This window comes from Anolis sagrei, chromosome 1 (genome assembly GCF_037176765.1).
Source record: "Anolis sagrei isolate rAnoSag1 chromosome 1, rAnoSag1.mat, whole genome shotgun sequence".
NCBI lineage: Eukaryota > Metazoa > Chordata > Lepidosauria > Squamata > Dactyloidae > Anolis > Anolis sagrei.
The window spans coordinates 242,571,777-242,840,038 of NC_090021.1; the positions used below are offsets into that span (position 1 = coordinate 242,571,777).

Sequence of the window (268,262 nt, forward strand, 5' to 3'; positions counted from 1 at the left end):
AAATCTATTTACTCAATTGAAAACCTTTTTACAATGAAAATAAATCTTAGAGCAGATCCACTGTCTGACTGACATGGAGCTACCAGGCACTGTTCATTTTAGCGACTGTTAAATATTTCTGGATTCACAATACCATGGCAGCTGCTAGATCAGTTACAGTCACTCTAATACTCTCTGGTGTGCTATCAACACAAGACCCAATAACAAAATTTACTTTGACTTATAATTGATACCACATTTCAGAATTCAGTGGTTATGAAACAGCACTCAGTGGAACCAGTGATGTGTCTTTATTGTGAAAACTTCTACATGCGCATTGTGCTTATGAGAATTTTCATATTTAAGGATCTTTTGATAATAAGGGATAGAGAAAATATCATAGTTTGCTATTATTCTGCAAGTTAGCAAATTAAGAGCAAAGTGCTTGTTAGTTTTGATTGCCCCACGCCAATAGTTGCAGGCTTCCTGCAGGATGGACCTTGTACCAATTTGAAAGCTGAAACACCACTCCTGAATACTTCACACATTATTTTGCAGGAAATTGGTAATCCAAGGGAGTCATGAGTATGTTGCTACAGTAGCATACAAGCAAGGAACTGTTTTTTTCTTTTCTTGTACTTTATCTTGTAAAACACAGTGAAGATGCTATATAAATAGACAATGAGGGTGAATGGCTGTGGGTCATTATCATCAATCTGGGGAACATCAATATTCATATAAGTGAAACAAATATTTGGAGGGAAGTCCTTCTAAGATCTAATTGGTGATTAAATGTGTTTCGGTACATGGAATATTTAGTGTTAGGAAAAATGTGTAATTGGGGGATGGATAATGAAATGGTGCATCATAAAAATAGCATGGTTAACTCCTTAGAATTCAGAATGGGGACATTCTATACAGTAATGTGCCATCCTTTCTTATTCTAAATGTTCCCAAGAAAAACTACATGTTTCTGTAAATGCAGCATCTGTCAAAGTACAAGAAAGCAAAGCTGAAATCAAGTAATATTTCATACAGCTCCCAGAGTCCATCTCTGCTATTACTGAGCAAATAAGTGGATCACAAGTTAATATAAGTTGCATAAGTAGAAAATTCATTGAAAGTATAACAATTTAAAAAGCTAATGATGGTGTAAGATTATCTGTTTCCTGTAGCAACAAGGATCTGTTTTATGAAACCAACAAAGAGACACTCCTTTGAATTTACCTAAGTGGTTCACACGTAACTTGGAGGTTATATTTGTTGTATTATAATGTCCACAAAGTATTCATCTCTATAGTGTATGTTTTTACCTTTGCCCATTTCTTGACCTTTCTGTCTGGGTGCACTAAAAGTAACAATTGTGCTAAAGTTCACACGATGGTGAGTTGTATTTGGAGGAAGGCTTTGTATTTGGAGGAAGGCATCTACCTCTCCGGGGACAGTGCCGGAAGATGAACCCATGTTTTTGCTGATGCCACTATTGCTATTTTTTAAGAGGACTGGTTAGAAATGGATAGTAGCTCCCATGTCATTGGGTCAGTTAATCTACTCTTAGGATTTATCTAAACTGTAGAATGAATTGTGCTTAGAACCACTTTGACTGCAAACACTCAATGCAATGGAGCTATGGTTTTTATAATTTGGTAGGGTGTCAGCATTCTTTGCCAGGAAAGCTAAAGGCCTTGTAAAAGTGGAACAGCCATGATTCCATAGCAGTGAGCCATGGCAGGTAAAGTGATGTCAAACTGCATTAATTCTCCAGTATACATGTACTCCTACACTAAATTTCAAAAGAGCAATCTAGGATTTAGCACCTTGGATAGCTTGTATAAAATCTGGATGAAAACACAGAGTGGATTCGCTATGTTACTGACACAGGAAGCACCAGATGCAACTGTTGCTGTAGGAGGGTATATGCCTTAATTATGTATTTATGTATTTATGTGTTTATGTGTTTATGTATTTTCTTCATTTGTACCCTGCCTTTCTCACCCCTGCAGGAGTACTCAAGGTGGCTTACAACTCCAGCAAGATTAAATGCCGCTTAACATAGTTATAAAACATATGCCATAAACTAAAAACAGTTAAAACAGTAAGCAAATAAAATACATAGAATATTTATCCCAAATTTATTAGTTTGCATTTATTCACAAGAAACTATCACTTGATCTAGGCCAGATAATGCCATTGACTTTTCATTATAGCAGTGCTACTGTAATATAATTTGTGTTGTTGGTTCAGTAACAGTCAATGTAACAAAATTAAAACCAATTTTAAATACATAAAACACTACACAAAACCCCCTGACTTGGTCTTAAAATTTTAATTGAATAAATAAGTTTTACCCCTAATGTTTCTAGTTTGCCACCTTGCAAATGACTGAGACTAGATATTATTTGTGCACTGGGAATGGCATCTAGCAGCAATCATTTGAAACGTTATGCCCCACTATTTCAAATGTTTCATTCATGGGCAATTAGTGGTTGCAATTTCAAATTGAGTCCTTTTTAGAAAAACCACTCTGTATTATATGGGTAGTTTAACAAAGAATTAAACTGTAGCTTTTGTGGTGTTAATGTAACTTGTACAAATCTGGGATGCATTCATATTCTTAACCATTTCATTTATTTTCCTTTTGTGTACAATGCAGATTATTGCTGGGATAGGAAAGTGTGTTTCTAAAGTATGCACTGTTTGTTTTTTTTTGCTGATTCCCCACTCCCAATTTTTCACCCATTCTTAGCCACTTGAATAATTTCCTTTCAGTGAATGTACAACTTTAATAAGAGAACATGCTTGCAAGGAGGATGTGTTGCTTTGTGGATTATCTTTAAATAAAAGGTAAAGGTTTTCCCCTGACATTAAGTCCAGTTGTGTCTGGCTCTAGGGGTTGGTGCTCATCTCCATTTCTAAGCCGAAGAGCTGGCATTGTCCGTAGACACCCCTAGGTCATGTGTCCAGCATGGCTGTATGGAGTGCCCTTACCTTCCCGCGGGAGTTGTACCTATTGATCTACTCACATTTGCATGTTTTCAAATTGCTAGGTTGGCAAAAGCTGGGGCTAACAGTGAGAGCTCACCCCACTCTCTGGATTCAAACCTGTGACCTTTTGGTAAGCAAGTTCAGCAGCTCAGCAGCTTAACCCACTGCACTCCTGGGGATTATCCTTAGTGTCACCATAATCACTGAAAACATATTGAAAAGGGATTAATTTTTGATGTTTTTGAAATTAGCTGCCCATGCTTACTTCTGTGTGATTCTTTCCTTTTTCTTTCTGCATGGAGAAATGGGTGGCAGTGAACTCTAAGTAGTCATGCAAACCCAGTTACAAAAGACTGTGCCACTATGACCATTGTGGTTTGGGAGCAGAGCTGTAGAATCATTCATCCTTTTCAGCACCAAAGCCATGGCTGCATCCCTAGGCCTCTTCTGGACCTGTTGATTGTGGTGTGAGGCACCTTGATCACATATTGGGAGATCTCTCTGCTCTATCTATTGTCATTTCTTTGCAGATTCCCGTGGCAGAATTGGCATCCCAAGAACTGGTAATGGAGGCATAAGGTAGGGAATCCCCAGACATCCTCTTTCTATAGGGAAAATAGTGAGAAAATATAGGCAATAAAGAGAAAATAATTTGTAAAGAAAAAGCTTATCTACTTTTATTTTTTTCTGGTTAGAGAAAGAGAGGGAGCAAGAAAAAAAAAGAACTTTTTCATAGCAAGGCAAGAAGGAAATTTAGTTAGGGTGGTTGCTCCCCCTGCTGCCTACAGCTGTGAAAGGTTTCCCTTTCACAGCTGGAAAATCCTCTTTTTGTTTTGTTCTCAACTTGCTTGTATATGACTCCGACAGTGTCGCTCATAGATTCACTGCAACATAAAAGTCCTTTCAACACGACAAGGTGACAATCCATCAAGGGGGATTTGTAAACATCCTGCGGCTCCTCCATGATGACATGACTATAACAGTCTAGGACAACAATGGCTCCCAAAGTGATACACTTAATATGGGATCAGATTTTTTTTATCATGTCAGAAGCAATTTGAGAAACTACAAGTTGCTTCAGGTGCGAGAGAATTGTCTGTCTGCAGAGACATTGCCCAGGGGACACCCGGATGTGTTCCTATCCTGTGGGAGGCTTCTCTCATGTCCCCGTATGAGAAGTTGGAGCTGAATGACGGGAGCTCACCCTGTCGCATGGATTCGAACCACCAACCTTCAGGTCAGCAGTTCAACTGGCACAAGGGTTTAACCCATTGCGCCACCGCGGCTCCTGTGGGATCAGGAACAAAAATTCTTTATTGCCCCAACCTTATTTTCCATTTTCATAGCTATGATTCTATGCCTTGTTGATGGGAAGCTTCCCACTGATATGAAAATCATCTATCAGACAAATGGCAAGCTCTTTAACCTCAGCAGACCAAAAGCCAAAAGTAAGGTCACAACAAGCTCTGTTATAGAACTTCAATATGCTGATGATAATGTAGTATGGGTCCATTCAGAGGAAGACCTATAAGCTACTTCAGAAGTAGCTTTTTGCAGAAGTATATGAAAAGCTTGGCCCCTCAATGAACATCAAGAAAACTAAAGTGCTCTACCAGCAGGCACAAACCTATCTCTCTTCAATGCCAGAAATAAAGCTTAATGGTGGAAATCTAGAAAATGTTGACCATTTCCATTACTTAGGCAGTGACCTCTCCACAAAAGTTGACATCAATGCTGAAATACAACACCATCTGAGCTCTGCTAGTGTAATTTTCTTTGAATGCAGCAGAGAGTGTTTGAAGATTGGGACATTCGTAAGGAGATCAAATGCTTGTTCAAATGCTAATGTCCTTCCAACTCTATTGTAAGCCTGCAAAACATGGACCGTCTACAAACACCACTCTTGACTCCTGGAATGATTTCATCAGTTGTCTCTGAAAAATCCTGCAAATCTCTTGGGAAGACAGGTGGACAAACATCAGCATTCTGAAAGAAGCAAAGACCAACAGCACCGAAGCAATTATTCCCTGCCATCAATTTCACGGGATTGGCCTTGTTGTCTGAATGTTGTGACTATCATCTCCCAAAGCAGTTACTTTACTCTCAGCTCGAGAATGGAAAATGAAATGTTGGTGGACAGAAAAAAAGTTTTAAAGATGGACTTAACTGGAATGCCCTGGCCCTCAAGTGGATTAACTGGAGGCCAACAGTACTGTGGATTTTGAAAAGGCATGAACAGAGGGCAAAAGGGAGAAATGTACTAAGAGGAAGGCACATTAAGCAAGCTCTTGTCAGGACTGCCTTGTATCTGGAAATGTATGTCCTCAATGTGAAAGACCATGTAGATCCAGAATAGGTCTCTACAGTCATTTATGGACATACTGCCAAGACTCAGCACTTGAATGACAATCAAACTCATCCATGAGTGATAGCCTATGATGATGATGTACTTGCTTCTTTGGCCTTTGTCTACTGCATCTCATAGGATCGCAAAATCAAATGAGTATTTTTAGGAAGAGGAGCAAAAGTACCAAAATGGCTAAAATAGCTATTCTGGTTAAACCCCAAAGCCACATATGGTAATATTTTTGAAAAATTGAACAAAATGTCACCAAAATGGGTAGATGTTTACATTCTCCAGAGCTCTTTGTTAAGCTTATTATCCGCCCAATGTGACGAAGAGAACTCAAAAGCTAGCATGCTATTTTGACATTTAGATTGGCCACAGATATTGCTTACCTTTGAATTTTGGATTACTTTTTGAATCATAAAATCATAAAACTATTGAGTTGCTAAGGGCCCCATAGGCCACTGAATCCATATTCAGCTCATGTACTGCTGTTAAGCAAAACATCCTAAATCCTATACATTTGCATTTGTTTCTCTGTATTGCATGAATGTAGAGTTTTGCATTATTCTATTTAATTTCATGATACCTTGAGTTATAATTTTAATTTGTTCCATGACCAAGCTCTAAACACAAATCTCTCTTATCTCAAAGTGGATTTTCCACTGAAATACAATAAAATGCTATTAATCTGTTCTGGGCCCCCACCGCACCCCATTTTTGTTACATGTTTTTAAATAAGAAAATGTACTTTTTAAATGACAAATAATGCATAAATGCACATTCACATGGAACAATAAAAAATAAGATCAACTTTAAAATGGTAGAAGCACAAAGTTATTGCAAGGAAGCACATTTGAAGCAACAAAATGTGTGTTGGCCAGTGTTAACAGCAAGTCAAAATCAACACATTCAAATGGAACAATAAAGAAAGAAAGATCAACTTTAAAATAGTAGAAGCACAAGGTTTTGGCAGGAAAGCACAAAGTACAAAGTGAAGAGGCAGAGGCATCATTTTCTTCATACTGTACTCATTCTAGCCTCCCTCCTTTTCTTGCTTTCTCTCTTCCTTTCTCTTCATGAAGCCATATCAGGAATAACAACCGCACAAAATCAACTAACCCAAAGTTTCTTTAAGTGAACAAGGTCAAAACAGGTAGCAATCTCCCAAAGTGTACAAGAGCATGCACAAGGCACAGAGGCACAAGGCATGGTGGCTGCTCCCTTGAAGCCCTAAAGCCCTGTACTCTCCGCTAGTGCTCACTCTGGTGCTTGATCTTAAATGAAAATGCTGCTCTTCTGTCAAAGCAAAACCTGAGCTCTTAAGTTGGAATGCTCTTAAGTTGGAATGCTCTTAAGTTGGAATGCTCTTAAGTTGGAATGCTCTTAATTTGGAATACTCAACAATCTTTTGAATTCTGCTCTTTCTTTCCAATGTGATAGCTAGCTACCTTTTCTAGTTTTGTATCATCATAGGAGCCCCTGCTGGTGCAATGGGGTAAACCCTTTTGCTGGTAGGACTGAAGACCGACAGGTTGTAGGTTCAAATCCGGGGAGAGAGTGGATGAACTCCCTCTGTTAGCTCCAGCTCCCCATGTGGGGTCATGAGAGAAGCCTCCCACAAGGATGGTAAAATATCAAAACATCCAGGCATCCACTGGGCAACATTCCTACAGACGGCCAATTCTCTCACACCAGAAGCGACTTGCAGTTTCTCCATTCATTTCTGACATAAAAAAAATCTTGTAACAACTCAATAAGGATGTGATAAACCTTTCTTATTAATGCAGATATTTGGAGTACCTAAAATTCTGGAAAGTTCTCAATATCTGGGTTATAGGAATCTGATAGTCATAGATTGGACAAGAACAGCATTTCCAGTGACTGCCCCTATACGACCCATGGAGAAAGAGGCAACTAGTCACCACTAGAATCAGTTAAAACTTGCTCATAGAAACAAAGGAGGGTAAAGGGTTGTTATGTAATGATGAATGGGTGGTATTTTAAGCTGTAGCTTCAACCTGGTTGCTTTCTGGACAAAAACTTAGCCAGTTCAAATAAAGACTTTCCAACCGGAGCTTAGTTCATTCACAGCAGGAACTTGTCATAAATTGAGAAAAACCTCATGAATTTTTTTGTGTTTTATCTGCAGCACACACCCAGATTATATCATAAAGATGGCTAAATTTTTATCAGCTAAGGTAAGCAGCTGTTGTCGGTTTTTGCAACCAGATCCTGAACATTTATTGTTTGTTCCTTTCAGAGAGTCGCTAGGGATTGACACAGGATAGCATTCTTACTCCACCTGTTTACCTAGAATCATAAAACTTCTGTAATAAAACCACTCTTCTTTACTTCTTGATAGCAAGTAACAAGCTTTCCAGTCTTCAGTCTAGTTAGATGGAAAACACTTTGTGAATTCTAGTACCGACCCTGAGTAGCAGTAGACAGAATTCAAAATAGGCAATATAATGTTTCAGCCCACTTCTTAAGGTCAAATTTCCTCGGGGAAATTTGTTGACCAATCACAAACCAGGACCTGGCACCTCTCCAAACAAAACCTAGAGTTTGGAAAGGCAACAATATTAGTTAACAGAACCATATAAGAGGTTGGGCATATCACTCACATTTCAAGGACCTGCAGCACCCAATGTTCTGGAATGATCTCACACCCAGACTTATGGTGAAAGTCATGGAAAAAGACCAATTCAAAACAAGTGGGTCCCAAATTTAGTCCCTTTCAGATCTAAGCACTGCCAGCCCTTGTAGGTAACAAGCCAAAAACTGGTAAGGGGTGAAAAGTCAGCATGACAAAATAAAGACCTAGCTCAGATCTCCTGACCTGTACATAACTTTACCAAGCACAAATAGGGCATAAAGCCTCTTCAAGACAGTCTCAATGTTACATTTGTTCTTATCCTTCTCTGATCTGTCTTAGAAGTATGGATCTGCAATACTGTTGGTTGTTAAGAAGGAGTTAAATCTCTTAAGTACAATACTGTACACATCTCCTTTAGACAACAGGACCAGTTCACTAACCCACAAGGCACTCAAAAAAGACAATGATTTCAGATGGAATGCATACTCTTTGCCTGCTCTTTAAAGTCTAGTGTGATAAGGCCCTGAGTACTCCCTACTCCCTTAAGGATCTCAGGGGATAATGTTTTGTGCCTTTCAGGCACTTTGTCCACTTCCAAGACAAATTTCTTGAGTGCCTTGTGAAATCTGAAGTCATTTGTGTTGTTCCCTGAACCCCTGAACCTTGGAAGCAAAGTCTCAAACTGCCAAGCTATCTTGAATGGACTGTGAAGCTAACCTCCCACCCCTCAGATGGACGCAGAATAACAAAGTGTGGGAAAGATGGATTGGTCAAAAAGACCAAAACTCATTCCCAGTCCTATTTTTTAAAAATTTCAAACTGGTCTTATAACTTCTCCTAGCTATGAAAAAATATTATAATAAAGAAATGGTTGTTTAAAAGCTCTGATCAAACCCATCACTCACGAGGACCTGGATAACAAGGAATTCATAAACTGTGCAGTGGTTATATTATCACACTAGATATGGGCAGGGGAGATAGTTGACTCTTCATCCTAAATATAAACAGCCACCATGATTGGAAACTATTCCAAAAATATTAAATCTTGGACACAAGGAGTGGGCTGAAGCATGGACAACTGACATCCAAAAAACAATGGAACAAGCTACATCTAAGGCATCCTGAATCCTCAGCTCATTTCTCCAAACAGAGATCCCATTAAAGTAAGAAAGAATTTCTGACCAGACCCACAAATTCTTTCTAATTTCTTGAGTAATGCTATGACGAGCTTTACATATTCCATATATAGCACCACAGAGGTCCTGGAATTTATTTAGCATAGTCTTCCTACAAATGACAAACTGAGGGCTCTTCTGCATTGCCATATAATCCAGAATATCATATAAAATAATCCACAATATCGGTTTGAACTGGAGTATCTGAGTCCACACTGCCATATAATCCAGTTCAATGTGGATTTTATATAGCTGTGTGGAAGGGGCGTAGGTCTGCTCTAGGTAAGACTAAGCCAACTGAATTCCAATTCCTATGTCTGTTACAAAGCCAAATTTCCATGAACAAGCTTTACTGAGCTGTGGCATGGAGAATGGTTTCATAGCAGGTGATATGGAATTGCTAAGCATCTGATACCGTTTTAGTTACAGCAGTGCAATGGCAGGAATGGCTGGTGGGTCTGCCACTACAAGCAGTCCCCAAGTTATGAACAAGATATGTTCTGTAGGTTTTTTTTTCTTCAGTTGAATTTTATGTAAGTGGGAACAGGTACATTTTTAAAGTGTAACTCCAGCCACACACACACACACACACACACACACACACGTATATCACATACACACATGCTTTGGATAGCCTAGGGAAGGGTTAACACCTTTGTGGTGTTTGTTTTGTTGTCTGTGCCCTTGTTCAGAAGATTTCACCTCACTTTCTGTCCAAGTGATAGATTTTGAAAAATTTGGCTTGTTGTGGAACCAAGTATTGGTGACAATGCTTCAACTGAGAAGCATTTTTTCTGTGATAACTTTTCCAGGAGTGAATTTTCCTAGGGATAGGTTTCTCTCACTTCCTGATGTCTCACCCCCATCCTTAACTACAGGTCATTTCTAAGTCTGATGTCTGAATATGGGGACTGCCTGTATTCAATCTTAGAATCATAGAATCAAAGAGTTGGAAGAGACCTCATGGGCCATCCAGTCCAACCCCCTGCCAAGAAGCAGGAATATTGCATTCAAATCACCCCTGACAGATGGCTATCTAGCCTCTGTTCAAAAGCTTCCAAAGAAGGAGCCTCCACCACACTCCGGGGCAGAGAGTTCCACTGCTGAATGGCTCTCACAGTCAGGAAGTTCTTCCTCATGTTTAGATGGAATCTCCTCTCTTGTAGTTTGAAGCCATTGCTCTGCACCCTAGTCTCCAAGGAAGCAGAAAACAAGCTTGCTCCCTCCTCTTTGTGGCTTCCTCTCACATATTTATACATGGCTATCATATCTCCTCTCAGCCTTCTCTTCTTCAGGCTAAACATGCCCAGCTCCTTAAGCTGCTCCTCATAGGGCTTGTTCTCCAGACCCTTGATCATTTTAGTCGCCCTCCTCTGGACACATTCCAGCATGTCAATATCTCTCTTGAATTGTGGTGCCCAGAATTGGACACAATATTCCAGGTGTGGTCTAACCAGAGCAGAATAGAGGGGTAGCATTACTTCCCTAGATCTAGAAACTATGCTCCTATTAATGCAGGCCAAAATCCCATTGGCTTTTTTTGCCGCCACATCACATTGTTGGCTCATGTTTAACTTGTTGTCCACGAGGACTCCAAGATCTTTTTCACACGTACTGCTCTCGAGCCAGGCGTCCCCCATTCTGTATCTTTGCATTTCGTTTTTCCTGCCAAAGTGGAGTATCTTGCATTTGTCACTGTTAAACTTCATTTTGTTAGTTTTGGCCCATCTCTCTAATCTGTCAAGATTGTTTTGAATCCTGCTCCTGTCCTCTGGAGTGTTGGCTATCCCTCCCAATTTGGTGTCGTCTGCAAACTTGATGATCCTGCCTTCTAACCCTTCATCTAAGTCATTAATAAAGGGTTCCTGGAACTTTTTAAGGAGGAGCAGGATGATATAAGGCCAGGGAATCCACTCTGAATTTTATCACTATATCTCCAATTTGTATGGGAGTTCCTTTGGTGTTGGATGCTGGTTCAGCATGGAAAGAGCCTCTATTCAGATCAGCTGTGAGAGGAACAGCCATAAAATCCAGGGTAGGATTGTTGCCTCACACCAATGGATTCACCAGCTCTCTCTGTGCAGCAGCTATGAGATTCTGCTACTCTTCCCAATCACAAGGAAAACAGCACCAGAGCAGTTTTCATAGACTGCTATCCTATGTCAATGTAGGTGTTCTTAAATAAATATCACAGATGGTATATTGTCATCTAAGGCATTATGATTTACCCATTTTAAGGATCTCATAGATTTAAGAGCTTTACACCCTGCTTCTAAATATTTGCACTGAGCAATATCTGCAGTTTGCATCTGTAGCATACACAGGACCTCTCCAAAGCATGCATGGATGGGCGGGCGGGCGGGCGGGCGGGTGGGGGGGGGGCTATATGAAAAATGAGTGTGGATTTATAAAATGCTCAAATTTCTGCTAAATTTGATGGAATAAAAACCACATATTTACATGTTAAAAGGGCAACAATTCAGTTTTGCTTTCTCTCCTCCCTCTAGTTTCAATTTATCATGGCATTAAGATGGCTTTAAGTGCTGCCATCACCTTTCCACCTGATAGGCTCCTTAGTTTTACAGTGATGTGAAAAAATGTATAACCTTAATTTTCTCCATGTCTGTCATGATTGAAAAAATGTATTTGGCTAATTTGTGATCATTATTATAGTATTTATATTTTGCTTTCTCTTTCTAAAGGAGACTAAAGATGGCTATGAGAATGTTTGACAATTTCCAAATTTCCTTATCAACAGAAAGAATCTGAGAATGACCCAAAACAATAATAATACATTTGCGAGAATTCAGCATTATAATTATGAATCCATAATTGATCCGTATTCATGATCTCACCATAATCATGATTGTGACACTTTTGTGATGGTTTTAACTGCTTCCTTAACCTACTTTGCTACACCAACAGAAGGAGACCCATTCTGATGATGATTAGAGATGGGTGCCTAGTGTTTTCATCCACATCCCATCAGTGAGCAAGGCTGCAACATGGAAGTGAGGTTCAGGGTTCTGTTTCTGATTGTCACAGCTTCACTTGTCAGCAGGAAACACCATCCACCTGCTTCATCATTGCCAGCAGAATAGAACTTGTTCTCTTGGTGCAGCTGATGCCCAGCAAAATAGGATGGAGAGTGGGTTCATGGGTGGGTGAAAGAATCAGGTTACGAGCCATTACTTTGATTGACAAACATTAGTAAATAACCTATGTAGAATTTGTTCATTTTTGGTTGAACCCAATTCTCAGTTCTCATTCTTATGTCAAGAAAACTCTCCATGCAATCAATAAAGAATCTCTGTTGTATATTCACAATGTTGCACATACAGGGATCCTGTAATCTGCTTTCCTTGAGGCTCACTATTGCATTAATTCTACTTCCTGTGCGTCTGTCAATGCACTCCCCCTCTTGTTCTGTCTAAAGTGGATATTTGGTTGTGTTACTATGAAAGCTGGTGGAGCTCATGTTTTCAGCCTTTAAGATAAAAGACACTCAAGCCCTCTGCACTCCATGGTTTTTTAGCTGACACTAGATGGTGGGTCTAGTTTTAGTGCTGCTTCATAAGCACAATTTGCCCATGCAGGTCAATCAATTTCAAGAATATAAATCCATCTGGAAATGTATTTCCCTCCTTGTGGGTCATTCAATTGTTTAATAAGTATATCTTCTCCTCAAATGATAGGTATTGATGATTACTTAGTATATTAATCTGGATCAACTCTTAACATTTGAATGATAGCATCTCTCTATCACTACATGAATTATACAAGATTTGTGGTTGAGTCTTGTGCAGATGAATTTGTTATGAAAATGTAGTAAGGCATTACCATGGCCATCCACAATAATAATAAGGTGGATGACTATCTTGGCCAGATTCTGGCTTTTATTCCATATTCCATAGCTTCCCACAAAAGAAATGTTCATTTAGAACACTATCTGACTATACCACTTCTGTTACCCTTAGGAATATATACTAGGGCTAGGTTTGAACAACCCGGTATTATGATGCAAACCAGGCATTACTGTAACATCCCAAGAAGTGAGAGATTCTGTGTACGGGAAGAAGTGAGAGATTCTGTGTATCTTGTTTGTACACAGTGGAAGATATTGAACATTTCTTAATTGACTATCCAGCATATGCTGATATGCGATACAGATATTTATATCCAGTATTATCCAAACTGCAGATCCCCCAACAAAAATGATCTTCTGACATTCTTTTTGCAAGGACAAGAAAGATCTACCATAATCAGAGTAAGCCTTTTTGTATTCTGAAAGCTATCAAGAAAAGAGCACATTTCCTGAAAGAAGGACAATAAGACTGATTGTAAATAGAAGGTTAGCTGCCATCCTCTCCTTTTTGCCTTGCATTTTATTTGTGTTTAGTTTATTTATTTGTGACTAGTCAAATAAATAAATTATTATTACTGTAATATAGTGATTCTCAGCAGATTCAAAGTGTCTTACCATACTAAATCTAGAACACAGATAACTTAGAGAATAAAGATATATCTCCACAAAGGTCCCTTAGATGCACACAGGACCACAGGCAGTGAGCCAACTGATCTCGATACTTTCCCCACAAAATACTGAGGACTGTAGTCAGAGAATTGTCCTTTTCATTTAACTGGTCATCTTGAACTTTAATGTTCTTCCCTTTCATTTCCTTGTGTATTAATCTTGGTTGTGAAATACAAATTCCATGTTAAAAGACAGCAATTTTAAAATGGCCTGCATACCTAGTCTTATCTCAATTTATACATTCAATCACTAACTTGTATTTGTTAACTGTGATAGCAGCAGAAAAAATAACTTCAGGAAATACCAATACTGCAATAACAATGTGTACATTTCTAAATGCAATCAAAATGTTACCTGGCAGCAAACATTTCCTTCAAGGAAATTACTTATGTGAATGGTTTAATAAAGCCATTAAATGGGTATCAAGAAATGTTACCCATATTCTTTTGCTCACCAGTCTTGCTGTTGTTGCAATTGCTATTGCAATATCTGTTGAAGTCAGACATATTCTCATGACGCAGAACTTTTTCACCCTCGTCAGACCAGTATCATACCTGATGCAACATGGGAGGCCTCCTGTGTTGCCACCATAACAGCAGGTTCCACATCACCTTCCCTTTAAGCATGGATCCCTGCTGGAAGTAGCTGTGCATCATGGAATGGGAGACAGCAGGCTCTGTACTTCAGGGGAAGGCAAAGTGGAGCATGCTGCTGAATTCACCCCCCCCTTATGAGGTCATTAATCCAACACCCCAACAATCTGGTCTCTACGATTGCTCAGTGTATCTTCTTATCTTCTCTCAAAACAGTCATAGTTGTTCTCTGAGGAGGAGGCAGTCTCCAATCTGGAAGCCGCACAGGAGGAAACTCTCTCCCATATGCTTTTGAAGTGGGTCTTCATGGGCAACGGTATTTTTCTCAAGGCCTCTCTTGTAGATCTTAACATAGACAAGTTCATAACGAGACAGATGATGGCCCATTAGAAGGCTAAACAGCCAGGATTTTGAAAGCTAAAACAAACACATTGAATTGATGTGGAAAGCAATCAGCAACCTGTGCAGGTCTTTAAGATCACAATAATCTTGATCCTTGTCTCAGCCCCAGAGGAAAGCAATGGCAAACCCACTCGGAAAAAACCATGCCATGAAAACCCCGTGATAGGACCTTGGGATCGCTATATGGGAGAAATGACTTGAAGGTATGCATCATCATCATCATCAACAACAACAACAACAACAACTTGATACCATGAGTTGGTGTGGTCACTTCTTAGGAATTCTTAGGAATTTCTGAGCTGTGGATGGTGCTTCCCAACTTGATAATTCTAGGAGGGAAAACTCATTCCCTAAAGAGGCAAGTAATAAGCCAAAATAACTTCCCACAATATATATGCTATAGCTTGTGTATGTTCGCTTAACTCACTGTAGAAAAAAAATCCTGATTGTGCACATTTACAGCCTTGGCATATACCAATCCTGGAAAGGGAAGTGAGTATGAGTATGGGCCCTCCTGTACAATACAGGACTTGAAAAGTATGTGGGAGGTGGAATTACAAATTATAGAACAAGGTATGAAACAAGTGGTAGAGACAATAGGGATGACAGGAATATACGAGTAAGAGAAATGAGGAAGAAAATATTACATAAGTGACATCATACATCCTGTCAATTAGCGCACTGTTATAAAAATGGGAGCAGTAAGGGCTGGCATGGATGTCAACAGAAGGGGCGGTTTATGCATATGATGTGGGAATGTGAACAGGTATAATATTTTTGGCAGACAATACAAAATGTGTCAAACCAAATAATAGGGACTGATTGGGTTATAACAAAGGAAATGGCAGTCTTAGTACAAAGAGAGGGAATGGGAAATTACAGGGAAATAAAGGAAGCAGTAATTGTCTGTATACAAGCAGTGATAGTATTAGGATAGAAAGACAAATCAAAGTGGACAGTAAATAGATTGTATCAGTATATGGTGGACCAAATAGAATTTGACATTATGGTGTAAAATTAAATGATTCAAAATGTAATGAAAATAGAATGCAAGAAGTTGAAGGAAGATGGAACCAGGTCAAGAATTATATTATGAATAAGTCTAGAGATCAGACCATAAGAAATAGAATACAAATGTTATACAGTATGTAAATCTAGAAGGATGGTCTCCAAGAAGATAATCCTCGTGGTGGTGGTGGAAATTGTAAGTGTTGTGTTTGTGTATGTGTATATCTTATATATATATATATATATATAGATAGATAGATAGATAGAGAGAGAGAGAGAGAGAGAGAGTATTGGCCCTCAATTCACCTGCCATCTTGTTGCAACTGCAAGGAATACTCAGAGATGATTTTTCATTTCCCTCCTCTGAAATGTAGCATATAGTACTTGATATTCTTTGGCAGTCTCCCATCTAAGTACTAGCCAGGGCTGATCCTGATTAGCTTTAAAGATCAGAAGGGATGTGGCCCCTTTAGGGTATTTATGCCCCCTGGAAGAAAGCCACTTATATTCAAAGCAGGCTGCTTACTACAATTTTCAATGAAATCCCATGATTATTAAACTCTGGAACATAGCCAAGACTTTATCCAATGTCCTGTTATACACTCCATTCTAATCAGTAAGGACTAAGAGCACTTTACTAGATGATGGAGTCGAGCCAATGTGATTGAGAAGATATTCTGGTTTCTTTCATTTAATTTCTAATCTCTGTGTGTACTCTCTGTATATGATTGACAGGTCTTTCAGTGCAAATAAGATGAATTGCTTCTCAGAAAAGTGTCAATCTTCCCAAATTACAGGTGAAACATTTTAATAAAACATTACTAATGATAATATGTTCTTTAGCATGACAAGAATCTGTTAATATTTTATATTTTTGGGTGAGGTTTCCTCCATTGGGTGATACATGATTACCCCAACTTCCATGTATAAAAAAAAATCCAGATTTTGTTTCACAATGCTCATATTGCTCTGCTTTGCATTATGATATGTCACCTTTAGTCCATCTGGGAGGGTAGATGCATTTCCAACTACTTTACCACTGATGAATACTTAAGTATCCAGACTCTTGTCTGTCTGAGTAGACTAGCTATTTTCTGTGCAAACAATTCTGAAGTTAACCCTGCCACTCACGGATCTTAGGGCATATTTTATTTTCAAGGATTATCCTTGACTGATATGGTGCATTTTAGTTATGTTTTGCCCCACCACAAACTGTAAGAAGAGGCAGGAAATAATAATAATAATAATAATAATAATAAACATTGACTAAATCACAATCTGTCAACTACAAAAGGCCACCTTACTTGGATCTGTGCACATCATTCGAAAATGCATCACACAGTCCTAGATGCTTGGGAATTGTTTGACTTGTGATTTTGTGATATGAAATCCAGCATATATACCTCGTTTGCTATTATTACGGAAAATGAACACGCAAAAATACTATGGGACTTTTGAATCCAGACTGGCAAACTTGTGGAACACAATACACCAGACATCACAACTCTGGAAAAGAAAAACGTTTGCATTATTGATGTCACCATACCGGGTGACAGTTGAATTGACGAAAAACAACAGGAAAAACTCAGCCGTTATCAGGACCTCAAAATCAAACTGCAAAGACATAAACCGGTGCAGGTGGTCCCAGTGGTAATCGGAACACTGGATGCCATGTCAAAAGATCTCAGCCGGCATTTGAAAACAATAAACATTGACAAAATCATGATCTGTCAACTGGGAAAGGCCACCTTACTTGGATCTGTGCACATCATTTGAAAATACATCACACAGTCCTAAATGCTTGGGAAGTGTTCGACTTGTGATTTTGTGATATGAAATCCAGCATAAATATCTCGTTTGCTGTGTCATACTGTGTTTTTGTGTCAGTAAAATAACAACAAAAACAACAACAATCAAATGGGCAATTGCTTTGTCATCCCACCTTAAATCCTATGACTACCTCCTGTGGAATTCTGAAGTTTGTAGTTTAGTGAGACCTGAGAATTTTAACCTCTCAAAATGGCAAATCCCATGATTCTATGGGAGGCAGCCATAGGACTTAGAGTGTGATCGCAACACTTCAACAGTGTAGTGTCATAGTCCCCTCAGAGTCCATCCAGACAGTCCCAAAATATGGGACCTGTCTCAGTTTTTACCAGAGGCATTCAAATGATGCCTCTGATAAAAATGAATTGATTCAGAAAAAACAAGGTTTATTTGGTTTGTTCTGAATTAATTAAATATCTTATTAGAGCTGGGCCTTCCTGGGACTGCAAAAGAGAGTCTCCACAGCCATCTTGCTTCTTTGGGCTTTGAAAAACCCGGAGGAGTGGGATGGCACCCACCCCCTCCCTGAAGCTCCAAATTGATCCCTAAACTTACTAAAAAGGTCTCTGGCCACCACTAATTCTCCTTTGTGTTCTCCTTGTGCAAGAAAATGTCCTCATGGTGTGGGAAGTGAAAAGACGGGGCAGGGGTGGGAAGGGGAGGAGGGATTTTCCTCTTCACCCCTCCCATCTCCTCAGGTGTCATTTTCTTGTGGTGAGAGGACATGAGAGGAGTATTAATGGTGGCCAGAGACCTTTTCAGTAATTTTTAGGTGGTAGATGGGGGGGGGGGGCTTTGGGCTGGCTACATGCCATTCTGATTTCACTCTGGATGGCATGTAGCTCCCTCCCAGAAAGCCCAGGGTTTGGGTGGGTAAATGGGGACTAAAATCCACGCCAAAGGATTTTAAGCCTGTATAGAAGCACCCTTAGGCATCTTATTCAATCAATCATCCAGATCTGCCTCACACTTTTGATCCACACAGATCCGCTATACTTAATTTCAATACTCAACCCTTCTCATCATGTCATCAGAAGAGTTTCTACTTTGCTATTTTTTCCAAGTTTTGCTATTTCTCCTATCCAGTCTTTGCTGTTCCTCTATTCCCACAACTTTCTGTTGTTCTTTGTAGCCATGCATCTGATTTTCCATTGGTCAGAATTGCCTAAATACTCATTCTAGCTACATTTCCTTCTCTTTCTCCATGGTCAGCCACATTGGTAGATAAGCACACATCACACAGTGGGTTCATTCCAAGGTTCAATTATTCCCATTCATCTGTTGGACTTGGTCTGAAAGAAGTAAAGTTTGGGAATTGGCTCCAGACAGGTCCCATCGATAATTTATTGATTTTCATATTTTGAATGTTTTAATGTGCTTTCAAGTCAATCCAGACTTATGTAGACCCTGTCATAGGGTTTTCTGGGCAAGATTTCCTCATAAAAGGTTTGCTATTGCCTTCCTCTAAAGCAGAGTGTGCGACTTGCTTGAGGTGGGTTTTCATGACTGAGCAAGAATGTCAACCCTTAAATGTTACTGCACATGATTGTGGCTGCTGTTTTGTTGCAGATTTGTGTTGTCCCCTCCAAAAAAAACCCTAGGTCCCTCCTCACCCCCCCTTCATACCCCCCATCATTTCCTTGCGAGGAGACAACTTATGATGGCCAGGTATCTTTTACTTTATTTTTAGGGGTAAATTGGGGACTTGGGGGGGGGGAGAGGTGGGTGTCCTCTTGGTCTTTCAGGCTTCAGGAGCCTAAAAAACTGAGATGACTGTATGGATTGGGCAAACCAAGGAAATCCTGGTTTGTTCCAAAGTAATTTGTTTTTACTGGAGGAGTTGTTTGGACACCTCCAGTAAAAACCTAGACAGGTCCTAGGATATGGGCCAGTCTGGATGGGCTCCCATGTTGTGCGTCTTTAAACTGACGTATGGTGACTCTATTAGAGAGTTTTCTCAGCAAAGTTTATTCAGAGGTGGTTTGCTATTGCTTTTTTCTAAGGCTACATGAGGTAGGTTTTTCCAGGGCATTTATGCCCTGGAGTTGCCCCAAATCTAGCATGTATCTGCTGAAGCTGGGACCATATCTCCACATGGTCTGTCATATCCTCTTGCTTGTCCACCCCTTTGTCTTCATAACACACGTGCCTGTTCTCACTGGTCAGCAGCTCTGGGAAAGCCTGGCCATCACTTGTAATGGCTGTGGAGGTCATAACTTCCTGATCTGCACAGGGAAAGGGTGATGGTGGCAGTATGTGCATGTGGCTCACATTGAAATGGACCTGAACAAGCTGTCCAAACAGCTACACACCCCAAGCGCAGTTTCTTGCAAAGTATGGAATATCCCCCAACTTTGCTTATCATGGAATAAGTTTGGATTGAGGGATAAATGATCTGGATTCTTGTCAGAAGTCATTGTATGCTGTGAACGCTGCCAGCTCTGACTTCAGGGTGAGTATTCATATAGATATGGCCTATAAGAATGTTACCTGTCCAGTATACTGGATTGTATGCCCGAGCTAGGATTCAAACTCCAGTGTCCTAGAGCTCTAGACCAATATTCAAACCATTATACTAACCTAGACGCTTCTAATGAGAGAACCAACACATATATCCAAGAAAATGTTATAACGTCATAATTAGTTGCTCAAATTGCATGCACACATATACGCAACAATGCACACAGACATGCATATGCACGTAATTGAGTTTATTCAATTCTTGCTTATCAGCTCATTATGTTTCCTCAAATAAGGAAAAGTTCTTTTTTAGTTTATTGTTTACCTGTGACGGATTTTCCTATGATTCAGGCATTAATAATAATCAAATATACCTCGGAAGATGTCACACAAAGCAGCTGCGAAGCATGGATATAAACTAAACATAGCTTGGTTTATTAGATTTTTTACGTTGCCTGTCTTCCACACCCTCTGTGGCTATGCCCGTAACCTATAAACAGAGTTATGTACACAGGAGCTGCAGTAATTAAAAAGAAAGCACCCTTCTCTGCATGTTACAATGCAAATAATAAAACCTGGGTTTAGAAAGGAAAAGAAAACTGTGCCCTATTTGAGAAGTCTTGACACAAGATACCAGCATCTCAAAAATGTCTCAGTAATAATGCCAAAGTCCTCCTGGGCAATGTCCTTATTTTTTCCATGGTCTATATGGCATGCAGCCAAGGAAACCCAAGGCAATGGACAGAAAACCCCTTTCAGGTCTTCTGCTTGATTTTCTTTGTTGTTATTGTTAACATGCCTTCAAGATGACTGTCACTTATGACAACCCTGTCATAAGGCTTTTTGTGTGTTGGGCAAGATTTATTTAGAGGAGATTTGCCACTGCCTTCTTTTGAGGCTGAGAGAGTTTGGCATCTCTAACAACATGACTTGGCCACGGTGGTCCATGCTCTGGTTGCATCCCGTATAGACTACTGCAACACACTCTACGTGGGGTTGCCTCTGAAGACTGCCCGGAAGCTGCAATTAGTTCAACGCTCAGCAGCCAGGTTATTGACCAGAGCAGGGTACAGGGAGCGCACAACTCCTTTGTTGCGGCAGCTCCACTGGCTGCCAATTAGCTTCCGAGCACAATTCAAAGTGCTGGTTTTAACCTACAAAACTCTATACGGTTCTGGCCCAGTTTATTGTCTGAACGTATTCTCCCCTATGAACCCTCAAGGCTCTTAAGATCTTCTGGTGGGCCCGCCACTTTTGCAATCACGTCTGGTGGAAATGAGAGACAGGGCCTTTTCTGTGGTGGCCCCTTGGCTATGGAACTCTCTCCCGATTGAAATCAGATCTGCCCCTCCCTCCTGACCTTCAGGAGGCTAATGAAAACTTGGCTATGGAATGAAGCATTCCCAGAATAATTGATGAGACTGGCTACAGACCAAAGTTATCGACCACATATGTGGACTGAGTTGGATATTATTTTATCTTGGCGATTTGGCTTGTATGTATTTTATTCTATATGTATTTTCATCTTTCTGTTTTATGATGTTTTAGACTGTATTATTAGCATTGAATCCTTGCTGTGAGCCAGTCTGAGTCCCTCTGCGGAGGTAGAGAAGATCGGGATATAAAAGTTTTAAATAAATAAATAAATAAATAAATAACATTAAATGGAAAAAAATATATAAATGTAATACTGGGACAAATTCTGCTGGTCTCCACCCTCAAGAAACCCAGATTGTTCTGGGTTGTAGCCTATGCTTATTCAGTTATTCATATTTAGAATAGATTGATTTTAATGGTATTTGAGTGCATGTAAAATTATTTTGGTTAGTTGCTTATTTAATGAAAGTGCTCAGAAAGTTGAGGAATGTTAATTGATTAAAATGTTAATTATTTCTTTCCATCAAGCCTCTAATATATTGTATTCATGAGGGTAAAAAGACATGGGAGATAAGACTTCTTACTTAAATATGTTAGCTCATTTAAATCCATTCACAAATCTCTGTTATCATTGCATATTTCTCCTTATCTCAATTCAGTCTGCATAATAGATTGCTTACACAATGCAAGCATCCTTTTTGTACAATAATAGAAATAGCAGCCCTTAATAAAAAAAAACTATGGATATTTTTGAGTACTCTGTGAAGTGTGCTTATTTAATTGTTTGCAGAAATGTCACAATAAAATATGCAGTAGTACAAATATTAGCTGCCACTAAATGCCTGACTTTGTGCTCCTTATTTCCTTGAGTAGTGAGAAATCCCCAGAACAGCTATCCAATATAATTTCCTTATGACAGAAGAAAGCTTTGGAGATTGTTACATCTATGGAGACAGATACTTATAGTATATAGAGGGCAGCATATTGTTGTGCCCCAGAAGTTTCTTGTTTCTCTCTTTTTATGTGTGTCAGGAGCAACATGAGAAACTGCAAGTGGCTTCTGGTGTGAGAGAATTGGCCATTTGCAAGAACGTTGCCCAGGGGACGCCCAGATGTTTTGATGTCTTATCATTCTTGTGGGAGCCTTCTCTCATGTCCCGGCAATGGGGAGTTGGAGCTGATAGAGGGAGCTCATCTGCTCTCTCCCTGGATTCAAACAGGTGACCTGTTGGTCTTCAGTCCAATGGATTTAACCCATTGTGTCACCGGGGGCTCCCGTGCTAATCTCTAAAATACCTTTACGTAACACAACATTCACTTTCCTTCTTTTTCTCTTCGATCCAGGTTCTAGCACATGGAACATGAAACTGATTAGTTGCTTTCCAGCCACACATGCTCTATTAACAATAGAACTTCATCACGCCAACCTGCTATTTATAAGATAGCCAGCATAGAAAGAGTCAGGAGAAGAGGGGAGAAGAGAAGAATCCTAACCCTTTATGTATGTATGTATGTATGTATGTATGTATGTATGTATTTATTTCATGTAAAAAGCATTGCAGTTCTTCTTCTGTGCATGAGGCAGGGCATTGTGGGCAAGCATACAGGTGCAGAGTTGTTTGTTCAGCTCCGTAGTCACACAAGGTGGAGGATTCTTCTATGTAGTGCCATTTTTCCAGGTTGTCTTTCGATCTGCCAACTCTTCTTCTGAGTCTGTTCAGGGACTTCCAAGTGGCTCATTCTTGGTTTGGCCCTGGAGGAAGACCTTCATAAGGGTCCACCCAGTTGGACTTGCCTGAGATTGCTACCCACAGCGATATTCTTGCTGTTGCTGGAGGAACATTTAGAGGAGTAGTGGTTCTCATGATTTTTTTCTGATCTCACAGAAGTCAAATGGGCCAATTGCTCCAAAGTAGGCAGATAGGAATATTGAAGGATTTGGAGTTGTTGACAGGTGTTACCTGTTAATAGCTAGAGATAGGAACATTACTGGTCCAGCTGCAATGCTGCTTTGCCTGCATTTTGTGATAAAGGCCTAAACTACACCTCATGGTTGTTGTGTGGATAAAAGAAAAGAAAGGAGTTGTAGTTGTAGTAGTAGGACCATGTACACTGTCTTGAGTTCATCAGAGAAATACTGAGATATAAACATAGGTTAGCAACCTGCATGACATTCATCCTATATAAATGTAGCTACAAAAATATCTGAGGAATTAACCCCCCTAAACTCACCTTAAACTGCCAAATTAGTTATGAAGGCCAATAGTTTGACTTGCTTTGAGATTCCAGGAGCTATAGTCCAATAATATTTCCTAGCTCTGTCTCTCCTTTGGGTCATAGAACTCTCATAAGCAATAACAGTATCAATAATTTAATTACTACAAGCAATGAATGATTATTTGTTTTCAGAATTTTAAGGGCAGTAAGTACTTTAAGCAAGCCGGGTGAAAAAAACAAAACACTTCAACTACTTTCTGCAGGTATGACCACAAAGAATCCTGTGATACTATAAAATTAACAAGGTGTTGTTGTTGTTGTGTGCCTCCAAGTTGTTTCCAACATATGACTTATCACAGGGCTTTCTGAGGCTACGTGTGTCTGATTTGTCCACATCACCGAGAGAGTTTTTATGGATCAGTGGGGCTTCAAAACCTGTTTTACAGAGTTGTACACCAAAGTTCAAACCACTACTTCATATAGGGTGATGACTGAAAATGTGATTTCAAGAAGGCACATAAGGTTTTTCATAGTTTTTGCTGCAACAGAGTTAACACAGCTAGCCACCACCTACCTGTCCTATGGGAATTCAGGCTGTGAGGTACTTCAAATTAAAATTGGGTGTGACTCTGGGACAAATAGCATCTTTAGGGCGAAGTAAAATTGCAGTAAAAAGAGACAATTGCATGATAACTGAATCAATATCATATCATTTCCTGAATGGTAGACTAAAGGAATTACAAATAAAATTTCAGCTCTGTTTACTTTCTAATCTTTGCAAACATTGCACCCATGTTGACCCCTCCTTCTTCTCTCCACCTTTCATCCCCTTCCCTCCAATGATACGAATGGCATAAAGGGGCATTATATAAAGGAAGGTTGCCCAAGGGTTTCTGTCCTTCCCTCTTAGCCACCATGGGGCTAAGGCTAACCAGCCTTTTGCTACTATGGCTGGCTGTCTGCTATGCAAGTCAAATTAAAACAGGTAAGACTTTTACAGGTGATGCTGGGCAGCTGTCCAGTAGAGAACCTGAGGAACATCCATTAGCTGCTGCCATGTGCTCAAAAGCTTATTCTTTTATTTACTCAACTTACTACAAGGGCTTTTAAGAATATGACTATTGTTGTGTAGTGAACATTGGATGCTTCTGCTTTGGATTACCTGAACTAATATGCTAGCCATGTTAAGATACAGAGAATTTAGTCTCAAATTATAGGAACTAGGTAGATAAATATGTTTTATTTGATTGTTTGCATGTATCATTCAGACATTCTGAAATTCTGAATTCTCTATTCAAATTCAAATGTAAAATGGAGCAGAACCCCCTTCCTTTGGAAAGTAAAGCTAAGTGGCTCTATTATTTGATTATGTGGCATATGTGGTGTGGTGAACTCATTATATGTGGAAAATCCTAGGTGGGTGATGGCAACTGGACCTAAAATGCTTTAGCAAATGTTTGCCTCGCCCTTTGCCATCTTGGTAGTTACAGAAATATCACAATGACTTTCCTGAGAGGCAACACATCCTGCCTAAAAGTATCACTGTTTCATGGTTTTACAGTGATGATGTTGCTTCATCTGAAGTCTGAATAGATGTAATGGAATTTTTTAAATAGTGTGAGCTTACTTATCACTTGAGATTTTGCAATCAAAAGTTTTAACAGCAAAATACCGACATTTCAATAGAACATTTGTTAGAGGTGACCTCTTCTCTGGAAAAAGATCTTAATTTTTACTGAATTGCATAAGCATCATTCTTTTGCTTTTTGACCCCATGATTGCACTTAAAGGTTACTTTGGCATTCTTTTTCATTCCAGGAAGAAATCCTAACCATGGCCAATACGTCTGCAGTACCTGGGGGAACAACCACTTCAAAACGTTTGATGGCGATTTCTACCAGTTTCCTGGTGTCTGTGAATACAATTTTGTTTCTGATTGCAGAGAGTCCTACAAGGAGTTCTCTGTCCATATCCAGCGTGAACTGAATGAACAAGGGCATCCTGACATCCAATATGTCCTTGTCACAGTTAAGGATGTTACCATCTATCTCACTGAAACACTGGTTGTGGTGAATGGGCAAATGTAAGTTTTTCTGATATTATACTTTTGTAACCTTAAATACAAATCCAGGAATCTCAGAAAGCTCATAAAATAATTGTTGAAGCAAAATATTGAATGACTGGTAGCTGTGACCAGTAGACAATATATTTCCTTCAGTATCAGAAGCAATATATATTCTTAATCTCAGTTAGGAGGGACGAAAGTGAGAAGATTAAATTGCTTTCATGTAATGCTTCCAGGATCCAGAATTCTGTTCTCTCTGGCTATTGTGAGAGCAGAATTCTGGATGGATGGTGTCTTCTAGTAGGATATTTCTTGCATCCCCAGAACTATAAAGTTCTACCAGTAGAACAAATATGAGCTGTATAGTATGGAAACTCAACTCACACTTTCAGACCATCTTGGGTAGTGTTACCACATAATTCAAGGCAAATGTGGAATTTATTGAGTGAATCCCTGGCGACTTCAAAGGATTTAGCAGCAAGATATTTTACATATCTCTAAGTCATCACCAGCTTCCAAGTGAAAGAAAACTTGAAATTAATTTTTGCATTCTCATTTAAGCAGAACACCTGGGAAATTGGCATGAAAACCAAAGAGTTCTGTTTATTTCTCAGTGGGGTTTTGCACATCCTGCCTCCTACTACTAATGACGTGGATTTCTAAAGTATTATTAAACCAAAATCTAACAGCTGCATAGCCAACCTTCCGCCTCATGATTTCATTTCGTATTTTTATTAAGCTGGAATATTTATTTTATTTCGTATCAGAAGCATTGCATAAATTAGTACAAAACTGATAAAAATAGAAAGAGTGCAGTTGGCTAAATATCTTTTGACCAAAAAATGGGCAACAGCAATGACATTGTAGCCTCCAACAATTCTTCCTCTGTACATGAGGCAGGGCATAGTGGACAAGTATTGCAAAGCTGGAATATAACAACTGCATAGCAATCCCTCTCCCTCTTAGAAAACAAAATAATGCTGTTGAAATAATAATTTCCTTAACATTACTACTAATTGGCACATTATTGCTATTCTATCCTGCATTGTAGATCACTGTTATAAAACATTATTATTATGGTGTATTTATGTAAGGGACAATATTGAAAAAAACCCCAAGATAACACATAATTTTATAATCCACAAGATAGTTAAATTAATAATAATTTGCAGCTTCCATAATTGTTGACTTTGGCATTTCTTATCTTTTTCATCTACCAACAGCAGATACAGAGCAGCCATCTTCATTCCATTTTAGTTTAACAATTTTAATTTTGTTCATCCTGGCAAAACCTCTGTTCATGTCTTCCTACTTTACAGGAGAGGAATGGAGACTCAGGCCCCATTTACCCTAACCATGTAATGCAGCTTCGAACTGCATTATATGGTTCCTTCTTGTATTTGCTTTCCACACCTTAGTGCTAAAGATAGCCTCAACCCCTATCTTTAAAAGACTTTTTAATCACAGTATAGAGGTTGATGAGTCCCAATCTTCTTAGCATTATTGTATCAGAATACCATTTATTCTAATTGAGTTTTTTTAAAAAAAACGTCAGACATGTTCTCTGTCAGGTAAAGTATGTTGGCTACACAAGTATTTGATGTCATATCTATTTCCGCATGCTTTGGATACAAATCTGTTCTGTTGCTATTGAACTGAATTCAGAGGACACTGCTCTATCCTCATTTTAGGAGCCCTTTAAAATTCCATGTGGGCAATTTCTGGTGGAAAAAAACAAGAGGGGGAGGAGAGTTGGGAGCTGTCTCTGAAAAGCACAACTAATTGTTTTAGGCAAACTTTACAGTCATAATGCAGAAACTGAGAGGAAACCTGAGGTGTTGCTATCTGGGGGTGAGTGAGATGAGGGCATTGCCCCCCTCATGAGAATGAGGCAGTAAAAAACATTCACACTTATAACTCTTCTGTTTACTATGTTCACATTCACTGCAAAACACTGAATGTTGCCTGCTGTTTTATTTGAATGCCCAAACTGCATTTCTTAATTCTCAACTGTAGTTTTAAATTACTGCAATGCTAGGAATTTGGAGACTGGAGGAAAAATCTCATTTGGTAGACTAGAATACGTTTTGGAATTGCACACAGTTTGTTCTCCTATAGAGTACTTCTGATGAAACCTGGAAAACTTTAAGACTATAAACAGCATTCTGCTGCATTTGTTCTATTCATATTTAATTTTGCTTTAATTAATAGGACTGGAAGCAAAATATAAATATCTACACAATTTTAGAAATGTATCATTTCCTCCTTTTCCAACTTCTTCTCATGCTGGAACTATGATGCCATGGAAAGCAATAGTTCAATACGTCATTTTTTCCCCCTGTAGTGCAAAGACTCCATACCACAATTCTGGTCTTCTCATTGAGAAGAATGAGATATCTACTAAAGTCTATGCCAGAACTGGTCTGGCACTGATATGGAACAGGGAAGAAGCCTTGATGGTATGTATATATGGCCAGTAGTGGCCAATAGCTTTCATTTCAGAGGAACTTTGAAGTCACTCTGGCTTTTTAGTGTGGATTTTAAAGGAACTCTCCAATGCGTTGAACCATATTCATCAATACATTCAGCATATTGGGCAGCACATTTAAAGATTGCATTAAAACTTGGAGAGAAGTAACTACCTTACTGATCATGAAGGACTTGTTTCCTTTGGATACTTGAAAATGGCATTCATAAAACTGATGTCCTTCATTTATGTTTGACTACATGCCTTATTATCTTCACCCAATGCAAGCAGGTATAGATGTTATAGTTGCGGACCTGAATGAATACACACATACTTGCTGGGGCTAATGGGTGTTATATTCAATGTATCTGGGAGGTGCCAGATTAGAGCACCACTATCTTAGAAACTAAGTCCAGACCAATTCCATGAAGTACACCAACTGCTGTTGTGTGTGGTTTTTTACTTGTTCACTGACTAATTGAAGAAATAGACGGATATGCTGGTGTAGCCATCACAAGGCTATGGGGTAGTGGTTTGAGCTTTGGGTTATGAATCTGAAGAACAGGGTTCAAATCCCTCCTCAGCCTTGAAAGCCCATTGGGTGACCTTAGGCAAGTTGCACCCTGTGATAGAATGGTTTTAGGGTTGCCATAAGTCAGAAATGATTTGAAAGCACTCAGCAACATCACTACCACCATCATCATAAATAACAACAACACACATAGTCCTAAAGCACATTAGAGACATATGCTCTTGTCTATTGAGTATCTAAGAATTCTTCTGGAATGCATCTGTTGAAATTAAGGGAAAAGGAAGTGAGCATTCTTACTGACTTCTCTAGAACTGAAGGACTTGTTTCCTTTGGATACTTGAAAATGGCATTCATAAAACTGATGTCCTTCATTTATGTTTGACTACATGCCTTAGTAAAGAGTAGAGACATCAGACTGGCAACAAAGATCCGCCTAGTCAAAGCCATGGTATTTCCTGTAGTCACCTACGGATGTGAGAGCTGGACCTTAGGGAAGGCTGAGCGAAGGAAGATCGATGCTTTTGAGCTGTGGTGTTGGAGGAAAGTGCTGAGAGTGCCTTGGACTGCGAGAAGATCCAACCAGTCCATCCTCCAGGAAATAAAGCCCGACTGCTCACTGGAGGGAAAGATACTAGAGACAAAGTTGAAGTACTTTGGTCACATCATGAGGAGACAGGAAAGCCTAGAGAAGACAATTATGCTGGGGAAAGTGGAAGGCAAAAGGAAGAGGGGCCGACCAAGGGCAAGATGGATGGATGGCATCCTTGAAGTGACTGGACTGACCTTGAGGGAGCTGGGGGTGGTAACGGCCGACAAGGAGCTCTGGCGTGGGCTGGTCCATGAGGTCACGAAGAGTCGGAGATGACTGAACGAATGAACAACAACAAACATGCCTTATTATCTTCACCCAATGCAAGCAGGTATAGATGTTATAGTTGCGGACCTGAATGAATACACACATACTTGCTGGGGCTAATGGGTGTTATATTCAATGTATCTGGGAGGTGCCAGATTAGTGCACCACTATCTTAGAAACTAAGTCCAGACCAATTCCATGCACATTTCAAACACTTTTTATAGTTCTTCAACCCATTAGATGAAAGTATGGTTATGGGGAGAGAGAACTTTAATACTTATATCGTAACTGGTTGCAGTTTAAAGTATGCTCTCTGTGGTATATTGCAAAAAAGGCTCCACTTCAGCATCTGTTTAATGAACTGATAGTTATTTGTGAGATGTTTTGTTTTCTGATTTTCCAGCCTACTACTTCTTTACTCTTTTTAGAGAATTCTCCAGCTTGTCATATTAGCCTTGATTTAGAAAGCCTATAATTCATTAGTGGAGGACAGGTAGAGCTATACAAAGTTACTTTTGAGGTTAACTCTCAGAATTGCTTTGCCAGTATGGCTAGTGGTCTCACTACCAGGGGATTCTATGAGTTTTACCTCCAAAACAAAACTTCCCAAACTTGGCACATATGCTGCATGGATAAGGTTGCACTGCTGGCATCTCTGTTTAAATGCTCTTAAAGTTTTTCACTCTTAGTGGCTTCTGAGAAAACTATTTCCCACACTTCCTCAAACTCCAATTCAGAATTCTCAGATGTCACTACTGCCAGCCAGAGTAGCCAATACTGGGTAAACATCTCAATAGTTTAATTGTAAGGCAACATTATATTCTGCTTTTCTGCAACTGTTGATATTTTTCCCACTTTTGATTTTTTCAATTTAGGTTGAACTTGACACCAAGTTCCAAAATTATACATGTGGTCTTTGTGGGGATTATAATGGCCAGCAGATTTACAATGAATTCATCTCGAATGGTAAGTGAGAGTCAAATACTGAGAAGCACCTGCTGCAGAATATGGAGCCTGAAAATACTACAATTACAACTAGGCCAATACTTACAGTGTGAACTGTTGCAGATGCTAAACACCATTTTAGTTCTGAAGGTTGTGAACAATATCATTTAAACCGGATTAATGTATTCTTCTGTAAACATGACTGAGAGCAAAATGTTCAGTCTTCAATAAATCTTCTTTAATCAAGGTGGCCAACTGAAACATTCACACCTAGCTCCAAAAGACAAGAGTTCTTTCTCCCATCCTGGACCTTCCACAGATACAGTATATAAACCCAATTATCCTAATTTCCAACAAACCTCACAACCTCCAGGGATGCTTGCCACAGATGCAGGTGAAACATCAGGAGAGAATGCTTCTAGAACATGGCCATACAGCCCGAAAAACCTACAATAACTCAATCTTTTTAAAGTTGTTAAAAAAGATTAGGGTTAGTTTTTTAAGGCTTCATTTATTCATTCATTCATTTAATATCCCACCTTTCTCCCAACATGGAATCTGCAGTATCTTAGTAAGCCTAGTGAGCTGACGAACAAGAATTGAACAAACTAAAAAACATCTCAGAAACAAAAAATAGTTAATTGACTATGAAAAAATATGTGAGTGCATGCATACATGTGTATGCATATGTAATGGGAGCAAGTAATGATGAAGTGCACATACTACTCCTACAATTAGAAGGAAACTGTGAAGTGTAGCAGTTTGAATACGCCAGGACACCATGGATCCAATCCTTTCTCAATCATAGAAATCACACTCACAGCTTCAGAGAATGACAATGAAAAAAAAAATCCTCTGAACAAAACATGCCAAGGAAATTTTATAATAAGATGGCCAAGTAAGAGTCAACTTGGAGGTATATACCAAAACAGGAAGACAAATGCACCATGGAGTATAATGCTGTGCTTCAAATCCTTATTAATAATTGTGGGAGCAAAATGAGGGTGTTATGTAATCTAGTGAACTGAAATAATACAAGATGATTCTTCTGGGTCACCTCTGTTTTCCAAAAGTATCTCATATAGCACTTATAATTCACTGGTGTGTTATCTTGCATATTTCTCATTGCATACTCTGTTTAATTACTAGGATACGAGTACTAGGATACCAGTGGTATGAACTATAAAAAGGGTTGTAATTAGTCTGATTATGATGAAGATTCATTTGTTTCTCCTTTCTTGTAGGACTGAAATACAACCCAATCACATTTGGAAATCTACAGAAGATTAATAACCCAAAAGTAGAATGTGAAGATCCCGATGAGACAAAACCTATACAACTTTGTAACCAACATGTAAGTCTCAAAAGTCATACCAAACATTTCATCAGCCTTTTCATCAGATCACAAAGTGATCTTTTTATTTAGGGAAAGGAATTTGTTATTTGCTGTAGAAGCAGAAGTCAGAGGACAAGAGAGCAAATAATTTTGTCCTACGTGGACATAGCCTTGTATAAAGAGCATGGAAGTTTCCTTCTTTTTGTATGGATGAGCTTTGTAAATGGACGGAGAGGGAATTTTACGAATTGAGATTGGATTTCCCTATCCTGTCCTTAAGTCAGCCTATCTATGTGATTATTTCTCAAAATCATTTCCACCAATTTTTTGTTAGGAATACTTAAGCTTACTTCGGAGTCTTGACTGCAGAGGCTAGAAAAACTACTTTGGGGAACTATAAGTCCCATAATTCACCAGACAGCGTGCCACTGATATGTTCGCTGGGAAATCTGGAGATATGTGTTTCTGAAATACTAACCTTTCCAAGCTCTGCATGAATCCATGAGTTAGCTGTGTTATTTTAACCAGGCATGTTTGCTAACACTTCTTTGTACGCTGTTTTTTTAAAAAGTATCATGAGGGTCTCAGAAGATCTGTTAAGCCTTTCTTTCTTTTAATTCCAGCGTGATGAGTGTGAGAAGCTGCTGACTTCTTCTGCTTTTGATGACTGCCAGTCCCATCTGAATGTGGAGCAGTATATTCAAGCTTGCATGCAGGACAGGTGTGCCTGCCAGAAAACAGAAGACTCCTTCTGTGCCTGCAGCACCGTTTCAGAGTTTTCCCGTCAGTGTTCCCATGCTGGTGGCAAGCCTCAGAACTGGAGGACACCCCAACTGTGTCGTAAGTTCATTCTTAACAATGGAGGAATGTATTTCTCCCTAAATTCATGTGACCCCAAAGATTTCTTGATCTTCTTTCATCTGAATTCTCTGCTATCAAGAGAGCAGCTCAAAAACTTACTGCAGCATGTGATTTCTTTCTCTTGGGAATTTCCAACAAAAGTTTTCCATAGAGTTCAATTCCCTTATTACATTTCTATTTACTGGATTCAATATTTCTATCCCCCTCCCAATTTGTTTTACAATTGCAGAGTTAAATGGTATATGATTACAACAAGGAAATGTGTGAGGTAGGGAATGTGGTTAATTGGTAGAATGGATAGGTGTTGGGATTGTGTAGGAAAACCACATGTACAACAAAGTTTAACCAAATCTTAAGTAGGAGACAAGAATGTTTGAAAATAAATTTGCCGTTTGAGGGTAGCACTAAACTTTGCTACAACCTGCAAGAAACTAAGGCCAACATTTTGGAATATTTCGGATGTGACTGGATGCAGATTTCAAAATAACCATTGCAGGGTGTGAACCTCTGAACCAAAAGCCACAGGGCTGTGTTTATTGGAACCATAGGTAGTTTAGAGGGGTTCTTAGTCAAGTTTCGAGTCGGTGTCAGACAAAGTTTCCTTTTACTTCCTCTTCTTGTTCTGAAGCAATGAAAGCTATTTAAATAATTTTGATGGAATTAGAGTTAGAATAACTGCTTTTGTTTTGAGAATCAAAGAGAAGTCAAAATAGAAAAACAAAGAAGCAAAACCCTCAAAACACATTTAAATGATGACAGTTGTCCAGTCTTCTGATACTACCCTCATTGCATAAAAGAAGATGTGACAAAACAGAACAAGGAGACCTCTCTCTGTCTCTTGCACTCACCTGTTACATACCCTTTGGAGTATTTGTTAAATTATCTTGGTTTCACTGAGAAATTGAACATTTAATTTAAACGTGTCATTGACAAAATGGCAATTTTCCTTTAATTGAAGGCAACAATGTTTTGATGGATGCTAGGCCAGGTTCCTCATTACTGTCATTCTATTTCTTTCCTTTCCCCCTCCATTAGTATGAATCCATAAGCTAGAGTCTGCTTCTCCCAGTCATGCCTACTTCTTTTGTTATTTTAGCTAAATCATGTCCTGGAAACATGGTCTACCTGGAAAGTGGCTCGCCCTGTATGGACACCTGTTCCCATCTGGATATCAGCAGACTATGTGAAGAACACTATATGGATGGCTGTTTTTGCCCAGAAGGTAATAATTTCAATGTGGCATAGTGAGTATAACTGTGTGCCCAAACATGAGAAATCCTGGTTCAAATCCCTTTTCAGCTGGATGGCTATGGTCATATTGCTAATCTACCCCTTGAGGTTGTAGGGTTATTTTAAGCACATATGCCTTATTGAAGTCAATGAAACTTAGTTTTGAGTAAATCTCACTTATTAGTTAGGTGGATTTTTTCCCATGAAGACGTAGTTTTGCTAAGATTTATTCCTGGTATATTAGTTAGTGAGCTAAGTGTCAGACTAGATATTATGCTTAACCCATAGAATCACAAAATCATAGAGCAGAGGGAGAGCACAATGACATTCCAGTCCAACCCCCTGTCATGGAGTAACACCCAATCAAAACACTCCTGTCTCTGTTTAAAAATCTTAAAAGGAGGAAACTCCACCACACTTTGAGGCAGCATATTCCACTGTTGAACCTCTCTTATCATCAGGAAGTTATTTCTAATGTTTAGGTGAAATATCTTTTCCTGCAATTTGAAACCACTACTTTGTCCTAGTCCCCATCCTTAGCAGATATGCTCCCTCAAGTGGTAAAAGATGTTTGCTTTTCACAGCAAGTATTTACCTATACAGCTTTAATTTAGCATGCTGTATTTTGCAATTGGTCATTGGAAGGTAAGCTTAATATGTATGTCTCAAGACTATTTAAGGAATAGTCCCAAAACTTCAATTATAGGGGGAAAATAGGTTAGTCTCAGGTAATAAACATTCTCCTTATTATTTAGGTCAGCTAAAAATTTGATTCAGCTCTATGAGGGTCTCTTTTCTTGCACATGTGCTAACATTTGCAGCCTATGAATGAAATATTATTTTATTGTTTATTGCAGGCACTGTATATGATGACATTACTGGGAAAGGATGTGTGCCCACAAGCCAATGTTACTGTAAACATCAAGGAACGGTATTTTCCCCTGGTCAAAACATCACCAATGAGTGTGAAAGCTGGTAAGAGGGACTATGTTTTGTGCTGCGCTACCCTTTTTCTGATAATAAATTGAGGGAGAGCATGCTAACTCAGAACTGACAGATTTTAGAAGAATACCAGTTGAAAATGTCAAACATAATGTTGTCTTAATGTCTTCTCTGAGCAGTCATATGCATTCATAGACTCCGTACAATTTGGTGCTGAAACATACCAAACTTTTCTAAAACCTTTCCCTGCACCACGCTTCAGACCAAAAGGAGGAGAAATCATCAAATTTCTGGCATGGCACATATAGAAGTGAAAAAGAAACAACACATTCATTCTATAGGCAAACCTTGAAGATAAATTTTAGATACAACAAGTTATCCAAACAGCTCTTAGGAACTTTAGAATTTGCTGAATCTCAAATAATCGTGAAAGTAGTCATATTGCAGGATAAACACCCCTTATCTGGAATTCCAAAATTTAAAATAATCCAAAATTTGTAATTGTCCACATGAATGACTGAGATAGTAGCATCTGTGCATACTGATGGTTCAATGTACACATGTTTCATTTCATGCACAAAGTTATTAAAAATACTGTATGTAATTACCTTAGGGTGTATTTTATGTGTACACTCGGATTCCATTTCCAAAATATCTCATTATGTATGTATATACTAACCAGATATTTCAAAATCTGAACAAAAATCCATAAGACTTTGGATCCTTTTGGTCCCCTTTGGATAAGGGACTCTCAAACTCTATTAGGTGCACAAAACTTTCCATTTCCAGATTGTTCCCTGGATGCAGGGCTTTTTCTACAATTTATCAGTTACTATGTCCTATGCTCATTGTCTGTCCCCTATTGCACTCTGTGTTTCCAGCATCTGTGATTCAGGCAGATGGATATGCCAAGATTTACCCTGTCCAAGTACTTGTGCACTTGAGGGTGGAGCTCACATTACCACTTTTGATGGGAAGAAATATACCTTCCATGGAGACTGCTACTATGTTCTGGCTAAGGTAACTACATTGTCAATTTCTATTCTGAGTAAATAATATTTGGCAAATATTAGAGCAACACTGGAATTTCAGTATGTATTTAGATATGACTTTCTAATCATGTTTCCTCTGAAAAGAGGTATTTCTACACAAAATGGCCAAGATTTTCCATGTTATTAGTAGAACATGTAGAACTGTCAATCACACTTTTGGGAAGAGTCCTTGGCTAGTATATCCAGGAAATGCAAAAAAGCAAACAAAGAAACAAAAAAAAAATCAAGCTGTTGTAAATTCCAGTACATAATACACAGTGTGTATTGGACCAGTTCTTATCAGGATTCTGAATGATAAAATTCCTCATACATTGCATAATTGTATCAATTTATGTTGTTGAAATGGCCTTCAGAAGCATAATTTTTCCATTTTTCTCATCTGACAGGTAACTTATTTGCTGGAAAAACCAACTTAGTTCTTGGCTTTGCTGGCCATGGTCCAGACAGAATGATAGTGCAGATAGTTTTGCCTCATTTCCTTCTCTCTGTACAGCAGATATTGAGGGTGGGCAAACAGTAATTTTCTAGTGTTGAGATCAGATGCACTCAAATATTTTACTAAGAGACCAATACCTTTCCTTTAAGGTGGAGATCTGTTATATGGTCAATGGAATTTGACTTCCTTAAGAGAAACTGTTACGTATTGTTTGATCATCAAATCATCTTTCTAAAATGAAAAGGTTTGTGGCAGGAGGGATGGACCACACTAATTACATTTGTTCTTTTTGTAATTGCAGAGCAGTACAAATGACTCACATGTCCTTTTGGCAGAACTGGGCCCATGCAGCGCTACAGAAAAGCAGACATGCCTCAAGACAGTAGTGTTGCTCATAGACCACAAGCAAAATGTAAGTTGAATGTACATAGTGATGCCATGGTTAAGGGACAGGTCATCTCCATGATGATGCCAAATCAAACAAATTATTGCTTAAAGCCAAATCATGTCATATTTCAAAATGCTCCACTCCCTTCAACAGCCATAAAATTAGCTGACATTCTTCTAGAATTTGAGGGGTGGGAGAAATAACATTTCTTCCCTTCCCAGTTGGTCATTTTGCTGGGACAATTGTATATATATGTGTGTGTGAGAGAGAGAAAATATAGTTACTATATAATTTTGCCATTCTACTTCTTCAAGCCTTTGCCATTCTACTTCTTCAAGCCTTTAACACTATTGCTAATTGTTATCAGTATTATACTAAAAACTGTTATCAAACAATAAAGCCCTCTTTTAACATATACCATAAGCAATGACACTTCATTCTGCTGAGGAACTTTTTACCTGCTTACCTGAGTATCTCTTGTGCCAAACCCACATCATTATTGCATTTTGTGCTCTGTTTATTTTCCTTTATTTCTCTTTACACATTTTGTTGTTTTTTATAGTCACGATTGTAAAATACACTGATCGTGTTCCAGTGCATGCAATAAACTTTTATAACGTGTCATTAGCTGACATAAGTTAAATGCCATGGATTTAATGAGTCATTTTTAACATTACATCCTTTATGATTCCCGCTAAACTGTATAGTCATGTAGGACTAAGTTCCTGGTTGCCAAAAAAGGATGCAGTATCCTCTTGAGATCTGAACCAGTTTTGGATTATTTTAGCTGATCTTGATTCTTTTCAAGAGAACACTCTAATGTATCATTTTATTAAAAGCTTCAGGAATTTCTTTGTGGCTTCCAACTCCTCCTTCAGACTCCCCACTTGGCAAGTGAAACAAAACAAAAATGGATAAATTGGCATTCATAGAAAACTTCATAAGTGACAGCTTATCTTTCAAATCGGTTGCAAGCTCTCCCTGCCATTCTATTGACTATGAAAAATAGCCATCTTTCAGAACTAGATATAGATCCTTGTCCACTTCAAGGTTTTTGCTTTTTGGCATTTTTTGCATTCAGGAATTCCAGAGCAGAAAACTGTCCTCCAGACCCACTATCATTTCTCAGCCCTTTCTTACATTCTCACTTTCTCACACTTATTGCTCACCATTCTATTAAGATGAAGGTTTTTCTTTGGTATCCTTAACTGTATGTCAGATTGAATCATTAATATAGAAATATATTTCCTGCCTCTGGTAAATATCAAGGGATATAAACATTCACCAACTTCTCACTTGTGCTCATTACCAACTTTTTATAAGGAACAATAAATACAGATGAGACATTGAAAAAAAAAGAAAAGAACAATTCTTCAGCACTTGTAGAAATACATACTCAAGAGATATCCCAAACTAATTTAATGTCTATCTGCTCAAAGGAAATCATTGTTGAATGGTAAACATGAATCTAGCACAAATAAATATGTTAAAAGCATCTAAATACGTTGTGCTGTTACCACTTCCAGATCTGTATGAAACGTGGAATAGGATGTGAGTGTAAAATATGAGTAACTTGATACAGGACTATAGCAACCTTTAAACAGAAAGCAGAAAGTCTGAAACTATGTGAATGCAATTGTACGTAAAAGTTGCCTACTTATTGCATTCTGTTACTCATTAATGAACTGAACATATTTTATTTTGTCAAGATTTTGCATTGGTATTTTTGCTGACCCCTACCCCCCAACCCTACCTTTTAAGGCAGGTAGCACCCCACCCCTTGATGGCTGCCTTCTCTCTGCTCACGGGTGCATGGAGAGAGGCAGCTGGAGAGACTACTTGTTGTCCTGCCACAATTGCTTCTCTCAACATTCCTCATATCTGGGACAGCATTACAGATGTTATTTCCCAGTGCTTCAACAACTTTTAGTTTAGGCACTGCCTGGCTTAAGTGGTAGATTTCTACAGTTGAATATTGAACAGGGGGCCAACTAATGTGTTTGGATGATATTAAGGTGTATGGGTTAAGAAGCAGCAGCATCCAACATCAATCACACAAAATATAATTGATTAAGGAAGCTATCATATGTTTTCCCAGTTTCCTCCTCGGAGATTCAGATAGATATTAACCACCTTGTATTTCTAAAAGAAATCATTAGGTCTGACAATCCATATTGTGTGTGTGTGTGTGTGTGTGTGTTTGTGACACCTTTCCCCTTTGCTCAGGTACATGGGGTGCTGCATAACCTGTTCTCCAAGTATTAGTGGGAGAAGGCTGTCAAGGTTTTACATTTCCATGATAAAGTGTTGGATCTTTAACACAGCAATTGTTATGGTTCATTGAGCATGACATTTCCCCTATCAGAGATGCCACTAATACACTTCTTTACTTTCTTCACAGATTATAGTGTTCAAATCTGATGGCACTGTGTTACTGAATGAAATGGAAGTTCACTTGCCTCATGCAGCAGGTGAGGAAGGAATCCATTCTCTCTCAGCATCCCCATCTATCCCTAAACTGATGTTTCCACAAATCATTCAGACGAGCACCTTCAATTTTAAGCTTTTGATTATATGGAAGGTAGAAAGATTCCTAAGATATGGGCTAAGATTAAATTCAATGGCATGCTAGGGAGATTATGAAAAACTATACTCTCCCAATTAACACGTTACTTAAAGTACTTTGCTCATTTCCTAGTGACTCCCCAATTCTTTTTTGTTTTCCAGTTCTTCCTCCCCTCCTCAAGGAGGGATAGAGCTGGGCTATCAACCTAAGCTTTAGCCTTCTCCAGCAGAACAAATAGTATCTCAAATGAGAATCCAGGAGATGATAAGAAGGATATTATTTTAATTCTTCAGTTAATTAATGACAGAAAATGATTTTGTTTCCTCCCTTTATTTCCAGCCACCTTCTCAATTTTCCAACCATCTTCCTATTTCATGATTGTACACACGTATTTTGGCCTCAAGCTGCAGATCCAGTTGGCTCCAGTTATGCAGTTGTTTGCTGTTGTGGATCAATCTGCTAAGGGAATACTTCAAGGCAAGTATGAACTGTCCTCCATCCCAGCAGAAAAGATATTATACCCACATTAGAAAAGGGGTGAATTTTTAAAAGAAAAATGCACTGGCATATCTATGCCTACAAAATTAAAAGGCAGATAATTAGCTATTTCATAAATGTTAAGATCTTGAGGAACTTGTTGTTGTTGTTGTTACGTTTATTTACATCCCACTTTTTCTCTCCATAAAGGAGGCTCTAAGAATCTTACATTAACACCATTTGAATACAATTTGGAGCCGCGGTGGTGCAATGAGTTAAATTCTTGTGCTGGCTGAACTGCTGTCCAGAAGGTTGGCGGTTCAAATCCACAAGAAGGGATGAGCTCCCATCTCTCAGCTCTAGCTTTCCATGTGGGGACATGAGAGAAGCCTCCCACAGGTGTCCCCTGTGCAATGTATCTGCAGACGAACAATTCTCTCACACCAGAAGCAACTTGTAGTTTCACAAGTTGCTTCTGACACAATAAAAAATACAATTTGAAATCTACAAATCTACAAAACTTAAAATAGTATTAAATATCAGTAACATAAAAATTACATTTAAAAATCCACAAAAACCAGATTAAAACATATTCAAAGCTAAAACCATAGCACTCCCTGTCTTGATCTTAAAATCTTCCTCTTTAAAAGCCTGTCTGAATACAAAGGTTTTAGTCTGCGGCTGGAAGGACAGCGGCGAGGGGGCCATTCTGGCATTCCTGGGATGAAGGAAATTCCATTACCTTATAATAGAGCTCTTATTCTCTTGGGATTCTAAATAGGTGTGTTCATCCTATTTTCAAATTTAGGCATTTGGCAAATCTTCATTTCTGTAGGTATTTTTCAATTGTTTGCTAGGTTATGATGATCCCGACATTATTGGTTCTGCATATTTGGACCGCAACATCAACAAAAAAGAAAATTAAATGGAAGTCACCCTATGATGCTTTAGTGTGACATGAATGATCATTGATGCCCTCATATTGCATTATTTAAACTTATACACACGTTATAATAGAATCCTAACATGCAAGGTTTGCCAAGCAACCATGTTATGCCATACTAAGCCAGTGAAAGCTGTGCTAAATCTAAAACCTTCTTAACTTATAGGTTTGTGATATTATTTAGGACTACTTTCTTCTTGCTTAGTTTTTTTTATGTTATTGCAACATAACTCTGCTTCTCCTTTGTCCCATCCCTTCTCATTTTGACTGTTCAGTTGGCAAATCTTAACAAAGCAAAAGAGAGTTCTGCCTAATCCTAACCACTCCCCCTCAAGCAGTGCATCTCTAAAGCACTATAGTAAGTATGTAAGTAAACTTTATTATGGTCAATGACCAGATCACAACAGGGGGAACACTATAGAATTGCACTGTTACTTACCCATGGTCAGGAGGCACTGTTTGGTTTGAAGAATACTTACAGCTAGAAAATCTCAGAGTGCTGCACTGTTCATTGCTAACTCTTGCCATTTTTCCAATCAATGAAGTACTATCTTAAAACACACAGAGAAAACCAACCTTATTTTTTAAATCAACAGGTCTTTGTGGAAATTTCAATGGGATAGAAAGTGATGACTTCAAAACATCCGGTGGATTGGTTGAAGCGACAGGGACATCTTTTGCTAATACCTGGAAAGCTCAGGCCAGCTGTGCCGACAAAGTGGAATCCTGGGAACACCCTTGCACTCTTAGTGTTGAAAATGGTGAGCCTTGGTGGCTTTTGATTTTTTAAAAAACATACAGTTAAGTCCCAACTGGTATTTTGTATTCAAACCCCAAGATAATGATCACAAGAGTAATCAGTTTTGTTTAAATCAATACGTAAATTGTAAGAATGTATACAGTCACGCTCCAATCCTCATCTCTATTGCTGAGCATTTAGAAATGGTCATCACATAATGTAGTAGTTACAGTTAGTAACATTTATTTCTCTCAATTGTTACAGAAAATTATGCTGAACACTGGTGCTCTTTACTGAAAAGTACAGAATCTGCTTTTGCCAGATGTCACTCAGTCATTGATCCAGCAGATTATTACAAGGTATGTTGTTGCATGGATTTGTTGCAGGAAATGGAAAGCAATGATGGCCAAAGATGTTCTGTAGATTCTCCAAATTGTATAGAGCATAAGATGTATATTGTTCCTCCCATGTTCATGTTCTGCTTATGCTCCTTCTTGGTCACCAATAGACTCAGAAGGAGCATTTTTAATGGTTCAACATATCCCCAAACATCTTCCTCCTGGAATTATTTTCCCACTACATCAGATAAACTTTTATAGTCAAAATATTTAATGTACCTCCCCAACAAATATTTAAAATTTACACCTAGCCTAGCTTTGAAAAGCTTTTATGTAAGTTTAATACAAACCATGAAACATAACCTGCTATCATCATCATCATCATCATCATCATCATCATCATATTTGGTCCATGTTACATGGGATTTGTTGTGAAACAAATGGCAAGAACTATACGTGCTAATAGTCAAACTTTATTTTATTCAAATCATAAATGAAATCATTAACAAGATGACCTGTGCAGTGGTTCTCAACCTGTGGGTCCTCAGATGTTTTGGCCTTCAACTCCCAGAAATCCTAACAGCTGGTAAACTGGCTGGGATTTCTGGGAGCTGTAGGGCAAAACACCTGGGAGCCCACAGGTTGAGAACCACTGCTATAGGTGGTAATATTCCTAATCTATATATATAAATTTGTTAGGGGCATCCAACGAGGAAACAAAACTCAAAAACCCCCCAACGAAACTTAACCAAAATTGCCATGCCCATAACACAACCCACAAGGTACAAACATATCTACTCAAAATGAAAAACAACACAACAACACACTCACAAAACGGCAAAACAACAAAACTCAAAAATCCCCCAACGAAACTTAACCAAACTTCTCATGCGCATAACACAACCCACAAGGTACAAACATATCTACTCAAAATGAAAAACAACACAACAACACACTCACAAAACGGCAAAACAACAAAACTCAAAAATCCCCCAACGAAACTTAACCAAAATTCCCATGCCCATAACACAACCCACAAGGTACAAACATATCTACTCAAAATGAAAAACAACACAACAACACACTCACAAAACGGCAAAACAACAAAACTCAAAAATCCCCCAACGAAACTTAACCAAAATTCCCATGCCCATAACACAACCCACAAGGTACAAACATATCTACTCAAAATGAAAAACAACTCACTCCAAGCCCCGTCGCGCCGCTTCCCGCACACACACACACCCTGCCGCACACACACACACAACCCCACACTCCATCACTCCCCCCGCCGCCGCACGCACACACGCAACCCCACGCTCCATCACTCCCCCCGCCGCCGCACGCACACACGCAACCCCACTCCCCCCGCCGCCGCACACACACATGCAACCCCACGCTCCATCACTCCCCCCGCCGCCGCACACACACATGCAACCCCACGCTCCATCACTCCCCCCGCCGCTGCACACACACACACGCAACCCCACGCTCCATCACTCCCCCACCCCAATCTTACCTCCTTTTACTTCACGCCACCTCCAAACCCCACCCCGCCCCTTCCCGCCCTGTCAAAATCTAGGAAAGACAGGAAGAAGGAAGAAAGAGAAAGGGAGGTAAAGAAAAAGGGGGAAGGAAGGGAAGTTAGAGAAAGAAGGAAGAAGAAAAGGAAAGAAAAGGAAAGATGGAAGGAAAGAAAAGAGAGACAGCAGAAAAGAAAGAAAAAGGGGGAAGGAAGGAAAGAGATAGAGAAAGAAGAGGAGAAGGAAAGATGGGAGGGAAGGAAGGAAGGAAGGAGGGAAAGAAGGAGAGAAAGAGGGAAGATTGGCCTCAACACGTGGCGGGTAAAGGTTGTTATTTCTATTATTATTATTATTATGCTATTGTTCCTATGAGACCCTGGGGGAATGGGAGAGGTGTCAGGTCCCAGAGGCAATGTATTGCATTATTGTTATTGTTATGATGGTGGTAAAATAAAAGGAAATAAAAAGTGAAAGAAGGAAGCAAACAGGGAGGGAAGAAAGGCAAAGGAAGAAAGGGGGAGGGAATGAAGGAAAGAGAGAAGGATGAAACCAAGTAGTGAAAGAAAGAAAGAGGTAGAGAAGGAAGAAAGGAGAGAAAGGGGGAGGAAAAGGGGGAAGGAATAGGTAGGGACCTCTCTTTCATAATAGTCCAGATATCTACCTCAACTTTGATAAGTTTTACTATAGGCCACAGCAACGCGTGGCAGGGCACAGCTAGTGGTATATATACAGCTCTAATTTGTGGAGAAAGGCAGAATATAAATAAAAACTTTCCTCCAAGGATCCAACAATTGTTTTTAAGGTGTTGGTGGGATTTAACAACATTGAACAGCAGGTTGTTGTTAATGTTGCCTACTTGGAGGTACATACACAGAGAGGGTATATTACTTTTCCCATCACTAAAACGTCTTTAAATGTGAATATTCTTACCAGCACAATGTGTACTTAAAATACCCTCCATGTGACTCCCAAATAAGTGTGAATAACAATGAAGGCAGGTGGCTTTTGTTATTCCTGGAAGGGCTCAGCAATATTAGCTATGCTGATATTTCACAATGATTGATTTAGCACATTTCTGGTTGGTAATTCCTGAAGTATTGTGTAGTGATAAGTACTGAACTCTATATACCTGGATTTGATTCCATACTTGGCCATGGAAACCTACTGGATGACCTTTGGTAAGCTACACATTCTCAGCCCCAGAAAATCCTGTGATTAGTTCATCCTAGGGTTGTCATAAGTCAGAAATGACTTGAAGGTATACAATAGCAACAATTTCTGAATAGGTTGAACTTTCTAGAAGCATCATTTAATATTTACAGATCATTTCAGAAGGGAGGCTTAGCTGCCAGCTAAGCCCATTTTCTGGGACTCATCCTTCATCACAATTGGGGAACAAAGCACTGAGTGTGTCAATGTTGTCATCTTGGCTGCCAGTTCATCATCCAAGTATAAATGACAATTCCCTGATTATTTATATTTCAGCGCTGCAAGTATGATACGTGCAACTGTAACTCCCAGGAAGAATGTTTGTGTGCTGTGCTATCATCTTATGCAAGAGCTTGTGCTGCCAAAGGAGTCATGTTGTTGGGTTGGAGAGATGGTATTTGCAGTAAGTGTCTACATTTCCATTCCTACCTTGAATGAAAGGGACATCTTTTGCATAACAGTGTGTTATCTTGAAGTGTTTGTGACTTTAACAATCACAGTGGTATCTTTATTTACCCATATGCCCTTTGGGACATGTAGAGCAGTGCATGTTTGATTTGGCCCGAGATGAGGTGGAGACAGGCACCATGGATTCAGCAAAACTAGATAGTGAAGTTTGGAAGGACTGGGTTTCCACAATATACCTTAAGTATATCTTACCTGAAATGGTTGAGACCAGAAGTGTTTTGGATCTTGGATCTTTTTGAATATTTGAATATCTCTATTTGCATGCACATGCATAATTAAATATCTTAGAGATGAGACCTAAAACTAAACAAAAAAATCATTTATGTTTCATACACACTTTATACATATGGTCTGAATATAGTTTTAAACACTGTATTTTTTTTAAAAAAAGAGTATGGGACATGCTGTAGGTTCTCTACACTAAACCATTAGAAAGCAAAGTTATCACTCTTTTAGCAACTCGTGTGGACAATTTTGGAATATTTCAGATTTTAAAATTTTGTATAAGGTGCACTCAACCTTTATAGTCTAAGGGGAAAATGCTAAGGAATGTTAAAATCTGAAAATAATTTATTCCTTCTTGTCCCCATATTTTAATGTATCTATTGTGTAATTTGGTCAATGATATGTATTCCCTTTCCAGTGTTTAATGGTTGTTCCATGCAACATCCTCCCAAACATGTTCATGCTTTTTCATAGAAAAAAATAAGAAAAACATTTGATGGCATGTACTAATTTATCTTTAAATATAGTAGAGCTTCTCTCCTTTTTGCTCTTTTTTTAAATGTATTATCATCTTCTCTTCCTTCAGACAATGAAGTATCCTCCTGCCCGGCCACTCAGGTTTTCCATTACAATATGAACACATGCCAGCGAACCTGCCGCTCAATCTCAGAGGGTGATAAGCAGTGTCTGGAAGGTTTCACTCCAGTAGATGGCTGTGGTTGCCCTGATGACACTTACCTGAATGAGAAAGACATTTGTGTGCCAATATCCAAGTGCTCCTGCTATTACAAAGGCTCATATGTGCAGGCTGGTGATATTGTCATGAAACAGGATGCACGCTGGTATGTTGAAGTCATGATATGTTACCTTTTTGATAATATGAAGATATGGATATTATATGGTAAAAAATTGCTTTTTAGTGTTTGTCTACACCACAAACGGATAATTTCTGAAGCTTGGGGGGGGGGATTCTATTGCTATATCCCCCATTCTATGCCACATCACACACAGTCTGAAACCTTTTTGATGTTCTTGTCCCCAGTGCTCCCATTGGGAACAATTTTATCATATTTCTGGGTCACTGTGCTATTTTATCCTGTTTTTTAAGGGCTCAAATGCTGGAAGTAAAGAGGGGTGAACAATATAACAAACATGGAGGTATTTTTGGCCAATTTTTGGAAAGTGTTGGGAGGGGACTGGGATGCCAGGTACCTTAAAAACTGCTGTGGGTGCACCACATGGCATGTGGCTAACATGCCCTCACCCCTGTACTACACAATTTGCAGTTTTAAAAGGAAGAAAATTATAGTAATTCTGCTGGGAAAGTTGGAGAAGGAACATATATGCATCTGTGTGATTTCTTGAGGAACATCATCATTAGCTTAACATGGTCCTCTGCAGAGGCGGCCCTAGGTAATTTTCAACTGTAAGCAAACAGTATTTTGGCGCGCCCCCCTCCACCAACCAATCATTGATATATATTTTCTGTTCGTCGTGGGAGTTGTGTGTGTCATATTTGGTTCAATTCCATCATTAGTGGAGTCCAGAATGCTCTTTGATTGTAGGTGAACTATACATCCCAGTAACTACAACTCGCATATGTCAAGGTCTATTTTCCCCCATGAGTGCCTCAAGAGTGCCCCTGGGCAAAATCAACTATACTGCAAATGCTTACTTTGCGTAATGGGTTGAGCCGCCCCTGGTCCTCTGTTACCTACTTTGTATGTGTAATGGGTAATTGGAAAGTTCCTGAAAATGTGCTTTATATAATTTTAACTCTTGTTAAAATCAATTTTCCCCATTCAAGTCATTTCCACCTTATGCAACTGTAAGGAAAACCTATCACAATATTTGTTCAACGCCTTTGCCTTCCTCTGAGGGTGACAGACAGTGACTTGCCCAAGGTCACTCAGTGTGTTTCCATGGCTGAGTAGGGAATTGAAACCCTGGACTCCAGAGTCATGGTTCTGCACTCAAACAACTAAACTATGTGGGTTCTATGTTTAACTATACTATATTGTAATTTGTGAGTTACTTTAACTCCCAATTTTGGAGTCTTTCTAGAAAAATATTGGGTAGTAAGTGATTCAGTTTTCTACCCCAAGTCCCAGTTTGAGAGGAAGCAACAGCAGCAGTCACAACATCTTATTAGCAGTCCTGATTTTGTACTGTGTTTTGTGCAATTTTCAAAATTGCTTGTAGCATTTACATCAGGAGTATAATATCCAACGTGTATATTAAATTATTGCTGAATAGAGATGACAGTCTTGCTTTTTTAGACTTCAGTAATGTATGTTTAATTATATATGCAAAATCCAGCCTCTAATTTTTGCTTTATTTTTTATTGTGTATTTTTATCTAGTGTTTGCAAAAATGGAAAGTTTAACTGTGTATCAGTGGGAACAGGAGAACATGGTAAGTGAGAAGTTTCTATTTTGCCACTTGTCTAATCTTGCCTTTGATTGTCTTTGATAAGTGGGCACAGTGGAACTGAATTTCCTTTCCAAGCTGATTAGGTTGAACACTTCTAAAACTATATTACGTCCCCAACCTTCAGTTAGCTCTACTTTTGGGGAACGTTGAATCTTGTGCAATGATCTTTCTGAGCAAAATGTTTCTCATGCACTAGGGCAGTCCTATACTTGCATATTAGAATTAAGCCCTATTATATCCTACTATTTAAAGAAATGCATCCACTGCTTAGAATCTTGTCTATGGGTGGCCAAGTTTCTCTGTCTGAAGAGAAGAATTCTCCACATGTAGCAGGTCAGCCTGCATTTGGTGTTAATGACCTTTCAGGACAGTACAGTATACAATTCTCTTTTTAGGGGTCTATTCTTTGTCAATGGCATACATATGTAAAAGGGTTAACATTTGTACAGTGAATGTTGCAAAGTTTTGTAAATGCCAGTTGTTCTATTATCTTAATCACCAGTTTTCTTACTCCGGTGTTTTCATTTCTCTATAGATTATAAAGATGGACCAGAACACTTTATTTATTTGTTTGTTTGTTTCTACAGATTGCCCAAACAATAAGATATATTTAAACTGCAGCTCTGGGTCATCCAAACCATCACTGCAGGCTACCTGCCAAACGCTGGGCACTGATCATGTAAGTCTGTCTTCCTTTCATTTGACCATTAAGTTAAAATATTTCCTCCTTTTATTGCTGACTAACAATAACACTCCTTTTTCCACTTATAGAGATTCCTTAACATTTCCATAACTTTAAATTTAGATTTTTTCCTTTAAAGAAAATAATCAGGCACAATGAAGTAGTGGAAAATAGAATTGGGTCAGTGAATGGGGATGCTGCATTGAGTAGAAAGTTGGACTCTATGATCCATGAGACTCCATACAACTTTATGATTCTAAATACTCTTGCTATGATGACCCACGATTTGAAGTCATGGGTTGAAAATGATTTTGAAAACTTCCCTTTTCTCTCTTTTAGCAAACACCAGCAGACAATCTTCCCAGGCCTTGCCAGTTATGCAGGGCACAGGGAACACATGGAAATGCATGGACAGAGCATGACATGACTCCCTTGCCGAATGTAGGATTTTTTTTTTTGCCATAGTGCCTTTACTAAAGGTATTCAATGAATGTTGGAAGTTGAAGTCCCTTCTTCCTTCATCTCTTGCTAAAAGACAGAAAGAAAAATTTGGCCACTTCATATTTTCAAAAGAAAACCACTACCTGCCACATATATTTTGCTTATAAACAAGTTACACCTCTTTCTTCCCTTAGCCAATAGTAGTGACAATTAACAATGAGCTTTGAATGTTGAAAGGAAATCTGATTTAGCTGTCTGCATAACCAGATGTGAAACAAGTGGATTCTGATGGATCTGCTTACGAAACAGGGATGTGATATTTTATTCTTGCTTCTTATATAGTTCCAGACAGAATGTATCCCAGGATGTATCTGCCCTGAGGGTTTGCTTGATGATGGCAAAGGCCTATGTGTTGAAGAAGAGAACTGCCCATGCATTCATAACAAGGATTTTTATTCCACTGGAGATAAAATAAGAGTTGATTGTAACACATGGTAAGACCTCCTTTTTCTATTAATTACACTAATAATAATAATAATAATAATAATAATAATAATAATAATACAAAGTGTTGGGCTATATGTTTGTAATGGTGGCTGGTGGCTTCCATTTCAGGGTGCAATGGATTTCCTCTGTTATTTTCCTACAGATTTTAACAAAGTTATCCAAAGTGCTGAATCTTATGCCCATATAGGCATAATGCCTTGAATACTCCCTTTAAAATATGGAATAGAATCCAGAGTGAATTCCCTAAATAGCTAATATAGACAACACTAAGAGTTTCAGAACCTGTGTTTCAGAACTATTGTTAAACCCTTGTGCTGGATGCTGACCTGATGGTTGGGTTGCTGACCTGAAGGTTGCTGGCTTGAATCTGTGAGATGGGGTGAGCTCCAGTCTGTCAGCTCTAGCTTGCAGGGGCATGAGAGAAACCCCTCAGCAGGATGATGACACATCTGGGCATTCTCTGAGCAATGCCTCTGTAGATGGCCAATTCTCTCATATCAGAAACGACTTGAAGTATGTTATCAAGTCACTTCTGACACTTTTTTTTTAAAAAAAGAACTATTGTATAGAGGAGGAGATCAGTCATTATTATTATTTTCTTTTTCACAATTTCTAGTACTTGCCAAAAAGGAAGCTGGAGATGTACCACCAATGTATGTTATGGCACATGCATCATTTATGGAAGTGGCCATTACATTACCTTTGATGGAAGAAACTATGACTTTGATGGCAACTGTGAATATGTGGCTGCACAGGTAATGTTCAGCTAGAAACCATAATTTGGTGATGTACTGCTGAGGGAATGGCTTTCACCAGTGGGAGGGGGGTAATATCCCTTTTATCCCACAGCCTCTCACACATCCCCAGGAGGATGAGGAATCCCAGTTTTGGCTTGTGCAATGGGATGTAGAAGGAGGAGCAAGGAACAAAGTTCTATTGCGCTACTGGGTGTATACTAATGGGATGTAGTGTAATGTAATGTGATAGCTTAAAAAAACTCCTTGCACATGGAGAGGTTAGGATAAAATGGTTCCTTCTGAGTGATCAGGGACTTTCCAATATGTGGGAAAGATGGGGGTCCTTTTGTTTGTTTTATACTGGTAACATTTAAATTAGAAGTATATGCAGTATCTCAGCATATAATTGTATTGTTCAGTACAGGGTATCCATGTGTTATTTCTGCATATAGGAAGTGAGTCTCTGTCAGCTTTAGTTATTACACAGTGAACTGGGATATAAGATTGGATGACAATATCATAAAACCACCTAAACAGCATTTGATTTTTTTATTTATTATGCTTTATTAAAACAGTCCATTCAGTTTTCTGTTTCATAAATGCTTTGAGACTGAATATTCTCAGAATAACCAATATCCATTAGACAGGTAAATACAAAGATTCAATATAGTTTTAATTGTTTCCCCCCTTAAATTACAATAGAAAATTAGAATAATTTTGATTTATTCAATATCTTTTTCATTTATCTAGGATTATTGTGGCAACAAACATTCAGAGGGAACATTTAGTGTCATCACAGAGAATGTCCCATGTGGAACTACAGGAGTGACTTGCTCCAAGGCCATTAAGTTGTTTTTAGGGGTATGTATGAACAGGGATGTGAAAATCGGTCAGTTTCATTATTGTGGAATTTCTTAGAATCTCATCTTTATTCTCATCTAGTCCAATATCCATATCAAGACGCAAGCCACTTTTTGGGCATCCTGCAGGGGAATGTGCATGTACAGTATTTTAGAAATGTACTGTGCAGTATGACTCCCATATCTGCAGGAGATATATTCTCAGACTTTGAATAGATATGTGAAATTATGGATTATAATGAACCCTATTGAAATGAATTTCTGGCCCAATAATACCATGCTATTGTGCTAGAGAACCAAGAGAATACCTAGGGAGAACATATTTTGTCAATGTTGATAAATGAAATCACAGATACTGGTCCCACCGATACAGATATCACATTATACTGATACGGATGGAAAAATGCATTTCTTACATTGAGTAAAGAGAGTATGTGTGCATTTAAACTTATGTGTATTTTTCCTTTTGAGTATTTATGAAGAACCAAAATATATAACAAATACCTAGAACTGGATGTTCACAGTTTTTTTTCTCTTCAACAGGAAAAGTCAAGATATATACAGGACATAGTTTGGAGAAATGAATACAATACAAATATTGATTAATTCACTTTTTTTCTACTTTTGTGGGTACATTGGCTTAGAAGGGAACTGGCCTGTGAAGGGATTAATCTGTATGTGTGGAAGATTAAAATGACTTGCATAGAGCTTTGGCAAATTGAGGGAAATTCTCAAAAGGAAGTATGCTTTACTTTTGAGAATGTATATAATGCCATTTGGTTTAAAACTGGGTATTTATGTGAGTTGAAAAGGAGTTTCCAATAAAGATGCCAAAATATGTTTGAATTACAAAGCCTTTGTTACATTTCTTTTTAGAACACTGAGCTAAAGCTGGAAGAAAAAGAAATAGCCAACATTAAACTGAATGCAAGTGGCAACATAACTCCTTGGTCTTATCAGAGAGTTGGCCTGTACATCGTAATTGAGATCGGCAATGGTATTATGCTTGTCTGGGACCAGAAAACTACCATTTTCATCAAGCTGGCACCACATTATAAAGTGAGTGACTTGGAGCTGTATTCTATAATGTTATGTAACGTTTGCTATTGTGCAGTGAATTAAGTATTATCTTATGGGATTTGTGGTCCAATAAAACTAAGAGAATGATATATTCCACTCTATTGTGGTACACACTGAGTCATTGAATATCTCCTGTCTGAAATGCTTGGGACCAAAAGTATTCATCTTTTGCATTTCCCCCCTGGATTTTGGAATACTTGCACATACATAAGGGGATACCTTGGATGGGATACTAGTGTAAACATGAAATGCATTTATGCTTATACAAAGCCTTATACACATAGAATGAAGGTAATTTTATACAGAATATTTTAATCATTTTGTGCATGAGACAAAGTTTGTATACACTGAACCATCAGAACAATTTGGACTGTTTTGGATTTTGGGATACAGAATTTTAGACTTTGGAATTTTGGATAATGGATGCTCAACCTGTACTATCATCTTTCTTATGAGCTGAGCAGATGCAGGGTGGGATGTGGGTGAGATGTTCTCCACCAAAAGAACCCTTTTTGAAAATAAACTATTAAAATTGGGATCAATATTAGCCCCTATTTAGTCATTCATTTGACTTGGTATATCTACTGTTACTCTTTTAATGATTACTGCTTGCAATTAATCCAAGATTGATTGTTCCAAGCTTCTTACTGAATGGAAAGATAATCGCAGGCTAAACTGAGTATGCCTTATTTGCAATTAAGTCATCACACAGTTCTTCCCCACTTCTCACTTTGAGTACCACTTGTCAGCCTTTTTTCTACCAATGGGAATGGAGTCCACAAGATACACTAACTTGTGCCGAAACATTTTACTGTTGGAGTGAAGGATACAAGAACTTACTTAATTCATTTTTCGCCATAGCTGAGAAGCTACCAAAACCATTTTAGAAGTAAAGACAGACTGTGTTGCACAGATAGATCTTTCCTCCATACAGCAATGAAAAGCTACTCCTTTTTTTAAAACTATAGTCCTCCAAATGGCCTGAGCAAATGTGGTCGTGGAGAATATTGGCTGGGGGATTCTGGGTGTTGTAGTGAAAAAAGTTGCGGGATTTGTGAGAGGACCTCTTCGGCCACATTGGAGCTGTGGTTCAGGAGGCTTTGGTAGTGTTCTTTCCAACGTAGTGCAATTGAGTTTTGGTCCTTCAGGAGTTTGGTTCCATCTGATGAGCGTAGAGGTTGTATCCCATGGTTTCTTGGTCCATAGATGACCTTTGTGGCTTTGAAGAATCCCTGAGCATCATGGGTATCTGCCAGGTGTTGGATTTCTTCAGCCTTCTTTGTCCACCAGATGTTCTTGAGTTCTCTTGTCCTTCTTTGGACCTCAGCTTTTGCACTGCAGAAGCATATGAGAAGCTCGGCCTGTCACTGAACATTGAGAAAACCAAGGTGCTGTTCCAGCAGTCGCCAGCCAATCCCTCTCCAATGCCAGTAATACAGCTTAATGGTGTCACATTAGAAAATGTGGACCATTTCCGCTACCTTGGCAGCCACCTCTCCACCAAAGTCAACATCGACGCCGAAATACAACACCGCCTCAGCTCTGCAAGTGCAGCATTTTCCAGAATGAAGCAGAGAGTGTTTGAGGACCGGGACATCCGTAGGGATACCAAGGTGCTTGTTTATAAAGCTATTGTCCTCCCAACCCTGCTATATGCCTGTGAGACGTGGACTGTCTACAGACGTCACATGCAGCTCCTGGAACGTTTCCATCAGCGCTGCCTCCGGAAAATCCTGCAAATCTCCTGGGAAGACAAGCGGACAAACGTCAGTGTGCTGGAAGAAGCAAAGACCACCAGCATTGAAGCAATGGTCCTCCAACATCAACTCCGCTGGGCCGGCCACGTTGTCCGGATGCCTGACCACCGTCTCCCAAAGCAGTTGCTCTACTCCGAACTTAAGAATGGAAAACGGAACATTGGTGGACAGGAAAAGAGATTTAAAGATGGGCTCAAAGCCAACCTTAAAAACTCTGGCATAGACACTGAGAACTGGGAAGCCCTGGCCCTTGAGCGCTCCAGCTGGAGGTCAGCTGTGACCAGCAGTGCTGCAGAATTCGAGGAGGCACGAGTGGAGGGTGAAAGAGAGAAACGTGCCAGGAGGAAGGCGCGTCAAGCCAACCCCGACCAGGACCGCCTTCCACCTGGAAACCAATGCCCCCACTGCGGAAGAAGATGCAGAGCAAGAATAGGGCTCCACAGCCACATACGGACCCACAAGGAAATCCATAATGGAAGACCATCTTACTTGTCCAACGAGGGATCGCCTAAGGAAAAAGGAAAGTGAAAAAAGTAATATTCTAGTTCTCCAAAAGAAGGGACTTGTGGAGGTCCAGAAAAGACAATTCAAGGGTTTAATGTCTCTTGAAACAATTTCAAATTAAAATAGTAAACCTTTTAAACAATTTCTCATAGGTGTAAGATGACTTCACTTGCTGCCTGTATCAGAGGTGGTTCATCTAATGTCTTGCATTTTCCTCTCTTCAGGGAAACGTCTGTGGCTTATGTGGTAATTTTGACGACAAGGCCAGCAATGACTTTACAACAAGGAGTATGGTTCAAGAAGAGAATCCACTGACATTTGGAAATTCATGGAAAAAGGACAGTCTGTGCCCTGATGTGGACACTGTCATTCAGCCCTGTGAGAAGAAACCGCACCGTAAAGCTTGGGCAGAGAAGGAGTGCAGTCTCATCAAAAGTTCTGTTTTTGTATCATGTCACAGCAAGGTTGGTACTATTGGTTTGTTGGAAAGCAATGTCTTCTAACCCTAGCATTAAAAGACATTTCACAAAAGATGTATTTGTTGGCTTTTGCACAAATCAGATTTTATTTAGCACAAAACCAAGTTAACAGCACAAAGTTTAGAGGATATAAATAATACACACACACACATTTTATATTGTTTTCTGAAATGATTTAAAAAATCATTGAAAAAATTAGACTCCTCATTCTCCCACTCAATTATGAAACTCTTTGAAATGACAAAGCAAAGGAAGATTTACATCCCTATCATAAAAATGGGTGTGTAGGAACTAAGAAGAACAGAGGGAGATGTTATAGCAAACAATCTTTGGTGTTCCCAGAGCTGAGCTAGGTGATGGACTTCCATTTATCCTTCTATACCCTCTTCAGAATTCAATTCTCTGTGGCTGCTATGTTTTGGGAAATGCTTTCTGAAATAGGATTTATTTACCTAAATTCATTTCAAGTTGAGTAGAAACACTGAACTAATTGATATTTGGTAAATCAAAACTTACTGAAGTTCTATTGTTTCAGTGCATCAATTTTGGTTGAGACTAACAACAGAATTTAAGCTGTTATAGACAGGAATCAGAACATTACTAGCTTAAAATCACAAGGATGGTTTCTAACTTCAAATGCAAGTTTCCCAATGTTCTTTATGAGATAATCCATCATGAGACTGAGAAGGCAACTGGATTATAAATATACTTTGAAAATTAAAATCCATATCCATGTGTGCTAAGAATGATTAATAATTCTGTGTAAAAGTAATGGTTGATTAAGAATACTGTCTTAGAGCAGGGGTATGGGAATAAGTAATCCAAAGAAATTTCTTAGCTCTGTAATGCTGTAATTTTCTCATAGGTGGACCCAGAACCATACTATGAAGCTTGTGTACATGATGCATGTGCCTGTGACACTGGAGGGGATTGTGAATGCTTCTGTACTGCAGTTGCTGCCTATGCTCAAGAATGCACTAAAGCTGATGCCTGTGTTGATTGGAGAACTCCTGAAATATGCCGTGAGTATTGCAGGTTTTTGGCAATATACACATGCATAAAATACCTATGAGTAAGATGATTCAGTAACACGCTGGCTTAAACAATTTGCTATGACTGGAGTACTGGACACATTATTTTTAATCACCCTAAACCATGGTAGACACAGAATGGCTGCAGACTTCATATAGTTCCCCAAAATCAAATGTGAAGTTTCTGAACTACCTGCCTCAGCATGTTTTAAAATGTGTTTTTGCTCTTTTGGAGGCTTAGACAACTAACACTCTGGAGGAAGGCAGTGGCAACCTCCTTGTGATTTTTTTTTGGCCAATATTCCATGATAAGTTTGCCTTGAGGTTGCCATATGTTAGACAGTTGTTTCTTCAACACAAGTTGGTTTTATTTAGGCTGCAATCCTATACAATGTATTCCCATGGAAAGAGCTCACACTGTGACTATAAATCAGGATGTTATAGAATCATAGAGTTGCGGTTCCCCTGCCAAGAAGTTCTTTACAGATGATTCTTCAAATGCATTAAGAGCAAGGTTTTGGGATCATCACAGGACAAGACATTATGAGTGGGGAGAGTGAATTTGTCCAGCTCCATCATGGGATTGCTTATAATCATATGGAGGAGCTGGACAACCCTAAAACTTTGTGGTTCAGATCAGAATGTGTTCCATGGCAGAGTAGAACAAAGAGAATTTTCTGCTCCTTGATTTCTGATGAGTATCTTTTGTTTGTTTTTTTACTAGCTATCTATTGTGACTTCTACAATCCTTCTCCGGAAATATGTGAATGGCACTATGAACCTTGTGGACGAGACCTTCTAGTCTGTGTTATTCCTGATAATATTGGTAACATCACAGTGCCACGACTGGAAGGTAAGAAATTGCCATTTAGTGGTAATCTTGCTCACTGACACTGGCTATTTGTTCTAGGAAGGACAAAATGACTTGTCTTAAAAAAGACACTTTTCTTCCTTCTTCCCTTCCCCTCATGTCATCTTTCTTTCTCAAAGGGCCTAGCAATAGTCAATCCTTCACCTAGAAACAGCCAAGCCAGTGACATCACAGAGGACAACTTAACCTAGCAATAGCCTTTTTGGTACGGACAGACAGACATACTTTGACTTATGTATAGATGTTAGTTCTTGGATAATAAGTCTTTGTTTTCCCCCAAACTAGAGAGCAGCTGCTGAATTCTTATTCACAAGATCTCTCTTTTTTATTTATTGCCTTTTTGGTGCTCTCTCTCAGACATATTAGCTCTGCAAAATATATTACCCAGCAAACTTAATAATGTATAGATAAACAGGAAACACTAGTGGGTAAAGTATGTTCTCTGGCCATAAATGTTACCAAGCCACAAGGTCCCCAAGTTAATATGTAAATGTAAAAAATTAAAAACATTCAGAAAAAAACCTATTTCAGGGCATCTACTTTGTATGTGCAATAGAATAGTCAAGTACTGAGGCCATTATTTAATATTGTTTTCAGTGAAAAGGCTTCAGTGCTATTGATGTCCAGGGACTTTGACTAAGACCTCCTTGATTCTCAAAAATTATCTACCCTGTTTTAGCTGTTGAGGCTGGGACTCATAGGCCTAAATGTGTCTGAGCTGAAAGAGTTCCCTTCCTATCAATTTTCTTTTTTGTGTGGAAAGCTTGGTCTTCTTGTGATGTCCATTGAAAAAACAGGACTATTGGGGCTTCCAGGCTTCAGGGATTAGTCCCACTTCAGAATTAGGTGAAGAATCTCAGGGAGGAATTCTGACCTCAAAAGAAAAGAATTGTTTTTTAAACTGTGGTTGTCCTTCAACATTTGTTCTTTTGATTTGATTATTCATGGATTTAATTTAAAATGTTCTCTCTACAAATCTCAAAATTATCTAGTGTGACTCTATGACCAACTTCCTCTAGGTCCTTCCATGCGATTTTAAGTTCATCTTCCACTGGATTTTAAGTTCATCTTCCACTCCAGTCATGCTGGAAGACATCAAAATTCCTGGGGAGGTTTTCTCTTTTCCCTTTATACTCTTCCAAGGGATCTGTACCCCTGATTCCAGTGAATGTGGAGGGCTGACTGTATGTGCTTAAAGCTGCTTTGAAACAGCAATCCAGAGTGCACTTGACCAACTTCTCCCTCTTCTTTATTCCCTTTTCAAATCAGAAGTGATTAACATAGGTAAAGCATAAAACATATATTTATTACCATAGTAGGAAATTAGTGGAGGATTGCTTCTTTCCTAATATTACTGTTGTTTCCTAGTTCTGATTCCACTGTCCTTACCTTGTTTCCCAGTTCTGATTCCACTGTCATTACCCAATTCAGTAGGTTGTACTATTGTTAGGAAAAGTATGGTGCCTTGCTTTTGAGACCTGCCTCTGAGGTTATTTGGGGTGCTGATTCAGAAAATTGCATTAGCTAAATCACATTGGTTCTATCATAATTTTCTCTGAATGTGCAGATGACTGGTATATGGCAAATGTTCTATATCTCAAAATTAGAGCTTACAGGAGAAACCTGGTGCCATTTTCGGAATCAGCAGGTCAAATACACCCAGATACATTTGGGGCACCAAAATGTGTCTTGGCTAGTGTTATTGTTTTGTTTTTTTTTAGTTCTGCTTTAATACTTGCTTTAATTTTTGATTTTTTTTCTTGTTGTATACTGTATTGATAATATGTTATTTTGTTATTTAATAAAACTCATCTTTCTGGGCAATAGGTTGCTACCCACGATGTCCTCCAGAGACGCCTTTCTATGACACAGGGACCAACACATGTGTTGCGGAAGATGAGTGTTCTTGCTACTATGATGGCGTGTACTATCCAAGTGGCCAACTTATACCCAACTACCAACCCAAAGACCTGTGTCAAGATTGGTAGGTTGAGGATACTGAGAGGATGGATTCTAAAGTGGCAGGAAAGCATTTGTACAGACAAGGCTATTTACATTGCTGACTTTTGGGCCTGACACTATTCATTTTTATGAAGACACTTCCTCTTCTGAAGTGGAAAATATTTGTAGGGTCATTGCCACACATTTACTTGAACATGTTGCATGCTGGATGTTATAGAGCTCTCCTTTAAGCAGGAGATGTATCCATCTGGCATTTCCCAGACAATTGCCAGTGAAGTAATCCCTTAACACAATTTGTGATTGATTTCCTTACCATAGGAATTTGGCATTTTCCTTCTTTATCATGGTCATAGTCATCATGGAAATGGGGCCGACGTTTAGATGTTTACAGAAGTGAGGCTTTGTTGTTGTCATCTTTGCTTATTTTCGAAGCCTGTGTGACTTAATAGTAAGCTAAACCTATTTACCAATTGTAACTTCCTAAACCAGTGGTTTCAATTGCAAGGTGAGCATATTTTGGGTTAAAAGGTTAACCTAAACCTTTTAGTTACTCCCTGTCACTCAAGGTTAAAACCCGTGTTGTTGGGGCCTCATTTCAGTAAGGTATTGGTTATGTTATGCAGAGGCTCAAATGGCCTGTCCATTTGAGGTATTTAAAGATATATATATATATATATATATATATATATATATATATATATATATATCTTTTTGTGCCTTCAGATTGGCAGAATAGGCCATGTTTAACAATTGTGTGAATGTGGGGAGCTTAGAGCTCTCACGTATCTGGAATATATACCCTGTCTTGGAATTGCCTTCCCAGGCAAATAGGCCCGATTCATAAGCCATGTATAAGCCTCCAGAAGCTAGCAAAATGAGAATTAGAGGCTTACCTTTATCCTTTGTTAGGCTACGTTGCCTGCTCTTTGCTTTTAACTCTTTTAACTCATTGCATGGTTTTCAGGTTTGTCAGTCACTGTAGGAATAATTGGGATGAGAATAGAAATTAAGACCTTAAATATTTTATTTAAAAAAATAATCTTTTTCATATTTCAGTTTTTGCATCACAGGATCCAATGTGCAATGCAAGGCAAGACATGGTATGTTTCACTTTGCTCTTTTTTATAATATGAAACAAAAGGGATGGATACCATATACTTTCACATACCTTTATCAAGCAGGTGAAGATTGATTTAAATGACACCCCCCCCCCCCCCCGACGCCAATTGTTTCTCTTTGCATAGCCTTTCTCAATTTTTGTGTCATTCCCTAATAAAGGATTTCATTGAAAAAGAATTGGTTCTGTTAACAATCAGACTTTTTAACATTTCTCACATTGGGTTTCTGTGAATTTTTTGGGGCTGTATGGCCATGTTTCAGCAGCATTCTCTCCAGATATTTCACCTGCATTTGTGGCTCCAGCCACAGATGCAGGTGAAATGTTAGAAAAGAATTATGTTGGAACATGGCCATGCAGCCCAAAAAATTCACAGCAACCTAGTGATTTTGTCCATGAAAACCTTTGTCAACATGCTTCCCACATTGTTTTTATTAAATATTATTATTTTTCAAATTCTTTTTTCAAAGTACAAACCCAATAATTTTATTCGGAAATGGTTTCCATAGTGGAGCTTATTATTTATGACTCCAACAATGTTCAGAATTCTAGAGCATATTGTATCAACAAAATATTATATTTAACACCAGTTATAATATTTGTGATTAGTAAGAGCATTGGCTTATATATACTTCAGTCCTGACTAAGGCATAACAGTCACTGAAATATTTTAGTGACTCCCTGTCACTCTAATGTACCTTCAAATGTTATTGGGAAGTAGTGATTTGAACATAGGACTATGGAGTCTTCCAGACAGCATCGAATTGCAGGTTTTAAAAGTGAGGCAAAAAACCCAGGACCTGATAACAAGTTCACACACAGACCTGTCAGTCCAGGAAAATGCTCCTACACAATCCTCACACCTTTCTTTGAAGCAATTTTAAAAGACTACAAGATGGAGGGGGGATGGAGAACATCTGGCAGAACTAATCTTGCCAAGAAAACCCTATGATAGTTTTGCCATAAGTCAGGAATAACTTGAGCACACAGACATAAAGTGCAAAGGAGGAGAGATGTGTGATTCCTTGACTTAATTGGAAGGGAGTTGGGATACAGGTTTATTCACCAATTAGGAAAGTTAATGTCATTCATTTATTTATTTACCTTATTTATTCCCCACCTTTCTCAACCTCGCAGGGGACTTAAGGCGGCTTACATATATAGACAACGATTCAATGCCATGTAAACATATATACACAATAAAATAAACATATATATTAAAACAATAATTAAAATCATATCAAACCTTAAAACACTTATTAAAAAGGTTAATTTGTTTTAAGTACCTTTTGTCCATCACTGGCCTACCATTGAAACAAAGCTGATATATAGAACTTACATGGGGGGGGGGGGCATTTATATAAATTCTGTCTGCCTGGGAATGGGAGTGACTGTGAGGGAAATTTTGAGATATAGCCATTGTAATTCCTGTGTACAGAGATTTTCCACAGAGATGGTCTTATAATGGAGACTCTACTGCTTCTTACTCTAAGGGTGTATAGGGCTTGGGATTCATTCACTTTATACACTGTTTAGATATTACAACATACTTACTAGGAAGTAAGTCACATATATTTCTATGGAGCCTACCTGCAAGCAATGTGTTCACAGTCAAAAATAATAGTAATATTCTAAACATCAGCAGGTTAAATAAAAAGTGTTCAATCATATTTACATTATACTGGAAGGAGAAGGAGAAGACACTATTTGTAGAATTTGTTTCCAAAAGGTACCACTCCCCTCCCTCCACCCCTTAAACAAGAAGAAGATGACTTGTAGGAAGCAGAATATTGTTGGCTAGGAGTAGACCATGTACAGATCAAAACTATCAAAAAGTATCAAAACATTTCAGTACAGGAATTAGAAAATTGCATTTTATAGAAAAAGAGTGCATATCATCAGCACATTTTTGATTCAAATGGATTTGGTACTTTTTGGAAACAAGGTCCACATTTGCATTCTGGATTGTTGTGTTTTGATGCCATGTTTTTGACTATATTTTGAATAGAAGCATTTAACCCACTGTTTTTTCCCTTCTTTTTATACAGGCTGCTGTATTTTTGATGGAAAAGAGTACCACGAGGGAGAAAGTGTTTTCGAGAAAAATGGATCAACCTGCTTCAATTGGACATGCTTGTCAAATGGCAGCATGCATTTTGAAGCGTGGTTTTGTGGTTCAACAACAGCTCCTCCTACAACAACTCTCTCAACTACTACTTCTACTACTACTACCACAACAACATCAAGTAAGCTTGCAATGCTGACAATATACATTTGCTGCTTTTATTTTTTGAAAGCAGTATAAAATTGTTTTAAAATATGGAAAAATAAAAATTCATCAGGTTTTCTCCCTTCCATTTCAGCCTTTACAACAACAACCACATCTGCAACAAGTAAGTCTTGAAATAGTATTTGGGGTACAGTAAATGTTTTGCATGTATTAAGCTCTCAGGTGCAGTCCTTGGATCTTGTTAAAAGGAATACCAAATAATAGCACTGTGGTAAATCTTCTGCATAAGACACTTTGAGTTTCAATCTAGAGATAAGTGGGTTAATGATGATGATGATGGTGATGGTGATGATGATGATGATGATGATGATGATGATTACGATGATTTTTGAAGTCTAATGGGTCCTGGGATATGAGTGTCTGCCTTTCTAGCTCTCATCCCTAAGAAATTCTTCATGCTAATTTTTGACTGGTGAACATGGAAAGATGTGGTGGTATCAAATTGTTCTCATTTTATAATCGAAATATTGTTCATATGACTCACTAAATTAAACTCAGGATAATGACTTTCATATTTGTCTTACAGCTCCATGTGTCTGCCATTGGAGTCAATGGTATGATGTCAGTTATCCCAAAGATGAGCCAGGAGGTGGTGACTATGAGACATATGATGCCATAAGAAATAAAGAAAACACTCAAATATGCTCAAGCCCATTAGCTATAGAAGCCATACAGTGCAGGGCTAAAGCTGCACCTGATCAAAGTTTGGAAGCCTTGGGCCAGAAGGTGGAGTGCAATGTTACCTATGGACTCATTTGCAGAAATGAAGATCAAGATCAGACAGTGTGGAACCTCTGTTATAATTATGAGATCAGTGTGTACTGTTGTTCACCTTTATGTGGAACAACTACTGTCACCACAACCACACCAACTACCACTACACCAACTACAACTACATCAACCACTTCTCCTACAACAACCACTACAACCACTGCCTCTCCTACCACTACTCCCACTACAACTCCTACCACTACTCCCACAACAACCACTACAACCACTACCTCTCCTACCACTACTCCCACAACAACCACTACAACCACTTCCTCTCCTACCACTACTCCCACTACAACTCCTACCACTACTTCCACAACAATTACTACAACCACTACCTCTCCTACCACTACTCCCACAACCACTACAACCACTACTTCTCCTACCACTACTCCCACAACAACCACTACAACCACTACCTCTCCTACTACTACTCCCACAACAACCTCTACAACAACCTCTACTACTACTACCACCACCACCACCACAACTACTCCAACTACAACTACAAGTAAGATTTTTTTTATTTATGATACTGTTTTGCATGCAAGCATATTTATATCATTGCTGCTCTTATCATCTTTGTTTATATCCAAAAATTGTGATTCAAGATGCCTTTCAATTTAAAATTATTACAATTTAATTTAAAATGTGAAAAAGGTTGAGACCGATGAGAATTAAACTGTTAACTATACTAAAATTGTGAACCTACATCTTTAGGGGAAGCATAGCCCCATCTAGCACAGTTGATATCCCAATTACCTGGTCTTTTGACTGATTAGGAGCTCTTCCATTTTGTCTGAACTGAGCTTCAATTTGCTTGCCTTCATCTGGTCCATTATTGATGCCATGTAATGAGTTAGGGCTGAAATATCTTCACTGGAGTTAGGTGGAAAGACGAAATAGATGTGGCTGTCATAATCAGCACACAGGTGTCACTGAACCACAAACCTCTGGACAACCTCTCCTGGTGGTATCAAGGACATGTTGAATAACATGGGAGACAGAGTGGAGCCCTGGGGTTCCCTACAGATCAATGGCCAACGAATCTAGCAGGAATCTCCAGCAACACTTTCTAGAGTCATTCTTCCAAAAGGGAGAAGAGCCATTCTAAACAAGTGTTTTCAAGCCCCATCCCAGCAAAGTGAGGCAGAGGTATACCATGGCTAACTTATCAAAGTGTAAAGTACACTGACTGGTAATCATATGTATGCATAGAAACAGATGGCCTTATTCATGCTGACTTCTAGGGTGTTATTTCAAGAGCTTATAGTATAACAAACATTTACTTAGGATGTAAATTCAACTTGCAATTTAACCTACAATAATTTGTTTAATTTACAAATTGCTGAAGGGTTCTATTAATTTCTCTTTCTTTTTTCTTTCCTTTTCTTTTACTAACATCATTGCTGATGAAACAGGCCAAACAAGTAAGTACAAAAGAAAAATACACACAAATATGCATAAATATCTTAGAGGACCCCCATAATCTAAGAAATGGCTTGAAAAATATTGTTGTGGAGCAAAGAGGAGGCGAGAAATGTTAAATGGAGTGTTCTTTCAAGGAACCTTTGGGTCTTCTAGTCTGACTTTACAGAGTCACCTTAGATGTCCTAGAAATTCCTAGAGAGAACATTTTAATTACATCTGGGAATGGTGAAACCTTTGAAAATTAAACCTGCAAATGTAGAGGCCTGGCTGTAATGCTGGGAGCTGCAGTTCGGTATGTGAATGGCTACATCATCCCTAACATTGTTTCCCATGTATGCTTCCAGTTCCTACCTATGTAAAGTGGTTTAGCAACTTTTTAGTTTATTCATGCATTCCATGATGCAACCAAATCCCTAGCTCATGGCATCGAAAGTTGAAATGTCTTCATCTAATATTATTTTTGATATCCCCCAAATCTTTGTTATGGGGGAGATTATGGGGGAAACGAGTTTCTTTAATTGTCCTTCTTTCATAGCCTCAACTACACAGCCATGTAATGTAGTTTCAAAATGTAGTTTAACTGCACTAAACTGCAGTGTAGACTTATAAATTCTTATTCAATGCAGTTATTCTGAAAGTGTAGATCGGGCCCATGTGGACAAAGTATGAACTATAAAGTAACTATTTTAATGCCACTGGAGTGTCATAAGGAGCCCCCGTTGGCGCAGGGGTTAAAGCGCAGAGCTGTTGAGCTTGTTGACCGAAAGGTCGCATGTTCAAATCCGAGGAGCAGCATGAACTACCACTGTCAGCCCCAGCTTCTGCCAACCTAGCCATTTGAAAATATGCAAATGTGAGTAGATCAATAGGTACCGCTCTGGCGGAAAGGTAACAGCTCTCCATGCAGTCATGCCGGCCACATGACATTGAAGGTGTTTACGGACAACGCCGGCTCTTCGGCTTAGAAATTGAGATGAGCACCACATCCCAGAGTCAGAAATGACTGGACTTCATGTCAGGGGAAAACCTTTACCTTTACCTAGAGTGTCATAGCAAATTGTGAAACCTCCCTTTGCAGAATGGCAGTTTTGCTGTCATGGTGCTTGAATTTTGTTAGAGTCATTGGAGGAATCACTTAGAGGGATCAATAAATAGAGAAACAAGATCATGAAAAACAGAAAGCATGGAAGAGAAGATGAATGGAGAAAAACAGAGAGTAGGGAGAAGATGCAGTGGAAGTGGAATGAAAAGGCAAAACAAAACAGGACAGATCAGTAGATTATATGGATGGAGTGGAGGAAGGAAGACCTTAAGGAGGATCAAATTATAGTGTTTCCAGACAGGCTGGTGGACCAAACCAAGAAATCATGTCTATAATTCCCTGATGTCTATGCAGAAACAGTATCTCAGGACAGGAAATTTCTGTCCAAATTTCTGACTTTTGGTGGAAAATAAAACTTAAAGTTTGACGAAGTCAATTATATTCTTGAACAAGCATTTCCATAAGCACAAAGGTAATGCTATGTAACATGATTTTGGTTCCTGGGTGATAAATAATTAATATATTTAATTAAATTGAAAAAAACTTTGGTTTTGCGGGACATCCTGCAGCACATTTTGCTATTGTTTTTCATTGAATATCTCAACAAATTCAACACAGTTTATGGCAGCAACAAAAATGAAGTTTCTGGAATATAATAACTACTTTCAAAGTACCATACAATTAATTGGGAAACAACACTTTCAAACCAGGAACAAACTGTGTTGTCAAAGGCTTTCATGGCCAAAATCACTGGGTTGCTGTCATTTTTCCAGGCTGTATGGCTATGTTCCAGAAGCATTCTCTCCTAACCCATATCTATGGCAGGCATTCTCGGAGGTTGTGAGGTCTGTTGGAAACTAGGCAAGTGAGGTTTATATATCTGTGGAATGTCCAGGGTGGGAGAAAGAATTGGCCATGTTGATTAGCATTGAATGGGCTTGCAGCTTCAAAGACTGGCTGCTTCCTGCCTGGGGGAATCCTTTGTTGGGATTCAACCAGAGAAGGCATTCACAGCAGAGCACTTGATGAAACAACTCGGACACAGCACATTATTTGAGAACACAGAAATGCTGGACCACTCTAACAACCACCATGTCAGACTGCCCAGAGAAGCCATTGAAATACACAAGCATGTGGACAATTTCAACAGAAAGGAGGAAACCATAAAAATGAACAAAATCTGGCTATCAGTATCAAAAAACCCTAAAATCAGGACAGTAAATAAAGAGCAACACTAAAAAATTGGGGAATTCCAGACATGAAACAATCAAGGCCAGCTAACACCTCCCAACAAAGGATTCCCCCAGGAAAATAGCTGCCACTATTTGAAGCTGCAAAGCCATTCGGTACTAATCAAGGTGGCCAATTGCAACATTCACACCTGTCTCAAACAGACAAGAGTGCTTTCTCCCGCTCTGGACATTCCACAGGTATATTAACTCCATCTGCCAAGTTTCCAACAGACCTCATAACCTCTGAGGATGCCTGCCACAGATGTGGGCGAAATGTTAGGAAGGAATGCTTCTGGAACATGACCATACAGCCAGGAACAGATTTTTAAATATTTTGTTACATAGTGTAATGGTCTTATAGTGATAAAAATAATTTTATATCCATATATATTCAGTGGTTGCTTAGCATATTGATATCTGTGCTATGCATATAACTTTTGTGATATTTCCATCTGTCACTGCAGCAACTTGTGTGCCTTCGAAAATTTGTGAGTGGTCCCAGTGGATTGATGTGGATTTCCCCCATGCTGGCTTAGATGAGGGTGACAATGAAACCTATGTCAACATCAGAGCCCACAACATCTCTATTTGCAAGAGGCCAGAAAATATATCATGCCGTGCTGTGAAATTTCCAGACTACTCCATCAAGGATTTGGGACAAATAGTGGAATGCGATGTTACGACTGGGCTGATTTGCCACAATAAGGATCAGCCGATTGGGTTATACCCTCAGCCTCAGTGTAACAACTATGAAATCAGTGTGTACTGCTGCAAAACTATTAATTGTGAAACTCCTCCAACTACGACTCCTTCCACAACTACATCAACTACCACTTCACCAACTACTACTTTCACCACAACCTCCACAACTTCTACCACTACAACAACCACCACTCCTACTACCACTCCGACTACTACTCCTACCACTACTTCCACATCCCCTACTACTACACCAACAACTACCACCACAACTCCTACTACTACACCAACTACCACTCCTACTACTACACCAACCACCACTCCTACTACCACTTTAACCACCACTCCCACAACCACACCAACCACCACTCCTACCACTACCTCCACATCCCCTACTACTACACCAACAACTACCACCACCACCACTCCAACTACTACGCCAACTACCACTCCTACTACTACACCAACCACCACTTCTACTACCACTTCAACCACGACTCCCACGACTACACCAACTACCACTCCAACCACTACCTCCACAACACCTACTACTACACCAACTACCACCACCACCCCAACTACTACGCCAACTACCACTCCTACTACTACACCAACTACCACTCCTACTACCACTTCAACCACCACTCCCACGACTACACCTACTACCACTCCAACCACTACATCCACATCACCTACTACTACACCAACAACTACCACCACCACCACTCCAACCACTACGCCAACTACCACTCCTACTACTACCACCTCAACTTCACCTACAACTACAAGTAAGTAATGTGTAATTAATTTATCGTAATGCATATCATGAATAAAATAGTCAGTCTAAGAAATATGAAAGCTACTGAATACTGACTGTGTATCATATACTCACAAATAGAAATTGATGCAGTCAGGTATTTAATGTGCAATGTCTCATGACATAAGTATAGAAGATGTTTCTTACAGCATATGATCCCGTATATGGGACTGCAACATGTAATCTTTCTTTCTTTCTTTCTTTCTTTCTTTCTTTCTTTCTTTCTACAAACACCATTTCCAATGGCAACAGGCTCAACAAGTAAGTAAAAAAGCACCATATGTCTTATAATTTTAAAATACTATGTTCTCAACTCTCACCCCTGAGCAAGTGATAAGCAAGATGTTTCCTTCATGTACAGTACTACTGCTAGTATTCCTTAACATATTGTTTTGAAGAAGCAAAGAATTAAAGAGCATTTGTTATGAGACTCAATTAGCCTACTTAATTGTAAATATTTTGTATAAGCAAGGCTTGACTCAGAAAGTATCTCTCTTATAAGTCCAGCTAAGCCATTTCCCTGGAACTGCCCAGGAGTAATGTTGATAGTTATGGTTTTAATCATTTATTTCTGTAAATTGTAGTACAGAACATAAGGAAGGAGATATACTTCAAATTAATGCACAGAGAAAATGCGTAGGAATAAAAATGTAATTTTAATATAGGAATAATCTTCAAACTACAGAGAATTCAGTAATCCAGTTTGAATGTAACTAGCCAATTATGAAACAAAAGCATAAATTTAAAAAAGCCATGAAATCGGAACACAATTGTCACAGCACCCTAAGCTGTGTAAACCTATGTCAACAGCCATCAAGGAATAGCCAATGGATAATGCTTTGGTTCTTGTGGGTTTTTTCGGGCTATAGGGCCATGTTCTAGAGGCATTTCTCCTGACGTTTCACCTGCATCTATGGCAAGCATCCTCAGAGGTAGTGAGGTCTGTTGGAAATAGGACAATGGGTTTATATATCTGTGGAATGGCTGGGGTGGGGCAAGGAGCTCTTCCCTGCTAGAGCTAGGTGTGAATGTAGCAGGGAAGAGCTCCTTGCCCCACCCCAGCCATTCCACAGATATATAAACCCATTGTCCTATTTCCAACAGACCTCACTACCTCTGAGGATGCTTGCCATAGATGCAGGCGAAACGTCAGGAGAAATGCCTCTAGAACATGGCCCTATAGCCCGAAAAAACCCACAAGAACCTAGTGATTCCAGCCATGAAAGCCTTCGACAATACGATAATGCTTTGGTTGGGAGTTACTTGAAGTCAGTTTCGAAACCATGCAATTATCTCACTTTTTCCATTAGGAAACATGTCACTTTGGTTTACTCAGGGTACATCCACACTGCAGAATGGATGTGGTTTGACAGCACTTAACTGCGATGGCTCAATATAGCTATAAGCATTGAGCCATGGTAGTTAAAGTGGGGTCAAACTGTTTTAATTATGTAGTGTAGATGCACCCTCTGCCATCAATCATGGAGTTATCTATTGAGTAACAACAATGGCACTTCAAATCGAAGTATAGATTAGGAATGGTTTGGTAATGCTGATGTCGTTGTGACCAAAAGGCTGGTGGTACAGTTGGTAGTACAATTCAAAAACTGGGTTTCATTCAATCTAAATATTTTCCCATTTTGTGACTACTTTAAATGTCATAATGCCATCCTTCAGATTTCAGAAAACTGTAGTGCTCCATTAAACTAGAGATCTAAGGATTCTATAGGAAAAAAATCCTGTCATTTCAAGTAGTATCAATCTGATATGGGCCCTGTCTGCACTTGGACTTGATGCAATTCAAAGCTAGTTTCGACCTGTGGCAACCAAGTAACAAACTCCCACAGAAGTGCACAAAAGAAGGCCCTCAATGTGTATCAGCGCTCTGTGGTATGTATAATTACCACCTGACCTTCAGACCAGTAACAGGATTTCCAATGTAACAATCTGTACAGTGAAACCCCTTTCTTCAACACTGCTTTGATGCAGCATTAAATGATCTGTGTAGGTGGGACTATAACTGTTTAGGGTAAGAAAGGACCTGGTAGAAACAACTGTTGTGAACAAGAATTTCTCATAAATGTGGTGTATTTTATAGTTGCTTAGTATATTTATTTCAGAACGGCACACTTAACACCTCTGTTATTTTTATCTGTCACTGCAGCAATTTGTGTACCTTCGGAAATTTGTGAGTGGTCCCAGTGGATTGATGTGGATTTCCCCCATGCTGGCTTAGATGAGGGTGACAATGAAACCTATGTCAACATCAGAGCCCACAACATCTCTATTTGCGAGAGGCCAGAAAATATATCATGCCGTGCTGTGAAATTTCCAGACTACTCCATCAAGGATTTGGGACAAATAGTGGAATGCGATGTTACGACTGGGCTGATTTGCCACAATAAGGATCAGCCGATTGGGTTATACCCTCAGCCTCAGTGTAACAACTATGAAATCAGTGTGTACTGCTGCAAAACTATTAATTGTGAAACTCCTCCAACTACGACTCCTTCCACAACTACATCAACTACCACTTCACCAACTACTACTTTCACCACAACCTCCACAACTTCTACCACTACAACAACCACCACTCCTACTACCACTCCGACTACTACTCCTACCACTACTTCCACATCCCCTACTACTACACCAACAACTACCACCACAACTCCTACTACTACACCAACTACCACTCCTACTACTACACCAACCACCACTCCTACTACCACTTTAACCACCACTCCCACGACCACACCAACCACCACTCTTACCACTACCTCCACATCCCCTACTACTACACCAACAACTACCACCACCACCACTCCAACTACTACGCCAACTACCACTCCTATTACTACACCAACCACCACTTCTACTACCACTTCAACCACGACTCCCACGACTACGCCAACTACCACTCCTACTACTACCACCTCAACTTCACCTACAACTGCAAGTAAGTAATGTGTAATTAATTTATCATAATGCATATCATGAATAAAATAGTCAGTCCAAGAAATATGAAAGATACTGAATGCTAACTGTGTATCATATACTGCTGTGGAACACTCTCCCTGCAGACATCAGACAGCTGCCCTCCCTCATGTCCTTCCGAAAAAGCCTCAAGACATGGCTGTTCGAGAAGGCATTTAATTAAGTGCTATAACAATGTGGTAAAGACGACTGGAAAGGAACAAGGAATATGAGATTGGTTTATGATTCCACTATGAGACGAAGCGGATTTTTAGTGTAAATTTTGTAATGGTTGTATTGTTAATGTGTTGTTGTATTGCTTCATTGTAATTGCCTTTTATATGTGTTGTACACCGCCATGAGTCGCCCTAAAGGGCTGAGAATGGCGGTTAATAAATGCATCAAATAAATAAATAAAATAAATAAATTGATGCAGTCAATTTTAGGACAGGAATTTAACGTGCAATGTCTGATGATATAAGTATAGAAGATGTTTCTTACATATGATCCAGTATATGGGACTGCAACATGTAATTTATTCCTTTTTTCCTTTTTTCCTTTTTTCCTTTTTTCCTTTTTTCCTTTCCTTTCCTTTCCTTTCCTTTCCTTTCCTTTCCTTCCTTCCTTCCTTCCTTCCTTCCTTCCTTCCTTCCTTTCTTTCTTTCTTTCTACAAACACCATCTCCAATGGCAACAGGCTCAACAAGTAAGTACAAAAGCATCATAAGTCTTATAATTTTAACCCCACCCCTGATTATATATATGCTAAGATATATTACAGTTAGAAAGGAAACTATGTCAAAAATACTGACAGACAGAACTGGAGTGAAGTAATATTTTGCTATGTCTTTCTTCTTTCTGTTAAAGGGTTTTTAAAGAAAAGTAAACAATATGTTTACTAGCCTAAAAATCATATTTACTCTGTGTAGTAATACTGCACTTCCCTCTTTAGTTGGAATAGCTCTCTCTCTCTCTCTCTCTCTCTATATATATATATATATATAATAATAATTTTATTTGCATGTGTAGATTTATGTCACTTTTATTCTCTTACATTTCTCTTACATTTTACGTGTGATCCTTTTTGTACTGAAACCAACATTTTCTGTTCAGGAAACAGCTTTTTTGAATGAGAAATAATATTTTAACACTGAAATATTAATTCTTGCACAGAAAATCAACAACATGTGAAACTTATGCAGAATAAATTCCAAATTACAGAATTTTCTGTGTAGGAAACATTTCTACATCGAAATGTTATTTTTCTTACAGAAAAGTGTGTTTCACCAAAATAAATTAAAAATAAAATAAAATGCTTACTCCTACACAAAACAACCACATGGGACTTCTTCACTAAATTGGTTTCTGAATTACAAGTACACTTTGAAAATAGTATGGCTTTTCTCAAAATAGGAAGAAACTTGCTGAAATTACCTGTTATTACTTTGAAAAAGAAATTTACTGAAGAATTGTGTCCCTAATTTTTAACTTGAGAATCAGAATAGATAAGATCCCATTGCAAAATAAGATGGGTAACACATCTCAAGAACCAGTTGTATTTTTCTTTACATGTTTCAATCTTTTCTTTGCTGAAAGCTCAGCAACAACAACTAAAACAAGTAAAACAAAGAGGTAGTTCTTTCCTAGAAATATATCTGTATTTTGGTTTGGTTTCATAGCTAAATAAAATATTATTTAAACTTTGTAGATTAAACTTAATTCATCCTTCCTCTTGGAAGCCCCCAGTGGTGCAATGGGTTAAACCCCGGTGCTGGTAGAACTACTGACCAAAAGGTCATTGGTTTGAATCCGGGGACGGGGTGGGCTCCCATCTGTCAGCTCCAGCTTCTTATGTGGGGACATGAGAGAAGCCTCCCACAGGATGGTAAAACATCTGGGTGTCCCCTGGGAATTGTAGATAGCCAATTTGACTTGCAGTTTCTCAAGTTGCTCCTGACACACAAAAACAATCCCTCTTTAAAAATAGGATGTTATTCTACATTTTTTAAAAAATGACAACATTTAAAAAGGTTTTTTGTGGAGAGATGATAATTTTCTCAGAGGAAACATCCACATACTCTATCCATTTTGGTCAAGTTGCACATTATCTGATCAATTTGTAGGTCAATTCTCACACATAGTGGCTAAATTTATCAAAAAGAAAAGGTTAAAAATAATAGGCATTTTAATTATGGCAATGAGAATTCATTGTGTTATAAACATTTGCTTGCATTTCTATTGCCTTTATTTTTGTTCCATGCTTTAGGTGAGCAAATTTGTAGCAAGAGTATTAGAAAATTCATTGCAGTTACCTGATACTTTTTTCTGAAAATGAGCTTATTTTTTCTCTTGCAGCTGAGTGCTTCGTCTGCCAGTGGTCTGAATGGATTAGTGTGAGTAAGCCAGACTATGCTGACAAGGATGGAGGTGACAATGAAACCTATCCAAATATCAGGGAAAATGGTGTAGCTATCTGCTCACATCCATTAAATATTTCATGCAGAGCTATAAAATTCCCTAATATCCCTATTCATGAACTGGAACAAAAGCTGGTGTGTGACGTTTCCTCAGGACTACTGTGTAAAAACAGTGATCAACCCCAAGGAGGACTAGCACCAATGTGCCTTGATTATGAAATTAGTGTGTATTGCTGCAGTGATGTATGTGCCACATCTATTACAACAACCTCTGTGACTCCTCTAACATCTACTACAACTACATCATCATCACCACCACCACCACCAATAACAACAACAACAACAACATCAACAACAATTCCATGCACTACTGAACCTGATGACATCATAGAAAGCAGTCCAGGTCAGTGTAGTATCTAATTAACTTTGAAGATATAAATAATATGGTTTGCCTTTCATGTTTTGTTTGCAGTTGCATTCTTGAACCTACATAGGGCAACCTATAATACTATATTTTCCCAAACAAATTCTCAGAATAAATCGTACAGAAAATGGCAAAAACATTATCGAAAACAGCAATGGTGGGTTATTCTCCCAGCTATTCACTAATGTAGAAGAGCTTTATTTCCAATCATGACTTTCTTGTCTTCATGACTTTAGAGATACCCATATATCATTGTTAAGTGAGGAACTTTTCTATGGGCCATTGTTTTTAACAAGACTAGTATTTTCAGCTTCATTCCCGTGTCTTTCTTTATGGAAGCAATATAAATATGGGTCTGATTTCCAAGATTTCATGGAATTAAAAACATATAGTCTTGGTCTGACGTCAAAGAGATGGAAAATCAATTAATAAGTAAACTTTTAAAAATCTTTAAATAATGAATTCAGTCACTGTGAACAACATTTGGCTCTCCATGTGGCATGAAGGAATGACTCACTCTAACCTAGTGTTTCTCAGACTTCCTAATGCTGTGACCCCTTAATACAGTTCCCCATGTTGTGGTGACCCCCAATCATAAAATTATTTTCGTAGCTACTTCATAACTATAATTTTGCTACTGTTATGAATCATAATGTAAATATCTGATATGCAGGGTTTCATTCACTGAACCAAATTTGGCACAGATCCCCGATACACCCAAATTTGAATATTGGTGGGGTAGGAGAAAATTGATTTTGTCTTTTGGGAGTTGTAGTTGCTGGGATTTATAGTTAACCTACAATCAAAGAGCATTCTAAACTCCACCAGCAATGGAATTGAACCAGCCTTGGAACACAGAACTCCCATGACCAAAAGAAAATACTGGAAGGGTTTGGTGGGCATTTACCTTGAGTTTTGGAGTTGTAGTTTACCTACATTCAGGGAGCACTGGACTCAAACAATGATGGATCTGGGCCAAACTTGGCACGAATGCTCAATATGCTCAAATGTGAACACTGGTGGAGTTTGGGGAAACTAGATCTTGACATTTGGGACTTGCTGGGATTTATAGTTGATCTACAATAAAAGAGCATTCTGAACCTCAACAACAATAGAATTGGGCCAAACTTCCCAGACAGAAACTCCATGACCAACAGAAAATATTGTGTTTTCTGAGGGGCTTTGGTGACCCCCCCCCTCCAACATCCCTTCATGACCCCCTTATGGGTCCCGACCCCCAGGTTGAGAAACACTGCTGTAACCACTCCAGCAATGAACAAATTGGCATGTGTATTGCTCTTTATTAAGAGAGAGCTACATATGCCATATATTTTTCCTTAAGGAATTTTACACAAATAAATCCATAATTATATAAGAGTGAGGATGGTGTTCAGCTTTGATGACTGAACTACAGTTCTGCAGACCAAGCTTCACTTTCTCATTCAGCTGCGAACACCCACAAAGGCAAAGGCAAAGGCAAAGGCAAAGGCAAAACTTCCTGCGATCAAATTTTCCCAGGAAACCCCACAATGCCTTTGTCTTTGGGTTGCTATAAATTGACAATGACTTGAAGACACGCCGTAACAGATATTTCTGCATATTTTTGGAAATTACTCAATACCATAGTCCAGACAAAGTGGAAATTCCCACATACATATGCTCTGGAGAAAATATGTCAAAAAGTGTGCAAAAATTCATTAAGAAGGAAGAGTTGTCAGCAAAGGCATGCAAAATCATGCTTGTGCAGTCTCCCCTCTAAAATTCCTTTAAATATATTACCATATGTAATGAAGTATATTTAACTGATTTGGCAATAGATAACAAACTTTACTCAGTGGATTATATTTTTATAAATCCAGTTGCTAGCCCCAGCTAGAACAAATTCATCAAATCTACTGCTGCTGTTTATACAAAGGTCATTGATCTGATGTGTCTGTTCTTTTTCAGATTAGCAATTGGATTTAGACTATTTTTTTTTTTGTCACGTCAGGAGCGACTTGAGAAACTGCAAGTCGCTTCTGGTATGAGAGAATTGTCCGTCTGCAAGGATGTTGCCCAGGGAACGCCTGGATGTTTTGATGTTTTACCATCCTTGTGGGAGGCTTCTCTCATGTCCCCAAATGAGGAGCTGGAGCTGATAGAGGGAGCTCATCCACGCTCTCCCTGGATTCGAACCTGCGACCTATCGGTCTTCAGTTCTTCTGGCACAGGGGTTTAACCCACTGCGCCACCAGGAGCTCCTAGACTATTAATAGCATAATTACTTGAAATCAAAATTGTGCAATCCATAGAATTCAACTTTGTTGATTTACTAGGTTCAATTATGTTGAATGAATTTCTACAAGGTAAAGTCTACATAGGATTTGCAGCTCATTCTTTTTAGGAGTTTTGGGTTGTACTGAATTATCTCTGAGTAAACATGCATAATATTGTGCTATTAATTAATTAATTGATTACCATAAGTGTATACTCATAATGTAACTATTTTCCAAAAAAGATGTTAAGTTTCTGTTTCAAAAGGCAATTTTAAAAAGCGGTGGCTGGTTAATTAAAGGTTTTATTTTTCACTTCATATTCTTCCATTCTTACTCTTCCTTTTTAGTGACTACTCCGTCCAGCACCACCAAAACTACCACAAGTACTCCATCAACCACTACCACCACAACAGCTACACCAACAACCACTACTACCACTGAGATACCAACAACCACCACTACAACTGCCACTACAACTACCACTGAGACAACAACTACACCCACTACTACAACAACTGAGACAACCACAACTACGCCCACAACCACAACCACAACTGAGACAACCACAACTACGCTCACAACCACAACCACATTTGAGCCAACCTTAACTACAACTCCAACCACAACCACAACTACACCAACAACAACTACAACTGAGACAACCACAACTACGCCCACAACCACAACCACAACTGAGACAACCACATCTACGCTCACAACCACAACCACATTTGAGCCAACCTTAACTACAACTCCAACCACAACCACAACTACACCAACAACAACTACAACTGAGACAACCACAACTACGCCCACAACCACGACTACTACAGAGACAACCACATCCACAACCACAACTGAGATAACGACAACTACACCCACAACTACTACAACAACTGAGACAACGACAACTACACCCACAACCACAACCGAGACCATGTCAACTACACCCACAACTACTACAACAACTGAAACAACCACATCCACGACTACTCCCACAACCACAACCACAACTGAGACAACCACAACTACGCCTACAACTACCACTACAACCGAAACAACCACATCCACAACTACGCCCACAACCACAACTACCACTGAGATAACAACAACTTTCATACCAGGAAATGTCTGTATAGTAGATGGCAAAATATACCATCCAGGTAAGATTCAGAGGCAAATTAAAATATCAGGTATCAAGGCAAATAAAAAAACACCAGTAAAATATAGCTGGTTGTACAAGGTGGGGTCCACAGTAATGGCGCTTTCTCCTAAGTCTAATATAAGAATTCAAAATAACAAATACAATAAGTACAGTACTCTCTTTTAAAAAAAAATAATTCAATGTCTGAAAACATATTTAGAGTGGCATTTCTCTAAATGCCGATAAGATTGCATAACCCCAGACATAAAATCTTGCTCAAATACCACGAATGGAATAAGATGATGTGTTGTTAAAAGCTATTGCATAATTATGTTTCCTAGTCACAGGGGTTTTTTTGGTAAAGATTTACAAATTGCATGTAATAGAGAAAGATTTTTTTAACTGAGCATACTGCCAAAGTAAAGCCACACAATTCTTATTAACACATATCATTTACATACTTTTCATATATTTACATATACCTTAGTGAAATAGAAAACATGTCTCAAGATGTGTAAAAAAGAAAAGTATAAAATGAGATGCCTCCAGTGTAGGAAAAATAAGATAGCTATAGCAGTTGCCTTCAAGTCACCATATATATCATATCTATATTACACCTTTCTAATACATACTAATAATTTAACAATGTTCTACAGTGATGTCTGAAAACCCATTTCCAATTGTCCCCCTCCCCATTTTCTCTGATCCACACTCCATATTGCCTTATTTTGGAACTTGCAGAATTCCTAGGACTTACAAAAGAGTGCTGAGATTGAACATGTAACAGACCTTTCCTTTTTTACTTATTACAGTATATTCTGGCGTATAAGACTACTTTTTAACCCAAGAAAATCTTCTCAAAAGTCAGGGGTCGTCTTATACGCGGGTGTAGTCTTATGCATGGAAGTCGTCTTAACTCTATAGTTTAACTGGAAAAGCTGGGGGTCGTCTTATACGCCCAGTCGTCTTATATGCCGGAATATACGGTAGATACTTCATCCAGGGCTGATCTGTAGAATTATTTAGAGTGTCTGATTTTTAAAATTTCCTTTTAACATTAAAACCAGTAGAAATGGGTTTAATTTTTTTTTTGGGGGGGGGGGGACTTTATGGCATCAAATGATGACATACACTAAGTGTGCTGTAGGCATTTTCCAATATTGTATTCAATTCAAAAACAGTGCTGGTTTCTCTTCATGTGGATTTTCTTTATTCTTGGTCTTCCTTCCATCACACCAAGCAATTGGCCTGAATTCAACAGTTATAGCCACTGTTTCTCAACAGACATATGCATTTTGCATACACAAGTGGGCCACATACGCTTGCCTTTGTCATTAGGCCACATACGCTTGCCTTTGTACATTCAGAATGCTGTAAAAAAGCAGAGCCTGTTCATATGCGTGTAACCTTGAGTATATCCACATTGCACAATTATTGCAGTTTGATGCTCTCCAATGAAATCCTGAAGTTTTCATAAGGTGTTTCGAATTTCCCTTTTTGTGTGTGGCTTTTCTGATTCCATTTGTTTAGACTGGATCTACACTGTAGAATTAATGCAGTTTGACACCACTTTAACTGCTGTGGCTCAATCCTGTGGAATCCTGGAAGTTGTGGTTTGTTGAGACACCTCCCCTCTTTGGCAGAGAAAACTAAAGACAACCACCATGATTCCATAGCATTGAGCCATGGCAGTTAACGTGGTGTTAAACTGCATTTATTTATTTATTTATTTATTTTACCACATTCGTACCCCACTCTTCTCACCCCGAAGAGGACTCAGAGCAGCCTCACAAAAGGCAACAATTTGATGCCATCCAGTTACATATCAATAAAATAAACAAATACATTAAAAACCAAACATTTAAAAAACATCAACATGAAAACATTATTAAAATGACGCAACCCAAATCATTATCCAGGGCTGTTCCATTTGTCATTGCATTAGTTTCATAATCACTTATTGCACTGCTCAATACGAACCAAAAGCTTGGTCCCATAACTATGTTTTCAGTTTCTATAGTGTATACAGCCAGAATTTCCAGATTCAAAACTAGCTGCAAAACTTGGTTGCAAAACTAGCAACTAGACAAAATAAATCAGTGTAGTCCACTAGCCTGCTGTTGCCCTCTTCTAACATTTCTCTGGATTTATATTGTGGTTGCTACAAAGGGTGAATTGGTTTGGGGTTGTTTAACTTTTGATATGTCATTTTAGCTTTAATATTGAATTGCTCATTTATTCTTAATTATTCGCTTTGTTTTTAGTTCTATATGTTTCTAGTTAGTAATTCTGAAAATCACAATATGGATATACAACAAGAAGAAAATGCAGAATATACATTTACATGAACATGTTTTTAGTTACAGCTGATGTTAACACTTGTTCTTCAAACTCTAGGTGACATAATAGAAACTGGAAAGCACAGAGAAATGTGTTATGCTGTCATTTGCTCGGAGCATGGTGAAGAAGAAGTTCACCACTGGATTTGTACAACTACGGCTCCACCCACAACTACGCCCACAACAACAACTACAACCACACCCACAACTACTACAACAACTGAGACAACTACATCCACAACTATACCCACAACCACAACAACTGAGACAACCACAACTACACCCACGACAACTACAACTGAGACAACCACAACTACACCCACAACCACAACAACTGAGACAACCACATCCACAACTACAGCCACGACTACATCTACTCCCATGACCACAACTACCACTGAGACAACCACAACTACACCCACAACTACAACAACAGAGACAACCACATCCACAACTTCACCCACAACCACAACAACAGAGACAACCACATCCACAACCACAACTACTACTGAGACAACTACACCCACAACTACTACCGAGACAACTACGCCCACGACCACAACTACTACGGAAACAACCACATCCACAACTACACCCACAACAACAACTACAACAGAGACAACCACAACTATGCCCACAACCACAACTACTACAGAGACAACCACATCCACAACCACAACTACTACTGAGACAACCACAACTACACCCACACCCACAACTACAACTGAGACAACCACAACTACACCCACACCCACAACTACACCCACAACCACAACCACAACTGAGACAACCACAACTACACCCACAACCACAACTACAACCGAGACAACCACAACGACACCCACACCCACAACTACACCCACAACCACAACTGAGACAACCACAACTACACCCACAACCACAACTACAACTGAGATAACCACAACTATAAGTACAACCCCAAAGTTACCGTGTCAAACCGAAAATGGAACTGTTCAGGTTAGTAATGTTGAATTCTTGATTAAGCATTTTAGTTCATTTAGAAGTATTTTTATTGTTTTTTTACCTCTCAGTGACAAATCTAAAAACCTTTTTGAAACATTAGAATATTTGAAAAAGTATCAAAGTTTATGCAATATCTAATGACAGGAAAATAGTTTTCATTTTGTGCATGTTCTTTCTTCAATCTATTTCCTGTTTAGAAGTTCAAGGTTGCAAAGGCTTATCAGAATTGGTTTTGTGCATTTTCTTTGGCTTGAAAGGGGTGAGTTCACTTTGATATTTGCCTTTATTCAACCTAAGAGAGACAATACCAAGGGCAATTCATCTCTTTCAAGTGAAAAACAACAGTAAGCCAAACACACACACACAAGTAAATTGGTTTGTAAAGAGAATAATAATGCTGATTCAAACACCTATTATGTAGAGATAAATAACTTTTTTCAAGCAAGGTGTAATGGTGGTGAGGTATATGTTTCCCTAGGATTAAAGTCTGGGGGTCTACAGGATAGCTTTGGGCAGTTCCAGACAGCCCTTTAACCCAGGAACAATTGTGTTTTTAAAATGTGCATGTTCCTGAGTTCTAATCCACCACCTCAGAAAGCACGTGTTTTCTGTATATGTGTTTGTGTGTCGGGGGGGGGGGGAGTGTGTCCAGATGCCCTGCCGGGATTTGCAGCAGGGCACCCAGACACCAAGAACCCCCCCCCCCCAAAAGCCCTAAAAATGGTGAAGAATTTACCAGGCCTCCATTTGACCTTGGAACACACTTCTTGGAATGTACCAAGTTCATGCAAGTAGGTTTCCTCACGTGTAATGGTACATTCCAGGAAATGTGCTCCGAGGCTTAATAGAGGCCCAGTAAGTTATTTTACATTTAAAGGGGGGGGGGGGGCTTCTCAGTTTTCCAGCCTGATTCAGCCCCCCCCCCCAAAAAAAAATATGAGAGGGCTTTCTGGACTGCCCTCTCAGAGATCCAGGATTTCTCAAGGAGCTGTCCGGACAGTGGCCATAGTAGGTTCAACCAGTGCTTTTCAGGAAGGCATGGCTCTAATCCACTATCAAATTGCCTCAGCACAAAGCAAGGTTTTCCTTGGCACAAAGCACTTGCATTTACCTGAGGCATCACATGGATGCCGCAGGTAAATATGTGGGAGGCAGGCATGTAGCTGGGGAGGGGGGCTTGGGGGGCTTCAGCCCCCCCCCCCAAATTCTCATGGTGGTTCACAAAAAGGCATTACTGGTGCATTATTTAAACTGTTACGTTTATTCATATCATGATCTGATCACCATGCTCAATATATCCCATATGCATGGGGGTATTGGGGTAACAATACAAAAGGTTTGCTAGGGTAGACCCTCTTTCACTCAGCCCCCCCCCCCCCCGAATCGAAATCCTGGCTACGGGCCTGGTGGGAGGGCATGTGTTTTAGGGCCTATCTGGATGAGCCCTTTGTCACTTGATGATCTTTCGGGATAGACATACCCAGACCCTGTTCTCACATAGCTTGCCACTACTTTTCCTCTGTTGCTATCTCCTTGTAAATCAATTTAGTGGGGATGAGAGAGAGGGCCTTCTCATTGGTGACTCCCAGCTCTGGAATGCCCTCCCTAAAGAAATTAGATTAGCCCTCCCTCTTCAAGCCTTTCGGGTGAGTTTAAAAACATGGCTCTTCAGACAGGCCTTTGATCCTGAGTAATCTATGGTCACCTTGTTGAACCACTGCTCCGCACTTGGATTGTTACGGCAGATACGCGGCCTACCACAGGTTCTACTGCATTTTAGGAATTTTTATAATTTTTATAATTTTATACTCTTATAATTTAATTAGTCGAATTTTATATGCGCTATTGATTTTACTTATGTCTTTGCATTTATTCTTGGGTATTGTTTTTTATATGAGGCACTTGGAGTGCTTCTGTGAGCCGCTCTAAGCTCCAAGTTCATGTATTTATGGGTTTCCTTTAAATGCAACTTCCAGTCCATTGTGATATTTTTGTGCAAATGTATTTGTGCAGATAGTGAAATATATGGTTTTTTCCCCCTGTCTTTTCAAAATACAGCCTGGAGAAAAGTGGTGGATATGTGAATGTACCCAAGCCGTATGTATTGAAGATGATAAATGGATAATCGTGACTATACCATGCAACCCACCTCCCAAGCCCGTGTGCTCCAATGGGCTTGCCCCTGTGCGAGTCGTGAATGATGATGGGTGCTGCTGGCACTGGGAATGTGACTGTGAGTTTGCATATAACATCTGCCGATGTTCACTTAAAATGCTGCAGCTAGTAAGGGGGAAGGGATTGTATGGAATACAGAGTGGAATGTGATAATATAGTTGTGTCTTCAGTGGTTAATTTTAACTTAAAACAGGAATGAGGTTGTCAGTCATATGTGGGGGTGGTGTCTATCCAAGCCACACAATCTAGGATTTTGTTTCGGGGGGGGGGGGGCGGGGCGGGGGTGAGTTTGGTTGGGGGGGGCTGAGTCTGAGTGAAAGAGTGTCTACCCTAGCAAACCTTTTGTATTGTTACCCCAATACCCCCATGCATATGGGATATATTGAGCATGGTGATCAGATCATGATATGAATAAACATAACAGTTTAAATAATGTACCAGTAAGGCCTTCTCGTGGACCACCATGAGAATTTCAGGGGGGGCTGAAACCCCCCAAGCCTCCCCCCTGGCTCCATGTGTTTGAAATTGTACTAGACAAAATGCCTTTCTATGATCACACAGCAACAAAGCTATATATCTCTATGCTTTTGATGTGAGGGACTCCAAATCAGAAAAAGCAGCTTCTATAAAAGCTACTGGACTGATTTCTGACTTTTTAGAAACCCACCAGGAAGATAACCATAGAAAGGTTGAAATGCCATTGAAACTCTTTATCCATACATTCATGGTGGCACCATTGTATCTCGTGATAGAGGAATGGATAGGCATCTTCCCGAGCCTACATTGTACCTAAAATAATGTATGTGGTCAGCCATGTATACAGAGACACATATGCACCATTCTCATTTAGCACAGTTTCTTCCTTTGAAAAGGGGTAACTTGTGCAAATCTAGTGACAGCACACATTGATATCTGTGCAAATGATATGGATATTCTTTTTGATGAGCAATAGAATCAGAAGACAATGTTGTCCACCTAATTTTCAGCTGCATCAGTGAGATCACTAGTACAAAAAGACTGCATCAGATGTTCAGAAAAATTAAGAGTGGAAGATGTTGTTAAGTGGAATTTTTGAAGCTCTATTTCATTTTCCTCCATCTGTGTTATCTTCCCATAAAGGTAGATATACATAAAAACATGCAGAGAGAGTTATGAAGTCATATTTCTTTTCTTTTCAATACTTTCTGATGTGTGATAGTTATCCAATTTTCATTTTGTTAAACTTTCTGCTCTGTGCACCACAATTAGAAAAGTCATGATACTTTCTGAGATAAAGCCACATGAAAATTGCATTTCCCGTACTGCAGGTCAAAGACTTCAGCTGTTTTAGAGTCTTAGCTAATTATGTTGTTAAGGTGTAAGTAACACTATATTTCCCCAAATCTCAAACCATAATGGAAATGCATTTGGGAAGGTAACAGCATGAAATGTCAAGAGAGGAAGTCCTATTGGCTCCTAAGCAGTTTGGGAGGCAGCAGCTTTCTCTAGTGGTGGAAATGACCCCCTTTGCTACTTTTCTGCTGCTGTTGCACATCATTTGTCAAAAATGTCTGGTGAGGTCAGTGAAATTCATAGTTTCATAGACCATCCTCAGTTTGATAGACCATTACTTTCTTTAGTGAGTCCAACAATATTTTATATCTAGTCAGTTACCATTTTCGATATCAAACTCCACATTCAGTAGATTTTATTTTCAGTATGAGTGCTGTTAGGATATACCGTCTTTACTGTTACAAAGTTTTTATTCATGCTCTTCTGTGTGCTTCCAGACAAAAAGCTTATCAAATGCTCTTGTCTTTCTAAAGGCTATTGCACTGGCTGGGGAGACCCACATTATACGACGTTTGATGGCATCTACTACAGTTACCAAGGCAATTGTACTTATACTTTGGTGGAAGAGATTCATAAAACCATTGACAACTTTGGAGTGTATATTGATAATTACCACTGTGATTCAAGGGAGGTTGTCTCCTGTCCACGCACACTCATTGTCAAACATGAGACCCAAGAAGTGCATGTGAAAACAGTCAGAATGATTCCTATGAAATTAGAGGTATGAGCAAAATGACCTTTATTTCAGCACAGAATGGCTCCTGAGATTTAGCAACAGTTACTAATTTTGTCTTCCTACAGGGCATATATATGTATGGAACTGTGGGAGATATTTGGGGTTGCAGCATTTTTTCTAAATCAGGTTATTAATATGGATAATCCTATTCTACTGGTTGAGAACTGAAACAAATTATGATCTAGAGGGGTTTTTTAAAGCATGGAAACACATTTAAGGCTTTCCCCATTCTTAGAAATTCCAGGCACAACTCTGGCTACATATCCCCATTTAGATTAACGATCAGTGTGCAATAAAATGCCCCTGGAGCTCTTGATTAGGCAAAGAGTGATGGACATCTCCAACCTTCTGCAGTGGGCTACCCACCTCCTGATTGATTATGATCTCAGAAGGATTCCTTATCCTTGTCTCCACGTTTGCTCTAACAACAACTCAGGAAAACCTTGTGCCATGGCTTCTCCTTTTTATCTCTTACTGACATGCCTTCAAGCAGTACCCATTTCCCATTTCTTTCCTCATCACCATAACTGTGGTTACAGCCCTTTGTAAACACCGGTAGGTATTAACTAGGGATGTGCAAAACTTTGTGTTAAAATAGTTTATCGTATTTAATTTGTATGGTTTGTATAGATAAACAGATATTAAGAAACACAGGGGGGGGGGGCACAGAAACATAAGAATCGAAACACCCAATACATTTGTTTAAGTTCTGTAATCCTTGGAAGCTTCCTAAAGTCAATTTCATTTTCAGTGCAAGTGAGGCGAAGCCAGAGGCCCCATTCTTCTTTAAATTCAGAAAAGGCAGACTGCCTCTCACCATGAGGAAAGTAGTTGGGCAGGATGAGCTAAGTGAACTGAAAAAGAGACAGAGTGCACAGAATTCTGGGAAAAGTAGTTTGGGAAGACAAGGAACCCTATGGCAGAGAATTAAAAAGACCCTGCCCTAAACTACATTTCCCACAATTGTGCTCAGCAGCAGAAAGCTCCAATCAAGACAGGGGAGAGAGTTGCCCCTCCAAGCAGCAGCCTGAGTTCCAAGAAATAATTAAATCTGCAAAGATGACTGACTAATATTTCAATACTATTAAGATATGTGCTGGACTGGAAAGAAATCCCTAAATTGAAGTTCTATGGGTTAATATGTTGTGTTTATCTCTGGTCTTGGTAACCTTGGCAACCTTCTTGTGGTCAAATACCCGGAAGGTACAACTGCCTACTTATTTCACATTTGGTTTTGGAGAGGATCCTAAGGGCCCCACCGTTTCATTTCATTTCATTTCATTTCATTACAAGGGAAAGACAAAATTCTAGCCCTTCCTCTTATCTTATTCTTGCTGAATTGAGTTTTTGTACATTGAACAGTCTGCAACTGCTGAACTACCACAATTTGATCACAAAAGAGGAAAATGAAGAAAAGAGAACCTGGGACATTTTAATCGCAGCTTTAAAAGTGGGACAACAGAGAATTAATGGGGGTTGTTACCACCAAATGGAGACAATAGGAGGATATGTCAGAAGCCTGCAAAAAAAAAAGTTAGAACCACATGTGATGCAATGGCTGCATTCTGCCTGCCCTTGTTACTATTTTCAAACTATTGAACATTTTGCTGCCACAATTAAGAGAGCTACTGTTTCATTGAGCATTTTCGAAACATAATTTGTCTTAGCATAGCTAGATATTTACTTTAATTAGCCAAACAGATAATAAGGTTATTAATTGATGTTTAATAAGTTATGTTTTAACTGTTAGTTTTTAATTGTAATTATTCATATATATGTCTGGATGGCATCAAATTGCTGCCTGTTGTAAGGCCGCCCTGAGTCCCCTCCGGGATGAGAAGGGCGGGGTATAAATATGGTAAATAAAAAAATAGACTCCTTAAAAGCAAGAAACCAATTATTCACAATTGTTAATCCTTCATTTTTCTTTGTTCTGTTCCAGTTCCACATTTTAATGTAGATTTAAACATAACTTATGTCCCTGTAAACATTGTATGCAGCTTATCTATGTTATTCCTTTCCTTAAACAGGTGACTGTGAATGATGTGGCTGTGGCATTACCTTTCAGAAAATATGGTGTCTACATTTATGAGTCAGGTCTAAACTATCTGGTGGAAATTCCTTTATTGGGAGTGAATGTATCTTACAATGGCGTATCCTTCACTATTAGATTGCCTTATCGTACGTTCGGTGGTAATACACAGGGACAGTGTGGTAAGGATTATTTAGCTTGTGCTTTTAAAATAACATATTGTAAACTGATTTTATTGATACATCTGATATTGGGTTTCTTAGCAAAAAGTGTTATGTTTGATGAAAGAAAGGAATATTAAAAGGTTTTGAAAGGGTGATAGAGTTCATCTAGCCACATTAGAATCATGATATCCGTAAGCCACTCCTCATAGGCATGGCTTGCAGAACTTTTACCATTTTCATTGCCTTGCTGTGAACTTGTTTTAGCTCATTGTTTGGTTGTGATGCCACAAACTTGACACAATATTCCTGATGAAGTCTGACCAAAGTAGACTAGACTGATACTATTAATTCCCACAATCTGGACACTATACTCCTATGGATGCAGCCTAGAATCACATTGGACTTTTTAGCAGAAAAATCACACTCTTCACTCATATTCAACTGCAATAGATGTGCCCCGCCACAAGCTGTAGATGAGAATTAAGGGTGTATCCTACAATTGGGAATAGAAGACATCTTTCATCCATTGTGTCTTTTTATTCACAGAAGTCAGGTCCTCAGCCTAGGCTATAGAAATTACCCGAATGAGTACAAAACCCCACAGAAGTTGCAAAGCTCTGTGATATGAGTTTAGAGCTATTGTTCCATCAGCCCTTCTTGTGATTTATTATAAATATACATAAAATATGTTTTCCCCATTAATTCATCTGCTTGTCATCAATCTTAGGCACATGCAACAACAATAAAAAAGATGATTGCAGGCTACGCAATGGAACCATTATAGACAACTGTATAACCATGGCAGATGACTGGGTTGTCAACGATCCCAACAAGCCCCAGTGCCCTCACCAACCACCTCCAACAACAACAGTTCGCCCCCCAACCTGCCAACCTTCTCCACTCTGTGAGCTTATAAAGGATACCAGGTAAAACATTAATTATTTTGACATCAAGCATTTACTTTTGATAGATTCGAATGTGCTCCTAATTGCATACAGTTTGATTTTCTTTACACTTACTTGTTGGTATTTTGTGTGATTTTATTTTAGAATTGTATTTAGTGCTAACATGTTTTATTCCATGGCAAGTGACTTGTCCTTTAAGATGTGTATTTTATATCTGTTATTCTCCCCCTGTTGTTTTTAACTATTTCCTACTGAAAAGTAAGAAGGTACAAGTTTGTATTATTGAAATACATACCTCAAAATAATCATGCTGAGCAATTGCACTCTATATAAGCACTACATCCCTGCATTTTCCCCACAACTACAAAACTGGTAACTGAAAGGATTCACACTGCCATCATCTATGCTACTGGCATATTTCAGTTGATTCTTCCCTCTCCTGATAGGAAGGGGGAAGTAGATTTCCTTGCATGGCATTTGCATAGCTGTATAGTATAAGAGGGGGCTACTGTTGTTTCCTGTATCACAGTGAGCCGGCACAGTTGCTGCTGAAATTTGACAGTAATATAGTAACGGTGGCATGTTTGGAGGCCACTATGGAGTTTTGGCAATGACCATAGCAACAGTAAAAGGAAAAGTAGAGTTAGATTAGGAAAAAAACCAAAATTAATCCCAGACAAAACAAAGGGATCCTAAATTAAGGTTGAAGGTATGTCCAGCAGTGTTGGAAGAGATTATACTCTGCCTGAAAACCTTTTTGCAGCTGGTGGATGATCTTGGATCCATCCTTCAAATAATAATGGAGATGAATCCAAATTTCGGGAAAGCTTATATTATTAGTTCTGGCCGTTAGACCAGCTGCACCTTTCCTAGAATTGGAGAGCTTAAGATGGTAGTGCAGATGCTGCTAACCTCAAGGTCAGATTTCTTCAATGCATTGTCCATTGGGCTATCTATGTCTGGAAACTTCAGTTATTTCAAAACATTATTCAGTTATTTCAAAACATGGCAGCTAAATTGGATATTGGTATATCTAGGAGTAACCATATTAAACCAATATTAAAATCACTCAACTGATTGTAAATTACATTTCTGGTATAAGTACAATATGTTGGCTATTGCCTTTAAATCTTCATGTGGTTTTGGTCCAGGTAACCTACAGGATTGAATTCTTCCATATAATCCTGTTTACATGGGAGGCATCTACTTCAGGGCCCTTCCACACAACCATATAACCCAGAATATCAAGGCAGAAAATCCCACAATATCTGCTTTGAACTAGGGGCCCAAGCATACAGCTGAATAAAATCCCACATTATCTACTTTGAATTAGAATATAAGGCAGTGTGGACTCAGATAACCCAGTTCAAAGCAGATCTTGTGGGATTTTCTCCCTTGATATTCTGGGATATAGAGCTATGTGGAACGGCCCTGGGTTAACTGTGTCCACAATACCATGTATTCCAGATTAAAACAAATAATGTGAGATTTTATTCAGCTAGTGTGGAAGGGACCCCAGACGGGCCCTATATCCTAGGATCTGATCTCAGGTTATCTGCTTTCAACTGGATTATATGAGTCCCCACTGCCAGATAAGATGGGATAAACAGAAAACCTGGGATCGGATTCTGGAATAAAAGGCCTGTCTGGAAGGACCCTCAGTCAGTCCAAGCAAGGCTGCCTGTTACCCAGAGGTCATTTTCTTCAGCCTCTCTGTAGTCTGTGACCTATTAAAAGAGATTTCTCAGCTTGATATGCTGAGTTGAAAGCAGTAGTAAAGATCTGTCTCTTCCAGAAAGCTTATCCTGGTTATTTTTAAATTATGGTTTTAAAGTATTTATTGGAGGGTTTTTTAATATATAGGTTTAATATGTCATTTTAGCTGATATTATGTTTTATATATTTTTTATTATTCCCTGCCTTGAAGAAATCATCATCAGCACCACCATCAGTTGCTACTAGTCATAATTATTGCACATTCAAATTGATTTTATTATATAAATATTTGAAAAAAATCCAACTGATTTATGGTAGAGTAAATTCAAAAGAATTTGGCTCCAAAGTTTATAAGAAGTATATAATCAGAGATTCCACACATCTCTGTTATGTTGTTGTTTATTCCTTCAGTAGTTTCTGACTTTTCATGACCTCATGGACCAGCGCATGCCAGAGCTCCCTTTCAGGCATCGCCACCCCCAACTCCTTCAAGGTCAAGCCAGTCACTTCAAGGATAACATCATCCATCTTGCTCTTGGTTATAGTTTGGGCTTTTACTCTTTAGGTTGTCAGCATTCTATAATGCAAACATAATATGCAGAGAACTCTGTTACCCTTCTTGATAATTTTAGATCATGAGCCTTATCAGGAGGATTGGATGTCCTTAGCCTGCCCATTAGTATCCTCAAGGCCTTATCTCAGAGAGAAGGCATGTCTCTTTTCTCCTCCTATGCTGCAAATAGGTCTATAAAAATCTCTTTCTTCATTAGTGGAACCTGTGAAGCTCTGGAGGCTGCATGAAGCAGGGAAGAACCCACTCCTCTCCGATGGAGCAAACTGCAATCTGTTTCCATTCTAAAGAATGTTCTCCTTCTTGCCTTCTGATAGTGTGAGGTGTACAGGGAGAGTTTCTTTGCTGAATTAACTCTCTAAGCACATTAGTCTCTATGTGAAGTGCATAGAGATTTAACTGTTTCCTTGATGAAATAAGCACAGACCATTCTGCACTTTATATGCATTATCTTTTTCTCTCCATCTAGCGTATTCGGGAAATGCCATGCTGCTGTAAATTTTGCAAACTACTATGCAGCCTGTAAATACGACAGCTGTTTTGTTCCTGGGCGTAAAATGGAATGTGCAAGTCTTCATATCTATGCAGCAATCTGTGCAGACCAAGGTGTTTGCATTGACTGGAGAAGCTACACCAATGGCTCATGTCGTAAGTATATGTCTCTATAAGGCTTATCCAGAAATGTTAGGATGATAGTAGACTACATGTCTTTACCAAAGGTTTCCCTCAAACACTATTGATTATCTTAGTCCAAACAGCACAGTGCCAAATAAACTATAATGTGATGCCAAGATTTGCAATCTCATGCTTTTCTCTGTGTGAGAAAGTTTCTCAATGAGAGATGTCACAATTCCAAGTCACAGCAGGATTGTAGACAAAGATTGGGAAAAGATTATGAAATATCAAGGTCTCACAATGAGATTTATCACATCTAGAAAATGGCAGCTGCCATGGTTGCAGTGGCAACAGGTGCTCTATAAAGAATTCAATGCCAAATGACAATTCGTAATGACATACGTCTGAATGAAAATAATTACACTAGCACAATTACACAAAGTAATACTACTTAGAACATGCTATGTTATTCTATGATACTGTACTAATTCCCAGATGTTTGGATGGGATCAAAATCTTTGCTGCCCTAAGGATGGGCAGCAGCTGAGTGACAAGGTTAATGGGGGATACACTACTCAAAATTATTCTCTCCTCTTTTTTCTTTCTGTTGCTTCTTCTTAATGACACTGGACGGGCTTTCCCCAGGATACAAAATAATCCTTTCTTTTCATTAAGTCAGGTTATGCAGGAAAGATTAGGCAGTTGGGCATGCCTCGTGGAGGAAGGTGCAATCAGCTCTCATTACTGGCCATCAAAAGAGGAGAGGCTATGGACAGAACAGTACAAATAGGCCAGATTATCTCCATGTTCCTACAGATCACTCTTGCAATTTTCTCTCTGTCTATGAGCCACTGGCTTCCTGTTTGGTGGATTCTGAATGTCAACATATAGAAGTAGATACAGATATTACTGGTACTGATTTTGCTGAATCTCTAATTTTATCTTTCTCCCCTTTTTATTCTAGCCGTCGAGTGTCCATCTAACAAAGTTTACAAAGCATGTGCTTCTTCTCAAGAAGAAACTTGCAAATCAGGGTAATTTTTTTTTCCTGAAAATCAATTCTCATTACTGTTTACCTGCAGGGAAGAATGTAATAAGTTTATGGTTCATTGGTAAGCATAGAATGCATTTAAGAGTCCGCAAAACCCAATATTTATAAATGCTGGGCAGTTTTGAAAGTACTGTGTCTGGCCTGGAAACCACAGATTCATAAGATCTGTTTACATAATATCACACATTCATCTGGCCAGGAATACAGTATTTATGGTGGGATCAGGGGCAAGCACATCCTGCAAATATAGTGTAATATATGATCCAGATATTAAATTTGTACACTTATACAGAGGTATATCTCTGTTGATAATACATATGCAAATAAACCTGATTTTCTGAAATGTTAATATCTTGTAGTGTAATAGGACGCAACGATACACAGCTAAGAGAAGGCTGTTTCTGCCCAGATGGGACAGTACTTTATGATGCTGCGGTGGATGTCTGTGTGAAAACCTGTGGTATGTTTTAGTTCTAATTCTTCTTTCTCTCAAACACACTTAGGCCACATTTCTATTTCCATTTACCCAGAAGTAAGCCCCAAACCTCAGTGATGCCTACTTCTGAGTAGACATGTAAATCACTGGCTATTAAGCCACCATTTGGGATTATGGCAATTGTAATAGTATCCTTCTCTATTCACTTGCAGGATGTGTTGGCCCAGATAATGTACCCAGGAAGGTAAGGCATATGCCTGTTTTTTCTGTGCTCACTTTCTACTGAATTCTAAGTATCTTCCTGGTCACATGGTCAAAATATTGTCAATCTATTTAGAGAGATGTTCCAATAGAAAGCTACAATAATTATCATTTCGGAGTATGTAGCATCATTTGGTCTGAACAAAAATTGCTTGCCAAGATTGATTATACCTCTTTTTTTATTATGGAAGAAGATTGAGATTTTTGAAAGAACATTTTAAAAGCCATCAATGGACATGACAATGTTAAAAGAGTACCATAGCTTATGATAATACTGAATTGTATTTTCATGAGGTTAAGACAAAGTGTCGTTTATATTAGCCAACCAATAGGAATGGCAATGAAGCTCCTGTTGAGAGGTGGTGACTGTTATTACCCCTTAACTGATCAGTTTCTGAGTTAGGAGTTAACTGGGCAGTTTCTCAAATCACTCCTGACACAAAAACAAAAACAAAAAAAACTGATCAGGAGTGTTGCCATGCCCTAGTACAAAATGCAGAGTAACTATCACTAGGAGATCAGTCATTGCTGTGGATTATAACACTACAGCAAATGTGTTTGAAGAAAATGAGTAAAAGAATGCCTACTGTGTTGCTGTCACTACCTACATCTTCAAAAGTTTTACACCACCCTCCACCCATTACTTTACTGCATTTTGGAAATTCCTAAATTTCCTAGCCTTGACTGTTTTTTTAGCAAGAGCCTCTGTCTAAGATATATATCTCTAATAAACATACCAAAACTTTGTGCTCTCTTCCGAAATCTTGACAATAGTTATAGCAGATGTTCAAAAAACTCCCTCATCAATAGAACTAGATTTTAAGTGTAACTTGTGATGCCACTTGTGTCCTTATATGCTTACTTTGGCTCAATAACAGTTTGGGGAGAAGTTTGAGTTTGACTGCAAAGACTGCATTTGCCTGGAAGGAGGCAGTGGCATCATTTGTGAGACCCATCAATGCCCACCAATATCCACTAATGGAACATGTGAAGGAGAAGGATTCTACAAGATCACTGAAGTCAATCCTGGTGACAAGTGTTGTTCTACTACCAGATGTGGTAAGTCCTTATTGGTTGCTGTTTGTAATTGAAATATCTGTACTGGAGTAATCTTATGGGAATGATAAACAATGTATGACCCTTATGTCCTGTTACCACCAGTTTCAAGCTGCTAGGATACAGCTGAAGGGGCCCTGTCCATGTGGACAGACAAGTCAGAAGGAGTTTTGGTTTCAGGTGTAAATCACTTGCAGGGTTTTTTTTAATATGGAGAAAACAAGTCAACAAGGGTATTCTATTAAAATAACACCTGGATAAAAATGCTAACAATAGGAAAGATTTCAACACAGAAATGATTTGCAAGATGCACAGCCCCTGCCCCCTTTAGACATCTTGGATCAGGATTATTTAGGAAGAGATCCAGTTATCCCTGGTATTTCATTGTTATTCTTTTTGTTTCACAGTGTGCAATTCCAGTGACTGCTCAACTAAGCCTCCTGATTGTCCACCAGGGTTTCAAGCTTCTTCTGAGGTTCCTGTAGGTGGCTGTTGCCCTGTTTATGAATGCAGTAAGTCCATTTTAATTGACTTTGGAAAAATGAAAACCATAAGTTTAACACTCTAATTGTAAGTATGTTTACTGAGGAGCAGGTTCATCTATTTGTAATGGGAGGGATGTCTGTGTTATTGTCCCTAGATTACAGCCCACATACACTTCAGCAGAAGATTGTACAACTGGAACCACAGTTAAACATGACGGGTTTTACCTACTCCCTGTGAAAAATTAGTAACGCTGAGTTTCCAGTTTTATGGAATTGTTTTCACCTTTTCCCAAGAATTGGTTTATTTAGATTGGAAAAGTACCTTTAAGGGTCCTTCCACACAGCTGAATAAAATGCCACATTTTCTGCTTTGAACTAGAATATATGGCCGTGTGGACTCAGATAACCCACTTCAAAGCAGATATTGTGGGATTTTCAGCCTTGATGTTATGAATTATATGTCTGTGTGGAAGGGCCATAAAAGAAGACAACTTTTAGAGAAATATAAAGTTCAGTCCCAATCAAACCATTATATTTCAGAATACACGACAGACTCTCTTTCAATGCCACCCAATCAGCTGAAATCAACCAATTAATCAAATGAAAATAGAAATAGAAAATCCAAAAAATCAATGTATTGTTGAAGGTTTTCATGGTCGGAACCACTGGGGTGTTGTGTGGTTTCCAGGCTGTATGGCCGTATTCTAGCAGCATTTTCTCCTGATGTTTCACCTGCATCTGTAGCTGGCATTTTCAAGGGATTCTCATCAGTCTGTGGATCCTCTGAAGATGCCAGTCACCAATGCAGGTGAAACATCAGGAGAAAATGCTGCTAGAACATGGCCATACAGCCCAGAAACCACACAACACCCAGTCTTGAATTCACTCAAGCTTTCCCCTTAAAACATTTTCTATTGATTGCTGCCATTTCCCAGAGCTGAATGGGTGACCTTTGGTGCTAACAGTCCTGTCTCTTCACCACTAGCAATAATGGAAGGGAAATGAGACAGCCATCCAGCAATCCAATCAGTCCAATTAATTTACAGTGTACAATTCTTTATTCTTTTAAAACTGTCCAGTAAATGAGGGGTGGGAATTGCACAGACTTCCAAATGTTGGACTGCAATTCCCAGCAGACCTATTCAGCAGCACCATTGGTCTTGGATGCTGTGAGCTGCAGTTCTGCCAAACAGAGAAAAGTATGCTAGGCAGCTATAGAAAAGGTTACAATTTTAAATATACAGTTGCATGGTTTTTAAAAACAATCTAAAGCTTTTTAATAATCGCCTTCTCTTTGTTTGTAGAGCCTAAGGGGGTTTGTGTGCAAGATGGTAATGAGTATAAGGTAAGATTTATTTTTCCTCTGGTGTGAGGGGCTCTAGCAGAAGGGAAATATTTGGTCTTTAATGTTATTTTATGAGGGGAAAAAATCAGGGTTAATTATCAACGTATCTATTTTTAGAGCTCAAATGTAATAATAAATTACTAAATATTTCATTACCATATGGATTTCTCAGCAGTTAATAGCACAAGTCTAAACCTGCGTACCGGAATCCCATATTATATTTCCTTGCTAGAGAGGAAGCCCCATCAAACGCAATGGGATTTAATTTGTAAATGTACATGAGATGGACAGAATACAGATAATATTCAAGAAAAAAACTTATAACTCTATGTGGAAAATTAGAATCTGCCAGTGATATATTACTATCTACTTTTACTAATCTAAATTAATAGAAACTGGGCAGTTCCATTTTCTATTGTTGGTACTCAGTCAATGGTAGCAGGCCTACCCAGACAGTTTTAATGACTAATTTTAAACTTGCACCTTATATTTAATCCCTTTTTTGTGTATTTTAATGTATATTTTGTGGAAACATGCTTTAATATATTTTTTTTAAAAAATGTTTTTAGGTGAATGTGTATTGTAAAATAGGACTCTAACTTACAATTTAAAGGAACAATACAATTGAAAACATACAAAAATGAACATTAAAATATAACTAAACTATTAATAGTATAGTTAAAAGAATAGACTTCAACTAAAATGTTGTAACTCACCTTGAGCCATGAGGAGAGGAGGGCAAGAAATAAAATTATTATTATTATTATTATCATTATCATCATCATCATCTTAATTGCTGCAATATTTGTAAGTCTTCCTGTACATTCCATTGGTTTATTGGAGGAAAACCTCACAGAGAAATGGCATCAAACCTGAAAAATGTTCCTAAAATACCTTCAAAATGTCTAATAAAAGTAACTTTTGAAACTTGCTGGAAAGCAAATAAATGTGCATAGCTTCACTCATATTTATCTTATTGTTGAGATGTAGCTTTCCTACTCAGGCTCATTCCCTCCTTATCCTCACCATCAAATAACTATTGAATAGTGGATAATTTGCTTGCCATTCTGGATTTAACCAGAATTTAAGCAGGTCTCTTCTACATTTTTGTTTTGCTAACATTTTGTGTCTTGCTCCTGTGTTCCAGCCTGGTTCTGAAGTCGTAGGAGCGAAGTGTGAGCAATGTCTATGCACTCACAATCAAGACAAGAAGACACAATTGAATATCATAACCTGTGGCCATGTCCCATGCAATGTGACATGCGAACAAGTAAGAATCAACTACTTCAAAACAAGCACACACATAAATGAATGAAAGCGCCTGTACAAAGCAGGAGGACCTATACATATTTGTGGAAGATTGCTGTAAAATGGGGACTGAATGTTTAGTTTTCTGCTGATGGGACAGTCAAGAGCACCACATCAGTCTCTGTTCCTTATAAATAGCCACATCGCCAGCTTGCATAGTAGATTGCATAGAATACACAATGCCATAAATGTATAGGGATTATACACTTATGGCAATGGGTTAAACGCTTGTGCTGGCTGAACTGCTGACCTGAAGATCAGTAGTTCAAATCCACGAGGCGGGGTGAGCTCCCATCTGTAAGCTCTAGCTTCCCATGGAGGGCCATGAGAGAAGCCTCCTACAGGATGGTAACACATCCAGACGTTCCCTGGGCAATGTCTCTGTAGATGGCCAATTCTTTCACACCAGAAACGACTTGCAGTATCTCAAGTCGCTTCTGACACATTAAAAAAATTATGTAGCCAGAAAGACACTACCATGCAGAAATCCATGCATGGTAAGTAAAAGTAAGTAAAGTAATCCATGCATGGTAAGTAAAAGCATGGTAAGTAAAAGTACCATGCAGAAGGGACTATCGGTAGTCTCAAGGGGAGGGTCAGCACTACCATAAGCATAGGGAGGTAACTGCTTCAGACAGCAGATAAACAGAGGTGGGGTGTTGACAGGCAGAGCTGTGTGTGGCCCATCAGCTCTTCTGCTGAATAGAGAACCAGTTAAAAATATTATCCCGTGACCAGAGCTGACATGCCAGTCACAATGACTTCTGTGCATAGAATATTGGAAGGGTTCTTCTTTGTCTCTTCCAGCAAAATCAATCAATCAACAAAATAAATCAATATATCTAATTTGGTTTTATTTAGGAAAATATTTGTAGAAGTGCAAAAAAATAATTTGGATGAAAAACATAGATATTGTGGAGGAGAGAACAAAAGCAACCTAAATAGTGCTGAGTGTTGGGAGGAAAGGGAATTGAACAGAAGAGAAGAGAGCAAAGCTAGTTGGATGAAGGCTGAAAATGACACACGGCAACATTTTGCTGGAGATTTTACCTGTCCAACATAATTCTGTGCAGGGCCAGAACTATCATTAGCTATAGAGAAGTCATGAGCACAGGCAGCAGATGATTAATTATTTTGTTTTTACTTTACCTTGACTTCGTGTATATGCGGACACTATCTATCACTTTGCTCCAGGTAGACCTGATTGTGTCTCTTTTTCCCCCCTAGGGATATTCTCTCATATTGTACCCTGGTGAATGCTGTGGAAAATGTGTGCAGACATATTGTGTGGCACAAACAAATGAAAAGGCTCTCCTCTTAAGAGTAAGTATGTTGCACTGATTTCGTTGTAATTTGTTAATATCTGCTGCATGAAAAAATCCCAATTACTACAGTTTTTTTTAAAAAATGATAGGATATTTTCTCATAAATATATAACATTCACCCTTAGTCCCTTGCATTACTTCCCGTCTTCAAGATTCTAAAGTCTCTCTCTATCAAATTTGTCTAAGGGGATGTTCAGTTATTTTAGAAACAAAAGAAACTATTGTATCCCTCCTGTTTTCGGTAAATATAAAGGGGATGAAAGCAAAAATAATAGTGCAAACATTGATTAAGCACATTTATTTTTACATTACACTTCATTTTCTTTTTCAATAATACCTTGACTGTTCTTCCTGATATGTGTCTGGGATAATGCTCATAACTACAAGAAAAATAGTACAAGAAAAAAATTCATAACTTCTTGGTTGAACAGATAATAGTTATAATTAACAGAAGACAAGACAGGTCTCCCCTGAACATTATAGGATATGGCCTCCTTGTTCCTACAGTGGAGATTCTTTGTCCAATCTGAATGAAATTTGTCATTTCGAATGGCCAGGGAGGGTGGCAAAATGTGTTTTTTAACCTTTCTCAAAAGCCATACCACTACAATGACTACTCTGTTACTAGTGAGGAAAAATGCCTATGGAAAACATGAAGTTGTTTAGCCAACCTAAGTTTGTCCCCTTTTGTTATCCAGCCTGGTGAACAAATGAGTGATCCGAAAGACAACTGCACTGTTTACAGCTGTGTGAAGATCAATAACCAGCTGATCTCTTCCACTTCTGTGATTAGCTGCCCACCGTTTAATGAGGAGAGATGTGAACCTGTGAGTGAATGTTCACTATGTGCATTGATTTTGTGAAAACTTCTGGTTCGATTCTGAGTCACTGTGAGCAAGAAATAGTACAGCTGGGTTTTCTGTTATACCCTACAAATATCTATAATTTAAAATGTGTAGGGAGGTGGATCTGAAAGAAGATTCAGCTAGATGCTTGATTGATAGGTATAGACTTAGCCTGGAGAACGTTTGGTCTTCAGAATGTTTGGACCACAAGTCAATAATCCTTCACCATGGGCCATGCTGAGTGAGGCTGGTGAGTGTCAAAAGCCTCTTAAGGAGCAATTGCCCATTCTTTATATATATATAGTAATTGACATTAGAAGCCAGCAATTATTAAATGAGAACATATTCTATTCACCTTTTAAGGTGAATAGAATAGTCAGGTTTGGGGCATTATCAGTTTAATGCTTTAAATAACTTTTTTCAGGATAGTTATACATCAGCTTCTCTTAATAAACATTTACAGAATGTTTGCCTTTTTGTGACACTGAAGTAACAAGACATGGGTTATAAATTATTACATATGTGAGGGTGACCTGGTTATTACAGTATAGAGCTGGATCACATTTGTTTACAGTGTGAGGTTTTGCTGTTCTAGGTGGATGCAAAGTTAAATAATGCAAATATTATTTTCTAGGGCACCATTTCATTTTTGCCTAGTGGCTGTTGCAAAACATGTAAGTATGATAACAGAATTATATATCCATTTCAAAAGATTATGTCATGTCTACTTCTCTTTATAACTGTCTGCCTCTCTCTTTAATCTACTCCATTATGTGCTGCATTAATGCATCCATACGTATACATGTGTATTCTGCTAATTGATGATATAATATGTTTTAAATATTTGTGACAACTAATATATATAAATATTTTCTAGAGCCAGAGAATTATAAACCTGAGATATTGAACTGAAATTGTTTACTTAAAAGCTAGGGTTTTTCTCATGGGAATGAGGATTTTTGAAACAGACTTACCACCTTATCACATAAGGGGCTTTTGGCCCCTTGTTCCTCTTCGGGGATGGGGTCTGCTGAGTGCCATCACACAATGATGGTTTTTCCCCAACCCATTGATCTCCGAAGTGGTGTTGCCAGCAATACAAGGTAAGCTGAGTTTTTCTGCCCTTTTCCCCATCTGATGGAGAAAAGGGCAATGCGGCAACATGCATGTGATAGGGGAAGGAAGGAGGACGTGCCTTCTGTTTTGCCAGAAAATGAGGAAGGGGGGAGCTCATCTGTATGATGAGGCCCTTACTCAATTGGCCTTTGCAGACATTAACAATTTATTAGAAACAGCTTAGTGGTTCGTTCGTTATTTTTTCTTTGTCCTTTCTACTTTTTCATGGGTAGTCATTTGAGAAGCCTATTGAATTGGAAATATATAGAACAGTGTTTCTCAAACTCTGCTCCTCCAGATGTTTTGGACTTCAGCTCTCAGAAATCTCAGCCAGTTTACCGGCTGTTAGGAATTGTGGGAGCTGAAGTCCAAAACATCATGGTTTGAGAAACTCTGATATAGAAAATGGAAATGATACAAAGGCAGGGTCTTAATGGGATTTTGATTAGGCACAAGTCTCTTCAGTCCACAGAAATGCCCTCCGCTACGCACTGACCAAAGAGGCCTCCTAAATAAGAGTCTATCTGCCCCATAAAATTAATGCAATTTGACACCACTTTAACTGCCTTGACTCAATGCTATGGAATCATGTGAATGGTGCAAGATCTTTTGCTTTCTGTGTCAAAGAGTACTGGTTCCTCACCAAACTAAAACCCCAGGACTCCATATCATTAAGTCAATGCAATTGAAGTCAAAATGTGTTAATTCTACAAGGTAGATGCATTCTAGAACCTGCTACAAGAAAATTCCAAAGGATGAGAAAATAGATGAATTAATTACTCCAGATCCAAATGTCCTACTCCATGTCCTACAATGACATGATGTTGTTGGGCCAGGGAGTAATCCTGTTGCATGGTTATCTTCACCAATTAAGACTGTGTTTTGATTTGGCAAAACATGAAAAGAAAAGGTAGCTTTTGTATGCTAAATTCAGAGTTTTAAAGGGTTTTTTTTACTACAGTACTCAAGTTTGCAGTCAACATGACCACTCACTTTTCTGCCTTAGAAGTTTTGGAACTGTAATCCAAAAAAGTCCCCATTTAAAGCTCTGGCTAAAATATAGGAAAGAAATCATATTTCAAGAAATTGTTGTACACATGCACATACAAAGTGATAAGAAAACAAACTTGGCACTAACTTGGGGTTTGATAGTATGGAGTATCCAAATTCACTTCTCCACAATGAAAGCATTCTCTCAATGTATTTAATAATGTTGCCCTCATATTACTTTATCATGTTATATATCCCTACCAACATAACTGTTGTTTTGATATTAGTGTATTTCAGTGAAGTGACCATTTTGTTCAAAAATGCTCAATAAAACTTTGAGCCTGAAGTTATTAAAATTTAATTAAATTTTTAAAAGAAAACAAAAGGAGGACATTACATATCACAAATTAGGTGTTTAATGAAAGGTTGAACTCTTATAACAAGAAGAAGAGGTTTCGGTAAGTGTTTGTATTTATATCTCTTCAAATTTCTTCAACAGGCCACTATGTGACATCAGAGACAACACCAACATGCTATCCTTCTGTAAGCAAGGACTACATTACTTACGAGGGCTGTCGTTCAGAGGACCTAGTTGCTGTGAACCAGTGTGAGGGAACATGTACAACTTCATCAAAGTACGTAAGCCAAAACAAACCAATAGCCAAAGCAAATAAATGTATATGCAAAGCATACTACAGCTATCCAATTGTATCAGATTTACTGTGGTACCTTTACTTGTGCCACATACAATGGTAAACCAAATAAAGATATGTATGAAAAGACTCCTTCAAAATAGCCCAGTGTTTTGGACATCCACAGGTCATTTGGATAAATGAACTAGTAGAATAATTTCCTTTCAAGCACAGTGCAAATGGGAAGTCAGTAGTTTTGGCTAATTTACCTGAATAAGGTTTCCTTGCGGGGATCTGTTCAGATTTTTTAGGCACTCAGTGCTCTCAGTATTTGGGGTCCTGGACTGTAAGGCCTGATCCTGACTTTCCTCTTCTCCAGGACTAAGAGTCAAGAGAGGAATCTCAAGGCAAGAGCTAGCCTCAAAAATAATATATATATTAAATTGCATGGTGCTGGTTCCTATTGTTGTAGGATGCATTGGTTTGTATTGGTATGCAAATGGAACTTGGAGCACCTTTGAGACTAACTGAGAGAAATAAGTTGATAGTGTAAAGTTTTGTACACTACTTCATTTCTTAGACCTACTTTTAAAAATAATTTGGAGGCATAGTATGAGTAGCTCCAGTTGATGCTTAATATATTATGTTTAAAAGCATCCCAGGCCTTGTAACCTGTGACCTTCCCAGTCACTGTCCCTATGTCTCAGGCTCTGGCCATGCAGTCTTGGGACTGGGATGCTCTTCAGCTGATAAACAATACTGAATCTGTCAATCCTACTGAATACAGTTTTGGAAATGATTTCATGTCTCTATAAAAACCACCAATCTCACCCAACAAAAAAGGCATTCATTCTCTCTCCTGGAGCTCTTTGGAGTCATTTCTCAGGGCTTCAGATGGAAAGAGAAGAAAGGTCCATTGCACTAGTACTGTGGCACTGGCATTTGGACTGGGTTGAATTGGATGGTCCATGAGGTCTCTTCCAACTCGATGACTTTTTTTCAGTGCTGGTTTAGATAACAACTTTCATGGCTCACTAATAGATGTTTAAAATGTATTATACTAGAATGTATATGAAATGGAAAAAATGGAATTTAGGATTGCAAGTAAGTCTAATATTGCTTATTTGCAATCCTAACACCCAGGCAGTTCTTCAGACATTGTTCCATTTGTTGTGCAAACAATTCAGTAACTGTTTTCATCTCTTCATAAAATAGATACTCTTCTCAAGCCAACTCAATGGAACATAAATGCAGCTGCTGCAGGGAGTCAAAAACCACCATGAAAGACATCACACTGATATGTCCTAATAAACAGCTCAAGAAGCATAGCTACCTCCACGTGGAAAGTTGTGAATGTCAAGAGACTGACTGTGATGCAGCAGAAGAATCTCAAAGACGAAAGTAGCATGGCACAGTCTAAGGACTGGAAGATGAACAGAATTAATCAAGAGAACAGTTAAAAGAACAGTAAAGTGAAGAATGGGACTGATGTTCTTAACCTAAACATCAGGTTAAAAAAATGTAAAAATTAAAAAAAAAGATAGCAACTTCACATAATTAAGCTTTTTTTTTCAGAAATAATTTTGCCTTATTTTCCATAGCTCTCAGAGTCCATGTCCTCTGATAGTTTTCTGTTATGTTTATTTATTTGTGTAAAACCAAACATGTTGAAGAAAAGGTTTCTACTGAGTGTTGAAACAAAGTGAGATTTTGTAAGTTGAACTGTTTTGAATCAGCTTCTTTTGCTTCTAATAATTAAAAAGCACATTTAAAAATGAGGTCTCTGCATTCAATTTTGTCAGTAAATGTGATAAAATCTCAAATGTCCCCAAACGATAGCAGTAAGAACTGGTCTTTGGAATTCCAAGATAACACAGTGAGTCCTTGGTATGTGCTGGGCTTTTGGTTCCAGTATCCCTCATGGATGCCAACATTTATAGTCCCATTATATACAATGACATAATAAAATGGTGTCTCTCATATACATTAACAAACTTAAACATTAAGAAACTTTTTGGAATTATATTGCATTTTTCCTTCAAGACTCATTTGTTTCATTGGAACCCCATGGGTTTTGCTATTGGTTGCTGTTCCCACTTTCGAAGTATCTATAAGCTCCTGCCTTACACCCAGACTTTGACCTTCCATCCAGTCACTTCACAGTTCCTTCTGTGCTTCTGACAGAAGCATCACTGTCTTCATACTGTACCCATTCCAGCCTCCCTCCCTCTCTTGCTTTCTCTCTCTCTCCCCTCTCTTCATAAGCTCAAATATACCAGGAATAAAAACCACACAATATCAACTAACTCAAAGTTCCTTAAGGTGGACAAGAGGAAAGCAGACAGCAATCTCTCAAAGTGCAGAAGAGCACAAGGCATGGAGGCACGAGGCAAAGAGGCTGCTCCCTTGAAGCCTTAAAGCCCTGGACTCTCACTCTTGCACTCCCTCTGGTGATAGTTCTTAACTCAAAATGCTGTTTTTATCTCAAAACAAAACCCAGGCCAAGTGACAGCTCTTAACTAAAAATACAATTAAGTTCAGACACTCTTAAGTAGAAGTTCTACTGTATTTGTAAGGAGCAGACCATGAAAGTGCATGACTAGAAATAGAGGGTTGTCTTTGCAAAGGACACATAGCCATTCTGAGGAAAACCACTGACCAATCCAACTCAAGAATAGAAGTGGTATGTTTGGACAACAACAGGGCCAGAAAAAATTGTGTGGCAGTGGTTTGCTCTCTAGGGGCAGTTCCAGACAGAGTCAAAATGCGGGTTTAAACAGTGGGGCAAAACCTCTCGTGACCTACCAGCAAGTCCACACACAGAACTGTAAGTCTTGGGAAATGCTGCCCCGCCATCCGCACAACTTACTTTGAAGTGGATTTTACAAGTCTGAAAGATAGAGGGGGGGGAGGGGGGGAGGACATCTGGCAGAAGTTTGTTTTTTTTAAAAAAATCTCTCTGAGATGTGCTGGATCCCATATGCGCTCATGCGGAGAATCTAATGTACACAAACAGATTTCTTAATCCACTTATACATTCAAGCTCTATTTAATATTAAAAATATTAGAACTAAGGAATGGTTGCAGGGAGTTCTAATTGCTTTCCAACTGTGCTTAGACTGAGCCACCTGTGTGAACATGGCTCCATTTTTGACAACCCTATCAGCAGTTTCTGACTTTTAGAATGTGCATGTGCACTGGAGCAGTCCACACCAGGAGAGCAAAAGAAAGTCACATGTTTTCCATGATAGCAGAGAGATATAGTCATGTGAAAATGTACAATTTTTGTCTGGAATTGGGTTTTAAGTACGCCTTCTAAACCTATGCTTTCCAGCTCTTAACCAGATTCCACACTGATTTCCCTAAACATCATTTAGCCACCCCTCCTTATATCCTATTTTTTTCCAGGTTTTTAAGCATGTGTAAAAGGGCCCTAGGTTTGGGCTAGCAGTGCTCTTCTCTGCCATTGGTTCTACTGTCCATTAGTCAAATGGCAAAATTAATTTCAGCTGAAACAAAAATAAGGTTAGATATGATTGTGGTTGTGTTTATAATTGTTTTTCCAGAAGCAAAGTGTCAAGGAGGGAAATGTTCTGGAAGATAAATTATATGAAGATTTTTTGTTGTGTTATATGTTTTTCACAGAGAAAAGAAGATTGAAAGGAAACTTGAAAATAGTGTTCAGCTCTCTAATAAGCTGTCATTCAAAAGGAGAGTTTTTATTTTATGTTCCAAGGGTCAGGATTAAAATGTGAAAATTGTAAGAATATAAATTTCAGCTAGATATCAGAAAAAATACAACCAATTGTTTTGACAATGAAATGGACTACTTCAAAATGTGGCAGGTTCCCATTTGCTCTTGGTACTTAAATAGAAGTTGGAGAATAATCGGTCATGGTTGCTGTAAAAACATCCTTAAGGAATAAAGGATTGGTCTATTTCAGTCAGAAACAACAAAATTAGTGTACCCTCTGTTGAAGATCCAACATTAAACAAGGGCATTGGACTAGTAAAGGGGTGATTCAACTTTGGTGGCCTAGGTGTGCATTTAGAATCATAGAACCGGAAGAGACCACAAGGGCCATCCAGTCCAATCCCCCTGCCAGCCTTTCCAGAAAGCTACATTAAGTGATAACTGTGGGTGTGACCAGGACTTCCTCAAAATCCTGGTGGACTAACATCCCACAACTTAAAAGCATCTGCTTATAATTATGCATTTTACTCTTTCTCCTCCCTGCTGGCCATCAATTAAGGCACATTATACTCCAGCCATTCAGCCCAGCTGGGTGGTACAAATACTTTATTTGCAATGCTACTCACAAATCCATTAGCTGTCACAGCAGGAGGATGACAATCAAAGAGAAAAACCAGCCATGTGTTGTCAGCTTTTATGCATGGCCCTTATTTTTGTTCCCCACCTTTGGACATGATATGTTTTTGACCGGAGGTCCTCTCTGGCCAGACTCAGGCATCTCCATAACTCTTCAATGATCTAGTGCCTTTCTGTCAAGACATGCCTAAGGATGAGGGCAAGGATGGGCAGAAAGTAAAATGTACTCAGTGAGGACAGCAGTTGCCACCATTCATTGTAGGGCTCACATTCCATACAACCTTACCTACAGCGCACATGACCCATCCAAGGCCCTACTCTGCTGCTTCGTCCAGAGCTTGTAGATCAAAAAGATTCATGATTCATGGCTTCGAAATTGCTCTATCTGCCTTGCTCCAAATTTCACAAATGGATCAAAGCATGCATTTCCCCTTTCTTTCTTTCTTTCTTTCTTTCTTTCTTTCTTTCTTTCTTTCTGGTGTGTGATGCATGCAAAATGTAAGGCACGTCCAAACATCTTCACTTTTAGTCAATGAGTAGTCTTGTAAACCATTGGTAATGAATAGAGATTGGCACCTCCATGTTAACTTCATTTCACAAAGATCAAACGTCCTCCCCCAAAGCTATTTGTCCTGAGAGTTTTCTGTATGCTTTGATACCTAGGGAAGCTTAGCAGTTCCCCAAGATGCCCTGAAACCCATCAGTCCTGTAAGTATAGAAGTGACTCTCTATATCTGATTATTTTTCTTTACTTGAAAAGAGCAATGAGAAAAGAGAGATGGTGTTAACCTTCTCTCTCAACATACATTTGTTTTAATCGCCTTGCAAAATACCTTAACCGAGCTCTAATCTCTATCTACATTTATACACATTGTAGAAAACTATACCAGGAAGAAGTATTCTAGCACAAATTTCTGTTTCCTTCTCTGTTTATTTTGTATGGCAGAACATCCAACTGCCATGTGAAATCTTAAGTACAACAGGCAAAACACAGGTTATCTACCTTTGTGACCTCTTGTCTTTAGATACAGAAAAAAATGGAGGGAAAACGTCAGGAAGCATAATTTCAAGTGCACCTATGACTTTGGGATTGCTCACCTTTCTTCTTAAAGATATTGAACAAAATGGGACTGGAACGTGGATGCATAGGTTAGTGTCTCAAGGCAGACTTCATGAGCAATGCAGTAAAATCATTGAAGGAAATCAAGACACAGCTTCATGCAGCTGATGAAGGTTTTTTGGCACCTGTCTGGATTGTGGAACACATCCAAGCTTAGTCTGGGGAAAGTCGGAAACCCTAACAGAATCAAAGCTTAAATGTAATGTTATGGAGATAAAGAACCAAATGTCTTTTATCATTCTAAATCTACAAGAGAAACAAGTTGTCCTCTCAGTTCTTTTAAACTGGTGAGGAGTCATTGTTGAGACTCCAAAGTTTCATTGTTTGTTCATATGCCAAAATAATTGGACCATAAACCAAGAACAAGAAAGAAATCACTTCCCAGGAGAAAATTGTTTAGGATGACTGGAATAATGAAAGGAAGCCACTTGTGGATTTTATGCATTCTCTGCAGTTGCTGCCACAGCAAAACATTGATACAGAAGGGTAAGAAGAAAATCTGTTTTTTCATACTTTTTGTCCAGATGCTATGAAATGTTAGATTTGAGCTAATTATACCTGATTCCCACATAATAAAACAACTATCAGCTGTCTGCACTTAAAACAGGATTGATATATATTGATTTAAATGTGAGTGCTTAAGCATACATTGAACTCTTTTATTGAATGGGATATGAAGGTGTTCAAAAGATTTATTATACCCCAATGTAAATTGGAAATACTGTTCTATTTCCAGTCAGCTATTCATGCAGTAATCTATGAAGTTGAGGAATGGAACCTTTGGTGAACTAAAACTCTCAGGAACCCATTTCTGAGCACTGGGCATCTCTAGTCAGGTCCAAACACTAAAATCAAATGTGCTGTTTCAAGCATTTCTGCAGCATTAAAGCATGTGATCACTTGCTCTGTTGGCATTATCATATTTAGACAAAGCATAATTTGGGGGCTGAAAGAAAAATGCATTTGGAGGCAGAATTTTTATTTGTGGGGTGCCAAGTCCCCATTTTGTCACCGGCACCATATCCTCTTGGCTTTCATTTTCTGCCACCATGTAATTTTAGCTGCTTGAGCTTTGCTTCATGTGTCTCCTTCCTTATCATACTTACTTCTGGAAGTGTCTTACAATGCTTCCACTTCAGCTACAATTTGGATGAGCATGCCACCCATTAAAGGAGCTTCCACAGATGACACAAAGCAACTTCCAACTGGAGTAGAAGCATCATTTGACACTTCACTTTCAACACAAGAGGCATCTTGTTGTGTTGGCTCCAATGGAGCCAGCACACTTTTATGCTGTCTGAGTAATGCTTGCCCCATGTGATGGGGGTAGCATTGCTGTGAGGGAGTAGTGCGCAGGATAACAGATTTGCCCCAACTGCTCTCCATTTCTATGGCTAAGGCAGGTGAAGAAGGACACTTCACCTGGTGGCTAATATAAAGAGGCCATCAATTACATGTACATTAAAGCTCTCGTTTACTTTCCTTTGTCCTATTTGGTTTTCAATCTGCTCCTTACTTTCCCATTTCAACTAGCAGGAGAAATGTAGAGAGTAAATTAAATAAATGGGACAATATGGTAGCCTCAGTGATCTACATAACTCAGGATGTGAGGTTTTCAAAGACAGAAGTAATATGTAAATATTTGCTATTGTTTAATAATTGTGTCACACTTTTTAGCCTCTTTCTTTGAATGTTTAGATATGATACTATGGTTATAAATGCTTGTATCCCATTGTATTATCCTTCTAACCTTCTTGATTCTCTCTGTAGTCCAACATGCAGGAGTCACCAGCAGTGAATGTTCCACTTGGGGTAACTTCCATTTTCAAACATTTGACCACATGAAATTTAACTTTCCTGGACTTTGCTACTATGTTTTTGCCTCCCACTGCAAAGATGACCACCAGGACTTCAATATTCAGATCATGAGGAGCATCAAGAATGGAACAGTCATCTCCTTCACTGCCACTATTGATGGTGTGCTTCTGGAGCTGAAAGAATCAAGTATCACTGTAGATGGGAATGCGTGAGTTTGTCTAACTTCAGTTCATGCATCTTGTTTTCTTAAGAACATTACTGTTTCTGCATTCACAAATCTGTAGCCTTTTCTGAGCTGTGAAATCTGATAACCATTGTAATAAGCTACCAGAAGTCCCAGTTTATGGGTAAAAGCAGAGTATGAATAAAGTGGTTGATTTATTGATACCATCCTGGAGATAATTCATATGGAATTGATCCACATGAGGATAACTGTGGTTGGCGTATTCCATAGTGGTAGGGTGTTAAGTCCACTCTGGACTTTACTCTGAACTTTAAATGATCTTTTTATACTGCTGAATCTGGTCACCAAAATGGGTTGATCACCATGGATAGCCCCCTCAACATTCAGATGAAGACCAGCCATAATTGGAAATTTAGTCTGCATACAATCCAAACGGGGTGAAATTAGAGTTCTGTGCAGGAATTATATTAATATTGAAATATTATTTGCCATGCAGCAAATACTATTTTCTGTGAGAAATACCCACATGCAAATTTTGCACAGAATAAGGCCCAACCTGGAGCCCCCAGTGACGCAGTGGGTTAAAGCACTGAGCTGCTGAGCTTGTTGATCGAAAGGTCGCAGGTTCGATTCCGGGGAGCGGCGTGAGCTTCCGCTGTCAGCCCTAGCTTCTACCAACCTAGCAGTTCAAAAACATGCAAATGTGAGTAGATCAATAGGTACCGCTCCGACAGGAAGGTATTAATGGTGCTCCATGCAGTCATGCTGGCCACATGAACTTGGAGGTGTCTATGGACAACGCCGGCTCTTCGGCTTAGAAATGGAGATGAGCACCACACCCCAGAGTCAGACATGACTGGACTTAATGTCAGGGGACAACCTTTACCTTTACTTAAGGCCCAAACTGCAAATAGTCTTTGAAACAGTGTGCTTTTTGAGGATTTTCTCACAGTGGGAAGAAAATGATTGAAATAGCATGTTTCTACTTTTGAGATGAAACTGAGGAATTACATCTCTAGTGAGTATGTTAGGGTCCTTAGTCCTTCATAGCTTCAATTATCATTAAAAATTCTTTTCTACTCAGGCTAAAATAGACAAAATAGCACCAGATATACTATCTACCTTACAGTAATTTTTCTTGATTACTAAGATGGAAATGTGAAGAAGATTTACTTACTGAGTGAAACTTTATTCAGTTATTCGCTTTAAAAAAATCAGGACCAAACATCAGCGTATTTCAAAAAGAGGAAATAAAGAATATTGCATCATTTCAGATGGAAAAGCTAGCCTCTCTGTGTTATTTACCAAAACGCAGTACGCCTCATTAAACAGCTATGCCCCACTTCATGAATATGAGCTCAAGGGAAAGAATGAAAAAGTCATATAAATTAATAGTGCATTTCTCGACAGAAAAAGATAATAATCTCTCTCATAAGTTTTCAGTTTCCTGAAGCAATGAGGAACACCGGTAGAAAACTGGGGCCTTTACATTACTATATCTGCAGCTGGGGGCTTCCCTCAGTAGCCATTTTCCTGCTTTGCAGCTTTTATAAATATAGATGTTCCCCATTGCCTCCATGAGATATTGTTCAGCCTCCTTGCCCAATGCATCAATTCTTTTAACTCTATGAAGGGCTTGGCCTCATATGAAGAGACACATTGTGCCAATGGTCAAACCAGTTCATTTAGATCAGTGGTTCTCAACCTATGGGTCCCCAGATGGGCCTTCAACTCCCAGAAATCCTAACAGTTAATAAACTGGCTTGGATTTCTGGGAGTTGTAGACCAAAACTCCTGGGAACTCACAGGTTAAGAACCAATGATCTAAATTGTATAGTTTACATGGTAAATGAGTATTCGTTCCAAATGGCAAAATGTAACAGGTGAAAAACTGCCTTCAGTGTAGATTTACAAACAAACCACAGGTTATCCCACAGTTTGGCAAACAGCAGGTGCTCATATGCATCATTGGACCTGACATTTAAATTAATAATTCTCTTAGAAATATTTTCAAAATGGGTTCTTCTTTGTACAATGTGCTTTGGACTGTTGGCTATTTGTTCTTTGCGGTCCATCAATTCTCCCTTTTTTGCTACCCTGTGTTCATGAAGTGTTGCATAATGTCACATTGAGATTCTTAAAGGAAATTATTTGGGCCATTGTTTGACAGAATTGGAACAAAAGTCAGCATATATCCAATTTATTTTAATTCTGACCTTTGTTGTGTTTGTCAGGCATTTATATTTTTCACTAGGGGTTTTTACATTTTTTTAACTTACGGTACTCAGAGAATTATGCTCATACACAATTGATAGAAAAATAAGATAAAAATGAAATATGGAGGCATTTTTTGCATTCCCATGTGCCAGCTGCAAACTCTTCTGTGGCTCCCATTTATTAGCAGAACAACTGACAGTTATCTCATGTCCTAAAATTGGTGGAAAATGATGTTTAGCTGATTGCAAACCAGCTGCAAGGAGCTGTGAAACCTTCTTTTGCATTGATTTAATGCCCACACAGCAAAATAACCTAGAATATCAAGACAGATAATACAAAATATCTGCTTTGAACTTGATTATCTGAGTCCACACTGCTATATAATCTAGTTCAATGTGGATTTTATACAGCTGTGTGGAAGGGGCCATAATAGTAAGAATGAAAGTCAAGACTACCCTCACTCATCCACGATTCAAAACATTCTGGAGGCAAACTTTCAGAGAATACTGCACTGAGGCCGAATTTGTCACAAGGGAGTGTGCTTATGATGTTGGAACCCCTGAATGTGAATATCAAGAGAATCATTAGAAGGCATGCAAGAGTGTTAAGCAGATATAAATCTTCAAAAGTTTTGTTCTTGTGGGCATGAACAAATAATGTAGCATTCTTCAACCTGTTGTTTTAAGGATTATTTGCAGTTCTGGGTTTATTCTGCAACAAATATGCACATATTTGTACCAGAAATGTGTTTTTTGAACCAAAAAATTTTTTGTCAAGAAAAAATATTTTTATTTATTTATTTATTTACTTTACTTTACTTTACTTTACTTTACTTTACTTTACTTATATACCGCTGTTCTCAGCCTGAAGCCTGAAGGCGACTCACAGCGGTTCACAACAAATAAGAACAGCAAAAATTCATATTTTCTCTGGAAAATATGTTTTCCACACAGACCGATTCATCCCACAGGTTTAGGGCTCCATTTTCATGCCCTTCAGAAATGGAACCCCACAGGAGTCCCAAAGAGGCAATCACGTGATGTACAGGCATTTCTGGTGGGACTCTGTGGAGTTCTGTTTCCGCAGCTCATGGAAACGGAGCCCTAAACCCATCTTCAAGAGTTTAGTAACACCTGACTCCAAACTGAGAAAAGCAGGAGAAAGCAGGGGAAAGATGGGCATTGACATAGTAAGAACATGGGGTGGCTGGCCATCCCAGAAGATGGGGAAAGATGGGAAGGAACAAAGTAAAATGATTCCCTCCATTTTCCCCTCACTTGTGGGATGAAGTTGTAAGTCTTAAACTCTGAATCATAGAATCATAGAATCAAAGAGTTGGAAGAGACCTCATGGGCCATCCAGTCCAACCCCCTGCCAAGAAGCAGGAATATTGCATTCAAATCACCCCTGACAAATGGCCATCCAGCCTCTGCTTAAAAGCTTCCAAAGAAGGAGCCTCCACCACACTCCGGGGCAGAGAGTTCCACTGCTGAACGGCTCTCACAGTCAGGAAGTTCTTCCTAATGTTCAGATGGAATCTCCTCTCTTGTAGTTTGAAGCCATTGTTCTGCGTCCTAGTCTCCAAGGAAGCAGAAAACAAGCTTGCTCCCTCCTCCCTGTGGCTTCCTCTCACATATTTATACATGGCTATCATATCTCCTCTCAGCCTTCTCTTCTTCAGGCTAAACATGCCCAGCTCCCCAAGCCGCTCCTCATAGGGCTTGTTCTCCAGACCCTTGATCATTTTAGTCGCCCTCCTCTGGACACATTCCAGCTTGTCAATATCTCTCTTGAATTGTGGTGCCCAGAATTTTACACAATATTCCAGATGTGGTCTAACCAAAGCAGAATAGAGGGGTAGCATTACTACCTTAGATCTAGACACTATGCTCCTATTGATGCAGGCCAAAATCCCATTGGCTTTTTTTGCCGCCACATCACATTGTTGGCTCATGTTTAACTTGTTGTCCACGAGGACTCCAAGATCTTTTTCACACGTACTGCTCTCGAGCCAGGCGTCACCCATTCTGTATCTTTGCATTTCATTTTTTCTGCCAAAGTGGAGTATCTTGCATTTGTCACTGTTGAACTTCATTTTGTTAGTTTTGGCCCATCTCTCTAATCTGTCAAGATCGTTTTGAATTCTGCTCCTGTCCTCTGGACTATTGGCTATCCCTCCCAATTTGGTGTCGTCTGCAAACTTGATGATCATGCCTTCTAGCCCTTCGTCTAAGTCATTAATAAAGATGTTGAACAGGTCCGGGCCCAGGACGGAACCCTGCGGCACTCCGCTCGTCACTTCTTTCCAAGATGAAGAGGAAGCATTAGTGAGCACTCTCTGTGTTCGTCCACTTAACCAATTACAGATCCACCTCACCGTAGTTTTGCCTAGCCCACATTGGACTAGTTTCCTTGCCAGAAGGTCATGGGGGAACCTTGTCGAAGGCCTTACTGAAATCCAGGTACACTACATCCACGGCATTCCCCGCATCTACCCAGCTTGTAGCTCTATCGAAGAAAGAGATCAGATTAGTCTGGCATGACTTGTTTTTGATAAATCCATGTTGACTATTAGCGATGACTGCATTTGTTTCTAAGTGTTTGCAGACCGCTTCCTTAACAATCTTTTCCAGAATCTTGCCCGGTATCGACATGAGGCTGACCGGACAGTAGTTGTTTGGGTCATCCTTTTTTCCCTTCTTGAAGATTGGGACCACACTGGCCCTCCTCCAATCTGCTGGAACTTCTCCCGTTCTCCAAGAACTCTCAAAGATGGTTGCCAATGGTTCCGAAATGACTTCCGCTAGTTCCTTCAATACTCTGGGGTGTAGTTGATCTGGCCCTGGGGACTTGAACTCATTAAGAGCGGCCAGGTATTCCTGGATGACTTCTTTCCCAATTTGGGGTTGGATGTCCTCCAATCCCTCATCCACTCCATCTTGCTGAGGTTGAAGACTCTCTTTTTGTGAGAAGACCGAGGCAAAGAAGGCATTAAGTAGTTCTGCCTTTTCCCTATCCCCTGTCAGCATTGCCCCATCTTCTCCTCGAAGAGGTCCTATCGCCTCCTTGTTTTTCCTTTTTCTACTGACATAAGAATAGAAGCCCTTTTTATTGTTTTTAATGTCCCTGGCAAGTCTGAGCTCGTTTTTTGCTTTAGCCTTGCGGACCTTTTCCCTACAGGTGTTGGCTATTTCTTTGAATTCTTCTTTGGTGATTTCTCCCTTTTTCCACTTCTTGTGCATTCTCTTTTGTGTCTTAGCACAGTTAGATGTTCTTTGGACATCCATTCTGGCTTCTTTGCACTTGTCCTATTTTTTCTCTTTGTTGGCACGGTTTGCAATTGCGCCTTGAGTATTTCACTCTTGAGAAATTCCCATCCATCCGTAACTCCCTTGTCTTTTAGTATCTGTGTCCACGGAATGCTGCTCAGCGTTTCCTTCATTTTTTGGAAATCAGCTCTCCTAAAGTCCAAAATGCGGGTTTGACTTGTCTTAGTTTCGGCCTTCCTTTGTACCTCAAATTGCAGGAGCACATGGTCACTTGCCCCTAAGGATCCTACCACTCCGACCGCATTAATCAGGTCCTCCGCATTTGTTAGGATGAGATCAAGAGTAGCCAATCCCCTTGTTGCCTCTTCTACCTTCTGGACCATGAAATTGTCTGCAAGGCAAGTGAGGAATTTGTTGGACCTTGTACTCTTGGCCGAGTTTGTTTTCCAGCAAATATCAGGATAGTTGAAATCGCCCATGACTACTACATCTCTTCTCTGTGCCTGTTTGGTCAACTGTTGGCAGAAGACTTCATCAAGTTCTTCCTCCTGGCTTGGGGGTCTGTAGTAGATGCCTACAACGACATCTTTTTGAGTCCCAGTTCCCTTGATTCTTATCCAGATGATTTCAAGCTGGTTTCCCAGATTGCTGTCTTGAATCTCTTCTGCAGCATAAGAGTTTTTGAGATATAAGGCTACTCCGCCTCCTCTCCCCTTTGTTCGGTTTCTGTGAAAGAGGTTATACCCCTCGATATCTACATTCCAATGATAGGAGTCATCCCACCAGGTTTCAGTGATGGCTATGATATCATATTTGTGGTGTTGTGCTAAAAGTTGGAGTTCGTCTTGTTTGTTTCCCATGCTCTGTGCATTAGTGTAAAGACATGTGAGCCCCTGAGATCTTCCCTTGAGCTGTTTAATTGGGATTATTGTGCTTTTGGTCCTTGTTGTGTTTGTGCAGCCCTCCGTTTAGCCTTCTGGCGATTCCCAGACATTATGGGTAAAGTAGTGTTCGCAAGGCTGTTGTCCCCCTCCCCCGGTGGACCTAGGTTAAAGTGCGTCTAATGAGGTTTGTGAGTCTGTGAGCAAAAAGGTTGTTATGTGTCATCAAGACTGATACACAGAGAACAATTGTTTTCCCCAGGGACCCAAACCTTTATGAATATTTTCCCATTCTTATGCAGATCCAGTTAGAGTAGTCTCTGCTAGATGTGAAAGCATTTCAGGAAATAGAAACTGCTGCTGCAAAAAGGAAAAAAACAACAAGTGAATATATCCTCATTATTTAAACAACAAAAGCTTGATAATTTTAGAGCTGTCTCCAAAAGTCTTCTGTCCCTCGTCTCATCTTGTTGTGCACTTATGGCATTTCATCCCTTGTTACACCAAGTCACACATTTCTGCTCACTGAGCAATGTCTTTGGAACCAGTTAGCTCACTCCATGTGCAAGGCCAGGCCAAGCCAGGTGCAGCTAGAGAAGAATTGTCTTCAGGCTCTATGTGTAAGCAGTGGATGAGATGAACAGGGTGAAGAGAAAGAGGAAATAAGTATGTCCAACCATCTTCTTTTTCTCCTTCTTGACTTTTAATTCTCGAAAAGCTTCTCGGCCTCTGGTCTAGAGGTTATGTAAGAGGCATTATTCCAATTTCCTGTTCTAATCCAGACTTTAAAGGATTTCTTCAAGGATCTGAAGTCTATTCCTAGGAAGTTCCAGGACCATGGAGATCTTCTTTAAAGCTAGCATGGAAAGGATTCACTACTCCAGTGATGTGGGAATATCCAGCCACCAGGTGATAGTAAGAGAAAATGGCTAATAATCTTTTCAACATGAAACAATTAATATTGCTATTTTCTAAAATGTCTTTATTTTCTCCTCTTTTAGAATTTCTCTACCTTTCAGCCTGAAGAGCGTTGTAATAGAAGATATTTACCCTTACATCCAAATCTTCTCTACACTAGGCCTGACTCTCAAGTGGAATTGGGGTGACACTCTCCTAGTATGAAACTCCAGTTAGTTGGATTTGTTTTGACACATTTTAGAACTGGTAAAATGTAATGGGTTGCCAGACTTCACACATTTTGTTTGCTAGCAACATTATGAATAGATGTGGCATGATCCATGGAATTAATTTTGAAAAGAAAAAGAGCCCCCCATTTTTCTGTTTTTTATTGTCAACAATATGCAAGAATTGTATCTTAAATAACTTCCCAGCATATGTTGCTACACTAGAAGTAATAATCCAATAGTAATTTGTATGATTGCAACTCCTGAATTAAATTAACTAGTCCAGACAATTCTAATTTTCAAGTCATATCATTACTTAAATCATCAGTGAGATAGATATTAATTCCACATTTAGAAACAGAATTAAGATCAGAGAAAATAACTTTCATTTGGCTGTATAATTAGCCTTCCATATTCATCATGGCTAGGGGTAGAGGCCCAAATAAAAGTGATTAAAATTAATCTAAGGAGCATATCCTTACCAGAATTTATTTATTTATCATATCAGGAGTGAACCAATGTATTTGAGAAAACACAAAGTTTAAAAATTCGGCTTTCTCTACCAGAAGCTAACCATAGAATCACACTGAAGAACCTAGAGATTCCCAGATATAACATTTTAACAAAATCCACAAATAATTCACCAGATGGCAAACAATCCCTCTAACTTGGATGGGCAGAATTGCAGTAATAAAAATGATGGTACTCCCCAAAATGTTATTCCTGTTTCAAAATATACCTATTATTAAAGGAACAAAAATCTTTGAGAAATGGAAAAGAGAGAATACTAACTTTATTTGGGCTGGAAAAAGAGCGAGGATAGCATACCGAAATTTAATTGATGATAAAGGAAGAGGGGGGCTAAGCTTACCCGATTTAAGGACCTATTATGAGGCTGCAGCAATGTCCTGGCTGAAAGAATGGATAAAATTAGAAAACAAGACCCTACTAGATTAGGAAGGATTTGGATTACAATTCGGCTGGCACGCATACATGTGGTATAATGGAGATAAATCAAATAAAGATTTTAATAAACATATAATAAGAGGGGGACTATTGGATATTTGGAAAAAATACAGAAAAGGTATGGAACCAAAAACCCCCCTTTGGCTGAGGCCACTAGAAGCAGTTACAAGACCAACCTTAAGGGTACAAACAAGAACATATAAAGAATACCTTATTAGAGCAAATGAAAAATGGAAATTAAAAGGGTGGGAAGTATTGGAGATTAATGATTGGTTTCATTATCACCAACAGCATGAAAGATACAAAAAAGACTTGAGGATTGGATTTGCAACCAAAGAATCAGAATTGGAAAGAATATGGGGAAAGGGGGATAAAGGGTTAATCTCTAGATTATACAAATACATACTAAGCTATAACATGGAGGGCAACAGAGTCAAGACAGTAATGTTATCCTGGGCCAAGGACCTAGGCAGACCAATAGCATTGGACAAATGGGAATACCTATGGAACAAAGAATTCAAATTTACTTTATCGGGTTCAATCAGGGAGAATCAATACAAAATGTTTTATAGATGTTATATCACTCCAGCAACATTGGCTAAAATAGACAAATCACAACAAGATATTTGCTGGAGGTTCAGGAAACAGAAAGGGACATTCCTCCACGTGTGGTGGACCTGTGTGATCATACAGGAATTTTGGGATAAGGTAATTAAGGAGACAAATAAAATGTTACATAACAAGATTTAAAAAAGCCCAGGACTGTGTCTGCTAGGTCTACAGAGAGAAAACAATAATCAAAAGGACCAAGAAATATATCAATATAGCTTTGCAGCAGCAAGCTTGACCATAGCCAAAGATTGGAAAGGGGAAAAAGGTCTAACCAAAAAGGATTGGAGGGAAAGAATGTGAGAATATATGCTAATGGCCAGACTAACTTATAACAGGAGGAATAAGAGTAATGAGGACTTTCTAGAAAAATGGAAGTTGGCCATGGCATATCTGAATAGAGAGTCAGTAATATAGAGGAGCTCCATTAGGAATTTAGGTTTACCATGAATAAGGATAGATAAATAGGCTTAAAGGCTTCATAGTGTTTTGGTGTGGGAAGTCATGGTGAAGGGTGCACGGGTGTGGGGATGAGGGTTCATTTTGTTTAGGATAGGGGTTTTGGGATCAGTGTAAGGTCTGTGGTATGTGTATAAAATGCCATGTGATAATTTACTGAATGTTATGGAAAAAATTTAATACAAAGCTCTGATTATATCTGCCATGATTTGCTTTGCTTTTCTGTTATGTACCATAATCAAAATAAACAGTTTTAACTATATATATATATATATATATATATATATATATATATATATATAACAAAATCCACAAATAATTCAAACCTGCAAATATGGAGCTATACACTATTGTGACATATTTTCAAGTGCCACAATGTCACACCGAGACATGATCAAAATAGTATTATATATCATAGTTCTGACTATTTCTTGCTGAAAAGGGGAAAAACTCAAATGTTTGTCTTTTGTTTATCTCTCCTTAGTTGAATTTAGAAGATACGTACAAGGGAAAGACTTGTGGTTTGTGTGGAAACTATGATGGCACTGAAAAGAATGATCTGATTATTCATGGTAAGCTGTAAGAAAATCTTATGAAGTTAATGGGATCATGATAAGTCAACAGGTGACTTGAAGGGACAGACACACTTGCATTATATTAGATGTCGTGCTTTATAGAGGACGATTCTCTGACCTTTAGGAAACATTCCATGAAATCCTAGGGTTTCAGTTTGCTAAGGTACAAGATCTCTCTGGCTGCGGTCCCTAAATGTCACTCTTTAAACCTCAAGTCCAAAATCCCATTGGATATTGGTCATTGCATCATAACTCTATAACTTACTGTGAAAGCACTCCAGTAGTGGGCAACTGTCAGGGGTTGTGGACCTGGAGGCCTCGGAGAGCTGCATGCCCAATTTATCAATCTGAAAAAAAATATCTAAAATGTGTTTTGCCCTCAAATGCTCCCAATTCATTTATAGATTATGAAGATTAATCTTTGTCCATCTCTGGGCCATTGCAGCCCCAAATGGACCTTTCCTCCAAATAGAAAATAAAGCAAAAGGAGAAAGGAAGCAAATGGTTCCCTTATACATATGGGCACTAGTTGACATTTCTCCTCAAGAATTGGCTTTGAAAGTTAGAGCTCCTAGTCTCAAAGTTATCCCCTTCCCTCTCCCTTTCCTTCCCCTCTCCTAACCCAACTCCCCAACATTTCCTTTACATAGATAGCTTCAGGAAGAAATCTTACCAGTTTTTTTTGGCCTCTAAATCTCCAACTCACAAAAAAAGTTTCAATTCAGATTGGATTTATTCTGTTTCAAAGATGCCCTGTTTCCATTAAAATATTTCTACAATCATTCTGAATAAGCCCAGTTTGACTTGTATAAGTTTGATGGATAACCTTGCTTTTCAGGGGTTCTTGAAATCACTCTAGAATTTATTTATGCAATTCAGAATGGAAGATAGTGCTGATATATGACAATGGAATAGAATAGCTGGATTATGATGGTCTATCAATAGTGTTGCTGCACCTGCATTTTGTACAGGTATATAATAAAGCATTTTTCCTAACTCCATGAAAATATAGTGTACACATTTGTTAAAATCCCAAAGCTCTGTTTATCAGTGAAGCACAAATGTTCTTTCCTTAAATTCCAAATACCTTCATATTCACAGGTTTATTTATTTTCAGTTAAAAATGTTAGACCTTGAAGTGAAATCAATCCACCTTCCCGTATGCATAAACACGGCTGGTATGAAGATAGCATTTAATGTTGGCAGTGCAAATGTTTACAATGCCCTAATAACAATGGGATTTTACAGGTTATAAGCTTTCCCCATGGCAGTTTGGAAATCTTCAAAAAGTAGAGGACCCAACAATGAAGTGCCCTAATATTCTTGGAGACAAGGGAAAGCAAAGAGACAACTCCTACCAGCAAGATAAATGCAAAAGTAGATATGTAAGTCGGACTACATTAGATGGTTATGTAACAAAGTGTAAAATATCAATGCCAATATAATATTGATTTCTGTAAAGTACAGTACATGTACGAGCTCTCCAATCTTGCTTTCAGAAATCTACGTGCAAAAGGGCTTTGTCTCGTTTTGGGAATTGTGCTAAAGTGATTTCTCTTGAAGACTACTTATCCCTCTGCATCGAGGACATGTGTGACTGCTCTCAGAAATCTTCTCATTCTGACTTGGTTGCAAGTTGTGTGTGCAGTACTCTCAGCCAATACTCCCGAGATTGTGTCCTCCAAGGTGGAAATCCAGGAAAATGGAGATCCAAAGAACTTTGCTGTAAGTCGATAAAGATGCTAAAGCAACATCAAATACTTTCTAGATCTTCAATGTAGTAATAATTGTATTTATTATATATATTTCCCTTAGCCTATGATTTTTCCCTGGCAATAAACACTTGCATTTATTATCTGTATTGTCATGGCAATGGCAAAGATTTTGCATTGTTTGATAGAGTGTAAAGTTATCCTAGATGGGAATTCTGCCCTATCCCTTTTCTCCACATGGAGAACTCACCTTCCTTCTGCAGAGGCCTTCTTAACACGATGAGTCAGTGACTAGGGGACAGCAGGAGCAGCCAAGGAGCATCCTTCTGTATCTCTACAGCCAAATACCTATTAACAAAGGCATCCTCTCAGATGACATTGTTACTAGGTATGCTGATGCATCATGTGTTCATGTCAAATCAGTCTCTATAGGAAGAAGGTGATTTTTCCATAAGAGGTATTATTGTGAGAAGAAGGTAGTCAATATATCCTTCTACAGTGACCACAAAAAGACGTGCTCTGATGTAATTCAATATTAAGTTTGTAAATATGTATCACCAACAAAAACCTGGCTGGTAATGTTGAAGCATAATATTCAGAAAATAACCATTTTTAGTTTTAGTGGGATGTAATCCCAGATAAATGTGGGTACACCGGCAGCTAGGCATGTAGCCAGGGAGGGGGCTTGAGGGGCTTCAGCCCCCCCCCCCCGAAACTCTCATGGTGGTTTGTGAGAAGGCCTTACTGGTACATTATTTAAACTGTTATGTTTATTCATATCATGAGCTGATCACCATTCTCAATATATCCCATATGCATGGGGGTATTGGGGTAATGATACAAAAGTTTTTCACTCAGACTCAGCCCCCTCCCCAATCAAACTCAGCCCCTCCTGAATCAAAATTCTAGCTACAGGCCTGCCGGAAGCCTTAGGACCTTATCACATTGTCTTTGGAAAGTGTGCTAGTATGCTTCCAGGATGCTTCCTCGATGGAGCCCAATGGAGCCCATCAAACAATGCACATTTACTTCCTGTGGGGTTCCATCCATGAACTGTGCTGGAAGCATCCTACGATGAAGCAAGGAGAACATGGGAGGCTTCCCGTGTTCTCATAAAGTAGAACAGGGAAAGTGTGGGGGAAAGCCATGCGGCAATGCTTCTCCCTGTGGGATGGGGAAGGGGCAATGGGGGATGCAGGCAACGGGTTCCCATGCTGCCCAGAGGATTTGCAGCACTGCCCAATAAATGCCCTCACTGTTCCCCAGCTTCAATGTGATGAGGTCTTAAGTGTCACACTACCCATTAAGATGAATGGGTACCCCTTGCGATTAACATGAGTGCCTTTTAATGACAGATTCCTTAGAATGTGGAAAATGTTTGATTTTTTTTCTTTTCTGTTACCATTGGTTTTATTCAATACTATCTTGGTGAACCGGTGATGCCTGGGATAATTTTAAAAAGCATTGTTTGTTTGTGCTCCAAGTTTAGTCTAGATCCAATGTCGGCTGGGTTCAGTGGGTGCGGGGATACTACAGTCCCATATGCCAAGGACAATCACCCCCAAACCTCACCTGTATGCACAATTGGCTATGTTGGGTCTGTGTGCCAAATGTAGTGCAGATCTATCATTGATGGGGGTTCACATGCTCTATGGGTTCAGGGTGAACTAAAACTCTCATGTGGGTGAATCAGTTCCCCAAACCCTTCCATTATGTCCTATTGGGTACCAGGAGTCTGTATTTCAAGTTTGGTCCAGGTCTGTGATCTGTGGGGGTCGCACTGGTCTCTGGACGTGAATGAAGGTACTGCAAATCCCATGATCTGTTGTCCATTCTCCCCCAAACTGCACAGGATGTAAAGTGGATCATGGGGGTCTGTGTGCCAAGTTTGATCCAGGTCCATCATTCATGGGGGTCACAGTGGTCTGTGGGAGATGAATTCAGTGAAGCTACTGCAAATCTCATCATCCAAGTACCATCCTCCCCCAAACTGCACCTGAAGTAAAGTGGGTCAAAGGGGGTCTGTGTGTCAAGTTTGGTCCAGGTCCATGATTCATGGAGGTTGCAGTGGCCTGTGGAAGTGGGAGGCAATCAGAAAGCAGAGAGAAACATTGCCTGCCACATGCATACAAACATAGTGTGCTCTGGATGTAGGCGAACTATAACTCCTATGAATCCCTCCAAAGACCTCCTGTATGGGGGTTCTGTGTGCCAAGTTAGTTCCAGGTCCATTGTTGGTGGAGTTCAGAATGCTCTTAGATTGCAGGTGAACTATACATCCCAGTACCTACAACTCCTATAAATCATGATGATTTCTCCCCAAACCTCTCTAGTATGTTCAGTTGCTGATCAATCCCTCAGTTTGCTGTGTGCCATAGAAAAGTGTAGGAAAGGGTTAAGGGAGAGGCAGTGGGCTGGGTCAGGAAAATTCCACACCAATGGAGAGTCAGAAAGACTGGGATGTCTATGGTGGAGGAAAAACACATAAAACTAGGATGAAATTGTCCCTGTAGGCAAACATTCAGTTAGGTGGTGGGCAGTATGGTGTTTGTGGAGGACATTGGCAGGGTTCTTGTTGGGGCTTACTCTAACCTGCAATGTCATGGGAGGGAGGTTTCTTGGGTAGTGGGAGCTATAGCTGTTTATAGAAGTGGGAGTCTGTCTGTGAAAGTGGATAGATAGATAGATAGATAGATAGATAGATAGATAGATAGATAGTGCTGCTGTCCCTTTAAGAATTTCTGAGGGAGCTAAAAGAGTGAACTCAGAGGAAGTACTGGTTTTCTCTGAAAACTGGTAGTTTTCTTATGCTTCTGCTGGCTTGTTGAATATTTTGTTCTCAGTAAGATTTAATTTCCTTGAACATTTCTGGAATGGGGTAACATAAGTTCATGTTTACCTTTCAGTGATCAATCACAAAACATAGCTAAATGCAAGTTTTGGAAATGAGGAAAAGCATATGATCTAAGAACCAGACACCATTTGCTACTTTCAGGAGCACTGCTTCTAAGAATGTGCCAATTGTATTATTGAGTTTGCCCCCTGTGGCCTGAAAGAATGTGGGTGGAACATAATGGTTTCACCATTGACGTAAAAAAGGAGAAGCAGCAAACTGCTAATCCACGGGATGGTGCAAGATTGTTTTTCCCCCTTTTGTTTACATTATACAAGGTAGCAACTGGCAAGCAAAAAAGGAAACATATTTCTTTGTAACTGATTGGTGCAAAGCAAGTATGGGAAACTTACACTGGAAGGAAACGTAAAGGAGAAATAGAAGCCATCACACAGAACATTGCCATAGCATTTGTCTTAATATAAACATATATTTTCAGTGGTGGTAGAATTCAAATATATAGCATTATGTAAAAGGATTGTGTAGCATTTTATAGTCTTGAGAGAAAGATATTGGTCGCATAAGCTTATGTACATAGGCTTAAGTCCTCTTCATCAACCTGTCTTTCCTCTTAACTTCAGAGGAAGCAAATGTGTTCATTTCAATAGGGTCAGGTGTGGTTATGTAGTGAAGGATCCTGCCCCCCTTTTTTAAAGATGGTGTTAATGCTAAAGACTGTGAAAGCTACACAAGTTTCTTTTCTCTGCTTTCCCATTATTCCTGTTTATATTACTGTCTTACTTTTCAAGATGAGAAGAGAAGAATCTTCCTACTAAAGCCATTTATTATTATTAAACATTGTTCTTAGCAGAGTTATTGCCTCTTCTACCACCAAAGAAAATGCTCCCCCCCAAAAAAAACATCTGTTCTCATCACATTCCAGAAAGGCATGTTTCAGAGTAAATAACATTCACCTGGAGAAGTTCATCTTCATGTCACTGTTAAATGTTTGTCCATTAGAGTGAAATCAGTGTGAAGGGCTGATTTCCCTATTTACTCTGGGAATGAGTAGTAGTCCAAAAGGATCTCAAGAAACTGGTCATAATGATATCATGCTGAAGTTGAGCCTATCGTTTTCATGAAAAGAGTCTGGCCATTGTGTTTTATGCTAAAGGTGTCTATTAGGGCTGGTCAATTCGTTTCGTTAATTCGTAATTCGTTAAAAAATTCGTTAATTTTTGAATTACGAAACGATTACAAAACTTTTTTTTTTAACCTGGAAGTGTTTTTAAATATTGAAACGGCAGGCGCCAAAAAATTTTGTATTTCCGTCCATTTTGGAAATACATAAGATGGCCGCCTGCTGATGCTTGCTGGGAGCTCTCCTCTCTCGGCACCGGCTGAGCAAGCAAGCGAGAGGGCGAGCGAGAGGGGCGAGCGAGGCATTCTCTCCTGACGTTTTGCCTGCATCTATGGCAAGCATCCTCAGAGGTAGTAGTGAGGTCTGTTGGAAATAGGAAAAAGGGTTTATATTTATGTGGAATAATGACCAGGGTGGGACAAAGGACTCTTGTCTGCTGGAGCGAGGTGTGAATGTTTCAACTGACCACCTTGATTAGCATTTGATGGCTTGGCAGTGCCTGGAGCAATCTTTTGTTGAGAGGTGATTAGATGTCCCTGATTGGGTTGTTGTAGGTTTTTTCAGGCTATATGGCCATGGCCTAGAGGCATTTTCTCCTGACTTTTCGCCTGCATCTATGGCGAGCGAGAGGGGCGAGCGAGCGGCGAGCGAGAGGGGTGAGCGAGCGGCGAGTGAGAGGGGCAAGCGAGAGGGGCGAGCGAGCGGCGAGCGAGAGGGGCGAGCGAGGCATTCTCTCCTGACGTTTTGCCTGCATCTATGGCAAGCATCCTCAGAGGTAGTAGTGAGGTCTGTTGGAAGTAGGAAAAAGGGTTTATATTTATGTGGAATAATGACCAGGGTGGGACAAAGGACTCTTGTCTGCTGGAGCGAGGTGTGAATGTTTCAACTGACCACCTTGATTAGAGGGCCCGCCAGAGTGAGTGCCTGCCTTCCCTCCTTAATAATAATTTTAATTTCTCCTCCCTATTCTACTAAATTAATAATTAAATTTTAAAAATATTTTAAAAATATTGAAAAAAAAGGGCGCCATCTTTACAAAATGTTTTGTAAATATTTACGAAATTTCGTAAATACCGAACTTTTTTTTTGGAAAATTTTGTAATTATTTTAAATATCGAAACAAAAATCTGAAGAGAAACCAGAGTATCTGAAGAGAAACCAAACCCCAATGACATTTCTAAAGAGGATGTTTCAGAGGAATTATGATCATAGTATGAACTGGTGCAAAGTCCTGTTCACAAGGAAAAGGAAATTGAAAAGACAAGGACAAGGGGGAAAAGTATAAGAAGGTCTGTCTCAGCTTATGAATATGCTCCACCAGCATGTAGGAAAGCTCTTAGAATTTCAGTGAGGGAAATCTAATTATTTTTCTCTTCATTTTCACATGAGACAGTGCTTTCACAAAATGTGTGTGCATGTGTTCAACTACCTCTGCAAGCTCACTTCTGTGTTGAAGTTTGTAATTCTACTTATATATGACTGAACTCTTATCACAAACATTTATTTAATTTTGTCTGTTGTCACAGACCAAAAATGTCCACACAACCTGGAATATATGGAATGTGGAAACCCATGTGTTGATACTTGTTTCAACCCAGAAAGGAGCAAAATATGTAGAGCCCAATGTACTGATGGGTGCTTTTGTCCTAAAGGTAAGAATATTATTTAGGACACTGTTTATAATTTCTATGGCGCTTAAATAATGCAAAGTAGTTTTTGAGATGTTGCTCCTGCATTTGGGCAATATACCTATGGGACAGGTCTCTGATTTGTTCATTTTGCCATGGGGATGTTGAGCAATCTTTGATTTATAAAAGATCTCAAACCTACTTTCCTGTCATATTATCTGACCTAGAAACCTTCTGTGTAGAACTAGTCACACTTTACTACTTCATAGTTTCTATATCACCTATACCACTGGGAAAATGTTTATTTATTTATTTATTTATTTATTAGATGCACTTATTGACCGCCATTCTCAGCCCTTACGGGCGACTCATGGCGGTGTACAGTACACATAAAAAGACAGTTACAGAGGCCAGTATCAACAACATATGACTATACAACAAATACAAACTACATAAAAATCCACTTCGTCTCTTAGTAGAATCATAGCCAGTCTCATTTTCCTTATACCATTCCAGTTCTCATTACCGTAATGTTGTTGCTTAGCACTTAATTAAATGCCCTCTCGAACAGCCAGGTCTTAAGGCTTTTTCGAAAGGCCATGAGGGAGGGCGCCTGTCTGATGTGTGCCGGGAGAGTGTTCCACAGCCGGGGGGCCACCACCGAGAAGGCCCTCTCCCTCGTCCCCGCCAGCCGTGCCTGTGATGCAGGCGGGATCGAGAGAAGGGCCTCCCCAGACGATCTCAAGGTCTTCGTGGGCTCGTAGGCCAAGATGCGGTCAGAAAGGTATTTTGGGCCGGAACCGTTTAGGGCTTTGTAGGCCAAGACCAGCACCTTGAATTGGGTCCGGTAGCAAATCGGCAGCCAGTGAAGCTGGGACAACAAGGGCGTTGTGTGCTCCCTGCTACCCGCTCCAGTTAGTAACATGGCTGCCGCACGCTGGACCAGCTGAAGCTTCCGGGCCGTCTTCAAGGGCAGCCCCACGTAGAGAGCGTTGCAGTAATCCAGGCGGGATGTGACAAGAGCGTGTACCACCGTGGCCAAGTCAGACTTCCCGAGATACGGGCGCAGCTGGCGCACGAGCCTAAGCTGTGCAAATGCTCCCCTGGTCACCGCTGAAACCTGGGGATCCAGGCTCAACGATGAGTCCAGGGTCACACCCAAGCTGCGAACCTGCGCCTTCAAGGGGAGTGCGACCCCGTCCAGCACAGGCTGTAACCCTATATCCCGTTCGGCCTTGCGACTGACCAGGAGTACCTCTGTCTTGTCTGGATTTAGTTTCAGTTTGTTCGCCCTCATCCAGACCGTTACAGCGGCCAGGCACCGGTTCAGGACCTCGACAGCCTCCTTAGTACAAAGCTACAGCTTATCAATTCTTAGCGTAAAATAAGTATAACAAAAGCACAACTAACTAAGTAAGTAACTTTATTTTTATACCCAGCCAACATCTCTCCTCAGGGCAACTTACAAAGGGCACAAGCCCAAAAATCGCAGATAAAATACAACACATTAAAACCAAGCAAGTAAAATAATAAACCAAAACACAATCAAAACAACATCATAACTCAGATTCCCATCTTTGCTGCATAGCACTTGAAACCTCACATAAAATGAACTCAATATACAAAGCTTTTCCTTTGAAAAAAAGGACTGTTACTGACAGTATTTATACTTAATGGTAATGTGGTTCACAGAACTGATTTGAAATTTGGAGCCCTTCCATATGATTTTTAGTCACTGTTTTTATTACAGCAAGCATGTACAGAGTGCCTTTGTCTTTGTGATCAAATAGCCAGTGCAGGCTTTGCAACATATCGGAATCAGCAGGAAGGTGATATTTCCTTGGAAAAGAGCTATTCTTTCAAGTCATACTAGAGGTAGCATTACATTATTGAGATCACATACACGAGGGTACAATGAAGTGTACTGTATACGATTAATAGGGGAAACCACCCATCAAGGGCATAAGTTTTGAGAGCACTCCTAACAATACTTTCGTTAAAGTAACAATTTTGTAGTTTTAATTTTTAGCTCATTACTTGCTTATCAACATAACTAAGCAATATATTTGAAACAGGGACAATTCTCGATGACATCCGTGACAAAAAATGCATTCCTGCTGCCAACTGTCCATGCACCTACCAAGGCAAAATCTATACCACTGGAGACACCTATTCTCTTCCCTGCCAGAACTGGTACTGTTACAACATTGTTAAGAACTGTACACCAGAATAATAAAAACAACTAGCTAATATTTGGTTAATATCAGTTATGTACCCAGGTATTCCACTGATGATGAAGCTAATGGGAAATAGAGGGACCAATTTGCTTTTCTTTGAGAAGTTCAGAACTAACAATCTGAAGTGCATTCCTTGACAACAGTGCATTGGATCTAAAATCCTGTATCCATTTACTTAATAATTGCAGTGCTGGTGGAGGAGTGGTGAATCTATTCTAGTTTTTAATTTTTCACATCTGCCCAGGGTGTTAAACCTATTTCTCAACTGGAACTCAGCATCTCATGGTGTTCCTTTACATTTCTGGCTTAAACTCACATGGAAGCCACCAATCACTACTGGATGTTTTGGTAAAAGCATTCAGCATGACTGGCAATACAGATACACTGGACCTTTAGTATCCATTGTGGTTAGGTTCCAAGACCTCAGTGGATACTAAAATCCAAGGATGTTCATATATATATATATATATATATATATATATGTCAGGAGCATCCTGTTGTGAGAGAATTGGCCATCTGCAAGGACGTTGCCCAGGGGATGCCTGGATGATTTTGATGTTTTATCATCCTTGTGGGAGGCTTCTCTCATGTCCCCGCATGAGGAGATGGAGCTGATAGAGGGAGCTCATCCGCCTCTCCCCGGATTCGAACCTGTGACCTGTCGGTCTTCAGTCCTGCCGGCACAGGGCTTTAAACCACTGCGCCACCGGGGGCTCCCGTCTTAATATATGCAATGGCATTATAAAGTAATCTCTCTTATATAAAATGGGAAAATCTTGGTTTGTTTTTTGATTTTTTTAAAAAATCAAGTTGTGGATGGTTGAATCTGTGGCTGCAGAATCCATGAGTATCGAAGACCAACTTTGTCAAGTATGGTGTGGGTGATCTAATGTGGGCAACAAGCTACCACAGCAAATGGGCTTTGCTCCAACTTCATGAGCTGGAAAATATGGAGGTTTTATACAGGATCACAGCAAAATTACATATGCAGAAAATATACACACTTTTTTTTTTTTGCAAATAAGCACCCAAGTACATAGCAAGCATGATCAGTGGGGGAGAGAAAACCACAAGTATGCAACAAATTCTGTTCTATGTCTTTTGTACAGCTTGGTTAGCCTATTAAAAACACTTTTGTTGTTGCTTTGAGTAGCAGAATGTGCTTTGAAGAGATTTTCTTAGAAGAGATGCCTTGTAAAAAAATAGTTACTGCACTTGTGATTTTCCTAGGTTGAACATATGTGCTTCCTCAGGAACCTTGCATGGTTGCTGAGCATCAACATTGTTAGAGTTCACTAAACTTTATCATAAGGATCTGTTTTCAGCACAACTATGGGAGCACTTCTAACAATGTCTGATGTGAAGCATCAATTCTGACTTGCAAACACTACACAGCTGTCATGAAACATCAAAATATCTGGATAAAGGCTGAGATGAGACAAGTTAAAAATACCTTGACAGGTCAAAGGGACAGGTTCTCACAGCTTTAGGAATGCAGAGCAAAGGAAGATTTTGCTCCAATTCCTCTCTCACACACATAGTGTACTTTCACCTTGCATTTAAAAAGGCAAAGAGCCAAAGTGTGTTATGTTTATAAGTTGCCTGTTTAACATCTTACTTTTGTTGCCTGACTCTGATAAATGTTCAGGGATGGTCAAATAAGTTTCCATATAGCTATCCCTTTATCATAGTAATTACTCTTCCTCCCTTTCTTTCTTTCTTTCTTTCTTTTTGCAGTACCTGCATTGATGGCAAATGGTCTTGCTTATCCCTGCCTTGTTCTGGACACTGTAAAATAGAAGGAGGATTTCATATAACTACCTTTGACAAGAAGCAATTCATTTTCCATGGCAACTGTCACTATGTCTTAGCTAAGGTATCTTGGACTTTAAATAAAATAACATGTTCTATACCTTTTGGAAGTGACAAAAAGACCAGAAAATATGGTTATTCAGTATACTTTCAATTAAGTGCCTGCTCAGGTGTTTTGGTAATAGACATTTACCAATTGTATATTTTTTTTAATGTTGCTGTTGTGCCCCTTCAAGTCAGCTAATATTTTCCAATGTAATGCAGAATTAACATTAGCTAATAGGTGACTATGGCATTTGTGTAGTCAATCTACCCTATTGAAATGCTGTAAAACCCCGAATTTATAAGGATTCTAAAACAGACCCGAGAAAGGCATATAGGTCCAGCACAACCCATGAGTAAAAACTGTGCAATTTATATCAGGAGGTGGTTTGAGGGCAAAGTAGTCTGGAAATGCCTGAAGAGCAATTATGTAATGTACATGGAAAACATCTTTTGTGCTACCTTTTTGCTGAAACTAAACAAGATAGGATGACTTGAATGTCTGTTCGTGGATAGGGGACACAGTTCAAATACAATTGCCAACTCTGTTGGTTTTTTTGAAAAGAATGCAACATTTATGTTATGCAACAATGGAATGCAATCTCTCTTTTTTAAATGAGAGGAATTGGGTAAGGAACATTTCCCCCTCTACCTGTAGCATTCGATTTGCAGTGAAGAAAGGCTGGGGGCTTTCCAGAGAAATTTTTTGTGGTTGCAAGATGGTACAGGGAGAAGCCAGTGGAAATGTGATGTTGGCTTCTATTCAAATCTTTGCTGAGAAAAATGGTATAGCACTGATATATTAATAGTAAACATGTTTTGTCACATAAAATGTGGAGCTGAGCAACCAGGAGTTAATTCAGCATGCTCAAAAAAGTTAAATCTGCTTAAGGCATTGAACTCAATAGGGCTTAAATGTTTAACTGTGTAAGACACATTTATTGTGGGGCTAGACATATTTGGTCTTCTTCATATGGGGCTTTTTTCACCCTGTTCTTCCATTTGTTGAGGAGGCCTGCCAAGCATCATAAGATGATGCTGGCTTGGCCCCGCCTACATTCCTCCCAAAGTGGAAGGGAAGCATCACAAGACACTTCTTCCTCCACCACAGAGAGGAAAGTGTTTTTTTTTTTTTTACTGAAAATACATCACCATTTGCAAAGTTTGCCAAAGAGCATGATGTTTCTTTTCATTCAGTAAAGTTGAAGCATTTTCTTCAGAGTCTACTGTAAACACTGCACAAGAGATATGTGTAAATGTCTAACAACCGCTAGGTTACGTGCAGAAACCTTTTTCTGGTTGTCAGATTTTTCATGATCATTTTGCTCAAGGGACCCCATTTGCGGTCAAGATCCACTGTTTCAGAAGCAGTGCTCTAGGGAACCAGTTTGATGAAGTGGCTACTGTTTTGGACTAGTAATGTGAAGGTTAAGGAAAGAGGAACAGTTGCTGAACTTATGTTAATTCATAACATAATTAATTCATTGTAAGTTTTATTTGTCATCAAAAATTTCCCATTAGAGTGCTTCAGCATGATATAATAGATACAATGTAAACTACCTTTGTATATAAGTTATTTAAAAAGAGAACACTGAAAGGTTTGTCCAGATTTTCATTGGCTAATGTTGGTGATTTCACTTATAGTTTGAATGAGTGGTTATTGACAGATCTGGTCAAAAATATTACTACCTTCTTTATTTCGGGCCCATTAGACACTATGTTTAATGAACTTGAATTTCTATTATTTAACAGTCAAGCAAATGCTTTAAAGTATAGACCTCTGCTTTTGATAAAAAATATCAAAGAGAAGATATAGTGTTTGTTTTAGTCATTTGTCTATCTTGAAAATTGACACATGAAAAAATTCTCAAAATTATAATAATAGCACTGACTGCTTGATAGGTAGTGGGAAAGGGGATGTGACATTGTTTGTCATTGATTTTGCTTTTTCTCTACCTTTGTCAGTTCAATATGTCCTTGATTGTCCGATATGCCAATCATATTCATAGTAATTTTTGTCTCATTTTTCAGGATACTGGTGGATCTTTTGTGATCATTGGAGAAATAGTTCAGTGTGGCCTTTCAAATACTATGACATGCCTGAAAAATGTCTTAATTACTGTAGGAGCCATTGTAAGTTACTGAATTTAGGTCAGGAGGGGCTATCGGCACCATTCAGAGTACGGTTTCTCTTTGCATTGACGAAATTTCTCTTGCTTGTCTTTTCTTTACAGAATATAAGAATCTGTTCCTGTGGAGATGTCTATGTCAATAATGTCATTGCAACATTACCTGTAACTAAAGGTCTGTCTTTAGTTTCATCTACAATTCAAATAAAAATTCTATTGCATACTTGCACTAAAATTGTGGGTTTATTTCCTAGATGGTGTCATTCTCTTCAGACCATCCACATTCTATGTCAGCATTCTGACTTCTTCACGAGTACAAACTCAAGTACAGCTGAAACCCATTATGCAGCTCTTCATAACAGTAGATGAAACTTACCAAAATCGATGTTCTGGTAAAGTGCTTCTCTCATTTCCTTCATTCTTTATTTCCTTGGGTTTACTGAAATGAGTCTCCCCTTCTCATTATTTGAGAAGTTTTTTTCATTATATATTCAAAAACACTTGTATTCCTCAGATCTGAACTGTCAATAATGACTGCCATAGAGGTAGTGGTGATGGTGATTATGGTGATGTTGGTGACTTACATTAAATTGTTTAGATAAATTTATATTTAAATACCATATTCTCCAAATCCAGTTGTATAGCTTGCTTCTGTGTGGCTGGCATACTTAGTTTTCCTACCTTTCAGTGAGTATATTCACTCTGGAAAATCAAGTGTTATCAAATTATATCTGGGAATGGAATTACATGAGGTATTTTGCTTCCAACAATCCATTTTGAAGTGATTTTGCTTCAATAAGTGGGCTTGGAAAAGCATTCTGTCCTTTCCTGGTCACAATGACAGTAACAGAACTACCATACATGAAACCTTAGAGCAGTGGTTCTCAACTTGTGGGTCCCCAGGTGTTTTGGCCTTCAACTCCCAGAAATCCCAGCCAATTTACCAGCTGTTAGGATTTCTGGGAGTTGAAGGCCAAAACATCTGGGGACTCACAGGTTGGGAACCACTACCTTAGAGGATGAAAATGAAATTGCCATTGTAATGCTGCTATAGCAACAATCAAGTCATGTACACGTGAGAGGTGCTAGGGTAAATAGGTGCATTTCTCCTTTCAGTTCATTTCAGTCAATGGGCATGACCATGGTTATTAAAATTTGGATTTATCTTATAATTTCACCAACATTTTCAGTTTTCGCCAACAGTTCTAGTTCAACCATAGTTTGATTCTCTGGTAGCAGTTACAATGGTGAGGTCCTCTTTTCATGTGGGGTTTTAAGTTTTAATACATTCACTAAATTATTATTGCCTGCCAGTCATAAAATGGTTGACAGAACCACCCTGAAGAGCTAGGTGTTTCTGAATATCAACCTAATTAGAGGTAACTGATGATTTTCATTTCCATGAAGCAATATATCCATTTTTAATGTTGACCCAGATCTGAAAGGAACTATCTGATGTGCTAAACCCTATTCCCAAATACATGCAGCATGTTGGACAGTACCAGGCTGAAAGCCAGGGCGAATTCACTGTCCCACAGGAATGGAAGCCACCAGTGACAACTAACCTTGATGAGACTGTACATGCATTTTGTACAAGTTATATCTTGGATTTCCTGTGTTCTACTTAGGTCTTTGTGGGAATTTCAACAACATACAAGCTGATGATTTTCAAACCATCACTGGGATTATAGAAGACTCTGCATCTGCATTTGGAAACTCATGGAAAATCATGGCCAACTGTGCTGATGTTCAAGATAGCTCTGAAGATCCATGTTGGAAAAGTGTAGGCAAAGGTATTGCATTGTGTCTTTCACAATCCATGCTAAGTTGCTGGAAAGGTACTGTAGCTTAGTATCAGAGAACTTGATCTGCAAGAAGAAGGTCCACATTCAAATTGGGCTGGAGAAGACTGGAGGAGAATGCCAGTCTGCATATACTATACTGTCACCTACATGATCTGACTTCATTTAAGGAAGATTTGTATGTATATAAAATTATTTTTGACAAACATTTAGCAACATGACAAAAAAAGAAGAACCAAACTCAAACCAAAAATCAAAGAACCTTCTCATCTTAGTGTTAAGTACAGACTGTGGAATGACCTGCCAGAAGAACTCAGATAGCTAAATGAGTTGTCGGAATTTTAAAACCATGTAAAGACCTATCTCTTCTGGAAGGCCTACCCAGTCTCTAAATATGAATTTTAAATGCATGTATTTTGTGTAATCTCTGTTTTGAGTGTTTTAATATGTATGTCATAGAGATACATTTTGGTGTGTAACTCTTATAGAGATACATTTTAATATTTGTATTTGTGGTGTTTTTGCTGTGCTTATGTGTTTTAATTGTTCTGTAACCCATCTTGAGCCATGAGGAGGGTAAGAAATAATAATAATAATAATAACAACAACAACCTTTAGTTGTTAATGTGGCATTTCTGTCACTCTTGTGTCTGGAGAAAACCATTAATACCAAGTCCTGAATCATCTTAAGAGAAAAAGTGAGAACAGTTAAAACTCTGCAAATAATACTGGATATCTTTATTTTTATATAATAGAAAAATTTGGGCAGAAGTGGTGTGCAGTTCTATTGAACACAAGTGGAGTGTTCGCTGAATGTCATTCTGTTAGTGATCCTACCCCTTATGCTAAGGTAAGAAATAGATTTAGTAATAGGATAAATCATCTTTTGCTTTGAATCTCCTTCTTGGGAGTTAAAGCAGGGTATAAATATAATGATGATGATAATAATAATAATAATAATAATAATAATAATATTCTGATATCTTTTTAATCTGAATTTCAATCAGAAGGCGCAGTGTGGTTTTGTGGTTTGAGGTGTGCACTATGACTGGGAGACCAAGGTTCACCTATCAAACAATTCTGAAGACACACAACTGCATTAAATTAACACTTTAAAAAAAAACAACTCTGTTTTTAATGTTATAAACACTTGGTCTTGGACTGTAACAATAAAATGGTCAGTGTAGATGAGACCTCAAAGATGTATACTTATCCAAACTAACACAGTTACATCTTTGAAATGAGACAAAATAAAGAGGGAAGAAAATGTGGTGGTCAATTAAGGCCTTGATTCATAAAAGGGGAGATACTGGAGAGAAGTAAACAGCTTTTTCTCTATTTTAACAAGTGTAATGTAGTTCAGAGAAGAAAAGTCTAAGCCAAAGAAGCAAGATTTATATCTCATTCTGGTTTAGTCTTGGATGTGTTTTGCCTTAAAGAAGCAACTATCCTCCTAATTTACTTAATAAAAGAACTCTATTTGTATTGATGCATCAATTTCCCCATTGCAACAAGTTGCCACACATGTATTATAAACAGTCATCCTTGCACTTGAAGCTTTCTTCTATATTATGAGATGACATACAAGAGATAACAAAGTCAGATCATCTGTTTTCTCTTAGGACCCCATCACACAGCTGGCAGGGGCCAGTGGCAGTGCTCCTCTTAAGAGCGAGGCATAAGGCCCTCATCTTCCTTCGCTGGCCGGCAGGACAATCATATGGAAAGAAGCAAGGAGCACTCATAGTGCATGCTACTTCCTCCCATGGAGCTGGCAACATGGGAGGCTTCCTGTGTTATCAGATCCATACCTCGCTCTTAAGAGGAACGCTGCCACCTGCCACCACAGGCCACTGGACACCACTGGCTCTGTGACAATGTCTTTTGAATACCTGAACTAACTCTTCATCTTCATCTGTCTGTATTCTATTTTGTGACTGAAAGTGTTCCTTCTTCAGTATTGAGCCTATCTGCCATGACACCATCTTATAGAATCCTGGGATTCATAGTTTAAGAAAGGGAACAAAGAATCTCAGCAAACTACAAACCCTGAGACATCATAGAATGCAGCCATGGCAGCTAAAATGGAATCATGGCACAATAATTGTGTAGGGTGAAAGATCCCTCAGTATTTGCTTCTGTGTTTATATTGTAGAACTGTGCTTATGACACTTGCAATGCTGGAAACAGTAAAGAAGTGTTGTGCAGTGTCTTCTCAGCCTATGCCAGAGATTGTGCTTCAAGAGGAATACATCTGACGGGTTGGAGAAATGACATCTGTGGTAGGTATCAGCTATATAGAACTAGAACAACAACAACAACAGCAACAACAATAGATAGATAGACACTCATGTTTCTAAATGAGAATTTTTTTAATTATTTAAGATAACATGTTTTTAAAACAGTTCACTTGGTTTCTTTGCCATGTATAGGGTACTGTGTCTAGATTGAGTTAAAATGTGTTGTGATGCTGGCAGTAGATGAACTTGTAGAATACACTTTTTTCCATGATGGGGAGATCAATAGAGATCAATGAATTGGACCCAGATGTTTTGGGATATTTCATCCATTATTTTCTCAGTTTAGACTGGAGCCTTGTCATTGTTGAAAGTTTCACACTTAGCCTAAATGCAGTATCTGACTGAAATAAGGGCCTATTTGAAGATCAAAAACTGTATCACAGTTTAATGATGTTCCTAGTAATTGTATCAGAAATATTGTGATTAGAGCTGAGACAAGTTCTTGCATAGTTGTCTTCACTTCATCATGAAATCCTGCATCATGAATATGCATGTGAAAACTCTCCTCCAGACCTAGTTCTCATATTCCACTTTGTTTCCATGTGAAACTCCTTGGAATGTATTTGTGCCAGCTGCATAGAAACTAATTTTAACAGCAATTTTCCTGTTCATGTTGTGTGTGTGTGTTTTACAGTTATAATGCTTAGAGGAAACACTCTCAAGAATTAGATATTCCTATAAAATCCCAGATCATATCTATCCTATTTCATTCTTTGCATGTATTATATTCTAGTCAAATTGTGTAAATATGTGCCTGTTAGTGCAATGTAGGACCTAATCTGTTTGATATTTGAATGGCTTCCTAAAGAAAGACTTACTTTTGTGTCCATCTGGCATACAATTAATCACACTTATGTACCCTAAACCCATTTCAGACCCTACCTTTTTTTATTTCTCTTACAAAGATGTGTCCACAGAGTGCCCTAGAACAATGGAGTACAGCTACGAAGTGAAGTTCTGTAACAGGTCGTGTCGTTCACTGAGGGAGCCTGACCTACTGTGTAATGTTCACATTGTCCCTGTGGAAGGCTGTGGCTGCCCAGACGGGACCTACCTTATGAATGAGAATGAATGTGTCTCTCCAGAGGACTGTCCATGTTATTATAAAGGCCAGATGATCCAGCCTGGAAATTTGCTCCAAAAGGATGGACTCATGTGGTAAATAGTTTTAGATAAAAATAAAAACTCACACATTTTTAAGTGCCTGCAGTACACAACCATAGCAAAAGTTGTTAATTGATGTTACAATTGTTCTGAAGCATTAATTTCAAAATCATAATGACTCCAGGTGTCAGAGTACCAATGTGTAAACATACACAACCCTACACATGCAAATTGCTGCCCCAAATACCTAAAACTTCCATACTCTTTCACCATTCAGCAGAAAGATTTTTTTGGGGGGGGGGGAGGGGGCAAGTTACAGCAGAAACAGTTGATAAATTATTTCCTTTTCTTTTGTAACATGGTAGAGTATGCAGTTACCTCATTTAAAAGTGCTGCTGGGACATCACACTTCAAGCATTCCATCTTGGACTGTTGGCATCATGGTAGACAGGTGGAAACTGTGTACCCCATAGACTGTATGCATATGGAGGGCTCAATATGAACCTTGGCTCTCTTCCCATTCAAAGTTCCATGCCCCCCTCTCCCCATGGTTTCATTCCTAAATGCTTATACTTATACATTGAAGAGAGACTAAGGGGCTCCAAAATGTGAGCAGAAGTGACACTGGAAAATGTAGTTATAAGACATTCAGAGTGACATACAATGTACCGAAGAGACAACATTCTTCAAATTTTCAATACCCCCCCCCCTTTTTTTTTAGCCCAGAAGCCAAAGCTGGGGAGAACCTTACTAACCTAACTTGGTTGCTGAGCAACATATTCCTTAGTTCTAGTATCTGGCCTTGTTAATTACTTTTGTATCCTACCTGACTTCTATTAATTAGAGGTGGACAATTAGAGATGTGGTTTGGAATGGGTTTATTTGTGTGATTGGCTCTGGAATCAATATTCTTTCTTTTATGCACTGGCATAAGACTTATTTATTTATATTTTTAGCAAATGCATTCAAGGACAATTGGATTGTACTGGAAAGGCAGAAAACAGGAAAGGTGAGATTTTTTGTTACTGTCATGATTACTCTAAATTATTATCATGATCTAAATGCACAGCACAAATCAGAATTAGTACAGCTTTTGTCCAGTATGGGGCTCATGTAACACAGTGGTTCTCCACCTGTGGGTCCCCAGATGTTTTGACCTTCAACTCCCAGAAATCCTGACAGTTGGTTAACTGGCTGGGATTTTTAGGAGTTGTAGGTAAAAACACCTGGGGACCCTCAAGTTGAGAACCACTGATATAACAGAAGAGACAATGTTGTATTTTAGATGGTTCCAATTCTGGAAACTGCATAGTACTGTGTATACTTTTCCACTGTATGACTCCCTTGTTTTGGTGATGATGTTTCCTTTTCAGAATGTCCATTTCCAATGTACTACTTTGACTGTGACTCTGCTGGCTCGGGTGCATCTGGATCAGAATGTCAGAAAAGTTGCAAAACACAAGACATGCAGTGTGTAAGGGATTAATCTCTTAGCAATGATGTGTACTTGGCCATTGTTCTATGCACTTGAGTGAACTTCATGAATGCTATACTTATTTTTACTATTTACATTCCACATGTCCTCCCCTAGAACAGAGCAAGTATAATCCCCTAGTTGATGACAATGCCTGCTAATTCCAAGCTCTGCTGTTTTTTTGTATGGCTAATAAAGAAGGAATTATTTTCTAATTTTTTTTCTAAAATATTTTAGTTGAGTGGAGAAGAAACTAGACTTTTGATTTCATGGGAATTGTACCCAAACATGATGCTTCTATATCATGTATATGTATATAACACGAATATTTATCCACTTGACTGCCAGTGCCTACATTTTAGTCTGATATAAGTCTTTTAAAAAGCCATGCACATCTATTGTATGAGACTGCCAAGATAAGGATGAGGAATGTGTGGCCCTCCAGACAGTGATGAACTTCAATGCCTATCTTAGCTCACAGTTGACTGTCTTGACCAGAACTGATGAAACTGTAGTCCAATAATATCTGGAGGATCTTAGAAGTTCCACTACCATGCTAGAGATTACTGCTATCTTGTACCAAAGGTCTGTCTGTTACCATTCAGCTTTTGTATGGACAGACGGTTTCTGCTAAACAAATGAAGACATCCCTAATGTTGTAAATTCATGGCTCACCCCTTTTAATCACTGATTTAAGAAAAAGAGTTCTCATCAGGACTAGTAATAATAAATAACCAGAGAGAGCCAAAGTTGTGCTGTTATTCTCCGAATAAACACATCTTTATATGTATTACCTCACTTTGGTTCTATGAATGCAATGACCACAATATCCCAATTCTCCTAAATTTATCTACCAAATGTTTTGCATGTACTAGTGAATATTTGAGCCATTTCCTTCTTCTGCTACCCCTTTTCCAGCACTCTACAGAACTGTTCATACTCACCCCACAGATCGGGCATCTTTCTGGTTCTACCTGATGTTACTTTAAGGAAGGGTTTCTAGCCCACCGAACAAGTCAGAAGTCTCACAGGGTGAACCACTTCCTGAATGTGGATAGATCCATCATCATGCTGGTGTGCACACCAAAACTCCCCTTATAATCCTTGACAACCCATGGAAACCTGTTTCAGATGGTTTTTCAGCTCTGTGCAACAGATTTTGGGTGTGAATTAGAGCTACAGGGGGAAAATATCCTATTCCAAGTTCCATGGATAGGCGTTCTTAAGTGGATATCTTCTGTTGGATTATTATTCCAAAACTATTTCTTCCTGCTTACTCTATTGTATATTGGTTGTATTTTATGACTTAAATGAATAGCATCCTGAACTATAAGACTCAAGTAAAGTATTTATGTTCTCTTTCTCTTTTTTTTACATCAATTTTTATTACATTTTCATCTACCCAGTATGCTACAGAATGTGTCTCTGGATGTGTGTGCCCTAATGGATTCTTGACCAATGGAAATGGTAGCTGTATTGAAGAGGATCAATGCCCTTGCATCCATGGAGGAAATTATTACAGTTCTGGGACATACATTACAGTTAACTGTAATACATGGTATGTGGTTTTTTTTAGAATTCTTAAAATCTTTTTTTCAAACTCTAGTCATTACAGGGACAGAAAGTGAGGTGAAATCTTCTGAACGGGGGCACAGATAGAAAAACACACACTACAAGGATGTTAATCCTTCCCTATGCTATCCAACCCCCCTTCTATATATATTGTATTTGATTGAATATAATGCACACCTTTTTTGCCTAAATGACCTTGTCAAAATTGAGTGTGCATTAGATTCAATGGAGCATTACAATTGCGTGCCAAAGGGGGCTTCCCAACTGGCTTCATTCAGGTTCTGAATGAGGCCAGCTGGGAAGCCATGCCCCTCCACCAAGCAAAGGCCAGCGAGTTCACCAGTCTCAGCATGGGGGCAGAACTACAGAACCACTTCCTTCTCAGACGGTTTATCCTTCTCCTTGCTGAGAGAAGCAGCAGAAAGCACCCCCCTCCATCTGGGTTTCTGGTGCTTCTTCCAACTGAGGAAGCATGCAAAGCCCCCCGGGGCCCCTTTCCCCTGGGTTTCTGGTGCTTCTCCCAACCAGGGAAATAGCAGAAAGTCCCCTCTCCATTCCCAGCTGGCTTCTCTCTTTTCACTCGCCAGCTGAGAGGCAAGAGAGAACCCAGTCACCCCCCAACCTTGCCCAGGCTGCAAGTGGAATAACTTCTGCTTGCACCCTGGTGGGAATGGGCACAAAATGAATAGAAAATCCATTTTTGGGGGGTAATGTGCATCTCAAATGTGCACATTATGACTGATGGCACACTGCATTCAAGTAAATACAAGTGTGTGTGTGTGTGTGTGTCTGGAGTTACACTTAAAATGCACCTGTTCCAACTTAAAAATAATTTCAACTTAAGAACAAACGAAAAAGAACCTATCTTGTTTGTAACTTGGGGACTACCTGAAATAGAAATAGAAATACAGTTCTTTCTCACTACAGTGTTAAAGCAGGCCACCACATCTTACAAAATCTTCCGAAGTTTAAAAAACAGTGATACAAATAGCATCATTAAGTATACAAATGTCATAATTATATCCTGAATCCCTCAAGGAACTGTTAATATACATATACTGTTATATTATTTCCATCAGTGTGTCTGAAGAAGTACAAAAACTCACACAGAAATACATTACTTTTAAAGGTGCTGCTACATTTCTCTTGTCTTTCTTTACCTACACACAAAACTTTCCTGTATGATACAACCTGTAATCCTTTCTATTCAATCTAGCATGTGCCAGAAGAGACAGTGGAATTGTACAAAGTACCCCTGCCAAGGAATATGCACTATGTATGGGAATGGACACTACAGCAATTTTGATGGAACAAAATTTGATTTTATGGGAGACTGTGATTATATCCTAGCTCAGGTATCAAAACTTTGTTATCATTTTAAAATATGGGCTATGTAGTAGCGTACCAGTGAAGTGTGTTTGCATTGATGAAAGTTACAAACCTGTACTTACCTAGAAGTGTCACTTTCTCAGTCATGCACACTTTTAGATTTTGGAGTTGTTCAGATTTCAGAATTCCAGATAAAGGATTTCAACCTGTATTTAGAGCTACCTTCCAAGAGGTAGAACAACAATGTCAGTTACTGAAAGAATGTGCATATGTCATCCTTGTGTATTGTAGCATTGTTGCTGACAAAAGTGAGCATTTTGGATGGATGAAACCAGGCAGAAATGGTAGCTGTGTATAAAAACTGGACAGGAGAGTTAAATACCATAGTGTGTATATTTACAGTGGAGAAACTAGACATAGAAGCAACACTAGGCAATACGTGGGGAAAAGAACATTTCTAGAGCAAGGTTGATTAAAGTGTAATCTGAATTTATGCACTTCTCAGTCTGTTTTGTGGACTGAGCCAAATTCATGTTTGCTGCTCTTGGAGGGTTCCATGTGTGGCAATTTCAAACCATAATGTAGATGTCTGATCATAGACATTTCTTCTTGAGACCACATGCCCTAATGGGTTAGAAGTTCTTATAGAAAACATAACATTCAGTGTCCTTTTGATTTCTTTTTCTAAGGACTTCTGTCCCAATAATTTGCAGCCAGGCACTTTTCAAATTATAGTGCAAAATACTGCATGTGGTAAATCCCTCTCAGTGTGTTCTCTGAAAATTACCATCTTCTTGGAGGTAAGTCCATAATTAGTTTTAGTAGTGGTGAAGTGTAAAAATGTTTGGCTACATGTTTATTTATGGTTTCTTGCCTGCACCTATTAGCACCCCGTTCCTTTAGTCATATTTTAAAAGAATTTCTGCATTAAGTTTTCGCAGTAATTGAAACTGAAAAATATTGAAATCCACTAGAATTTGAGAAAGTTTAGCTGAAATCTTGATGTTGACAAAAACAGCTGTAAATTCCCATTATGTCTGCATTGTTTAATATTATTGTGTATCAGTGCACAAAGAGATATTCAGTATCTTCTTGCTCAATGACCTGCATGCACCAGTTAGAGATCAGTGCAAAATGCTAGTACCAAGGTAGCCTCTAACAACAATTCTGCAGCCAAGTGAATTGCATTGCATTGGAGGCTTGCATTGGAGGCTAAGCAAAAGGAAATGTGAATCGAATAACATGATAGAATATGTCATTCTTATAGAATTTTTACCAAAGACACACATTTTCTGATCAGATTAGCATTGGCTTTACTTAAGAGACTTCCCAAATATATTGTTTTTTTTCCAATGGTGCCTTGCTTGGTGATCTCCTGGTGGTGATATAGCATTGGTTCTACATAATCTTGTGGTGTTCTTCATGTTCTTCATGATGTCCTCCTCCTGGACCTTTACTTTATTGTTGGATATCTTAGGCAAAAAGGTTTTGTCAATCCAACAGATTAGTTGTGCCCATGAAGGGAGGAAGAGGTCAGTGATACACTTATTGGAGCATTATGCTTACTTTCTCCTAACCTCTTGCCCAATCTGTTCTGGACATCTGAAAAGGGGTCTAGGGCAGGTTTGGCCCTCTAGATGCGCTGGGCTACAATCTTCCCACTCTGTTACCATTGGTCATGCTAACTAGACCTCTGGGTGCAATGAAGTCTATAACATCTGAAAAGCAGATCCCCCATCATTGTGGTGAAGGTGTTTTGAATGCAACACTGGCTTGCTGCTCTTGGAGAGTCTGATTATAACACAGTATTATAATCAGACCTGTAAAAGGACTCAAGAAATCTTTTCCAGTACAGGACAGACCTTATTTTAATTTCTGTTCTGTTAAGGAAAGCAATAAGAAGATGGATGGAGAGTCCTGATTTTTGCTAGAAGAACTGCCAATTTGAAGGCTTTTAGATTCCAGTATGTACTGTATGGTGTCCCCAGGTCTAATATCCCGATGTCTGTACAACTAGAATATTTAATCCATTCCATTGGTTTAATTAGATTAGGAAATGGATTTTATATGCCAAGCATTAGCACTTTATAATTAAAGACTACCAAGTTTTTGTGGCCCACAACATGTAGCCAATGAAGAATTATGCTAGAATAAACCTGATCAAAGTGTGAAAAAATATTTTGTATCTTGCCCTATCTCATACACCTGGCATAACAGTTCTTAAACACTGTAATATTGCCATCTCCTTTCCTCTCTAAAAGGCCCATAGATTTTGCCTTTCAGGATTCAAACAGTTTTATTCTTCAGTAGTTTGAATGGTCTTACATCCATGAGACTACCACAACTGGAGGTAGAATTCTGTTCTTTGACTTCTAGGCTTCTCAAAGAATTATCTTAACAAAATTAGACTATGAGGAAGATATGTAGTCACTTTCTGAGACCTAAAGCAGACACATGTTATCTATAAATTGTTATAATTGCATTATGATAGTAAGCCTTTGTTTCAGCTGCAGCTTTGATCCTTGAAATCATTTTTTCTAGGGCAGTGAAATCAGGCTTCTGGAAGAGAAAATTAAGGAGATAACCAGTAAACCAGATACTCAAAAAGGCTATAAAATTTATCTTATGGGGATTTATATCATAATTGAAACTTCCAATGGAATGACCTTCATTTGGGATCAAAAAACAACTCTGAATGTGAAAGTGGCTCCTTCTTTTCAGGTAAGGGTACATTAGAGATGTGTATCTTTGCTAATTTCATTTTCATGTATAGCACTTTTTTGTAAGAAAGGTAGGAAATAAATAAATAAGCAAATAAATAAGCAAATATTTGCAGTGTATTTTCTCTATTGATAGAGTTTGTGACAGTACTACACTTTTTTTTGTTATAGTTGTTCAGATTTGGGGACTTTTCATGAATCATGCTGACCAAGCCATCTGTAACTTTTTCAAGTGCTGATCAGAACTGCATTATCATTTGGATTTTACAATTTTTGATTGTTAGGATGCAATTCTTGTCTTAACAAATGTACCAAAATATATTAACAATTTAAATGTTTAGTTAGAATATAAATGTTTAGTTAACATTTATATGTAGAAATGGGAATGTTTTGAGAAACGTGTTTAAAATGCATTTTAGTGCGTATGAGTGTTTTGTTTTTTTGGCTTTTTTTAACCAAATCACATAGACATAGAAGCAGAAAAGAATTGATGTATGAAATGACTTGGAACAGTAATCCCTATTTCTCAGGAAGTCCTGTTTTAAATACATTTAGTGTAGTATTCACCGATCTGGTGCCTTCAAGGTGTGCTACTCTCTCATCAAATTAAGCATTTGTGTTCATTAGTTCTGATCAAGTATGGTGGACATTTTGTTGTTGAGTGTATCTTGAATGTCCCAAACCTGGAAATATTTCATTTTCTTAAAATAGCACAATACCTTTGTAAAGAAAGATGTTTTAAAACAAAGTGCTTTATCATGTACTGATTTATAGAAACTGGATGCAGAAATTGTAGCAGCCTGGAAGAAGCACCATTTCTTTTGATAAAAGTGGTAAAATAGTTTCCATTAATTTTCTAGGGCAGAGTTTGTGGCCTTTGTGGCAATTTTGACAACAGTACCAACAATGATTTTACCACAAGAGGGCAGTCTGTGGAAATGGATGCACAAACATTTGGAAATAGCTGGAAAGTGACTTCCAGCTGTTCAGATATGAACAAGAGAGATCTCTGTGGGAAACAGTCTTCCAAGCTTGCACTGGGGAGAAAGTATTGTAGTATCATCAAAAGTGAAACTTTTGGATCTTGCCATAGTAAGGTAAGTGTGCCTTTCTCTATATTTTTTCATCCACCCTGCTTTCTGCCATGCTGCTGATTTCCCTTGGTTATCTCTATATGTCTTTATATCACATTCATAATTTATGACTAATCTGCTATAAACTGCATTGCCTGTAAATTTTCCATGATTTCGGTAAAATAACATCCATGGTGATTGTGGTAGTCATTTCCTTACTCAAATATTTCCAGACAGTTTAGACAAGAATGAGAATCACGTGGCTCTCCAGATCTACTTAGATCACAAATCTCATCAATCCTTGCCAGTGCAGCCAATGGTGACTGGAACTACCTTAAAGACTGAGCAAGAATGGAGGTTGTTCACTTTGAAATGATATGTGGGTCAGCTTTGTTTCTATTAAGATGATGATCAACCAGTGTTGACAGGTCAAATTCTTTCCCAAAAGATCAGTAAAGAGTATTATCAACAATGATATGTGTGAGATTGGATATCATTGTGTATAGATTCCCTATCAGGAATTCTGAAAGCTAAATTTGAAATTGTCCACATGAGCGGTTGAAATAGTGATACAGTTGCCTTCTGGTGGTTCAGTGTGCACAATCATGCACAATATTATTAGAAATAGGCTATTTGTATAATGTATATATAAAACATACATTAATTTTGTATTCACTTTATAATTTTACTAATTTTTAATAATAAAAAAACTATAATAAAACTTTATTTATATACTGCTCCATCTCCCCGAGGGGACTCAGAGCGGTTACCAAGTAATATCACAAAACATACAGAGTAAAAACAACATAACCATGAGATTAACAAACAAAATATAAGCATAAAAATTGTCGCCATAACACACATATATTAAAAGTAATTCTGCCTGTTAAAGGCAATTAAAAATTTAAAAGGCCGGGCCAAGATTTGTGCAAGCCCAAAAATTCTAGGGGGCCCTGTGATTAAGTGCAGTGCTATGGCAGGCAACAATAATATTAGGTCTGTGGCTGTCTATTCCAGGGCCGATTAGAGGAAAGAATCTGGATAACTGGTAGGAAGAATAAGGCCGTATTAGACATTGTGTGGGGCTGAATTAGAACTGGTCATTTTCAAAGGCTTGTGGAAACCACCAGGTCTTCAAGCTCTTACGAAAGGAGGAGAGGGATGGGGCCTGCCTTATTTCCTTTGGAAGGGCGTTCCAGAGATGGGGGGCCACCACTGAGAAGGCCTTCTCTCTTGTCCCCACCAACCGCGCTTGAGACGGTAGTGGGACTGAGAGGAGGGCCTCCCCAGAAGATCTTAGAGCTTGCGCCGGTTCATAGAAGGAGATGCGATCGGAGAGATAGGCAGGGCCCAAGCCGTTTAGGGCTTTATAGGTCATGACCTGCACCTTGAATTTGGCTCGGCAACTTACGCGCAGCCAATGAAGCTGTTTTAATAGGGGTGTTGTATGCTCCCAATAGTTTGCTCCAGTAAGGAGCCTGGCTGCTGTCCGCTGTACCAGATCAAACTTACGGGCTGTCTTCAAGGGCAGCCCCACGTAGAGCGCATTTCAATAGTCCAGTTTGGATGTAACCAAGGCGTGGACCACCCTGGCCAAGTCAGACTTCATGAGGTATGGTCGCAGCTGGCGCACAAGTTTGAGTTGTGCAAAGGCCCTCCCGGCCACCGCTGACACCTGAGCATCAAGTGACAGTGTTGAGTCCAGGAGGACCCCCAAGCTACGGACCTTCAGGGGGTCCTTCAGGGGGAGTGTAACCCTGTCGAGCACAGGTTGCCACCCAATACCCCAGTCAGCCCCACAACTGACCAGGAGGACCTCTGTCTTGTCTGGATTAAGCTTCAATCTGTTAGCCCTCATCCAGTCCATCACAGCCGTCAGACACTGGTTCAGGGTCTGGGAGGCTTCCTTGGAATTCGGTGGAAATGAGTAGTAGAGTTGGGTGTCATCTGCGTACAGATGGCACCCAACTCCAAAACTCCAGATAACCTCATCCAGCGGTTTCATGTAGATATTGAAAAGCATGGGGGATAGAATGGAACCTTGCGGGGCCCCACAGGTCAAAGGCCACGGGTCCGAGCAGGTATCCCCCAGCTTCACCAACTGGGAGCGACCCTCCAGGAAGGAGTGGAGCCACTGCAGAGCAATGCCCCCAAGACCCATTCTAGAGAGCTGCCCCAGAAGGATACCATGGTCGATGGTATCGAAAGCCACTGAGATATCCAGGAGAACCAATAGGGACACACTCCCCCTGTCAAGCTCATCCACCAAGGTGACCAAAGCTGTCTCAGTACCATGGCCAGGTCTAAAACCAGACTGTGGTGGATCTAGATAGTCGGTGTCATCCAGGAATCCCTGGAGTTGGGAGGCAACCACCCACTCTAGAACCTTGCTCAACAAAGGGAGGTTAGAAATTGGCCGGTAGTTTTTTAGGACCGAGCAATCTAGGGACGCCTTTTTCAGTAACGGTCTCACAATTGCATTTTCAGGCTAGATGGAATATGTCCCTGTTCCAATGAGACATTTATAATCTTTGAGATCCACTCGGCCAACCCCCCACTGGCAAGCTTGATTAGCCAGGAAGGGCAAGGGTCCAGGGCACAGGTGGTTGCTCTCACCACTTCAAGAATCCTGTCCACGTCATCAGGCTGAACAGGTTGAAATGAATCCATCAAAACCGGACAGATAGGTACCTTGGTTACATCCATGGACACTGCATCAAAACCGGCGTCTAATTTGGAACGCAGTTGAGTGACTTTATCTGCATAATGATGTGCAAACCCGCCACATAGAGTTGCCAAGTGGTCAAGGTTCTCCCCACCCTGGTGGGGGTGAAGGAGCTCCCTAACCACCCAAAACAACTCGGCAGGTCTATTAGATGCAGAAACAATGCGGGCAGTCAAGAAAGTCTTTCTGGCTGCCTTTACTGCTGCGGAGTAGCAATACCAAGTGTGATCCTGGAGAGAAGTCTTTCTTATCACTGTTTTTCCTTCTATTAGATCGACCCAACACCTTATTATGAAACCTGTGTGTCAGATTTCTGTGGCTGTGACAATGTGCCAAACTGTGAATGTTTTTGTACTGCTGTAGCTGCTTATTCCAAAAGTTGTGGTAGAGCTGGCATCTGTATTGATTGGCGGAGTCCTAGAAATTGTCGTAAGTACTCACAGAACAAACCTGAATTCAGCAGGATTGATCCTATCACATCTTATTACACTTGCAAATGCACATTTTGGTGCCTTAAATGTTAGACTTGTTTCTGGGTATATTTGGATTCCAAAAAATGGCATCAGTTGTCCCCTATCAACTCTAGCTTTTGAGCTACAGATGTCATATACCACTCACCCATAAAAATCATGATAACCATATCTAAGAACCTCCTCACAAAGTCCCATGAATTTGCCACGCACTGGGGGGGGGGGGGAGGGCATGGAGAAGCCATCGATTCACACCCCATATCACATGACTTTCCTTACCTCTCATCCCATGGGGGAAGAGTCGCTGCCCAGCTTCCCATTGCTGGTAAGACAACATGGGAAGGCTCCCATGTTGCAGTGGTGTGCAGCACTTTCTCTCCTCTTTTGGCACGGAGCCGCGTCAGAAGTCCCCATGTGTATCTTTTAGGGAATGTATCTCATGTTACAAATCATCACAAAGCTTAAGATCGTCAAGAGGGGCCCTGCTCTCGATCCCACCACTTTTGTAAATGCGGTTGGTGGGGATGAGAGACAGGGCCTTCTTGGCAGTGGAACATCTGTGGAACTCTCTCCCTAAGGACATCAGGTTGGCCACCTCCCTCCTGTCCTTTAGAAGACAATTGAAGGCTTGGCTTTGGGACCAGGCATTCAATTAGTGAACAGCAGCAATTGGAAAGGAACTTAGGATATCTGCGACATTGGATTTACCCTGACTTGGATTTGGTTTTAATTGGCATGTTTAATGAATTGTTTAATGAATTGTATAATGTGTTTTTAATTATTTTTAATGCTTTAAATGCAATTTTTGATTGTTTATATACTGATAGTATCATACGATGCATGTGTGAGGCTGCCCTGAGTCCCCTTTCGGGGGGAGAAGGGTGGGGTAAAAATGCATGAAATGAAATAAGTAAATAAATAATGGGATCTGTGCAGTAGTGAGAAACAAGAATTGATGTGGTCTATTCAATGCAATTTTCTGAATCAATGCCCTAAATAATCCCAAGGTCATACCTAAAAATCAAGAAGAATTTTCTCTTTAATGGGCTGTGTTATAGAATTGAGGGTAAAAATTCACTGATAATATTAAATCAGTTTAAAAAGTGACTCATTCATAAAATACCCCTTGGGAAACCGAATCAGGATTTTTTTTTTATCCTCAGAGTACATCCCGTTGTAATACTGAACATATTATTCAATTGTGAGTTGTTGTACATGGGATTAGAGCAAATTAGTGGCTAACTTTATTTATTTAGCCAATGACTAAACATTTGATTGTCTTAGGGACTAAATAGACAAAATATAGATTCAGAGTTCATCTTGTATGCATAAGCTTATACCCAGTGGGCAGCTGAAAATGGGATGAGGTTGAGGAGAGAGCTCCATTGCAAATTTATGATTAACATGTATTCTCATATAGCCATGTTTTGTGATTACTACAATCCACCAAACAAAAAAGAGTGGCACTATAAACCCTGTGGAGAACCTTGTTTAAAGACTTGCAGGAATCCTGCAGGGAAATGTGACTATCTACTCTACAGTTTGGAAGGTAAGATTTTGGTGATTCTTACATAGCAGAATGAAATGAGACAAATAGCATGGTTCTGCTGACATTTAGAAAATCTCAGCCGTTTGAGACCTCATTTACATGGGGAAGATCATTTGTCTTGAATAACTTAGATGTGAAGCTTATGATGTGAATTGTAACAAAGCAGCATGTAGTGAGACATTTGTTATAAACATAATAACCATCATCATCAGTCTAGTTTCTGACAACTCCAATCTTATTCTAGTGTTAGTCAATGACTATTAAAAACCAAGTTTATTTGCCAGTTTGCTCCTATTGTAGGTTGTTACCCAGAATGCAGTGCTGAAAAACCATATTATGATGAGGAAAAAAGAGAATGTGTTTCAATGCTTGAGTGCATCTCATGGTAGGTTGTTATTGGTGAGAGAATTCATTCTTTTCTCAGTAGCCTGTGATCATGAAATGCTAATCTGGCATACATGGAATGTGTGAGTTTGTGTGCAAATACATTTTTAATTTTAGTATTAACAATATATATTTAATTTCCCCACAGTGATCCAAAAGAAACACTCTGCTTGAACAAATCAAATGGTAAGATGTCCAAGTAGTAGATCTATATTAGTTGTATTAATGAAATATTCACTCTTGATTTTCTTCAGTCCATGATAAGCTAAATCTATAAATTTTGACTTAACAGTAGTCATTGCTTCAACTAAATATCCATAAATAAGTTGCTATCTTGATGTTCGCTAAAGAGTTCTTAAACAAGTATTTTTCTGCTTGTATAAAAAACGTTTCCTTCAGCTTCAACATTAACTCATAACATGCCTTTCTGAACGTCCACTTATAAATGGAGTCCATAAAGTCCCATAAATAGCAAGCATAGTGTCATGGCTTGAGTGTTTGACCAGGACTCTAGGAAACAAGAGTTCAAGTCCTTGCTTAGTCATGGAAATCCAATAAGTGACCATGTGAAAATCACACACTCTCAGAAGGAAGAGAGTGAAAGTAATAAAGATAAGTAAAGGCCCAAATCCTATTGCTCATCCAAATTGGAGAGGATAATTTGAATGACTAATGGATGTTAAACCAACATTTACATAAAGCCATTTCTTTAGTCTACTCCGGTTAAGCAATAGCTATTAGGCACTATTGTCCATCTGTGTGGATTTAAACTTTCAACAGTCTAATTTACAAATTACTGTCAGTAAAATGATGTATTAACCATTACTTTCTTATAAGTAAAACTATATCTTGGGAAAACTTTCACCATGGCTTTAACAGTTCCCCAGTCAGCATGGTTAGTAGAACTGGGGAAAAAACCATCCATATCTCCACAATGCAAACAATATTAAAATAACTTCCCCTTTAAAAGTGTCAGGTTAGGTTTAGTAAAATTCTAGCTCTTGCATAAGTTGTAGAATGAAATGTGTTGATAAATGTGTGTGCAGTTTGCCAAAAACAGCTAACGCTCATCTTTTGTTTTGGAATGTTTTCAAGTGTATAATAAGAATTTCACATTGGAATTGTTTTAGGAAAAATTGCTATGTCTTCCACTATCTCACCAGCAAAACAAGAAATCAGACTCTCCCCATGTTTCTGTAATATAAACGGGCAGCTGATAACCAGTGGTAAGGAAGTCATCTTTTCATATCTTTTCTTTGCACTTATTTTACCTGTGTGTGTGTATGGCTTCTAATTTGTTATCAATTTATGGCAATCCCATGAATTCCATGGAGTTTTCTCAAGCAAGGAATGCTCAGCTATATCTGTTTATTCCATAAATTATAATTCCAATCTTCAGAGCAACACATGATTTTCATTGATGGGCATCCTATAACAGCACACTGCCTGTGTAATGTTCTGTGTTTCTTTCTTATCATATGCACAGATATTTCATTGCTTTTTAATTATTTTATCACTTTAAAACTGATTGTTTTAGCCAAACTTGTAACATGATGTTTATTTAACACGATGTTTATTTATATCATACTTTCATATGCAATTAATGAAATATATTACATCTTTATCCCACTACAGAACCCAGGACAGCTTACAATACAAGTTAAAACTCCTCCAGGTCCCCCTGTGGTTCCCAAAAATGTGGTCTGGTCCTCAGTACACTTCACTCAGATAAGAGCACTGAATGAGAGATCACATTTTTTAAAAAATAGCAGCAATAAAAAGGTGTCTGTGGTCTCAAACACAAAAGAAGAAAGACACCCTGAGCAAGACAATGGACTCAAAGCATTGAAAAACAAATACCAATTACATTCCAGAGGTCTATGAGGATGCTATTTAAAATTGTTCCCTCCAGATCTTTATTTTCAACCTGAAAATACTTCTTTTAGAAACAGGAAGAGCCTTTTTCAGACCTAAACCAATCAATGAGGATGAAAATAACACATAGTAAACTGCTCTTAATATCATAATAGGTTCAAGGGGGTCACGGGGGGGGGGGGGGGGATGTTCTAGACTCTCAGGAGATGCTTGCTCTTATGGTAAAGCTATACAATTAGTGGTTACATGGAGCTCCCAGTGGCTCAGTGGGTTAAACCCTTGTGCCGGCAGGACTGAAGACTGAGAGGTTGCAGGTTCAAATCCGGGGAGAGTGCGGATGAGCTCCCTCTATCAACTCCGGCTCCCAATACGGTGACATGAGAGAAGCCTCCCACAAGGATTGTAAAACATCAAAACATCCGGGTGTCCCCTGGGTAGCATCCTTGCAGATTGTCAATTCTCTCACACCAGCAGCGACACACAGTTTTTCAAATAGCTCCTTACATACACACAAAAAGTGGTTACATCTGACCTGGATCAGAAATTGCTGATTTTGTTTAAAGGGATGATTGTACACTTGAATGGTATTCAACTTAAAACCAATATAGTTTTAACTCACTATTATTTTGGATTTTTAGGCAGCAGCCAGTTTCTGACAAGGGATGCTTCAGGCTGGTGTATTTATGCCTTTTGTAATGCAACCTGCCAGACTGAATTCAACTTTGGAGAATGTATCTTATTCTCTACCACAACGGTTCCAAGCATGCTGCCCATAATCCCCAGCAGACCTTGTAAGGGGAATATAGAGAAGTGTAAGAAACAACCTCCTCCTTACTCTGCAGGTAATATTGTTCCTACATTTACTCCTGGGAGCGAGTGCACCGACCTTCACCCTTCTAGAAAGGTGAGCAAGATGCACTATCAATAGCATATTTATGATACAAAAGGTTTTCCTTTCAATATTTGATCTCAAGAAAAACATAACCATCACATTAATTTATTTTCAGCCTTAGACACAATACTGTAAAACTATCAGCAATATCGGGGTGTTGTGTGGTTTGCAGACTATATTTTCTCCTGACATTTCACCTGCCTTTGTGGTTGGCATCTTCAGAGGATCTGAAGCATTGACGATAAGCAGTATTTCCATCTCCTAATTGCCATCATAGCTACCTTTTCCCACCTTTCTTACCAACACCTGGATAAGTAGTACTAATAAGGCCTGATGATGGGATGCAGGTTTGAGGTCTTGCAGTCTGGAGGGGCTACTCTATATGATCTTAAATAAAGTACAAAGTCACTTGGTACTACATCAAAAGACTGGATTTTAGCTCTTATTGTATCATTTAAACGAATTTTTATTTGCTCCAAAGAAAATTCTTTTTATTTAGTCACACTTTCAGCACTTGTTACATTGCTGGGAAAAGGGCGTTAACAGATTGGTGTTATAGATTTAAACGAATTAAATGACTTTGAGTTCAACAATGTTTTAATACTAATTTACTTATGTTTTAGTATCCATAAGTCCCTTTTTTTACACCTTGCCTTTTTATCAAACAGAGAATTGAAGCAACTTACAGAGTAGAGGAAATTACAAATCAGGTCACTGTAGCATTGCAATGTTTCACCCTGTTTTTCTGTATACCAGTTCTAAATTAATTATGAGCTACCTTACCACCTCATCATATTGAGAGGGGAAACCATGGGTGACTACCCCTTTAAGAGTAGAATTCAGCAGTCCCCTTTCGTGTTCTGGCTCTCCATCACACTCACCCTCACACTCACATGTGGAAACTTAAAAGCTGGCAATACATTCATCACAAGGTCAGTGTTATTTTTTGTTTTTAATCAGGAGAAACATCAACATCCAAAAAACAAGAGATCCCTTGCCCTACACACAGCAGTCAATAGTTTTCTTAGTGAGGTGTGCTGATGTATCAAGATGTGCTCTCTATCAAGAATGAGGAAATTTGGAGTTATTCTTTCTGTCTCTACATTAACTAGCAGATGCTGTGTGGGAGCTGTGCTGTCAGTGACTGCATCAGAGAAGCTACAAGCCTGCTCTAATTTTATCCTTGGTTCTGCACCTGCAAAACCACTGTTCAATTGGTTCAGCCTCCTATTACTTTAACTTAGCAAATACAGGATATTCTTGTTGTCTATACTGACCAGAAGGAAAACTTTAAGACTATTGATAACATGAAGTAGATAATAATTGCGATTGTTTTAACTAAGGAAAGATGTATATATCCTTGTGTATTGTATGAAAATGGTAAGGGAACAATTAAATTTAATAGCCTAATCAGAAACTATTTTATTCAAGAATTATATGGCATTACAATCCGTAGACACTGAAACACATTTATTTATTTATTTACCGCATTTGTATACCGCCTTTTTCAGCCGGAGGCGACTCAAGGAGGTTCACAGTCAGCAGCAATTCAATGCCATAGCAATTATAAAAATACAGTTAAAACAGTTATAAAAACAAGTAAAACATTTAAAATGTGATATAAAAATACAGCCTGTAAAAAACAAAATCCCTGGCATCTCCTTACTAAAATCATTCTCCAATTGCACCATCAGTCATTCCATATATTCATTTTTGTCTAATTATGCTCCATTAGTAAAAGTTTGCTCAAAGAGCCAGGTCTTAACCTTTTTGCAGAATGTCAGAAGGGAGGGAGTAAATCTTATATCCCTGGGAAGGGTGTTCCATAGCCAAGGGGCTACCACTGAGAAGGCCCTGTCTCTTGTCACCGCCAAATGCATCTGCGATGAAGGCGGGATCAAGAACAGGGCCTCCCCGGACAATCTTAAGGTCCTAGATGGTTCATAAGGAGAGATACTTTCAGATACTTATTATACAGCATTTTGACAGAGCAAGTACAGTATAGTAATACTGAATAAAATGGAACAGACTGAATGACAATGGCAAAGCCATTTTTATTTATTCCTCTTTTTTTTGCTTTTCTTTCAATTAATATGATGGTAGTTTCAAGAAATATGGACATATGGAAGATGCCACGTTGCCACTTGCTTAGGTGGCAAAAACATTAAAGTATCTGATGTGCAATGTCCACCCCCAAAGTTAAAACTCTGTGTCAATGGATTGCCTCTTCTAAAAAGTCGAGATGCATCTGGCTGTTGTGGGAATTCTGAGTGTCAGTGTAAGTAATTTTGGAACAATGTCCTTTTTTATAATGCTGACTCTAAAATAATTCACAATGGGATGAATGATTTGATTATGTTATAGTCTAAAAAGTAATTTCCCAGCTTCTGAAGTTGTCTTTTTGGTAGGTATGTAGTAGGTAGAAAGCGAAAATAATGCACAAGCATTGTAGCTGTTTTACAAGTATACTGAAGACCAAAATATCAATTGAAAAGCCAAAGGTACTATTGCTGTGACACCAACTCACCTACATGTCAGGTAGTTCTGGATGAGAACAATGAAAGGCCTGTTCTAAAGTATTACAAAGATCCAATTGTATGTTAATGTGATTGCACATGATAATTAGAATCTGATAGAATATCTTATGTAGAGGCAACGACAAGTTATTATGATGGAAGTTCTTTATGTTTTTTCTTTAATCTACAATGATGAACACAGCTTTTCTGATTCTATTCCTGTGGGTTTATAACTTTAGGATGTGTTTTCAAAGCTGCACAATGATGTGACAATGAAGAACAAAGGACTGGGGATGCAGAAACATTTTGTTTCATCTCATTCATTGATTTGTTCCTATTTGGGATAGAAAGAGTTTGAGATTTCAAAATATTCAGATTCAAAATCCAAAGTAATTGAAACTCACAGATTCATCCATCCAGCTTCAGGGCAATGAGGACTTCTTGTTAGAAGTCTGGGTTTTAAATCATTATGTATTTAATAGGAATGTATGATCCATAAAAACGTTTCAAATGTCATTACAAAACTGGGGGGAGGGGGTGTGTGCTGGCATTTTGTTTCTAAAGTATCGAAAATGCTGCTACAGTAATGAGAGTAACAAAATTTTGTTACTTTTTCATTATGGTAATTGCGCATTGGGGAATCTTCAGAGGCTCATTGTTCTCTCATTTTGACAGCGATTGGGGTGAAACTGGCTACAATAGTAGAACCACTGTTAGGCCACCAAATTTTGGAATGTTTCACTTATCTATGGGTTTTTGGAGAATTTCCAAAGTTTTTATAAACAACATTACCTATTTTTTAAAATCTACAAGAGCTATCTCCTTGAACTTTCTACACAATGACACAAGATAATAGAGAATCATTTCAGAAATATTCTTATAGCTAATAATTTTAGGATTTTAAAAAAGGTTTTGACAAAGACATTTTTTCAAGCCACAAAAGCTATGTCATTGAATGTCTCTCATATTATTATATAATATTGTATGATAGATACATGATAGAATCATAGAGCTGGAAGGGACCCTAAAGGCCATCCATTCCAACCCCCTTCTTTCTGCCATGCAGCGAAAGCACAATCAAAGCACTCCCAACAGATAGCCATCCAACCTCTGAATAATAATCATAATCATAATACAGAAAATATCTTCCTAATTTGAAAATGTCATTTCCTGTTTAATTGTGTAGTCCTTACTTTGAAAGTAGTTATACTCCAGAAACTTCATTTTTTTGTGCCAAAACCTATGCTCAAAATGCAGCTGTGTCCAAGGCAGCAGCCAGGTATTAATGCTATGCTATAATATCAGACTCAAAGAATTTCAATTTCCAAGCAGGGTTTGTGCTGATGTGCCAAAAGGTAATGGCAGCAGCAGCCAACCTGTGCCCTGTGTCCAAGGCAGCAGGCAGCTATTGATGCTATGCTTGCTAAAATATATTTGACTCAAAATAATGTCAATTTCCAAGCTGAATTGCCCCTTTGTGCTGGGTGTGTCCATCCAAGGCAGCTAATTGCTATACTATAATATTTGACTCTAAGTAATGTTAGTTTCCAAGTTCAGTTGCCCCCTTGTGATGGTGTGTGTACAAGCCAGAAGTTATTAATGCTATTCTATAATATTATTTATTAAACTCAAAAATATTGAAGTTTGTGGCCCCTTTGCAAGTGACTGTTATTCAGCAGCCACCAGTGATCTCCTTCTACTCTCCTCCTTCTTCTTCATGTAAGAAGCTACCTTCTCTGTCTGTCTGCCTGCCCCAAGCTCTACCCTCCTGCCTCAATCCCTTCCAGAGTGCAAATGGAGCCAGTGCACTCTGGAATTTAAAACCAAAATGGTGGCTGCTCAGCCTCCCCACTCCCAGCCCTGATTGGCTGAGAGGCATTTCCACACATTTGGCTCTCAGTAGGGCTTGGTTGCTCTGTGATTTCTTTGCTGCATCACACAAAGAAAGATTTCAAAAGGAATTGAAACTTAAAAATCAGAGCCCTCTTAAGCTTTACTTCTTAAACTTTTGGTGGGGACCATGCCCAAACGTCAGATATCTTGTTGTAAGTATGAAGCTAACAAATTTCTTACGACTTATAATGTGATATGACTTTTCTGCACCAGCCTAGTATTTAACCATTTTAGGGCTAAATTGGGGTTGCCTCTTTCTGACAGAAATGGGGAGAGCTTTTATTTAATACAGTAACATAGGCAAATGCAATATCTTTGTGCAGTGAATAGCAATACCCATTGAATTTGGCTAGACGGATTATAATTTCATTTCCATTAATTTTTATAGAGTTACCTATTCAGAAGAAAAAAAATGTGCAAATCAGTAAAAAGTGAAATTGACAGATTTCCTCATGACTGCAAAGAGGATTAGTTTTACATTCAGGATTTCCTAGATTGCACCAGATGTTGGACTTCCTCAGTTGCTCAAGCGTTTTGTATATTGTGGAACCCTTACCTTTTTTGCATGCTGAATATTGCTTTGCATGTGTTAACCTATGTATGGTGAACTAATGTGTGTTTGCCTTAATAGCCCTTTACTTAAGCTATATGACCCCTTATTTTGTGTGTAACCCATGTGCATTTAGGTGCTTGTAGTGGTTGGGGAAATCAGCACTATTTAACATTTGATGGATCCTATTATAATTTTCGTGGCAATTGCACCTATCTCCTGATGAAGCCATTGAGACCTGGCTCTCAAAATTTCTGGATTCAGCTGGACAATCATTATTGTGCAGCCTCAGAAAGAGCTGTTTGCTCCATGACGCTCTTCATCTTTTACAACCACTCTATCATCATTTTGACACGGGGAGTTGAAAATGGAAAAGAAGACAACTTGGTAAGAGTTGGATTTTTACATCATAATAAGAGCCAATCTGCCATCAAAATCAGTTGATTAAATTGACGTGGAATAAATTAGAAAGAGAGGGAGGTATATCTGGATAAGTTTTTTTCCCTGTTATAGAGATTACTGTTTAATAAATGGCGAATATATATTGATTATTATTATTTATTTTACACATCTTGGCATTGAGTTTGTTTTTGTAATAACTGAGAAAGTGAGAATAAAGAAAAAAGTTGAATTATTTACTGAAGGATATTTAGTAATGATATTTGACTTTCTTCTGAAACAATTTTGCCTCCTCACTGTGCTTTTTAAATCTTGGGTGTGATATGATGAACAAGCATCGTAGTCAGTTATGACTACTATCTGTGGTATCACTCCTTTGTGTTCATTGTGGGATTGTGATTTTTTTGTTAATTCTTTAGAGACAGAATACTCTCACTTTACTGTTACAGTTGGTGTTGTTGCCCAATAAGGCAGCACATACCAGTGGAATTCAGCTTCCCTGCTTCATTTCATGAGGCAGCTTTACCAAACTCTGTGAAATCTGTTTTATCATGGAAAAAGCACAAAAATCTCACCTACCCTCCTTTGAAAAAATGGAAGTGACCAATCAAGTAAGGCTGAAGGAGGGTATGCATATATGTGCCGTGGAAAACTGCACCATTATTAAATTTCTGACACTTTTCAAGAATACAGTATGACCCCTGTGTCCATGTTTTAATTTATCCACATCCAAGAAAATATGTCATCTCTAGGCATTTTCTAGGTCTTCCAGGGTCATTCTATGATATTTTTGAACCAGAAGTCCTTCGTTTCAATATGGTGCACTATTATGCACAGTTTGGAGTATCTATGTGAATCCCAGGAACATATCCCTTGTAGCCATACTGTATATCTCTTTGTCAAAGGGGAAATCCCGATATCAGCCCAAACCTCCAAATGAACCTTTTATGCTTGTGTATCACTTTAAGAAGATCTAAAAAGGGAAAATCGGATTAATATTAGTGTAGCTGTCCCATTATACTGTAATATGTTAACATTCGCTTTTTAAACTTCTGTTTCAAACCACTTGTATTGTTGTTGCTAAATACCTACCTTTTATCATTTGATTGTTTAAAGTATTTGACATAATTAATTGACTTGTTCCAATTACGTTTAAGGTACTATATAACAATAAAGAAATCAGTCCAGGTTTTTCCAATGATGCCTTTGAAATTACTATTTCCAGTCAGTATGTGGTGGTTAAAATTCCTGAAATCGGACTCTACATTTTTTACACTCATCTTGCTTTTTATATAAACCTGCCTTTTAGCACTTTTTATAACAACACTGAAGGACAATGTGGTAAGTGTACAAGGAATAGTGAATGCACCAAGTGGGTTTTAATTATACTAACAGTCTATCTGTATTAGAGAAATAGTGTATGTGGAATAGAGGAGTGCTACATATCACCTTGTTAAGATTATTTTATAATTTTTGATAAAAATCAGAAGAAGAGCTTGAGCTTGACATGACAATAGCTCTTTAGTGGTGGGGGGGGGAGGGGTTCTAACAGGTTGTGGAAGGTCATGGTAAGAATCCCCCAGGAAGGCTGGGACACACACACACATACACGAAGAGAGAGAGAGAGCATGAGGGGGGGGGGGGAAGAGAAGATTCTTTGTGTTAGACAGTTTACAAGTGCTCATGACTTTTTAGCCTTTACCAAAGTTGCCCTTCTTATCATTGTCAGGCACATGTAACAACAAAAAGTCAGATGATGCAATGCAAAGGAATGGCAAGATCGCAGATTCTTTTACAGAGATGGCAAATGATTGGAAAGTAATGGATCTTGTGACTAGACATTGTGATTCTGGTCAACACCTCCAACCATCCCAAGCTGAAATGGCTGCTTGTACAGGTCCTCCTTTATGTAAACTTATCTGGTAATGTACATGTTCATTTAATGTTATTACATTCATCCCTTATAAGGTGTTCATTTATTGTCTATCTTTTTGCAGGTACCCAAGCATTGAAACAATTACATTCAGTGATCGTTTTTCAGTCTGTAGATAAATATATAATGACGTTTCTCTGTTTTTTAAATTTAATTTCAAATGAAGCAAATTGCATAAACACAAAATCAATTACATAGAAGCACATGAGAAAAATTAAGTGCCAGTTGAAAGTGTCTGTGCATTATAATCTAGTAGAAAGTTCAGTGTTAAGAATAAAAATACGTATAGCCAACATCCTGCATCAGGAAATGTACTTACCTCACTATAACTATAGCTACATTTTTAGACATGGAGACTACCTTTGAGGAATTTCCAAGGCACTAGGGGGTGGCACAGCGAATTAAAGCGCTGAGCTGCTGAACTTGCTGACCAAAAGGTTTGCAGTTCTGATCTGGGAAGTGGGATGAGCTTCCGCTGTTAGCCCCAGCTTCTGCCAACCTAGCAGTTTGAAAACATGCAAATGTGAGTAGATCAATAAGTACCGCCTCAGTGGGAAGGTAACCGCGCTCCATGCAGTGATGTCTGTGACATGACCTTGGAGGCATCTATGAACAATGCCAACTCTTCGGCTTAGAAATGGAGATGAGCACCACCTCCCAAAGTGGGACACAACTAGACTTAATGTCAAGGATAAACTTTTAGTTTTACCGGGGGGGGGGGGGGGGGGGGGTGGCGGTTTGTGAGCAATGGCATGTCCAATCCACTCTTAGTGCCAGTGTGTGCCATGGGAAACAGCAGGAAGTCTGTATGACTTCAGAGATTGGTTCAGGAAAAGATTTGATTTTTGTGATACTACTACAACTTTAACAGTGCATGAGCACAATTAATCTTTCAGTAGTCATGCTTATGATATGAAAACAAATGGATGATGCCATCCATCTATTAAAAATATCTTTTTTGCAGGATTACTGGATTTCAGCAGATAGCCCCTTCTCTTATTCTTATGGTAGTCAAATTACATGGTGAATTAATTTCTACTTCTTGTTCTTTGAAAATGTTGGCCAAAACATATAATTCCATCTGTTTTATTAAATAAGGAACTTAACAGAATGTCACAGTGTTGTGCCCCCACGGCCTTACTATGATGCCTGTGTTATTGATGGATGCTCCTCAGCAAAGCAGAACACTGAATGTGGAAGTCTCCAGGCTTATGCAGCCATGTGTGGCTTCCATGGAATTTGTGTAGACTGGAGAAGTAAAACCAGCAGGAAGTGTGGTGAGCTGTTTTGCTTCCCAAATCGCTAACAAATTGCATGTTATTGTAGCCCTTTTTTTGTTACCAAATATAATGGATTCTATAATGGAATCATGTTGTATCTCCCACCAACGCAGAAGTTTGAAATATATAACTTCTCAGGAAAAAAGTTGGTAACCCCAAGTTAGCAAAAAACCAAAATAAAACACATGTGTAAGACTTTCTTCTTCTTCTTCTTCTTCTTCTTTTTTTTTTTGGTTAAATATTTGTCAGGAATAGATGATAAAGAGCTTGTGCATCTTGGAAATTTTTATTCTATCCCCATTGTTTCTGTTTTATTTTCAGAACCTTCCCCTTCATTCTCTCCCTTCTTATAGCCTAATTTAACATCAAACATAGCTGATAATATATGATTCAAACACAAACTTTTGGGAGCTAAACGCCCATCATCTAGTACCTCAGGGCTCTCCTTTTTTTCTCTTTGTTGTTGTTGTTCATTCGTTCAGTCGTTTCCGACTCTTCGTGACCTCATGGGCCAGCCCACGCAAGAGCTCCCTGTCGGCCGTCACCACGAACCTGTTACATGAACCCGTTCTCTTGGGTTCATGTAAATGTCTAAAACAGCCACTAGATGGCAAGCTAAACAATTTTCATAACCCTAAATTCAGATTAAGGAACCACACATGGGGTTGCAACTCATAGTTTAAGATTTGCACTACATGGTGGATGAATTGGTTACTTTAGTTTTTTCACATCCAAATTTTTCAATTCTCTCATTCTTTCTATTGCATTTTTGAGCAGATTTGTGAGATTTGGAAAATTCTGTTTTTAAAAATTGTGAAATTAAGTTCTCACAAACCTCTAAATCTGGCCATCCAAGTAAGCAATTTACATCATTATAAAGGAAACACTGAAATGGAGTTAAACTAGAACTGAAGATACTGTTAAACATGCCTATATCACTGAAACCTTTGCTCTGCTGAATATAGTTTGGGCAACCGCTATTACAAAGGAAAGCCCACAAAATGTAGAAAATGATCCAGTGGGGGAGAAAAATTCTATAATCAGAAATATCGGGAATGATACAGTCCTTTCTGAACTATATCATTCCAGATGGAAGCCTATGCTAGAAAACCAAGGTCAGTTCGTTTTCTCATAGCAACTGCTGCCACTTACCTCTTTCAGTTGGCAGTTAGAATAGAAAGGTTATTTCTTCCTTAGGATGTCCGTGTGGTGTGTGTGTGTCCCAAAAGTAATGAAAATGATTTTATTTGTGCAGTACAGCAGGGTCAGGAAAGGAAAGTGGGAGTTTAGATAGGTGAAGGGGGAACCCAGGCAGTCTGTTTGACCTTCTTCAGTTGAATCTGGTCTTTGTAGCAGCCAGTACATTAGTGTGTTGTAATCTTTGTGTCTAGTCATATATAAGAAAGCTGAGGAGTCTAGAACTGAGAGCAATGTGACTCAGCATGTATGTTCAATGTATTTTTTAAAACAATCAATCTAATTACTTTTGGGACAAGGCCACACACACTCACACACACATGCACACGCGCACATAAATAGAGAGATCCCTTCCTCAGAACTATAGCACTATCTGTTGCAGTGAAATTTTCCTGCACCTCCTTCTTTTCTTTGGGCAGAGGTGGAAAAAGGTGATGGCAAATCGTAGCATTTATTTGCTTGCGGCTGCCCTTGCCAGTCTGCCCTAGATCATCCTTCACATGCAAAGAACTCCACAGAAAGTGTGGAAGAACTGCTTTACATGTACAAAGTGATGAGGACAAGGAGTTTTCCTCTCCCATACTATACGTGAAGACTTTTGAATGGACTTAGATTTCTTGAATATATTTCTCCATTACCTACTTAGCAATCCTTAAATATTTTAAGCTAGAAAAATGCAAAATATAAGGAAAATTTATTTCAACTGATACAAATTAATGTTTCACAGAACTCACATGCTCTGGGGGTCAAATCTATAATCCATGTGGAAGGATGGAAAGGCTCACTTGTTCTAGTGGGTGAGTAATTTTTAAGTAGGAAGTTTGTATCAGATAACTCTTCATGTGATTTGTAATCAATACACAATGGAAAATAAGTTCTGTCTCCATGTGTTCATCTGATAGTTTTCTAGTTGTTTTTTCTCTCTCTAAAACAGGATATTCTATAACCGTGCCAAGTGCTTTCTGTTTCTCTTGCTCAAAAATAATCCAGGCCAAAAGTGTGCTCTTTAAGAAAGGAAATCATTTAGAATTTTTTTATCTGCCTTTGTCTTAACAAGATCATTTTGTTCTAAATTATTGGATCAAGCTGTTCATAATGTAGTGCTCTGGAAATTGACTTCTGCTCATAAGCTGGATGAATTCATTAACAAACCAATAAAAGGTAATGAAATCTGAATTATTGTATTCCTCAATACTTTCTTTACACTGTTAACTCAGAAAAATTATTCTACAGAAAAAATACTTCTAGTGCCAATCTACTGCAAAATGAAATTCAAGGAATATTTGTTGAAGGATGCTTCTGCCCTGATGGACTGATACAGCTGAAATACAGTGATGATATGTGTATCTCCTTCTGTGGTAAGGGAACTGACGGTAGAGGGGAAAATCCAAACTAACTGTTATGGGGATGTCTGTGAATGGTTCATGTATACAATGCGTTTGTGAAACTCAGAATACAGCAATAAAAAAGAAAACAGAAACATAAATGTCACTGTATTTAGCTTGAACTAAATGTTGTTTTTTTAATCAGAAAACATCATGATTTAGAAATAAGAATGTTCTGAGAGCTGGGGCTCTCAGATGTATTCCTTTATGTACCTTTCTGGCATCCTTATTTGTATATATTTGTATCTGTCATGTAATTGTGTTGCTTTCTTCCTGATTTCATCTTTCAATTGTCTTAACTTTTAGGTTGCAAAGGACCCGATGGTGTAGTGAGACAGGTAAGGAGTACAAAAAGAGCTATTTATTTGTATCCCGTCCTATTCTCGCCCTCCGAAGAGGAACTCAGGGCGGCTTCCAACAATATAAAAACATCAATAAAATACACAATTACATAAATGATAATAAATATACATTTAAAAACAGTTTGCCAGGTTTACAGTTTGCCAGGCTACAGCCGTGCAACAAACAATTTTGCAGATCTTATCTCTTGCAAGATAATTTTGCGTGAAGGGACACTTTGTAGGAAACACAATGCAGCAGTAACTGACAAATAAGCAACCACTCCATGTGATGCCTATATTATTATTAAGGGGAAGTTGTATCCAATCATTTTCATTCAACAGGATGTCAGAAGTTTTATTGTATCATGATATTATGGTGACTTTTTATGTATTTACAGAAGACTAAGAAGAGTTAGAATCACTATTTTGACAGTTAAATTTTGATAATACAATCATAATATACGTTTTCCCCCATAAATTTATCATCTCTCCAGAGACCGAACTGAATCAGTTCCTGCAAATTCCCTACACAGATGATGTTGTTAGAAACTCATTTCTAGAATTAGGAGCTGTGCTGGCATTTATTTATTTATTTCATATTTATCATACAGCCAGGAGAGAGCTGGGAAAAAGATTGTCAAGTCTGCACCTGCAGCAAGGAGACACTGGATATTTCTTGTACATCCCATATATGTGCCAGGTTTCCACCAATCACTTGCACCACAGAAGGATTTGTCCCTATAGTGAGGATACAGTCAGAAGACCCTTGCTGTACAGAAACAGTGTGTGGTAAGAAACTGCTGCAGTGAGTTTGGAGATTCCTTTTACATAGGGGAGCAAATAACCATATGTTTCCAAAACTGATATTATCCACATTATCTGCTTTGAACTGGATTATATGAGTCTGCACTGCCATATAACCAAGTTCAAGGCAGATGATCTTGTTTTTATATGGCACTGTAAAAGGAGCCCTTGTCACCTGTAAAACATGAATATATCATATTTATTTGAGTCTACAGCTTCCCACCAGATTTTTCATAGCCATTGCCGGCTTCCTACCAGGCTTGATGGAGGGGCATGGGATCCCACCAGCCTTTTTGCAGCCACCTCCATCTTGCATTACATTTGACAGCAAATACTTTTTTTGTAGTGCACACCTTCAAAATTGAGGTGCGTATTACATTTGACTGCACATTATAATTGACTAAATACAGTATCCTCTTTTATCTCTTCATTTACAGAATGTGATATAAACTCTTGTTCTCCAATCAAACCGAAATGCAACCCAGGTTTCCAGATTGCAACAGTCACTTTTCAAGATGCATGCTGTCCCATTTATTTCTGTAGTAAGTACCAAACTTACATACATCCTTTGGCATAGGAGTAGAGTAAGGTTGCAGTTCTCTATATACTTACCTGAGATAGTCACACTGATAATGATGATGATGATGATGATGATAATAATAATAATACCAACAACAACAACTTTATTTTTAGGATCACAGTGCAGTTAAAACATAACACATTAAAAAGTATGAATTCAGTAAGTCTTATTTTTGATTAGACAGAGTATGAGGGTTGTCTGTGATCATAAAATTAGAAGTTGCATTAAGATATTTTATGTATTCTGCCAATGATTTTTTGATACCTCTTAAGAATAAAAATGGAAAAGATCCAATGAAACCCATACAACAGAGAAATAAAATATAAGCATTGCATTTCTTTTATTGACAGGACCAAAAAATGTTTGTGTTTACCAAGGAATTGAGTATCAGGTGAATATAATTGCTTCCCTTTGTGTGTTGCTGGGATATTGCTGTAGCTAATGACCTGAAATTTATATGTTGCTGAATACCTTCATATTTACAAAGTTTTAACCCCTCAAAACTCCAGTCTTTTTAAAATGTATAATAATATAGTCAGAAATCAGGTTAAAATGTTTTTGTATTAAGATATATCCACTCAAATCAAAAGAAAAGCTAACAATCATAAAATAGTTTTAAAAGAAAATACAGTAAATTTAAAGGAAAAACACCAGCAATGTCTCTTAAGGGTGAATAGACTGTACTCGACTTAATGTGGGGATACTTTGTTGAAACATAATTTTGTGTTAAAATGTTAATTGGTGTAAGCTGTAGATTTTATGTGTTAACAATTTTGTGTTCACATGCTGAATTTATGTACTGGTTTCTCCTTTCTTTTGATATATCTCATTAAAGCCTGGATTCTTGGTACCTTCTGATTCTTGTGAAGAATGTATCTGCACTGAAACACAGGATCCTAAGACCAAAACCAACCAAATTAAATGCCTACCAATGAAGTGCTCTACTGAATGTCAAAAGGTAAATAGTCGCTTTGGTAGCTGCCTTCCCAAATCTAGATGAAGGGCAAGATGATGCCATGAAGCAGAAACTGGTTGGAAAATGCCTTCCTGACCTTGCTTATATTGTTTTGTTTTTGTGTTTCTCATGTATGATGACCCTGAACCTATCATAAAGTTTTCTGGGACTGAGAGCATGTGACTCAGCCAAGGAGAAGGCTCTTCCCTACAGAGTAATTGAGACATTCATCATCATTTGTTAACAGGATTTCATAAATGCTGAAGCTTCCCAGTAGGAAATGCAAGGTTTTGAAATATATTTCTTGCAGGGTTTTTTTGCAGTAATTTTTTATGTTTTGGAAATTCTTATAAATTCAGGTTACCTGATATTGGCATCTAATAGCCAACATTATTTCATCTTCAGGGTTTCCATTATATCCAGGAAGAAGGAAAATGTTGTGGTGAATGTGTGCAGACAGAATGTGTGGCAGAACTTTCATCTGGAACAGTGAGCATTGGGGTATGTTGTTTATTTCTATTGCAAATAATTGCAATGTTGCCATAGGTCAGTGGTGGTAAACATAGTAGATGTGCCAGAAGGGGCACACAGCACCTTCTCTCCTGGCACCCTTCTCTAACCCTCCCCAGCTCACTATCCCGCCACTCACTAGCCTGCTCACCCACTCACTTGCTTGCCTCTCCCCCCCCCCCCCCCCCGTTCACTCAGTCGTCCACCCCCCAAGTGCCAACGCCAGACTCACCTCCCTCACTCACCCCCTGAGTGCTCACCCACACTTCCCCCAACCCCCAGTTTGGGGCACTCTGTCTCTAAGAGGTTTGCCATCACAACAATAGGTCATAATATTTCAGAATGTTTTCTTTGAAAATGCTATATTCAGTTCCATCCCCCCTTCCTTCCTGCATTAAATGGAATACCAAAGGGGCTATATGAAAAGGGGATATGTTTAGCAATCCAAGATCACACATTTTGGCCTTGAGTATCACAGCTTGGCTCTTTGCCTCTGGGCCTCAGGGGAAAGGAGAAATCTCAAAGGAGAGTTTTTGTTTTGTCTTTCTTTACTGATATCCTCCTCTATCCCTCAACAGCATAACATCCCAAAGCTTAGCATGAGGGGAAAATTCAGTGAGAGAAATATTATTTTATTTATTTAATACTGTCTTTCAGTGTGCAGCCCAAGGCACCTCACAAAATGTGTTAAAACAAAATAAAGTAAAAACACATGAAAATGTAACTTAAAAAACACATTTTAAAAACATGACTTTAAAACAGTTTTAAAAGGCAGTTACATTGGTAAAATAGACCATGATGCAATTAAAATTATGTATCAGAAGTTTCAGAATATTGCATTGCTTCAATATCTGCTATTTTATTATTATGTTTATTTATGCCCTGCTTTTTCTCTCTGCAACAGACACTCAAAGTGTCTTACAATAAAACTGTATGACTTTAAACATGAAAATAGACAAACATTAAAATAGAATTAAATATTAACGGTGTTAAAAACAGTTTAAATCCTTAAAACTGATTAAAATGCAATCAGCGTTAAAACTGACTTGACCTGATCTTTTTTAAATAAATAAATAAATAAATAAATAAACATATTAACAATATATTGGGAATTTTATAGCCAATGAAAAGACTTACTCATATCTCTTCTTATTAAGATGTGATATGATTGTCTGAAAATGGTCAATTCATTAATTGTCTTTGTCAATACTATTCAAGTTACACTTGCTCAGGTTAGATCATGCAAATTGCAAAATAAGCAAATATCTTTATAATCTTGGTTTGTATTACTCAAAAATATTGGGAGAAAGAAATAACATGAGACTTAAATCCATATTTGTTTGCAAGTTCGAAGAGTAAAGATAAAGGTTTCCCCATGACATTAAGTCTAGTTGTGTCTGACTCTGTGGGGTGGATGCTCATCTCCATTTCTAAGCCAAAGAACTGGCATTGTTCGTAGATACCTCCAAGGTCATGTGGCCGGCATGACTGCATGTAGTGTTGTTAACTTCCCTCCAGAGTGTTACCTCTTGATCTCACATTTGCATATTTCCACATTGCTAGGTTGGCAGAAGCTGGGGCTAACAGCAGGCACTCATCCTGCTCCCCAAATTCAAACTGATGATCTTTTGATCAGCAAGTTCAGCACCTCAGCGGTTTAACCCATTGTGCCACCATGGGCTCCATCCAAGAGTAGAACCATTTAATTAATGGGTCTTATTTGAGTAGGACTTATCAGGTCCCCACTAATTCTAATTTGGATGAGCAGTTGCAAGTACGGCTGTATTTTACATTTTGCTAATGCATGTATTGTAAGCTCCTGTACAGAAATCAAATTCACCGCAATATTTACATGTATACAGTCCTAAATTCTAGTAACTATACATTAACTTGTAGGGAAATTCCATAACTTCTTGTTCTGTGTACCTTTAAAAGATACCATCTAGACAGTAATAATGAAAAATGTGATGTTGAGAATTTTAAATAGATATCAATAACTTATTTCTGGATATTCTTTATTCCTCTGCAGGTTGGGCAGAGCTACAAGGATCCACATGATAACTGTACGCAGTATCTATGCACCAGGCTATCAGATCAGTTTATTCTGAGTAGCACAGTAGAAGCTTGCCAAATATTAGATCAGTCAAACTGTGTTCCAGTAAGTATTAGGACAGCAGTCTTTGGTTAGATCAAATCTGTCAACATTTGTAATTGAATGCCTTTTCAGTCTTCTTTCAACATGAAGAAATTTAGACTGCAGTGCTGAATGTAGCCATGTATTTGTATATTCATATCACTATTACTTCTGGTAAATAAATTGTGGTGAAGTGTAAATTTTTAACTTGCAGTTATGTATAATTATAGATAGATGTTTAAAGGGTAAGTATTTAAAGTTGTATAACTAGGGGGGATGGAGGTCAGCTCAGCTCATGTTGAGCTGGGTTACCATGGAAACAAGGGCACAGCCAACTGCCACTTGGCAGGGCAGCCATTTTGAAGCAGTCAGTCTGTAGTCAGCGAACTACAGGAGAGGCTGGTTCTAGTGTGTGTTGAGAACCAGTGGGTTGATCTACAGTCTGTGTACTGTTAGAAATGCTGATTCTATAGTAGTGAGAGTCACGAAGGTTTTGGCTTTTAGCCTGAGTAGTTTAAATAAGTCAAGTTGATTTATTTATATTAATAGTTAGTGTATGGGAGAAAGGGGAGAGAAACCCAGTGAGGATCTCTATTGCAACAGAAACATCACAAAGAAATAATAAGCTTGTAACTAAAGTAATCTATTATGGGAAGAAACACAATTTGAAGAAAAATAAGTTTGAAACCTGTTTAGTGGAAGGAAGAATGCTTTCCAGAGTTGTTTAAGAAACGTTATAAATGTAACCTATGAAGATATGTGCCTCTAAGAGTAAGAAACATTGAAACCATCACGCTCCTTCCACATTTCAATAAACTTGTTATTGTTTTTCTTTAAAGCCCAGTCTCTGTTACAATTCCTTTCCAAGTTAAGTCACGCTATACATTAAAGAAAGACCAAGTCAATATTACCAGCTATTAGCTATGCTATCAAATTAATAAACCCTTATAAATTGGTGACTCCTTCACAAACTCTTCACAAATTGGTGAAATCTTTACATAAATCTACCAGATTTTTGCATGGTTTCATAAACTTGTGAAAGCCTGGATGATCTGATCTAGCAGTGGGGCAAATGTGTTGACACACAACAGCAACAATGTTTTATCATATTGTAGTCAGCCTTCTTAACAATAATGGTCTATGTCCAGCTGAAATGAAATATTTTAATGTATATTTCTTGTTCTGAACACAAAATGCACCATGGCACACACACACATCAACATAAATATGAAATCAGTACAAATCCCATCGAATCAGGAGGAATGAAGGCACAAACCACATTGGAAAAATCTGCTTTCTTTGGAAAGAGTGAAACTGGTGTATGGCCAAAACTGTCAAAGGCACTGCCAGCCAAAGCTGCCATTTAACCTTCCAGAAGTGTAGAAGTATTCCTAAGCTGCATACCTAGACTTTCAGAGGGAGTTGCCATTCCTTTTTTTTTTTTTGAGGTTTTCCTCATCTTTAACATCTACATGGCAATACATTTTTCTCTGTATGAGGAAGGCAGGCAGGTCTTCTCAATGCAAGGAAAACTGTAAATACCAAAGTTGACTGATGCAGATTGGGAAGAATTTTTCAGTTTGTTTTTGAGGAGTTTCATCAAAAATGCAAGTTATATTCAGGATATAAATTTAACATAGTATTTTCAGTGACAGTAAAATATAGTCACAAGAGATTTCCCCCTCTCTATAATTGCTCAGGCAGGGTGTATCATGATATTCATCCTTATAGGTGTTTCTCAAACTTCTCCAGTCTAATTGAGCAGATGGTTGCTGCATGGCTAATGTGGGCTAAGTGAATAGAGATGGCATAAGTGATACAACAACAAGGCATTTTACTCTTATGCAATTCAGAGAAACAAAGGCTTCATTTTCCCCTTAGATTCCTTTTTCAGAATATTTATTGTCTCCAAAAAGTAGTTATTTGAAAGAGGAAATTAATTTGAGAGAATTTAACATTAAGAAGACAGAACATGATCGTAATTAAATTTGTGTGCATTGGGGAGAGGGGGGAAGAAATCCAAAACATTTTTGGGAGGGAAATGAATTTTTAAAGAGCAAGAAATAAATTTCCTACTGGTAGGATATAGAAGTTTGCATCTAAACAGAAAAAGGAAGTCTCTCTTGTCCAGTCGGGCTCTTCCAGACAGGCCCTATATTCCAGGATTGCATCCCAGGTTTTTGGTTTATTCCAGATTATCTGGCAGTGTGGACTCATATCATCCAGTTTAAAGCAGAAAACCTGGGATCAGATCCTGGGATATAGGACCTGCCTGGAAGGTCCCTCAGATACTGCTGAAAATGCCTTCACAGTTGCTTGTCCCATTTCCTCTGTACAGAGTAGCTAAAACTTGATTATAATGCACTACATGGAAATATTAGATGTTCTATGGTGAGAGTGAAGAACATGTTGAACTGTAGTTCTCATTTTTTATTATTAGCTGTACTGATTTGCAACGATTGAAGTGGTAACCCTACTTGAGGCTTATATGATCACTACTCATGTTTGCAAAGTTTATAACTTAAATTCAGTGGTCAGCTCCAATAGCAGGAGACGTTTTCTATTGACCAAAGTAAATATTTATATTTCTTTTCAAAACAGGGAACCACACAGACTACTCCAGATGGGTGTTGTGAAACTTGTAAGTATTTTATTTGTAACAGTCTGTACATATGAAGGAAGTTCTATTCTTGACATCCATCTTAGAAGCAGAGATGGAAATAATATTCATTAGCATTTGTTTTCTGGTAAAAAAAAAGAAAAAAGGAAAGGGTTTCCTGACACCTGGGAGATCCAAACAAGAAAAATAAAACAAAAAAGAGCATCCAAGAGATTTATTGTATTTTGGAAAGTCTTTGGGGGCAATTTGTGTATTCTGATAAATAAATCTACCAGATTTTTGCATGGTTTTATAAGCTTGTGAAAGTCTGTATTATCAGAGCTAGCCATGGAACAAATGTGTTGACACACAACAGTAACAATGTTTTTATCGTATTGTAGTCAGTCCTCTTAACGATAGTGGCCTATCAAATAGCATTTTTTCACTCTCTCTCACACACGCTTTATTTAGTTCAGAAAATGTGTTTTCTGGACAGGAAAACAGTATGCTTTTCACAGAAAGGCCCTGTGTATTTTTATTCAAAAGGATTCCCTGAAAATCTTCCCAAAAATGGAAATAGCAACCAAATACTAGGAAGAAATCCTTTGTTCGTGCACAACAAGGTTAAAACTATGTAACTTATCAATTCCTGCTTATGAGGATGAAATAAAGACACAGTTAGTGTACTTTGATTCTGCTTCAACTGCCGTATATAAAGATATGCAGATGGCAATACGATCAATCCCACCATCTGACACTAAATTATAAAGGCACGTCGTGTGGCCAAACAATATCTCTGGACAGGGGGCAAACAGATCCCACCAACTGTCCTTCCTTTAAAAATAAAGACTTCACACCACTTTGGCACCAATATAACATTTGAGGAGATGTCTCTCTATTTAAACTTTCGCTGCCACCATAAACTAAATGAACAGGAACCCTCTAGCTGGTTAAACTATTAAAAAGGCTTTCTAGACCACCAAGTACTGTGTCTTTTAAATGGCTTCTTTGATGGAGAACAGGTGAGGTTGATTTAAAAAGAAAAGGGACTAAATCCCCAAATATACACTTGACTCAGGCTTGAGTTTCAAAAAAACAAGGAAAGTTTATTGAATAAAAGTACAGAATGAAGCGAATGCTGTTTAATAGGCTTGGCTGTTACAGATAAAATGTTCTGGTACTTAAAAGCGTAACGGTTGCATGAGAATGGTTCTTTGTTACAGTTACTACTACAAAACCCAGCTATTTCTTCCCTAAATAGCTGTACCCAGTTTGCCACAGCTTACTTCACTGGCAAACTTCAGGCAAACTGCCTATTCTAATCACGAACTGCTAATTCTGTAATCCTGCTCTAACTCTAACATCAACAGACTGACTGACTAAAACAGCTTCTTTCTTTCCCTCCAAACAGTCCAACTCCGCCCCCCCTTTAATAAACCAATCCTAGCTGCTCTAAGGCTGGCTCAGGCCTAGGCCACTCCCCCTCTCTGAAATGGAGCTTTCCCTAAACTAAAATGGCTCTTGCTGCCCTCTGCCAGGCCTTCTAAGGCTGAAACTAACTAGCCTGCCTCTCCTAGGCCCTGCCACCCAGGCTGGCAAGGTAAGGGATCTTCACACCGTACATGCATCCTATGGAGTCTTTGGGTTCGTGGTTTGCAACCGCACCAGAGGAGGAATTGGATGGAGAATTCTAAATGCCCTTCCTTAAATTTATTTATTTCGGTCATTTATACCCCACCTTTCTCACCCCCTAGGGGGGACTCAAGGCGGCTTACATCCGGCACAATTCGATGCCCACAATTACAATAAAATGCAATAGCAAAACACAATAGATTAAAAACAGACAATTAATACAATACAATATAACACAATACAATATCAACTAAAAACCACTCTAAAGCCTGCGTTCATCGTGTTCTAAAATCCGTCAATCCGTTTTGCATTGCCATAGTCCTTTCCAACTCTAGTCATCATTACCATGTTACCCTGCCAGACTACCCAAATGCCTGGTCCCATATCCATGTCTTCAGCTTTCTCCTGAAGGAGAGGAGGGATGTTGACAACCTAATTTCCCCGGGGAGTGAATTCCACAGGTGAGGGGCCACCACTGAGAAGGCCCTGTCTCCCGTCCCCACCAACCTCACTTGTGATAAAGGTGGGGCCGAGAGCAGGGCCTCCCCAGAAGATCTGAAATTGCCAATCCCGGGTCTCCAGAAACACCATCTCACCACACATGGGATTTTTGGCCCCTTGCTCCTTTTTAGCTACGGAACCTGCTGAGCACTATCACATGATGCAGGCCGTGCCCCACCTCATTGATGGCCGAAGTGGCAAGGAAGGTTGGCAAGATGCTTCCTTGCCAAAGACGATAAGGCAATTGAGTTTTGAGTAGCTCCAACAGAGTTACCCACAGTTTTAGGCCTTTCCCCCCCATCTAAAGGGAAAAGAGTCAGGGCACCAATGTGGTTGCCACAATTTCCCCCATCTGATGGGGGAAGGAACAGGATACCAACACATCTTGTTGTGATGCCCCATGTGAAGGGGGAAGGAGGGAGTGTGTGTGGGCAGCCACAAAGTACCCTGTGTGCCTTATTTTTTCCAGTGAAATTGAACTAAATGGGGGGGGGGGCATTGGTATGATGAGATTTCTTGAAAAACAAAACAGAATCATAATGCTATAACTATGTAGTATGAAAGGGCCCATGATTTTGTAAGGTACTACGGAAGATTTCAATTGGCCTTTAGGGAATTACATCTGAGTTTTTTTCTAGTGAAATAAAAGTGTTCCATACACATGTTGTGTTTCATCATATGTCTGATGCAACTTAGATACCATTTACTGAGTGGTCTCCTCCACATTTATTTTCAGGTGTACTCTTGTCACATAATTGTAAAATTACTCAAAAGAAGCAATACATCTATTATGATCGGTGTAAATCAATCACTCCTATCATGATACCTTCTTGTGAAGGATTCTGTGACACATATTCTGTGTAAGTAAGATGCTATTTTACCTGCTATTGTTTTTCTGTCATCTTAATCACAGTAGTGAGACACAACTTCCAGTTGCCAGAAGTTTTCTCTCTTTGTACACATTTTAGAATTGAATGTAGTTTTTGCCAATATACACTGCACCAAACATGCTAGAAGCTTAGAGATGTATCGATTTCTAGTTGCAAATTCCACCAATGTCCCACTTTAGGTGTGAGTTGGGTAAAGAAAAAATCTTAATAATAATAAAGCACATCCAGTCTTAATCAGCGATCAGACTGTTAACACATTCAACCAGCCCTGAGAATTGTGCATATTTCAGTGAATTCTGTTCTTTCCAGAACCTAAAAAGTTACTCTTTGCAATTAAAATTTCCAGTATCCTCAGTCCAGCACAGGCAGTAACTAAGCTTGCTGAGAAATTCTGGGATAAACAACCTTTCTATGTTCTGAAAGAAGCAGAATGCTCTTCTGATAGATGAGGGAGACGTGTGTTCTTTTTTGTATGTAAAGCAGGTTGCAATTTTTCAATAATTCTGTGGGAATCTGCCTTTTGTCCTTCTGTTTCGTTACTGTTGTCTTATCCATGATTCAGCCAAGGAGGCAGAAACATCCATACCTCTAGAAATAACGTAGATTTGTCTGTCACTGTGTTTGCAAAAAAAAGGCAGTCCTTCCTCTTTTGATGATAGTGCAGCATTTCTCAACCTGGGGGTTGGGGCCCCTGGGGGGGTCGTGAGGGGGTGTCACAGGTGTTGCTAAAGACCATAAAAAGCACAGTATTTTCTGTTGGTCATGGGAGTTCTGTGTGGGATGTATGCCCAATTCTATCGTTGGTGGAGTTCAGAATGTTCTTCGATTGTAGGTCAACTATAAATCCCAGAAACTACAACTCCCAAATGTCAAGTCTATTTCCTCCTAAACTCCACCACTGTTTACATTTGGAGATATTGAGTATTTGTGCCAAGTTTGGTCCAGATCCATCATTGTTTGAGTCCACAGTGCTCTATGGATGTAGGTGAACTACAACTCCAGAACTCAAGGTCAATGCTCACCAAACCCTTCCAGTATTTTCTGTTGGTCATGGGAGTTCTGTATGCCAAGTTTGGTTCAATTCCATTGTTGGTGGAGTTCAGAATGCTCTTCGATTGTAGGTCAACTATAAATCCCAGAAACTACAACTCCCAAATGTCAAGTCTATTTCCTCCCAAACTCCACCACTGTTTACATTTGGAGGTATTGAGTATTTGTGCCAAGTTTGGTCCAGATCCATCATTGTTTGAGTCCACAGTGCTCTATGGATGTAGGTGAACTACAACTCCAGAACTCAAGGTCAATGCCCACCAAACCCTTCCAGTATTTTCTGTTGGTCATGGGAGTTCTGTATGCCAAGTTTGGTTCAATTCCATTGTTGGTGGAGTTCAGAATGCTCTTTGATTGTAAGTCAACTATAAATCCCAGCAACTACAACTCCCAAATGACAAAATCACGCCCCCCCCCCCACAACCCCACCAGTATTCAACTTTGGGTGTATCAGTTTATTGTGCCAAATTTTATCCAATGAATGAAAATATATCCTGCATATCAGATATTTACAATATGATCACAACAGTAGCAAAATTGCAGTTATGAAGTAGCAACAAAAATAATATTATGGCTGGGGGGTCACCACAATATGGGAGGACAGTATTAAGGGGTCATGGCATTAGAAAGGTTGGGAACCACTGTGATAGTGATGATATTAATCAGCCTTAAGCATTCCTTGGTATCTGCAGCATATTCATAGAAACGATGTGAAGAGATATGTGGGGAGAACAGAGATGAAGTGTCTCATAGACTTTTCCCCCCACCTCATTTTAGCAGTAGGGAAGTAAAAAAACAAACAAACAAAAAACAAACCACAGTTAGAAGTGCAAACATGGTACAAAATGACAATTTTTCATCCAAGACATGAGAAGGTAAAATTTCCTGTTCTCAAAGGTCCTTCTTACCTGTTGTCTTGTGGTGTTTTGATTGTAATAAAAATGCTTCTCTGTGTTCTCTGCCTGCCAGGTATTCCTTTGTCACTCACAAAATGAAGCACAGATGCACATGTTGCCAAGCTACAAAATACCATGAAGTGAGAGTAGTGCTGATTTGCAGTAAAAAGAAGAGAATGAAATACACCTACCTTCATATAGATGAGTGTGGTTGTGTGGAGACTAAATGCCCGGCATAAAACAATGAACCCAAAATATTGATAACATGTACTGTGAGCAGTTGCTGTATGTTCCCTTATATATCTTCACTGTAGTATTTTCATTCTATAATGTCAATTGTTCAGAGTTTTGCTATTCTTTAATACTGTGATTGCTTCATTTATTCTTATTGTTATAGTAAATTGAACAATTAATAACATCTCTTGAAATTTGTCAAATAAATCATATTTTCATGTTTTCTTGCATTATATTGTCTTTAACAAGATTAACTACTGTATCTGTATATTTCTTTCATTTCAAAAGATCTTACAAATAAGAATTAGAAATTTGGGAATACAAAATGTAAATCATGTGCTGACATAAATATTGACCAAAGTATTATTGACCAAAGTATTAAACTCTGGCATGGCCAAAATGTTAAAGGGGAAATAGAAAAGAGTGTTTTTGCTGGTCCACCTGGAGCCTTTGAAGCAAAGAACTTTAGTATGATCAGGATAGGACCTAAACACATTGATGCAATAGATGGCTGCAGTTCACAGTCACAGTTACGGAATTGTATTCGCAGCCCCTAAGTATATAGTTAAGGAAATACGTAAGGATTGTAGAAGTCCCCAATCCTGCCTTACCAGGCAGTACCCACTCCCAGTAATGAATGCACTGCCCATTCTCCTGTAGATGTGGCTGCATCACACGGACTCAGGATGCAGCTTCCATCCTCTCCCATCAGCAATCTCCAATATGATCTTGATTCCAGTTGACCCACCGGTGGTAGTAGTAGTAGTAGTAGTTGTTGTTATTATTATTATTATTATTATTATTATTATTATTATTATTATTTATTCTTATACCCTGTCACTGGATTATACTTTGATTGTGCCTTTCCTGCATGGCAGGGGGTTGGACTAGATGGCCCATGTGGTCTCTTCCAACTCTATGATGCTATATGGCAGTGTGGACTCAGATAATCTAGTTAAAAGCAGATAATGTGGGTTCTGGATTGTTCTGGATTATATGACAGTGTAGAAGGGCCCATAGTCTGACCTAACACTGTACTCTCTTTCAGGTGGGTAGGATCCATATAACTGCTGGACATTTAGAGTCCATGGTTCAATCTTTGATATAAGCAGCAGCATAAGGGTACAATAGTGTGTTAATTCAGGCAGAAGGATACAGTCTCTCTTTATCAAACAGATGGCATCAACATGGCATCACAATAGCTAGAGCCTCTTCAATAGGCAGGCAGTTTTAGTAGCAACTCCGAAACAATGTCATCCTGAGGTCACAATGCCTAGTCTCTTTCTTTCAGGCAGGCAATATCAACATAGTCCTATGGGCAGCTGGGTGTCAAACCAGGCTGATAGCATTAGCATGAAATTGCAATGACTTATCTTTCATCTTTAAGCAAATACATTTTCATAAAGTCTCTTCCTTAGACAGGTATAATTAGGAGGGTTCCTAATACTCAAGCCCATTCTACACAGCTATGTAAAATCTACATTATCTGCTTTAAACTGGATTATATGGCAGTGTAGTCTAACAACCTCATCACATGGGGCTAAAATTAGCATCATGCACCAATCTAGCACCAGTCACCCATGGAGCCGGCTGGCTCCCATCAGATGACATTGTGCCAGCTCCATGGGTGAAAGAGAGCAAAACCAGAACACTGTCGCAGCAACACAGGAGGCTTCCCACGTTGCCATTTACTTTAATGGGGGGAAGTGCACTGTGCTTTCACCCATGGGATCAGGAGCTGTAGGAGGAGGGCAATGGCGAGGTGAGGGGTAGGAGCTTCCCCACACCCTGCAGTGAAACAAAGCAAAGTGAGCCTTTTTTTTGGTGGCTGTGTGATGTGGACATAAGATAATTCAGTTCAAATCAGATAATGTGGATTTTCTGCTTTTATAACCTGGATTATCTGGCAGTGTAGAAAGGGCATCAGAAGACAGGACCAAGAGGGAGTTGCAGTGGTGAACTTAGAAATAGGGACAAGCACTGCTATCTTAGGCCCCTTCTACACTGCAATATAATACAGATTATAAAAGCAGATAATCTGCATTATCTGCTTTGAGCTGGATTATCTGAGTCCACACTGCCATATAGAATCATAGGATCATAGAGTTGCAAGAGACCTTGTGAGCCATCCAATCCAACCTGTTGCCATATCCAGATCTGATTCAAAACAGATCTGGATTTTATATGGCAGTGTAAAAGCCTCTGACTCACTACTCTCTCCCTTGCCAAATAGCTTTGTAGCAATACTACACATGTTTTTTTGACATTGAAGGAGCAGAAGCCAAGGTTGTACAATGGGTACAACAGTTAGTGGATGAGATCCTATATGGCAGCAAGCAAAGCATAGTGCTCTGCATACACAGCTCTGTGCAGCTCAGCTTCACAAAGGCACCTGCCAAAAGCTGGGGAGGCTCCTGAAGCCAGTGAGAGAGATGGATGACGAGGACATGACTAAATAAAGCTGCAGCAGCTGGGAGACATGTAATGAGATTATTTCCCGAAATCTACTAGAGCAATGGTCCCTAACTTTTGGTCCTCCAGGGGCTTCAACTCCCATAAATCTTAGTCAGCTTAACCAACTCGCAGGAATTCTGGGAGCTGAAGACCAAAACACACAGAGCACCAAATGTTAGGAACCACTATGCTAGATCAACTCCATTTGTCATTCACTTTAACTCCAGACCACTGCTGCCTGGCGATCTCTCTGTTTCCTGACCGGGAAGCAGCTGCAGCAGCATTATCTTTGGACTGAATAGTTGCTGCAGCATGTGGACATTGTGGGAGTAACTTGTAAATAGCCCCTTTCTCAATTTCAAAGACAATACACATGCAGACATGATCCCCAGTTGTGTACACATGTCATGAAGAAGACTGTAGCTAGTGGTATCTTGTGTAGCAATTGAAAGATGTTTTTTAAAAAGCAGCATTTACCATATATACTCAAGTATAAGCCGACCTGCACATAAGCTGAGGCACCTAATTTTACCACAAAAAATAAAATAAAATGAGAAAATGTGTTGACTTAGGTATAAGCCGAATACTGGGCTGATACAACATTTAACTCATAGTGGATAGTAGAGCTGGGGTTTTCATAGTCCTTGATTTTCCTCATATGTCATATTTCTTTCCAGATGACATCATAGAAGGTCACAAAGGCTAAGAGAGTGTGACTTATCACCAGATCTGGCCTCTTTTTTGGAAGATAAACAGTCTCACTTTCTCCATCTCAGAGGGCAGTGCTACAAACAATTTTTGCCATTGCCACACCTTTTAAAATACTCTGTAATACATTTATTTCTTCCTTGCCTGGTGAAGAAGTCCTGGCCATGTAACTTTTGCAGAAGACCATACCTTTTGAATCACATCCTAGCCATATGCCTTATGAATTCAGTGTACCTCTTTTAATCTGCAAAATATTAGAAGGCATGTTACCATGACTTTTCCAGGCCTGATGTTAAGGCTGTTGGCAGCATCAGAAGCTATGGAACTGGTTGTGATCACAATGTGCAGTGTCCCCAGCCACTTCTGCAGGTCTGTGTAGCAGTATAAGGTTTCACAAAATATAGGTATTAAAAATATGTGAATAATATTTGCTACATTAGCTTTAGATTCTATTTTAGAATGTAAAGATTATGGAACTTTGTTTCTGAGCCTTTTTAAAGAGTAATTGATCAGACATACATATACTATTATTGTCACTGTTTCACCAGCAGATGTCATATCAGTTTCGTTTAACTGTGCAAACTGTGCAGCACACTAGCTTTTATGCATAAGCAGGAAGCTGGCTAATCCAAGAAGTGTCTTAAGAGGACAAACACTCACTAAAAAATGCAAATTTGTGTAAGACTTGATGGTTTTTATGGTATGTTCTGCCCAGCTCGTCTGTAATTGGGTAGGCTGGCAATTGAAGTTACTTTTAGAGTGGAATGTATATATTTGTGCTGACCATGTTATATCGTCAGTCCTCCACATTTACTGGGGTTAGGGGTGCAGGACTCACACAAAAGTGGGAAAACATCAAATAAAAAAACTACCATATGTTTAACATAAGAGAACACCTATCTAAACATCGTTACATCTTTTGGCATGACTCTAAGTTGAACCTTTGGTAAAACTTGAACACAGAATAATATTGGATGGCCTAGAGATTTCTAGAAAGGTGTTCTCTCTATGAATCCCTAACTCCTCCAGCATGGCTCTCTGGACAACTTTTGAAGATGACCATAGGATAGCACTAGAAGACCTAGAAATTGTTAAGGCACTTTCAGACATAACTGAAACGCATGCTGAAGCAGGTTTAAGAAAAACCCATTTTGGTGCTGGTTTAAGTCCCCAGACCCCCCCCCCCAAAAAAAAAAAACCCCTGGGCTTTCCTGGGAGGAGGGATCGACATTCCATTCTAATTACTATCAGGATGGCATGTAGCCACCCTGAAGACCCTCAAAAGAATACCTAAAAAGTTTTTAAAACTCACCCTGTTGCCATTATGGTCCTCCTCGCACCCTCCTGGTGCAAGGAAATGACACACCAGGAGACTGGGGGAGGGGGACACATGACCGAGATGGCTGTGTGGATTGGACTGGGGATCAATATTGTTTGTAATACTGTTCCTTCCAAGAATTGCCAATCCACACTGGGCCCACATCTGGTAAGACCCAGATCTTACCTAAGACCCAGATCTTACCTAAGATCCGGATCTTACCAGGTGTTTGTTTAATTTATAATAAAGCAGGAAAATCCTGCTCTGTTTCAAATTGATTTGAGTTTACCCAAGATGCCATTCAGACATCTCTGGGAAAATTGAGACAGGTCCCAGTTTTTGGGCCTGTTTGGATGGGCCCTTAAATATAACATTTTTAATAAAATCTGCAAAAGTGTAATCTGCAGATGTGGATGAACAACTATACAACAAGGAAGTTGTAGTATTTTATTATTTCTATGAGATTTTTTAAGGTTGGAGTTAAATTATAGTTTTGTTATTGTATGGTATCTCAATTTCTAAGAGTCTGATTGAGCAGTAAATACCCCTAGAAACAATCACAAACCTAATATTGTTTGTACCTTCCAAGAATTATCAGTTGAAGGCATATGATGAAAAGATGAAAAGGCATATGATGAAAAGATGAAAAGATTTAATGCAATATGGGCGAATTCTCACGATCTTGTTCTTATGGCTGCAATCGCATTAAAACCTTTTCATCACTTTTAAACACTCATGGGGCATAAGAGCTACATTATTATCCAATGACCTATAATAATTGCTAGTTAGTTAATAACTTTAAATGTGGTTGAATGCAATCCCCAGAATTTAAATTTATACTTCCTCATTCTCTGGATATAAGGAACATTCTTTGTTCACATAATCTAGAAATCTGTGGAGGTCTAAATCTAAATCACCTCTATACAAACAGCACATGGGTTGATTAAACTATTTTACTCTCTGTGAGTTCTCTGTTCCCAGCTACCTGGGACATTTGGGATCAGTTCAGTTACTTCAGTATTTCTGCTAATGTTAACTTCACTCACCACGAATGTCCTGTTTGTTCCCTGTATGTCTCTGTGAGGAACACCAATATAAAAGAGGAATGAACATGTTCCTGAGAGTCTTACAGCATCTTCCCTTCTGCAGATAATAGTGAACACTATGGATTTGGAGATAATGGGCCCTTCTACACAGGCCCTAAAACATGTGATTGGTCATGGGTTATTGAGGAAATTCCTCCCAACCTCCCGACACATAATTTTGATGCACCAGGAGCATTGGATGGAGGGGCTTGAGCATGCATCCAGGCCCCTCGGGGAAGCTTAGGGACTAAATGGAGGGCTGAGGGCTGGCTACATGCCCTACCAGGTCAACCTCTGGTTGACCCGGCAGGGCATGTAGCCCCAACCCTTACAGGGAAAGCCCAGGATTGGGGGTGGGGACTAATTCCCAGGAGAAACTGGGATATAATATCCCTAATGCTTGGAATGGCCCAAAGAACCATTAACCAAACCATTAAGTTCAACTAACAAAAATAAATTTGACTTAGCAACCATGAATTGATTCAGCAGGTGTATTCTAATTGGAACTAGCAATTGGATTTAGGGCATGGTGTCAAAACAATAGCATGGCTTTGTCACATGTTTTTTGCCTGCTATTGTTGGATAGGTCAGTTGTGTCCACAGTAAACATTGTGGCCTATCCAGTAGCATCTTGCATAGCCAAACTTACTGAGTGCCTGACTACTTAGCATGAATGAATATAGATCCATAACTCTAGATTATGAATGTGTAACTACAATACTGAGTGTCAGCCAGTATCTGGGAAAAGTTACTTTCCTAGACTATAAATCCCAGAATTTCCCTAACCAGTACGATCTCAGAAGTTTTCGTTTCCCCATATTCTATTGAAGACAGTGCCAGGCTAGATGAACCAAGGATCAGACTTAGGATAAGGCAGGGTTTTTTGTTTGTTTGTTTGTTTATAGACCTCCTTTTTATATGGCATATAAGCAGGACATTTTAATTTTGCTTGACTTAAGAAATGTGCTCTTGCCATCGTTGGAAAATACTGCATTGCCACCAAATTTTTCTGAGAACAATCTTCTTTCATTCTATTCTTTACCAGCCACAGGAGGAATAAAAATCACAAGCACCAGAACTGCAACATTTCTGGGAGATCATAAATCCATCATTCCCATTAAGGGAGTACCATGATGACTTTTGTAGAAATACTTTTTTCCACACCTGCATTGTACTGGCCCCCAATCTCCCACAAATCTTATGAAGCACATTTTTAAAGTTAGTGTTACATTCCTTTCTTTTTCCCATGCCATCTTTATTGCAGATCTTTATGAGTCCTGAGTGACATACTGCGGTTACCATGCAGTATGTTTTATGCAAATTTAAGCTTTCACATTTATTAACTATTTAAGTCAGTACAGGCAGTCCTCAAGCTATGTAGATTTGTTCTTTAGTTGAATTTGTATGTAAGTTGAAACAGATAGATTTTTAAATACAACTCATCCATAGATATAGAGATACCTTTGGATAGCACAGGGAAGGGTTAACACCCCTGTGGTGTGTATTTTGCTGCCTGTGCCCCTGTTCAGAAGATTTCACCTAACTTTCTGTCCCTGTGATAATAGGATTTTGAAAAAAATGGTGTGTTGTGGAAACAAGGATTGGTGAAAAAGCTTCAGTTGAGACCTCTTTTCTCCATGATAACTCTTCCAGGAATGAATTTTCCTTCCAAGGGGTAGATTTCTCTCACTTTCTGGTGTATCACCCCCTGTTTGTAGCTATGAGTCATTTGTAAGTCGGATGTTTGTAACTCAGGGGCTGCCTGTATTTGGTATTTTCCTTTCAACACTTATCCATAAGCATTGCAATTAGGACAAGGCCAGTGAGAGGTTACGATATGAACACCAAACTGGCTTTTATCTTGGTTGTGATGCACCTCTGAAGAACATCTAGGAGGCCTGGAGAATGTGTGTTTGCTTTTGCTTGTTCCTCTCACCATTCTCATAATAGTCTTTTAGAAATGAAAACCCACAATTAAATGTTATGTTGAATGTTCCTATTTTGCAACCACTATGTTCCAGGCATAGCTATCATGTGGATCAAAGCCCCCTTGCAACTCTGAAGTTGCTTTTGCAATCTCTTGAAATTTTGTAGATCCTCCCCTGCCCAACTCTCTTGCAAAAATGGGTGGTTATCAGAAAAAGGGGAGGGTTGCCACTTCTGAGAGCTTCCACATTTGGCAATTCTCCAACCACACATATTTTAGAAAGAGCACTCCTCCCCCAAACAAAAATGGGTCTTCATATCATTGCTAGTTTTGTTTTTTAAGGTTGTTAACATTAGGGGATCACTGTGGCCCATGATAGGCATTGGAAACAGGAAACTGGCCTTTGGACCTGGCCTTTGGATGCAACTTATCAGATGATGTTTGATAGATGAGTCCCCTTCGGGTGAGAAGGGCAGAATATACATGCTTTAAATAAAACAATAAATCAATTTCCCAATGTAAGTCTGTCCAGGCACTGAAATCTTCAGGAGAGATTTTTGTACTTTGTACCTTGGGGCTTTGGGTCACATCACACTAGAGTAGGGATCCTCCTTCTAAGGACCGCAGGTCAGATATTGCCCATTGAGGTCATTTACCCAGCCCTTGCCCTAAACTTTAGACTTAGGGTCATCCTAAGTCTGAAATGACTTGAAGACAAACAACAACAATCCTAAAGAATGACTATTTCATCAGCCAAAAGCTGTCCTCTCAACCCTGCTATATGCCTGCGAGACATGGACTGTCTACAGACATCACATGCAAGTCCTGGAATGATTCCATCAGCACTGCCTCTGGAAAATCCTGCAAATCTCTTGAGTAGACAAGCAGACAAATGTCAGTATGCTGGAAGAAGCAAATACCACCAGCACCAAAGTGATGGTCCTCCGTCATCAACTCCGCTGGACCGGCCACGTTATCCAGATGCCCAACCACCATCTCCCAAAGCAAGAACGGAAAATGGAATGTTGGTGGGCAGGAAAAGCCAACCTTAAAAACTCTGGCATAGACACTGAGAACTGGAAAGCCCTGGCCCTTGAGCGCTCCAGATGGAGGTCAGCTGTGACCAGCAGTGCTCTAGAATTTGAAGAGGCACGAATGGAGGGCAAAAGAGAGAAAGGTGCCAAGAGGAAGGCGCGTCAAGCCAACCCTGAGGGGGACCGCCTTCCACCTGGAAACCAATGCCCTCACTGTGGGAGAAGATGCAGATCAAGAATAGGGCTCCACAGTCACCTACGGACCCACCGCCAGTACACTGATCCTGGAAGACTATCCTACTCAGACAACAAGGGATTGCCTAATTAAGTAAGAACTACAAACCCCAAAATTCTGCAGGAGGCAGCCATAAGATTTAAAGTGGATAGATACTGCAGTGTGATGAGGTCCTTAATCTGACAATACCTCTATTTCATGCATAGATCACTGGATAGTGCTGTTTCGGTTACATGAGACACATTCATTGCATATGTTTCTACTTTCATATATGATGATTTCTTATGTCGTTATAGATAGTTGTGGTTTTCATACCTATAAGAACAAGGTTTCTGGCTTTAAGAAGGACCAAGATGCATTCAGGGCCCCAAAACACCTAAAACATGACTTAAAAGGATTTTGGGGGGGGGGGGGGGTACATGACACTAGCAGTAAATCTATGCTGATTCACTGTACACAAAAATGGGGTGAAAAGGTCCCTTTTTATCCCCATTAGCATCACTGTACCTTTGAGTATCATTATGGATAGAAGAATGAATTATAAACCACCCAGCACCACCCCAGATTTCCACTGCCCTGTGACACATTTCCTCCTGGCCTCTACTCCACTGGTAGCAGCAAAAATGACCTCCCTGCACTCTTGAAAAACACATGATTTCCTTTCCTTCTACCTGTGGAGACTGCTTCAGCACATGTTCACTTTTTAAAACCCCAAAACAGCTGATCAACTGATTGACCTGTGAAACAAATGCACAGCTGATTTTAAAAAAGTAAAAATTGAAAGAAATTAGAACACTCTGAAACACTTTATTTTAAAATTTATAATATTAGACAGAGCTTGAATAAACAATTGGGAGAAAGAGAGAAATCTGGTGTATTTTTTTTTAAAAAAAATAACATGCGAATCTACTTGTATTTATATTAAGATATTCATTGGATGTGTCCCATCCACCCTACATCTTGTTCCAATACAGAGAAAGCCTGTGAGGATGGAGGGGGAAGAAATCTGTGGCGGGACATGTTCTCAGGTCCTGGTTTTTTTTCCATTTAAAACTTACATTTTTGTGCTGTCTGGAAGCATCCTAAATCCATTCACTCTTTTTTGGAGGATATCCCGAGCCATTTGAGATTTGAGAAAGGAAGTAACACAATTTTATGGCATATTTACTTGGATGTAAAAGCCGGTAGGTATAAAAGGCTATTAAACTAAATTGATTGACATAACACCCTCACAGCCTCAAAGAACAGCAAAGAACTCCCTCTGAACAAATCTTGCCAAAGAAACCTGTGATAGGTTTGCTATAGGGACACTATAAGTCAGAAATGACTAGATAACAGGGGAATTCCACCAGATTTTATAGTTGCTTGTTTTTTTAGAGAGTCAACTAGCCCCTAGTCAGTAATGTACCTACTCACTAGTTCAGCTCCATGAGAGTTCAATGCTAGTTTCAGGACACAGTTCAACTGAATTTTTTATTGGGTTGTACAATCTGGCAATGGACCCTTCTGTCTCTCCCAGGACTTCAGTTTGTCCTGTATTTTGCTCTATCTAGCAGGGCTAATGTCTGCTTGCAGACTGATACATGTAAAAAGAATTCAGCTCAGTGCACGCGAGGATGGCCACTTGCATCCATCCTAAATTTCTGCATTCTTAAGGAGGGTGGGTAAATAGAAGAAGTTAAAAGACAGATCTCTGTCAGAAAACTGGTAGGAGCTGGATATGCAAGTTTCATATCTCTAGAGGCAATCCCGAATGATAAGGCTGCTTTCAGTCAGGGCTTGGGTAACTGGTGCCCTTTGGTTTTCTCTTGTTCGAAGAATAAATATTTGCTAGATTGTACGTCATGGCCCCAATCATATGCAATCATATCCTGAAAAGCATTTATCATGATGCTTTCGCAATCCTCTCAGGGACAGAACAGAAGTTCTCACAGCAACCTCCACCTCAATGTGCCCACCTTTAACGGCCTACAAAGCCTCCGTCCTGATGCTTCATTAACCCAACATTTGACATTTACTACCATTTACATATAAATGTGAAGTAAAGATAAAATCCAAGCGCCCATTTGTATTTGAGGCGAGGAGCTGTGGTTTCATGTTTTATTTCCTTTGAGAAGATTGTTCAGATGTGGAATCAGGACTTTTGTTGTGTACTGATACAAATCTACTTGATTCCTATCTCTTTAAATGTTTTTTAAAAGAAACCATAAGTTGCATATATAAAGGGCTGTTCAAATGAACATTTCAATCTGAGTCAATGACTAGAATGAGTAAGCAGCAAGACTGAAGTTAAAACTTCACAATTTATTATAACACTTAGCCTGAGAAGTATCAAAGATATCAGATAGATAATCCCACAGTAGATGTCTTTGCCACGTTAAGAAAATTACGAACAACAAACAAGACATATCTTATTGCATACCATGGCATCATGTCAAAGATTCTGAAACCAATGCATTGGTGCTTTTGCTGTTGGAGCTCAGTTTGTGATTGTGTTTAAGGACCAGGTTGCTTTAGATGTGGGAAGTGCTGACAATGAGTTTCAAAAAGGTAATGGTCTGGTCAATGATATTGATGAAGAGAATGACCAGGCGATCCCTGTTCAAAATGTAGTTTCTCATGAGAATGTCCCTGAAGGGTGTGGTGATGATGGTGTGCTCCCTGAATTGCTACCAGAGAATTCCCATGATTTGGAGCTTGAGAACTGCTCAGCACCTGGCCCAGCTGCAGAAATTAATGAATAAATAGATAGATAGGAGATTATTAGTCAAAACAGAAGAGCAGAGCAGTGGCTTTGATGTTCTGCCAGGCTCAGAGAAAGAAAGATAAGAGATTCAAAGCTAAAGCGAAACCAATTTCTGAGTGCCTGGAACATAGCTTAACGAGGAGATAAAAGTCCCAAGTACAGGATCTGTAGTCAGATGAAGCATCATTTGGAATCAAGTCAAGATCTTGTTCCTGTTTCTTGGAAGCCTTGCTTGGAAAAGATTCATGTTTAAAGTGCCTTTGTTTCATGGTTTTGATTCTTGGATACTATGATTTTGTATTCACTTGCCTTGGATTCATGTTTCCTGTTTTCTTGGATTTTGTTATAGAAATTTCTGCCTTGGTTTTTCATGGGCTTTGATAGACTAATTCCTTGGACTATTTTGTTCCAGCTTATCTTCCTACCTAATTGGATTTACCTATTCCTTTAAAGTGTTTTTTTTACTTTACTGCTTTTTAATTATCTTCAATAAACGAATTGCATTTCTACTCAACTGTGTGGTGTTTAAAGTCAGAGGGCTTTTCCTGGCCTGGAGTGCAACACCTGCATCCACGAGCTGCCAGAAAGTTGCAGAAAATTCTTCAAAGATCTGCAGTCCCAGAAGTCTGCCCCCACAGCTCAATTTGCTTCTCCCACCCCCTTGGCCTCCTAGTACATCATTTTAAGTACCAGGAGGCCTGCCAGAGCAACCTCATGGAGGCCTGGTAGGTTTTCTTTATTTTTAAGGCTTTGGGGTGGGTAGCCCAATGCCAACTTGAAAGTGTTCAGGATGGTATGGGAACACCCACTTAGGAAAGCCCAGGTTTAGTGGGGAGGTGTGGGGTGTTCAACACACTCCATAGCGGGTTTAAGTCCTGTCTGGAATTGCTCTTAGAGTAAACTATATTTTCTAAATTAAATCCAGTTTTTAAAAAACCTCTTATCCTGACTTTACCTGAAGTTCTGTATCTTCGGAGGCAGGGGGCCTGTGGAAACAGACTCCTGGGATTACCTTCCATGATCCTAGTGTCTATTTCCACAGCAACCCCTATTCCCCAGACTCAGCCTGGAAAAGAGGGATTGCACTGCCAGCCTCCCCCTGCCCTTCATTTCCCCCTCAACACTGGATAAAGGCTCTGATGCAGACCTGAAACCTTTTCCCCCTCCCTTCTCCCTCCAACAATCAACAGAGGGCCTTGGAAAAGGAATCCCCTCTCCCTTTCCCAAAGCCCTCTTTCTGCTATTCCGAGGGCGAAGAGGAGAAAGGCTCCAGGCCTCAAACAGAGCCTTCCTCTGGTAAGTGGAGTGGGAAATGGAGGGCAGAGGGGAGGAGGTGGGCAGTGCCCATGCCCACCCCTGCTGATCTCAGATCAGCCCAAAACAACATCTAGCCAACCCCTGCAAAAGCAAGGGGTTTGGGCTGGCTATGTGGTTGCCCTCCATCGTGAGAGAAACAGGGATTTAAAATCCAGTTTCTTTCAGAATTTAGCACTGTCTGGAAGGGCCCTTACTTGCTTCCTCCCACAGTACACAGTTCAATGCAATTAAATAGCTTAATCATAAAAAAGAATTAACCCAATACTAGTGTCTCATTACTTCTACAGTGGGTCAGCAAATTGGCCCCATTTCCATGGAGTACATGGGGGGGGGGGTCATTTTTGCTGCTACCAGTGGAGTAGAGGCCAGGAGGAAATGTGTCACAGGGCAGTGGAAATCTGGGGTGGTGCCGGGTGGTTTATAATTTATTCTTCTATCCATAATGATACTCAAAGGTACAAGAGAAAGCACTGGAGAAGGAGAAATCAAGCAAAAGGTGCACATCCTGCAAATCACAGCTTGGACTTCCCTTACGTTGGAAATGCAGTTTCAGGGAAGGCTGCCATGCTGCTATAGTGGCCCTCAAAGCTTCGGGGCTATGCAGCTTTACCCCACATACTGGGTTCTCTTAGAAAGAAGATCTGACTATCTATGGCAAGATGGTGGTGGATCAAAGAGGAGGCACTGAAGCCACCTCTAAGTCCAAGGATTTTCCTTTAGGCCTTATGGTTACATGATGAGCTTAACACCATGGGTGGCTAATTTGGAACCTTCAGATCCAGATAAGCCATGGCAGAGAGATTGAATGTCCTTCTGTAGGGGAAGATTCTACAGCAAGGGATTATGTATATGATGTCTTATATTCAACAGATCTAACCTTGGTGGAGACAGCCTGGCCCTGGAGATCATGGATTTTGTCTATTACACAACCTTCAGTGGTGGGCAGGGTATTAGTATCTGATGGGAGTGTAGTAATTCATCTTGGATGGTAATTGTCATAACGCCAATGATCCCCAAGGGTAAATTATGCTTTCAATTGGATTGTGAGCACACACTGCCAGTAAATCTGGGATAAACAGCAAATCTGGGATCCGATCTTGGGATATAGGACCTGACTGGAAGGGCCCATAGATAGATAGATAGATAGATAGATAGATAGATAGATAGATAGATAGATAGATAGACAGACAGACAGACAGATACTATATAGATAGATACTACAGTATTTTGTTGACCACATCACTCACCATCTCACATACTTATTTTGGACTACTGCTTGTTTTCTGAATCCAGAATCTAATTAATTGTGTGTTATGATAAATATTAGACTTTTAAAAGACAATAGAAGAACCTGCATCTGTATTGATTATAGAATGAACAGTTTGTTTTCACATAAAGTCTGTAGCAAAGCTGACTTGAGCCCGGATCTCAATCCAACAGTTGTGTCAAGAAAACATTGTTGCCATCAATTTACTTGTCAGCAGTCCGCCTGTCTATTTCAAAAATCAGCTCCCGAATCCTTTTGGCAAATAGGTCCACCTCTTTTGCATACAGGATGCAGAAGATCAGGATATATTTTGATAAATGTTATCTTGAGATTGTTTTCTTAGCAGTTGTTTTCTCAAAACAAGAAGAGTGGGTGTTGCTTTTTGCACTCTGTATGCATTGGGTTAACAGAGTAATGATTCACTCCCAAACACTTTTAGTTGGAAGACTCTTCTTAGGGCTCATCTACATGAGTCACAAAATCTGAAGTTGGTCATGAATTGCAATAATGGTACTGGGGCTCTACTGCTCGCCTCTGTCTTACTTTTGTTATGTGTTGCAGCTAATGCAGCAAGCCCGAAAGCCCCAAAGGTTACATTTACAACATCATCAATGATACTTGTGTACCTTCTGAAATGGATTGGGGGGGGGGGGAATCAAAAGTAAGTTCAATTCCCTTAGCAGCACTAGCCCACTAGCTCGCATAGTGCAAGGCTGCTCCAGAGTTTTGCTGAAGCTCCAAAGCATTTTCCGGCTTCTGCTAACATGAGGTTAACCTGTTTTATCCCACAGTATGGCCCAGAAATTTTGTCATGTATAAGAGCAATTCCTGCCCAATTCAGGGTTCTGATCAGTGTAGACAGGTCCTTAGTATCATAGGGGATTGATGAACCACTTGCTTTCTAGTCTGTACCATTTTGACATATATTCAGTCATATTTTTCCTGCATTACTCTGTGACTTTGATAAAGGTACACAAAAATGGAAATTAGTAAGAATTTATCAATGTATTTTCTCTCAAAATGTGTATTCAAAATTATTTCAGATGTTGTCCTTTTTTGAGTCAAAATTGTGTGGGACTGCTGCAAAGTTCCATCTGCCACATCTCAGCATTAATGAGATAGCTCCAATCCTATGAAATATGAAACTTGGCATCGACAGACAACACTACAATGATAGAACTGCATTGTCATGGTGCTCTGATTGGATGTTCCTGCATGGCATAGGATTGGACTGGATGGCTCTTGTGGCCTCTTTCAACTTGAGTAGCCTATGACTCTAGTTACATATCACACTACAGGATCTTGGACATAGAAATTAAGAAGAAATGATATTTGGGATGTTCTCTGAAGAAAAAATGAATAACAAACTTCTCCTCTGTGTCCCAATAAATTAATAAAATTAATGAATGATATGACACCTCAAATCAGAATGAAAAGTCACAATATCTATTACTGTTTCAGGAATGGTATTATGTGACCACAAACAATACTGAAATGGAATTATTAGGAATCTGTTCTGGGGAGCCAATGTAAATAGAACACAATAAAATTCTGCTTTCTGTGTTTATATTCTTTTCAGGGAAGTAAGAGAGTTAGAAGAAACCACAAGGGCAATCCGGTGCAACTCCCTGCCATGCACTCCTGACAAATAAAATCAGACAAAGTACCACAACCAGGATTCAATACATCATTTGAAGACAAATATTCCTAATCAGAGTGATTAAAGTTTTTATCTCTGTATGGTTTTAGGACACCATTACTTCTGCCAGAATTAGCTAGTTCATTTGCATCCTCCTCACAGACTCTAAAAATCATCATAGTCTGAAAAATTATCTGAAACAGGACACTGAATCTGGTGGAAACAGTGAGATTCAGTTGAAGCATGTTGTTGGATCCTGCCCATAATCTCTGAGATTTAGGGCCCATCCAGACAGGACCCATATCCCAGGCCCTCTCGCACATTTACTGGAAGCATCCAAATGACGCCTCAAGTAAAAGATGATTAATTTGAGACAAAGAAGAAAAATCCTTCTTTATCTCAAATTCATTTGATAGCTCATTAATCCCGCGCCTTTCAGGAAGGTGTGGGTTTAATGGGCTATGGGCCCCATGGGGACAGGCTCCCGTTGACCTGTCTGCACACCATCTCACATCTTTTGGGGTCTTGGAGTTCAAATATGTGAGATGGTGCCCACCCCCTTCCCACCCCACCTCCCAAACCCTTCGGAAGAAAAAGAAAACTTACTGGGAGCCATTAGACCTCTCTTCAGGCCTGATGGAACATATGAGTGCCATGTGAGAAGATGGGGGGAGCCAGGAGCATCCCCCCCCCCGGTGCTTCATTGGTATGTTCCATCAGGCTGAAGAGAGGACTAATGGCACCCAGTAAATTTTATTATTTTTATTATTAAGGGTTTTGTGGGGTTTTTTGGGGATGGCCCCATGGCAGTGCGGAAGTTGTTGCACTGCAACGGCAACAACCCATAGAAAAGCCCCCCCCCCCCAGGGTGTCTAGAATTTAATGCGCTTTGGAGTGGGTTTACTTAACCCGCTCTGAAGTGGGTTAAATGTATTTCTGGAAGCACCCATAGAGAAGATTAAATGCTCAGAAAACAGTTTCCAGACCAAACTTCTCAGTGGCATTTAGTTATGTTGTTTTCATGTGTAATGCAGGCGGTTTACCATCTCATAAGGGTGATACTCTTTGCTAAAGAGACAGGATCTCTGTTCAGGTTAACAGCTGATACAACTTCAAAGTTCACACAGAACGAACACTCTTCATGTTTTATGATCCATTAAGAAAACTGAATGCTTTTAATGTTTAAGATCCTTTAAAAAATAATCTGTACATTGACAGAGATTTTGAATGTAACAAAAGGGTGGTGTCCTACCAGCACTGCTTGTCTTGGACGGAGTACAGAACTATTGTTTATTTAACCATGCAATGTCTGTTTGATGGATTAGTTCAATAAATTTTGTTGTCCTATGGTGTGAAGAGTATACAGATTGTATGTTTTCTGAAATTTGCTAATAGCCCTTTCCCAACACTTTGCTATGCTATTTCTGTAATTACAAATACAACCATCAAACATTTAGTATGCCAGGCTCAAAAGCTTCCTGTGACTCAATTTAGAATAATAAATAAATAAATAAATAAATAAATCTTTATTTATATACCGCTCTATCTCCCCGAGGGGACTCAGAGCAGTTCCCAGGCAAAAATCACAGAACATACAAAGTAAAAACAACATAACCACAAGATTAACAAAACAAAATATGCATAAAACTTGTTGCCAGAATGAACTAGTCTGAATTAAACTAATTCTGAATTAATTCCCATTTGGCTCAAATTAATGCCCCGTTCAAGCCTGGTAAGAATTGGAGATTTAGGAAGGGCATCTTTCTTGGAACTACTGAACCAAGTAACCAGGATTGGTGGATCTTATACAGCAGGGGTGGGCTAATATGAACATCCAAATGTTATTGGACTGCAACCCTGCTCTCCTTCCTAATGGTAAGGAGAGAAGGAGGTTTCAATCCAACAGAAAAGAAGAGCAAAATATTGCCCAGCTCTCCTATAAAGGGTATAAACATATAACTGCTTTGTATGCAATTTATGTTGGAAGAAGAGGCCAATTATTAATTAATTAATATTAATCAGATTTATTATTTAATTTTTAAAACTTATCTATGAATTGTTTTGCTGTATTTTGGCTTTAATGTGGAAAAATATGGCATATCAATAAAATAAAACAGTAGATTATTAATCTATTTCTGTTTGAAATCCCTTAATCAGAACTGTAGCAGGCTCTACATTTTTTCTGGATATTTTATCCTTAGAAGAAATTTGTCAAATGGTCACTGGCACACTGTCATCGAGTGTTTTGTCCCACTATCCCCAGGATGTGACAACAGAGGGCACTTCCAGACAGCCCCTTTCACATTTATTTGTTTGTTTATTTATTTATTTATTTACTTTGCTTATATACCGCTGTTCTCAGCCCAGGGGCGACTCACAGCGGTGTACAACATAGGAACAACAAAATTCAAGACATAGTATAAAAACAATTCTGGCCCCAGAGTGGCCGTTGGTGTTGGGGGAGGGGCGCTGATGTCACAGGGGACAAGATGGCAATATCCTCCCGGCTCCCCTTCTTTATTCTGGCCCCAGAGTGGCCGTTGGTGTTGGGGGAGGGGCGCTGATGTCACAGAGGACAAGATGGCAATGTCCTCCCGGCTCCCCTTCTTTATTCTGGCCACAGAGTGGCCGTTGGTGTTGGGGGAGGGGCGCTGATGTCACAGAGGACAAGATGGCAATGTCCTCCCGGCTCCCCTTCTTTATTCTGGCCCCAGAGTGGCCGTTGGTGTTGGGGGAGGGGCGCTGATGTCACAGAGGACAAGATGGCAATGTCCTCCCGGCTCCCCTTCTTTATTCTGGCCACAGAGTGGCCGTTGGTGTTGGGGGAGGGGCGCTGATGTCACAGAGGACAAGATGGCAATGTCCTCCCGGCTCCCCTTCTGTATTCTGGCCCCAGAGTGGCCGTTGGTGTTGGGGGAGGGGCGCTGATGTCACAGGGGACAAGATGGCAATGTCCTCCCGGCTCCCCTTCTTTATTCTGGCCCCAGAGTGGCCGTTGGTGTTGGGGGAGGGGCGCTGATGTCACAGGGGACAAGATGGCAATGTCCTCCCGGCTCCCCTTCTTTATTCTGGCCACAGAGTGGCCGTTGGTGTTGGGGGAGGGGCGCTGATGTCACAGAGGACAAGATGGCAATGTCCTCCCGGCTCCCCTTCTTTATTCTGACCCCAGAGTGGCCGTTGGTGTTGGGGGAGGGGCGCTGATGTCACAGAGGACAAGATGGCAATGTCCTCCCGGCTCCCCTTCTGTATTCTGGCCCCAGAGTGGCCGTTGGTGTTGGGGGAGGGGCGCTGATGTCACAGGGGACAAGATGGCAATGTCCTCCCGGCTCCCCTTCTTTATTCTGGCCCCAGAGTGGCCGTTGGTGTTGGGGGAGGGGCGCTGATGTCACAGGGGACAAGATGGCAATGTCCTCCCGGCTCCCCTTCTTTATTCTGGCCACAGAGTGGCCGTTGGTGTTGGGGGAGGGGCGCTGATGTCACAGGGGACAAGATGGCAATGTCCTCCCGGCTCCCCTTCTTTATTCTGGCCACAGAGTGGCCGTTGGTGTTGGGGGAGGGGCGCTGATGTCACAGAGGACAAGATGGCAATGTCCTCCCGGCTCCCCTTCTGTATTCTGGCCCCAGAGTGGCCGTTGGTGTTGGGGGAGGGGCGCTGATGTCACAGAGGACAAGATGGCAATGTCCTCCCGGCTCCCCTTCTTTATTCTGGCCACAGAGTGGCCGTTGGTGTTGGGGGAGGGGCGCTGATGTCACAGGGGACAAGATGGCAATGTCCTCCCGGCTCCCCTTCTTTATTCTGGCCCCAGAGTGGCCGTTGGTGTTGGGGGAGGGGCGCTGATGTCACAGGGGACAAGATGGCAATGTCCTCCCGGCTCCCCTTCTTTATTCTGGCCCCAGAGTGGCCATTGGTGTTGGGGGAGGGGCGCTGATGTCACAGGGGACAAGATGGCAATGTCCTCCCGGCTCCCCTTCTTTATTCTGGCCACAGAGTGGCCGTTGGTGTTGGGGGAGGGGCGCTGATGTCACAGGGGACAAGATGGCAATGTCCTCCCGGCTCCCCTTCTTTATTCTGGCCCCAGAGTGGCCGTTGGTATTGGGGGAGGGGCGCTGGTGTCACAGGGGACAAGATGGCAATGTCCTCCCGGCTCCCCTTCTTTATTCTGGCCACAGAGTGGCCGTTGGTGTTGGGGGAGGGGCGCTGATGTCACAGGGGACAAGATGGCAATGTCCTCCCGGCTCCCCTTCTTTATTCTGGCCCCGGAGTGGCCGTTGGTGTTGGGGGAGGGGCGCTGATGTCACAGGGGACAAGATGGCAATGTCCTCCCGGCTCCCCTTCTTTATTCTGGCCCCGGAGTGGCCGTTGGTGTTGGGGGAGGGGCACTGATGTCACAGAGGACAAGATGGCAATGTCCTCCCGGCTCCCCTTCTTTATTCTGGCCCCAGAGTGGCCGTTGGTGTTGGGGGAGGGGCGCTGATGTCACAGAGGACAAGATGGCAATGTCCTCCCGGCTCCCCTTCTTTATTCTGGCCACAGAGTGGCCGTTGGTGTTGGGGGAGGGGCGCTGATGTCACAGGGGACAAGATGGCAATGTCCTCCCGGCTCCCCTTCTTTATTCTGGCCCCAGAGTGGCCGTTGGTGTTGGGGGAGGGGCGCTGATGTCACAGGGGACAAGATGGCAATGTCCTCCCGGCTCCCCTTCTTTATTCTGGCCCCAGAGTGGCCATTGGTGTTGGGGGAGGGGCGCTGATGTCACAGGGGACAAGATGGCAATGTCCTCCCGGCTCCCCTTCTTTATTCTGGCCCCAGAGTGGCCGTTGGTGTTGGGGGAGGGGCGCTGATGTCACAGGGGACAAGATGGCAATGTCCTCCCGGCTCCCCTTCTTTATTCTGGCCACAGAGTGGCCGTTGGTGTTGGGGGAGGGGTGCTGATGTCACAGGGGACAAGATGGCAATGTCCTCCCGGCTCCCCTTCTTTATTCTGGCCCCAGAGTGGCCGTTGGTATTGGGGGAGGGGCGCTGGTGTCACAGGGGACAAGATGGCAATGTCCTCCCGGCTCCCCTTCTTTATTCTGGCCACAGAGTGGCCGTTGGTGTTGGGGGAGGGGCGCTGATGTCACAGGGGACAAGATGGCAATGTCCTCCCGGCTCCCCTTCTTTATTCTGGTCACAGAGTGGTAGTTACTGCACTGGAATGAGGAAAGCCCAAAGCAGGTTTATGCCCTGTCTGGAAGCACCCTGGGAACTCGCAAGATGCTCCAAAGTATATAGGCACTTCTGATATGCCCCAGTCAATCCTTCTGTGCTGTGGTACTTCCTAGTCAGTATCCAGATGTGCAGAGAAACTCCTTAAAGTACATGGTTGCCTGTGCGCAACAGATTATGGTCATCAGTCCCTTCACATGTCATCATTGTGAACCAGACAGTCATATTTAGTAACATCACAATAGCCCCTGGGTGAATATGGATGCTACAAATGACCCTTCCATACAGGCCCAAAACCTGTGATGGTTTTGGGCCTATATGAATTAGCTGTCTTATTGAAAGGTCTGGAACTTTGCAGGTGTTGGGCTCTCAGAACTACCTTCCACGATCCTGATGGTCAATCCCCACTGATTTCCTGGTTTTCCAGGCTCCCAGAACCCAAGGAACTGGAATAGCACTACCACCCTCCCCTTCCAGCCCTCTGTTTCCTCCCAATATACCAGAGAGGCCTGCCACTGTCTGCAAGCCTCTGGTAAATTTAGGGGGGAAATGGGCACTGGGGGCTAGCTACATAGAGATTTCGGCCTGTCTGGAAAGGCCCAAAGCTACTCAGTTCAGTTTTGTGCACAAGTAAGACAATCTACATGGAAAATGTTAGTCCCTAACAAAATGCCAGTAAACATTGCTGGAAGACAAGTAAGTCATCATATTGCTTCACTTTGACGAGAATATTAGACAGCACAAGATATTCTGAACATGATTGTTGTTAGGCATTTCTTCTTGTGATATAGCAAGATAAAATGAAAACTTCTAAAAGAGATTTAAAACATTGTCTCCTTTCCTAATGGTTTTTTCCCATGGGATTTGAGACATTTCTTCCTGATTTCTGATTACATAGACAAAGGCAGTAGGATAATAGATTTTTTAAAAAAAAATAATGTTTGTCAGATAATGCTACTGATTGTTATGCTGCTTGTACAAAGTATAAAGTTAGAAATGCAACATTGTGTTTAAAAGATCTATTGGTCTTTCCATTCTTTATTTGATTTTTTGATTATAGACAATAAATAAAATGATAATATGCACATTACACAGATGGCTACCCCCAGCCCAGTCTTTTTCTCCAAAGTTGATTTCCTTTTATTCATTCCTTTCTGTTGAGTATCTAGAAATTTCACCATGAAGAATTTATGTGAATCATATGCTAGAATGGCTCTCATACAGTTCCTACACTAAACAGTTTGCTTAGATTTCCCTGATGGCTACATACAACTGTGTTCTGTGATCTCACTGATAAACCTACTGCATTGTGTTTTAGCCATGACATCTGGAACAGCTCTTTAAATTTATTTGCAGTGTAAACTTGATTTGGATCTCTCTGTTGGGCAAGATCCAACATTGGACAAGAAAATTACTATTTGTAGAATGAATCATTTCCGTCCTCTTCTTTCCCTTACAATTCCTGTGTCTGTCCCAAATCTGCTGCAGAGAGTCCCCAAAGCCTAATGGACCAGTGTTTGAAGATTCAAGAGATAGAGGAAATTATCACTGTGTTCTTATTCTACTAAGGGCCCTGCCAGACAGGACCAAAAATGTGGGACCTGTCATGCTTTTAGTGGAGGGATCCAAATGACGCCTCTGGTAAAAGCAAATTAATTTGGGACAAAGCAGGTAAATTTGTCTCAAATTAATCAGATACCCATTATATCCGGACCTTCCTGAAATAAGGTATGGGCTCTGTGGGGACTACCTGGGGCGAGTCCCCACAGGCATCCCACTTCTTTGGGCTTCCAAAAGCCTAGAGGAGAAAGATGGCACCCATTCCCTCCCCCCAAAATGACCCTTAGAATGTAGAAAAACTTACCGGGCTGCCATTACAGTAGCCCTAGAGTCCCCCTGATGCATTGAAATGATGCACCAGGAGATAGGGGGTGGTAAGGAGCAATTTTCTACATGCCAAGACTCCAAGGCCACTGTAATGGCGGCCTGATACGTTTTTCTAAATTTTAAGGGTCTTAGCAGGGGGAAGGTTGGGGTGGCTGGGTGCCATCCTGGTAATTACTGGGATGCCATGTAGCCACCTCACTGGGAAAGCCTGGGTTTGGGGTGTGTGTGTTGGAATGTAAACCCAAGCTGATGAGCATTTTTAAAACCTGCTTCAGTGTGAGTTTAAGTTATGTCTGGAAATGCCTTTACAGAAGTACAGGAAGACCCCTGTATCTATGGGGGATACATGTCTAGCCAAGCCTCAGGCCCCATCTATACTGCCATATATAGGCTGGCGGGGACGAGAGATAGGGCCTTCTCGGTGGTGGCTCCTCGGCTCCTCCCTGTTGATATTCCGCAGGAAGTTAAAGACCTGGTTGTTTGAGAAGGCATTTGAATAGTAGTGCAATGATGGGTAACTCAACCATAGGAATGGAACAACGGAAATGGTATTGGATTGTGAACTTGACGATGAGATGACTCGGAATGGCTTGTAGTTATGTTGATGTTTTTGATGAGATGTTTTGATAATGATGCACTGTGGATTATTTTTTGTATGTTGTATTTTGCACCTGTTTTTCTATGTTGTACACCGCAATGAGTCGCCATTAGGCTGAGAATTGCGGTATATAAGCGAAGTAATAAATAATTAAATAAATAATTAAATAAATATAATGCAGTTTCATAATGTAGTTAAACTGCATTATGAAACTGCATTATATGGCAGTGTAGATCCAACCTTAGTTATGTGAAACCACTTATACATCCGAATGCCATTAAACTACCTGACTTTTGGTGCCAGCATATTATAGTGTTGGCATGGGGGACCTAAAAATACCTAGATAAGTATCCTTTAGACCATTTGACAGTTAGAGTAATGTTTAAAGCAGGGCTCCTCAAACTTTTTAAACAGAGGGCCAGGTCACAGTCCCTCAAACTGTTGGAAGGCTGGATTATAATTTGAAAATAGCACGAATGAATTCCTATGCACACTGCACATATCTTATTTGTAGTGCAAAAAAAAAAAACACTTAAAAGCAACACAAAAATTAAAATGAAGAACATTTTTAACACATATAAACTTATTAGTATTTCAATGGAAAGTGTGGGCCTGCTTTTGACTGATGAGATGGGATTGATATTGTGTGTGCTTTCAAATCGTTTCAGATTTAGATTGACCCTGAGCGAGGGCCAGGTAAATGAACTTGGAGGGCCGTATACAGTCCCCGGGCCTTAGTTTCCCTGGTTTAAAGTGTTGAATGTGTAATAGGGAGACCCAAGTTCAAATCTCTGCATAGTTATGGAATTTACAATGTGACTGTGGCTGGATCTACACTGCCCTACAATCCAGTTTCAGAATGTGGATTAACCACATTGAGCTGAAATATAGGGCAGTATAGACTGATATAATCCAGTTTATCTATTTATCACCAACCTTCCTTACAGAATTGCTGTAGAGTTTAAATGAGTGTTACAAATTTCTATCTCACCAATTGCATATTGTCTCACTAATTACATCTTCCTACCCGATCTCTCTATCTCTCTATCTGTCTGTCTATCTGTCTATCTATCTATCTATCTATCTATCTATCTATCTATCTATCTCCATCTGTTTGTCTCCATTGGGGCACTTTGTGATGCATCAGATGAAATGTACTGAAATTTGAAAAAGCATATGCGAAATAAAACGTCTTAGTGTGCATCTTCAATGTAGAATTAATGCAGCCTGACACCTCTTTCCCTGCTATGGCTCAATCCTGGGAGTTGTAGTTCAGTGAGGCATCAGTACTCTTTGGCAGAGAAGAATACAAAGCTTTTGCTTCACTGACCTTTTGCTTCACTGACCATAAAGAATTAAGCAAATTCTATATGGGAGGCTGAGTAGGGAAAATGAACACTGGAAGGTAAGAATGGAAGTGTGATTGTATTACGATGGCCATATAGCATGTTTGTGTTATTGTTCCTTCAAGTCTTATTGACTTAAGACAATCCTAAACTATCACAGAGATTTCTTAGCAGAATTTGTTCAAAGAAGGTTTGTCCTTAATTTCCTCTGAGGCTGAGAGTTTGTGACTTGTCCAAGGTCCCTCGGTGGATTTCCATGGCCTTCTGGGGGTTTGAACACTCGTCTCTTAGTGCCCTGCTCCAACAATCAAATGACTGTACCATGCTGGTTCTCTGTTGTCATGAATACCTTTGGCTAAAACAGCTGAATCAATTCCTAATGATTGGTTATATTTAAGTCAATGTTTGTTTCACCAATATTTGTTACAGAATCTCTATGGACCTACTGTTTGTGCCTAAGCAGTACAAGGAAGCTGGCATAAATTAATGATATGTGGCTATTCATCAGCAATTTGGAATCATTATGACATCAACAGAGAAGAGGAGATGTGTGGGCAGGAGGGAAGAATATTTCCCCAATTCTCTCATATGGTATTGTTTAGCAGGATGTCCTGTATAATCATTTCACTCTTGTAAATTCCCCACACTATTTGGTTCACCTTCCTCATAAATCACGAGCAGGTGTTGTGCCTGATGGGAATGCTTAATACCCACATTCTGAATTTTTATGCCCTTAGTATAGAAAAGGCACATTTTAACAGGAGTGTTGGGTCACTTTGCACTTAAGATAACATTGTCCTGAAAAGTAGAGCTAGATTTTCCCCTATTGATTGGTATGCTGCTAATTGTTGAAATTATTCAAGAACAGAGCTGAGGTAGGCTGTCCCACCCTGATTGATGGAGTATAATGTAGAGATGTTGCCAGATGGTAAGGATTCAAGACTAACCCTCCTGTCAGGCAGAAACCCTCCTCAGACATTCATAAATTAACTACAGCGGATGAAATGGGGAAGCTGAGGCTCAGGGCCCTTCCAGGCAGGCCAATAACTCACAACCCATCTTCAGGTAAACCCAAATTAATCCAGAGTAAACTAGAATTTATCATTTTACACCAGATTAATTAAATACCTGGAAATATCTTTCTAGATGTGGGGATTGACTCCTGGGATTGCAGAAGCAATCCCCACAGCAATCCTGGTTATTCGGGCTCCTGGAGCCCAAAGAAACAAGGTGGTGCCCTCACTTCCCCTCCCAGCCCCCATTTAGCCCCTTACTTACCTGAAGAGCCTGGCTGCATGCTCAGGCCCCTCTGTTAAAAACTTCTAGCGCATCAAAATGACACACATATTCATGCAGATACAATAGGAGAAGAGGGAGAGAAGAGGAAAAATGGCTGCAGATTACAGTGCTACAGGAAAAGTGGGGAACTAGGAAAAAAGTCAATCAGGAAGTCATTGGGGGGCAAACGCCAGTCTTGGGTATTGAGGAAAGGAAAATTAAATGATTTTGTGGTTGGAAGAATTTCAAATGCTATAATGACCAAAAATGAATTATGTTGGCATAAGTTGTACTTACTTTAAATCACTAACAGGATGTCAGCAAATACTTACATTCCAGGATAATGAGAGTGATAACACAGATCCTCTCTCAATCCTGCAAAACAACACTACCTTTTTTCAGACAGTGATACATATAAAGGAGCTACTATTTTGTGGTGGAAACAATCCATTAGTCTAGATGACCACTCCACTCCCTCAAGTCAACTACAGGGCCCTTCCAGACAGGGCCCAAAATGCGGGCTCTAAATGATGCCTTACGTAGAAGCGAATTAATTTGGGACAAAGCAGGTAAACCCATTAGATCTGGGCTTTCCTCTAATGGGTCTAATGGGGAATGGGCCCTGTAGGGACTGGCCCCCAGGTAGTCATGGGACTACTGAGGGGACAGTCCCCACAGCCCAACTCACTTTTTCAGGCTCCATGAGCCCGGAGAAGATAAGAGGGCACCCCCTCCCCCACCCCAAAGCCCTTCAAATAAGAAGAAACTTATTAGACACCATTAGTCCCCTCCGGCAGGTCTCCTGGGGCATAGAAATGAAGTGCTAGAAGGCACGGGGGGAGGGGTGCCCCCTGGAAGTTACTGGGAGGGCATGGGGACACCAACAGGGAAAGCCTGTTGTTTTTGTGCAGACATGAGGACAGCAATGCAGGCAAAAATGAGTTACTTTAATCCATTTTTGCCCGCAATAAATTGCTGTCTGGAAATGCCCACTGTCTCAATTTGGGTTTCAATTGTTGTACTCCAAAATGGTCGAGTAAACCAGAGGTTTTTAAAACATTACCTTAAACTCCATGGGCATAAAAAGGAAGTATTTTCATGTAAGAACAAAGAATATTGTGTGTTTCAACACTACTGGGATTGTACTACGGATGCATTATTTATCCTATGTAGATTCAGCCTTAGTTTGCTTTGTAATATGAAATTAGGTACAACAAAGGATTTTAGCCGATTCATGAGCTGTGCGGATGTGAGCAAGCCTTTTGAGAATTCAGTCAACAAAATGTTTCACTCTTTAAGTAACCCAACACTACAGAAAAATTCCACCAAACTGGTTTTCAGCCTCTGCATGCCCATGTGGCAATGATTCCTAGAATAGCAGAGGGTCAAGTGGCTGGCATGGCAGGAGGCAAGGTCAAAGCCTGCAGGGTGGGAAAGTGACTATATTAGTCTACATACATTTTGGTCTTGTTTCCCAATCTTCTGTCTAAGGTCAGACAGAAAGGCTGGGAGACATCAAGGACCTGTGAATCCCATGTGCATTTCTAAAGTACCAAATAAGAACACAGGTGGTAATGAAGAAGCAGCACATGGCAGGATGATTCTGCACTGGTTTTCCCAAGTGAATCCAGATTACAATGTTTTTCTCTTGCACAAGTATGTCTTATATGTGTTTCCCATTTTGAGCGGGGTAAAGTGTAGCATTCAGATTCTTTTAACTCATTAAAACAACTATTTTAGTTACTAGAAAGCAAACAGTTTTTTTTAAAATAAATGGTTATAGGTGAAACTACTTGAATGGAGGCTTTGAAATTATCACTGTAACAATCAGTTACAAGATCTTTAATTGATGATGTCTCTACTTGGGAGACATCTGGGAAAAACTGGGATCCATTAAGCCCATTGAGAAGCTTCATATTGTTGTGATTTCAGCTTTGGACTGTCACTCTGGAGACAAGGGTTCAATTCCCACCCGGCCATTGAAATCATCTCGGGCAACCCAAATTATCTCCACCTCAGAGGAAGACAAAGGCAACTCCCATCTGAAGAATTTGTGCTTACAAAATCCCATGATAGGTTTACTTTAGGGACACCATAAGTTGGTAACCACTTGAAGGCACACAACAACAACAACAACAACAACAACAACAACAACATCCATGTATATAAGCCACTCTCATAGAAGACTAGATAGGCTCATGTTCAAAGTAAACAGTGTAATGGTAACATTATTAGACAAGTGCAAAATTAATTGTCACATTGTATTCTTTGGATTTTGTTTTATGGTTGACACAGCTACTTCTGATTTTTTTTTTTTAAAAGATATGCTCATAGATTCTAGAGCCAAGGACTGGAGTAAAGGAGATGATGTGTACAGTGGAGGTGTTCTTTACTAATATAGTGTTACACCTCAATGGAGTTCTCATGCATATTTGCACTCACTAAGTCTTATTAATGACTATCAGTCACAATAAAAAAACATCAAGGAGCATTGATGCAAAGCTAAAAGAGATCTCTTTGTTCATGTAAAGTAGAGGAACAGTCACCATCTTCAATGATCAGATGTAATGTTTAAGTTATTAACAAGAGATTTGTTAATAGTTTTTCTAAAATAGTTCTTAAACAACACAAGATAAAATTTACTCCACCTCCACATGAAATATGTGACAGAATTTCATAAATTACACTATGTAAGAAAATTTGAAGAAAAAAAATCTGTTCTTGATTTGAAAGTATCATTTCCTATTTAATCTTGTGGTACTTACTTTGAAAGTAGTTGCCATACTCCAGCAACTTCAATTTTATTGTTGAGGGTACTATTATTTCCTTCAGTCTAGGCACTTCATTTGTAATTTTCCATAGTGAAAATATGCCTTTAACCTTTCAATGTGCAGACCGCAAAAACAATGGAGTTTTTTTTGAGTTCAATTTTTTTTCCAATAGATTCAATTAGGAAATGATATAGCCCAGCAACATAACATGGTATTAAAAGACATTAGTCATTAATGTTATGGAGATTACCATAGCATCATCATTGCGAATCCATAGGTGGGAGATTCTGCTATAATGACATAGCCACAATCTGTCTCTCAACCCCCCCCCCCAAACCCCACTTTTTAAGCTAGGCAGCCACACTATCCGAAGGCATTTGGTGTTGCTGGTGAACAGGGCTCCACCTCCTTCCCGCTGTCTAGTGAGCTACAGTGTGTGGAACCTGCTCCAAAGCGGTGACATTTTTATGCTGTGACATTTTTATGATTTAATCAATAGCTATCTGTTATTATTGTTTTATGTTAGGTTTTAATGTATTTGTGGCACTGAATTTTGCTGTATATATGTGGAATCCCACTTTGACACCCCCCCCCCCCCCCGGGTGAGAAATGTGGTACACAAATGAAGTATAAATAAATAAAAATAAATTTAAAGTAGTCTGAAAGTGCCCTATGTGACTAGATTGTGAGTTTCAGTATGCAATTATATGATAATTATACTAAGCTATAGTTAACTCCTGGTAGTAAAACAGGCAAGAATTTTATGTCTTTTTGCTTTTTGATTTTAGACAAATGAAGGTCAAAAGGATTTGAGGGAAGTGTGTTGGAAATCCACTTTAAGTATTTGCTTATGTTGAGTCTAACATGACTCCTAAGAATGCATACAAATCAAAAAAAGATTGGTCAACAAATGGAATACTCAAAATTAATCCTTCATCCTAAGATATCCAAATATGAATTATGAATCACTAGGTGCATCCATATGGGACATAGGTTTCAGAATGTGCTCGCCAGTGCATGCCCATATTTCCACACATAACAGTTGTACCCCCCTCCCCCCAAAGGAAAGAGTGCAACTACTATGTGATAAAATACAGTATTTTTTAAATTCCCCAAAGCAAACCTTAATTCACCATTTTATATAAGAGATGTAATTTTACTATGCAATTATAGTGGGACTTAAACATTTTGGTATCCATGGTGGGTCCTGAAACCAAACCTCATCAGTCCATTGCATATATTGAATCTACCTTGCAAGAACAAATGACGTCAGAATTTACATTCATCACTTCTTCAGCAAACCACTATGGCATATTTTATACTATTCTGAGGAATACCCCCCCCCCCCAAACTTCTTTAAGCATCTCAGGGCACTTTCAACAGGCCCCAAAATGCAGATCTTGTTGCCCCCCCCCCCCCCCACATTTTTGGCACATCATTTCTACATGCCAGGAGATCTGCTGGAGAGACATCATGAAATACACTTGTATTTCAAGTGTTTTTTGAGGAGGGTGTTGGAGAGTGCCCCCATGCCAGTGCAGTAGTTACTGCATTGGCATGGGACACCCCTCCCCCAGGAAATCCTGGATTTTTGGCAATAGTGTGGGGACTTAAACCCATGACAAACTAGTTTCTTAAACCAAGACAGGAAGCGCCCTCAGGAGTATCGGAAAAGACTTGAATGTAGATGGGAATCAGCAAAAGAGTTCTTCCTCCTCATTCTGAAAATAGACATATCTATTGGATCAAACCCTATTCTGTCAATCAAGGAATAACACTGGATACAACTCCAGTGAAGACCATGTGGCTTATGTTATGATGTAATACCAGACACCTTGTGCAACTGGTAGTGATATTATATTATCCCTAATCATCCTTAAAACAATTTTTGAGACAGGCTTCTTACTGCTTCTGAAAAGAGTGAGAAAGTTACTTAGTAGAACATTTCTAGCAGTAGGATTTTAGTGCTAAAGTAATGAAAGAGGCTTTCAAAAAGTGAGGGTATTTGGAACAGTGGGAACTAGTGTGCATCCAAATGGTTGCTCTGGTTATGCCAAAAAGGATTGACATATAACATTTATTTCCATTCCATGTCAGTTTTGCATGCATTCATTGAGAAGACAATGCTAATCTGCTAATTTCAAAAATTGTGAAAATTCACATTTAAATAAGTGTATTTGAAATGTATTTTCTCACATTTTTTTTTCTTCAGGTCATTTCTACATTCTTACTATGAGGTATAAAAGAAATATGCATGGTGTACATCTTTAAAATGCAAAGTGGCTTGCAATACTGAAATATGTAAAATCTGAAAAATAATTGATCCCAATGAGTCACTTCAAAATATGAGCTAAAGAAAATCCTTAAGAATCCCTAATGCCCTCACTTCAGAATAAACAACTCTTTTTCTTCCTATTTTCAAACTCTTGTTAATGTTTCTATTCTCAATAACCCTTTTGACATCATTGTTTTCATGATATTATTTACTTTTCATGTCAGCTTAGTTCCAAACGAATAGATCTGAAATAGGCACAAAAGAAGAAATCTTACACATTTCTAATGTTGGATGAATACATTCATTTGTCCTTCAGAAAGAACTTTATTTCAAAACTAAAACTCCAGTAAAATCGAAGCTAACAAAAATTTTTGGGAGGGGGGTATATATGGGACAGAGAGAGGATATTTATTTATTTATTTATTTATTTATTTATTTATTTATTTATTTATTCCTATACCACTTTTCTCCTGGATCAGGACTCAATGTGGCTCACAACTTGCAAAAAGCAAAAACATAACATACAATAAAAAAACAGGAGCATCATAGACATAATTCTATCTATACAAATAATAAAAACCCACAAAAATATAATTGGCATATAAACATAGGAATACAATTAAACAATCAATAGATTAAAATAGATCAAAAGTAGATTAAAAACCCCATCAAGTATCAGTTCATTTAGGCTGTAGTCAGGTCCATTGGTGGGAGTCTATTTCAATCCAGACATTGCACATGATAGATCCGGCATTTATTCTCCTTCAGGGAAGGCCTGTTTCCACAGGAAGGTTTTTATTTTGTTCCTAGACGATAGCAGGGAGGGAACCATTCTAACTTCTTTAGGAAGGGAGTTCCAGAGCTGTGGGGTGACCACCGAAAAGGCCCTATCTCTCATTCCCACCAATAACACATGGGATATGGTGGGACTGAAAGTAGGGTCTCTCCTACTCCTGGCGCGTCATAAACAACCAGAAGAGCAAAACTAATCTACATTTTTTTCTTATTTTTATTTTTTGAAAAATTGAACAATATTTGGATGAGATTACAACTGCAGTGCCTGTAACTTCATGTGACTGAAACAAACTATATATAATCTACTAGTTGCCACCAGAGGGAGAAAGAGAGTATAGCATATTGCATTCAGCTGTAAAACAGGTGAAATAGGAAGAATATTCAATTTTATATGTAGACAATTTATTATTATTATTGTTATTGTTATTATTATTATTATTATTATTATTAACTTTATTTGTACCCCGCTAGCATCTCCCGAAGGACTCGATGCGGCTTACACGGGCCGAAGCCTCAAAACACAGTACAATAGAAAACATAACACAACAATAAACAAAGCAAATCAAAACAATTAAGCAAAATAACCACAATGACAATACATCAAGACACTATTAAAACTGGTTCGGCCAGCGCAATGGGGTACAGGGTTAAAAGTGCTGAGATGGCAGGAGGAATGTAGGATTAAAAGTGCGGTGTGCAGCAACATTAGTTGTGCTAAAGTGCATCTAGGACTTGGGATGGGGATTCCTAATCTGCGAAGGCACATCGGAACAGCCAAGTTTTTAGGTTCCTTCTGAAAACTGCTAGAGTAGGGGCCTGACGAAGCTCTTTTGGAAGGGCATTCCAAAGCCGGGGGGGCGCCAATTATTGTTATATAATTCATACTGAGCAGGTGAAGGCTTACTGGTGTAGATCCTGGTCAATTTCTGCTAAAAATCCATTAGGTAAATACAATGCCTGCCAACTCAATTCTGAATAGGCTTGCTTCCATGTACAGTGGGCACTCAGTATCCACTAGGGTTTGATCCCAGGACCACCTCCTTCATAGATACCAAAATCCGTAGATGCCCCATTATATACAATGGTGTAGAAAAATGATGTTCCTTATATAAAATGGCAAAAATCAGAGTTTGCTTTAGGATATTTTTCCTGAATATTTTCAAGCTATAGTTGGTTGATTCCAGAGATGTAGAATTCATGAACATGGAGGGTCAACTGCACTTCCTTTCTTTTCCAAGTTGATATCAGTTTCCTGGGTCCTTTTTGCTTGATCCACAACTTTACTGATATTAAAACACATGCTCCTGGTCTAAGTTTAGGCAGAGTCTGGAAAACTACTTTATTTATACAATTAGTTTTCAGGATTCATTTTTTGTATGGCTTTTAAAAACTCACTTGAGATTATTACTTACTGTAATGTTTAAAAGATAACTGAATGCATTACTTCTTGTATTGCTTCTTACTCGTTCTTTAGTTTTCTTTTTTCTTTTGCCAAAAACACACACATGTTGGGATTGCTAAGAAAATGTCATAAAACTTTAGGTCAAAATGGCTGAAAATTTCCATGAAGGGTAACTGTTAACTACCAAATGTTGTTATACCAATACAGTAACTTTATTTTTTCTCCTAAGCAAAAGAAAAAGGAAATAGAGTTAGACAAAGCCATTACAAGGAATTATGTTGCTTGTAACACATTAATTCCCATGTCTGAGTTTAATACCCTGGTGTTTTCAATACAAAAAAGAAAGGGTCTCTAAACTGTAATCAGATTTTATGTTAATTTTAAATGTTTTGTAATGGTAAAGGTAAAGGTAAAGATAAAGGTTTCCCTTGACATTAAGTCTAGTCATGTCCAACTCTGGGGGGTGGTGCTCATCTCCATTTCTAAGCCAAAGAGCCGGCATTGTCTGTAGACACCTTCAAGGTTATGTGGCCAGCATGACTGCATGGAGTGCCATTTGTGATGGTGCTTCCAGAATATTGGTAAAATTGAAGAATGTGTTTTTCTTTTTGTTCTGTTCCCCAAGATGGCACTTTTCTTTCAACTTCTTGCCAGTGAGCCAAAGACAATTTAAAAACAAATACAAACTACAGCTCCTATTAATAATGCAAATTTCAAGATCTCCCAGACATCTACAAGAAGTTTCTTTTTTAAAAAAATTCTTAACAGTCACATTTCAAAATAATACGAAGTGGTAATGGCTTTATGTTATGTTTGTATGTCTTGAGAGGAAGAGGAACATACATAAAGTATAATACAAAACTTTATGACAGTCACTGACCAGCACAAAGCAGGGCACAAGCGCCCTTGGAAGGGAAACACAGCTCCCCAGTGAAGCAGTTATTAAAAAGTAGATCAGAAAACAATTCAAAATCACAATTTAAAACACAGGTTATTGTAACAGGTATGGAACTGAGAGGGGGAGAGACTGATAGGAGGGGTCAAAATCTGGGGGGGGGCACTAAAGAGGAAGGAACAGGAAAATATTTGTCACAGACACTTTTGGGTAAATTTCAACTGTATCTTTCTTTTAAAAAGACCATGGGGCTTGAAAAGTGACTGGACATTCCAGTGTCTGACTGAAATTCATATAACATTGCCTATCTAGATTTTTGTTCAGCTTGTATTTCAAAGAGAATAGCATTTAAAAGTGAATAATCTTCCTTTTTCCTGACTTAATGTGAAGAGAGGAATGTCGTTTTCCTTCAAATTTTGTGTTGTCTCAATGTTATGATTCAGCTTTCACCTTTCAAAGAGCATCTAAAGGGCAGCTACAAACCACAAGTACTGGATCTATTACAAGACATTTCCAGTTTGGGCTGGTTGCGCCTCCAGAACTTGCTATTAAAATAGAGCCTAGGTCACTCATAAAATGAAAGAAAGGCTGACCCCAAATCTAGATGATATGTCAATTATTCAACTTAATCATCAACTCTTGACATCACCAGTTCTGTGACTTTCTAGCTTATATGCAGTTGTCTGTGTTCGAAAAACCATGGAGAGCTCCAAACTCCCTATTTGCTTCTTGTTTCATTAGTGTTTTATAATATAACAAGTTTAAATGGCTGGCCATACCTGAGTTAGGGATTTTATAAGGATAAAACTAGTAGTCATTGTTTGATTTTTTGTTTCGTGAATGGACCCATTAAAATGCATAACTATGTCGGTTACTACATTACCTAATATTGTGGGTCAACCCTCCCCCCCCCCAAACCCATTGGTATTTAAAGTTGGTCATGTTTGGTATGCATGTCAAGTTACGTCCAGATCCATCTTTTGAGCAGTTCAGGGTGCTCTTTGATTGGGTGAGCTACAACTGCCAATATCATTGATCAATTCCCCCCAAACCGCACCAGTATTTTCTGTTGGCCGTGGGGCATTTGTATACCATGTTTGGTCCGGATCTGTTGTTGGTGGGAGTCACAGGGGTCTCTGGATGTGGGAAATGTCATGGAAGATGTGATCACAAAGATAGGCAGGACCCGAACCATTTAGGGCTTTGTAGGTGATAACCTGCACCTTGAATTGGGATTGGGAACTTATCAACAGCCAGTGGAGCTGTTTTAATACTGCGGCTATCCTCTCCCTGTAATTAGCTCCAATTAGCAACCTGGCTGCCAAACTTTGTAGTCAATGCTAATCAAGCTGGCCAATTGCAACATTCACACTATTAATTCAGTCTTGTCTCAATTTCTTTGTCCTTTGAAGGCCTTGGTTCTGCTATTGATTGATTTTTTGTTTTGTTTTTGCATTTGTTAAGTTTTAATAAACTACCTCCGTGCTGCCCCCTCCCTCTTGCCTCTCTGGGGGAGGAGGAGAAGGGAACGGGACCCAGCAGCGGCGTCCACCAAGCTTGCAAGGCTCCTCCGTGCTGCCCCCTCCCTCTTGCCTCTCTGGGGGAGGAGGAGAAGGGAACGAGACCCAGCAGCGGCGTCCACCAAGCTTGCAAGGCTCCTCCGTGCTGCCCCCTCCCTCTTGCCTCTCTGGGGGAGGAGGAGAAGGGAACGAGACCCAGCAGCGGCGTCCACCAAGCTTGCAAGGCTCCTCCGTGCTGCCCCCTCCCTCTTGCCTCTCTGGGGGAGGAGGAGAAGGGAACGAGACCCAGCAGCGGCGTCCACCAAAGCTTGCAAGGCTCCTCCGTGCTGCCCCCTCCCTCTTGCCTCTCTGGGGGAGGAGGAGAAGGGAACGAGACCCAGCAGCGGCGTCCACCAAAGCTTGCAAGGCTCCTCCGTGCTGCCCCCTCCCTCTTGCCTCTCTGGGGGAGGAGGAGAAGGGAACGAGACCCAGCAGCGGCGTCCACCAAAGCTTGCAAGGCTCCTCCGTGCTGCCCCCTCCCTCTTGCCTCTCTGGGGGAGGAGGAGAAGGGAACGAGACCCAGCAGCGGCGTCCACCAAAGCTTGCAAGGCTCCTCCGTGCTGCCCCCTCCCTCTTGCCTCTCTGGGGGAGGAGGAGAAGGGAACGAGACCCAGCAGCGGCGTCCACCAAGCTTGCAAGGCTCCTCCATGCTGCCCCCTCCCTCTTGCCTCTCTGGGGGAGGAGGAGAAGGGAACGAGACCCAGCAGCGGCGTCCACCAAGCTTGCAAGGCTCCTCCGTGCTGCCCCCTCCCTCTTGCCTCTCTGGGGGAGGAGGAGAAGGGAACGAGACCCAGCAGCGGCGTCCACCAAGCTTGCAAGGCTCCTCCGTGCTGCCCCCTCCCTCCTGCCTCTCTGCGAGGATTCCTCCAGGGGCCGGAGCAAGCTGCTGGGCCGCGGGCCAACTGGCCAAATCGAGCCGAAGAGAGACGGTCCCTTGCCAGGTGGCTTCGGCCTGCGGCCTAACCATCTGGACTTGTTTGTCTCCCTCGGCCGCTGGGCCAACTAGGCTTTCCACCTCTGCCTATTCTGCCCGGGCCCTACTGCCTTTCCATCTGGCCCTCACCACCGGCCAAGCGGCGGCCCCCCCCATCTGAGCTGACCGCCACCGTGTCGACCACCTCCGGAGGTCCATCCGCTAATTTACATCAAACGTCAGCTATTTACATCATAGCACTTTACTAACTGCCAGTCTCCTGGCCACTGTGTACATTTTGCGAACATCGCACGGTATAATCCGTCCTACCTCTGCTGCTAATGTGGTAATAAGTAGCGCTTAGTGGCGCCTGTTTCGTAGCCAACTGTTTGCACTTTACCATCTGTGGCACTTTACCCCTCCCAACTCCTCCTGCCGCACTTTAGTAGTATAGAGGGCCAAATATTTTCTGTTGAGGCTGTTGCACTTTAATATCTTGTTGCACTTTAAAAACCTTGCACCTTAAGAATTACTCGGTAGCCGCGGAATTTACCTTGCACTTTGCACTTTAAGACTCTAGTATTCAAGGACCATCCTATTTCGCGGCTAACGCCTGCCTCCGGTACCCTTCATCTACCGAAGTGTCCATTTCCATCCATGTGGTCCCCCACCCTCCTATGCTTACTGTCTCTGTCACTATTATCTGGTGGAAGGGGCAGGGGAGGTAGTGGGCTGGAACCTGTGGGAAACAATGAGGGAAAGAGGGGGGATGAAGAAGGCCAGCACAATTGGCAAGATAAAACGCCAACATCCCAAACAGCTGGTGAAAGTGTGATTAAGACCCTAGCCAGAAATAGCGGCATGGAGGAGGGGAGGTGTTCCACTAGCCGAGGGGCCCCCATAGAGGTCGTGGTGGGAGGAGGAGATGCGGGAAAAGGAGACCTCAAATTCGGAGGAGATGCGGGAAAAGGAGACCTCAAATTCGGCCAAATTCGGACCACCTATCTATAATCAAAATTCCAAATCGGTCTCCTAAGGTAAATTGGTGTAACCAGGTGAGCGGACCCTCCGGTCTGAAGGTGGTGCTGTTGAACGCCAGATCTGTCAACGGAAAAACGTTCCAGGACTTAATACTGGACGAACGGGCAGATCTGGCGTGCATCACGGAGACCTGGTTGGATGAAGCTGGAGGAGTAAATCTGACCCAGCTTTGTCCTCCGGGTTTCTCCGTGCAGCACCAACCTAGATCCGGAGGGCGGGGAGGCGGGGTCGCAGTGGTCTATAGGGACTCCATCCATCTGACCAGGTGCCCCATCCCGCAGACCGCAAATTTCGAAAGCGTCTACCTGAGGGTGGGTGACCGGGACAGTATAGGGATTCTAGTAGTGTACCGTCCACCTCGCTGCACTACAGTCTCCCTACCTGAGCTAGCGGGGGTGGTCTCGAGCCTGGCATTGAAGTCTCAACGGCTTCTTGTGCTGGGAGACTTCAACGTCCATGCCGAGACGACCCTCACAGGCACGGCTCAGGACTTCATGTCTGCCATGGCAACCATGGGGCTGTCCCAACAAATATCTGGCCCCACCCACTGTGCTGGACACACATTGGATTTGGTTTTCTGTCAGGGATGGGAACAGGGTGGCGGTGTGGAGGAGTTGTCCATCTCTCCGTTGCCATGGACCGACCACTTCCTGATCAGATTTAGGCTCACTGCGCCCCCTAACCTCTGCAAAGGTGGAGGACCCATTAAGATGGTCCGCCCCAGGAGACTGATGGATCCGAATGGCTTCCTGACGGCTCTTGGGGATTTTCCCGCCACCTCGGTAGGTGACCATGTCGAAGCCTTGGTGGCTCTCTGGAATGGGGAGATGACCAGGGCTATTGACATGATTGCTCCGGAACGTCCCCTCTCAAGTAGCCGAGCTAAACCAGCCCCTTGGTTTACTGAGGAGCTGGCAGCTATGAAGCGAAGGAAGAGGGAACTAGAGAGCGTGTGGCGTTCGGAACCGAGCGAGTCAAACCGAGCACGGTTTGTGTCCTTTCTTAGGGCATATGCCGCGGCAATAAAGACCACAAAGAAAACTTTCTTTGCGGCCACTATTGCGTCTGCAAAGAACCGTCCGGCGGAGCTGTTTCGGATTGTCAGAGGTCTTTTAACTCCCGCCTCTGCAGGTGGGAGCCCTGACAATTCGGTCGCGCGCTGTGAAGCATTTGCTCGGTTCTTCGCAGACAAAGTCGCCTTGATCCGTTCTGGGCTGGACGCCGCGTTAGATGCAGACTCTGTGGATGTAACGAGAGCACCTGCTTGTCCTATTTTGTTGGATTCTTTTCAGTTTGTGAAACCCGAGGATGTGGACAAGATACTTGGAGGAATGAGGCCCACCACGTCCGTCCTAGACCCCTGCCCATCCTGGCTTCTGAGAGAGGCCAGAGGGGGATTGGCCGAGTGGGTAACAGTGGTGGTGAATGCCTCCCTTCGGGAAGGCAAGATTCCAGCGAGCCTAAAACAGGCTATTATAAAGCCGCTGTTGAAGAAGCCATCACTGGACCCCACTAAATTGGACAACTTTCGGCCTGTTTCCAATCTCCCCTTTTTGGGCAAAGTCATGGAAAGCGTGGTGGCCTCACAACTCCAGGTATTCTTGAGAGACACGGATTATCTGGATCCGGCACAGTCTGGTTTCAGACCGGGGCATGGTACCGAGACGGTCTTGGTCGCCTTAGTGGATGATCTGCGCCGGGAGCTAGACAGGGGGAGTGTGTCCCTGTTGGTGCTCCTGGACCTCTCAGCGGCCTTCGATACCGTCGACCACAGTATCCTTCTGGGGCGCCTTGCGGAAATGGGTCTTGGAGGCATTGCTTTGCGGTGGCTCCGGTCATTTCTGGAGGGTCGCACCCAGAAGGTGTCATTGGGGGACTCCTGTTCCGCACCACAACCTTTGACTTGTGGGGTGCCACAGGGTTCCATACTGTCCCCCATGCTGTTTAACATCTGCATGAAGCCGCTGGGTGAGATCATCCGGAGTTTCGGGGTGCGGTGTCATCTGTACGCAGATGATGTCCAACTCTGTCACTCCTTCCCACCTGCTACTAAGGAGGCTGTCGAGGTCCTGAACCGGTGCCTGGCCGCTGTAACGGTCTGGATGAGGGCGAACAAACTGAAACTAAATCCAGACAAGACAGAGGTACTCCTGGTCAGTCGCAAGGCCGAACGGGATATAGGGTTACAGCCTGTGCTGGACGGGGTCGCACTCCCCTTGAAGGCGCAGGTTCGCAGCTTGGGTGTGACCCTGGACTCATCGTTGAGCCTGGATCCCCAGGTTTCAGCGGTGACCAGGGGAGCATTTGCACAGCTTAGGCTCGTGCGCCAGCTGCGCCCGTATCTCGGGAAGTCTGACTTGGCCACGGTGGTACACGCTCTTGTCACATCCCGCCTGGATTACTGCAACGCTCTCTACGTGGGGCTGCCCTTGAAGATGGCCCGGAAGCTTCAGCTGGTCCAGCGTGCGGCAGCCATGTTACTAACTGGAGCGGGTAGCAGGGAGCACACAACGCCCTTGTTGTCCCAGCTCCACTGGCTGCCGATTTGCTACCGGACCCAATTCAAGGTGCTGGTCTTGGCCTACAAAGCCCTAAACGGTTCCGGCCCAAAATACCTTTCTGACCGCATCTTGGCCTACGAGCCCACGAGGACCTTGAGATCGTCTGGGGAGGCCCTTCTCTCGATCCCGCCTGCATCACAGGCACGGCTGGCGGGGACGAGGGAGAGGGCCTTCTCGGTGGTGGCCCCCCGGCTGTGGAACACTCTCCCGGCACACATCAGACAGGTGCCCTCCCTCATGTCCTTTCGAAAAAGCCTTAAGACCTGGCTGTTCGAGAGGGCATTTAATTAAGTGCTAAGCAACAACATTACGGTAATGAGAACTGGAATGGTATAAGGAAAATGAGACTGGCTATGATTCTACTAAGAGACGAAGTGGATTTTTATGTAGTTTGTATTTGTTGTATAGTCATATGTTGTTGATACTGGCCTCTGTAACTGTCTTTTTATGTGTACTGTACACCGCCATGAGTCGCCCGTAAGGGCTGAGAATGGCGGTCAATAAGTGCATCTAATAAATAAATAAATAAATAAATACCACCTTAGGTACCCAACAATGCCTGGGTTAGGTATTTTGGAATGATAAATATTAGATGTTGTCATTTTTTGGTTTTGAATTTTATGAATAGTGGCATTAGAAATACATATGTCTTTCTGGATGTAAGATACACACAGATCTTTGGATGGGGTGAACTGCAACTCTCATTATCCTCTGGCATTGCTTCCTCCCTCCATCCCTAGTCATGATAATTGGCAGGGATCACAGGACTCTTTGGATGTAGGTGGACTTCAACTCCCATCGTCTTCTTGTGAAGAAAAAGTGGGGTATAAATAAACAACAACAACAACAATTGTCCAGGATCAATTCCCCACCCCCCACTTTCACTCCTGCCAGTGAATTAGATAAAGATATGTTTTCACTGATATTATCTATATCTCCATATATAATAAATGGGAAACTATCTATCTATCTATTTTCCAAGATAGCCCAGATTGTGACCCCCACCAATGATTAATCTGGACCAAATTTGGCACATATACCTACCACAAGCCACAGAAATGTGCCAAATTTGATTCAGATTAATCATTGGTGGGGGTCACAATCCAGGCTATCTAGGAAAATAGATATTTTCCCATTTATTATATATGGATATATAGATAATATCAGTGAAAACATATCTTTAAACTATCTAATTCACACAAAGGCCCCATAGAAATGTCTTAATCTTTCTAACTTAATTGGTTCAGTGGTTCATAATGTAAATAACTTGACTCTCCCTTTAACAGATGATCTGACTTACCACTAAGGCAAAAGAAAAAATGTTTTAATTGGCAGATCTGTTAAATGGAACAAGAAATCTGTTGAAACTAAACAACAGTGTAAATTTTAAATGGTATTATGTTTTATCTTGCAGTGCTTTAGGTTCCTGTTTCTATTTCACACATATTTGTAAACCTCAAATATGTGAACCACATATTTAAACCTCAGACTTTTTCTCAGGTGAGCCTAGAAAAGTGAACTTTTTGGATCACGATTTCCCCAAATCACCATCGCTGTGCAGGATGGAGGATTTTGGAAGTTGTACTCTAAGCATTATCATTTCCCAATGCTTAACACTTTGCATCTAGAAAATGATTGTCACATATCACTTCAATCCAACAATAATGACCACACAGAGGTCAATCTTATTTAAAGGTTTCTGCTTACAAATCGCCCCACTTAAGAGTACAAACAATACTGGACAGAAATGCAATCTTGTTCTTGCAGACAAGTTGAGTTCAATTTGGCATGTTGGACAACAAGTTATATAGCAAAGAAAAAGCATTCTAGTTAGATGCCCATTATAATGAATCTAAGCAACCCTATTATTTGACAGAGAGTCTGAGAACATGCATAGATAAACTCAAATTGTAATGTATGTATTACAAAGCTTTTTTTCTTTTTCTTGACAGTTCATTCCCTGCAGACTAGATACTCTAAATAAATAGTTTATGCTTACACTGATGGAATAGCTCATCTGCACACACACAAGACCAACATGATCCCACACAGTTCATGTGCAAAGAAGACGAGCTCATGGGGATTAGCTTATTCAAATAATTATTGCTGTACAACTGACAGATTGATTCCTAGACAAAGGTTGTGCAAGCTGTCTAGCTTTCTTTGGCATCCATAACATTGCAACCATGTTGTCTTTCAGATGATAGTATCAGCAAACAACTACCAAAATAGCATGACCTATTTGAATCTATAGGATTGACCCAAGACATTTTCCTGCCTGAAATGGAGGCAAGATGATATGTCTCTCACATAAAGTTGATTAGCAATTGAGTATTCAATAGTAAAGACAGGACAAAACTCTCAGGGACAAGGTCAATATGTGTGTTTAGGTCATGTATATCAGCCCATGTAGCACACACTGGTCTGTCATATAAAATTTGTGACATCACTGGGCATACCCCCACTCCCCAAATCTGCTTGCCCAGTATTCACTCCCTGAGGAGTCCGCCTCACTCTTGTTAATGATAGAATCAGCTCTATCTAGTTGTTGCTATTGTATGCTGTAATCTATAGTCAGTACTATTGCTTACTGTGCAAGAACATATTTTATTAAAACTCATCAGGACATTATTAAGCAGAAAAGGTGCAATGCTTCCTGCATGAAAAACAAACACACAAATATAATTTACTTTGCTGATAATTCAGATGTTTTTATGAAATGATGGGAACACAAAGTTGAACAGGACTCTACTAATGTCACAAGACTTTGATTCATGTGAAACAAAGGAGAGAAATGCATTTTATCCACTTTATACTTTTCATACCTATACTAATGGCTAATTTGCTGATTTCCTGTTTGTCTGTTTTTCTACACTCTCTCTTCTTGCAGCTATTTCTTTCTCACTCTTCCCCATTAAACTATGTGCATGATTATTATCAAATAATTTATAAATAAATCTATGTTTTACATGTTTTAGAAAACAGTCTAAGTGCCCTTCTAGACAAGCCCTATATCCCAGGATCTGATCCCAGGTTTTCTGTTTATTCCAGATTATCTGGCAGTGTGGACTCATACAATCCAGTTTAAAGCAGAAAACCTGAAATCAGATCCTGGGATATAGGGCCCGTCTGGAAGGGCCCTAAGTTGTTTCTTTTCTCTGCTAGAGCTTGTGGTTGGATTGGTGGGAATAGCTTCTGTCTTGCCAAGCTTTTTTACTTTGCAAAGTCAAGCACATGAGATTATAGAGCAGAGAGAAAGAGAAAAGAGAAAGAGGGGAAAGTTTCAAATTTGAATAATGGAAAAAGAGAATTGGTCTGGCAGAACAAGCATAGAGAAAGTCAACATAAATCCAAGTAGCAGTGAGTCAGTGTAGGCATGCAAACAGTATAAATTTTATATGTATTGTAACATTACTTGTATTCAAAAACTGCCCCTTACTTACTTATGCCACAGCAAATTCCTATACTGACCGACCCATTTTAAGATGTCTTGCAAACGATTGGCAAGTGATTAAGCTCTGAGGCAAAAGGGATTCATGAATAACAGCAGAGTTTGCTTTCTTACCCACCAACCCACCTTTCCTTCTTCCTTTTTTCTCTTCCTTTCCTCCCTGAACGGTTTGGGACCCACCTATCTTTGTGACCGCATCTCCTACCACAAATCTGCCCTTCTCTCACCCCTTCCTCTATCACAGACTCGTCTTATGGGAACAAGGGAGAGGGCCTTTTCCGCTGTGGTCCCCCGCTTTTGGAATTCGCTGCCTAAGGAGATCAGGCAACCCCCCACCCTAGCTGGTTTTAAGAAAGACCTAAAAAACTTGGCTCTTCTGTTGTGCTTTTGGAGAATGACCATTCGACCCATCTGGTTGTCTTAGTCTACAGCTGCCCTCAGAATAAAGCATCCCCCCCCCCCTAAAATAGCTAAATCCCATGGTTCCTCCCTGTTGGGCTCCTTTCCTACAAATGCACTTTTATCCCTATCTCACCCAGGGTTTAAACTTTTTTAACATTTTACCTCACACATTTGGCCCGCCCTCCATGTCTGGTTTTAATATGCTGTTTTATATTGTTGATTTTGTTATTTTATATTTTGCTATGATGTATTTTGTTACTGTGTGTTTATTATATTGTATTATTTTGGGCTTGGCCTGATGTTAGCCGCACCGAGTCCCCTATGGGGAGATGGTAGCGGGTTATAAATAAAGTGTATTATTATTATTATTATTATTATTATTATTATTATTATTTCAGATGAAAGAACATTTTATACCAGCAGTTCCCTTCCATAGCAACTACATGGACCTTGACTCCTTCATAAGAGGCAATATTTCATATGCAGGAATGAAACCCCTTCTAAATATTTAGTTGTCAAACCCAATATTACTAGCCTCTAAGTCAATAAATCATTTAATATCACGAGAAACACTCTGAATTCTTTGGAAAATCCATGACCTTAAAAATTATTCCCAACAGAATAACAGGCTAACAAATAAAATGGTCGAGGGAAGCTCTTATTTTTAACAAGTCTTTAACTAAGGCAAGGTTGTTATGTCTCTCAAGCCACAGGAAGAGGCAGCTAACAAAAATATTTGTTGTTGATGATAATTTCATTAATTTTAAACAATTTGCAATCTATTTTAAACACATATGGGTATTGTGAGTGTACCCCCAAATATTGATCCCATAAATTCAACCATTTGAAACTTGAAAAATGTAAAAGAAAATCAGAAACAAATATTTTCCCCATTTTATATAAAGGACGTAATTTTCCTACAGAAATCATGTTCTGTACATAATGGGACTTGCACATCCTCAGATTATGGTTTCCATGAGGAACCAAACCCCAGTGGATCCCAAGGGTCCACTGCACCTTTAATAAAAATGTTTCTAAAATTAAAAAAAAACCCAAAAGAAATGCAGTCCTTGAGCACTAGGCCAACTTGATGCAGTCTTTGACCCCAGAGGATTTACCTAGGCTGGATTAAAATATGCAGTATTCATCCTGGATTGCATAGTACTCCTTTGAATAAAGGGTACCTCTGGCTGAGCTGCTAGCACAGTCTTCATCACATTGGTGTTACATCCAGTGCCAGCTGGGAGGAGAGATTGAAGGTTGCACCAGGACTGGCCAGTGGATCCATTCAGCGCAGAATTGGCAAATTCACTCCCAGTGGCATGGCATTCCTTCAATACTGACTTCTCTTTTTATTGAAACCACCCAACCATTATTGAGCAATAGCAGAGTTCCCAAAGTACCATGAGCAGCTGTGGGAGCAGCAGCCATAAAACCAATAATGGATTTATTGGTCCCACAGTAATAGATGCCTTGCTGCCCAGGAAACAACATATTGCTGCTTTCTTTCCAATAAGTGATAAGTGAAGATGTAATTCCAGCCTCATAAAGGAGGATGCAAGGAGTACCATAATGGTGGCTGGGTAAGTTTTTAAAGTTATGAGGGTTGTTTTGGGGGGCTTCAGAGTGGCTGTATGCAATTCCAGGAACAGGATTGCATAGCCAATTTGGTGTGGATTTTGGCACTGTCTGGAAGCGCCCTCAGACTGCTGTGGGAAGAGGCAGTTTGCCATCATTACTCAGTTCTCAGCTTGTCTTCTGTCTTTTCCATTCCTTTCATGGCTTTAAAGTGAGGAAACCCGAGTAAAGAAAAAACCAGTTCATTGGAAATGTGATGCTGGAAGAGAGTTCAACGAATACCATGGACTCCTCAGGGGCTTTCTCTGAGGGGCTTGAGGATGTAGTCAGCCCCCTCTGGTAAGTTTAGGGGAGAAAGGGGGGCTGAGAGCTAGCTAAATGCTCTCCTGGGGTGACCTCTGGTTGACTCAGGAGAGCATGTAGCCACACATACCCCTAGGGAAAACCTGGGGTTTGAGGCTGCTATGTGGCCTAAATCATGAAAGGAATCAGGTTTTTCAACCCCAGTTCCTTTCGCGATTTGGAAGGGTCCTTAACTATCTTCTGCAAATAGGTTTCTTGGAAGTATGTTACAGAACAGGTACTGCATATCTATGATTTAATAAGTGCATATCACTCTGTCTAAAGTCACACAGTGGATTCAGAGCCACCATCCAAGGTTCAAACAACTATGCCACACTTTATGAATTCTTTCCCTCTCTGTTTCGTACCTACCCACCTTTCCTTCTTCCTTTTTTCTCTTACTTTCCTCACTGTTTCTTCCCTTTCTTCCTTTTCTCCTTCCCTCTTTCCCTCTCTCTTTGCTACCTGTTTTTCTTTCTTACTCCTCATTTTTCTTTCTTTCACCCCTCCTCTCTCCCTCCATTTTGGAGAAAGCAAGAATGGGATGGAAAGGATTCCCTCCAATTTGGGGTGAAATAGAGAGAGGAGAGAAAAGGAAAAGTGAGTTATGAAGCAAGATGGCAGTTGAGAGGATTCCCTCCATTTTAGATGGCAATAGAGAAAAGAAAAGACAGATTTAGAAGCAAGAGAGGGATGGAGAGGATCCCCTTAGTTCGGAGGGAGATAGAGAACAGAAAGGAAAGGAAAGGAAATTTAAGAAGCAAGAAGGGGATTGAGAGGATCTCTCCATTTTGGAGACAGATAGAGAGCAGAAAGGAAAGGAAAGGAGAGGATCCTTCTGCTTTGGGGGGGGGGGAATAGAAAAACGGGAAGTTAAGGTACAAGAAGAGGATGGTGGTAGAGGCAGAGAATAAATGGTGGCAGTAGTCTAAAGTTTAGAGAGGGGACGGGTAAACAACCATAGTTGGCCAGATCTGGCTCATGGACCTTTTGGGACATCTGCTCTGTGGCATCTGTTCACATTTTATCTGTGCCAGCTCAAGACAAATTGTCCAAGGTTGTATCCCAGCAGTTCACTTATCATGCCACATCACAATTCTTTAAAATATGGCATTGCATCATTCAGTTGTTAATTTTTGCCTTCATCTAACCCCTTCTCTATGGTTGCTCAAGGAGACCATGCCCTTTATTGCCAAGTTATTTCTCTGTTCTATCTGTCTCACCAAAGGAAGGAAGGAAGGAAGGAAGGAAGGAAGGAAGGAAGGAAGGAAGGAAAAAATAAAAAGGGGAAGGAAAAAAAAAGAAAAGGAAAAGAAAAGGAAGCAAAGGAAAATATGGTGATGTTGTATAGGACTGGTATTGTCAGTATAATTTTGCAAGATAACTACTAGATTTCTCATTGTGAAATGTTTTTGGAAGTCGCTCAGACTCATAAGTTAAAAAACACAGTTAAAACAAATAAGGCACTAATATTTTGGTTAAAAAAATACTAGTCTGCATTGCTGATGGCTTGCTTGACCACATTAATGGCATTCAGATCTTCTGGCAGGCAATGGAATGGAATTTTTGTTTCTCAAAAATATATGTGCAAAAACACTCTCAGTTCTGCCTCCTTTGGAATATATTGTGACAAATAATGGACAGAGCTTTATTTGGCCTTTGGGTGGTCCATGGATCTTATAACCATATGAAGGTAAATGCCACGAGCTCTCCTGATTTGATTTGCATACATTAAAAATATACCTAAGGAATGAGTGAATTAATTGGGACCTAGAAAAAAAAACCCCAAAGCAAGGCACTGCATTTCCCGTTCCCCCTCCCTGCCCACAGGGACACCTACAACTTATGGGCTGTATAATTCCTATTCCTGGTTATCTCACAAATCTGACCATTTTACAATTGGTTTTGTAAGAATGATGGGCTTTTGATATCCACTGTGGGTCATTGGTATCCACTTGAACTTGTTTCTAGGATTCTCCATGGATACAAAAAATCATGGATGGTCAAGTCCCATTATATACAATGGTGTAGTAAAAGGATGTCCCTTGCATACATTGGCAAAAATCAAGGTTTATCTTTCTTTTAATTTGAAGGGAGTTGAATAGCTGTTAATAGTTGAGTGCATTGATACAGAGTTCATGGACACCAGGTGTTAATTCAGTGTTTCTCAACCTTCCAAATGCCGTGACCCCTTAATACAGTTCCCCATGGTGTGGGGACCCCCAACCATAGCATTATTTTCGTTGCTACTTCATAACTGTCATTTTGCTACTGTTATGAATCTTAATGTAAATACCTGATATGCAGGATGTATTTTCATTCATGGGACCAAATTTGGCACAAATACCCAATATGCCCAAATTTGAATACTGGTGGGGTTGGGGGGGGGGGTTGGTTGATTTTGTCATTTGGGAGTTGTAGTTGCTGGGATTTATTGTTCACCTACAATCAAAGAGCATTCTGAACTCCACCCACAATGGAATTGAACCAATCTTGGCACACAGAACTCCCATGACCAACAGAAAACACGGGAAGGGTTTGGTGGGCATTGACCTTGAGTTTTGAAGTTGTAGTTCACCTAAATCCAGAGAGCACTGTGGACTCAGACAACGATAGATCTTGACCAAACTTGGTACTAATACTCAATATGCCCAAATGTGAACACTGGTGAACTTTTGGGGAAAATAGACCTTGACATTTGGAAGTTGCAGGTGCTGGGATTTATAGTTCACCTACAATCAAAGAGCATCCTGAACCCTACCAATGAGAGAATTGGGCCAACTTCCCACACAGAACTCCCATGACCAACAGAAAATATTGTTTTCTGATGGTCTTTGGCGACCCCTCTGACACCCCTGCACGACCCCCCCCCCCAGGGGTCCCGACCCCCAGGTTGAGAAACACTGGGTTAACTGTATATTTTCTTAGGTTTTTCAGGGATGTTCTATTTGGAGGGGGGGGGGGGTAAAATTCAGGATCATATCCTGGAATATAGGGGCAGTGTGGAAGGACCCTAAGAATTCTATCACTGCAATGAAATATTCACTCAATTCCCAAATTTTATGAAGCATTGCAGCAATATAAAAATTCAGTTGAGCATTTACAGACCAAGATACTGCATGGGAAACATAGCTACAGTGACATAGCTGCAATCACCGTCCAAACCTGACACTTCAATACCCACCATAAAAACCAGGCAGCTCTCCTTGCTGGAAGAGTTCTGTGGACTGGTAAGCAGAGATCATGTCCACTCCACACACAGTGCAAGTCATGAGAGAGGGTTGAATGCATCATCTCTAAGTGTCATACTCTCCAGCATCTCTAAGTGTCATACTCTCCAGTGTCATACTCTCCAGCAGAATTATCACTCCACACAGTGATAATTCTAGTTTACAACATTAACAGGATGCCAGCCACATTTTAGACATGCAAAGAAAGAAAAAACAAATATGAACACAGCAAATATACTATTCCTTGGTGTGGGGGATGTTCAGTGTCCCAGTCTTTGCTGTGTTAGAAATTTGGAGACTTAAGGAAAATGTTATTTTGAAGAGCAGAGTTTCTAGGCACCATGCCCTCATTCCCACCTACTTGTTATGGTCCTGTCCTACAATGAATTTCAGTTTCTTAGGGGTCAGTCTCATTTGTCCCAATGCAATGTGTGAGAAAGTAACTGTTTGCAGTGTGTGTAGTCACCAAAATTATGACTGTTCTTTGATAATCTATTGTTTTATTTGTTATAAATGCCTAATCCCAATTCAAGATTTAATCATCACTCACAAGAACTGAACCAGAACCACAGTTACAAAAAGGAGACAATTCTTTACTGATTGATTGGCAGTACCCATTTAGTTGGCAGTAAATGGTTTTGGCAAGCTGATAATGTCTGGCAAGATACACTGTACTGGATAAGATAGGCCTACTGTTATGTGCTCTATTGTTTCTGGTTTATCAATGCATGGTTTGCAGTTTGATTAGGACTAATCATATTATGTTCTGTTCTGTTCTGGATGAGATAACATTACTATTAAATGTTCTATTGTTTTTGATTCTGGTGCTTTGTATTTTGTTGTAGAAATGTACCCCCACACTTCTGTCTAGTCCCCTAATAAACTGAGGTACTACAGGTGTTATGAAGACTGAAAAGCCTTTGAGGAAGAAATGTCAAATGTTCAATGGAACAAGCACAGGAAGCTGATTTTGTAGGTGTTCTAAAAGGACAAAGTAAGAAATTGCAGATTCTTTGTATCCAAGAATTATTGGGAGTGGACTTTCAAATTTCTATGGTCATCTGAATATATATATTTTTTAAAAAATCACATGGGAGAAATCAACATCTAAGTTTTAACTGTCACTATATTCAGCTCTCAATGTTGTGACAAATGGTGGTCGCCACCTCTTTTTTTCCTGGAAGGCTTTTTATTCATGTCAGGTATGTGGTCCATCTGATCATCTTCATCCTGAGAACATCTGTACTTGTGTAACCAATGGATGATGCTGAAATACGTGTTTGATCTGTATTTGGCAAAAACTTTCCAAATCTGCAAATTATTTTATTAAATGAAAGCATTTAATCAAATGTAAAGGAAAGCAAACCTGTCAGATTGATTCATCCTAGCCATTGCTACTGTGTCTGAGGCAGGAATCTAGCAATCCTTGGTTATTTCCATTTTTATCCATTTGGCTGACTGCTGCTTTTCTCTCTCTAGTATCATTGAAAACGGATGTCAAAGCCATGTGCTCTAATTGCACTGAAGGTGTTGAGAGGCAAGTATAGTGGTCTCCTGGCTTTAGGTGTCATGTCAGCTTCCACCTCATTGCCAGTACTCTTTGGTTTGATCAACATCTCTGCAGCTTCAGCATGCCATTTGATATGAGGAACAAAGATTCAATAAAAAGGCTCATGTATACAGTAAATGTAAAAAAGACAACCCAACAAAATAAAAAACAACTGTAACTATATAATTTAAAAAGTCTGGTTTTATTCAAGGAATTCAAGAAACACAGAAATACAATGGTGTGATCTTTCATGACAGAGAAACTGAAAAATCAAGTTTTTTTATTTTGGAAAATATTTACTCAACGGTTTTTTAAAAGGTTCTATTAATATAACAATTTTTTCTCCAAGAAAAACAGGTTAGCAAAAACTTCCTCTTCTAAGGTTCCCAGACGCCATAACCTGGCTCTGAGACCAAAGAGGACAAATGCAGATGACACACAACTCTATGCAGATGACACACAACTCTACTACTCATTTCCGCCGAATTCCAAGGAGGCCTCTCGGGTGCTGGACGAGTGTCTGGCTGCTGTGTCTATCTGGATGAGGAAGCTGGAAGCTGATGATCAATCCTGAAAAGACAGAGGTCCTTCTGGTCGATCGCAAACCTGACCGGGGTATAGGGTGGCAACCTGTGTTGGACGGGGTTACACTCTCCCTGAAACCACAGGTCCGCAGTTTGGGAGTCCTCCTGGACTCATCGCTTACGCTTGAGGCTCAGGCGTCGGCGGTGTCTGGGAGGGCTTTTGCACAACTAAGACCCGTGCGCCAACTGCGACCGTACCTCGCTAAGGCTGATCTGGCCGGAGTGGTCCATGCCTTGGTCACCTCTAGGGTGGATTACTATAATGCGCTCTACGTGGGGCTGCCCTTGAAAACGGCTCGGAAATTCCAACTGGTCCAACGAGCAGCAGCCAGGATGTTGACTGGCGCTCCTTACAGAGAGAGGTCAAGCCTCCTGTTCAAGGAGCTCCACTGGCTGCCGTTTATCTACCGAGCCCAATTTAAGGTGCAGGTGCTTACCTACAAAGCCCTGAATGGTTTGGGACCAGCCTACCTGCGTGACCGCATCTCCATCTACGAACCCACACGCTCTCTCTGTTCATCTGGAGAGGCCCTGCTCGTGATCCCACCTGCGTCGCAAGCGCGTTTGGTGGGGAAACGAGACAGGGCCTTTTCCGTGGTGGCTCCCCGACTCTGGAACACCCTCCCCAAAGAGCTTAGACAGGCCCCTACATTGGCAGCCTTCAGAAAGAACTTGAAGACCTGGCTGTTCCAATGTGCCTTTCCCGAATAAGAAACCTCCATTACCAAGTCCCACAAGCACTTTATTAAAGCCAAGACCGCTGCACACTGCATACTGCACTTGTCCATAAGCCTCATTTCCACCTGTCACATCAGCACTTTTAACCCTTGTACCCTTACTCTGGCCCGGCCCAGTTTTATTGTGCCTTAGTGGATTGTTCTTTGCTTGTTGTTTTAGATTGCTTTAATTGTTTTAATTTGCCTAGGTTTTGTATTGTTGTATTGTTTGTTGAGGCCTTGGCCTTTGTAAGCCGCATCGAGTCCTGAGGGAGATGCTAGCGGGGTACAAATAAAGTTTAATAGTAATAATAATAATAATAATAATAATAATAATATCTAAGACAGGATTAGCACATTAAAGATTATCTATCTATCTATCTTTCTGTCATCATCATCTATCTGTTATCCCTGTGTATTTCAGGTTCCACAGTATTGCAGGCTAATTTGACAATGTATGTATACCAACTAATTAGAAATGAGTTTGGAATGCTTTGTCTGGCTTACAATTAATATTGCATCATTTTCCCAAAAATATTGTGGGTGTATGTGGAATCTGATATGAAATGCTGCTATAAAAATATTTGGCTTTTGTGAGCACAGCCCTCCAACATTACTTCCTATTTTTATGTTTGTGAATTGTGATGGCTGCACTCAGGAATATATAGACCACCCCAGAAAAACATCACTGTTTCTATTAAATCCCTTTTGACTGTGTTTCTATACTTACTCACTGAGTTACCACACTTGGTGTGTTTCCTAATGGTGGGTTGAGAAAAGTGCAGCCCTTACAGTTAGCCAAAGTTCACCCCCCACCACCACTAGCACCATGCCTTTTAGGTGGGCTTGGGGACAACTTTGCTGGGTTCCTGACACACATCCCAGCCATTTTAGGTCCAAGATAAGTCTTTAAAAATAGAAAGTGATCTGGAAGTGACTTTCATTACAAATAGAGGAGTCTCCAGCAACGGCCCTGAGACCACTTTAACTCACTGAGCAGCATAATGGGTGATACATTAACAAAATCCCTAATATTTCCAGGCCAACTTGGAGAGATGAGTATGTTTGGAATGAGTACTTTTCCTAGTGTTAAGATAATTCCTGTTTCAGTTGCTGTAGGCATGCACTGTTTAACAAAACTGCCTGTCTGAAGGCCGCACTTGTTCTCAAACGATGATAGTTTCCTGTACATAGCAAACACATTGTAGAAATTATTTGGTATATATAGACATTTCCAGTTTTCTACATCATCAAAAAGAAAAAGACCCTCTCCCAAATACAACAGAGTGAAATGAAATGTAGCACCCAAAAACCTGAATGAATTAGTTCTTTGTTTCTCTGTTACATTGTTATAACTGCTTATCAGAAAACAGCCACAGTTACATGGAGTTATCACTGTGTACTATCCAATACAAAAGGCTTAACACTTCTCTTACTTCTAAGTTATGTTGACTATTTTACTATACAAAAGCTATATACAGTTGTCTCCATCACCCCTCCCCACACATTCACACACACACACATGTGCAGCCAAAAAGGCAGTGGTTCCCAACCTGTGGGTCCCTAGATGTTTTGGACTTCAACTCCCAGAAATCCTAATAGCTGGTAAACTGGCTGGGATTTCTGAGAGTTGTAGGCCAAAACACTTGGGGACCCACAGGTTGTGAACCACTGAGTTAGAGGCATAGGACTCCCATGAAAGTGGAAAACTGTGACTGAAGAAATTGCTATTTTTTTCTACCTGAGAGAACAACTCTCTTGGGATGTTTAGGTCTCCCATCATGATTCTATCAACCTCATCTGATGAGTATTTTCTCCGGCTCAACTCGCTGCCAGCACACTGCCAGGACATATTCTGCCGGAGCCCATCAAATGACTCAGGGCTACTTCTGGAGGGACTCCATGCCAGCATTGTGCCAGTAACACACAGATACACAGCCCTGAGGAGACAGGTGACTACCTAGCTCCTCATAGAAGCACAGAAGGAAGCCAAGGAGAACAGGGAAACATCATTGGATGACCCATGATGATAAGGGGATGAAGCAGAATGCTGCCCTACAGTTTTTCCCACTGTCCCCTGGCTTCTGGACCTCCATGTGATGAGGTCCTATGCCAACTTTCATTGGAAGGTGACCACAGAATCAATTCGAGGACCTAGAGATTCCTAGGGACAACATTTTCAGTCATACCAGTTGAAGTGGGTTTCTCAGCTTGTCCTGCCAAGAACGGGCTGGATAGGAAGCAACCCAGCTTTCTGTTTTGCCTTGGGGTTCAGGTGTTTTTTTCCCAGGAACAGCTGTGAAGTGATCTGGATAAGACCACCTGCCTCACCTGCCCCCATAATAGATTGTTCCCTCTTTTGCACATCTCAGTGGTCTGATGTGTTTATCATCATGGCTGGTCAGCAATAAGATGATCTGAGAATTTAAACTTAGCAAGTTCCTTCTTTATCACTGCACAGTGTTTATGGTGCAGATATTCCACTCTTCATATGGAGGCTCCATTCTAGGGTTGTTACAAAAAGCTCCACAGCTTCATTTGCCCATAAGAAATTATGTTTCCCGCTAAAACAAAAATAAAAAATAAAAAATTAATAGAAGATTCTTGCGAGTATAGAATTCTTCTCATTTGGGTTTCCTGACATTTACCATACCATGATTTTGATCTTTTCTGAATATTTCTGAATAGTATTTCTTTCCTTACGCAACTGAAAGTAGATATTCTTTTTTTAAAAATACTTTTTATTAGATACATTTTCTCTTTAATTATACATAAAACCAGGATAAGGGTATAGGGTGATATTGGGCCGAATGTATACATAGACATTTTATACAAGGGGAGGGGGGGTTCAATAGTAAAACAAACACACAAAACAAAAGGGGGGGGGGGTGTAGAGGGTACAGGAAGAGGAGGAAGAGAGGGAAATTCACGTCAACTTCCAATCTTCTCCTCCACATATCCACTGCCGGTCTGTTCCATTTTACCTTTAATAAGTCTTCCCTTTCCACTTATATCGTGATTTTGATGTTTCATTTCTTACATGCCTCAGCAAATGACAGAGGGATGAACATTTTATTCAGTTCAATTCTTTATATGCACTTCCTAAAATTCACAATTGTCATCATAAGAAAAGAGGTATACATGTTTTAAAAAATATGAATGTGAAGAAACCAAAATTGACATATTGATTCAACAGGGGCACCTGGACCTTTTCAAATGTATTAACCTGGCTGCACATATAGCCACTGAATGTCTTACACTATGGCAATTTTCAATGATAAGATGTTAACAGGAAAAAGTCTAACAACAACAACAACAACAACAACAACAACAACAACAACAACAAGATTAGATGTTGGCAGGAAGAAGTTCTAACTTTTTATCAGAGAGGGATGGCATGTTTCAGCACCTCTATTAAAATGAATGAAAATATATAAATGTTTGTGTCAGACCAACATTTGCTCTGGGCTGCACCATATCCTTGTATTATGGACCTCATCACACTAGAGAATGGATCCACTTTAAACCCAGTTTCTGCCACCTGCAAAATTCTGGGGTTGTAGTCTAGGGAGGGGGCTTTCAAATGCTTAACCAGTCAGGTCCTGGGCCTTGCTAAACTACAAACCTTAGAATTCTGCAGGAGGCAGAATCTGGGCTTAAAGTGGATCCATGCTCTAATGTGATGAGGCTGTATTTATATCCTTGTTTGGGATTGTTATGTTAATTCCATGGCTTCCCGTAGTTAGAGTTTATAAAACCAGCCATTCATTATTTCTTCTGACATCAAAGGATAGTCTCATGTATTATATTTAGTAAAAGAAAAAAGGTAATTTTCTTACGTAACAACTGACCAATCTTGCAATACCAGGAAATAATCCTGATTTTTCTATTAGTAGTAAATGATTGTCACATATATTTGAAATGTAATCTGATATTGTTCAAAAGTTACTTGTAAACAAAACCATTAATATCTAGATGACTCAGTTTAAAACTAGAATTTATTTTGCTTCAAGTTTCTTTTTCATTTTTTGGCTATCTACACTTACTTTTTACTTACTTAGGCGATCCCTCGTTGGCCGAGTGGGATAGTCTTCCAGGATCAGTATTCTTGTGGATCCGTAGGTGACTGTGGAGCCCTATTCTTGGCCTGCATCTTCTCCCGCAGTGAGGGCATTGGTTTCCAGGTGGAAGGCAGTCTCGGTCGGGGTTGGCTTGATGTGCCTTCCTCTTGGCACATTTCTCTCTTTCATCCTCCATTCATGCCTCTTCAAATTCTGCAGCACTGTTGGTCACAGCTGACCTCCAACTGGAGCACTCAAGGGCCAGGGCTTCCCAGTTCTCAGTGTCTATGTCAGAGTTTTTAAGGTTGGCTTTGAGCCCATCTTTAAATCTCTTTTCCTGTCCACCAACAATCAGTTTTTCGTTCTTGAGTTCAGAGCAGAGCAACTGTTTGGGAGACAGTGGTCGGGCATCTGGACAATGTGGTTGGTCCAGCAGAGTTGATGGCAGAGGACCATCACTTCAATGCTGGTGGTCTTTGCTTCCTCCAGCACACTGACGTTTATCCGCTTGTCTTCCCAAGACATTTGCAGGTTTTTCCGGAGGAAGCGCTGATGGAATCATTCCAGGAGTTGCATGTGATGTCTGTAGACAGTCCACGTCTTGCAGGCATATAGCAGGGTTAAGAGGACAATAGCTTTATAAATAAGCACCTTGGTATCCCTACAGATGTCCCGGTCCTCCAACACTCTCTGCTTCATTCGGAAAAATGCTGCACTCACAGAGCTCAGGCGGTGTTGTATTTCAGTGTTGATGTTGACTTTGGTGGAGAGGTAGCTGCCAAGGTAGCGGAAATGGTCAACATTTTCTAATGTTACACCATAAAGCTGTATCTTTGGCATTGGATAGGGGTTGGCTGGTGTCTTCTGGAACAGCACTTTGGTTTTCTCAATGTTCAATGACAGGCTGAGCTTCTCGTATGCTTCTGCGAAGGTGTTTAGAATGGCTTGTAGATCTTCTTCTGAAGGCGCACAGACGACATTGTCATCAGCATACTGGAGTTCTATAACAGATGTTGTTGTAACCTTGGTTTTGGCTTTCAGTCTGCTCATGTTAAACAGCTTGCCATCTGTCTGATAGATTATTTCCACTCCGGTGGGAAGCTTCCCATCAACAAGATGAAGTATCATAGCGATGAAGATGGAGAATAAAGTTGGGGTGATAATACATGCCTATTTGACACATAAGTCCACCTTAAATGGGTCACTTTGGGAGCCACTGCTGTCCAAGACTGTTGCCATCATGTCCTCATGGAGGAGCCGCAGGATGTTCACAAATTTGTTAGGGCACCCGATTTTTTGGAGGATGGTCCAGAGAGCGCTGCAATTCACTGTGTCGAATGCCTTTGCAAGGTCAATGAATACCATGTACCAAGGTTGATTTTGTTCCCTGCATTTTTCTTGGAGCTATCGTGCAGTGAAGATCATGTCCACAGTTCCTCTGGAGGGGTGGAAGCCATTCTGGGATTCTGGGAGGGTGTCTTCTGAGAAGAGTAGAAGGCGGTTTGCAAGGATTCTTGTGAGGATTTTTCCAGCTGAGGTTAGAAGGGAGATACCTCGATAGTTTCTGCAGTCTGTTCTTTCCCCTTTTTTGAAGAGGGTGATGATGGTGGCATCCTTGAAATCTGCTGGGATTTTCTTGGTCAACCACACTTTTTCTATGAGCTGATGGACTTGTTGTGTCAGCTCAGGTCCTCCCTCTTTAAAGATTTCAGCAGGGATCCCATCAGGTTCACTGGTTTTGTTATTTTTTTGTTGGCTGATGGCATTCCTGACTTCTTCCAAACTAGGCGGTGCTGCAAGCTCATCCCTGGTTTGTTGTTGCAGGATTTGTGAGAGAACCTCTTTGGCCACATTGGAGCTGCGGTTCAGGAGGCTTTGGTAGTGTTCTTTCCAACGTAGTGCAATTGAGTTTTGGTCCTTCAGGAGTTTGGTTCCATCTGATGAGCGTAGAGGCTGTATGCCATGGTTTCTTGATCCATAGATTACCTTTGTGGCTTTGAAAAATACCTGAGCATTATGGGTATCTTCCTGGTGTTGGCTTTCTTCAGCCTTCTTTGCCACCAGTTGTTCTTGAGTCCTCTTGTCCTTCTTTGGACCTCATCTTTTGCACTGGCATAGATCTTTTTCTTAGCAGCACAGTTGATGTCTCGCTGCCATGTTTGGAAGGCTTTCCTTTTCTTGTCAATTAGTTGTTGGATCTCATTGTCATTTTCATCAAACCAATCTTGATGTTTCTTAGTAAAGCATTTATAGCACACAACATTTTGTGTGTGTTTCCCAAATAGTGAAGAGAACAGGTTGTTAAAACTTTTATATATTTTATTTCTTTAAAAATATATAATCCCACAATAAATGATGTCTGAGAAGCTGAAAAGCAATGCGCAGTACATGGGGCTGCCTCTGAAGACGGTTTGGAAACTTCAGCTAGTCCAACGGGCAGCAGCTAGATTACTAACTGGGGTGACATATAGGGAGCATACCACCCCCCTGCTATGCCAGCTCCACTGGCTGTCGGTCCATCTCCGAGCCCAATTCAAAGTGCTGGTTTTGACCTTTAAAGCTCTATAAGGTTCTGGCCCAGCTTACTTGTCCGAAAGCATCCACCCCTACGTCCCACCTCGTAATCTAAGATCATCCAGGGAGGCCCTGCTCTCACTCCCGTCAACAGCACAAATGCGTCTGGCGGGGACGAGAGACAGGGCCTTATCGGCTGTGCCCCCCCCCCCGGCCTATGGAACATACTCCCAAATGAGGTAAGATCTGCTCCCTCCTCGTTTTTAGAAAAAAATTAAAATCATGGCTCAGGGACCAAGCCTTCAGACAGTAGATGTATGTAGCATTTTAGAGGGACATTGACTGGAACGGCGTTTCAACTGACGAGATTGTTTTATTGTTTTAATGCTTGTTGATGTGTTGTTTGAATTATGATTTATGTTTAATTGTGGTTTTACTATTGTAATTGTTTGTATTGGCATTGTATCGGTGCCCAATGTAAGGCACTGAATTTTGCCATTATTTATGTGCAAACCGCTTTGAGTCCCCCCAGGGGTGTGAAAGGCAGTATATAAATGCTGTAAATAATAAATAAATAAATAAGAAAAGGCAGCTATTTTTTAAAAAAGTATTAATCTAGTTATACAGTATAATTCTGCTCATATAGGTCTGCTATATAGATTTACCTTGATCAGGGTCATAATGGATTACACAGAAAAATAAAGATTTTGCTACCATATTTCTTCAAGTCTAACGTGCCATCTAATCTAATGTGCACTTCAATTTTCAAAGTCCTGAAACCAAACAAAAGTATTTGTTGGCGAATGCAGCAGCAAAAAGTACACATTTTGTAATTTGGACAAAAAAGGTGTACATTACAGTTGCTACCTGCTTAGAATTCCTTCTCTAAAAACAAAACTGTTAGAATACCAAAGCTTTCAACAATGAAAAAGAAAACCTTGGACTTTTTAAAGATCATGTCAGGGGCTGCAGTGGTTTTATATGTTTGTATGGATTTAATCTGAATTTTAAAAATACAAATGATGTTTAATACTGTTTTAATATTTGTATATTTGTATATTTTAAATTGTATTTTAATGATGTTAATGTTTGGTGCTTTGAGTCTCCCTATGGAGAGAAAAAGTGGGATATAGATAAACATAATAAGAAAAAGTAAAATAAGCTGTAGAATGAATTCACTTTAATTGCCCTGGTTCAATGCTTTAGCATCCTGGGAGCTGTAGATTTCAAAGGTTTTGAGCCTTCTTTGCCAAAGAATGCAGACACCTCACCAAACTATAAATCTCAGCATTGCATAGCAGTGAGGCATGGTCATTAGAGATGATGTTCTTCAAAAAGGAGCTCTAGAAGCTGATGAAACACTTTCCCCATTTGCTTTGGCTCAGCACTAAGGTTTCAGTATGATGCATATTTAATGCACCCCCTAATTTTGTCGAGGTCATTTAGTCAAAAAAGGTGAGCATGAGAATTTAGTAAATAGAGTATCTCAAAGTGAGTCAGCATTTCAAATACTATGTATTGCCCCATTATATCAAATTAACTTTTGACAAAGCATTTCAAAACACACGCAATCATTCTAGGACTCCCACAACTGTTACTGAAGGAGTACTTGTGACAAAAAACAGATTAGGATTCGAAAGTTGTGAGCCAGAAGGAGACTTTGACCCCCAGGAGAGTTTTAGGAAATGAGAGGAATTTCAAAACTAGCTTGCGATATTCAAAAAGGTAGCCACTTTAGTCTGTTTTGGTATTAAAAAGACATACGCGTAAATGAATACAGTGCCATCTTTGAGTCTTACTGGGGAAAAATGAATTTCTAGCATAATCTTTTGTTAGCTAGTCTACTTCATCAAATGCACCCACAGTCTGCAAAAGTGTACACTAGAAATGTCTTTTTCCAAGTTAGTCTCAAAGATGTTAGTGGATTCCAGATTGCATAAGACGATGCAGGCCAGGTGTGCAAAGAAAAAGGCCAGCCATTCTTCTGCTTTGCACAGTTCCCTTAAGTGAGCCTAAGCAGCTCTTTAGTTACCAGCCAGAGTCAGGGAAAGGCAAATTTGGAGAAGTTATTGATGCCTTTGTAGAGGCAGCTCAAAGTCAATGTTTGTACAGAAACTGGCAGTAGATGTATCCTGTGAGAGCAAAGGAGTAAACCAATAGTATAAACATTTGATCATGTATCATTACATTGTAATGACAGATTTCTTACTCTGCCTAAAGTAAATAAAGCACTTTCAAAGGGAACAACTCTTCTGTTACACTTTTATTTAATAATTCAGGAAAAAAACAAATAATGTATCATTGTACAGGGTGAGGCAGCATAACTTCCTTTTTTTCAAAACTTAATAAAACCCATTTTATGAATCAGAATTTTTTATAATGTAGGTGTATACCTAAAGTTTTGTTTTACATAGTTTTGAAGATCAAATTAGGTAGGTGACGTCCCCCATTCTCCATTCTCCATATACTGAGCAAACCGATTTCTGGCGTTTGTCATTACTCATGCCAGCATAGCAGGTGTTATGTTGGCAATTTCTTCCTGGATGTTGGTCTTCAAATCTTGTAGGGTCCTTGGACAGTTCACATAAACACGGGATTTAAAAAAAACCCATAGAAAAAAATCACAAGGGGCCAAATCTGGATAGCGGGCCGGCCACTCAAAATCCGTTGAAAAAATAGGCCTCAACAGCAAAAGAACGCTCCTCACTGTTCCAACGCATGATGGTGACTGAACTGTGTCAGGACAAAATTTTATACTTCCTCCTCTTGAACGAGACCGCTAGCGCTACGCTACGTCTTCAACTGACTGAATGGTGTGCATTTTTTAAAAAGGGAAGTTATGCTGCCTCACCCTGTATTCTCATGTTTGTTGTAGAAATTATAATTTGATGAGTTTGCATAAAAGCATGAACCAGATTGATTTCTCACCCAATGCCAGTGGCATTAGTATTCAGAATAGGGGATTTTCACAGAGAAAGGCCAATCTTTGCATCATATGATTTTGCCAGGAAAACTACATAAAGATTAAGGACAACAAACCCTGAAGGCCACAGCTGAGGAACAATAGTCTCCTTCTTAGGACCTCATCAGATTTAGTTCCCTAACACAGGCAACAGCAATCCACTGGGCATTGTGGTAAATCCATTGAGGCAGCGGGGGAATCAATCGCCCCATGCTCCTCATTTCCTGCAGCACCATTTTCCCCATGACATGGACGAAAGTGTCACTGTCCATCTTCCCCTGCACTGTTCCCATTGCTGGCAACAAGACCATGAAGCCTCCTATGTGCTCCTTGATCTGTCATAGTCTGTTGTGAGCAGTTCATGGATGGAGCCTCGCCAGAAGAAGTTGTGTGTTGTGTGAAGAGATTCAGGGGGACTCCATACAGGGGCTGTGCTCTCAGCATCTTACAAAGGGTCTGAAAGCCCGGGTGATGAAGTCCTTAAACTGTACTTTATTTGTAAATAACAACAATAAGATACAGTGCCCATAAAATCTGGTAGAACCTTTTACATCTATTTCTGTTATAGAAGCATATAAAGAAGACACTTCTTTATTCTTGTTAATTGCCTTCCAATCTACCTATGATGACCCCATGAATGAGGAGTTTCCAAATCACCCTGTCATGAACAGCGTTGCTCAAGTTTTGCAAACTTGGAGCTATGGTTTTCTCTTTTTCTATTGCCTTCTACTTTATCAAGCAACAGCAACATTGGTGTGCTTAATAGTTTCTCTGAAAAAACACAGCAACAGTATAAAGTGGCAAGTATGCTGGCTCTGAAGAATTAGAGATGTTGAACAGCTCTAGAGGACATGGACATTATAAAGGGCCAAAATATCCTAATATGAGTCTTTAGAAATGTCATTTCTCCAAGCAGAGGGACCTCACCTAGCAACATGGTGAACAAATTAAGGGTAATTTATCTCCAGATGCATTAAGAATCTTTTGCAAGGAATGTTTTTCTTGAGGTCCAAGAATGGCACAAAGCAGTGGAGCAGGAAACCAACAATTATTAGAGAGCAGGAAGATCAAAAACCTCATTTGTAATACACATTTAATTGTTGCTAGAAAATAGATTTTTTTCCTCTGCAATCTATAAAAACACAGGGTTGTATCTTCTTTTGTAAGGTCACAACATGGCCCTTCAATAACACAATGGGAAAAGGTTACTGCTTTAGAAGAGCTTTGGGAAAATAGCTTTAGCCCCGGGACTGAAAGCCCAATTTGGGAAGTATCCAGAAAAGTAACTAGATTGATGTTTTGGGGCTAATGATATCACGTCTGGCTAAAGAAAGTAGACAGATGCACATAGGGTTTGTACCAATTCACACATTTTTCCACTGAAAATACACAGCACTGCTGAGTTCTATGTAAGTCTACTCAAAAGGAAGCCCCAGTTCAACAGCTTCCAGGAGTGCAAAGCAGAGCCCAATTTCTTTCTGGGTATTAAATATCCTCTTATCTTTGATCATGGACTAGAGAGAACAGTAGACATTCTTTATTAGAAAATACATCAGGACTATTGTAGACTGTAACTGGTCTGTAAACAAGAAATTTCTTATTTCTGCCATACTCAAAAGAGTCAAGCAATTTAGACTAGAAAAGAATAGTCAAATTCTGTTTTCTCAAGGTCAGATTATTTTCAAGTCTAATTTGCTTTACAGTCCAACCACCTCAAGACTGGTCAAGGCTGTATAATATAAAAGCTGGCATCTAGCAATAAGAGTGTTGTTGCTATAGAGCACAAATACAAGGCATACAATCACAAATCAGTGTTTGTCCATTGCCTTGTGGAAATAACAAACAGCAACACGTGTATGATCGTTTGGCCAGGAAGAAAGCAGTGGTAAAGACCTGAGCAGAAAAAAAGTATAGCAATTTGTTTCAGGAAGAAGATGTTTAGCTGGTAAAGCAGCAGCAGTAATCCCAAGGTGAAAGGAAGATGATACCAAATGTGTGAAGGAAGCAATTTGGCTGAGAAGGCACCAGTGCTGACCCCAAAGAGGAAAAGATTCAGGGATCTCTCCCCACCCTCAAATTTGTTGCTTCCCAGTGCAATTATTCCATCACAAGGGATGATCCATTACAAAAAAACAAATTTTCCTGGAAATGGCAGAGCGATATGAGTTGTGAATACCACATTTAAACCTTTAAAAAGTTTTTTTTACTCCTAAAGGGATTGTGCACCGTGTGTCAGGATCAAGGCAATTCTGAAGTGACTATATTTTAACAGTCTAGATCAGTGTTTTTACAACTTCTCCTCTAGGTGTTTTTGGCTTCAGCTCCCAGAAATCCCAGTGGGTTTACCAGCTGTTAGATATTGTGGGAGCTGAAGTCCAAAACATCTGGGGGAGCACGGTTTAAGAAACTGGTCTAGCCAAGCCCCTAGACTCATAGGAGTCATGGTCAAGGCTAGAGTCTCAGTGCCCTTCCACGCTGTCCTAAATCCTGGGAGGAACTGGGTTATTTCCTTCCATGATTTTGTCCCCATCCCAACCCAAATCCCAGGCTTTCCCTTGGGGGGGGGGGTGGCTAGATGTCCTCTTGGATCAACCAAAGGCATCCTCCAGCCCCTCATTTTCTCTTCAAAGACTTACCCAAGGGGCCTGCCGGCAAGGAGAGTTCTTCTGAAACATGATGGAGCTGGGGGGAGGGGGAGGGATGGCTGCTATTCCACTTCTTTGGGCTCCAGGAAGTCAACACTCACAGGCATAGGACCTGCAAATATCTGGACCTTAGCTTAAGGTTTGGATCTTTGCAGGTATCAAATCAATCAAGAGAAAACTGGGATATCCCAGGTTTCTCCAGATTAATCTGGGGTTACCTGAGGCATCATTTGGATGTCTCAGGTAAACCCACTACCCATCACGGGTTTTAGGGCAGTGTAGAAGTTGCTCTTAACAAGATCATAGATCAAGGTGTGTGCACAGTTTCAACAGCAGAATAAGAAAGAGAATTTCTGGGTTGTCCAAAGTAACGTTAAACATTTTTATGTTATGAAGGCCCTCTTTCTGAAATGAAATGAGATTAAAAGACCACCCTTTTAGAAGCTGATGTAGATGAAAGAGAAAATGAGGAGGAGAAAGAAAGGGAAAAGAAGCAAAGTCATGAATTTGGTTCATACTTTAACTTTGAAGACAAAAATAGCTTTTATGTGATTTCTGGCTTTGTTGTTTTTCTTTCTCCTTCTCCTCCTTCTCCTAATCAACTTGCTGGAATTCAGCCAGGGAATCTAGGGGGCTAAATTTAAAAATATACCCCCTCCCAAAAAAGAAAGGAATGCTAATATAATAATGACAATATTTTGGCACAGGTAGAATAACATTATTTAGCCTTGCTGCTTAACTTCAACATCATTTTATCACTCTCAGAAAGGTTAAGACTGTTGTGAAAATTTAGAAGTATGTCTGCTGGAAAGGAAATCAGTTATCAGAACATATGTTCCTTTTTCCTGCCTTGTAATAAGAACTACTTAAGCCTACTTGGGTAAGAAAGTGCAATAATACTTATATGAGTAAAGAACAGGCAGGGGAATTTTAAAGAATCTTGTGGGTCCTGTTTTATCATTGTATTAAATGTTTACTCACTATTTCACAAAACTGAAACAGGACTTTCCAGAAAATTGGTCCTTGAGGTAATAAAAAAGAGGAAAGTATTAAGTACATTTTATCATGGAAAAAGTGACTCAGGGGGGAAGTTGAATTATCACATAGTACTGCAGTCCCATGTTATTATTGTTATTTTAATAAATGCTCTGACTTTCAAATGCTGTAACAGGGGTGCTTTCAATGAAATATTGCAAATGATGGATTAATTGTTGGAATTTGTGTGCTGAGACTTGGAAGATTCAGGTTCAAATCCCCAATGAACCATAAAACTCACTAGGTGGCTTTAGTTCAGTCACTCACAAGGCCCTACATCAGCGAGCTGTTGAGCAAAGAGCATGAGGAAGAGCATAACCACACACCACCTTGAGCTTACTGGAATAAACTCAGGATATTTATTTATTTATTTATTTATTTATTTACTGCACTTGTAGACCGCCGTTCTCAGCCCTAGGGCGACTCACGGCGGTGTACAACATATAAAAAACAATTTACAATAAAGGCAATATCACAAACCACAATAAATGTAACTAATATATAAATGTAACTAATAACTAGATAATGAGGGAAAATGAATTAAAGTAATCTGAAAACATTTTTTTCAGGGCTGCATGAAAATAACATAAACAGTCCATGTTTTTAAAAAGGGCAATGAAAGTTTAAAAGCCTTCCACTTGTTTGTTGCCAAAAACATACTACAGTGGCATTGCAAGAGCCTTTTGTAGTTCTACAGTAAACCGCTGTAACCACAGAATCTATATCCAGGATTTCACTCTCCCATATCCGTGAGGAAAATGGTCTCTCTTGGAATTTGCTAGGTCATCCAGTCCACTTTACTGTATACTTCTATGGTTACCATATACTAACTGTTAGGGTCTATCTAATTCCAAGTGAGGACATTTAATAGCATTTGATCATATCCACATTTTTATATAACCACAGTCAGGTTGAGTATGTATCCCTCATGGATATGGAGCATCTTATTGATAATTGTCTATGATAACTGTCTTCTGCACTTCAGATGGCTTGGGAAACTAGGGAAAAGCTTTCAATGCCAATCTCTAAATACAGACAGCCATATGTGTAAACCCAAGTCATCATACCCCATCCTCAAACCATGACAGGCTTATAAGGCCAAGAGCAGTACTTTGAATTCAGCCACAAATCACTCAAGAGCCAATTCAGTTGACAAAAGGCTAGCAACAACAACATTTTATTACAGTCCATAGACCCATCAGTAAAACCAATAGTCATTATAAGTTCTCTCATCTTAGGAGAAGTCCATTGCACAGGATACATCTACATGGTTTCAAGTAATACCCCTATCAGAGGTTTGTTCCTTTCTCAGCCTTGCTGCCACTGCAAGGAATTTTGGCACTACGAGAGTCACCCTGTGGCACTTGTCACAGGCTAGCATAAATACATTCAAATACAAATTCTAGCAGTTTTAAGAAGTGGAATCCAGTTGAACAGGATGTTTGGAGATTGGAAACCCTATCCTCCAGCCCAAAACACCGTGTTGGAGTTGCACCAAGTATCAAGGTGAAATCATCCAAGAAAGATTCAAGTTTCCCAGCAAACCACCAAAGATATACCATGTAGAAAATAATGGTTGTATGTTTCTTCAAATTGAGCATGCTTCATATGAAGCATATTCAATTATTTTGCAAAATTCTACATCAATGATACCTGGTAGACTGTGCAAAGTCATTACCTTCTGTTTTTACTAATTATGTGGAGTTGTGGACTTCCTAATCTGTATCCAAATCTCTTAGAAGAACTAGATCCAAAAATGGTTGCACAACTAATACTGGATAGAGAAGCTCAGAAAGATATTGCCATCCTCAGTAAAGCTGGCTCATTGAAATGGCTAAGTTGTTTTAAACATACTTTTCAAACAGCCCAATATCTAAAGACAGAAATGCCTAAACACCTCAGGAGGGTATTTACCAGAACTAGATTTGAACAGTTGGATACAATGGTCGAACAAGGAAGGTTTAACCAAGTTCCATATAATGAACAATTTTGTATCTGTGGAGAGTCAGAGGTAGAAGATATTGCACATGTACTGTTTAGTTGTAACTTGTACAAGAAAGAGAGAAACCAATACCTCGTGCCATACATTATTTAAAAAATGATGAATATATTAAAACTACATTTTTATTGGCTGGCCAGAATGCTAAAATAATATATAGAATGACCCTTTTCCTATTTAAAGCAACACAGCTAAGAACTGAATATTTAGAATCGATTGGGGTAAACTGTAGGGTTGATGCAGATATTTGATCTGGATTGGAACCCTTTTAACAGCTTGTTTATTTTAACTTATGTTGTACTGTATGTGTATGTATTGTCGAAGGCTATGTATGTGTATGTGTTTGTCAAATGTTTTTGATATGACCATTAGGCTAATCAATAAAATGTACTACTAATTATGTGGGAGGGTATGTGCATTTTTAAATGTTGGATGACATATATGTAAAAATTGTGACCTTTCCTTGTCAAAGTAACAGAAACGAAAAAGAGTTATTGATCGTACAATTCCTCTTGAACTAGATGTAACTTCCCTGAGATGTATTAAAAATTAGAAAACAGAAAATGTCTAGAAGGTTATTGGCAGCTGCCAAACTATCACAGGAGAATAATTAGAAATGTAAAACAAGATAAAGGCCTGAAAGTTTGGGAGAAAATAGTTTGGGTTAAGTGGAGATTTGGAATGGAAAAAAACAATTTCCAGAGAAAAGAGTTGACTAGCCTCCTCAAGGCTGTATTAAATAAATCAGCTTCATGCTTTTATTCATTGGTGTTGTGTAAAATATTGCCATGTAACATGTAATTACCTTATTTAGAGTCTGACCATGTGCTTGTTTCTGTGTTTCACTACTTATAGGTACATACCTGAAGTTTTAGATGTAGACCCATGTCACAAAATACATTTTTGTAACAATACTGTACTTTGAATACCTCTAACACTCTTTTTAGAAGGGAATATGTCTAACAAACATCTTTATAATTCACTATTTATGTAGGAAATATCTGTAGCTAGAAATAGGAGAAATAAAATGTTTTGCACAATCTACCCTTTCGCACAATCTACCCTTTGAGTCCCCCCAGGGGTGAGAAAGGTAGTATATAAATACTGTAAATAAATAAATTAATTTGCTGACAGACAAAATATTTTTCATAGGTCTCCTCTGCCTAAGGTACTTGTAGCAAATTCTGACCCACAGGAATGCTATCACTTACTCTTATCTATATATATGGAAGTCAAAGTATGTCTCCCTGTTTGTACCACAGCAGCTGTTGCTCGATGAAATGGACCTTTGTGATATCACTGGTAAAGAAAGGTGACATGTGTATGAGGGGAAGGAAGGAAAAAACCATAAAGAGAGCCATATTGTCATGGAAACATTATGAAGTCCCTCTCAGAGCTAAAGAAGGGAGAAAGGGGAGGGCAAGTGAGAAAGGAAAGGAAGACAGAAAATGAAGGGAAAGAGAAAAGGAGGGAGTGGGGAGAAAGGGAAAAGAAGGAGAAATGGTACAATTAGTTACAGTTCATTGTCAGATTCTAGTCTTTTACAGTTTTAGAGTTCAGTACATAATGTGCTGCCTAATTACATCTAAAATTACATCTACAAACATTTCAAAGAGCAATTGTGAAATATGATCCCATAGAAGAGAGAGTAGGTGTGAAAAACTGGACATATTTTTAACCTAAAAGCTCACTGTACAGGTGTGTTTTTTGTTGTGATTATTGAAAAGAGATTATTTGCCTCCATGCTAAGAAGAAATGTACATAGCATTGCTCTTTTGCTTGTGGAATGCAGTTAGGCTTTTGCTTTATTATTGTTGTTTCTACACTGGTCTGTGCTATTTCTGCAGGTTTGTGAGCAAACATATTAGTCACATATGTGTGCTGATATCCAAGTTTGTGGCATTTAACTAGATATTATCAAACTAGTCAGGGTTTTTCCAAAGGTGCTAGCACAAGGATACCAGGCTAGCAGGTTGTGGTCTTGGGGTCACTTTAATTAGTACTCTGGGAGGCTTACAACAAAATCAATTTACAGAATTTAAAATTTGAAACCAGATTTGAAGTCCACATCACACTAGAAAAAAAATCACTTAAAATCCGGATTCTGCCTCCTGCAGAATTCTGAGGCTTGTAGTTTATGAATGAGCCTTTAACAGCCCCACTAAACTACAAACCCCATACTTCTACAGGAGTAAGTGGCACTATGCTTGGTATTATACATTTTTCTATGACCTTGTGCCCATAGATAGTGTATCAAACACCACTAACTTAAATTTTATGTCTCTGAGAGATGAACCCAGGAGTATAGCTATGGAGAGGGAGGCAAAATGAATGAGAGTTCTCTTCAGCTTTGGAATGTTTAGTGTTGCCATAATTTAAAACTTCAGTTGAGTCATTTAGAAATACAGTTCAGGCATCTCAAGTAAGGCCCAGATGGAGTTATACAGGGAGTATGAAGAAATTTTGATATCTTACTTTCTGCAATGTTAGAAATTGTTGCTGGAAGAATCTTTCATAAGAGAGGTAGAATTCTTATTTGGGTGGCATTTTCCTCATCCCACATGCCGTATGAATGAGACTTCCTCTTATATACATAGATCAAATGATGAAATCCAGTGTCCTTAAAAAACTGCTTGCAGATAAAGTAACTGGGTGGGTCATACAAATGCCGCCTCCTATGTTGCCATGGGAGGTAAAACTGGGAAAGCCCTATGCCTCCAGCCAAGCTGATCTCAGAGGAAATTCTCTCCCTGTCCAAAATGTGGCAATTACTCAAAATTTAGTTTAAAAATGTGATTTTGCCATTCCTTTTATTGGGCACAACTCTATGCCATCTTCTTCCTCATACTAGCACTCTGCTGAGAATGGATTCCAACCACACCTCCAGGTCTCGGTGCTTCTGAATTGCATGGTGCAATTTGTTTTTTAATTTAAAATATTTTAGAATGTACTACCCACAGAAGGTTTTGTATAGGGCACAAAAGAAAATCTCTAATAAGCACATTTTTGGCCTAACAGATTGGCGAGAGGTTGACATGTGACTGATTTTCACAGTCATTTTAAAAAGAAAGGTGTCTCTGTTGCATGGCTTTCTTTGTTATTTTGGATGGCCAAGAACGTGTTTCATGCTGGCAGTGTAGGTCCCTACCTGCATGTTTGCAGGAGGTGGTGGAGGCTACTTCTTCTATCTGGTTGCTTCTGCTGGTGCACAACAACAGCTGGGGAGGTGCCAGACATTCCTCCATTACCCTGGTCACTGATTAAGCATAATGATCTGTCTGGTCTCATTCCAATTGCTTTTCAGCATAGGAGAAGGGACAGCCTCCAGTAGGATTGTTCCTTCTTCAATCAGTGTTCAAGAGCAGGCAAAGAAAGCCCCAACGCACACACACACACACAGTGACTGAATAAACAGAACTGAACCCACCAGCTCCTATCGCTCTTATACATGTCTCTGAGATGCTGTCCTTGCAGAAGGAGGTAGCAGCTGCCTCCTTCTACAAAATCTGAAAAGGTGAAGCAGGGGTGTAAAAGCAATGGTGAATTTAAATCACCAAATGTCCAAGAAAGATTGTGGTTGAGTAATATATGAGTGCATTACAATAATTTTATATAATTGATAAAATTAGAATAATGTCGAAGTAATACAATTAGCAGTGCTGCATTTTTATAATGCTATGTAAGCAATGGGAGGGCTGGGGGGGGGGTATAGATCTTGGAATAGATAGTGAGATAAGACATTCATATTATGTTTCAAATGTTCTGACCCAGCTTACCTATCCAAACATATCCCCCTCTATTGTCCACCTTGGAGGCTAAGATAATTGGGGGAGGCCCTGCTCTCAGTCCCACCCAGTATATTATTATTATTATTATTAGTAGTAGTAGTAGTAGTAGTAGTAGCAGCAGCAGGAGCAGCAGCAGCAGCAGTAGTAGTAGTATTTTGGCTTCCATACCAGGAAAAATTAAAAATAATTACAGAGCAGCAGAAATGTAGCAGGATGAAATGTATAAGATTATGCATGTCTGCAAGTGTGAATCTACAGATCAGTGAATCGGTTAAGCTGTGTGAATTGAGAGATGTGTACTGGTGAGGGTATTTAGGTGCTATCAGTGATCGCACAACTGCCGTGGAATAGCAGCTTTGTGTCATAAATTGACAGGACTGTGGGAAAATGTTCATTATAACACTAAGCTTATGTCATAGAGAAAATGTTACACAAGAATTCCTCTAACATCATATGCTATAAATCATCTATTAATATTTATGGGTTTGTTCAGCCTACACAAAAGCTTTCCCATGTTCCATAGCCAACTGGCTGTTTACCTTAATACTCTTCATATAGAAAAGTGGGATATAAATAAACATAATAATAATATTAATAACTTTGACACACCCAAACATTGTCTTAGTTTGTACCATAACTTTTGTAGATTTTGTCACTCAGTTCATTCTAGGCATGTTGAAAATTGTATAAGTGAAGAAAGAAGGAAAGAAGGATAGGGCAGTTGAACAGCATAGTATAAGCAAAGCAAGGAAATAAACACGAGTGCATGGCTAATTGCAATTCATTGCCTAGATCTCCAGTCCTTTCCCTCCTTCTGCCTAGTTGTACCACAAATGCTTTTTTGTGTGCCACCTGCACAGTGTCTGCCTCAATTCCAGGAAAGTGTCATGCACAACCATTCTGGGAAAGTCCAAAGCCATGGATTAAATTGATTAACCCTCTTGACTCATTTCCATTTAGTAAAGTTTTCCTCTGTATTCCTTTGTGAGTTCTTTTTTCAAATAGCACTTGCGTGAAGTGGAGTTTTTTTTTATACTTTCTCGTTATTTGGAATGAAATGAATGTCAGCAAGGGAACATGACATAAGAAGATTCTTATCTTGACCTATTTCAGCACACTTAGTAGAACTTTCTTTCACAGCTCAAGCAGGTACAAAAGACAGGTTGATGCTAACCAGCATAGAGCATTGTCTCAAATACTAAATATCATGAAGGACTGTTTTCAAATCCTGAAACACAAGCAGCAGCTTAAGAACCATGTGCTGAAGATACAGGCTGAATGGAAAGTGACTTGCCCTCTGATAGCTAAAGTGGTCTTTGACAAAACAATCTTTACTCAAGCTCCCACCCTCTATTGTGGTACAACCCATGGCCATTATTAGTTATGTGACAAACTGCTCAGATTTCGTAGGTGCTGTTCCAAGCATTGCCCACAGCTGAATGTGTGTTTAAGATTTGTCAGGGTTTGTCCTGATAATCTTGGCATACTTCACATGTGAGTGACTCAGTGGGGGCTGATTGCACAAGAGCGGTCAGTCCCTTTGGCCCTAGTTATATTCCTCTCATTAGGTTTCTTGAGAATCATGTTCACATTAAGAAATGCAAATCTGAAATGCAAGACCTTCCTCCTTCCCACTTCTTTATATCCAATCCATGTGCGGTGAGAATAGGAGAGGACAGAAAATAAATCTTTTGAAGTGCAGGGTTTTTTAAGTGCCCTTTTCTCTATTTGCTTCATTTGTCAAAGCATATACATAGATAACATGCAGTCACCATATTACTAAAGTATATTTGCGTGCATTTTAAACAAATCTATATTTCTATGTGTCCTTTTCAAATGTGCTTTCTAGATTGACTTTCAAAATTCTGAAATATGTAGATTTCTGAATACAAAGCACACCCAGTGGTGGCAACTGATAGTTCCACCATATGGTGGCTTTTACCTTATAGTTTACTGCTCCTTCTCCCACACAAGCTGAACAGAAGCTGTGCCAGGGACAAACAACTCAGCCATCAGAATTCCTGTTCAATTCAAAGAGTCTGTGGGAGGGAAGATGGCCAAATCTAGAATGGGTTCACCATACACATGGAAACAGTGCCACCAACTAGCCCTGAAATCTTTTCTGTGTCCAAATGGAAAAGACAGAGAATTCCTGGGAGAACCCTGGAGAGAGAATGAGTTCTCACATATCCCTAGTTCCTGCTAGCCATATCTATCTAAGCTAGGAGTCAGCATCATTCATAGTCTCTTTAAATAATATGACTGAGCTCCTGCATTGAAATACATACATATCTCATATACCTTTGTCTTTGCAATTATGTCTCCCAGTGCTACCTCCTTCAAAAATCCCAACTTGTATATCAAATAGTCCCTTCAAAATAACTATTTCTAAGTTGCTAGAAAGTGGGAGGGTCAGCATTGACTCCTCCAGTTATTTTTCTTTTACTGGACACATTGTGATAGGTAGTAGCAGGAACCTCCAGGGATCCTTGGGATGCCATTGCAGATGATGCTTTGTAACTGGACACATTACTATTCATCCCCTCGCTCTAAAAAACCACTCAGAACTGGCCATGTCAAGGGAACTGCATGGCTTTTGATCATGAAGTGGTGAGAACAGAATTCAATGACCCAAAAAGTGAATTGTAAGGCCATAAATTTGATTTATAACATTGTAATTTTCTAATAGGATATCAGTCTTTTTTCCTGAACTATCAAGCAAAAACACTAGTGGAATATATCTACTACTAATGGTGGCTTGCTTCTTTCATGGGAGTGGCATGATGAATCAATTCCAGGTTTTAGTCTGAATTTTAATGTCACTATCAATAGTAGCTCCTTTGCTGTGTTTAGATTAAATCTGAGTCACTGGGCCCATCCAGACAGAGCCTATATCCCAGACCCTCTTGCACCTTTGTGAAAGGCCCTGGTCTAATGGGCTATGAGCCCTGTATGGAAAGGGCTCATAGCCCTATCCATACACCCATTTCACACTTTCTGGACTCCTGGAGCCCAGAGATGAGAGATGGCTCACACCTGCTTCCCAACCCCCTCCCCCCAGAGAAGTCCTAAAAATGGTTAAGAACTTATAAGGCTGCCATTAGACTTTGCAGCACACTTCCTGGAATGTACCAGTTACATGTGAGGAAGCAAGAGGGGCCCAAATCACCCCTGCCCCCCCCCCCCCCAGCCTCCTCATGCATAATTGGTACGTTTTTTTAGACCGAGGTTGGACTGGACTTTTCCTCTGTCTGGAACTAGCGACTGTGACCTACTAACATGAGAACCATGTGCCACAACCTTTTAATACAGAAGAAAGGGGACAGGAGGAAGGAATTTTCTGCATTAGCAATGCTTCATTGAAATTGTCAGCAAGAGTCTTTACCAACTTGGAGAGAGAGCCTCTCCTAAGATAACTTATGTTCCAGATCATAAAAAGATTGTGCAGTAGTTTTTTCTCAGTACTTCACCCTTTAAAATTTCTTCAATAGCAAATACTGTTGCCTTAGCCAGAATGCAATGGTTCCGAATAGACTCAATCTGTCACTGATTCAAGTAATTTAAGAAATAATATTCCATCCCTCTCACTCTGTTTTTCTTTCCAAAAATACATTTTTTTCAACAAGTCTCTGTAGAATGAACTGTCAAATCATGGGAGTGCTAGAGAACACAGTTTGAGGTCTATGAATCATGAGTACTCAACTCCTTTCAAATAAAGGAAGTGCTTCAAAATGAGGCATATTTAGCCATCTTGGGGTGCACTATGGTTAGCCAACTGAAACTATAATAAGGGAAAATATAATGTCACTGTTATCTTCATCAAATCAATATTAGGGCTTTAAAAATTATGTAGCTTAGTTTTTAACAGGAACAAATAGTTACTGCAACCATAAATAAAAAGAGCAGTGTGAAGATCTTCTAGAGGAAAATCAGGTATTCGCTTTATCCCACTTCTCTAGAACATTTTGCCATCCTCTAGTACAATGGTTCTCAACCTGTGGGTCCCTAGGTGTTTTGCCTACAACTCCCAGAAATCCCAGCTAGTTTACCAGCTGTTGGGATTTCTGGGAGTTGAAGGCCAAAACATCTGGGGCCCAGAGGTTGAGAACCACTGCTCTAGTACCTTTCTCCACTCTAGGTTATTCCAATTCTGGTACTTTTTTCACTCAATAATATAGCCAAAGAGAAATCAGCACAGTACCTTCTGCTGATCCCTTCTTCCTCCCCATGCCTTGCTATGCCACATACATGCATACTGTTATAGGTGGGATCTCTCACAAAAGGAAATTCTGCAAATGTGGAAGAAAGCTTAGATTAGGGGCATTGAAGCATGGGGTGGGGGAATCCTTTTTTTAGTTGAGGGTCACTCATTTATTTCTTTTGCAGCAAGCTGATATCAGTTTGTAATAGTCTAGATGGTTATCGGCTTCTATGGGAATCAACTTCACAGAGGAATGAAATGAAACCAAACATTTGCTAGCACTGAAAGGCTTTCCCACCCATTTGCTTTAATGATTCAGAATGAATGAATGAGCATACAAGGGTGTTCCAAACCATCTCAATGCACACCATAAAAGCAAATTTACCCTTTTCTCCCTCCCAGGTGCTGAGGAAGAGAAGAAAGGTGAGATATACAGTGGGATATTTACATGATCTCCACCTACTTTCCCCCTTAGCTAGTCCCCTACTATGATATTCATGCACAATTTATGTCTTTCACAATATTATAAGTTATACACATCCTTACAAATGTCTCCAAAACATCAGAATGGCCACAGCTACCTTTGGGGCTTTATCAAGAGTGGAATTCTGTTGATAAGGTGAATTCAAACCAGCCCTTTCTGTCAATATGAGATAAACTTTACCAGAATGATTGTTAGCATACAACAATTGTGTGCACGACACTGATAGTTGCCAAGAAAGTGACCTTCTCACAAGAAACAACTTCTGTAACCCCCTAGCATTTCCATGGCCTTGCTTGGCTGGAGGAATATGCTGCTTATAGTCCAAAGCAGTGGTTGGGATCTTGCACCAGACTTGTACCCATGATGCTGTGGCTACAATCTGTCTCCTGATCTGATTCTCAGGACCTATCTTAAAATCCAGCCAGCAATAGTAAGCAAGGCAATGAAGGATGATGCTTTGTGCCACTTCCTGCCAGTGATGAGCAATTTACCAAGCAGAAGCCTTGCGAGGTCCTATTGTAGCTCATGAATGCACCACTGATCACTACATTAGTGGGTTTTACACATCACCCCTCAGCACTCTATTCACCATAATGGCAGGACTCCATCCCTTAGTACATATGACTGGATTTTAAGGTGGGTTTGGGGGATATTTGCTATTTTGTCAATTATGCCACAATGATAAATGTGCATGTCTGGCAAAGATATGTCCCTTTCGGCATTTTCTAGGTCATCCAGTGCAGTTCCATGCTATACTTGGGATTGAAATCCTTCATTTCAATAGGTTCTAGTATTATACATGATATCACATATAATAGCAAACCCTACTGAAACACATCCCCTACAGATATAGGGATAATATTGTAATCTTAACGGATTCAATAGGGAGGTGCAAACAGGCCAAACCAGAAACATACTTTGAAAGGTCTGAGACCTGTTTTCTTTCACAGAACTATTATCTTATTGTTTGGATCACTCAATATTGATCACTCAACAGTTTATCTGTTATCTTTACAGGTTAACAAAGAATGTTTAAAAATTCTGCCCATACAGCATATGATAAATGCAGCTTTTAAATGCTATAATAGTCATGGACAGAGGTAGTGTTGCCTGGAAATAGGCATCTGGATTTCAGGCAACAGATCATTTTTCAAATGATTCATTAATATACAAAGAAACAGTCACATATTGTATTTAACATTTTTGTCTTGTTTCATAGTCCAGCATAAACCTGATAGATCCTAAAGCCATCTATATAAATAGGATGCATCTCTACAACTTACTACTGACTGCTGTGTCAGAAAATAACATTCTTGGATTTAAAAAGAAGGGAAGCCTCTTCATCAAAATAGAACACCACTTATGAGTGATGTTAAAATCATATAAGCTAGCAACTTTTTTAATGGAACAAACAAAAAAATAGTTGCCGGCTGGTTGCTTGATACAGAACCGTTTTCCATGGTTGCTTCATACAGAACAAACCTTACTTGTCAACTTGCTTTTCGTTTATATGTATCTGATGATCTCTGCATCTCTAAGTCTTTATAAATAGCACTTTTCATTGGTGGTTTATTCACAGAAATCATCTCTATGATAGAGTCTTCTTTACCTAGCACCACGTTATCTTGTATTATTTAATGCAAGAGTAAGGAGTCCACTAAACTGATTGTTTTAAGTTTAATTGAATATCCACACGGAGCCCATTCTGTTAGGATCAGTTCAAGACTTCACGACCTCCACGAGAACCAAGTAGTATCTGATGCCACCTTTGCTGCACACTCTGAACCTAGTTTCGTCCAGGAAATTCTCTGTCTTAAAACCAAATGAGGCAATATGGAGCTACCATATTATTAATGCATTAAATTATGAATGGTCATCTGGGACTTCTCTTTTAGACTCACTGAATATGTTTCTGAATGAATATAAAAATTAATGTAAAAGTAGATGAGGATTAGAAGAGAACACAAAGTGGATCATAAGAAAGCAACTAAGGGCCCTTCCAGACACAACCCAAAACGAGGGCCCTGTCGGACTTCTACCCGAGGCATCCAAACAATGCCTTAGGTAAAAGCAAATTAATTTGGGACAAAGCAGGAAAATTAACTAGATTCTCCATTAGACCCAGGTCTACCTGAAAGGCTTGGGTCTAATGGAGCATCAGGCTTGTGGGAACTGACTACTGGGCACTCCTGGGGGCCAGTTCCCAAACCTATCTCACTTGTTTGGACTTCCAAAAGCCTGGAGAAGCAAGGAGGGTGACCCCCTCCCCACATAAAGCCTTAAAAATAAAAACTTACTGGGCCTCTCCAGAGGCCTCCTGGCACATGGAAATGACTCTCTAGGAGTTGGGGGGAAGTTTCTCCTGTGCCTCCATGCCTCCTGGTGCATCATTTCTACTGCCAGGAGGCTTCCAGGGAGACCTAATGTCAGCCTGATAAGTTTTTTTTCTTTTTAAGGCTTATGGGGGAGGGGAGGTTTGGGTGGCCTGATGCCATCCCAAAAGGGAAAGCCCAGATCTTTGGGAAGCGGGTTTAAGCCCTGTGTGGAAGCGCCCTAAGCTTCCATCATGCTCAGACACAATGTATTCCAAACTCCATCCCTTCAGTTATCATATCCTATATGTGAAGACATCAGAAGCAGGCAGCACAGCAGAGGTCCATCCATCAGAACTGGCCCATGAAAGATTTGTACTGGCCATTCAATAAATGCATACTCAAAGACCCTAGTATGAAGAGCTGAAGCCCATCTCTCTTTCACCCTTGGTTAGTGGCTATTGAATTATTTATTTCATATAACTAGAGCAGGCCTGCACAACCTGTGGCCCTCCAGATGTGTTGAACTTCAGCTCCCAAAACCCCTGACCATTGAACAAGTTGGCTAGGGCTTCTGGGACTTGGAGGCTCAACCTTCTGGCAAACTACAGGGTGTGCAGCCTGATTTAGAACACTGCTTCTTAAACTGTAGGTCCCAACCCCAAATGGGGTCCCCTTGCCTCAATGTTGGGGTCACAATGTTTTTTTCTGAACATCACCTAGTGGCTGTTTTGGACATTTACACGAACATGTTGTGCTGTGTTTATGGTAGATTCTGCACAAGTTGCTTCACAAAAAGGAAAATCAACCTGTTTAGTAAACCTTGAACATGCTGATTTGTTATAAGTAAATTTTATAACTTATTTTATATACCTGTGTACATGGGGCCAAATAAAAATTTATCAGGCTGAAAGGGGTCACAAGTGGAAAAGTTTAAGAAGCCCTTATCTAGAGTATTAGCTTCCCTCCAAGATATATTCCCTATCAGTCCAGTTCCTTAAGTATTAAAATAAATGGTAACTATTGAAGAAATGTGATAAGTAGTTCTATGGGGGTCTACATTAACATTTACAGACACACCTAAAGTGTAAATATCAAACACTGCTTAATTAACAATGCTGCTTTTGTCTTGTTGAACTCTTTAGAGCTTTTGTCTGATTAAGATTATATGTCCTGGTTGTTATGTAGAGTAGTTTGGAAAGTCTTTGGGACAAAACATAGGAAATAACTTTAAGCAAAAAGTGTAACTGTTTTAATCATTTAGCCTGAGCAATTCTTTTTTTAACTTCAGATGCCTAGGGACCTATATAAGTTCTCTTGTTCTCATTATTAAGTACATCTAGATAGTCTCCATCCCTTGGAAAAAAAGAATAAAAGAAAAGTAAGAGAAAGAACCAGAAAGAAGAATTTTGTAATACATTCTGGAAAATGTGGGACTTTTTTCTTACTGCAATAATATTTTTTGTGTTCCTGGATTATTTCAATTCTGCCTAGAAAAATCAGAACTTTCTTCTCAGCATCCATACCCACTCACAAATCGATGAGGAAGCATAAGGGAAGTATTTCTCTATCGAAGAGCATTTGAAAGGTATAGGGAACACCTTGCGAGTATAACCTTACAAGTCCTGATGGATGAATTATACACAAATAAAAGGGACAAGGATAAATCCAAGACAGAAAAATGAGATGTTCTAAATATAAGCTTCAGACCAACTCTAACTATACAACCAAGAGTAGAAACTAAACTCAAATAATTCTGTATTTTATGTTTGGTGAGCTTATTTGATGAAGAAACCTAGGTCTCAAAAAGTGTTCCCCCCATAAATTTCTGACTTGCTGCTCCATTTCCACTAATGATTTCCACATGTGGATATGGCTTTTTAAAGGCACCCACGTTCTTCCCACCTCAAGCCATAACAGAAATGAAGGGATAGATCACATATCTCAGACAGGGAAATGATTGAAAAATGTAATGTTTCTTCAGCATAGTTTTCTTCCAGAATTGCATTCAGACAGCTAGGATAGACATTATAGTCATGATTAGCACAGAATCCTCTTCTGCATCATGTAGTAGATAACCCATTAGAAAGTTGATATATGTATTATTCAAGCATAGTTTACTGATAATGAACAACCTATCTTGCCAGTATTTATCTCCCACTCAATGCTGAGGTTGACTGGCTTGCATACGAGTATACGAGTATACGATTATAGCCTATTTCACTCAATAGGCAAAGGAAACAAGCTCCTAGAAATGCCACAACATTTGAAGGTGGGTAGGATGTAGATAAATATAGATATGCACATTCCCATTAGCTATTGGGCTCTTCATGTACTTAGACAAATGTTTGACCTGTATTTGCTGAGAAACAGAAATTCTTTTAATAAATCAATAAAGTTACGATTTAGAAATGGAATACTAGTTAATGTTCAATACAGGGGGACATCACACAGCTCCTTTCCTCAAGTCAAAGCCTGATTTTCTGTAACAGAAAGGAGATGTTCCATGAATTGAAGGCACTACTATCCAGTGGTGGCTCTTTGTTCATGGCTGTGTTGAGTTCCTCTTTCCCCAGCATCTCTTGTTCCATCTGCTACACAATTCTGAAGGCTACTTCTAACATTCAAAACGGATTGAGACGCCATGCTGATTTTTGGACATGCCTTGTCATGGTGAGTGGGCTTGCATGTTCCAATGAACCTGCGGGCATAACCACCGGAGTCATGCATTTTCAGGCTGGGGCAGGGGGCACAGGGGAAGTTTTAGACTGAGCAAAATCTGAAGACTTCAACGGCGGATGAGGCAGAAGATAACATGGTACATGTTAAATGTCTGTGAAGGTGGAAGAAGGCTGCAACAGATTGAGAAGCATTGTGCTCAGTCTACCATTGTTGTGTTAACCATTCCACTGGTTGGAACCCTCACTCTGTGAAGACTGTGTGTTGATCAGCTTTGCACTGACCTCCACACATTAAAAAAAACAACTCATGCACAGGCGTCTTCCAAGAACTTGGAGACCATCATACTCGGACAATGAGGGATCTCCTAATTAAGTAAGTAATGGCCATGCTTTGGCAGGACCTAAAAGGCAAATGGATGCCAGGCATATGAGGGCATACCAGAACATTCCCAGTGAACAGCTGATCAGTCAGTGGCCAAGTGGTATAAGAACACAGTGTTTCCTAGCTGCCACTGTACAAGTAAGTACTAAAGATCTCTTTGTACAACATCAATAAAAGTACTTACTTTGACATAACTCTAGGTTATGCCAGTGTAAGCTGCCAAGAGGACTCTGGCCTTAGTGGTCACATCTATCTATATATATAATAAAGAAGAGTGTTTGTTTGTATGGGAAGGACAGAGGAAGTGTGGAGGGCGGAAATGTATGTGGCAGCGTTCTGATTGGCTGCCGCTGTGGTGCTATTTGCATATGGTCTCTGATTGGGCAGCTTCAATAGGAGCCCCTGGTGGAGAAGAGGGTTCATGACAGAAACGGGGCATGACAGAAGGAAATTTGCACATGGTCTCTGATTGGCCAGCCTCAAATCCAACATTCCGAGATGAAAAAGAGAGGAAAGGAAAGGCCAAAGGGGGCTGGGTCAGAACACTCCCAATACAGACCGAAAGAGGCACACAGAGCCCCCATCACCCACTCTACATCCTACTGCAGTTTGGAGGACTATGAACCATGGATGATGGGACTTGCAGTACCACCACTCACATTCTGAGACCGCTGTTAACCTCATCCAATGACTGATCAGGGCCAAACTTCGCACATAGACCACTCATGACCCACTTTACGTCCTGGTGTGGTTTGGCCGGGGATGGACCATGGATTATGGGACTTGCAGTACCATTGCTCAATTCTTCATACCACTGCAACCCTCATCCAATTACCAATAAATACCAAACTTGGCACACTGAGTCTCCATGACGCATTCTACATCCAAGTGCAGTTTGAAGGAGGATGCACCATGGACGATGGGACTTCCAATACCTGCACTCCCTTCCTAAGACCATTACAACTGCCAACGATGATGGATCAGGACCACAATTTACACAGAGAGCCTGCATAACTCACTCTACATCCTGGTGCGGTTTGGAAGAATTTGACAGTGGATGATGGGACTTGCAGTCACTTCACTCACTTCCTGAGACCACTGAGACCCTCGCCAATGATTCATCAAGACTAAACTTGGCACATGGAGCTTCAATGACCCACTCTACATCCTGGAGCAGTTTGGGGGACGACAGACCATGGATGATGGGACTTCAAGTACCTCCACTACCCAAGACTGCTGCAAAATTCATCTAATGGCCAATCAAGACCAACGTTGGCACACAGAGTCCCCATGACCCACTCTACATCCTGCTGCAGTTTTGAAGAAGGGTGGACCATGGATGATGGAACTTCCAGTACCTTCACTCACATTCTGAGACCTCTGCAAACCTCATCCAATGACGGATCAAGACCAAACTTGGCACATAGACCTCTCATGACCCACTTTACGTCCTGGTGTTGTTTGGAAAAATTTGGAGATGGATGATGGGACTTGCAGTACCTTTGTTCACTTCCTGAGACCACTGAGACCCTCGCCAATGACTACTCAAGACTAAACTTGCCACATCGAGCTCCAATGACCCACTCTACATCTTGCTGCAGTTTGGAGGAGGACAGACCATGGATGATGGGACTTCAAGTACCTCCACTCCCTTCCAAAAATTGCTGCAACCCTCTTCTAATGACCAATCAAGACCACACTTGGCACACAGAGCCCCCATGATCCACTCTACAGTCTGCTGCAGTTTGAAAGGGGATGGACTTTGGATGATGGGACTTGCAGTACCTTCACTCACTTACTGACACCACTGCCACCCTCATCTAATGACTGATAAAGACCAAACTTGGCACACAGAGCCCCCCTGACCCACTCTATATCCTGCTGCTGTTTGTAGGAGGATGGCCCATGGATGATGGGACTTCAAGTACCTTCACTCACTTCCTGAAAATAATGCAGCCGTTATCCAAAGACCAATAAAGACCAAACTTGGCATACAGAACCGCCATTACCCACTTTCTCTAATAACCCGGGCAACGCCGGGTCCCCAAGCTAGTAAGTAATAACTAAGGGCATATTTACATGGCCAGTATAACCCAGGGAAGGCAGGAATCAGCCTAGTGATGTCCACTTGATTCACAGGCCTTTCTCACCACAATGCAAGACAAAGCCACTTGACACCTTTCTGCCCTGTCAGGTCACAGATAAAAAGGAAAACATAAGAATTACTAATCTCATGAATAAAATTTGCAACAGTCTCACAAAAGAATGCATCAGAGTTGTTCAGAAGATATGGAATTTTATAACACCCTTGCCATTGAGAACACTGTGGAAAAAAATTGAATTCCTGTATTTCATCTATGTATTATCATATTCACGGTATACAAAGAATGGTGAAGTGTTTCAATAGAAACCAATTCACAAGAACACACAGGTTTTTATATCTCCCATCCAAAAGAGCTGATGGTAACACATTACATTTTGCAGTAGTCAAAGCTCTCTTCTGGGTGGGATTCAAAATGTGAAGATAAACTGCCATGACTCCATGCTAGCATGGAATTAATGATATGGTAGGGGAACAAGTTGTCTTTGCAAGAGTCAGATTATGAAAGTCAAGATCCAAAAGTCTGCTCTTGACTGACTCACAGGCTTTCACATTTGTAAGTATTAGGGGTGCTTCCAAAGACAGGCCTATTGCTTTGCTCTTTAAGAGAATCAAAGAATGCCATTTTGAAATAAAATAATCTGATAACATAGAGGGAATACAGTTACCAGAGTCTGCTTGAAAAATGTATGTGCAGCCAGAATTTTATAGCTCTCATCCATGAAGATGTCAATCTACTAGCTCAAGAGCATCTTTGGCTATGATTTGAATCCAACACTTGTGTCTGGAGAGCACCTAATCAGATATTATTTCACATTCATTGCCTGACTTGATGTATTCTATTTGCTTATCACCAGGGCAATCCTTACCTGGATGATTGGGAGGCAAGGTGACAAATTGCTTTTCACTTCCTAAACCCATCTGGTTTTGAGACACGTGTTGCCTAGCAACAGCAGAGGGTCAGTTGTGGTAGAATAAACGCCCCAAGAAATTGAATGACTGGTCTATGTATATTTAACAGAGTTTTGGCATGGTGTATTACAGTATGGTGTCCACAATTTTACTTACCCATGCTCCAAACATAACCCCCCTTCTACACACACACACACACACATACAGGAAACAGTGAGCAACAGGATCATAGACAAACAGGTTGCTAGAGAAGGTTTGATGGAGGTTGCTCGATACCACTTTAAGGTATCCATGAGGATATCTTAGAATGTATCCCCTAAGGATACAGGTATCATACTGTTCTGAATCTTACACTCAGCATGAAGTTCTTGTACTAAAAGGAGACTTAGATCTTGCATTGTCAGATGCTGATACAGTGATGGAGCTCCATTGTCATAACTGCTTCTGTTCGTGCAACCCACTTCCCAAACCTGCATTTTGAAGCCAGGTACCATCTGAAATGAAGAATTTTTTGAAGTACTGTAGATGAAATCACTTGGAAATGACAACTGGTTTATGAGTCCTATAAATATTGAGCAGAAGTTCAGACAACATTTCCATACTGTTACATTTTGGATGGTTTGAATATAGGTCTAATAACTCCAAGGCTCATGATGGATTTTATCCACATGAACTTTAAAAAATTTTTTTTTTAATCTTTGAGGATTTTGTTTGTTTTCTGCTTTTCTGGTTTAATGATAACATTTTTAAAGCAGGGGTGGGAGAGGCAGAAAGATAATTTAACAGGAATAATTCTGAAAATAATAAGTGCAAAAGCACAATTAGCATGCTGTTGAAAGGGAAGGGCATTTGAGAATTTGTAGAAAGTTGTGTTATTACAGAGGTCTCTCACTGTTGTACATACTGCATGCCTTTGTATTTCTCATACTATTATTATTTTCTGTTCTCCTTGAGATTTCACTTCCAATTTCACATTCAAGCCAGATCAAAGATTTGTAGGCATGGGTTTTTTTTTAATGTAATCAAAAAAGATTACCAAAACACCTTCAAGGTTGTATTCTTTTGGACTTTTCATGTTCATGCAGATTTTAAGAGGCCGGATAATTCCAGCTGTTAAGGTTATGTCCTAACATATAGCTTATTTGGGTAATGTAGGAGTTTGACACCACTTTGCTGTTGTTGATGTTAGCTGATATTCTATTTCAGATCCTTAGTTCTGAAAGCATGCATCTACACGGTAGAATCAGTGTAGTTTCACACAATATTAATTTTTATGGCTCAATTCTATGGAATCATGGAAATTGTAGTTTTGCAAGGTCTTCTCTTCCAGAGTACTGGTGTCTCACTAAACTACAAATCCAAGGATTATGCTTAGCATGGCAAGGTGGTGGACCTAAGTTCTAGATTTATCTGCTTGCTGAAAATGTTCACATAGGGAACTGTCAATCTGTACAAGTGAAGTGAGCATGCGGCAGAAGATACCATTCCGCATTGCCAACCACTCTGCTGGCCGATAGCTCTATTAACATGGAGAGTACTCCCAAAATGTATTTGCAGGGCAGCACAAAAACCTGTGAGTCCTTTAAAAAGTGGTGGAAATTCCCCAAAAAAGACATCTTCACCCTTATTGTGTTGATGAGTGTTTTTTGAGGAACATGAGTTGGAAGGCATCCAATAAGTTTTGCAAGAATTGCTGCTGGACCTGAGTCCACAGAGGGGGCATTATAAATGGGTGTTGACTCAAATATTGTAGGTCAAGAGTGGGACTTTTTAATATAAAAGGAGACCTCATTCCAGTCTTGAGGGCACTTAGGCACACTTCTCTACTAAGCAATAATGGAAACCTCTCTCACTATAATAGTCTTAGCATTTTCTCACCCTTATTATCAAACTGCTTAACTTCCCAAGAGCCCAAAAGAGATAAGGACAATTGACCCAAAGTGGTTGAGTATGATGTTGGCCTAACATTGAGTAAATAGCACTTTTTTGCTAGATACCATGAGCACTACTGTGAATGGTGGTTGCTTTTGTCAAATTTAGTCATGCCAGGCCTTTGTTGGGGGACTAAAAAGAGGATAATTTCTTGGGCAGATTGGTACAGCTCTGTGTCTTGTTGACAAAGTTGCTGTTATTGTGTGCTTTCAGTTGACTCCAAATTATGGCAACTCTAGCCTAGGGATATCTTGATGAGATTTCTTCGGAGTGGGGGTGGAGTTCCATTGCCTTCCTCTGAGTGATTTCCCCAAGCTCCCTCAGTGGGTTTCTGAGACAAAGTAGAGGGTTAAACCCAGGACCCCTAGAGTCCCATTCGAACACTCAAGCCACTACACCACTTTCTTCTTTTACAAGGTGTTGGCGCCTCACCAAATTACTCTGCTAGTTTATGTGTCATTGAGAAAATTGACAACTGAAATACATTTTGGTATCTGTATCCAAATAAAAATATCAATTGAGGAAAAGATGTTATAGGATTTTTTGCGGTTCAGTTTCACATGTACTAATTAACAAAACTACAGCATAATTGGACACACTCTGAAAGCTGAAATAAATGGGGGAAGAAGATACACTTTTTAGTTGAAGCTGTCTTGGTTATCTTACAGTGTTGATCTGTGATCTCAAGTAACATATTTAGTCTATATAATCAAACACAGAGGGCATGTATCATGTTTAAAGCATCACTACAATCAGCCTGTTGTATCCAAGGATTCTGCATCCATAGATTCAAGCATCCATAGCTTGCAGATATTCAAAAAGCAAACCTTGATTTTGCCATTTTATATAAGGAGTATCATTATATTGTACCATTGTGAGACTTGTGCATTCACAGATTTTAGGGATTCTGAAACCAAAACCCAGCAGATATCAAGAGCCAACTGTACATACTAAAATATATATTATAATTATTGGAAAGCTTGTATATGGGCAGTATCATATGTTGATATTGGTAAGAGTTTTGGACTCAGATTTATGGGTCAGTTGTGATTAATTCCTGAGTACAGTTATATCCTATGGTTTCATTCAGAAGACCAAGTAATCCTTATTTGGAATTTCTGATAAGTATTGGTGTATTTTTATTGCCATTAGGAATGATACATGTAAAAATTGTTCATTAATGGATAAGTAATTGGCATATGCTTGTTCAGTGATACTTAAATGTATACAATTCAGCTTTAGACTGAGCATATACATGGATCTGTTGGAGAAATACCACCAGAGCTGATGAACATTATCTAACTTTCTTTCTCTGTAGCCTTCTGTGCTGTCCAACTCACTCTGTAGGGTTTCACAGATCTCCAGAATTTGATTTGGATACTTGCAGGGGAGACAATAATTGGATCCACCCACTCTGCTAATAGAATGTCACCCATTGGATAATGCACTTTGGGGTGTAGAGAATCACTGCAGCGAATCACTGAAAAAGTTCCGTTCTTTGTCCTGGACAGAGACACTGTGCCCTCCAGACATTTCATGAAATATCTGACACACAAACAACGTTTATGAGGTAGGACCACTTCTGCCAAAGTTAGCACTATACAATCACACAGGAACACACACTTTCAATTCAGGAACAGAATTTTGTCATTATTGGCACTTTTTAAAGCCTGGCTGTCTGGCCATCTGTCCAGACAGGTTTGGTTGTGTACTTGTGGCATCAAACTGTTCCTGGGTTAGATATGGCTGTTCCTGATTGCTCTTCTTGTGAAAAGATGTACAACGTTGACTAGGAGGACACAACTTTGTCCTGGCTAGCACATAACATGGTTATGTCTTTCAATAGAGGCAGTAGGTTGTCTAACAAGGGATGTTTCCAGTCACACCTGCCAGGAGCTCTGCCTTCCCATTTCCCATGAAAGAAAAAAAGATTAGTATGCCAGGGCAAAAGAATCCACCTAATATTTACATTTACTGTATAAAAAAGTGGGAAGCCCTCCATTCCAACCTGATGGACAAATGATTACATTTGCTTACATCAGGGTGAGCATCTATCAGAGAACATCAGAGATGGTGTTTTTAGAATTTGGCTGTTTTGTTTTACCTAAGCTAGTATGTGTCAGCAAATTGCACCCTTGCAATTTATTGCTTTTCAGTAACATTTCCCCCCTGTTGACAATATAATTTAGGAATAGTATGTGACAAAGTCCACATTTTTGAAGCACATAGTTTCAGGCTGATATTTTGTGTAACTATTAATCCAGTAGGTTTTCCCAGAGTTGTGATTCATGACTTAGGGTGTGATTGATGAGCTCCACTTTAGTATTCTTAAGTACAGTACGAATCTTATTATTCTATTGATTGGTGGACAAGGAAATATTACTTTCTTCTGCACCTTGAAAAGAGAGAGGGGGGGGGGATGGGAGGGTTTACTTCCCACCACCTTCTCCAAGTTTAGACAATTTCAACAACCATAAACCAATCTTCATGAACAAGCACATACTTTTCAGAGGCTATAGCCATTTTATGAGACAATATTTTTATGCAGCAAGGCAGGGAATGTATCAATGGCTAAACATTCTTAAAATATTTAAAAGCACTGGAATTACAAACAAAATAATCTATATTGTTCTTAACACAATGGGAATTTCTTATATAACTTACCATAAAAGGCATAGAGTTGATAAAATATTTCTGCTGTTTCAAGCGGGCCCCTGAAACTATAAAGTGTGAAGACTTGAAGTGAGATTCTTCATATTTTTGTAATAGACATATACTATATCTCAATATTTATGGAATACCATTGTCACCTTAGTTATAGTGGAAGACTAATTCACTACAGACAATAAACAGAATGGATTTCGCAGTGGAAATGGGAATATTTAAGCTGGTACAGTTGTTATTTGTTCTAAAGAAGAATGTCATCTTAAATATCTAACAGGCCATGCCTTAAAACAGTAAGCAGCACAGCAAGAATCATGAAGGGAGAAAGCAGGGAGGGCCTTTTCTGCTATGACATTCTTTTATTCTCCATTAAAAGTTCAACTGACACACACATACACACACACAAACACCAGCCATAAAAACAGGTAGTTTTCACCATAACTGGGAAAACCCACTGATCTCTCCAGATTTTTCAGGATCATTTGTGCCACTAAAACAGCATGTTGCTGTTGCTGTTGTTGTTGTTGTTGTTGTTGTTGTTGCTGTGTCCCTTCAAATAATTTCTGACCCATGGCAACCCTATGGCATTCCTATCATGGTGTTTTTTTTGGGGGGGGGGGGTTGGGGGGGATTTTTACAATATTTGTTCAGAGAGGATTTGCCTCTGCCTTTCTCTAAGGCTGAGAATGTGTGACCGTGTGATATATTCAAGGTCACCCAGTGGGCTCAGCAGAAATCTGAGATGTGTTCTCTAGGCACTAGTCTAATGCTCAACCCACACCACACTGGCTTTTTGAATTGTATGAGTTTACTTCTGAGTTTTACTGTATTTTAGATGTTAAGTGGATGCTTTCTGTACCCTTGATTAGTTGGGAAATGTGACTCAAAAATTTCATGAATAAATTTAAGAGATAGACTTCATCTCTCTCTTCAACATTCAGATATCCAGAAGCAGCTAACAATCTGTGGCTCCAGGGGTGGAAAATGAACTTTAGATATTATTCTTCCTGTAGCTTCTCTGAGTTGAATAGGTGCTCTAACTTGCCATGCTAGCAACTAGAAGTTGTTGAAGGAGGTGAAACAGTGAAATCCAGAATGGACTTCGTTAACCACAGCAATTACAAAGTCCAGCCAAAAAAGATTCTTTGTTTATTTGGGGCACTGATTCAGAAAATTGCTTTGGATACTGCATCAGCTCTAGTTTCTTAGCTATGGCTGGTTATCATGGTTTTCTATGGGCGTGCCGATGGCGACTTCTAGATGGCATATGTTCTATATCTCAAAGAGTAGAGCTGATAGAGGAAAACTAGTGCCATTTTGGGAATTAGCAGGTAAAATATACCCAGAAACAGGACTAACATTTGAGGCACC

At 39.7% G+C, this 268,262-nt stretch overlaps 2 protein-coding genes across 2 annotated transcripts; both read left to right on the forward strand.

Annotated features, from left to right (window-relative positions):
- Positions 1 to 24,418: 24,418 nt before the first annotated feature.
- Positions 24,419 to 103,010, forward strand: MUC2 (mucin 2, oligomeric mucus/gel-forming). The gene is made up of 49 exons (XM_067466526.1): positions 24,419 to 24,488; positions 25,322 to 25,586; positions 27,913 to 28,027; positions 30,299 to 30,389; positions 31,613 to 31,722; positions 32,328 to 32,544; positions 33,662 to 33,787; positions 34,653 to 34,770; positions 35,619 to 35,757; positions 36,527 to 36,637; positions 39,015 to 39,084; positions 39,519 to 39,656; positions 41,196 to 41,360; positions 41,603 to 41,697; positions 44,685 to 44,811; positions 45,688 to 45,943; positions 47,464 to 47,516; positions 48,122 to 48,213; positions 49,000 to 49,151; positions 49,781 to 49,919; positions 50,652 to 50,762; positions 51,638 to 51,820; positions 54,327 to 54,566; positions 55,447 to 55,603; positions 56,337 to 56,465; positions 58,311 to 58,457; positions 62,379 to 63,134; positions 66,793 to 67,815; positions 70,009 to 70,803; positions 73,175 to 73,639; positions 76,263 to 77,078; positions 79,457 to 80,376; positions 82,441 to 82,615; positions 84,363 to 84,610; positions 86,656 to 86,839; positions 87,549 to 87,747; positions 90,483 to 90,661; positions 91,593 to 91,662; positions 92,039 to 92,139; positions 92,328 to 92,359; positions 93,255 to 93,435; positions 93,840 to 93,944; positions 95,222 to 95,262; positions 96,410 to 96,532; positions 97,798 to 97,893; positions 98,594 to 98,722; positions 99,375 to 99,414; positions 101,346 to 101,481; positions 102,694 to 103,010. Exons 1-49 carry the CDS (start codon positions 24,419 to 24,421, stop codon positions 102,881 to 102,883), a joined length of 10,620 nt encoding a protein of 3,539 aa, XP_067322627.1. The 3' UTR covers positions 102,884 to 103,010.
- Positions 103,011 to 108,084: 5,074 nt separating this feature from the next.
- LOC132762552 (mucin-5B-like) lies at positions 108,085 to 178,203 on the forward strand. Its single transcript, XM_067466556.1, has 46 exons — positions 108,085 to 108,229; positions 108,699 to 108,954; positions 116,299 to 116,413; positions 118,940 to 119,027; positions 120,279 to 120,415; positions 120,530 to 120,755; positions 126,243 to 126,368; positions 128,420 to 128,537; positions 130,319 to 130,457; positions 132,467 to 132,568; positions 132,670 to 132,739; positions 132,819 to 132,956; positions 134,193 to 134,357; positions 135,122 to 135,216; positions 136,522 to 136,648; positions 137,572 to 137,824; positions 138,727 to 138,779; positions 139,144 to 139,244; positions 140,651 to 140,802; positions 142,033 to 142,171; positions 142,835 to 142,945; positions 144,687 to 144,866; positions 145,726 to 145,962; positions 148,936 to 149,092; positions 150,554 to 150,682; positions 150,983 to 151,067; positions 151,215 to 151,252; positions 152,197 to 152,292; positions 153,580 to 153,845; positions 155,937 to 156,111; positions 158,929 to 159,179; positions 160,349 to 160,532; positions 160,921 to 161,113; positions 162,223 to 162,401; positions 164,329 to 164,398; positions 164,835 to 164,959; positions 165,293 to 165,324; positions 165,939 to 166,116; positions 166,569 to 166,673; positions 167,062 to 167,102; positions 167,547 to 167,669; positions 168,072 to 168,167; positions 170,206 to 170,334; positions 172,912 to 172,951; positions 175,779 to 175,902; positions 177,952 to 178,203. The coding sequence occupies exons 1-46, from the start codon at positions 108,085 to 108,087 to the stop codon at positions 178,115 to 178,117; spliced, it is 6,255 nt and encodes a 2,084-aa protein (XP_067322657.1). The 3' UTR covers positions 178,118 to 178,203.
- Positions 178,204 to 268,262: the final 90,059 nt, after the last annotated feature.

Excerpts from the sequence above, each read along its gene's own strand:
- LOC132762552 (XM_067466556.1), top strand. The coding sequence starts at position 108,085 with ATGCCACCCATTAAAGGAGCTTCCACAGATGACACAAAGCAACTTCCA. Across the intron at positions 145,963-148,935 it reads TTGGATCTTGCCATAGTAAG|ATCGACCCAACACCTTATTA; the intron begins GTAAGTGTGCCT and ends TCCTTCTATTAG. Across the intron at positions 156,112-158,928 it reads TGGGAATTCTGAGTGTCAGT|GTGCTTGTAGTGGTTGGGGA; the intron begins GTAAGTAATTTT and ends ATGTGCATTTAG.
- MUC2 (XM_067466526.1), top strand. The coding sequence starts at position 24,419 with ATGGGGCTAAGGCTAACCAGCCTTTTGCTACTATGGCTGGCTGTCTGC. Across the intron at positions 31,723-32,327 it reads TACAACTTTGTAACCAACAT|CGTGATGAGTGTGAGAAGCT; the intron begins GTAAGTCTCAAA and ends TTTTAATTCCAG. Across the intron at positions 45,944-47,463 it reads ATGAAACAGGATGCACGCTG|TGTTTGCAAAAATGGAAAGT; the intron begins GTATGTTGAAGT and ends ATTTTTATCTAG.